At 34.7% G+C, this 264,978-nt stretch overlaps 3 protein-coding genes and 2 long non-coding RNA genes across 9 annotated transcripts in view; 3 read left to right on the forward strand and 2 right to left on the reverse strand.

The window, feature by feature from the left end:
- Nucleotides 1–5,970, forward strand: part of LOC127880744 (nischarin-like) — a 38,127-nt gene extending 32,157 nt beyond the window's left edge. For all 3 annotated transcript variants that reach the window (XM_052428112.1, XM_052428115.1, XM_052428113.1), the window contains 2 exons: nucleotides 1,321–1,358; nucleotides 2,253–5,970. In XM_052428112.1, coding sequence (XP_052284072.1) covers nucleotides 1,321–1,358; nucleotides 2,253–4,857 — 2,643 coding nt within the window. In that variant the 3' untranslated portion in view covers nucleotides 4,858–5,970. The remainder of the gene's footprint in view (nucleotides 1–1,320; nucleotides 1,359–2,252) is intronic.
- A 6,860-nt stretch (nucleotides 5,971–12,830) lies between these two features.
- LOC127881589 (E3 ubiquitin-protein ligase PDZRN3-like) lies at nucleotides 12,831–242,908 on the forward strand. 2 transcript variants are annotated; one of them, XM_052429575.1, is made up of 11 exons: nucleotides 12,831–14,088; nucleotides 20,202–20,285; nucleotides 33,695–33,859; nucleotides 206,859–207,091; nucleotides 215,124–215,262; nucleotides 223,075–223,173; nucleotides 232,144–232,206; nucleotides 235,362–235,460; nucleotides 237,508–237,621; nucleotides 238,594–238,725; nucleotides 238,926–242,908. In XM_052429575.1, exons 1-11 carry the CDS (start codon nucleotides 13,378–13,380, stop codon nucleotides 240,498–240,500), a joined length of 3,414 nt encoding a protein of 1,137 aa, XP_052285535.1. In that variant the 5' UTR covers nucleotides 12,831–13,377; the 3' UTR covers nucleotides 240,501–242,908. The 2 variants fall into 2 exon arrangements, with proteins under 2 accessions (XP_052285535.1, XP_052285536.1); XM_052429576.1 differs by lacking the exon at nucleotides 12,831–14,088 and adding an exon at nucleotides 18,060–18,164.
- On the reverse strand, nucleotides 83,540–93,176 carry LOC127881591 (uncharacterized). The gene is made up of 4 exons (XR_008050165.1): nucleotides 93,026–93,176; nucleotides 91,717–91,798; nucleotides 84,598–84,720; nucleotides 83,540–84,215 (listed from the first exon to the last, which is right to left on the reverse strand). It is a non-coding gene; the product is annotated as an uncharacterized LOC127881591 (long non-coding RNA).
- Nucleotides 87,115–90,188, reverse strand: LOC127881592 (uncharacterized). The gene is made up of 4 exons (XR_008050166.1): nucleotides 89,911–90,188; nucleotides 89,150–89,205; nucleotides 88,437–88,500; nucleotides 87,115–87,877 (listed from the first exon to the last, which is right to left on the reverse strand). It is a non-coding gene; the product is annotated as an uncharacterized LOC127881592 (long non-coding RNA).
- A 5,242-nt stretch (nucleotides 242,909–248,150) lies between the features above and the next one.
- LOC127831820 (heat shock 70 kDa protein 12A-like) overlaps nucleotides 248,151–264,978 on the forward strand; it is a 26,992-nt gene continuing 10,164 nt past the window's right edge. Inside the window, exons 1-3 of one of the 2 annotated variants that reach the window (XM_052356894.1) lie at nucleotides 248,151–248,262; nucleotides 258,596–258,739; nucleotides 259,587–259,738. In XM_052356894.1, coding sequence (XP_052212854.1) covers nucleotides 258,601–258,739; nucleotides 259,587–259,738 — 291 coding nt within the window. In that variant the 5' untranslated portion in view covers nucleotides 248,151–248,262; nucleotides 258,596–258,600. The other variant, XM_052356893.1, reaches the window with a different exon arrangement.

A 264,978-nucleotide genomic window follows, 5' to 3' on the forward strand; every position in this document is an offset into this window, starting at 1 on the left:
TTTCAGTATCATATCTACTGAAGTTGAACTTAAATTGCTGGATGGGGGATGAAAAGAATTTTGAGATCAAACAAAACAAAACACAAAAATGGGGGGGGGCATTCAATTGGGAATTTTTAGGTCCCATATATACCTTTTTCTATTCAGAATGGGGCCGAATAGCGGACCCGGTTTTGAACCAAAAAAAAACAACTGGTCCTATGTATTCTTATCAGTTGTAAGCTTATAATTCAGCAACACAATGAGAACTCGGCATTTACATCATACATGGTTGCATGTATTTAGTTTAAACCTATTAATTCTTTTATTTTCTCATAACATTTTTTTCTGAAAACATACATTTTACAGTCATACAAAATAAAAACCAATTTATTCTAGCTCAATTGCATAGAAAGCTTTTGGCTTATTTGAAACGCTCTCGAGTCCGTTTCCTGGGACTAGCAGGCCATTTTATCAACAGATCTTATCTTAGCGGATCTTATCTTAAATCCAATATGATTTCATTGATAAAACAGTCCACGGTACTTACGATAAGCGTAAGACCAAATCTTACGAATCTTACGTAATATCCCCTTAAGATATGTTTATAAACGGCCTTTAGAACTAGAACTTTGTATCTATGTGGGAAATCTTAAGAACCCTCCTGCAGTGGGGATCAACCCTGTGACCTCCCGATGGCTACCCGGACACCATATCCACTACACCAGTGGGACCTCATGCGTTGCATGTATTTGATTGTTGCTCATCTACAAAAAAAAAGTATTTGTTACTGTGTCCAAATTATATCCACATTAATTATTTACTGGTATAGTGTCTATGTAAGTTACTGTCATCCAATTATAATTTATTACAAATTTGTCCATGCATAAACAAACACAACTACTTTCTTAAATAAAATTTAAATTGTTCTGTAATCCATACTGTTTTACACGAACAGTCAAGATGTCTCAATATAAATTATTGTGATTGCATACCATAGTGTTTAAATATTAAAATTTCATTGAACTTTGACCACTTCACATTATATGATATGTTACAAAAATTCTTTTACTGCGTACATTTTTGCCAACATATTTTAGTAAATAAGTGCCGCACTCTGGGAAAATATTGCTTTGTGTAAAGTGTTGTCCCAGATTAGCCTGTGCAGTCTGCACAGGCTAATCAGAAACCACACTTTGTGCTTTTATGGATTTTTTTTTTAAGAAGTCTTTTAGCGAAAATTCAATGTAGGCCAAAAGTGTCGACCTTGATAAGCCTGCGCAGGCAGCATTAAGTCCAGTTTTCAGAGAGCGCAGCTCATATATATTTTTTCCATTGCAGGAGGAACATGAATCTTCATATCAAGGTCTACACAGGAGGTATGGGATATTAATCAGTTGTATCTATTCTAGTGTCTAAAACATTACTGTAGTTAGGGAGACATTTATCACATGCCATACCATATATCCAATGTAATATAACCATTACAAATATTTTTATCTTACACATGTGTAATATACTTTTTAAGCGTTTTCATTGGCTTTGTTTTCATTCGATTGACCAATCGCATTTTGTTATTTTGCTGAAATGACGTTGCAACGTCAAATGACGTCACTAAATGTAAACAACATTTTGGGATTTATCATTATGTTTGTGTAAATATTTATTTAATTGCTCATTTAAAAGCATATGATAAAAAAGATCTGACACTAGTTGTCATTTCATACCATATTTTATTAAACTCGTCCAGGAATTTCTAGTTATTATTAGTTAGTAAGTTGCCAAAGGCTCGCTTACTAACAAAATTCCTGAACTCGTTTAATAAAATATGGTATGATATGACAACTCATGCCAGATCCTATATATATAAAAGTAGTTGTATTTGCCAGGCAAGCAATCAAACATTACTGTAAAATCATTTATATTTGTCAGCATGGAATTTCCTTGTTAAAATTTAAAACATCAACCTTTTTCACGAACAAAAAAACTTGGTCATTTTAAAATGAGTTTGTGTTAAATTTGTGGATTGGTTATTCCAAGAAATCAACGAAAACTAATGTCCAACAAATAGAAATAGTTTTACAGTATGTCAAAAAGTGAATTTCTGATGTTGGATAAAAATAGGAATTTAGGACGGTCATTTTCCAAGAACAGTCGGTACCTGTTTATTGGCCTACATATTTATTTTTTACGAAGTAAACATTGTTTCTTTGAGCAAAATGTTTTATTAAATAAATGTATCACTCCTTCCTTTCTGTTTACTATTATTTCAGGTCATCAAGTAGTTCGGATCACACTTCATCATCAAATGGTTACCCACCCTCCCAGCAAAGCTGTATTGACATTTCTTCTCTCCCCACCCACCAGAATCACAGCTTCTATGCCGCAATTCACAAACGTCTTTTTGGCATATCTGATTCTGACGATTGTTCAGTGGTTGAAGTTATTAAATATATACTGTGGTGCCAGTGTATACAGTATAATAACACAGACTCTGTTTTGCCTTGTTGCGTTGCTCTAACAGAGAGACGCATATTTGTGCTACAACTCAAAAATGCTGAGTCACTTATACAGGAAGTGCCTGCATTGGAGACCTTCTATATTCTCCCTTTGTGCAATATACAACAAGTAATGGTTGGACTATGTTATAGCTTTGTAAGAGTCGAAGAATCATTTGTTGGTTCATCGGGAACATTTGTATTTATTGTGTGGGATTCGGATAAAGGCAAAGAGTTTTATGAGGAACTAAAAATGTGTACAGAAAGTCCATTAAATGGCAGTGGTGAACTAGATGTAATAGATGGTTACCAGGACTGTGATATCTCGAAGCAGTTGTTTGAAGTGGAAGATGCTGCCGGGGAATGCACAGGCAGGATAGCCTACGCTTCTTACGTGACAGTAACAGACACTGGGTGTCATGGGTATTTAGTGATGTCAGAAAATCATGTTTACATTTTCAAAACATGCATCTACTTTTCACCAAAACCAACGTTTGACGCATCAGCATTAAGCCAAGCAAAAAGCAAATTTGAAATATTTGAAAAATTCAGTGTTGGAGCGGAGATAAGTGAAATAGTAATGAGGAAAAAACACGAACTCAGGAGAGAAGTACATGAATTACCTCCCTTATCACCGTTGTCGGGTATTCAGTATCTGGAACATGAATTGTCGATGGTGTTTCACGAGTTGCTCGGATTTCACAGATTTCACTACACATTCCTGTCAAGTCGCGCCAGAGACACATTCCTCGATGGATTGACCAAACTTCGATCGGAGCATGCCCATCAGATGCTGCCGTCGCCCAGGGAAGACCCAGAAGGTGGGAACGAATCCTCAGAAAGCTCTGGGGATGCTCCGGATGGAGAAAGGGACAGGTCCGGATCCGGAGAAAGGGACAGGTCCGGATCCCAGGACACAAATGGAGACGATGATGATGGGGATGCAGGCAATAGTGCAATGACTTACGAATCTGGTGTTACCCATGACTCTTTGAAGAGTGAACTCAATCTGAGAAAATTTCGCTCTAAAACTGAAGTGGTCATTTTAAAAGACGCTTTAACTGATGAATTACAAGATATGCCAAGTTATGCCGTGTATTACTTGAGTCCAGAACTTACGGCACATCTAGAAAAATGTGTGAGGAACTGCAATCTGTTTCAGCCACTGACTCCAAAAATGCAGTCTCTGACGGAAATGTCGGGCGAGAGACTGGTGCAGTTTTTCCATATGAACATTGTGCCAGTCGGGGAGGAATGCAACGAAGAACTCCATCACATAATCTGGACGAATGCTATCAGTTTCACGAATCCTTTAGAAGAAATACTCACATGCGTTATGATGAGCACAAAAGCGGTGTATCTCCTCTCAGACCAACACGTGGCATTCCAACGACATTCTGGTCGGCCATCTTGGATGACTCATGCCCGCCACGTGTCGGACACTGTCGTCGGACTGCAGTCGAAGATGGCAGATCGACATCACAGCTCGGGCATTCTTCATTCCTCGAAAACCGACTCGACCATGATAAAATCTTACTGCAATTTCAATTTTTCTGACATTAAGCAGATTCATGTTGGGTTGTTTGATCAGTGTTTGAGACTTACTGGTGAAAGACGGGAGAAAGTGATCACCTTGGTTACGAGAGATTCAGAGGCGACCAGTCTTTTCTTGAAACAACTGTCGGCCATGCTGTCTCTCTACATAGCTTCCCCTTCCCTGGAGTCAAGCCTGAGTGATTTCAAGCAGGATTTCTATAAATCGTCTGATAGACGAACGAAGACCACAGTTGAAGGGATCGAGTACACCCATCCAAGCAAGGTGAAATTCTGTTACCCAGGCGAGGAATCCATTGAGGACTTGCTATTCCTCATCAATGAACATCTACGGACTGTGTCTGTACAGTTGGTAGGCCGGGAAAATATTCTGCAATACATCGTCGGATACAAGACTCACTCTAGTCTGGAAGAGATCGAGCCCTTGGCCCTTGAGCCAATCAGCTTTATCCTCACTAACGCCTGCCTCTGTTTTGTCACGGAAGATCTCGTGAGTTACCCGCTCCCGGATTTCGTCCGGGGCCTTCCGAGCATTCCCCGACATCATGTGAATGACGTGAAAAAGATCGAGTACTTGAAGTGCATCAAGCAGAGGAGAAAGGAGCCAAGGGACATCACTCTGATGTTCTCTGATGTGAAGGAAGACATAGTGCTTGTTCCTGATCACTACAGCTTGGAGGACTATGAGAGAGACTCGCCACGTGAAATTCCGGTACGAATTTTTGTGCAGAGTGTGCGGGAGCTGAACAAGTTTCTTATGCTAGTTACCTGTCACTGGAAAGATACACACCCTATGGGGGATGAATTTAAAGTGGTGCAAATCTAATCTTTTTTTTAATTTTTAAAACATTAAGACTTCTTCGTTTGTTTGCATATGTCACAGTTGCTTTAAGATATAATACATGATCGTCTTAAATGTATTGTGTTCTCCTGAATAGTATTTTTAAGCTTGACTATTCAAAAAAATAGTCTTTGCTATATTCTCACCAAATTGTCTGCATCTGCCTAATACTGCGGTTTAGGTATACTTGCTACATCTTCATATAACAATTTTTGCTACAGATATTTGTTTAAAACTTCACACATGTTCATGGGGTCGTTTTCTGAGGTCACTTACCAAGTCCAATAACTTTGACCTGCAATGAAGCAGAATTATGACCCTTTTTTGTAGTTACTTAGAAATTCTGTTAAAGTAACAGTGAAACATAAACATAGCATTATGTCTACTACACATATTCAAGTGAATCTTCATACATGTTTTCATGGAAAGGTCCATGTAAAAAAGTGCAGCTTTTAATTAAATTCAAGTAAATTATAGTAGATGCTAGAATAGTTAAAAACAACTTTTTTCCGGGCATGGTCACATTTATTGTGTTTCTGTATCATCATTGGTATAGACATGCATAACAACTATCACAGATATTCAACTTCAAATGTGTGTATATGGTCATGATATCAGTTTACCAACAGAAAAGGTGCGTTATACTATCGAAGCATAATAATAGTTTATTGCACTGTCTTGGCACAGCTCTTGTTGTTATTGTAAGTGTTGTTGTTTTTATAATGAAATAATGTTTATATGTCTTCATTGTGGTCAGTTTAGTAATAAGTTAAGTTTGTTACATGTATTTTATTCAGATGTAAAGATATTTAACATAAAAACTTAAGGGATCAGGCATTATAATTATATACCCGTGCTCAGCACAAAACGGTATGCTTTACAGTGTCGACAAAGTAAATGCTGGTACATTTTCACGTGTTAACTATCACGATGACAAGTTTATTTTGTAAAACATTTGATGAACTGTGTTTGTAATTTTGTATCACCAATTTATATATTGATAGGAACAGACTGCAATGACCTGCAGTGTGAATTTGCAAGTGATATCTGTTTGTTTTGTATTTGTTGCAAAGATATAATAAACATTCTAAAACTTCATTGAAATGTCACTATACTCACTATGGCTATATTTATTTATATTTTAGCTCACCTGAATACAAAGTGCTCAATGAGAACTACTGACGTATTGTTGCCATTTATCTGGTAGCGTGTGTCGTTTAGCTAAATATCATTCTATTTGCCACATTTTTTATCCAATCTTGTTGAAACTTATTTGGAATGTTTATCTTGACAACATCTTAGCCGAGTTCAAATCTGGGTCATCTGCGTCCCAAAACTACATCTAATTAAAAACCTTGTTCCCCTTAGATATAAAATCAATTTCTCAACCATGATGAAACTTGGCAATAATGTTTATCTTGACCATGTAAAGACAAAGAATCACATGACGTGTAGAAAAAAATAGGTCAGCATATTAAGGCTCAATTGGGCTCGATTGGTCATTGTCGGCTCGGATACTACTTACATGTATCCCAGGTACTCTTAAGTATACTTACATGTACCCCGGGTACGGTAAATATACTTTAAAGTACCCGGTCGAAATAAGGCTGTACCTGAGTTGTATTCCCGCCCAAAATCCGATGTCGTAAAACGCGATACCAATTACCGTAAAACGATATTGTTTATCTTAGACAAACTTCTCTTAAGACATACTTCTCTTTTTTTTTAAACTGCATCAACATGCTTTTTGAGTATGAGTTTCGATAATATAGAGGCCATTAAACAGAAAATTGACATAATTAATTTAAAATAATACCGCAGACAACGACCGATGCAGCATTAAAATTCCTGGGTATGTTTAAGTATATATATCCTGCCCGGGGTACATATGTAAGTATTCTTAAGAGTACCCAGGGTACATGTAAGTAGTACCCGAGCCGACAATGACCAATGGAGCCTCAATTGGCTTCATTTCAAACCGTTAGATACTGATGAGTAGCAAACAGCATAAAACCTGAACAGACTGCGAGTTAATTGCAGGCTGTTCTGGTTAACCGGTAATGCTGTTTGCACATAGCCATTTTCACTTTGCTTCTGAGTGGGAAGACTCTGGGTACTCTTAACCCTTTGCATGCTGGGAAATTTGTCGTCTGCTAAAATGTTGTCTGCTGAATTTCTAAAATTAGCATTTTCTTAGATTTTTTGCAAAGAATACTATCAGAATAGCAAACAGTTTGGATCCAGAACGTGGCATCTCATCTGGATCCAAACTGTTTGCAAAGGCCTTCAAAATTCGGTTCCAGCACTGAAAGGGTTAAGTATACTTAAAAGCCCATGAACACTCAAAATCAACAAATATTTTGTACAATATTTCAAAAAATAAAGTTAAAACATAAAAAAAATCAGTGTTCATTCTAGCAATAGCCTAAATTTCAACGCTCTGGTAACATCGATTTAACACGATACAAAACGCTTGATTTTATTTTTTGTGACAATATATTCCATGTGAATTTCTCGCAACGATATCGGACCATTTACATGCTAATGCGACAGTGGCTTCGGGCAGCGTTGAAAGCACGATGTAGTTCTCATAATTACTTTGTTCTACCGATGCTACCTGAATCCAGTCTCGTGTTCGCTCTTAAATGTTCGGATATTGTTGTGGACAATTCAAATGAAATATATTGTGGCACAAAAAATATCTTGTTAAATCTATGTTACCATACCACATCTTACTTTGAAACTTTGGCTATTGCTATAAGGAACACTGATTATTTACGGGTTTACTTTATTTTACAAAATATTTTGCGAAATATTTGTTAATTTTTAGTATTTGTGTGTATTTTAATGTACCCAGGGTACGGAAAATATACTAAAATGTACTCGGCCAATTTAGACTGTACCCGAGTTGTATTCCCGCCCAAAATCCGATGTCGTAAAATGCACTACCGATTATCTTAAACAAAATTCTCTTTTAAAAAAACTGCATCAAAATACTATTTGAGTACGAGTTTTGATAACATAGAGGCCATTTTACAGAAAATTGACATAAATGTGAATATAATTGACCAATCGAGCGTCACTAGACAAAGACCTATGTCTTTGCACTAGATGACGTCTTCTTTTGTTCATCTACCTTTAACTCAGTGAGTGATGCAGGGTCATCTGCAGGTCTCATGAACACTGTGTCATAACATTACTTTACAACTTACAACTTCCTTGAAATTTTAAACGTATACTGACCCAAATGAATTACGTACTGTTTTTACGGTACGGAATTAATGACGTCTACAACGGTGGTACTTTTGGCAAGTATTTCTAAGGGAGATAACTATACAAGCAATTCCAATACTACCCATGAAGGAGTAGTTTCCTTTGAACCTGTCATATTTATCGGTTGATGGTCATAAAATCGTGAAGTTTACCCTCTTGATTAACGAATATCTCTTACGTTATTTATTATCATAAGTATTATTATAATGATTATGTGAAACACTGACAAATGATCTAATAAACGCTGATTATCAATGAACAACCAATGTCGGTAATATTTGTAAGCTAGAACCATTCAAGTATTTTTTTAAGAAGCCACAGTGGACACCTCTAAGTTGCTGCGATAAATGCGATGTAGGCGGCCCAGGCTTATTCTACCCCAATTATGTTTTTTTCGATTGGCTTATTCTGCCTCATTTTAAACACAATAGATTTTGGTCGATATGCTTTATAACAAAAAAAATATTTTTGAAAGAGAACGCATTGTTATTTGGTATTAAACGCATCAGCAGATGACATATGGATGAATGACAATATTATCGTGGTACGGTAGTCGAGTAGAAACACACTGTTCTACCATTCCAGAGGTCCCCGGTTCAATTCCTGGTCGGGGCAATGGAAATTTCAGAAATGCTTCAAGTGTTTCCCACCCAACTAGAGATGTACTGGTATGAAACCCAGGTAATTCCCGCGTGTATCGGTGCTATACACTGAGCATGTAAAAGAACCAAGGGATCAAATATTCGCAAAGAGCTAGGGTATCGCACCAGGATTCCTTGTATCTCAATACTGTCTCTTTTGCTTGCTGTCTCTTCAGCAAAACCAAAGGACGCCATTGGAAATAAGTGCTTGCACTTTCATGGGTTATCCTTGACTGCAAGGTCAAAAGAAATACATACATACATACATCATTGAACTAACCGGAAACAATTGTTAACAAAAAGAGATAGTAATTATTACAGTCAACTACGCCCTTCTGCATTATTGTTTCCTATAACGTTTGCTTCAAAATGTCATTGGTTTCGGGCGAAAATGGCGTAACTCTATCGTGTGACGAGACTGTCGAAATGCGGGTTTAGATTGCTGAGACGGAATTGAAAGAAAATGGATACTACTCAATTGTATTCAGGGAAATATCGGCTGACGGAGATCAGAAAAATGACCATCTGGCCCCCTGCCACATGTAATTAATACACATCAAAAGGTTCCGCCGGGGAGATTCGATTAACGAATAATTTGTTGACAAAACAATCGCCGTACTGTGGTTTGAAAATTATGAAAATCGTTCTAATAATGTTGTACTGCCCGCGGGAGTGTTTGATGCTTGAAAGCGCTATTGAAATACCCACCGCTGTGAAATATAAACATCTAAATGTCGCCCTCATAGTTTGTCTCGCATGTCTTTATATATGCGAGCGAAATATTTATGAAAACTGTATTTAAGATACATGCAAGTGATCTTGCTTTCCAAAAGGTAAACACTTCGACTTTTGAATCTTAATGACACATATTGTTCATATTAATTACCATAAAGGAGAACAAAGGGCGGCAACATTCTTCCGTTAAGGAACATAAGGTTACATTTGTGTAGCGTGACCATTTTCAAATTAATTGTCAGAGATCAAAGACCTATATTGATATGTCTTTGTCAGAGATTCAAAAAAACAGATGCATATTTTGTAACAAGCAAAATTACACTCCATACGGATAAAATGTTTAAAATAATGGTGTATTAAATGTATTTATAACCGTCTCTTGAAATCGGGAAAAATAAAAATAAAGCATTTATAACGCTCAGTAATTTGGAAAATACGTGAGGTACTAACATATCGTATATAATTCGCCAATATTCGTTTTAGCCAGCGTGGAGCAGTGGTAACGATTTGGCTTTTTCCACCAGACGGACCGAGTTCAAAACATGTGGATGGCAGTATTTTTATTCAACCTGCTGTTGTAATTTATTAAGACTATTAAAACAGTAATTCATCATATTTATTGATATTGTTCAAACATCCGAAAATATATGAACAAGTCATTTTAATATGCCTTTGACTTGTGCGAAATACCGATTATATTCTGCCAGGGACCTGTACTATTGTTTGTATAGGTCCCTTATTCTGCTAAGGATTTTCCGCACTCTTTGTTTTAAAAGAGCATTCCTAAAACTTTTCGTTATTAAAAACAGATTTTTCATCACAGCGTCTGTGTCTCCGCTGATTAAACACTTTCACGGCAATCTTGACAACATTAAATATAATGGGGCACTCAGGACATGCCAGGGAAACCCTAGCTACAGCTACTATTTATTTATCGAATAAAAGATGACTTTCTGAACCACGATAACACGTGCTGCTCTGTCAGGTGTCTGCTCGGCCCGCGTCACGCGCATGTCAGACCCGTAAAATACACTAATCACAATGCGCGCGCAACATGGCGGCCATAAATCAAGGGGTTAGAATGCATAAAATTCCGTTATTCTGACACGATTACACTGCCTCCCGTGAGAAACTTTAAAATGCGATCAAATTAAAAGATAGAAACTATTGGTTCCGGTCTTTCCCAGAGATAATCTGTAATTGATAGTTGGCAACCTCATGGGACCCCTTAAGTCCAGACTTGATGAAAAATATACACTCATAATTTATTTCATTATATTGTATTTTAGTATTTAATACGAAATTTATGCCGAAGAAAGTTCGTATATCAAATTATTAAATGAGTTACTATATTTCCCCATAGACCAATTAAATATAATACTAGATCCTTTCAATAAAATGTATTGATAGGTATTTGAAATAATGTAACGGGTTGTTTTGTGTGTTGCGTTTTTTTTCTTCATTTTGTTCTGAACATGTTAAATTATTTCATTAGAATAATTCACGAATTAATATTGAGCGCGGAAAGCGGCAAAGAACATGGTCAATGTGATATAATAATTTTCGTATCTTATATGACGCGAACGATATACGTTTAAGTGTAATTTATTTTGAGTGGAAAATGCATGCGTTCGTTGTGCAGTTATTTATCTTGACGCGGCGATCGTGCGACATTTCGATTTTATTTCGAAATACACTAGGCTTTCGTCAAATGAGTTCACGTATCATACAACACAATAATGGTTACAAATGGTCATATATATCTGCTTAACAATTCATTTAGTTCGAAAAGGCAAATACCGCGATTAAAATTACATTTTTCGGGTAGAGGGATTCAATTGCGAATGTCCTAGGTTTAACAGTCATGGACTTAGAAAACGGTAGGACGAGCGGAGATAAAGTTCGTTTGTAAAATTAGCCTCTTAAATCATTGATTGTTCTTTCTTCGCAACTTTGATCCATGTAAAAACCATTTCCGTAATCTAGTTTAAACGCCACGTTAAGTATAAGAAAGCCTAGTTCACATGCTGTTATCTCGTTTGTGGATGTATTTATCACCGCGGTAATACAGAGCACTTTTAATCAATCAGTTAAGTTACTAATCAATCGGAATTGGAAATTCCGTTTGATGTGAACAAACAAATGAAGCGGTTAAAGGTTACATTTACCTTACCACAATTCTACTTGTTTACCATACTGTGCTCGTTTTTGCAATTCAAATAAAAACTCACACTTGCCATGAACATCTTAACAAAATGTTTCTAGATTGCTGGAAAATGAGTGGATTCAACTTTTCGTAAAAAAAAATACATAAATAAACGTTGGTAGATCTTTGAAAAGATTGTTTGACGTTTATTTCTCTTGACTTTATTTTGTTTAACCCATCGATGCCTAGTGGACTCTCCCATCCTTCTAAATCGGATCAATTTATTTCCAAAATTAGGGATGTCTAGTATATTTATTTCTATACTTAGAATATTTCTTACCCAAATTTCTTTAAGAAAACAGCGCAGACCCTGATGAGACGCCGCATCATGCGGCGTCTCATCTGGGTCTACGCTGTTTGCCAAGTCCTTTTTCTAGACGCTAGGCATAAATGGGTTAAAATAACAAAGTCCGTTATTCAGGTAAAACAATATCAACTGAAATCAACTAAACATATTCTGAGGCATGTTTTGTCTCGTCAGATCGAAAGTTGTATGTGTGTGTAACCAACATAATGTATAATGACTACAGTATAATAACGAGGAAACAATGCCTACTCTATCTTAACTTTCAGTCATCACATATCCTTAAATTAGTTTCCGTAAATCTTTCGAAACCATGCGATCAAGTTAAGTGATTTCTAAGAAACCTAGCAAGCTTGCTTATGTGCTTTTTGCTGTTTTTATTAAAAAACAAAACCCATTAGAAAGTGTTAATATGGGCGATCAGTTTAACCCTTTGCATGCTGGGAAATGTGTCGTCTGCTAAAATGTCGTCTGCTGAATTTGTAAAATTAGCATTTTCTTCGATTTTTTTCAAAGAATATTATCAGAATAGCAAACAGTTTGGATCCTGATGAGACGCCACGTTCTGTGGCGTCTCATCTGGATCCAAACTGTTTGCAAAGGCCTTCAAAATTCGGTTCCCGCACTGAAAGGGTTAACGCCGTCCAAACAAATTTCAGATCTTGTGATTTTCTTGCCAGCAGTTCGGTATCGGTGAACAATGTCGGACAGCAGTGTCGCGAGAAAATTCCGATAGCGACCAATGCTCGAGTTATCTCTCAAATAAAAAAAGCCGGCTGAATTAAACCAACTGCTGAATATGACAACGGACACTTCGTTCGCTTTATCGGAAAAGTGAATACTTCACGATGACTGATTACTGAGCGGTCTTTTTATTTGTTAGTTAAATTCAGCTGTTTAGTTGAGATTAAAAAATAATTATTTATTTCATTGGTGATTTATTTGACTCGCCGGACTTCACCTTGCAATATTGTTTGAGCGGACGAATTGGTAATAAATTGAAAAAGTGGGAAATTGAAACCGTGTCTATAGAAAGTTAATGATTTTTTTTTGTAGACAGTTTGAATTGGCGTCTCCAGTGCGGCTAATGACCTGAGCTGGGTTGGATTAGATATTTGCTGGACGGTGCGGGGCTAATGACCTGATTTGGGTTGGATTAGATATTTGTTGGACGGCCGTGTGTACTGACAACCATCGTGGCTAGAGTGAACATGACATGCCAGTCTCACTCGACACGATGCAGACAGGCTAACTGTAAACGCTAATAGAGCGTGGGAGTCTGCGGGGAGTCTGCGAGAGTTTGATGAAGATAAAGGAGATAAGAATTTTGTAAAAAAAATATCAACATGGGCTTTGACGTTGAAAAATTTGTGTGCAGTGTTTCTGAAGACCGGAAGTGCGCTCTATGCCATCACGTGCTCGATAATCCCGTGCAGAGTCCGTGTGGTCACGTGTTTTGCTCGAGCTGTATCCTACCCTGGGTCGTACAGCACGGCTGTTGTCCTTTCCGGTGCCAGGGGCTGAACACCGGGGATCTAACGAACGTCTTGGCACTAAGGGACGTTATACTAAACATGAAAGTTGTATGCGAGTACGAACCGAACGGCTGTAGCGAGCAACCAAAACTGCGGGACTATATAGCGCACATAAAGGTGTGTGGTCAACGGTTGGTTCCGTGCACGAACCGGGGCTGCGGGGAGCTGCTGCGGTCAGTTGAGGAGTTAGGTGCAGACAAAAACAACCCTTGCCTGTGTAAACCACGTGTCCCGTGCGGCGGAGGTTGCGGAGCAACGCTAAAGGAAGTAGACAACGGGCACATGTGCGTGGAGTACTTGAAAGCACGAGTGCACGAGCAAGAGGAGCACGTGCGCTGCCTGGAGGGGGAGCTGCTGAGACTGCGCGAAAGACTGAGCGCACGTGAGCTCGAGCTGGTGTCCAGGATAAAGGCCATGAGGAAGCGGCTGCAGATACAGGGTATCAAACTCGTGCAACAAGCTCGGAATATGGAGAACGTGAAAGCGTATACCAAGACCGTCCCGACAGAGTGTGAGTCAAAGGTAAATCATACAGCGTGCGATGCTATACTATGCGTGGCTATGCGTGGCTATCCGTGGCTATGCGTGATATGCGTGCTCCAATGTCGAGTATGCACCGTTTTAATGCTGTTTAGCATAGATAGGTCGTTAAGGGGTTTATATCTGTAACATTGAATTTTGAACACAATCGTCAATCATAATAATTATATTAAAAGGAATCAGACAAAAAAGCGTACACTCAAAAACGAGTATTTGTAAAACAGTATGTGGATATTTAATGTAAAAACCATGTTCATTGAGATTCCCTATGCTGCATGAATTACCTTCACCACCGTGGTAATTCAAAAGTACCGTCATTAATAATCCGATTATGCAATACAGACCTATATCCTCTTAGTAATGATGATATGCGCGATAAAAGTCGTGTGCCCGGCGTTCTTTGATAACAGAATTTGTAAATACTGCTATTGAAGAAAAGACCCTCCTGCCTCGATATGCATTGCTAATGGTTTTGGTTGTCCTTTATGTAAATAATCGGCATTTGTTTCGTTCAATTAAATATTCGTGATTACCTTTGTCGACTGCTCTCTTATGTCACGCGAGTGTATGCGAAGGCCGTACGACCGTTCGGAAGGTCGGGACTTCGAGTCAACGCGCCTCACGCGATGTTACAAATCATCACCCTAATCATCATCATCATCATCATCATCATCATCATCATCATCATCATCATCATCATCATCATCATCATCATCATCATCATCATCATCATCATCATCATCATTATCATCATCATCATCATCATCATCGTCATCGTCGTCGTCGTCATCGTCATAGTCATCATCATCATCATCATCATCATCATCATCATCATCATCATCATCATCATCATCATCATCATCATCATCATCATCATCATCTCCATCATCTCCATCATCATTTTGTTTGTCATATTTCGCCGTCTTTGTGCACATAATAATCGTCGTCCTTTGCGACATGCAACTGCTATGCATTCAAGTATTATTTTACATGTATATACCAGTCATTTTGTGCTTTGTATCGTGCTTTGTTTTATATGTGTAAACTTATGTTTTTGCTGTTTGCCGTTAAAAGCATCGCCGACATAGTGAAGTGGTTTTGCGTGAATGCTTTTAAATCATTAAATCAATGTTTTTTATTTGCTTACATTGCGTCATTCTTTTGCATAAAGCGTTGATGACACCACCTTAACAAATCGCGACGCCACCCAGACAAACGGTCATCAACGCGGAATTTTAATTGCATGTACGGACTAATTAGTGTAACAAACGAAACTTGAAGGAGGTTTAACAAGTTGACCATTTATTCTAGGAGCCCGTGTTGCCATGGATATACAATGGTCGTAATCTGGGCTTGTTGAGAAAGATCAACTTTATCGCCCAGGGGCTTATTCGGCATTGCGTTGTCGTAAATGTCAAGTATTTAAAGCGGTTGCTAGGCAATGACAATATATCGAACATTATTTTCTATTTTTTATAACAAACCGTTGGTATAATGGTTGGATTATTAATATCAGTTTTACCGAGGAGTCAGATAGGATAGATTATTCAACTTTATTTGTATCGCAGGGAAGATACAACGCTTATGTAATATGTGCGATTTAATGAAGAACACCACTGTGTCTGTATTTGCAATAATGTTTGACTCGATTGCATTTATAGTCATTTTCTAAATATATACTCCTACCAAAGGTCTATCAATAAACAGTTTATGTTTATTGACAAATCTTTGACTCGTACAATCATGGGTTATGTTTCTTTGGTGAATGATTTCATTCATATACAATGGATGATCTTGACTGAGGACGGGTGTGAAGGTCGCAAGCAAGAGTACACACAAAACAGACAAAAAAGGGGCGACAAGTGTCATGATAGTCGAGTCTTTTTTTGGCTCCTTTTAGACGTTCTGGCGATATATTCTTGATGGCATGTTGGCTACCTTCTTTAAACCCCTCCATCACGTCAGAACGACAATGGCAAAAATGCACCATCTGTTTTCGAAAATGGTTGTAATCGGTTCTATATTGAATGTTCAAACATGTGTTTCAATTGAGCATAAAAGCGCATATTTTCAAGGCGACCCCCACGCGGCGTCTCGCGTCCCCGTGTCTCGCGATCTGTGTGGTACACGGGGTATGTTTCAAGTCCTTCGCGGTAACACGCTGACTGATATACGACTCGAAGACATGACATGCCATGAAAACAGGAGCCGGCTTTGAGCTCTATGAAGTACTCTTTCGCGCCAATAACGATCAGAATGTTGACACGGTCGTGAAATTAAACCTGATTTATGGACGCGAGGAAAGAGAAAACGAACATTTCACTTTGAACACAATTACCTTATCGCATTTGGCCGTTTAGCTAATGTAAAGGTTATCAGTGGAAATGCGCTCATTTGTATAAAGTTGTGAATATATGTTTAATGATTATATGGCAGCCCTTGACCTCCATGGTTGCATTTGTCGCCTTGTCCCTTGTCGGGGATCAGAGGTGCCTCGCTCGCGCCTTTGATCTTGTGATGGATGCGATGGAATCATCAATATTGATAGCTTTTCAGCTTTGATATGAAACTTATGTGAACTGGGGATTCGTTGATATGAACCATATTTCGATAATCTTGATAACGATGGTGTTTTTAACGCATAAAAGACCAAACTTTAACAGCATACTTCATGTATTTAGGTGTGTTCATTTTGAAATCGGAACGAGATGACTGGTCAATCCTTTAAATGAGCATGATGTAATTTTTTTTAAACAACTACTGAGCGCATGTTCAGGTCATATTGGATGTGAATGAATGTTACGAAAGAATGTATATTTTAATTCTATTTGATGCGAATAAATGTCTGTTATAATTCTATTTGATGATCTTACTAACCTGCAAACGCTAAAATTTATTTGCTCATAAGAATCACTTAACAAACGACCCGCCTTGCGCGTCTTTACAAGTTTCATGTGCATGCATATATAAGTTTAAGTACACTGTCGTTGTTTCGTTGTATATAATATTCATTCATAAGAAAGCGAGCTTTCTTAAAACCAAAATCGATGATTGTTATCTCATGTCAACCTAACAGTCTTCAAACACGCATTGACGCCCAGACATCCGTATCCCGTGCATACGTGCACAACGTGTCGAATGGGCTTATATCGAACAATCTCTCCTGTACGTCTATACGTAATGAAGCGATGAAATAGCCCGTACTACAAACAGGGCGTTCATTGTAGCCGTAAAATCCGGAGATTATCAGAATGGTTTTCATGATCGCTTACGACACGAGACGTATTGATTTCAGCGTTACAGGGTTTACATGACGGATTTACATCAAAGCCTCGGTCACAGACGCTACAATTAAGCCGTCGATTTCGCTGACACCACGTTCCTGTTCTATATATCTGCAACTGTCAGCGTGCTGCTGTGAAATAGCAGCCAGTAATTCTCCGCCTAATCGATTTCTCGCTACGAAACTATATTCTTGTAATAGACACTGTTTTATTTTGAGTGTACACCACAATATGACTATACGACGTTTTCGGATACAATCATTATCGCGTACACATTAATGACTTTTAGATATCAGATTTGGGCTTGTACGCGTATTTAATCACGGGCTTTGTAAATGTAATGTTTGAAAATCAAAGAAAATTATATACTTAATATTTCAGTTGTTTGTTTGTTCCGAATGACAAAATTACAATGTATTTTTATTATGTATTATAAAAAAGGACCATTGATTTAATGTGTTGATATTCTGTTTGTACATGTTGATAGTCTGTTTGTACACAATATCAACGTTTATTTTTACTTAAATGTTGCTTTTAATAATATTATCTGAAAAATACCGCAATACTGCACATTCGGTGTAAAGAATAAGTGTGGTGTAACCCAATGTATGAGCCCAGTCAGTTACCTCCCTTAGTTGCAGATACGCCTTTCAACATTTTCGAGCGTTTCGTGGCTGAGGTTTGATAACAGGCAACCGATTTGTTTCGCTACAAATATCAAGAGCAACGGATCATGCAAATAATTTCATGCTATGAGCATGGAAGACACATATAGTATCATTTTTTTACATATATTTACGTATAAAGTTTTCGTTATCATAACCGTTAAATCGACTGGTTAATGTCATCACACAATTTACATCGTCTTAAAGGGACTTGTTAACAGATTTTGGTATGTGACAGTGTTGAAGTTTATCATTGAATGCTTTAAATTGATAAATGTAAACATGGAACTAAATAGCTCCAGTATAAAACAAGTATTAAATTAATGAAGGGGAAAAAGTAATTCACACACGTGCTCGAACCACTGACTCTTGGAGTAAAAGTCTAGTGCTTAAACCACTTGGCCATCCATGCTACTATAGAACAAAAATGTATTTTATACTTTATATATGCAGTCCACGTCAACGATAACAGAACCCTCCAAATTATTAAATTGTTTTGCTTTTGTAACGCTGTATAATTTTAAGATTTCTAAATAGTCAAAAGATGCATGTAATGGATTTTTTAGAACATGGTAAATGTTCAGTATTACTGTTTTTTTTAACAGACATAACTAAACCAACAATTTGCAAATCTAAAACACTTTTTCAATTTTGACAATTTACCAAACTGTGAACAGGTCCCTTTAACTTTAAGGTAGCTCCATTACAAATATTAACTTCAATGTATAATGACAGACTTTTTAAGGCATGGACCAGGCCGTTTTTTTCCTTCTGTGAGAATGGCCGATTTTCACAATTTTGTGAAATTCGCAACTAAAATTGTCACAATTTCAAGGAGATCGTGACTCAAATTTTCACAATTTTAGAAAGTTCGCGACTCATTTTTTCACAATTTTGAACAGTTTGCGACTCATTTTTTCACAAAATGGGGGGGGGGGGGGCCAAGGCCGCTTTACAAAAACAGGAAAAAAAAGCCCTGTGGACAATACCAGTGATTGCATTAACAGACCTTTGATGCTGGTGGGTGCATGCAGCAGGCTTCAAGTGTGCCAAACCCTTTAATACTGATAATCTTGTGACCAAAGCAGTAACTTTGTTGGCTTTGGATACAGATCGCCAAGGATTATAGCAATAAAAATTTGACATGCCACCATTAAAAAAGCTGCGTGGCTGCGGCTTTATTTCACTAAAATTGTTTTTGCATTATTCCAACCCCTGGAAGAATTTTATGTTGATTATTAGTTTCTTTGTTGTTCAGTCATTAAACAAAGATTTAAGCTGAAGTATTCTTTCCTTAACATTGATACTAAGTTTCTAATTAAATTTAGACTTGGGCCTGTATTCATCAACCCATTCTTAGACTTAAGAATAAAGAATAGACTTAGAACCGAGAATTTTTTTTCCAGCATTAGAATATATACAGCCTTCCAATGATGATTATGGCATTAACAAAATGTTCTGCATGAAAAATGATGAAGATAGAGGAGGTTTATGTCATGTTTGGCCCACAATTAAAGCAATTCTTGAATATTCCAGTTTAACGAATGTTCTTTATATTTGAAGACTTTAGTTTCAGAATATTTTGGTGAAAATGGGCCCAGTAACTGTGAGAGGACCTTTGTTATGTAGGTTTTTCATGGTGGATTTTTCTGTTACGAAAAAGTTCATTATTGCTCCTATTCCTGTATGATCTTAATGCTCAGGAACTTTCATTATGAAGACCTCTGGCATATGATCTTATTGGCCAGAGACTTTCATTAGGAATGTTTTTACCACAATGTTAATTTAAACACTTTAAACAAAATGCATTATGCACTTAATTATGTATGCTTTTAACACAATCAGCTAATTACCCAAAATTGAGCAAAACTGAAACTTGCATTGTTGTTGTTTTTTATTCAGATTCATTGTGTAATTTGATTGTCTGCAATTGACCTTTCACCAGGGACTGATGTGGTGTCAACCACTTCTATAATGTCAAATCATATTGATTCCCTGAGATCAAAGAGAATTTATGGAATATCAGAGTTGTTTTTTCAATGCGGTGTGAAATGTTTCTGAGATAATTATTTTGTATAATTTTTAAGTGTTAAGTGTTAGACCATCTGGCGAGTTTTGTCCTCACGCCCAGCCATGCATGTTTCAGTGTTCTGGGCACGAGAAGATGATGCTGGTGCTGGAAAGAGTGGCCGGCAGCCTCGGATTTAACATCATGGGTGGACTTCAGGCGGTAAGTGGGCATAACTCTTTTTGGTGACTTTTGCTAGTTCCTTAAATATAATTTCGTTACTGTTGGTATTTATTAAAATGCTAAACACGGAACAAAACACACAAAAAGCAGTAATAAAAACTGAAGAAAAATAGAAAAAAAGAACAATGTAAACTAAACCAGTATCTAATAATATTAATACTAGCTTAATTGGTTGCTACAAGTAGTGTAAAATGCATGTGCTGAGGTTTTAACCCTTTCCCACTCAGAAGCCAAGTGAAAATGGCTATGTGCAAACAGGATAAAACCAGTACAGCCTGCGAGTAACTCGCAGTTTGTTCAGGTTTTATGCTGTTTGCTGCTCATCAGAATCTTAAGGTTGGAAATGAAGCCTTTAATACTTGAATCTATATATATATAAGTAAGAAAGGACTTTAAATAAATTTAACTTTCTAAGGGTCTACAAATGCTTAAAAAATTATATGTATCAAAATGATAAAGGGTTAACTTGTAATATTATGTTTTGTATCATACCAAAATTATATTTACAGCTCACTATTTGATCACAAATATTGGTTTATTACAACTTAACCATTAAGCTGGCTAGCTCATTTGGTAGAGCACTGGAGTACCACTTTGGACGATAACAGGTTTGATTCCCTGTCTGTTTGTGGGAAGACCATTTTTTGGGGCCAGTCTTCTCCTCCCTATGATTCAGATAGGGCAGTTATGAGTTATTTGCAGAAGTATTTGCACCTATTATGAGCATAGGCAGGAAAAGTGAGAGGTTAATTTACCGCTTCTGTATAACTGAAAACTTTGGAATATGGGGAAACAAACACTGTAACAGTTAGGAATTGGACTTCAGTTGTCCTCTGCAAGTAATTCATTGTAACCAGTGTGAATAAACCTTGTGATAGGCTTTCGAGAATATGTTAAGTTTCTTGCCGGTTTCAAATCAAGAGGATATAGTGGTGATAAAGAATTGATTTCAACAATGACATTGACAGCCGTTGTCTTATTTGGTAATATGGGTCCTCAAGAGAGCATCTGCAAGATCTCTGGCCTAATCCTCTCCAGTCAACATCACAGGGCGTTTACTCTGCCTTATGACAGTTCTCTAAGTCTGCAATTCTTTTATCTTCGCCCTGTACTAAAGATTATTGGATGGTCCTCTATACGGCAGCTTGATTTTATTGGGAATCAAAGTTTATTCATTTTGCATGTGTGTTATTCTTTTTCATACACCTCTATATCTTCACCCAGTACTAAAGATTATTGGTTCGCCTTCTTTACTGCAGCTTGATTTCATTGGGAATCCAAATTTATTCATTTTGCAGCATGTTTGCTATTATTTTACATACACCTGTTCAAAAGTTGTGAAGAGATCTCTAAGTAATTGTGCAATGCTTTTATCTTCACCCTGTACTAAAGATTATCGGATGGTCTTTTTTAGTGCAGCTTGATTTTATTTAGAAGCAAAATTTATTAATTTTGCATGTTTGCAGCTATTTTACATACACCTGTTCAGAAGTTGTAAAAAGAGATCTATTTTGCTCTTAGACTGATCATTATTGTTGATGTCTGCATGAGATTGCTACCCATGTAGGATATATAATGTCAAATTGCAGGTCATGAAAAGATTACACAATAATTATGGTCTATTCTAATGTTCATAGAAGAAATAAGCTATTTGAAACAGTACTGTTTCATGAAAATAACAACACCTGACAATTCATAACTGACTTTGTGCATGGTGGTTAGGGTGTTTGGCTACTACTCAGGTGACCGAGCATATGGTTTGAATCTCTTACCTGCCTTTTTCTGATTTGGCCAGTTGTGGAAGCCTGATTGACTTTCTGCCTTCAGCACGAAACATAAAGGATAGGATTGCCGAGTAAACTAAAGATGCAAATATAAATTTCCCTCAACATAATTACTGTAACATCATTAATATGCATGGGGCATTAGTTTTATTGAATTATGTTGGTTCACTGCTTCAGAATTTTACACTTATAAATTGGAAAATGACTTAAGCAAATTTGTCTTCTTTTTTTTCCAAAATCAGAAATCCACGAATTCATGCATTAAAAATTTTTTTTTTTTTTTTTTTTAAACCACATAATTTCATTCAAACGTATATAGATGATTTTACAGTATTAAATTAGTAGTTTTGCTATTATAATGAACTAATAATGACAATGATCAAAATAGCGGAGTAAATTTGCCAAATAAAATTTTAGTGAACGGTGTGTATGTTGAGGGCAAAAGTAGGATCCTAATTGCCTTAAATGAGCATTTTACAAACATATCAAACATTGTTGATAAGCTGAAATTTCATGAAGAAAACTTTTCTTATTTAAAGCTACATCTTGACAAATCCTTAAAACAGCATGAATTTGCTATAAATTACATTACCCCTCTCGAAGTAAGTAAAATAATTGGCAATTTAAATGTTAACAAGGCTACGGGAATCGAAGGGATCGGTGCAAATATTATAAAATACTGTGGAGAGCATATTGTTTTACCAAAAACCTCGATAACAAGGGCTGTTTGTAAAACATGCATGCCCCCATATGGGCTGTCCGTTGTAGTGGCAGCCATTGTGTGTATACGATTTTTGTCACTGTGACCTTGACCTTTGACCTAGTGACCTGAAAGTCAATAGGGGTCATCTGCGAGTCACGATTAATGTACCTATGAAGTGTCATGATCCTAGGCAAAAGCGTACTTGAGTTATCATCCGAAAATCATTTTACTATTTCAGGTCACCGTGACCTTGACCTTTGATCTAGTGACCTCAAAATCAATAGGGGTCATCTGCGAGTTATGATCAATCTACCCATGAAGTTTCATGATCCTAGGCGTATGCATTCTTGAGTTATCATCCGGAAACCATTTTACTATTTCGGGTCACCGTGACCTTGACCTTTGACCTAGTGACCTCAAAATCAATAGGGGTCATCTACAAGTCATGATCAATCTACCCATGAAGTTTCATGATCCTAGGCGTATGCGTTCTTGAGTTATCATTCAAAAACCATTTTACTATTTCGGGTCACCGTGACCTTGACCTTTGACCTAGTGACCTCAAAATCAATAGGGGTCATCTACAAGTCATGATCAATCTACCCATGAAGTTTCATGATCCTAGGCGTATGCGTTCTTGAGTTATCATTCAAAAACCATTTTACTATTTCGGGTCACCGTGACCTTGACCTTTGACCTAGTGACCTCAAAATCAATAGGGGTCATCTACGAGTCATGATCAATGTACCTATAAAGTTTCATGATCCTAGGCCCAAGCATTCTTGAGTTATCGTCTGACAACCACCTGGTGGACGGACCGACAGACCGACCGATAGACCGACATGAGCAAAGCAATATACCCCCTCTTCTTCGAAGGGGGGCATAATAAATAATAGTATTCGTACAGGAATTTTCCCGGATTTGTTAAAAGAAGCGTATGTTCTACCAATATATAAAGGCTCAGACAGAGAGGACTGTAATAACTATCGTCTGATTTCAATATTGCCAACTATATCCAAGAAATTCGAAAGACATCTATCAAATGAATTAAAAGAATTCTTTCGTGTAACAAATGTGTTAAATAAACATCAGTCAGGGTTTAGAGAAAATCATTCTTGCCAAACAGCACTGATTAGTGCTCATTGATGAGTGGCTAAAAGATATAGATAATGGTAATTGTATTGGTTCTGTTTTTATTGACATGAAAAAAGCTTTTGATTTAGTAGATCATGGAATTCTGTTGTACAAACTAAAACTTCATCACTTTTCAGATGGTACCTTGTCTCTTTTTCGTTCTTATCTTAGTCAAAGACAACAATGCGTTAAACTAGGGACTAGTTTTTCTACCCCTCTAACTATTAAGAGTGGTGTCCCTCAAGGTTCTATTTTGGGCCCTCTCTTGTTTCTAATATATAATCAAAGTACTGACAGTACTGGTGTGACGATGCTTTTGAAGAGGATGGATATAAAACATCAATTTAAGTCTATCTATATCACCACAATTGTGTATGTTGATACGAACATTTGGGTACGATAAAAAATTTGGGTACGAACATTTTGGGTACGAAAACAAATTTGGTTCGAAAAACATTTGCGTACGAAACATTTTTGGTACGAAAAAAAGTTTAGGGGTACGGGAAAGTAGTACCCGTGGGTAACTTGACCCATTGCGCGAAACTGGGAGGCAGGTCACATTCTTGTTCATTAGGTATGGCAATACCTTCATGATGATTCTCGAAAGTAGGTATGAGCACATAGCCGGACCATGTGAGCTCAATCGTATGAGCACTTGACTATCCGAGTTCGCCCACGAACATATGGATAAGTTAACTAATAGCGAAATGACCTTATACATGTATATACTGAAATCTAACAATCGAACGAAATATCAAACGTGGTATGTACACTTAGGTGGTTGTGTAATTTCTGTTAGAATATCGTATTCAATATGTAAATTTTAAATGATTGTGCCCGCACTTGAGTTTGTTGCCTTGTTTGAGTCTATACGCGCCTAGGCTGCACCCAGTCTGTGTATTTGTGTTTTTCCAAGGTAATGAGTTACCTCCGCGCTGAGGCTGCATAATGTTGGGAACCGGAGTGTGTCCAGCACTCCTACCTAATAAGATTAGATTGACGACAGTTGGGACGAATTTTGAATGATAGCTGCAATTTCCAGCTATTTGTTTTGTACTGAAATGCTTTTAAATTTTTTATATGGTCAAATGCTGCGGGGGGTATGAGATTATCCGGAAAAAAAACACCTGTCCGGAATGGTGACCACAAAACAGACAAAATATAACATTGCGTCGGGAGCGGGAATCGAACCGGTGTCGTAAAGGTGAAAAAGCGAACGTCCTTACCACTGCGCTAGCGGGACGGACAATTATGCAAAGGAATGTTGTTATATGTATATATATCATAGCAGTGCAGCGTTTACAATTTGCAGGTTAGAAATTGTTCGCATTCTTTAGTTTTGTGATCAAGTAAAAAGTTAATATTACATGTTTTATTCGCAATTTATTTACTAAATCGAGAACAAATATCAAACAAAATAGAGAAAATATACAGTTGTTTCATTGGTCCATAAAAATAAAATGGATGTAAAATTACTAATTTTAAATTAACGTTCTGATACACTTATTGAATCTGTTTCCCCAGGATATGCTGTTCTATTAATATTTACCTTTATCAACACGAATGACAACTCTGCTAGGAGAATGTTATCAATGAAAATCAACGAGCAATCTCCTACGCAGTGTTGAATGCCAAGGGAAGTAACTGAAAAATCGAGTTATCTCAATCGGACTGGCTCAGTCTTTTACATAGGTTCCCATTGTGAAGAATTTTTTTACTGGTTATCAAACCTTAGACGACGCTGTTCCAGCATCGTCAAAAATGATATTGGGTTATTACTAAACCAATCAGACAGAGACTTGTTTGCTGATGACTCGACACTATATGCTACAGGGGCGAATCCTTCAGAAATTCAGACTAACTTACAAAATGATATTTATTCCATACAAAAATGGTGCACCCTCAATAACATGATGATAAACCCTAATAAATCAAAATGCATGCTTATTGGCTCAAAACAAAAAAATAAAAATATCAACCTTAATCTTAAAATAGATAATAATGCTATTGAGAATGTCACTAGCCATAATATTTTAGGATTTTATATCGACAAACATCTGCAATGGAAAGTGCACATTGATAAAACATGCTCTAAAATAAGCAGTTAAATATCTCTGCTAAAAAAGATATCAAATTATCTCACTTTTGATATAAAGAAATTATTTCATAACTCATATATTCTAACCAATTTCGATGATTATTGTTCGATCTGGGGCAACGCTAATAAAACCAATTTAACAAAAGTGAATGTTTTACAAAAACGCGCAGCAAAAGTAATTCTACAAAAGCCAAATAAAACACCATCCAAAGATTTGTTTTTACAGCTTAATTGGCTCTCGTTAAATCATATATGTAAATACCACACTGCAATCTTAATAAATAAATGTGTCAACAATCAGACTCCGGAATATTTAAATGATATTATAACTTTTTCTCAAAATCACAACTTTAACTTAAGATCTGCCACCCATAACGATATTGTTAATACCAAAGCTAAAAAATGTTATAAGAAACGAGCTTTTTCATACCATAGCATGAATATCTGGAACAGTATACCAATTTGAATACGAATGGCATGCTCTATCTCTGCTTTTAAAAGGCAATATAAAGCACATTTATTTTCTATCAATGATATGTCATGTTATTTTCTAATCAATGTTATTTCATTTGTGTCTGTCTAAAAGACAAAATGTGTGTTATGTATAGGTGTAAGTAAATATTGTTTGAATGTTTTACTTGTTATAGACCTATTTGTGTATGTTATTTTAAGAAGGCCACATTGTAAAAAAGTATTGATTCATCTGCATAATATGTATAGTGTGTCACTGTCTTTATGTGTAACCTTCTGTAAATAAAGCTTTTATTATTATTATTATTATTATTTAGTTCTAAGAAAATTTCTTTAATTCCAATGAAACACTGTAGATTCACCAAAGCTATGAAGATAATTGTCAGTTGTAGTGTATGCATATTTTGAATTATGTCCGTCAGTGTTATCGGGGGTTCCTTGTTAGATACTGGGAAAATAACTGAGCGCCAAATTGATGCGCCTGAAGGAAGAAAACTGCCAGTGGTAAATTGTCTGAGAGTACCCATCAGCCTGGAAAAGTCTTTCCTACAAATTAAATATGAATTTCATGGCACGTGAAGAAGAAAACTGATATTACGTTACGTACCCTACTGTTTCCTAAGCTTAACCCATTTATGCCTAGTGGACTCTCCCATCCTTCTAAATTGGATCAATTTATTTCCAAAATTAAGGATGTCTAGTATATTTCTTTCTATATTTAGAATATTTCTTACAGAAATTCCTTTAAGCAAACAGCGCAGACCCTGATAAGACGCCACATCATGTTGCGTCTCATCTGGGTCTACGCTGTTTGCAAAGGCCTTTTTTCTAGATGCTAGGCATAAATGGGTTAATATATCCATATCTTACAGTACAGTGTTGTTTGTGACATTAGCAGCTTAGACTGGCTTTCTTCAATGGAAGAGCAATCCAAATAATTTGCATTTCAATATTTAATTTGTTCATTGTCCCGTAACGTTGCTTTGGTAAAGATGAAACACGTTAGTTGGTCTTTTCGTTCATACTAGAAATCGTCATTGCAGAAATCGCATTCAACATATACTTATATGTTTATGTTTCTTTTTAAGTTATATTAGGGTTCTTTTTGTCAATTATTATCACTGCAACAACATTGTGGATGACTGAGCTAAAAACAATTCATTAACATATTTACATTGGGGCTTGTTAAATATTTGACAGTTCACAGCATCCAGAAATTTAATGTTGTGATCAATGCAGACATCACTACTGAGCAAAGATTTGTGTAGCAGTCGTAAAAAATGTTTACCATTTTCTGTCAAAACTGTTTGCACTTTAGAATAGCTTGATTGGCACTCTTCAAATTTTAATGAACCATGTTAGAGACTGTTATAAGGGTACTGTTATTAGTCTTTGTTGTAAAATTTGCCAAGGACCTAATTGTTTTATTACCAAAATTATGAGGGTTAAACAATAGATTCATGTTGAAAGAAAAATAACTTTTCTAGTTTTTGGTTAATGGTTATTTTTAGATTGTCAGATTTGAAATAATTTTGCTTTTAACATAAGGTATGGAATTAATTTGCGCATTTGCCATTTCAACAACTGCCAAGTGACCATTAAGATAACTGGTCGTCAGAATTAGATTTAGTTGAATTTTATGATCAAAATGTCTATTGGTATTATTCAAATACCCTTTTTAACTGGTTTTACTCAAATATCTCTCTTTTTTAAAACAAAACATACCAAGAGTCCATGTATGAATAAACGATATTCATGATTTTTAAAATAAAATATTAAAAATGACAAAGACATGGATTGTATTATTCTTATGTATATTTTACATAATAAATGCTTTTTTGGTCATATCTGAAAAATAACAAAGTGGATTCCTTTTTTTACTTTGCCTGAATTACAATAACATTTCCATATTGATCAGAATAATGCTAAAGAAGGTAAAATGCACAGTTTACATATACTAGATACATTATCCACACCAACTGGGCTTCATATATGTATTAGGTATTTCCTAGTTGCATGATACACATTTTTATTTTTGAATCAAAATGACTTTCAAAATTCATGATATTTAGAAAAAAGCATTCATACTCACTTGGTTCAAATATTTTCGAAGCATCATAAATTAAGTTACCGGTATTTGTTAAACAATTTGTAATAAAAAATGTTCTTTTAATGAACATTGTTTTGGCAAAAAGGGGGTGGTGTTATTTTCTAGGTATCCACATCTGCATGGTAACTGTTCCTATTATTTTTAGCGCTTTACATTTTTGTTTTCCTTGAAATTAACAATAGCCTCTTGATGCAGAGGGCTGAATAATCAAAATTCATTTTCAATAATTAAATTTAGATTTTTGCAGCCAATTTTGACAATTAAACAGGCCAAATCATGGAGAAAACATGGAAATTACAACAGCTGCAGGCCTTGGCATTGGTAATGCATCTTGTCAAAGAAATGGGGGAAATTTGAGAGAAAACAATTTATGAAAACAAATGTTGAATTATTAATGATGTGTCCTCTTTGAAAATTATATTTTACGACTGGATTGTGTCAAATGAGCTTTGATTCTGCTGTTTATTTCTGACACTGTAATATCCTTTTTAAAACAACGGACATGGATTGAATTACACTCCATTGTTGAATTTTCAAGTCTGTAAATAAACAGAAACAATATGTGAATCTGCTTTGATCTTGTTTCTTAAATTATAGTCTTGTAGAAGTCAATAATTTTTATTGCCTTTACTGTCAGAAAAATGCAAATAATGTCCTAGAGCATGATATTTAAGGACATTTTTATTTATGAACAAGGCTGGTTACGGGATGTGACGTATCATGCAAAGAATATGTTTGTTGATGGAAAGCAAGGAAGGCAATGTCAGAACGAAAAATGGAACAATATGTTCTGTAGAGAAAAATCTTGAACTTTCTGCATCAGATATGTCAATCGGGACATGTAACGCTGCTAATGACGATCAACATATCAACCAAGTTACTTTAATATCCAGGAAATACCTTGTTTGACCTTTAATAGTGACCATGACCTTTAAATAACAAGCTTGGGAGTTGTATGTGACACTCTGTATTAATATGGGGAATATATTTAAAAGGGAATATCAAACGAAAAAATGTTAAAATTTTGCCTTGCTTTTAATATTTATGTAGTGGAAAGGAAATCCTATGTCTTTGTCCTTGAATTTTGACCTCTACGTTTGACATTGGAAGTTGATACAACCTGTTTTTCGCATACACGGAAAGACTTCTAAGGGAAAGCCTAAGAGGGAAATGTGCACAGATTTTATTTTCTTTTTATATAATGTCAAAAATATATTAATTAACCAAACTATGATATATGGAATAGTTTTAAATGATTTCAATCCGAGAAGGACAAAAATAAAAATAAATAAATAAGTTTGCCTCTCATTAGGGAATCAAACCCTGGTTCTCTAGGAGCAAAAGCAAATGCGCTACCTCTGCAACACGCATTTTAGTTTGGTATTGGATTTTAAATGCTATGTAAGTTACACATGTATATTCCAAATCATCGACAAAAAGCGAAAAAGCGATGGAAACATTTTATTGTGTGACAGAGTTCCATTTATGATTTGTATTAAGGTTCCAATATTTTTTTTATACATTTCTCTTCAAAGTGTTATTTTGCTTGCTTGAATATATAGTATTCATTAATTTTTGAATCTATGACAACTTGTTAGAAAATTATATTTTTTTTACCAAAACTGCTAACAAGTCCCTTCAGAAGCTTCCTTATAAATATAAGTGAGTTGACATTGAAGTTTGGTCTATAGTCAGTGTGCTCCAAGGGTACCTTCTTGAGATTTCTTGAATTATCAGAGACACATGTTGATTAAGGGTCTGAGTCATACAGTCTCCCTCTCTCAGTTGTTCTTTTTTATTGCATGGTCAATTTGAATGATAAATTGCAGAAAAAATGGTCGAAAATTGCATTTTTATGCCATGCCATCTTATGGTGAGATGGCCTCTCATAGATTACTCATTGCCTGCAAATCTGTTCGGTAATGTGGTTACTAAGAGATAGCAAGTGCAAATTGTGGAAAATTGGTGATAATTGGCGATTCAGATTTTCATCACAATCTGTGTTTGGGAAGTTTGGGACATTTATGACCGTATGTGATTGCTGAAATGCTTGATTTGAGCAGCTAAAACTGTCTATGACTGCTATTTGAATCACAAAACAGCTCATCTTTGAGACAATCTTATAGTGTTGTAATGAAATCAAGTGAATATCTCAGAGGTGTTATGTCTTTTCTGGACAAATGTTTACGATAATGATTTATTCAACAAAATGAATCAGCGATAGTGAGTAGTTAAAAATACTGACATCCTCAAACATTCTGGTCCATAATCATGGAATTCATGTTCTGTGGGAACCGGCCATCATGCAATAATTTTACAGATATGGTCACCCGTTGTCAAACAACACTTCAACCTCGGTACAATAGCGTTCTGACATTTCAGACTAATCGTAGGTCAATACTGTTTCAATTGCTTTGTACTTCAGCGTTCACATTTAAATAATAGCCCTATTTGAACTTCTTCGTTTCTGTCATCCCTCTCTGATACCCAATACGTTCAATTATCACCTGCTATTAAACGTACAGGACATGTGAACTTCACATCTCCTAATTGGCTGATGGCCGGACTCAATTGGCAGCTTGATGACCACTGGTCAAGCCATGCAGTGTCACCAACTGACCAGTACCTAATTGTCCTTGTGATGTATTGTCCACTCACATGTCCAGTTTAAATCACTGGCAACGCCAGAGCATAATGTGTGCATACTGTCAGTAATTTATTATCTTTGGCACAATAACGGAAGTCACAAATCTGGCTTCAATTGTGCCGTGTGCCTATTTAGGGTTGTTATTTGTTCCTCAATAACTTTGTATCAACCATGGCAAATTACACCAGATGCAGGACATGTGACCTATGAATTGCAAACTTTTGTTGGCGTGAATAATGTTTTATGGGTAAACAGTAATTTCTAAACTTTTTTTTGACATACAGAATTTTAATTGCTTGCTGAATTAAATAATTTTCATTTTCCAGTGGAAGAGATCATGTATGAAAGGATGATAAGTAACAACCCTACTGTCAAAGAGAGAAACACTACCCTACTGTCAAAGACAGAAACACAACCCTACTGTCAAAGACAGAACCACATGAAAGTGCATTGCATAATACTTAGGATAAGCAATTTTTCTCAAATCATTAATGATTAGCAACATAAAACTCTATTAGTGTTGCTTGCAGTTCCCCATGTGACATCAGTTTGTACCATACATTATGCTTATAAGAATAGGTACAATTACTTATTTTATATTATGTTTTAGTTTGTCTTTTCATTAAGGATGGTGATTATAATTTATTTACATTAGTTTGTGTGGGCTATTTTTGTCTGTAAATCATTGCTTCACATTGGATGCATTATCAACCTTGAGCCCCAAAAGATGGGAAAGACACGCTGCACATTGCCAATGTGATCAAAGGCTGCCTAATTGAGTTATAGGAGTAATTCAATTCCTGTCCAGCCTGTGATTAATTGAAATTCATGTCAATTGTTATTCTACCCATGGGTAGTTATTATTGCATCCACAGCTGACCCTGTTTGACCCTGTAACCTAGGTAACCTTAGTGTTGGTCACATGATACCTATGGGAGGATGGACACATGGTTTTATATTTTCTGAGTCAAAGCACTTGGTGTTGAATATAATTGGGTGAAATTGAGAAATGAATGAAAAGCTAAGCATGTGGTTCTTTAGGGTCACCTATTGGGGATACATGGACATGCTTTTATGGCTTTATAAAGATCTAGGTCCTTACTTGGACAGTTTGGTCCTCAATTTATGTGACAGTTATTGACACTGCGGTCCTAATAGTCCAGATGTTAGCCAGTTTTCTTGATTGCAAAATGATCATAATTAGGCCTTGCTTTATTGTCTGTATTGTTGCAATTGAAAACTATGTTGGCTGAGTGTAATTCATGGTTAACAATCAATAAATTTTGTTCTTGAGATGGAGCCCAAGTGTAAAGTAGGGTGGTGGTCTTGTTGGCATGGGAGAAATGAATAAATTAGGGAGCTCAGTTGTGAAGGACCCTTACACTAATGGGGATTTGACAAGGCTGTTCCACATTGCATGTGTCAGAAGCTGCCCTTGGGTAATAAATAAATCATTAGAAAAAAAGGCCAGATTTTTCATGTATTCAATATATTTGGGCCATGCTCTGTGAAAAGGGGATTTAATGCATATGCGTAAAGTGTCGACCAAGATTTATAAGCCTGTGCAGTCTGCACAGGCTACTAAGGGACAACACTTTCCGCTTTTATGATATTTTTCATTTAAAGAAAGTCTGTTCTTAGCAAAAATGCAGTTTAGGCGGAATGCACTTTACAAACATGCATTTAACCCCCTTTTCACAGAGCACAACTCATTGAAGTTTGATGGCGTGGTGTCCTGACTAAAAGCTTTCTCTTCTTTCACACTGTTTATCTTCTAACTTTGGTCTGATTTCTGAAATATTAATTCAGTATTTAATTTACCAAACTGTCTTTTCTACTATTGTATTGGGATCTATTTTAATATTGCATGGTATTGCGTGCTTTAAAATAGGTTCGATACTTTGTTACACTTCCATTTAATTAAATTCACCCAATCATCAATATCTTCACGGGGTTTAACCTAATAGAACCAGAGTATTTTTATTTTAGGTTATGCTGTATGTTTTCTTTGATGTGTGTCTTTGATAAGTCTTTCATTTTATTTAAGTGAGTGAAATTGAATTTCAGCTTTACTTTGGAATGAAACTGAAAGTGTATACAGGGATCAAGTTTGATTTATAATTTGTGAACATGGCAAAGTTTCTTTTGTCATATTTTATCTACCAAAATCAGTTTTGTTTGTCTGCTGTTTTAATTGAAAGATGTTTGGCCCGTCATATAAAAGTAGCAGCATATCAAACGTTTTCACATCATCTTTTTGCAGAAAATTAAAATATTTTAATGATCAAAATATTAATGGATCAACCAAATGAAATGTGTGTTTAATATTTCGTATTGAGTTTTAATTATGCTGAAATTTTCTTTTTCAGCTCGGCTATCAAGTACAAGTAATGAGACATCTACAATTGTTAAGTTAAAAATGATGGCATCTTATCTTGCAGTTTGAGAGCAACAACAACAACGGCAATACAAGTGACTTGATAATCAGTAACAACAACAACAATCAGCATGTTGGCATGACAACAGAAGGAATCATCGTTTCCAAGGTGATGGTGGGCGGACCAGCAGAAAAGACCGGGCTTTGCACGCACGACCAGATTGTTAAGGTAAGGAATATGGGAAAAGAGGGAAAATGTGTGTCATGAGTTGTGTGTGAGACTTTTGTATTTTCTTATTATCCTATTTATATAATCCACTAAGCTGTTGTCATTCATAGAAAAGAACAGAACAGACAGTTTATTCAGACTTATACATACGTACATCTTTAATGCATACAATTATAAATGAAGTGCTGTCACGTGTCAAAATATAATAACTGAAACCAAAGCAATGATACAATATTATATACAATGAAAAACAACGATTTTAAAAAGGAGAAACATACTAATTTTAAAGGCAGTAAGGATAAACTGTTATGTTTAATTGAGTATGGCATATATGATATAGTTTTAACAAAAATTGAAGTCATTTAGAAAATCAAATTAAATTTATTAAGTCCTTCCTTAATATATTTAAGTTTGAAAGGCTTCATTTCCAAATTGTTAAAGATACTTGCAATATACTAAGAGTTACTCGCAGGCTGTTCTGATTTTATGCTGGTTGCAAAAGCCATTTTCACTTTGCTTTTGGGTGAGAAAGGGTTAAGAGACATAGCACCACAAAGTATAGCATTCAGATCGATGTCACATCGCCAAGTAATTCAGGTTAAAGCAACATTCAGGTTGTACAACTTCAATTACAAAGCTTGGTTGCGTATGTCTATGAGACTGCAGGCAAAAGGGAGAAAAATGACCATGCACAATAATATATAAACAACTTGGGGTAGGCTTTCAAACTTTTATCAAAATGATCTTTTCTTGCGGGGATGTTATTAGCCCTATATTTATCTGTTATGAATCTAGTCTGTAACTACTTGTTCTACTTGGAAGTCACAATAACATCGTCTTTTATACATTGAAACTAAACACTATTGTTATGCTGTTATACATTTTATCTATAAATGAAATACATTTTATCTATAAATGAAATATTTATGCTTAACTGCTGATGGCATCAAATAAGACTTGTACTGATAGTAGTTATAAAAAATTTGTGGCTTTGAATTGGACAAAAGGAAATAAACATCTGTCTGATAGCATTTTTGTCAACGAAGACCATATCTGTTAAACATCTTGTTAAAACAAACATTACTTGACAGCTGAGCGACAAATGATCCAGTAACTTCCAGGATAAAAATAATGATACACATATCAGACTGATTATACTTATTGTGTCTGTAATTGTTTGTTACAAGCAGGTGAATGTTATTGGAACAGACAAGTGGAAAGTAAAGATAACAAACAATGATGACCATCTTTTTCTTTGCCTGAAAACATCATATCACCTCATTAGTGCAGTAAGGTAACATGTGCTTGCTAATTTCAATGTCACATGGTACCTTTTTGCACCAATGGGGCTATATCATTATTTGTCCATTTCAAAAGGTGGTCAATGTAAGCACAAACTGTATTAAATGTAGTAGGGCTGCAACTGGTACCCGAAATATCCGATGATATTGGATCCAACTTCAGATTCGCGGGTACGGATTCACCCCTGGATATTTCGGTTCAGAATATTTATTTTCATAGTTGTATGTAACCTAGCGCTGTTTTCACGAGTATTGTTTTTATACAGATTGGTTCTGTTTAATACATAAAATATACGTAAAATAGTCAATATTTATTAACGTGTGACAGTCAAATACAGTTAAATCTGGTAATCTTGCGCGTCCGGTAATCTTGCGCACTCCGCAGTTTGCGAATTTCGCAGACGACAAATGGTTTTCTTTAGTAATGAAAGATGGAATTTCACATTTTTAAGAATTAACAGATTTAAAAGTTACGTATTCCATGCATAATAAAATTCGATCATTACATTTTAACACCGGTTGCGTCATGTACATGTATCGTAAACACTGACATACTTACGATAAATTCGAAATTAATCACAAATTCCCTGCATTTTTTATCGTTTTCATACTTTAAATTAAGAATTCATAAATCCAACGTGTAATATAGCATTCCATTGCACAATATACGATAATAAATGGGTATTTTTTGGCCATTAAAAATATATCGAATCAGACGACCTTGTCATTTCCCGCCATTCTGTCAAACCAAATTTGGCATGATCTCCGCATGCGCAATGGCCTAGTTTTTATATTTTCTGTAAACTATGGAAGCATGATCGTGGTAAAATTAAACCTATTATAGATTAACTTTTTTTTACGCTAGAAATCGTTTTATTTAAAGTTTTAATGTTTCTTTAGTTACAGTCAACAGACTGACACCACCATCATCAAAGAAACCGAAGTACAGCTATGAATTCACATTAAATTTGAATGTTTTTACAGACTGGTTTTTTAAATAATTTTCTGGAATGTTTTTTGTCACTTATAAAACACCATATGTCTACAATTTTGCCTTAATGAGGTCATTACACCAAGTGCGCAAGATTACCGGACATTGTGATAGTTTGAAAATGAGTTGAGTCATTTTTGTTTTGAAATCAAATCGGACAGTTCTTCACTGAATTAATCAGATATTTTTGTGTTAACAAGCACACAAACTTCTTATTTTCATAATAAATTTAGATATTATGTTGTCAATTTATAAAAGAACATGTTTTTAAACCAATTGACCCTTAACTGCGCAAGATTACCGGACAGCATCGTAGCAGATCATTCGAGACATTACGTAATGAGCGCCAAAGCAAAACAAATTCGAAATCATGGAGGATTTACACATTACCAATGCAATTCCTAATGGCAATAAGTAAGTTTTCAATCCTTATTGTCTTTCTGAGTTGTATTAAAAACAACGATAGTGGATCCAGATCATCCAGTGTGGCTGCAATGTTATTCAGGTAAATTTTGCATAATTTCGCGACCTGTCAAATTGTGTTCCAGCATAAGGTATTGTCTTGAAAGCATATTCCGTAATATAATTAGTTTAAATGCTATCTTGTGATGCAAGGAGCCTCAGTGCCTAGTGAGAGAATCTTCGCCACAGAAGGAGACCTCATCATTGCTCATAGGGCTTGCCTGGACCCGGACAATGTTGATATGTTAATTTTTTGGAAAACAAACATCAAACTGTATGAACAGTGAAAAGTGTATGTTAACCAGCAAACTATTAAGTGAATAAGTGTTAAGGTTTCATTTTATTTTGACATTGCTACAATGTTAAACGAGAAATTTGTTATGTTTTTTGTTAATAAATGTTTAATGTTTTTTAGTCAAGTTATACTTCTAAAACATTGATTTCTTTCATTTAGACATAACATATTAATTTTCTCTTATCTGAGGGATCGGGATCCGAAAAACTGCAAGAAACCATATTTGGATTCGGATCCGAACACATTTTTTGGATTCGTTGCAGCCCTAAAATGTAGTGTAATAATACAGTGTTTAAAGGTGTTCTCACACATAGGCGAATTCATTAAACTCATTGTGGCATATGATAAAAATATAAAATGTGACGCATTTCTATCAAAAACTGTGTTTGATTGTTTCGACTATAAAGATTTTCAAACATTAAGAAACTATTTGTATTAATGATGTACAAGAGCGATGAGCAAATACAGTAAATATAAATCGTTTTATTTACAATTATCATCAAAACAATAGTTTAAGATTTTTTTTTAAGCATTATGACATAGTTGTTTTTATTAGTTTTTCAAATATTGTAAATCAATGCAGAGCTTACTCATATTTCATTGGCCATAATAACTTCCTCTTGCTTCCATTTTTATTGCTAAATTACAAATGTAGTACAATTGGCAGAATTTAACCCATTTATGCCGAGCGTCCAGAAAATAGGCCTTGGCAAACAGCGTAGACCCAGATGAGACGCCGCATGATGTGGCGTATGCCGCATGATGCGGCGTATCATCAGGGTCTGCGCTGCATGTTTGCTTAAAGGAATTTCTGTAAGAAAAATTCTTAATATAGAAATAAATATACTAGACAGCCCTAATTTTGGAAATAAATTGATCCAATTTAGAAGGATGGGAGAGTCCACTAGGCATAAGTGGGTTAAAGTAAAAACAAGACAATATAATGTTCTTTTTCTCTGTCCTTTTTCTCTGTTCTTTGTTAACAAATTGGCTCAATTTTATATCATTATAAAGAAAACTACATTTATTTTCTGAGAAAAAGTACTCTGTTTCCAGCCAGTCTAGGGCTTGAATAGTGAGGTCTAGAAAATTCCCTGCCTTCCGCCACATTGTGATTTGTTGTCATATCAATTATTGTATCCACAGGCAATGGGGCACGACTTCTTTGTTACTTCAGTTTTCTCAGAATCTTAATTTGAAACAGCGCTTTGTCGAAATGCATTTTGTATTGAAATCCAAAATATTCTACGGCTTTTTTGTCACATTGGAATGAATTTAAATTAGCAATGGTCCACGTTGCATGCAATAGTCTCATCAACAACCACGGTTATGCCATTTCCGTGTAATGTCCTGTGACCTAATCTAATTCATCATCTCTGGAACATGGCAAAGTATTTCTTTGAAATTGCACCATCCATGTCATTTTGCTAATTTGTCCTACTGTTTTTGTTCTTGTCAGCTCTTTTGTGCTCGCAAAGGGTCACAAGTTTCTGTGACTTCATGGAAGATTTCGTGAAATTCCATCTTTAACCAAGAGGACTGTCTTTTGTTTGTCTGGAAAAATTCCTTTGATCGCGATTTGCTTCCTATTTTGTATTAACAAGCCAGCCTGATAGGAAATTAAGATCGAAATTACATTACAAATATTTGCATAAGACTTTTGCAGTTTAGATTAGCTTCATCAAATTAACGTCGAGTTTAATGTGTTAAGTTGTCAGATTGTGTAAAAATAATGAAAGAATGACTTCTTCTTTTTGCAGTTTAATGTCATTTTGATTTCTGCTGAAGCAGCAAATTTTAGTTTTTACAAATGAACACAGTCTTTAGCTAAACAGGCTCTTGTAAAACGAAACTGCTATAATATTTTTTGTGTGTTTCCTGTACTGAATTATTAGGAAAAAAATGTTTACATTTGTTTCCTTTTCACTGTACTTAGAAATGATTGATTTAAAAATTGCCTTTTTATGTTCTTATAATCCAATTAAGCTGTTAAATATGCTGATGAATTTCTGAAGTTTTAACACTGAGATTTTATGGGCTCCAAAAGGAGTTAATGTGGAATTCAGATGTCAAATTGATTTGACACCGAAATGCTAGAAAATACTCACCCCATGATGGAAAGTGTTTGAAAATTGAATTTTTTATCATTGAAATGATAATTTCTAGCTTTAAGAGGTTTTGTCAACCATCTGGCTGCTGTATTGACAGTGCCGTTTCACCTAATTTTCTCGTTTTTTATGGACCTCAAGGGTTCACTAGAGACCGTTTGTTCCAAATTTTAACTATCATTGCGTGAGAGGCATGTTTTCAGAAAAAAGTTTACAAGTTTGATGGATCACACTTCGGTCATTGTGAGATTTCTTTTATTTGTCAGCTAATTCTTAATTGACATCTTTGTGACTTGTTATAGTTAATGACTGATTTTTGTCAAGTTCAGTCTTTTGAAACTTCTTTTTTATATAAAGCCCAAGGGAAATTTCACCGAAATTAAAATGAAGAATGGTAAAATGTGTTGAAATACATGAGTATTCCAGGGAGAGAAATTCAATGGTTTAATAATAAAAAGCATTTTCCTTTGAATAATGCTTTCAGTTCAAGTTCTAGGTTGTGAATACACAAAATAACATTTTCATCGTTAATATTTGCCAAAATAGTTTGATTTGTAAAGAATTAAAATTATGATATTCTTTTTTTATGGAAACATTCAGCTGCACTGAAAAAGTGTGATGTGAGTGTCACATAAAAACAACAGTTTTTCTAAAGCTTCTGTGGTAATTGGAATCCAATTAGAGAACCTTTTTACTTTAGAGCATATGAATACTATTCTATAATTGGTTCTGGATAAATTTAGATGGCATGGTAGGGAATTCAACAGATTTTCTCTGACTCACACTACTTCCTGGAATGAGCAACAAGGACACTAAACAGTATTGAAATGGCCGCCAGGTTTGTTAAGAAACATAAAACCATTTCCTGGATGTCTTGGCCGGACCCTAGAGGCATGAACATTGGCAGAAAATCTCTGTAATTATCTCTCATGTCTTCCCTTGCAAGAATTACAGAATTACTTTGCGGCCCTTTAATTGTCAGTCCTGGTGGCTGCATCAAACATTGTAATGGATTTAACTGGAATTAAATGACATGCAAGAGTGTTGGAACTTGTATGATTCATGAAGAGTCTTAATTCCATGTTCCATGTTACATTAATTCTAATTATGTTCAATTATAAGCTATTTGTTGCTGCAGACATATCCATATTGTATCATGTTTCGTCTTTTAAAATCTATTTTCTCAGTTTTTTCTTTCAAGCTGAGTTTGCGTGAATATCTATATTGAGCAAGCAGCAATAATATAGCATCCTTTCTGGTAATATTATTATACAGTTACCATGAAACATGTTGCTATGGTAACATTATTTTCCAGTAAGTGAACCCAGCAGGCAGGGGTCACTGTGCTTGTCAACTGCATGCTAAATAATGAACCAAATTAGGGTCCGCAGTTCATTAGGGACCTGAGAGGGGTCAGATTTCCATGATCTTTGTTCCTGGGCACTTCCACTTGATGGAATGCCTGTCTAAATGCAAATTAACAGTCTTTTAGCCATGTCCAGAGGGGCCTGTTGCATTTGATGGCTTTAGCGGCAACATATAAAAAAACTAAAAACTTACTCAAAATTTAAACATACATTTACCCGTGAAAAATACTTAGATGTAGTCAAAGAAAATTACCTTATGCGATCACTTGCTCAATTGCGAACGTCATCACACCAGCTTGCTATAGAAACTGGGCGATATTCAAATTCTCCGCAAAATGAACGGCTTTGCAATTTTTGCAATATGAACGCGGTAGAATCGGAATATCACTTTCTGTTAGTTTGCCCAAAATACAAGGATCTCAGAAAAATATTCTTCAAACCTTATTTTTGCCGATGGCCAGTACTGTAAATAAATTTATCGCACTTATAAATTCAGAATAAAAAATTTAATGAAAAATTTAGCAAAATTTATATTTTTTGCAAATAAGACCAGAACATTGCAGAGTGATTAAAAAAGAATTATTACAAATGTTAATATCATTCTATACATCATTGTTTGCATATGTACTGACTATGCTCTTGTTAATCATTGTTGTTAATTGTATGTTTTACCCACTGTATATTTGTTCTATATACTGTTTGCTATAAACATTGTATATGTTTTATGCAATAAAGAATATGGTATGGTAAAATGCACAATATGAGCCATGTCTGGGAAAACAGGGCTTGATGCATGTGTGTCAAAAGTGTCGTACCAGCTGTGCAGTCCAAACAGGTTAATCAGGGACAACACTTTCCACCTTCCCTGGATTTTCATTAAGAAAAGACTGCTTTAAACCCTTTGCATGCTGGGAAATTTGTTGTCTGCTAAAATGCTGTCTGCTGAATTTTTATGTCCCCCACTATAGTAGTGGGGGACATATTGTTTTTGCCCTGTCTGTTGGTCTGTTGGTTGGTTGGTTTGCGCCAACTTTAACATTTGCAATAACTTTTGCAATATTGAAGATAGGAACTTGATATTTGGCATGCATGTGTATCTCATGGAGCTGCACATTTTAAGTGGTGAAAGGTCAAGGTCATCCTTCAAGGTCAAATATATGGGTCAAAATTGCTTATGTAATGTCACTTCTGCAATATTGAAGCTAGCAATTTTATATTTGAAATGCATGTGTTTCTCATGGAGCTGCACATTTTGAGTGGTGAAGGGTCAAGGTCAAGGTCATCCTACAAGGTCAAACATCATATAGGGGGACATTGTGTTTCACAAACACATCTTGTTAAAATTAGCATTTTCTTCGATTTTGTTTCAATGAATACTATCAGAATAGCAAACAGTTTGGATCCTGATGAGACGCCACGTTCTGTGGCATCTCATCTGGATCCAAACTGTTTGCAAAGGCCTTCAAAATTCGGTTCCAGCACTGAAAGAGTTGAACCAAAAAATCCATAAACTTTAAAGCAGAAAGAGTCCTCCCTGTTTAGCTGGTCAAGTCTATTCCGTGGCGACACTACGCACATGCATTAAGCCCTGTTTTCCCAGAACGAGGCTCTTATAGTCTTAGGTTTCTATATTTTCACATCAATGGCCTTAAAAATACCTGAAAAAATGGGGCTGGGTCCCTTTGGATTGGAAAATTTAATTGCCTCGTTTTTCTAACATTGGGAAATTAATTTTGTTGATTTTATGCTTAGAAATACCGGTACTTTTAATTGATTAAAACCTATTTCAATATTATATGTTCTAAGGTTCAACTTAAACAGCTGTATTTCGTGATAATTGACGTATCTAGAATTATTTGGAAAAAAATCTTTTTTGGAAACTTTCAATTGGGAATTTGTATGTCCCATTTGAGAAATATATATACTTTTTCAATTAGGAATGTACCCACTAGTTAGGCATGTGAAGATATAAATGAATTTTGTAAAGCTGAATTTTCAAATTATGGGGGCATTGCGCTTATTTTCAACATGAATGAACACTATGATTAATTTGAAGATAAAATATGTTGGCAAATGAAATTAATCAAGCGTGGGAGATAATTTTCATGAGGGGAAAATGTGGTTCTGTTTTGGAGATGGTTTCCTGATTATGTCCAGGATATGTCAGCTAGCCTCAAGATAAGGCTGAGAAAAGTTTGTTTTTTTGATACCAATTGTAAACCTTTTTTCCTTTTTATTTTTCACAAAGCTTTGGATGGTGTTTTTAAATAATGTTTTGCTTGTTTAAAAAATTGTCTAATTTATTGCTTTTAATTAATTGCTTTGTCCTCAAAGACAACTGTTGTACATGCATCAGGTGCTGATCCTCATATCATGTTTTATTGAAATACATAATATCGAACAAGAGAAAAAGAGTGCCAAGAGCTAGCTCTGATCAAAATCTGGTGCTGTTTTGCAATATCCACATTCATCAAAGGCTTGACATGGTCACTTTTGGCCACTAAACGCCAGAAAAAAAACTGTGAAAAAGCTTTTTGAAACGCACTTTCAGAATGGCTTGACAACATTTTCTCTGTATGTGATGACAATTAGGTCATTTGTGGCCACAAACAATTAATCATTATTTTATTGCTGAAGTCTGTTATACACAATGCTATAAAATGCCAAAAACCTTTTTAAATTGCACTTAAAGAATAGCTTGATTACATTTTCTCTGCCTGTGATAAAATTTTCAGCAACTCGGCCATTAATTTTATCGTATTTCAACTGCACAGCAATGTCAAGTGGCCCCACTGCTCTAAGTGTTGGTAAATACTCCACACAATGAAGTAATAAGAGTTTCCATTTGAGTGAGTGGTGCATTTGGTTCTATTTTATTGAAACGGTAGTGATAAGTAAAAAAGTTCATTAGGTGTAAAAAAATATGGCGTCTGCATTGAGAAATTTAGTTTTTCCCATAGATTTTGAATATTTAAACGGATTTAATTTGAGCTATTGACTAGTAAAGGAAAAACGTTCCTTGCAGACTTTAAATCACAAAGATTTTAAACTAATAATCTGCTCGAAAAGAAATAACATTGATTTCATTGTTTGGCAATAGGAAGAAAGCATGACAAGGAAGATGTATTAAACAACTCATTCAAATTGTTTAATTGGTTTCTTTTTATAAAGCTTGGAATGAGGCAAAACAAAATGAAAATAATGCCTTTATAGATTACATTAATTTAAATGTAAATGCATCAATTTAAACTTGTATTCCCATTGACCTTTGTGTTCCTGTGCTGTAAAACCATGCCTTTGACAAGGGGGGTCACTCTAAGATATTGATTCAAGACATCATTACAGTAGTCTAGTTATAAAATATTTTGAGAAAGCAAACACATTTAACCACATTTAACTGATTGACTCTTTGCATTGTTCTATTGAAGAGTATATTTAAGTTACCTGTGGTTGTTTCTTTGGCACCATGAGAACTGTGTAAACAACTTAGGGGTTCCAAAGATTGTTTGTGGTGAAAGAATTCCTTGATATGATTCGCGAACAGGTACTTCTTTAACTTTGAGTAATTTTCATGGTGATTTATCTTTTATTTTAATGATTAATTAATCTTTAAGACTAGATGTGGAGCAAACAACCTGTTAAGGCTGCATGGAAATCCTGCATGCAGTAAAAGTAGTTCTATCAGCCAAGGAATATGAGCATTGCTCAGGGAAAATGGGTTAAATGCTTGTGTCTAAAGTGTGGTCCTGCTTGTGTCTAAAGTGTGGTCCTGCTTGTGTCTAAAGTGTGGTCCTGCTTGTGTCTAAAGTGTGGTCCTGCTTGTGTCTAAAGTGTGGTCCTGCTTGTGTCTAAAGTGTGGTCCTGCTTGTGTCTAAAGTGTGGTCCAATGGGTTAAATGCTTGTGTCTAAAGTGTGGTCCTGCTTGTGTCTAAAGTGTGGTCCTGCTTGTGTCTAAAGTGTGGTCCTGCTTGTGTCTAAAGTGTGGTCCTGCTTGTGTCTAAAGTGTGGTCCTGCTTGTGTCTAAAGTGTGGTCCAATGGGTTAAATACTTGTGTCTAAAGTGTGGTCCTGCTTGTGTCTAAAGTGTGGTCCAGCTTGTGTCTAAAGTGTGGTCCTGCTTGTGTCTAAAGTGTGGTCCTGCTTGTGTCTAAAGTGTGGTCCTGCTTGTGTCTAAAGTGTGGTCCAATGGGTTAAATGCTTGTGTCTAAAGTGTGGTCCTGCTTGTGTCTAAAGTGTGGTCTTGCTTGTGTCTAAAGTGTGGTCCTGCTTGTGTCTAAAGTGTGGTCCAATGGGTTAAATACTTGTGTCTAAAGTGTGGTCCTGCTTGTGTCTAAAGTGTGGTCCTGCTTGTGTCTAAAGTGTGGTACTGCTTGTGTCTAAAGTGTTGTCCTGCTTGTGTCTAAAGTGTGGTCCTGCTTGTGTCTAAAGTGTGGTCCAATGGGTTAAATGCTTGTGTCTAAAGTGTGGTCCTGCTTGTGTCTAAAGTGTGGTCCTGCTTGTGTCTAAAGTGTGGTCCAATGGGTTAAATGCTTGTGTCTAAAGTGGGGTCCTGCTTGTGTCTAAAGTGTGGTCCTGCTTGTGTCTAAAGTGTGGTCCTGCTTGTGTCTAAAGTGTGGTCCTGCTTGTGTCTAAAGTGTGGTCCTGCTTGTGTCTAAAGTGTGGTCCAATGGGTTAAATGCTTGTGTCTAAAGTGTGGTCCTGCTTGTGTCTAAAGTGTGCTCCAATGGGTTAAATGCTTGTGTCTAAAGTGTGGTCCTGCTTGTGTATTAAGTGTGGTCCAATGGGTTAAATGCTTGTGTCTAAAGTGTGGTCCAATGGGTCAAATGCTTGTGTCTAAAGTGAGGTCCAATGGGTTAAATGCTTGTGTCTAAAGTGTGGTCCAATGGGTTAAATGCTTGTGTCTAAAGTGAGGTCCAATGGGTTAAATGCTTGTGTCTAAAGTGTGGTCCAATGAGTTAAATGCTTGTGTCTAAAGTGTGGTCCAATGAGTTAAATGCTTGTGTCTAAAGTGTGGTCCAATGGGTTAAATGCTTGTGTCTAAAGTGTGGTCCAATGGGTCAAATGCTTGTGTCTAAAGTGTGGTCCAATGGGTTAAATGCTTGTGTCTAAAGTGAGGTCCAATGGGTTAAATTATTGTGTCTAAAGTGTGGTCCAATGGGTTAAATGCTTGTGTCTAAAGTGTGGTCCAATGGGTTAAATGCTTGTGTCTAAAGTGTGGTCCAATGGGTTAAATGCTTGTGTCTAAAGTGTGGTCCAATGAGTTAAATGCTTGTGTCAAAAGTGTGTTCCAATGGGTTAAATGCTTGTGTCTAAAGTGTGGTCCAATGGGTTAAATGCTTGTGTCTAAAGTGTGGTCCAATGAGTTAAATGCTTGTGTCTAAAGTGTGGTCCAATGGGTTAAATGCTTGTGTCTAAAGTGTGGTCCAATGGGTTAAATGCTTGTGTCTAAAGTGTGGTCCAATGAGTTAAATGCTTGTGTCTAAAGTGTGGTCCAATGAGTTAAATGCTTGTGTCTAAAGTGTGGTCCAATAAGTTAAATGCTTGTGTCTAAAGTGTGGTCCGAGATAAGCTGTGCAGTCTGCAATGGGTTAAATGCTTGTGTCTAAAGTGTGGTCCAATGAGTTAAATGCTTGTGTCTAAAGTGCGGTCCAATGGGTTAAATGCTTGTGTCTAAAGTGTGGTCTGAGATAAGCTGTGCAGTCTGCAATGGGTTAAATGCTTGTGTCTAAAGTGTGGTCCAATGAGTTAAATGCTTGTGTCTAAAGTGCGGTCCAATGGGTTAAATGCTTGTGTCTAAAGTGTGGTCCGAGATAAGTTGTGCAGTCTGCAATGGGTTAAATGCTTGTGTCTAAAGTGTGGTCCAATGAGTTAAATGCTTGTGTCTAAAGTGCGGTCCAATGGGTTAAATGCTTGTGTCTAAAGTGTGGTCCGAGATTAGCTGTGCAGTCTGCACAGATTAATCAGGGACGACAGTTTTCGTCTTAATGGAATTTTTCACTTAAAGAAAGTCTCTTCTTCACCAAAATCCAGTCAAGCTGAAAGTATTGTCCCTGATAAGCCTTTGCAGACTGCTACTTTGGGACCATATTTTAACCCTTTCAGTGCTGGAACCGAATTTTGAAGGCCTTTGCAAACAGTTTGGATCCAGATGAGACGCCACAGAATGTGGCGTCTCATCAGGATCCAAACTGTTTGCTATTCTATGAGACTCCACAGAACGTGGCGTCTCATCAGGATCCAAACTGTTTGCTATTCTGATAGTATTATTGAAAAAAAAAATCGAAGAAATTGCTAATTTTAGAAATTCAGCAGACGACATTTTAGCAGACGACAAATTTCCCAGCATGCAAAGGGTTAACACATGCATTAAGCCCTGTTTTCTCAGAGGGAGGGTCATATAGTCAAGAAATACAGGGAGAGCTGGCAGCGATCCAGTATATAATTATTTGCACAATATGTTATCAAATTATTAAACATAAAGGTATGTTTATTGAACAAGATCTCTTTGATGATTATTCAAATTATATTCAAGTTCATAGGCCTTGAGGGAACGAGTGCCTGGCCCTTGGCATTATTGTTTGTTTATATAAGGTCGGAGAAAACATGTTGACAAATTTATTATTTGCTTCAGACCCTTTGACTCTGTTCTGCTCTCCTTTTCGTAACTATTTAACCTCTGTTGAAGTGTATACAAAATGTCTCCCAGTAATATGTATTACAAACAGAAATTAACATTTTCTGAAGTTATTATGTCTAATGGCTCTTGAATAGTTTATTCTTGATGTTTGATCTATTGATACTCAAATTAATGACCGGTAACTGGTCGCTTTGTAAGTTAGCGGGTTGCACTTGAATTTGTTTGTGTTTTATTTAACATGAATTTGATAAGCACTCTGCGTTGAATTCAATTGCTGTATGTATTTGAGATGGTTTGCAGAATTCTGAAGGTTTTAAATTGTAAATTATTATTGTATTTATAGACTGAATTATTATCCAGATTTCATCTGTAAATTAAAATGATCAGTTATTGCAAAAAGTCAATATTTCTATATAACGGGTGTACAAGGACAAATATTTGCTCAAGGAGCAGTTTGACTGTTATACATAATCAGGGTGCAGAATCAACGGAGTTTCCCAGTTTTTACACACGGTCTGGACAGAATGTAAACACACCGTTAAGAATGTTATTTTTGCAAATATCTCAAGTTATTGAAATGCACTTACAAAAATCTTTTGTGCTTAAAAGACAGTTTTTCTTGCAGTTTGTGCCGATATCTCAAGGTATCAAAATAAATCCTTGAATACGTCTGAAATTGTTGACGAAATGTCACGTTGCGTGAACAATGAATGCAGTAGATATTGAATTTTTAAACAAGAACACAGTCTTATTAAATAAAGTTATTCCAATGTATTTCACATTCCCATAAGCAGCATAAAAATCTGTCTTTTATGCACTAGTTGAAATTCTTAAATAAAATAATTTAACAATTTTATTTGAAATAAAGCCCCACTTACTGTCGCGTATACATCCATTTAGGTTAAAAGGGGGAACCCACAAAGTCACGTGATCCTGCATCCTGATAATTGTACTGCTTCTTTATCTAAACATAAATATATTTTATAATAAAATCTTTATTCCAAATTATATGATGATCATAATGATCATGATGATAATGGTGATTGCGATGGTGGTGGTTGTGATGGTTGTGATGATAATGGCGATGATGATGATGGTGGTGGGGATGGTGGTGCAGCTGCTGATGTAAGTGAAGAAGAAGATAATGGTGATGCTGCTTATGCTTCTAGTGCTGCTGCTGATGAATGATGATCATTATTTTGCTTATTGTGATGATCATAATCATAATAAATGATGATCATTACAGCTCCTTTAACAAGAAAAATTGACTGACATACAAATGTTTACAGGAGATTATTGTTATGAGTCATATGTGTCAAACAATTCATTGTTCAAAACCTGTGGCATGCTATATTAAAAATAACTTCAGTTTTTTGTGTGTATTTCAATAGTTACTGGAACATCAGCATGGAATTTTCACTTCTGATGAAAGGCAATTGTGTCCTAATAATCCAGCCCTGCTGTTGCTCAAATAACAGGGGACATGCCTTGTGTACTTAGCATATAATAAAAATCCTCAGTTCAAGACATTTCTGTCAAATTACAGGTGAGTTAAAGAAAAAATGTTGGAAATATGAAATAAGATTAAGTGTTGAAAATACATTTATCAATGACGCAAATGGATTTTTAGCTCGGCTGTTTTCGGACAAAACCCGAGGTATTTCATATGCAGCTCGTCGGCCGCTGCCTGCTGTCCGCGTCTGCTAAAACCTTAACATTTTGTTAAGGTTTTGAACATTGGCTCTAAAATCTAAGTGCTTCAACCTGCAACTTTGAAACTTCATATGTAGCTGCACCTTGATTAGTTCTACATGCCACACCCATTTTTTGGTCACTAGGTCAAAGGTCAAGGTCACTGTGACCTTTTTAAAAAAATAAAATGAAAATCTGACAAGCTTTCATTTATTCAAAACTGCACCCTCAGCCGAGCGTGGCACCTGTTATGTGGTGCTCTTGTTACATGTTTGCGCTTGTTTTCAATGTGAAGAACCATGGGTTGCTGGGATTTAAGAAGACTTTTTTGTACAGATTTTAATTCACTGATAATATAAAATTATTATATTGGTCTAGTTTTGTAAATGCGGTTTCTTTGCTCAGAAAATGATAGATGGGTAACAAAGTGTACATTTCTTTCTTTGTCATCATCATGGTTGGTTTACTTCAACTGGTACAACCATGGGAGTAACACAAAAAATATGTAAAATACAAAACATGGACTGAAATATTTGTCACTTTTTGAATGGTTATTACATTTAGCACTAACAATTATGTTTGCTGTTATTATAACTTTTATTAGCAGCCTTTTAACCATGTCCACAGGGGTCTGTTGCATTTTATGGCTTTAGCTGCAAAACATAAATTGCCCAATATTATCGAGGTGTTCTATTTCTCGGTCAGCAGCTGGAGCGTATGCGTCGCGACCGAGGCGAGAGTCGCCCGCAGAAGATTTTCTCATCTGTACATATCTCCTTATAGAGGGGAACTTCTGCGGGCGGCTCTGCTTATCCAGCTGAGTCCGTCACCCTCGAGCTGGACGGCTTCCTCACTGCTACGCTTGTTGTCTTCTCCAAGATGCAGCAGTCTTGTCAATCGCTGTTTATAGTCGAGAGCTCGCTACCCGGACCTGCCAGAGGTCCCGTCTGAAGAGGGACGGGAACAGTGGGACAGCGGGTTTACCAGTGGGGAGGCCATATGGGGCAGACCTGGGGCTGGGCCTTTGATTGCCTATGATTGTAGTCCCAAGAAAATCGAGGGGGTGGCCTTATAGAGGGACCCCGGGACGGCGGTACTCAGTACGCTCAACGCACTGGGGAAACCGTCTCAGGGACGAAGGACAACAGCTGGTGGCAACGAGAGTGGCCATAAAGGCAGAGCTGTGCGCTGCAGCCCCTTGGTGGAGCTGTGTTCAGACATGAATTTGTCTTGAGATTGTCTATCTACCAGTGCACATTAAGGTCTCATTGGCCACCGTGCACTGGTCTATTTGGATCTAAATGATATCTTTGGCGAATACCCAGGAAGCAGGGGTAAATTTGACCTACTTTGGCTCAAAATAAATCTTTTTCCTCTGAAAGGTCACAGGGGCAGGTCCATCCATAATGACTCCGTAAAGGGGCGCGCATGGACCTGAAAATAAACTCTGAAGAACAACATGGTGTTCTATTTTTTACCTCAATTTCCTTAAAATGACTCGACAAATAGTCTCGTGCTAAATGTCAGTATTTCACTAAGGGGTCTTTTATTTTACACAATTCTTGATATCTTTAAATGGTAGGAAAATAACTTTTATAACTTTCTGACCATACTGTGGCAATATTGTCACGTATAAAATCATGTGAAAATATAAATGAACTTTGTAAAGCGGAATTTTAAAATTACTGTCATGGTGCTTATTTTCAACATGAATGAACTTTCTTATTAATTTGAAGATAAAATATGTTGGCAAACAAAATTAATCAAGCGTGAGAGATAATTTTCATGAGCGGAAAATGTGGTTCTGTTATGGAGAAGTTTTCCAGATTATGTCTTTGATATGTCAGCTCGTCCTAAGACAAGTGTCTGCTGCAAAAACTTCTTTAGTTTATTTAGTTTATACCAATTCTAAATCTTCTTCTTTTATTGAAATTTAATAAAGCTTTTGATTCTTGTATACATAATGGTTTGATTGCTTTTATTAATTGTAATGGATTTGACCTCAAAGACATTACTGTTGTACATGCATGGTGCTGATCTTGTATCATGTTTTGTTCAAATACATACAACCTAACAAGAGAGAAAGAATGGAATGCCTAGAGGTAGCTCATCATCAAAATTTAGCTCCATTTGCCGTGATCCATTCATCAAATTCTTGAAATGGTCATTTGTGGCCATTAAGCAATTAATCATCCCTTTTATTGTTCTAGTCCATTATGCAAAATGAAAAAAAAAACACTGTGAAAAAGCTTTTTGAATGCTCTTTTACAATAGCTTGACAACATTTTCTCTCTGATGATGATATTTTCAGCCGCTCAGCTATTAATTCTATCGGATTTCAACTGCACAGCAATGTCAAGTGACCTCACTGCGCTAAGTGTTTTGGTAAACATTCCACACAATGAGCCAAAGAGCTTCCATTCAAGTTGCAAATTCAGTTATATATGGTTGAAACAGTAGTGATAAGTAACAAAGTTCAGTAGGTGTAACACAATTTTATATGGCGGCTGCATTGAGTGAAGGCTTTTCCATAGGTTTTAAATGTTTAAAAGGATTTTCATGGAGCACTTCACTTTTTAGGAAAAACACTCCTTGCTGTTTTTAATTTCACAAATGTTAATCAGATTCTAAAAAAAAAAGCAATAACATTCATTTGGCCATTAAGGAAGATATCAGGGAAAAGGAAGCTGCATTATACAATAAATTCAAATGTTTTAACTTTTATTTCACCCTTTCTCACTCAAATATGCACTTTGACACATTTGCAGTCTATTACGAAATCAAATTCAAGACCTTTTTGAACCCTTCTATTATATATGAAATATATATAGTGGAGCTATCCTATTCACCCCGGCGTCGGCGTTCCGTTCCGTGCCGTGCCGTTTCGTACCGTGCCGTTAGCGTGCAAATGCTAAAGTTTTCGTCCTACCCCAATTTTTTTATTGTCCTTTGACTTATTGCTTTCATATTTTTCACACTTGTTTACCAACATGACCCCAACCTATAAACAAGAGCAGACAACTCTATCAAGCATTTTGTCATAATTATGGCCCCTTTTCCACTTAGAATATGCAGCAAATGTTAAAGTTTTCGAACTACCCCATTTATTTTCATTGTCCCTTGACATATTGCTTTCATATTTTGCATACTTGTTTACCAACATGACCCCAACCTATAAACAAGAGCAGACAACTCTATCAAGCATTTTGTCATAATTATTGCCCCTTTTATACTTAGAATATGCATATTATTGATAAATCTTTGTTAAAGTTTGCGTACTACCCCAAATATTTCCTATATCCTTTGACATATTGCTTTTAGATGTTGCATACTTGTTTACCAACATGACCCCAATTTATAAACAAGAGCAGACCACTGTATCAAGCATTTTGACATAATTATGGCCCCTTTTACACTTAGATAATAGAACATTTTGCTTGAATTGTCACAACTTCTTTATTTATGATCTCATTTTATTATTACTTTGACAAAACAACACTAACCTGAATACCACAATGGATTTCACCTGAATACCCCACGCCCCTACCCAGAATCCCCCCCCCCCAAACCCCCCCCCCCCCAAAAAAAAAAATAAATATTTTTTTACATCATCTAATAAATTACCACACCCCACATTATACCCCTCGCCCCCCCCCCCCCAATTTTTTTTTTTCCTTTTTTTATAGGCTAATTAAGTTTTGAACCCTAAGATACTGATGAACTGTAGGAAACAGCATTAAACCTAAATAGACTGGCAGTTGCTCGAAGGCTGTTCCGGTTTTATGCTGGTTGCTTTTAGCAATGTTCACTTTGCTTCTTAGCGGGAAAGGGTTCAATAATAGCATCAAATGAGGCAAAACAATATAATAAAAATTATGCCTTTAAAGATCACCTAATGTAAAATGCAAATTTATCAATTAAAACTTGCATTTCCATTGACCTCAATGTTCCTGTGTTGCAAAACCATCCTTACAATGAAGGTCCCTCTAAAAGATTGATTCAAGACATTTGAACAGTGGTCTAGTATAAACAGTTTGAGACAACAAACACAGTTTACGACATTTCACTGATTGACTCTTTGCATTGTTCTATGAAAGACACATATTAGTTTCCTGCTGTTGTTTCTGTGGTACCATAAGAGGTATTGAAACAACTTGGGGGTTTCAAATATGGTTGGTATCCAAGAATTCAATTGATTTTTTTAGAGTGTTTTTTCGGCGTAAGCTGTATTAAGCCAGCTTTTCACCCTGACTTGACCTTTGTAAGTGTCCAATAATACTCAAATAAAATTTCCCGCGGCTAGGTACGAATGAATACACTTCATTTATTCCATTGGCTGATTTGAGTATAACACCAGAACATTGGAAACATATCCGCGTCTTTGTAACACTGTTTTACTGCATGAAACAATTTTATCTCTAATGAAAAGGCTCAATAGATAGAACAGTTTTACAATCAATTTTCGACATAAATACAGTTTGTGCGTTCACCTTTTATTTTCAGAGAATTACCAGCGCAAAAGTGTTTATAATAAAGGCTATGTTGTCATATTTAGTACTTACTTGCATTGCATTTCAAACTGCGAGGTTTCGGGTCAATTCGCGGCCATTTGTGAAAGTCAGAGTTTCTACACAGTTCATCACCGGAGTTCGCAGAAGGGGTTGCGATCATTGTGTTACACCGGTCTTACTGACAATAACGTAGTGACTGTAATGCATTGCATTCCAATCCGCAAGGTATCAAGGTCAGTTTGCGGTCAGTTGCAGAAATCTTTATATAAACGCCGTCTCGTAAACTTTGTGCACTTGAAGTCTGTTTTGATCAGAAAGATACTAAATAAAGATATTCGGCGATATTATTGTGGTATGTCAATCATCGATTTTTAATATGGTTTCAACATTTGCATGATAAGGACCAATTTTGATCAAATTAATTAGAAATATTTATCCATTTAGACCAGTTTATTAAGCATGAGCACAATAATTCACTATACTATAATTATGCAATTAAATAAGATTCGAGTATTGCCGGCTGACCTATATGCACTCGTTTATTTTCATGTTTCTTGTGTTTTTCTATTCTGTAAATATAGATATCTGAGTAATAATATCACATAAAGCAAAATAAGCCACGAAATCTGGCGCAACACCCCGTAATTGATTTGCCTATGATGTGGCTAAGAACTGCGCAGAAAAAAGGCATCCGCTACTTTTTATCTCATAGAGATAACTTTTGATCGTTCATAAACATCGACCACAATCTAGCCGTATATCTTTTTTAAAGATATTTCTTGTTTAAAGTGTCCAGTGATTAAAGGGCGGAACATTTGTTGAAAGGCGGTTCTCAGCTGAGGATGTTGGTGGTACTAGCAGTACAGAACTGTATCTCACTCATTTAAATTGTCTAATCTTTGTTTAAATAATTTCATATTGTTCAGCCCTAAGTATAAAATATAGCATTGATAAAATTATCTTTTTCTGAAATAAAATGACCATTATTAATTTATTTAACAAGGGACAAAATTGTCACAAAACCAGGTTTTCAGTTGAAAAATAGTGTGATAAAGGGAGAAAATTCAAAATGTCTATTGTTAAACCCCCTTGTGTAAAATTGACCTTGTTTTCTATTAGAAAATAAGGGCTGTTTGTAAACATGCATGCCCCCATATGGGCTGTCAGTTGTAGTGGAATCCAGTGTGTGAATACGTTTTTTGTCACTGTGACCTTGACCTTTGATCTAGTGACCTGAAAATCAATAGGGGTCATCTGCCAGTCATGATCAATGTACCTATGAAGTTTCATGCTCCTAGGCCTAATTTTTCTTGAGTTATTATCCGGAAACCATTTTACTATTTCAAGTCACTGTGACCTTGACCTTTGACCTAGTGACCTGAAAATCAATAGAGGTCATCTGCCAGTCATGATCAAAGTTCCAATGAAGTTTCATGATCCTAGACGTAAGCATTCTTGAGTTATCATCCGGAAACCATTTTACTGTTTCGAGTCACTGTGACCTTGACCTTTGACATAGTGACCTGAAAATAAATAGGGGTCATCTGCCAGTCATGATCAATGTTCCTATGAAGTTTCATGATCCAATGTGTAAGCATTCTTGAGTTATCATCCGGAAACCATTTTACTGTTTTGAGTCACTGTGACCTTGACCTTTGACCTAGTGACCTGAAAATCAGTAGGGGTCATCTGCCAGTCATGATTATTGTACCTATGAAGTTTAATGATCCTAGGCCTAAGCGTTCTTGAGTTATCATCCGGAAACCATTTTACTATTTCAAGTCACTGTGACCTTGAACTTTGACCTAGTGACCTGAAAATCAATAGGGGTCATCTGCCAGTCATGATCAATGTACCTATGAAGTTTCATGATCCTAGGCCTAAGCATTCTTGAGTTATCATCCGGAAACCATCTGGTGGACGGACCGACAGACCGACCGACGGACCTATCGACAAGTGAAAAACAATATACCCCCTCATCTTCGAAGGGGGGCATAAAAAAGTCTGATAAAGAGAGCAACTCAAAATCAAAATGTGCATTCTTACTGATTGTTCAGTTACATAGTTGTTTCAAATTCAATCTAAATTTAAATGTGGCGACCTTGACCTTAGAGATATTGAGGTAATTCTTTTGTGCGACACACCGTCCAATAATGGTGAACAAATGTGCCAAATGATTTTAAAATGTCACAATGAATGACATAGTAATGGCCCAGACAAGCTCATTTATGGCCATGGTTGACCTTCAAACTCTAATTGTAACCTTGACCTTGGAGATATTGACGTGATTTTTTCGCGTGACACACCGTCTAATGATGGTGAACAAATGTACCAAATGATTTTAAAATCTCACTATAAATCACAAAGAAATGGCCCGGACAAGCTCATTTATGGCCATTTTTGACCTTCAAACTCAAATTGTGACCTTGACCTTGGAGATATCGACGTGATTCTTTTGCGCAACACACCGTCTAATAATGGTGAACTAATTTGGCAAATGATTTTAAAATCTGACAATGAACGACAAAGTTATGGCCTGGACAAGCTCATATATGGCCATTTTTGACCTTCAAACTCAAATTGTGACCTTGACCTTAGAGATATCGACGTAATTCTTTTGTGCGACACACCGTCTAATGATGGTGAACAAATGTGCCAAATGATTTTAAAATCTGACAATGATCGACAAAGTTATGGCCCAGAAAGCTTGTTCCGCCCGCCAGCCCGCCCGCCCGCCAACATTTGCCAATGTAATAACCAGTTTTTTTTCTTCAAAAAACCTGGTTAACAAATGAACTGTCTTGACAGTTTTGTGCACTTTTTAAAGAAAAAAAAAATGTTTATTATAAACTTGATGGAAAAATGGGTGTAAGAAATAGACAGGCATTACACATATAAACATGAAAGATAATTTTGATAAATGTCAACGCGATACATTTTGACAATAATTGTGCAATTTGTCTTAATTCCTGCAGGTGCTAAGATCATGCATTTAAACTGGAGGTTTGTTTATGATTAAGACTGGCATATGTGACTTGCATTCAGGAAAATTGGGCTTAATGCATTTGGGTACAAAATGAATATTGCAGTTTTTGTCTTCAAATAGATAATTAAAGAATAAATTCCAACTAACGAATACATTCCGATAATATACTTCTAAAAGAATAATTTGTGATGTCATTTTGATTGTTTTGAAATGGTTTCTAGACAAGTTGTGGAACAAGCACCCTGTTTAGGCTGCATGGAAAATCTGCATGCAGCAAAAGAAGTTCCAGCAGCTAATAAATATAATAATAATGGTCCTTGCCAGTCCATGCTCTTGCAAAAGAGGCTTAAAGCATGTGTGTAAAGTGTTGTCCCTGGACTGTTCGGACTGCACAGGCTTATTTTGGCCGACACTTTACCCACATTCATTTAGCCCTGTTTGTGGACTGCACAGTCTTATTTTGGCCGACACTTTACCCACATGCATTTAGCCCTGTTTGTGGACTGCACAGTCTTATTTTGGCCGACACTTTAGCCACATGCATTTAGCCCTGTTTGTGGACTGCACAGTCTTATTTTGGCCGACACTTTACCCACATGCATTTAGCCCTGTTTGTGGACTGCACAGTCTTATTTTGGCCGACACTTTACCCACATGCATTAAGCCCTGTTTGTGGACTGCACAGTCTTATTTTGGACGACACTTTAGCCACATGCATTTAGCCCTGTTTGTGGACTGCACAGTCTTATTTTGGCCGACACTTTACCCACATGAATTTAGCCCTGTTTGTGGACTGCAAAGGCTTATTTAGGACGACACTTTAGCCACATGCATTTAGCCCTGTTTGTGGACTGAGCACGCTTATTTTGGACGACACTTTACCCACATGCATTTAGCCCTGTTTGTGGACTGCACACACTTATTTTGGACGACACTTTACCCACATGCATTTAGCCCTGTTTTCACAGGCTTATTTTGGACGACACTTTACCCACATGCATTTAGCCCTGTTTTCAAAGGCTTATTTTGGACGACACTTTATCCACATGCATTTAGCCCGGTTTTCTCATGCATTAAGCCCTGTTTTCACAGGATTATTTTGGACGACACTTTACCCACATGCATTTAGCCCTGTTTTCACAGGCTTATTTTGGAAGACACTTTACCCACATGCATTTAGCCCTGTTTTCACAGGCTTATTTTGAACGACACTTTACCCACATGCATTTAGCCCTGTTTTCACATGCATTTAGCCCTGTTTTCATATGCATTTAGCCCTGTTTTCACATGCATTTAGCCCTGTTTTCACATGCATTTAGCCCTGTTTTCACATGCATTTAGCCCTGTTTTCACATGCATTTAGCCCTGTTTTCACACAGCGAGGCTCATATACAAATTACCATTTTTAATGTGAATAAATAAAGTAAATAAATACTAGGGTCGCCATGGGGAAATGGATAAGGTGTCCGCCTAGCATCCAAGAGGTCATGGGTTGGATCCCCACTGTGGGAGCGTTCTTAAGATCTCACCCAAAGACACCAAGTACTGGTTCTAGGCCCAGGAAACCGACTCCAGAGCGTTTCAATAAGCCTGTGGCTTTCAATGCAATGGAGCTAAAATAAATATGTTAAAACTAATAATTACTGGAAGAGTCGACATCAATCAAGTATATACTTATTTGCATAATTTGTTATCAAATTATAAACTAAAGAGGTATGTTTATTGAACAAGATCTCTTTTATGATTATTCAAATTATATTCAAGTTAATTGTCCACGCGGGCCATGCAGTGCATGGTCATTGGCATTATTGTTTGTTTACATAGGAAAAAAGAAAATATGTTGACAAATTAATCATTCTCATGCTGTTATATTTGTATACCTTACGCTTTGATTTGTGTTTCAGACCAATCTACTAGGTCCTGCTCTCCTTCTTGTAACTACTTAAAGAGACCGTCAACCAGATTGACGAAAAAATGAAAAGGTCTAAAATACCATATTTTTTTACAATGATTAGTTTATATTGATTAAAATATCACGACTTGTATATTACATTACTTGAAAAAGTTGTTAAGTTTTCATATTTTCAGAATATTGGGTAATAACATTTTACTGGGTATGTGTACCAGGTAACTACCACTTAACTATAAATAATGCAAGTAGATTGATCCTCATCGTCAAGTGGTAAACCAAAGAATGCAAATTGTGCATGCGCAGTGAATTGCATATATTTTATATATAAAATGATCAATCTACTTGAGTTAGTTATAGTGTGTATATCGTTATGTCACCTATTTTCACGATGCAATTTCCATTTTACATCGCGAAATTTTATTACCGCATATACAGAAAATATAAACTTTTTTCAAGTAATGTAATATACCAGTTGTGATATTTTAATCAATATAAACTAATTATTGTAAAAAAATATGGTATTTTAGAACTTAAATTTTTTTGGTCAATCTGGTTGGCGGTCCCTTTAACTTCTGTTCAAGTGTACACAAAATGCCTCCCAGTCATATGTATTGCAAACAGAAATTAACATTTTCTGAAGTAATTATGTCTAATGGCTCTTGAATAGTTGATTCTTGATGTTTGAACAGACATGGTTCAACTTTCAACCATTGATACTCAAATTTGAGACCCACTACAGGTTTCTTTGTTAGCCAACAGGTTGCACTTGAATTTGTTTGCATTTGATTTATTATTAATTTGATTAGCACTCCTCTTGAATTCAATGGGGGGATGTCTTTGGGATGGTCTGCAGAATGTAGTAGCTTTTAAATTGTTTATTGCATATTAGTATTATTATTATTGCATACTATTATTATTATTATTATTGTCACTATTATTGCATTGCTAGACTGACTTGTAATCCTGACTTTTACTGTACATTGAAATTATCAGTTATTACATTATTATGATCATGATTATGTTGATCATAGTAATAATTATCATTACAGCTCCTTTAACAAGAAAAAATGACTGACATCCAAATGTTGGCAGAAGACAATTGTTCATGATTCATACGTCAAACAATTCATTGTTCAAAACCTCTGGCATGCAATATTAATAATTACTTCAATTTTTTGGCGTATTTCGATAGTTACTGGAACATCAGCATGGAATTTTCACTGCAGATGAAAGGCCATTTTGTCCTAATAATCCAGCCCTGCTGTTGCTCAAATAACAGGGGACATGCCTTGTGTACTTAGCATATAATAAAAATCCTCAGTTCAAGACATTTCTGTCAAATTTCATTTTAGTTGTAGAAAAAAATGTTGGAAATATGAAATAAGATTAAGTGTTGAACATTCTTTTTGGACATTAATCAATGAGGCAAATAGATTTTTTTCATGGGTGCACATGTTTTAACTGTCAAGAACCATGGTGTGTCAGGATTTTAGAAGACTTGTTGACAGATATTACTTCACTGATAATATAGAAATTATATTGGGAGGTGTTTTTGTAAATGCAGTTTCTTTGTTCAGAAATGGGTAGATGGGTATCAAACTGTCAGTTTAATGGGTTAGTTATCATGGGTGGTTTACTGAGACTGGTACAACCATATGAGTGAAACAAAATTGCCTTAAATTCAAAACCTGGGCTGAAATATTTGTCACTTTTTGAGTGGTTATTAAATTTAGACTGAAATATTTGTCACTTTTTGAGTGGTAATTAAATTTGAAACGTACGTGTTTGCTATTATTATAACCTCATCGTGCAATTTATTCCATTTAACTTACAAGCAAGTGATTTGACCCATGGAAAATACATGTGAATTTAATTTTATTATACAGACATACGATTTCAGTTCTATATATCCCTCTGACACTTGAGGAGCAATTAGTTTTCGTTAAAATGACACATAATCATTCAGATGATCCTTAATCAAGACATTTACAAAAGGTGTCATGATGTTTGCAAATATTTTGTTCAGTTTGCATGATAGCTGTGTGTCAATCACAAGTTTCACTGATACTTGAGAAGTTATCAATATCTCGAGGCCCTTGAATTTATAGCTTTATTCAATTGAATAAGTGCATTGTGGAACGTTAAATAGATTTAATGATGTAATTGAGCGTAATTTCTTAAATGCTAGATAATATTCTACCCACCACGTAGATGACTATCTGTCTGTAACACATGAAGTCCCTCAGTAATTTTTTTTAAGTGAATTGTCATTAACGTATTTAAGAATGGAATTTTTTTAATGGATTTTTTTAAAAATATTTGTTTACTGCAATCAATACTGACACCATTTTATTTTAAATTTTACAACTATTCTGTTCAAGTAAACAAGGAATATGTGCCTTCAAGGAAGACTACTTCGCTTGTGACTAGTGAAGTAGGGATTGTTTCCCTTGATTCATGTCACATTTTTTTATGGAACTTCTGAAACCAGTTCACATTTTTTGCTTGAAAAAGTTTTCGTAGGATTATTTTGGGGGGTCATATTTCGACATATATTGTGATAAGAGTTTAATATCAGAGGATGAATTTGCTATTGATTGAAACAATGTATCACTAAGAAATTAAAAAGTCTTGAAGTAAATGAGCCGTTAAAGTGAAGGGGAGTTTGTTTCGTGTCTGTTGAAATTCATCCAGAAAAAACACCTGTCTGTGATGGTTGACTAAAATTTGCTGTTTATTTGGACTTTAAAAAAGTAAACGAAAATCAATTATGTTTATGTAGATTAAGTTGCTTTATCATATGAACAATCAAACTTAAAAATCTGCATATGCAACCAGCTATTTTCTGATATCTTTTCATTGAGAATGCAAATGCATATTACAAGGTTTCCAATGCAAGATAGTGCTGTGAAATAGCGCTGCTGCAGTCATAAAACATAATTGTAAACAGATAAATACCTTGGAATATGAGTTTATCAGACAAAGATTGAATTTTATTTCAAAATTTACAATTTCATGCAGAAAGTGCAGGTGTAAATATGTAAGATATGTAATTAACATGGTTAACACTTGTTTTAAATGTTGTTGTATGGGAGATTGAGGATTAAGATGTTTTAAAAAACAAAAGGTGAGTTTTTTTGTGGGGAATTTTTCTTTGTGCTTGCATCCCCTTACAAGATTGTGTACCGATAAATTGTCAGTTTAAATCCAATGTGTTGTGAGTGTTTTTGGTAGATTTTTTGGTGTTTTTTTTCTGTTGATTGCCAGTTTGTTATTATGTTATGACTATGGATAAGTGAGTGATTTTATTAAATAATTAATTATGCAAATCTTTGTTGTATCAGTAAGTCTAATACTTAATTATTATAATGCTGTTCCACTTGCAACACACTGTAATAACCAGTTATAACATAATAACAAACTGGCAATCAACGGGGAAAAAAACAAAAATAAGTATCAAAATAAGTATGTTATTAGTTTGCTGTATTCCCAGCATAATGTCAGAGAGCCCTTTTGTAAGGGTTTAAATAATTTATTCAATACTGAATTATTTTTTTTTCAACAGCCGACACTAGAAGAGCCATTGATACACTGTGACATTGAGAATGGGGCAACAACCATTGCACATTTGTACTATTAATTATGTTGAATAACATATTTTGCACTTTTCCAGTGTTAATTTAATTAATAATTATCATATGTGACAACAATTACCTCACAAATTAAACGTCTCATACTCATCTAAGGACACTCTGACTGCACATCTGTAAATGTATATTATGATCATGGAAACCAATGGAACAGAATTGCAGCGATTTTTTTTCTTCTTTATAAAGAACTGGAAAAAGGCACTTTCCCAATTAGGAAAAAAACTACAAAATTCCCAATTGCTGTCAAAAAAAATTCCAATAAATTTTTTATTAATTAATAAAATAAAACATTTAGTTAGTTTCCCTATGCAGCTCTATAGCTTGAACTAAGTTCATATAATATTGACAACTTGACAACACTTTGTTAACAATTTATAAGTATTTGGGAACACAAAATCTAATAAACAATACAGTTGCCCAATATGAAGACTTCACAACGTGAATTTTCCCATTTTTAGGGTTTTTCGCACACATTTTGCCCAAATGGGCTGGTAATAGTACTTTTTCCAATTGGGAACAAAAATTGCTGAATGGATTAAGCTGGGTTGCTCAGGATCAGTCATTGATCAGAGATACATATTATATTGGCATAGAATTACATTAAATCTAGACATAAATCAATTGCTACATTTGTTAGATTCAAGAACATAATCTGATCAAAACCTCTTAAACAGTAATAAAACTCATTTAACACTACCATAAATTATTGTTTCTGCAACTTTGCTTCCATTATCAAAGTATGGTAGATAGGTAGTCAGTTTTAGATGTTTTGATACAGTGGCCGATAAATCAACAAGGGAGATTACTCTTAATACAGTGGCTGATAGCCTGACAAGGGAGATTACACTCTGCCTCTGGATTACATAACTGCCATTAAGGGATGGATAGAAGCTATAGCAGTGACAGATCCTGCCCTTTCATCTTCTTATCGGGAAAATCTTCTAAGTCTCCATCTAGAATTAGCACCAGATTTTGCTTCAACTTCTTAAATATGTTTTGTGAAGGTGAACTAAGTGACTCACACTTCAAAACATCACTAGCAAAACAAAGATGCTCAAACACTTTTATTAGTACTATTCTTTTGTATTCTGTTCTCATTCTTTTATTTTCAACGGAGAGGCTCGATTAATCAGCTAAATATATATTTGTAAATATTTATATTTGTGTAATGGTACACATTTAGCATAAGCAATTTTTGCTTAGACATGATTATGTTTATGATTCGGACAGATGCTGATAGAAAGTCCAGATTAGATACGGAAGTGCTTGATTAGCTTTGATTTCACCTATGTTTCCATAAGACAACAGTATCATGTATGGCAGTAATAAGATGTTAGAAGTATTTTAGATGATAATGGTATTGAGAAAGCCACAATCAGATTACTCTCAAATTACGGGGGTTTTGGTAAAAAAATAAATGTAGTAAGTGGGATAAGCTTTATTTTCCTTTTCTTTGTCATTAAAACAATTTATTTTGTTTTGTTAAAATAAATTACACAAAACATTGTTACATGGTTTGGGCTAAAACAGTGTAAATAAAATCAACCAGAAAATACAATTTCTCTTATAATTTAATTAGTTATGTTCAAGAAAACAAATTTGAATTGGTGGGTAATTAAATAAAAAATAAATCTCTACACGTAAAATCCCTTCAGAGAAATTTGAAATGTTTAAATGCATGCAGGCTTTGATAATAATCATAACTGGATCATGAAATACTTCTTTGTGCTTTGTTATTTTGGTTTTTTAATTTCAACATTAAAAAAATAACGACATTTATTTTAAATGAATTTTAGCCTATCATTGAATTTATTTTTGTTTTAAATAACATTTAAGAAAAAAAAACACTCAAATTTGACAATTGAACCTGGCAAATTAGTGAAATATAACGAAAAACACATTTAAAAAATACATCTACAATCTAATTGTAACTTTATAAAGTCTATTCAATTTATAAGATTAGATAATTATGTCATAACATAAGGGAACAGATGGGCCATTATAGGTATACACTGAGTATAAATATAGCTGAGAAAGAATGTGGAATGGTTTGTTTTTAGATGCCAGTCAATTTAGATGGTTAGGATTTCTCACATAATGGCACCTGTTGGAGAAAAGGAAAAAGAGAATATTCCCCAATCATTACCAAGAAATTGGATGCCTATTAAGCTGACATTATGGTGTCCCTTTAGGGACTTAGGACTTAGGGCTGAGTTTCAAAGATTAGGGACTTGGTTGGGTAATGAGCCATTACAATTCTTTCTGTATACTGTTTTTTATCCCAACATTGCAGTTGGGGCTATTAGAATGTCCTGAGCCCTTGGTCTATCTAGTCCATCTTTTTGTATGTCATTTACACTTTAAAGTCCTGCATCCCTTCATACATCTTCTTTACTCAGGCGAGGACTTCAAATAAACTTGCCTGAAATATTATTGCCATAATACCATGTTGATAAGACACAAGTCAGTAACACAGGCCCTAGGTCAAGTTCATGCTTGAAGGTCATATGTTTGAAGTTCCATTTTGAAGTTCTACAAGGCCTATACCTGTTAAAGGATTTGCAAAAAGGTTGCGTCGTGGATATGGTGCCCCCCTAGCGATCAGGAGGTCACTGGTACGAACCCCACTGGGAGCGGTCCTTCCATCTCCCCCACAGACATCAAGTACTGGAAACCCAGGAAACCGACTTAAGAGCGTTTCAATAAGCCTAAGGCTTTTGATGCAATCAAGTCTAAATAAAGGTTTTATCTAAATAAATTGTTTTAAACTCAAGGATTTGCAAGAAACTTTTTTCAAAATGTAAGGTCATCATGATAATGTGCAGAAGATGTATGTCAGTAATGCCAACTCAAGGTCAAGGTCATTCTTTTCTTGTGCCCTTTAATTAAAGCATTTTCATGAAATTTTCCTTAAATGTTTGTCACTTTAATGTTTGGCATTAAAAATACCCTGAATTAAACAGAGGTCATCAACAGCAAAAACAGTATTTTGTCATAATAATAACAGTTTTAAAGCTTAATATTTGGATGCTGAATTTTTAAAATTCCGACCGACAAAGATGGTTCTGAAAGGTTGTACCATGATAAAAATGACTCTCAGAACGGTCCTGAACTTGATGCAAAGAGGAAGCAAAACAAGCATCCAGACTGTTCCAAATTTGCTGTTGGAAAATATTTTGGAGGCTAGTGGAATGCAGGTTTTAAATGTCTTAATAATGAATGAATGATGGTTTCTTATGTATTCAAATAAGAATTGTAACATGGTCTTGGACTAAAAGTGTTTATATAAATGAAGTATCTTTTTTACACAAACGATATAACTGGGTATATTGATCCGTGTTGACAGCAGGCAACAAATGTGCTCCTCTTTCCACCACCTGACTGGGTGGTTTATGTACCTTTAGAAACATGAAATATTTTAAGTTCCTTTTTGTTGCAAAAAAAAGGAGTAAATTATATCCATTTTTCACTTTTTCAATGCAAATAATATTTGCATGGCCCTGTCCCCTCCTGGGGGCCGTTTCATCAAAGATCGTACGACAATCTTAATTTACGACCTAATTTTGGAGACTGACAATACAAAAGCTGTTCATCAATATGCATTCGAAATATAAACCATATGTGAGAAAACAATGAAATGAATAGATATACGGAAAAATAATAGTATTATTAATTGGTGTTTAGTTAAAATGCGTCTTTGAAATATGTGTTGTATTCCAATTTTGTCGTACTATCGTTGAGGAAACGGACCCCAGGATCTTGCAGTGATTGTAAATATTGTTCATGGTCCCAAGCATTATGTGATGAAATCATATGAGCCGTGCTCTGTGAAAAGGGGGTTGAATGCATGTGGGTAAAGTGCCATCCCAGATTAGCCTGTGCAGTTCAATGCACAGACTAATCAGGGACGACAAATTCAGCTTTTGTGTTTACAGAAAGTCTCTTCTTTGCAAAAAATCCAGGTAAGGCGGAAAGTGTTGTCCTAGATTAGCCTGTGTGGAGCGCACATGCATTAAAACCCTTTTTCACAGAGCACGGCCCATTTATATTTTTCATATGCTTTCATAATATGCATTAAGTAATGAGATAGATTTAGTAAAATCTTTCAATAAACGTTGAACCAAACTTCAGCACGCATCTTCTTGGATTTGTTATGCTTTTGTTATAATGGAAGCTTTTGAGTTTTGAAGTTATAGTTTGAATTATTAATAAAGCTTCCTGTACCCCTCTATATTGTTGTTGGGGTTTGATTTAAGAGTGTAAATAAATAAATGGTGTTATTTATAAGCTCTGAGGCATGTTAATGAATCGGTGGGAACAAAGATGATGTGTAACACCTTGCTAAGTAGCCCAGTTCCTTCACCAAGTAATGTTATAATTGATTATGGTGATGATAGTGTCAATTTTGGGGTGTTTCAGACCCTCCCAATCATTCAGCGTGCAAAATTTCAGAAGCTGGCAATGTCAACTCTTATCGGCTTATCAGCTTCTTCCCCCCTCCCCCCTTCTTGATAACATTGGTCCAGTCAGGTTTCAGCATCCAGTGTTGTGGCTTTGTTCATAAGGAAATTTTTCTCTGAAGTGTTCATGAACAATTTATGTTTTATACTGTTTACAATTAGTGTCCTTAATATTTAACAAAATATCCTGCCATCTGGGTTACAGCTGACTACAACATATATTTTGTGGAGCATTTTTTGTTGGAACATTTTCTTTCTCAAGGTAATGTTTTATTATCTTGTTGCTTGGATGTGTCAATTCATACCGCAAAGGAATTCCTTTCGGATTGCAATTTTATTGTGGTGCTTGTTAACTGGATGTTTTCTGGTAATTGTTTTATTATTTCTGTTCTTGATCTGAATTGCAAGATTTACAGATTTGCGCGACAAATACCAGATCAGTGGTTGAAGTCTAATGGAATGCAATTAGACATGTAGAATACTGTGTTGTGCGCATATTTATCTGATATATTACATTACAAAAAGATCTCTTTTGGATTAATATGAAAAGGTTTGAAAAAAGTACATGTTCATCTTTTTTTAAATGTATTTTCTTTGGTCAAAGAAAAGTAAATATTAATTCAGTAATATTAATTATATAATATAACAATACAATAATAATAATAATAATAATGATACTTATAATAGTTATAATAATAATAGTAATAATAGTAATGATAGTAATAATAATAATGCTAAAGTGTAAAAATGAAATAACAACAAATATTAATATTAGCGTTACAAAAAACATTCTTTTAATTTATTGTCAGGGTTATGTTTGCAGCTGAATGCCTTGTTTAATTAAACATGAGTAATTTGTTATTGAATTGTGTAAAATAAAAATGTACCTGTAATTAGAGGTTTAAAAACTAACAATATATAAACGTTTTCAGATTGTTTTATGATTTTTTTTAATTATTGATGTTTTAAGATATTTTTCGAAGAATATCATTTGACTGTTATAACCTTTTCCTAATGTTTCAAATATTCATCACCAAGTGGATTTTCCTACAGCAACATGGCAAAATGACTTTATGTAGTAATGTTTGTACGTAATGCACAGTTTTATGGCTCGACAGTACATATGCACATATACAGCTGACCACTAATTGAGCCTTGTTCTTGGAAGTCTGGGTTTAGTACATTAACCCTTTGCATGCTGGGAAATTTGTCGTCTGCTAAAATGTCTTCTGCTGAATTTCTAAAATTAGCATTTTTTCTGATTTTTTTTCAAAGAATACTATCAGAATAGCAAACAGTTTGGATCCTGATGAGACGCCACGTTCTGTGGCGTCTCATCTGGATCCAAACTGTTTGCAAAGGCCTTCACAATTCGGTTCCAGCACTTAAAGGGTTAATATAAAGTGTCATCCCAGATTAGCCTGTGCAGTCAGCACAGGCTAATCAGAGACATTACACTTTTGGCCATAACTTTTCGTTTAAAGTAGGTATTTTCTGAACAATTAATCCAGTGTAGGCAGAGAGTAACATCTTTGATTAGCCTGTGTTGACTGCACAGGCTAATCTGAGATGGATGACACTTAACGCACATACATAAAGCCCAGTTTTCCCAGAATGAGGCACATTTGGTCTGAGCTCAAGAGATACAGCTGATTTAAAATGCCTAGCCTTATGCCTCCAGCCAGTTGGTGTCAGAACTATTTAATGTTACCTTTGACCTGATCTTGAAAGAAATTCTAGAATACATGCATCATGGACAAAATTAATTTATTCTTTCCATCATGTTTCCCTGTGATTAACTGACCACAGGTCAAGGTTTGGCACTTGTTTGGAATGAGGTGGGAAGCTGTTGATGGATTCATTTTGACTGGGTGCCTTTGGTTAATGAAAACATCTGCTATTATCAACTGGAGTATATTGAGTCCATTCTGGGAATAAGTACATGTGTTTTTACAGTGTTAAGTGTCATCTTATATTAGCCTGTGCAGTCTGCACAGGCTAATTTGGGACAGCACTTTGTGCTTGAACTGGATATTCTTTAAAACAAAAAATTCTACGGAAGCTGAAAATGTGGTCCCTGATTAGGCTGTGATGACTGCACAGGCTAATTTAGGACAACACTTTAGGCATATGCATTAATAGCCAGGTTTTGCCTAGAACGCCTCTCATTTTGATAAGGTTCCTTTGGTTCATGAAAACATCTGCTTACAACAGCTTGAGTTCATTGGTCTTGTATAGCAATCCTGTACAATGTGCTTCAAGTGCTACCATATATGTTTTATCTTTTTGTCAAGTTTACATTTAAAGGTATGTGTATTAGAAGTAACGGACAATAACACTTATTTGATATTCTTGTAGTTTCACAAAAAAAATACAATCAACACTTTTCTTCATATAATATTGGCTATATTTATCAATTTTATATTGTTTTATGGTTTCCAAAGGGTGTTTTTAGTTATGTGCCGGTGAATCAAAGTGAAATGATGGCCACATGATGTTCTTAGCAATGTAAATCAATGGGAAATGGTTGCTTCATCATGTATTTAGCAATTTAAATCAATGTGAAATGGTTGCCACATGATGGTCTTAGAAATGTAAATCAATGGGAAAGGTTGCTGCATGGTGTTCTTAGCAATGTTAATCAACATGAAATGGTTGCCACATGATGTTCTAAGAAATGTAAATCATGGTTAAATGGTTGCCACATGATGTTCTTAGCAATTTAAATAAATGTGAAATGGTTGCCACATGATGTTCTTAGCAATTTAAATCAATGTGAAATGGTGGCCACGTGATGGTCTTAGCAATGAAAATCAATGTGAAATGGTGGCCACATGATGTTCTAGGCAATTTAAATCAATGTGAAATGATTGCCAAATGATGGTCTTAGAAATGTAAACCAATGGGAAATGGTTGCCACATGGTGTTCTTAGCAATGTTAATCAATATGAAATGGTTGCCACATGGTGTTCTTAGCAATGTTAATCAACATGAAATGGTTACGGCTTGATGTTCTAAGAAATTTAAATTATGGTTAAATGGTTGCCACATGATGTTCTAAGAAATTTAAATCTTTGTGAAATGGTTGCCAAATGATGTTTTTAGCAATTTAAATAAATGTGCAATGTTTGCCATCTGATGTTCTAATCAATATTAATCAATCTGAAATGATGGGCAAATGATATTCTTAGAAATGTATATTAATGTGCAATAGTGACCACCTTGTTTTAATAACATTGTAGATAAATGTGCATTGATGGTTAGATTGTGTTAATAATAATGTAGATTAAAGTGCATTGATTGTTAGATGGTATTCTTACAAATGTAGATTAAGGTGCATTGATGGTTAGATTGTGTTCTTAACAATGTAGATACAGGTGCCTTGATGGTTAGATGGTATTCTTACCAATGTAGATTTAGGTGCATTGATGGTTAGATTGTGTTTTTAACAATATAGTTTAAGATGCATTGATGGTTAGATTGTGTTCGTAACAATGTAAATTAAGGTGCATTGATGGTTAGATTGTGTTCTAAACAATGTAAATTCAGGTGCATTGATGGTTATATTGTGTTCTTAACAATGTAGATTAAGGTGCATTGATGGTTAGATTGTGTTCTTTACAATGAAGATTAAGGTGCATTGATGGTTAGATTGTAATCTTACCAATGTAGATTAAGGTGCATTGATGGTTAAATTGTGTTCTTTAAACAATGTAGTTTAAGGTGCATTGATGGTTAGATTGTGTTCTTAACAATGTAGATTAAGGTGCATTGATGGTTAGATTGTGTTCTTAACAAAGTAGATTATGGTGCATTGATGGTTATACTGTATTCTTAATGTAGATTAAGGTGCATTGATGGTTAAATTGTGTTCTTAACAATGTAGTTTAAGGTGCATTGATGGTTAGATTCTGTTCTTAACAATGTTGATTAAGGTGCATTGATAGTTAAATTGTGTTCTTAACAATGTAGATTAAGGAGAATTGATGATTAGATTGTGTTCTTAATAATGTAGATTAAGGTGCATTGATGGTTTGATTGTGTTCTTAGCCATCTAGATTAAGGTGCATTGATGGTTCAATTGTGTTCTTAACAATGTAGATTAAGGTGCCTTGATGGTTAGATGGTATTCTTACCAATGTAGATTAAGGTGCATTGATTGTTAGATTGTGTTCTAAACAATATAGTTTAAGATGCATTGAAGGTAAGATTGTGTTCTAAACAATAAAAATTAAGGTGCATTGATGGTTAGATTGTGTTCTTAACAATGTAAATTAAGGTGCATTGATGGTTAGATTGTATTCTTACCAATGTAGATTAAGGTGCATTGATGGTTAAACTGTGTTCTTTAAACAATGTAGTTTAAGGTGCATTGATGGTTAGATTGTGTTCTTACCAATGTAGATTAAGGTGCATTGATGGTAAGATTGTGTTCTTAACAAAGTAGATTAAGGTGCATTGATGGTTAGATTGTATTCTTAATGTAGATTAAGGTGCATTGATGGTTAAATTGTGTTCTTAACAATGTATTTTAAGGTGCATTGATGGTTAGATTGTGTTCTTAACAATGATGATTAAGGTGCATTGATAGTTAAATTGTGTTCTTAACAATGTAGATTAAGGAGAATTGATGGTTAGATTGTGTTCTTAATAATGTAGATTTAGGTGCATTGATGGTTAGATTGTGTTCTTAGCCATCTAGATTAAGGTACATTGATGGTTCAATTGTGTTCTTAACAACGTAGATTAAGGTGCCTTGATGGTTAGATGGTATTCTTACCAATGTAGATTAAGGTGCATTGATTGTTAGATTGTGTTCTAAACAATATAGTTTAAGATGCATTGAAGGTAAGATTGTGTTCTAGACAATGAAAATTAGGGTGCATTGATGGTTAGATTGTGTTTTTAACAATGTAAATTAAGGTGCATTGATGGTTAGATTGTGTTCTTAACAATGTAGATTAAGGTGCATTGATGGTTAGATTGTGTTCTTAACAATGTAGATTAAGGTGCATTGATGGTTAGATTGTATTCTTACCAATGTAGATTGAGGTGCATTGATGGTTAAATTGTGTTCTTTAAACAATGTAGTTTAAGGTGCATTGATGGTTAGATTGTGTTCTTAACAATGTAGATTAAGGTGCATTGATGATAAGATTGTGTTCTTAACAAAGAAGATTAAGGTGCATTGATGGTTAGATTAACAAAGAAGATTAAGGTGCATTGATGGTTAGATTGTGTTCTTAACAATGTAGATTAAGGTGCCTTGATGGTTAGATGGTATTCTTACCAATGTTGATTAAGGTGCATTGATGGTTAAATTGTGTTTATTAAACAATGTAGTTTAAGGTGCATTGATGGTTAGATTGTGTTCTTAACAATGTAGAATAACGTGCATTGATGGTAAGATTGTGTTCTTAACAAAGAAGATTAAGGTGCATTGATGGTTAGATAAACAAAGAAGATTAAGGTGCATTGATGGTAAGATTGTTTTCTTACCAATGTAGATTAAGGTGCATTGATGGTTAAATTGTGTTCTTAACAATGTATATTAAGGTGCATTGATGGTTAGATTGTGTTCTTAACAATGTAGATTCAGGTGTATTGATGGTTAGATTTTGTTCTTAGCCATCTAGATTAAGGTGCATTGATGGTTTGATTGAGTTCTTAACAATGTAGATTAAGGTACATTGATGGTTTGATTGTGTTTTTAACAATGTAGATTAAGGTGCCTTAAGGGTTAGATTGTGGTTTTACAATGTAGATTAAGGTGCATTGATGGTTAGATTGTGTTCTTAACAATGTTGATTAAGGTGCCTTGATGGTTAGATTGTGTTCTTACCAATGTACGTTAAGGTGCATTGATGGTAAGATTGTGTTAATTTCAATGTAGATTAATGTTCTATTGTAGTCGAATTGTGTCATGAGCAAAGTAGATTAATTTGAAATGGTGGATACTTTGTGGTCTCAGCAATGTCAAAATACTTTTCCATCAAAACTGTATTGCTATTACTTATTTAGGGTCCTATCTTGATATTTTGAAGAACGTGGATATAAAAAATGGGGTCATTTAATACTTAGACATAAATTTGGTTCATGTGGTGGCAGGGTCAATGCTGGTGAGTCCCCTACTGTAGGGTGTTTGGTTGGTAGATGTACCAACCAGGTGCTGCTTATGAAAACCTTTCACCCTACTCAGAGTCAGATGTTTATTTAATGGCTGAGAAAGCCAGATTATCAGAGAAATAAACAGGGCAGGGAGATTGGGGGCAGATACTGAAGTATCTGGTGATACATGCTTTGTTTTTGCAAAGGACTTACTAATGAGAAATAAATGTTCATTGGTTTAAATAAATACACACAGGTGTCCATCAATTAAGAGAATTCCAGTTGTCTGAGACCTTTGAATTCTGAGGAGGGGGAGCTTGGAAGAGGGGCTAGCACAGTTGTAGGGTATTAAGAGGGTGCCGGCAATTAAAATCTTGCAGCGTTTCATGTGTTTTTTGTCTTTGAACATGTAAACATCAAAGGGTTTGCGGTGGTAACAGAGGTCTATGACAAGGCATGTTTTAATTAAGGCATGTAAGTTAGCAGGCATCTGGGAGGCAATAGGTGGGTTGTATGTACACTTCTGTCATCAGCAACAAAGCATTGAGGGATGTTGATAAGTGTTATGTATTCGCTAAATACACGTGCTGATTAGAAAAATCATGTTTTGGAAAGTAGGTGTTAACTTTTTCAAGGTTTGTGGATCTTTTGAAGTCTTTAATTACCTTTTTAAAACTAAATTATTGTAAGCACCTGTTATTTGAACTGTGAGCAAAAATCTTTTATTTGATTTGAATTTTGTCAATAATATTGTACATGCCCTTTCTGTGTTGTTTGTTTCTATGAATACCAGTATTACATTATCAATTGTGTGTTATAAGGTAGAAAATATTTGTTGTACTCTGTCTAAAGTGTTCATGGCATTCAAGTGTGATAAAATGTACTAACTTTGTAAACTTTTTAAATTATATAAACATTTATTTCAAAATATTATTTTAATCTTCAGTTTTAATTCAATTTGTACAAACCGTCTTTGAAAAGTTCTCAACCAGTTCCATTGTAACATTATGAAATGAGCAAAATGCACAAGTTAAAAGTCAACATGACCTTTTTTTAAAAAAGGTTTAGGAAAGTATTGCCATTTACTTATGATGATGTCAAATGGCATCATGATGATTGTTAAGTTACATTTATTGCTTTTTTCTTTAGCACCACGGTGTGATGGAAAACAATATTCCGTAATAACACTTAGTTTTTTACCTTCAAATTTCAAAATAAAAATTCAGTGCGCGTAATACATTGACACAACGCTTTCCTGGTTGCTAAATTGCAAAAAATCCATTTCGTAATGGTTAATCTTCACACTTGCCGCCATTTTTTTATTGCAGAAAACTACACCCTATAATGTTATAGACTAAAGGGGCCGTTGTCGAAACAACAAATAGTGGGAAACGGTAGGAATGAACGGGGTAGTAACAGTTTTGACAAAAATTAAAAGATGAAACAAATGTCTTTGTTGGTGTTTTCACACTTCTTCATTGATTGTTCATTAAAAAAAAATCGAGGTATATCGATCCCCGCGTCGTCGCGGTATTGTATGTTAAAGTTTTTGTTGTCATGAAAACTCGTTATTTGAACTGACACTAATGATTTCAATCATATTTCTCAACTTCGCTTTTGCTTTATTTTGATAATTTAATTCAAAGTTTAATATTAGCAATTCCGAAAATTTGCACTCTATATGAATTGACAGTTTGATGCCATCAAAGGAAAGCCGCTTCCTGTCTGAAGCAATAAAGCGACAAGTTTCTCGCCGATAAAATTGGCTTCTTTTGTCTAGCAATTAACATGCCGAACCAATCGTGTGTTTGTTCCTCAATGGCAATCGTCCAATTATATAATAGCACGTGCAAAGCTCCGCCTTCAAACCTTTTGCAGAGAACGGAGTTTAACGGTTAATTGAGCAAGTGTTTTACGTAAGTTAGAGTTCCGATTTGCCAAAATTACTCGGCCCTAACCATTGAAACGACGAATACATTTTCTCAATGATCTCTGCATTAATATGCTACCGTGCGAGTATACTACGTAGGTTACAAACCAACATTAGAGATATAGACTCGTTTTATTTTCTTTCAATAGAGACAAACAAATGATATTTGTCTAATGGCTTTACGCTGATAACGCCGATAACGCTAACTGTATGGAATTGAGCGTTCGGGTGTATTGTTTGTCTCACTATAAATAATAATCAACTAGACGCAGTGAATGCGCGAAATACCGGGTCAAACTGGATCTAATGGGGAGCATCTCTTAATGGGGAAATATTTTAAGTCGATGAAAAATAAAATGGGATCAACGGACGATTTGCATAAAATTGGACATTGCGATGTTGCGGGTCTGCAGAAGACTATGTCATACGATGTTGTGAGCGGCAGGTAATGAAAATGTTACACTGTTCAAATGTGAGGAATAGAACAGTGGTCAAATTTAAAGCGCAGGGGTCTTGAAAAAAACACGCTCAGTGCGCGGCAATAAGGACATATACGGTGTTCTAAAGAGAATAATCTTTAAAACTGTCGAAAATATAGTGCTATGCAACCCATGCTCCAGATCCTATAGACGCTCCCTACTTTAAAACAAAAAATTAAGCGCCCGAAAAACTTAGATTGAATGATTGCGCAATATAAGAATGGAGGCCATTTTCTGTCCAATTTTCAGGTTTTTGGTCTTGAATTCTTTTTTTCCCTCCATTTTGGCTTTAAAAAATCGCATGTGCGTTATACATGGGAGCGCGCTATACATGGATAAATACGGTAATCTTACTGCTTCCTTAATGTTGGGTGAAGCGATTGTTTTCTACCGGTATGCATGGGTATTCACCCAATTACGCAAATTTAATGGTCGATTGCCCTCAGGCATGCATCTCCAAGGTTTTATGACCTTAAACAGTTTGTAAAAATCCATGATCGAAGTGTTACAAGATAAGCGAATACAGTGCTGAAATCTGTTAAAATAGTGCTGTATAGTATACTGTCCGAAAATTTAGAGTCATTAATGATAGACACAAATGCGCATGTCAGAAAATTAAGAGTCAAGTAAAATAATTATTTTGGCCAAAAAAGGGGGTGTCTGAAAACTTAGAGTGTGCGAAAACTTATAGTAATAACGGTATCCCACTTATTAAAAAAACAAGAATGATTATCTTGAAGGTATAAGGAACACTACTATGGAGTCTTTACAAAATATTGCATAACTAAGGGATTGTTTTTGCAACATCAAATAAGATTATAGAACCATACCCCGCCATGGCACCCATCACTACTCATTTGTTTAACATTTCCCCTGGTAAACAGGTTCATGAACTTATTAATTTATTCATGAAATTATTCATGAATAAATTCATGAACAAGCTATTCATGAAAAGCATAAATTTATTCATGTACTCTGAAACAAAAAGGTTCATGAACTTCATGAAAATATTCATGAATCAATTCATGAACAAGATATTAATGAAAAGCAAAATTTATGTTTCACGAACTTTAAGATTTCATGAACTTATTCATGAACAAATTAATGATTTCTTACATTTCCAAATAACATAAACCATGTGGCTTCATTCAGCTTGCTTCCATTTCAACTACCTGTGCACACAATATTCTTCCTATGTAAAAACAGCAATATTTTGTTCATGAACCAGTTTATGAAGTGTACTAAGTTCATGAATACATTCATGAAATTCACGAACCTGTTTCAAGTTAATGAACTTGGAGTTCATGAATAATTGTGTTATTCATGAATATTTGTCCATTATTGAACTGGTTCATGAAGTTCACGACATAAGTTCATGAAGTTCATGAATAAAATCATGAAGTTCACAAACCTGTTTCAAGTTTATGAACTTGGAGTGCACAAATACTTATGTGTTATTCATGAATATTGTGTCCTTTCATAAACTGGTTTATGAAGTTAATTCATGAAGTTCATGAATGCATTCATTAAGTTCATGAACCTGTTTCCCCGCCCCGGGGTTGTATTTTCAAGGCATTTTGTGTGTACATTATTGTTGTACAATTATGATAAAACACTTTTCACATATGCAGTGATGTTTTAAGTTAAACTTGGACATTAAGACAAACACATTTCAAAGTTTGAAGTATGTAATATGTACCTAAAACCTAAAAATTTCAAGTAAAAAACAATTTGGAAAAAATTGTTGGATCTGCATCTGTTTGAAATCCCTAACATAAAAAAGATGAAAAAAATGCACATGTGACACGTTACACATAAATATCTGCCTGATTATTTTTTTTGGTATGGCATATGTATGTCATTATTAATGCAAGTTTAGCAGGATAAACTATATGTATGCATTTACAATTCTATAAATTTACTTAATTAAATTAAATCTACAATTTGTGTGATAACTATCAAGCAAATTATTAAGTTTCAATAGTAAACTTGCACATTGATGCATATTTCTGAACGTATTGCAACGGCATGCTAAATGATTAATTTCTAACCACTGTTATCTAAATATAATCTGCGTAACTCGTAATGTTTTAGCTATTGTTTGCCCATAAACAATAAACACTTCTGAGAAATGTTAATGAACTTTTCTTAACACCCTGTTGTTTAAGTGAAATTGCTGTCTTGAAATTCTGAAGAAGAAAATTGAATAAATATTTCAATATGTGGAGCAAGATAAAACAAACTAAATTTTTAATTATGCTGTAACAGAACTGTACAACTTTGGCAGGTTGTCTGAATGAGACAGGTTCAGTGAAATTTCTAAGTCTCAATCTTTATCTTGAACAGAACTAGTGACACATTTAAAAGGGACATATTCACGTTATGATAAATTTACACAATAAAAAAAATGTTTCAGATTGGCAAATTTTTATTGTAAATATGTTCTTTGCAAGGAAACAGTTATACTGAACATTAATTATTTTACCATGCTCTAAAATATCCATTATATGCATCTTTTGACCATTTAAAAACATGAATATTATAAAGCGTTACAAATGCTAAACAAGTGTATAATTTAGAAAGTACTGTTGTTATCGCTATATTTTGTGACATTACAATGATTGCTCTTATAAAGTATAAAATACTTCTGCTATTTTATCAGCACCGCTGGGCAAGTTGTTTAAGAGCTACACTTTTACTCCAAGGGTCGGTGGTTTGAGCCTGGGTTTGGATTCCTTTTTTTCTTTCTTAAATTTTATTTTTGTTTTATACTTAAATTTTGATGTTTACATTTATCAATTTAAAGCATTTATTGACAAACTTCCAAACATAACAAAATCCGTGAAAAGGTCTCTTTAATATTAACTGCACAAAAAAGTGTGCCTTTAATATACTTCAAAATCTTAATTAGTCCAACTATTTGCACATTCTTATGTATAATCAAAATTCTTAATCATAAACTAATGTATTTTGATATTTTATTAATGTCAATGACTGCTTGCATTTCTTCCAAAAGTTGCATTCTGTCGGCAGATACATTTTCAAGAGAGACAACTCCATATTTGCATAACAGTATTTTTCCTGGAACATTACATGCTCTTGAAACAAGCAAGATTTTCTAAATGGGCCCAGTGTTGGGTATGCAAATAGAGACTGCAGCCACATGAACATAAAAATCATGGAATAGTTTTATATTTATTTTGTCCATTTTTAAAATACTTTATGTAATATATTAAATCAATGTAACTGAATAATGTAATGTATTTAAATCTTAATGATTAAATTAATGTCACACACTTTCATTCATCTGTGATATTATGCATATTGTCAGTATTTCTCTGCATTGTACATTGTATTTGGAGAATATTAATTGTGTTCATATCTAATTTTGTAGACACTGAAAAAATACACATTTGTTAAGTGTCGAAAAATCCTGAGTAATTACTGTACTCTGGTAGGTAAGGTGTTTTTTAGAAACAATGTTTGCAAAGATAAATTCTTTAAAAGTTTAACTCATTGAAAAAAGCTTTGCATATCATCGCCATATGTATGAACTTAGTTTTTTTGTTTATTTGCAACTATTTTCTTTCTACTTGCAGGTAAGTTGTTCATTATTTCAAGAAACAGTAGAAATACAGAGGTAAGTGGACTTTACAACGAAATCATTTAATTTCAGTTTGTTATATTGATGGGGGAAATGAGCGAGCACACAATGCATGAGAAATACATTGTTAATTGTGTCATATAAACTCCCTACCTTGTCATGACTCTGCAATTTTGCGAAGCTATCGTGCCAACCATAAGCAATAATGTAACGTGTTGTCCTGGAATTTTATGATTTAGAACATTCTTATTTTGTTGTTCTTGTGTGTTTATTATGCCCCCTTCAAAGAAGAGGGGGTATATTGTTTTGCACATGTCGGTCGGTCGGTCCGTCCGTCGGTCCGTCCACCAGTTGGTTTCCGGATGATAACTCAAGAATGCTTAGGCCTAGGATCATGAAACTTCATAGGTACATTGATCATGACTGGCAGATGACCCCTATTGATTTTCAGGTCACTAGGTCAAAGGTCAAGGTCAAAGTGACTCGAAATAGTAAAATGGTTTCCGGATGATAACTCAAGAATGCTTACGCCTAGGATCATGAAACTTCATAGGAACATTAATCATGACTGGCAGATGACCCTTTTAGATTTTCAAGTCACTAGGTCAAAGGTCAAGGTCACAGTGGCTCGAAATAGTAAAATGGTTTCCGGATGATAACTCAAGAATAATTAGGCCTAGGATCATGAAACTTCATAGGTACATTGATCATGACTGGCAGATGACCCCTATTGATTTTCAGGTCACTAGGTCAAAGGTCAAGGTCACAGTGACAAAAAACGTATTCACACAATGGCTGCCACAACAACTGACAGCCCATATGGGGGGCATGCATGTTTTACAAACAGCCCTTGTTTATTTTTTCATTAAAAAGGAGGGCCATGCATGAAATTTCTTTAAGTTGTTTTTTGTGGTTTAGCAATTTTGTAAGTCCTCTTCAAAGAAGGCAGCATAGAGTAGTCACACTCCAAAAATTCCTGTCTCAGCTATATGAAAGCTATAAATGTAAACCTTCATAAGATGATGTGTGACATGTAACATCTGTCTCCCTAACTCAAAGGTCAAGGTCTTCGTTAGAGGTCAAAAGTCATTTTGCCATCTAACATCTTGAACATTACTGTCACAGTCATAAGTTGGCATATATTCACGGATTTCAAATAACTTGGCACAACCATCATAAGACCACGTGTCACCTGTAGCACACGCCTCTCTACCTAAAAGGTCAAGGTCAAATTTGGAGGTCAATGGTCAGATTTGAAAATTTCTGCTTCAGCTATGAATTTGGAATATATTTAGGAATTGTTTAATATGTAAACCGTTATATAAAACACATTACCTATCTCCTTACTTCAAAGGTCAAGGTCACGTTTGGAGGTCTTAGGTCAACAAAAGTGGAATGTGGGGGCATCTGTGTCCTATTGACACATGTTTTGTCATATATGAAGCGTGTGTGCAACTTTGTATGCCCCCACTTTATTAAGGGCGGGGGGCATGTTAATTTTTTTTATAGAAAATACACGTTATTTACCTCGTCCATAGGTATGTGCAGGTCGAGGCCATCCTGCTCCATACCTTACAAAAGATTATGTGTTAGTAGCACAAAATTTGAGTTAGTATTTCCAGAGAGACGTACAAACACACTATGTTTACTATAAATGTTAATTTGCATGTTAATTTGCTTTTGTCCGTCTGTTCATCCTTCCGCCTCACTTTTTTTGTTTCACACTTGACTCAAAAAGTATTGGTGCAAGAAGGATGAAACTTTGCTAATATTTAAAGCAGCATGAGAAGTTGCATACCTTCATATTTTGGTCAGAAATTTCTCACATTACCAGAGTTATAGCACTTTATTCAGCAAAAAAAAAACGTAAGGGTGGCATATAGCAGTTGAACTGTCAGTCCGTTTGTCTATCTGTCTGTCTGTGTGTCCGTCCGAAAACTTTAACATTGGCCAATATAAACTTTTGCAATATTGAAGATAGCAACTTGATATTTGGCATGCATGTGTATCTCATGAAGCTGCGCACTTTGAGTGGTGAAAGGTCAAGGTCATCCTTTAAGGTCAAAAGTCAAAAAATACAATCCAAGGGAAGTAATAAGCTTTTAAAGGGAGATAATTTCTAAACCTTCCAAATGATGTATTGACATTTTATTTCAAAGCGGCGCAGTAGGGGGCATTGTGTTTCTGACAAACACATCTCTTGTTTACATTACCAGAGTTATGGACCCTTTTTTTAGACTTAAAAAAAAAATCTTATGTGGCATGCAGCTAAAACAATTATGCTGCTCTGAAACATATCAGCATTTGAACTTGCTCATCGTTCTATTTTGGTTCTTTTTTTCTGATTTATGTGACGTTTTCAGACAAAATTGGAATAACTTGGACAGACATCTCTGTGCCTGACGGACAAATTGCTAGTGTTTACTTTTTATGCCCCCTTTCAAAGAAAAGGGGGTATATAGTTTTCGCACTGTCCGTCTGTCAGTCTGTCACACTTTTCGTGTCCGCTCTCTAATTCAAATAGTTTTCATCCGATCTTAACCAAACTTGGTCAGAAGTTGTATCTAGACAATATCTGGGTCAAGTTCGAATATGGGTCATGCTGGGTCAAAAACTAGGTCACGTGGTCGAACAAACAAATCCAAGGGAAGTAATAAGCTTTAAATGGACATAATTATCTCACCTGCCAAATGATATATTTTTGTTAAATAAATCAAAGCGGCGCAGTAGGAGGCATTGTGTTTCTGACAAACACATCGTGGGAAAAGGTCAAGGTCATCCTTCAAGGTCTAAGGTCAAAAATACAAATCCAAGGGAAGTAATAAGCTTTAAAGGGAGATAATTATTCCTTATTGAACATAGCAACTTGATATTTGGCATGCATGTGTATCTCATGGAGCTGCACATTTTGAGTGGTGAATCTACAGTCACGGTAGTGGCTTTTAATTATTTGCTACTAAAAAAAGATATTTGTTAGGGACAATTATTTTCAAGGGAAGTAATTTATATAATTATAAATCTAAGATTATATATTTCCTTACCAAGAATTTAAGTTCTTTTCACAGTTACTATACAGATTTTTTATTTTGATTATTTATAACTCAAATGATTGATTTGTCAAAGTTTTTTTAAATGATATAATTATCATTTCTTTCCTGTACTAATTTGTGAATGGTAGGGTTCATTAAATACCTGTGGACTTATGTCCAAAGATACATGATGAACTCTGGCTATGATCTCTTTGATAAACCACAGGCCTTGGTTGTCAGTGATGTCTGACTTGGTCATTTTTGACTGTCTACAGACCCCCCACCCCCCTGGTTGGATTGGACAAAATTCAAGGGAAGTAATAAGCTTTAAAGAGAGATGATTTCAATACCTGCCAAATGATAAATAGAAATTTTATTTCAAAGCGGCGCAGTAGGGGGCATTGTGTTTCTGACGAACACATCTCTTGTTGTCTATCAATTTATCAGATTGAATCTGTGTACAAACGTCTTATTTATAATTTTTGTTGGATTATGGGACAATAAATCGGCAAAAATAATCACAATACCTCACCGTCCAATACCTGCGTGAAACAACCATGTTGGTTGCTTCAAGGTCAAGGTATCCTGAGTGGACACTTGAAGTTTGTGCAAAGTCCTATATGGTAATAGTAGATGTTCTTGTGACTTGAATTTCTCATTCTTTATTGTGCATTGCGACATTTAAAGACAAGGTATTGTATGCACCAATTACGGGTATGCATCAAGTATGATGCTTGCATTAGAGGTCAACTTGTCACATATGTGAAATATTGGCTTTATGTGTTGCAACAGTTACAAATGACTACATATATGCTGTATTAATTGTTCACTTTATATGTGTCACACATAACTCACTCATTTCTGTGACGGGACATCCATGGCCATTTCTTGTTAAATTTTATATCTGAAAGAATGACTATTGACTGGAGATTTTTTGAATTTATACACTTGAGTCTTTCTCTCACTGCTGCATCTTTAATTTGATTTATTCACTACCATAAGATATAAGAATACACATTAATAAACCTCTGACTGTTTTTTGTGGGAAAATGAAACATTAATCATTTCAATTGTTCTTAATTCTTTGACTGAAATCAATTTTAATGCCTATTACAGGCAATTTATAAGCTACCATGGGAAAAATACGTGGTAATATTTCAGCTATTTTGGACATTTGAATCATCACAAGTTAGTATCTAGCCACTGCCTATAATGATTGTATTCATTATTGAGTCTGATTTATAGCCGTGAAAAGTGATTTGCTAATCGTTCTGTAATGATAATATTTTTCCGCGGGTGAGCGGGTGAATCAGCTATTCATGACTCCTTTATTGAATGTGAGGTCCTAAAATCACGGGGTTAATTTGGTCTTATTGATTTGAAGGGATTATAAACACGCTCTGAACGACCATGTGACAGGTCTTAAGAAGCCCGTAAGATACTTGTTGAGCGAGAAAATTGCAGGGGACAGATGAATCACGGTATCACAGGAGGAAATGATACGATTTCATGGCTTGTTAGGGATTGTTTGGGAAATTTCCACTTTCATGTCTACTTTCCAGTTCCGTAGATTAATGTCCTTAAAAGCATTGGAACATGTGGTTGTTTCTGTATGATCGATTTATGGCTTATAATTCAATTGTTTTTCGGGAATACATTTCAAGAAATTACTGTTTAACACTGGCATTCCTTTAGATATAAAACCTGTTGTAAAAAAAGGTTTGTGAACATGTGCATCAGTAACTAAAAGAGATATGAATATTTAGTTTAGTTTTTATTCAGTTTTGATAGTTATATTGCATATAATATATGCTATATGCTTGTTGAGTCGTGAGTAATTTTCATAAAGTTGTTACTGATGATCATAAATGTCTTTTTTTCAAATGTTAATTGTCTGTAATAATAATAAATAATCGATTGTGTTGATGGTGTCAAACTGCCATCTTGAAAATAGGTTTCTTGTTGAATCATACATTCTGATTGGCTATTCCAATTTCAAGATTTGCATACTATAAAAAGCCTTAAAACTGAAATTGCAGAGGAGGTTAATTTCTTGTGAAAAAATGTCAAAAGACGATGTAGTATGGAAAATACTCATAAATACTCAGGAACACTATATAAACAATTTATAAAAGAGGAAATAGTTGATAAGAGTTCTGCCCCTGCGAAGATTTTTAGAACTGTTCTATAACATTTCTAGAATTGTACTGGAACTAATGACTAGAAGTGTTCTGGAATCATCCTTAAAATGCTCTAGAACGATTTAGAACAGTTGTTGAACGTTAAATGAGAATAATTTCTAGAACAATTTGTTCTGAAACAGTTCTGAAGGTTTGTTCTAGAACAATTCTTGAACTAGCGTTCTAGAACTATTCCAGAATTTTTCTTGAATAAATTTCCAGAACTGTTATAGAATTGTTCTAGAAATTTTTCTCATTTAACGTTCAACAACTGTTCTAGAACAATTCTTGAACTATCGTTCTAGAACTATTCCAGAATTTTTCTTGAATAAATTTCCAGAACTGTTATAGAATTGTTCTAGAAATTTTTTCTCATTTAACGTTCAACAACTGTTCCAGAATAATTCTAGAACATTTTCAGTATGATTACAGAACAGTTTTAGCCGGTGTGTTCCAGTACAATTCTAGAAATGTTTAGAACAGTTTCGAAGGGTAACTTTTGCTTCAAATAAGTCTGGAACAAATGTTCTAAAACAGTTCTGAAAATGTCCGTAAACAGTTCTTTTCAATCTCTTCGGAGGCATCTGATGGGATCAGGCTCTTCTGTGTACAAGCAACTTGTCACGAGGCTCTGTAGGTGTTTGAGCACTTTGCTCTGAAATCATTTAGATAACAAATGTAGTCACATCTTAAACTAAACAAGAAGTCTAAATGATCCAGCTGGACAGTATTACAAATATAGGCATAACGTCTTTTTATTTAGTCAATATTGAGTGTACTTATTATCAAAGTATTCAAACAAATAATTACACATTTGATCACAACATTAGTATTTTCAAATTGAGAATGCTTCAATACAGCAAATCTTGTAAATAAACTGGTGATGGATAACACAATTTGACATTCAGAACCAACTTAAATACGAACGCAATATATTCAAGACACCGTTGCAGGTTTTTATGATTTGAACGCATTAAATACTGGATTTTATATATTTCTAAGGGATTAAAATAAAAAGTATTAGACAACCAACATACTACTGAGATTTTGCTTTGCAGCATTGTTCGTCAGGTCAATATCTTCGGAGGCATCTGATGGGATCATGCTCCTCTTTACAGGCAACTTATCACGAGGCTCTGTTGGTGTTTGATCACTGAACTCTAAAATCATTCATGAAATGTGTTGAAAACCAAACTTGAGCATTGTGTCATGCGATCATGAATACTTTGTTTTAGTCCATCAAATTTCACATTTGGAAATTCTGGCTAGACTGAGTAGTTACTCATACAAACAATTAGCTAATGTTATCGAACGTTTGTTCATCAGATTTTTTTTTCAAATAAATTCACTCAACCCTGGCTAGTGAGTGAGTGTGAAATTGGATAACTGTGAACAATGTGTTCATGTTTCATTTATAACAGGGAAAAAATCATATATCTATAGGCAGTGTTGACCAACTGATAAAAAAAATACTTATAATAACACTTATTCAATGGAGGCAAATTGAATTTCTTGAGTCTCATTTAAGTGTCCAACTCACATTCATAAATATTAAAGCCTGTAATTTTGGACTGCCTGCCTGTCACTGAACTGTGAACATGCCTTGAAAATAAGGCCACGACTTTTATATTTCTTGGTTTACAAAACCGCCGACCCTAATTTTGGGAAAATGGGAAAAAAAATAAAATCGGAAAATCGTCTTTTTTTTATATATTTTATTCCCGACCGCACTAAAAAACGAGCGAAACGAGAAAAAAAAAACGATCCGGTTTGAGTACGGTTGCGAATAAAATCAAGTAAGTACAATCAACGATTGGTTCACATATATTACAGAGATCGGGATATTTTTCAATGTGACACAGTATGTACCAGTCCTTTTATGGGCACTTCTCAAAATTTATTTAATTACAGACAATAGGAAAATCAGCGTCAGTAAAATGTCGACCGCATCAAAATTTATTTCCGAGTCTGTGACGCAACTATATTGTTTAACATGTTTATTATATTAAACATACCCGATATTATAGTAGATAAAAAAGTATTACCTTGCAATTTGATAATTAGTATAAATAATCCAATAAAACACTGCCATTATTTACGATATATGTGTTTAGGAATTTTGTACACACGTCCGCCATAGTTTATAGGAACTGTACAGAAAGTTTGGAAATCGGAACAAATCGGTATATCTCGGAAAATCATTGATAAATGTATTTGTCGTTTTAATGCTTAGGGCCGAGAAATTTCGGCAAATCGGAACTCAACTTGCGTATTAAAAATACTAGCTCAATTAACCGTTAAACTCCGCCTCCGTTCTCTGCAAAAGATTCGAAGGCGGAGCTATGCACGTGCTATTATTAAATTGGAGGATTGCAATTGAGAAACAAACGCACGATTGGTTCGGCATGTTGATTGCTAGACAAAGGAAGCCAATTTTGTCGGCGCGAAATTTGTCTCTTTATTGCTTCAGACAGCAAGCGGCTTTCCTTTGATGACGTCAAACTGTCAATTCACACAGACTGCACATTTTCAGATAGTCCAGTCATCCTATGAAAAAAAAGCACCTAACCATCAACTAATTGCAACAGAAACGGTTTCACGTGTAAAATCATCTATGGCGTATAACAGATGACAGAAAAAAAGTCTAGCGAAATATTTCCAGGGCAAACCTGTTAAAACTTCATTTTATTTATGTCCCTCGCGGACGCTTTTTTAAATAAAGTATATTTTCCATTTTCTATTCAAATAACACATTTCGGGCCAACCACCCGACAAAAACAGTATTCAGTAATACATCAGTTATGAAAACAGTATTATTTTTCTATTTTCTAAGTGTATCATGAAGTTTCTTAGCATATTTTCTCATGTAAATAGTGCATTTATAGGGGTAAACTTACCCCACCCACCCATTAAATACATGTTACTATTAAATCATGCCAATATATTACGGCATGTTGAAATAAAATTAAACTAAGATTGGTTGCATTGTCATTAGCTTAAAATAACGCATAACTTAAGTATTATAATGTTAACACTTAAAATCAAAACACATCTATTATACCATATTTTACATTCTAGTATAATACAAAGATAACCTGTACGTCTCAAAACTGCTCAAAACTGCATGCACATATAATGATTTTTCTTCTCCAGGTGGAGCTTATATCATATCTATAAGCTTAACCTCTTCTTTCATTTGTACTGCTAAGCCAATCTGTAGAGGAGGAATCAACACCTTTGGTCTTACTGCTTGGAAAATGGCCTGTCCAATAGAGGCAATCTTAACATCTGCTTTTTTATCGCTGAAAATTTCTCTAAGAATTGTTTTTAGACTACCCGGAATGTAGTCAATATTTTCCTGTGTAGACATAAGATCAGCAGAGTCAGGGTAAGACAATTTTGTTGCTTTAATATCCTTCATATCAGTTAGCAATAGTTGTGCTGCTGTTTTTTTTATATTTTTTTTATTTTTATATAATATTTCAATTTTATAAGCATCAGAATCGCTACTAAACTTTTGGTAAAATGAATGAAGAATTGATGATGCAGTGTTTCTAAATGTGATTACATTCTGCTTTCCATTTAATTCTGTGATGACAATAGAGGACCCAAAATGCTCTAGTAATCTCTTCTTCATATGAGTTGATGTATAGGAGAGTTCTCCACATAGTTCTACTTTTTTGTCAACAAGGTGTTTTAGTGTTATTTGTTCGTCATCATTTTCAATCAGGAACTTTGCTATTTCCTGGAAAGCAAATTCCTGTGCCATGTTCACTGGTCTTCCACACTTCTTTCCTTTTTCATTGCCTGACTGTGGTATATTTTTACCTGTCCTAAAATTTACGCTGCATGACGGATGGTATATAGCAACAGCAGCCGCTAAGTCATGTATTGTTTCCAATCTGCTTTTAATATCTAAACCCTATTTGTCATCCCTATCGATACATATTTGTTCTATGTTCTTTTTAAATTCAACTGTTCTAACAGGGTATAGATTATAGCCTCGTTTTCTTCCAACAAATTTGGCACGTTGAGCACAAAATAGACAATTTGTACTGAAGTTAAATCGTTCAGTGTTAGATCGTAATGGTGGAGATAATACAGTCTGTGTTGGCTTTTTATTTAAGGATAGCTTGATTCGAATTGGGTTACAATAATCTTTCCGACAATGTACATATGAACGGTCTCTCCGGGTAGGGAAGTAATCTTGTCCAAGCGAACTTTGTTGGCAGCATTTATGCTATCACTCCCTTCTGGCGTAACTTTACATGATCTTGGTCATCTGCAAGTGATTGACATCATATCAGGCAGGTATTGCTGAAAGAATATATGAATACATGCTGTTTCAACCATTAGGCAGAACAATCTTTTGTGACATTCCCAATTGTGACAAAAGGAGCATTTGCTCATAACAAGCAATTTCTTGATTTGACACAATGGATTTTAAAGCCGTCTGCTGCAGATGCATTCAAAAGCGTTTAGTTGAATGAAGGGTTTATATTTTCATACATATTGTGTATTTCAGAATGCAAGTAAATGCATTGTTGAACTTTATGTTTATATAAAAGCTATTTTTAAGAAACAACAATTATCGATATTCACGCAATATTGTGTTTATTTTTTTTCAGAAATAACAATAGTTGATATTCACGCAATGTTATTTTTGTTCTATGTACAAATGTTCACAGTTCCAGTATGAATCCTGTAGTAAATTTTGTTTTGCACTCATTAATAGTTTGACTGTACTGTGGGGTTAATTTATTAATATGTTTGTCATTGATGCTTTTGAAAAATGAATTATTTAATTTTGCCTTCAACTGCAAGCTGTAAATGTTGAGTATTTACTAGCGTTGCATGTAGAATAAATGGCTATTACCTTTCCGATGCAGCTGCAGCAGGTTTGGTGCTGATCAGATTGTTTGGCAGTTCCATGTTAGCATCTGTAATAGATGAAACAAATTAAAGTCTCTATAACGCTCAAAATCAACCAAAATTTCGTAAAGTCTTTCTTGAAATAAAATTAACACCTAAACAATCTGTGTTCCTTATAGCAATAGCCACGATTTCAACGCAAGATGTGGTATGATAACATAGATTTTTGTAGATACAAGATGCTCGTTTTTTTTTATTTGTGACACAATAAACTCCATTTTAATATATATTCATAATACACACGAACACCATGTTAGTGTTCATGTGTCGTATGAATAGATATCGTTGAATTTAAAATGGAAAAAACAACGAGCATTTTGTATCTACAAACATCTATTTTACCAGACCAAATCTGGCGTTGAATTATCGGCAATTGCCATAAGGAGCACTGACGTTTAATTGGTTAAGTTTATTTAGCGAAATATTGTACGAAATTTTCGTTGATTTTAAGTAGTAATATTACTTTACATATATTGAGAAAATAGAGGAAACAGAAATGGAAAAATTAAACTTAAGTTTGATCAAAGCTGTACTTATTGGCAGATTTTTTTTTAACACACTATCTTTTGTTTATATAAATTTACATTATCCTGTAGCATTTTGTCATGGCATATTAATCATTAATAAAAACACTTTTAAATAAATATATATTTATACCTTTTTTCAAAATTCTAAACCCACACCTTTGACATTGTTGATTGTTGATCTAACATCTGTAATAAATCAAACACATGTATTCAAGAAAATAACAGTTTTATATGTGTGTAAGAGAACAACTTATTTATTATTAACAGCTTTTGATTTTCTGTTGTAATAATACTGAATGAAAGATTTATAGCTTAACTCAATATTTCGGATTATATTTTTTATAGTTTAGAATTGTAAATTTAAGACCATAACTTATTATATCTATTTTATATATGATAATTATTCATCATGAAATCATTAAAATGATTCAAATGTGTGGAAAATTGAAAGCTTTTTTAACATTAGGTAAGAACATTCTCAACAGTTTCAATCAGTAGAATATCTTAAGAAGTTATAGGGAAAAAGAAGTAATACGAAAACGTTATGGTACAAATGGCGAAAACAAAAACGTTAAGGTACAAATGGCCTTCCGTAGTTAAAAAAATATTAAAATCTCAATCTTTTCTCTTATTTTTCATATTTGTTTGTGTGTTTCAAGCATTCCTTAGATACATAAATATGTATATTTGTGTAAAATGTGTGTTTGCTGCTGACTTTATTGCATATTTTGAAGAAAACTTTAAGTCCCTGCATCATCCACGAAAACTAATTACAAAGTGGTACGTAGTCTATTACGTAGGCAACCTTCTATGACTGACGCATTTGTTAGGAGAAAAACATTAATTTCCAAGATGAAAAGAATAATATTCAACAAAGACATCTTAACTTACCTCCAAAAATGACTTAAATCTAGGATCTTTCATCAAAAGCAGACGATCACATCATATCGCGCGAACGCTTGTATTCCGTGCATCTGATCATTTTATCTTCTACGGTGGTGATTTAGGGCCATGAAAATCTGTCATATTAAAAGTCATTTTTCGGTAGTTTGCCCTGGCTAGACTTTGCTAGACTTTTGATATGTTGAAGAGGTGATATTTATCTACAATATTATCGAAAAATTATTTCTGTTGCAATTAGTTGTGGGTACAATTACAGATTGACTGGACTAAGAAGACTTTAACTGGCTCCTTGTTTACAATTCCAGTAAAAACACTTGCTAACATTAAACTTTGGATTAAGGTAGTGCACCTCTAATGGGCACATATCCAAATATAATCTAATTAATTATTTTCTTAATCAGCATCATTTCACTGAACTACATGCAAATTTGTAGGTAGGCTTTCCATGCTTTTTAAAAAAATATACCGATTTTTTCAAAACCACCCCCACGCTCGGCTTTTGTCCAGTTTATTTTCACCCCTGGGGTATATAAAAGTTCCATAATTCATTCAAATTTCCAAATATGGGCATGCAGTTGGTGTGTACAGATGCTGTAAAGGTGTTTAAAGTTTAAACAAGATGAAATAAGTATTCTTTTACAGACATTTATTTTTTACAAATTTTTATCTATGGAAGAGCACCATGAAATGTAAGTGATTTCAGCCAAGTAAAAATTGGGTCGGTTAAAAACAAATGTCATAAAATTCAAAATAGTATCATTTAAGTCATATTTTAAACTTAGTTTTTATAGAAACACTATATACAGCAAAAATACCAAGAACTAGACAGATTTACCGTTTACTTTTTGAAATAAAAATAAAAATGCAACATGCATGGTTCGTATTTTCAACAGTAAATCACCCAATTTCGCCATAACGTTGTTTTAATTTTAATAATTGAAAAATGTGCATAAAAATTGCAACATATTTAACAATAAATATAGCTTATATGCCATATTAAATCAAATTACGTTAGAAAATAAATCAAACGCGTCGCAAAAAAGTATACGTCGTCGGCAGGATTCGAACCTGCGCGGGAATATCCCAAAAGATTTCTAGTCTATCGCCTTAACCACTAGGCTACGGCACCTAATAGTAGGCTCTTCAACCTTCGAAGAAATCGCGGGAAATCATTAGAGGTGCACTACCTTAAATTATCAAAATAAAGCAAAAGCCAAGTTGACAAATATGATTGTATTAATTCGCGTCAGTTTAAAAAAGATGTGTTGCGTTGTAAATCAACGAGTTTTCACGACAACAACAACTTTAACAAACATTACCGCGACGACGCGGGGATCGATCTACCTCGATTTTTTTTCATGGACGATGTCATAAGTCCAATAAGAGCAAACACAAACTTTGTGTATGAGTAGTTTATCTTATATAAGATTTATGCAACGGGCATCGCATTGCGTAATGGTGCGCATCGAATTACGGAAATGAAGCGCAGTTTTTCGTTTTAATGGGAGAAGAACGCATGTCATTTAATGGAGTGTTTAAAATTGCCTGATGTTACAAAAGGTGCTTTTAGGTGACTCATTTCATTTGAAGATATAGATGTGTTTCATTGCATAATTTGATTTTTTGTCTCTGTGTTAAGGTTATAAAAGATATGTTGTCTTTGTTCTGATGTTATTAGCATTAACTTTTTTTTCCAATGATGTTTTTTTTTTTTTTTTTTCGACCGCCCGATGGTCCATTTTCAAAATAATTTTTGTAAACCAATAAAAAAAAAAGTCGTGGCCTAATACCTACCTTGAGTTTTTTTCCTATCTTAAGTTGCCTCGAAAGCATGTTTAGGCGGTCGCTTTGCTTGCTTTAAGAGAAACCTCGTCATCTGTAATCAACAGTATATACAAATTTTAATATTATTATTATGATAATATATTTATTTACAAGATTATTTTTCGTTATCCGAAAATATGATTGCCCGAACCTGTACTATTTACAACAAATTGTTTAACAATGATCAGGAAGACCCCTTAACTTTAATATTGATTTATTTCAATACTTTGTGTTTTTTATCAATACACAGTGTTATAAACAGTAAGTGAAATATACTTGCTCTACGGCGATTGAAATATGGACAATTTTAGGGGACATTGTTAACCGAGACACCGCCTTGTCAAATAGGTCCGCGTTGAGCGAACTGAAATATCATTTTGCTGTATTCTCCGACAGGAAATTTATTAACATTAGTGACGAGGCGGGCTTAACGCTTTCAGTCATAAAAAAGTGTTCGCCCCATTCAAGAACCTTTTAGATTGGTACCAAAAAGTTTGGCTATCAAACTAGCTGAAATAATTCGCGTTCAGAATAAATCTGCACGCTGAAACGCCGGTCTGTAAAAACCATAACGAAAAATAAATACAATATTATTATGGGAATTACAGTATTTACAAGTGTATATATCTGAAATATACCTGTTGTTTGACAAATATGAATTTAGATCACAAAAATTACCTGTATTACATTTAAAATCATAGACATTGAGCGATCATTTTCTCAATGGCAGCCATTTTGGCATTGTTGTTGTTGTTGTTATTTCGTACCAAAGCTTTTTCGTACCTTTTACTTTTGGGGTCTTTTGTTACTGTCGATTATAATAATTTGAGTTATAATAGTTATAATTCTTTTTTTGCTTCATCTTCTTACTATTTCAAATTTCATTTCTTACTGTTTTGCGCATATTGCACTTAATTTTTGTGTTCGAACTCAGTTACAAACATAGTTGAATGTAACCTCCAGTTCAAGGGAGATAACATGAACCCTTTACTATACAAGGATTTATATTGGATGAAACAAACTCGAAATATAGTTTATTAACAGGTAAATTTCGATATATTTTGCTCAATAAATACTATTTAGGTAACGTTCTTTCATAATAGTCACAAATATGTGTGTATTTAAATTAGGGAGTGATGCGACCGAAATTCGTGTCGGAACTCTCGCTATTAAAAAGATAGAGTGGACTATTGACGCCAAGAGTCTGCCAAAGCAAAAATCATCAAAAGACTCTAAGGCGGCAATTTATATTGACTAGCTATCAAACGAATTTACTTACGATGGATTTCACTGATCACCGCATCGTATGTTTGTTTTTGGTAAGTGGCTTTGGTGAGATCTCCCTCCTGGTAGTGAGCAACATCTATTTTGGGTGCGACTACATTTTGTGGTTCGATAAAGCTCATAACGCAATTGAACAAGAAAAAAACGTCTGCCATTTAAAAAAAGCGCGCTTATATGCACCCGACTGCTTTTTGTTAATGCTGCTCCGCTGACAGTCTACGTAAATAAAATAAAAACCAGTCAGCTCTGTTTTGTGAATTTTGGCCAATGAAATTATCTCTTACATTTGGGGTTAGGCTGGGTAGATTTTCAGAGACCCGTATGATGCGGTGCTGAAATAAGCTTTGGAATTTAATTTTCCAACTTAAAATTAATCCCTCCTTACTAAATTCATATCTTCATGTTAAGTTAAACGACACATCGAAAGGAAAACCATCTTCATGTATCGGAAAATGGTAAGTACCAGTGCTTGATATGTGATAAAGAATAATCAACCAGACAGAGAGTTCTTACGATGCTGTCCGGTAATCTTGCGCAGTTAAGGGTCAATTGTTTTAAAAACATGTTCTTTTATAAATTGGCAACATAATATCTTAATTTATTATGAAAATTATAAGTTCATGTGCTTATTAACACAAAAATATCTGATTAATTCAGTGAAGAACTGTCCGATTTGATTTCATAACAAACATGACTCACCTCATTTTCAAATCAAACTATCACAGTGTCCGGTAATCTTGCGCACTTTGTATAATGACCTCGTTTAGGCAAAATTGTAGACATATGGTGTCCAATTATTGACAAAAAACATTCCAGAAAAATATTTTAAAAATCAGTTTGCAAAACCATTGAAATTAAATGTGGATTTCTATTGCAGTTTTTGTTCACTACAAATCCAAAAAAATATAATCACTAATAATAGTGGACAATTACAACAATGTAATAAAAAAGTACCGGTATGCGTGAAAAAAAAAGCATAACAGGTTTGATACCACGATCATGCTTCCATAGTGTACAGAAAATATCAAAACTAGGCCATTGCGCATGCGGAGATCATACCAAATTGGTTTGACAGAATGGCGGGAAATGATGACAATGTCGTCTGATGCGATATATTTTCATGGCAAAAAATACCATAACTGATCAGATATTGTGCAATGGAATGCTTAATTACACATTGGATTTATGAATTCTTAATTTAAAGTATGAAAACGCTAAAGACTGCAGGGAAATTGTGATTCATTTTGAAGTTTTCGTAAGAAGGCCAGTGTTTACCATGTATAGGGATGACGCAACCGGTGTTTAAATGTAATGATCGAATTTAATTTTGCATGGAATATGTAACTTTTAAATCCGTTAATTCTTTAAAATGTGAAATTCCATCTGTCATCACTAAAGAAAACCATTCGTCGTCTGCGAGATTCGCAAATGCGAAGTGCGCGAGATTACCGGACGCGCAAGATTACCGGACTTAACTGTACACTTCGAAACACGGGTTAAGTAAGTCAACGTGTATTGTGGGTCGAACACTATTCTTAATACAGCTGTTATTACAATTCATAAATGGTCCATTTGCTGAAGGGCGAGTATAAGGCTAATGGGCGCATTTTTTTTTCTGTTTTATAACTGGTTATCATTTTTTTAAACCACATAAACACAAATGCTTATTTTTTTGAAGATTACACTGCAAGTTAGGCAAGTGATTTCGGTATTTAACAATGCTCAATGTTTACATTGAAAGTCTCATTGCACGCAACTTCAGGCTGGGATTATAGACCTGTGATGCTCACTAAAATAACTTCTTGAGGCCCGGGAATAGTTTATTATGAGACTTTAATCTATCGATGACCACAGGAAGACGAGACTTGGCAAAACATTAAATAATCTAAAAATTTGTGAAATTAACATTAATAACATGCAAGAGTAAAATGACATTGGTCACCTTTACACCCATGTATTCTGGAATGCCTGACTGAATAAGGTTAATTACTGAAATTTTAAGAAAAGCATATTTCTAAAACATCATTACAGAAGAAAACACTTTGTTTACATAAAACGAAAAAACAAGTGTTATTTTGTCCGAATTATGTTGCCTTCCAGAAGTAGTTACACACTTGGTAGTGTGGCTCACACATGAGGTAGAATGGCCGTGGTAACTACTTGGGAGGCAAAACAACTAGGGGAAAGGAAACTACTTGGGAGCAAAACAACCTGATACTGTACAGAATTTAATTTTGTTTGAACATGTTGATTTTTGTAAACCACAATCATTTGCTTGTGAATTAAGTTTCTGTAATTATAAACCTGTTAATGAGTTAAAGAGTTTATATTTGTTTCAAAATATACATTCATATGTCTTTTTTCCAGGGCCACTGAAGCGTGTGAAGAAACTGTATTTTGATGATGAAACACTTCCAGTGCCACGTTCTACGCACTATTGGAGACAGATTTAATGTAGAAAAACTACACAAATATCTGAATAATGTTATGAAAAAGATGGATGAAATCCACCCATTACAGTTACCAGAAGCTCCTGTAGTTAGTCACCTAATTCCAGTTTAGTTCTCTGAGATTCTTGTGATGGTGAATGTTGAGGAACTCTGTGAAGTCCTAGTGTTTTAATTGACACAAGATTACATGCAAATTCAGAAGACACTAAGTATGCAGAATTCCGAACAGATACAGTAAAAAAAATATTAAATAATGTGTCATTTGGTGACAAATTATAGTCAGTTATATACATGTATATGTATGTGTGTAGCAGAAGATTTTGTAAGGACTTAAAGGAGAAGTACTTTTTGGTATTTCAGGGATAAATTTCTCCAGTTCTCCATAAAAGCTTATGTTTGGATACTCATTAGGAGTGCCTCGTAACGTTGTTTCTAGTGAGTACCCACATAATGTTTTAGGATTTAGAAATAATACAAAGTATCCCAGACCTATCAACAAACACTCCTCCTTAACATTAGTCCTCTGTTTGTGTATGATATATATATATATCTCATGATATGACAACAATATCTTGCAGACACCACAGCAAGCAAAGTTTCAATGTGAAAATTGTTTTGAAATATAATTTGAAAGAAGTCAAATTATCATTGTCTGAACTAGTTTATTTTAAATATGTAGAACAATTGTAGACTTTGGTTCTAGACCTGTTCTATATGTGTTCTTATTCCCCACTAGAATGTTTGTAGAACTTACTGGTTCTTAAAGAGTTCTAAATGTGTTCTAGAACTACAGTTTAGAACATTTTTAGAAATTTCTTGAACTTATTTTGTTCTAAAAATGTTCTAAAAATGTTCTTGTATATTATTAGAACAGTTTCAGAACTAAGCCTTGTTCCACAAATGTCTGGAATTATTATAGAAAACAGTTCTGGAACAATTCCAGAACATAAGTTCTAGAACGCGAATATGGAACATTCTAGAACTGTTCTTGATGTTCTAGAACAGTTCCAGAACCGTTCCAATTTCTAGAACAAATCTTCGCAGGGGTGATGAATAACAATATTGACCTGTTTTGTTTAAGTTTTACTCAGTAAAAAGTTGGTGACCTGGTCAAAACTTTCTTCCGTAACTTCTGCATAATGTTGGAACTTTCTATCAAGTAATTTCACACAATCTCTATAACCACAACTCTAAAAGAACCCACGACTCAACAAGAAACTACCATAATACATGGTATTTTTTATATTTTTTGACTGAAGAGAATAGCATAATAATTGTTTTACAATTTATTTATTTGTACTCGGATGCTCTGACCAAGCTCCTGTAAATTTAATCTGTTAAAAGGAAAATTTTCTTTCAAATATTCAACTTTTTCTGAAAAAACGTACACAAAAATGGCCTTTATGTATAAATCAAAAGAAGTCAAAATAACCACTAATATCTCATGTTGTTAGGAAATTTCAGCCAATTCAACGAAATCTTATCCGATTTTACAATTGTTCTCTTTGATCTTGGTTTATTTCTAAACTAGGTAATAAAGTGGGTAACTGTTGAAACAAACATTTCAAGAGTGCATTTCTAAGATAACGATGGACAGATATCTGAGAATTGTTCTGATTGCAGTGAATGGATGCTTGTCTTGAGTTCTGGTGGAGTGATGTTACCATTGTGTTGTTCGAGAGTTACTGATAATCAGTTCACAGACTCCATCTGCTACAACACAGTTCCATTAGTGAAGATGTATTTTTGTCTGTTTTGTTTCTCAAACACTGGTTTAAAATATTGAAATTCTGATATTTGTGCACGGTGTATTTATTTAAGGAAACGCTTTTTTATGCTATTTTGTTTAAAACACGGGAATAGATGTTAGCATGCGCACTTATGAGTTAAAAGGAGACTTTAATCCTAAAATTTATAATTTTTACATAAATATAATTTTGTTATCACGGATATTTTATGAATATTTTTTTAAGTTGTTAAAGTGTAAAAAAAAGTTATGAATATCTAAAATACAGTTTAATAACTAACCAAACTTGATAAAAGGCATGTCCAATTCATGTAGAAAAATGTATTGATTTCTTTATGCAAGACAAGAAAAAAAGGATGATCTATGAACAATTTTTGGGGGTACCTGAAGCCCTTCATTATTTGATATTGCCAACCTTATTTCAGTCACAGTTCTTAAAATAATGTGGTGTTAAGTTGTTTTTTTATGCCCCCCAGATTGAATGATCGGGGGTATATTGTTTTTAGCATGTATGTCTGTCTGTCACTCTGTCTGTCATGCTGTTTCAAAACCTTGGTCATAACTTTTGCAATATTGAAGATAGCAACTTGATATTTGGAATGCATGTGTATCTCATGGAGCTGCACATTTTGAGTGGTGAAAGGTCAAGGTCAAGGTCATACTTCAAGGTCAGAGGTCAAATATATGGATTCAAAGCGGCGCGATAGGGGGCACACAGCTCTTGTTTTAACACTATTTTTAACTTACCAATGCAAGTTATTTTACTTATATTTTCTTTATTTCAAAGTGGCCTATCCACTTAGAAGTGTCATTTCTGATTTTTTGCCATGTATCAACTTTTTTATCTCTAGCATGTAGCGCTATCATGCCAACAAACCGTGCAATCAACCAATCGGAACACGCTATCTTGAACCTTGAACAGGCTACACAAAGCCTTGTTTGGCTTGCTGTCAGATTATTTACTTTTTTAAAACCCTTTTGAATAATAACGCTTCATATTGATGGATGCCAATATTTTTGCAAGGCAAGCTTCCGCAATGCATAGATCTAGTCAGGCTCCTGAAGATGCTTGCTTTGTGGCAGTGGTGATTTGTCACTGCTCGACGTCTGTTATCAATATTGAAGACTTTTGATTGTCTCGGATCTCATTTAATCTCAGAATTACTTTTCTCGGCAGATACATTGTATCTGGTTGGTGGATATAGCAAACTGAACTGCATATTAATCAGTTTAATTTTAACAACAGTCTTAATTTGTTCTGATGTTTCCTTGAAACCATATCAATATTTATCTTTATTCATATCTTTAAAATAAGAAAATATTACTTCTGATTTATTTATTTTATCTTTTTTACAGAAATGTTTTCTAACGGATTGTTTAAAAAATAATTAAAAAATTACACTGTACAAAATTATAATGACTTGTTAGAAGCGTGTTCCATGTTGTAAACAAATTGTTAAATTATTTGTATGTCTTAAAACCAGTCCTAATGGTTGTTTACAAGGTAAATTAAATACCTTCTCATCCTATTTCAGTGTAGTGTATATTTTCATGGTTTTTACCTCCATGAAAAGCAGAGGATGATATATGCGCAAATAATGACTTGTATGGGTGTTTTGACAATTAATGTGATTTTTATTTACTAGCTTTTTAGAAGAATAATGGAATTAAAATGTAAAATGTTTAATCCTGGCCTTCAAGTCAATTTGTAAAAGCTTAATTTGAATATATTATATTTCATAAATTACGGCTAACTACATGGACGTCATACCGATTATGGATGTGCCCTTTGATATCCGATGCCCCGCTGCATACATTAAGGCTTTGACTTGAAACGGGGATTAAGCAGTGTTAATGGGCTCCATAGAATAGAGGGGTATGTTGACAAGAAAAATTTAAGCATAAGTACTTTCGGAAAGTAAACTCTCTGTCATCAATCATCTGCCGCAGACAAAGGTTTTTAAAATGAAATACTTTCTATTTATGTCAGAATGTTGATGAATTAAAGGGATCTTTTCACGCTTTGGTAAATTGACAAAATTGAAAAAAGTTGTTTCAGATTCGCAAATTTTCGTTTTAGTTATGATATTTGTGAGGAAACAGTAATACTGAACATTTACCATGGTCTAATATAGCCATTATATGCATCTTTTGACGATTTTAAAACCTAAAAATTATAAAGCGTTGCAACGCGAAACGATTGAATAATTTGGAGAGTTCTGTTTTTGTCGTTAAATTTTGTGAAACTACGAAGATTGCTTATATAACGTATAAAATACGGCTAGTATGTGTACTCGGCGGAATAGCTCAGTAGGCTAAAGCGTTTTTACTTCAGGACTCCAGGGGTCACTGGTTCGAAACCTGCTCCGGGCAATGTTCTTTTCCTTTTTTAAATTTTATTCTTGATTTTTTTACTGGAGCTTTTACGATCCAATGTTTACATTTATCAATATAAAGCATTTAATGAATAAGTTTAAAAAATGCCAAAATCTGTGAAAAGGCCCCTTTAAGTAGTCATTAAACATTGGTTTGATAATAAGGGTATTGTCCAGTGTTTGCAGTGTGTCGCTTTAATAGAGAAACAATATCAAATTGCTAGTTTGTTTTAGATGTAGGAGAGAATCTATGCAGATTAACAAACAATAAATGTTTTCATAATAATTTTCCATAAAACTTGTAAATAATTAGAGTTGTTCAAATTATGTTCACATTTATATTGAACATCGTTGATTACAGAAATTTAAGCTGTTGGGATGGGGTAGGGGTGGGGAAAAAATTAAAGTATAAAAAAAATGTTTTTCTTTACTGGCAGTAACTTAGGTTGCGAAAAAGATTCTAAGATATTTCGAACATTCAAAGTGAAAATTCACTATTTTCTGCATTTCACCATATACTTAGTCCTTTGCATGCTGGAAAATTTGTCGTCTGCTGAAATTTCATCTGCTGAATTTCTAAAATTAGCATTTTCTTCAATTTGATTTCAAAGAATACTATCAGAATAGCAAACAGTTTGGATCATGATGAGACGCCACATCCTGTGGCGTCTCATCTGGATCCAAACTGTTTGCAAAAGCCGTCAAAATTTGGTTCCAGCACTGAAAGAGTAAACAATGCTTCTTGCTGGTGTAATTATAATGTGGAGGTATTAAGCACAAAGCTTTACATTGTCGGGGTTAAATTCCCCTGAAACACAATTGACACATAAATAAGATGGCAGCTTCTCTAACCTGACATTTTCCCAATTAGTCCTGGATATAAACAACATTTAGAGAGACTTGCCCGCTAACTTTCACAATATCCTTTCCCCTATAAGAACAAATAAATTTCCTTGGAAGGGAATTGGAGCCTATTCTGAGACGGATGACTTCTCAACAGATTAAAAGACAGGATACTGCCTCTGGGTGTTGCACTTTTATTAAATAATTTATTAACTCTGAACATGCTTTGCTATAACTGATGTCAGTAGACAAAACAAGGTTGTTGAGTCACAACTTTTCCACTAAAGGACATGCTAGCCAGTAAAAGCTAATAACATTATTAGTATGCCCACCTATCAAACTGTGGTCAGTGTTTAAAGATATCAAGCAATGTATAATATGACTTCCTGTCAAGCAGTGGTCAGTATCCCATCTTATCAAGCAGTGGTCATTATACACACATATCAAGCAGTGGTCAGTATACTCATATATATTATGCAGTGCTCTGTATACTGACATATCAAGAAGTGGTCATTATGCATACATATCAAGCAGTGGTCAGTATGCACACCTGTCTAGCAATTGTCTGCAAGAACACATATCAAGTAGTGGTTAGTATACTGATATATCAAGCAGTGGTCAGTATACTGATATATCAAGAATTGGTCAGAATACTAAAATATCAAGCAGTAGTCAGTATACCATTCTATCAATCAGTGGTCAGTATGCTGAGATATCAAACATTGGTCAGTATGCAGACATATCAAGCAGTGGTCAGTATGCAGACATTTCAAGTAGTGGTCAGTATGCACACATGTGCAGTGGTCAGTATGCAGACATATCAAGCAGTGGTCAGTATGCACACATATGTAGTGGTCAGTATGTACACATATCATGCAGTGGTCAGAATGCACACCTATCAAGCAGTGGTCAGTATGCACACATATCATGCAGTGGTCAGTATGCACACATATGCAGTGGTCAGTATGCAGACATATCAAGTAGTGGTCAGTATGCACACATATGCAGAAGTCAGTATGCAGACATATCAAGCAGTGGTCAGTATGCACACATATCGTGCAGTAGTCAGTATGCACACATATGAAGTGGTCAGTATGCCAACATATCAAGCAGTGGTCAGTATGCACACATATGCAGTGGTCAGTATGCAGACATATCAATCAGTGGTCAGTTTGCAGACATATCAAGCAGTGGTCAGTATGCAGACATATCATGCAGTGGTCAGTATGCACACATAATATGCAGTAGTCAGTATGTACACATATCAAACAGTGGTAAGTATACACACCTATCAAGCAGTGGTCAGTATGTACACATATCAAGCAGTGGTCAGTATGTAGACATATCAAGCAGTGGTCGGTATGCACACATGTCATGCAGTGGTCAGTATGCAGACATATCAAGCAGTGGTCAGTATGCAGACATATCAAGTAGTGGTCAGTATGCACACATATGCGGTGGTCGGTATGCAGACATATCAAGCAGTGGTCAGTATGCAGACATATTATGCTGTGGTCAGTATGCACACATTATATGCAGTAGTCAGTATGTACACATATCAAACAAGGGTTAGTATACACACCTATCAAGCAGTGGTCAGTATGTACACATATCAAGCAGTGGTCAGTATGTACACATACCATGCAGTGTTCAGTATGTACACATATCATGCAGTGGTCAGTATGTACACATATCATGATGCAGTGGTCAGTATGCCGACATATCAAGCAGTGGTCAGTTTGCAGACATATCAAGCAGTAGTCAGTATGCAGACATATCATGCAGTGGTCAGTATGCACACATAATATGCAGTAGTCAGTGTGTACACATATCAAACAGTGGTCAGTATACACACCTATCAATCAGGGGTCAGTATGTACACATATCAAGCAGTGGTCAGTATACAGACATATCAAACAGTGGTCAGTATGCACACATGTCATGCAGTGGTCAGTATGCAGACATATCAAGCAGTGGTCAGTATGCAGACATATCAAGTAGTGGTCAGTATGCACACATATGCAGTGGTCAGTATGCAGACATATCAAGCAGTGGTAAGTATGCAGACATATCATGCAGTGGTCAGTATGCACACATTATATGCAGTAGTCAGTATGTACACATATCAAACAAGGGTTAGTATACACACCTATCAAGCAGTGGTCAGTATGTACACATATCAAGCAGTGGTCAGTATGTACACAAACCATGCAGTGGTCAGTATGTACACATATCATGCAGTGTTCAGTATGTACACATATCATGCAGTGGTCAGTATAACCACATATCCTGCAGTGGTCAGTATGCATACATATCACACAGTGGCCAGCATGCACACATCAATCAGTGGTCAGTTTGCATACATATCATGCAGTGGGCAGTATGTACACATATCATGCAGTGGTCAGTATGTACAAATATCAAGCAGTGGTCAGTATGTACAACTATCAAGCAGTGGTCAGTATGTACAACTATCAAGCAGTGGTCAGTATGTACACATACCATGCAGTGGTCAGTATGCAGACATTTCAAGTAGTGGTCAGTATGCACTCATATGCAGTAGTCAGTATACAGATATATCAAGCAGTGGTCAGTATGCAGACATATCAAGCAGTGGTCAGTATGTACACATATCGAGCAGTGGTCAGTATGCAGACATATCATGCAGTAGTCAGTATGCCGACATATCAAGCAGTGGTCAGTATGCCCACATATGCAGTGGTCAGTATGCAGACATATCAATCAGTGGTCAGTTTGCAGACATATCAAGCAGTGGTCAGTATGCAGACATATCATGCAGTGGTCAGTATGTACACATAATATGCAGTAGTCATTATGTACACATATCAAACAGTGGTCAGTATACACACCTATCAAGCAGTGGTCAGTATATACACATCAAGCAGTGGTCAGTATGCAGACATATCAAACAGTGGTCAGTATGCCCACATATGCAGTGGTCAGTATGCAGACATATCAATCAGTGGTCAGTTTGCAGACATATCAAGCAGTGGTCAGTATGCAGACATATCATGCAGTGGTCAGTATGTACACATAATATGCAGTAGTCATTATGTACACATATCAAACAGTGGTCAGTATACACACATATCAAGCAGTGATCAGTATATACACATCAAGCAGTGGTCAGTATGCAGACATATCAAACAGTGGTCAGTATGCACACATGTCATGCAGTGGTCAGTATGCAGACATATCAAGCAGTGGTCAGTATGCAGACATATCAAGTAGTGGTCAGTATGCACACATATGCAGTGGTCAGTATGCAGGCATATCAAGCAGTGGTCAGTATGCAGACATATCATGCAGTGGTCAGTATGCACACATAATATGCAATAGTCAGTATGTACACATATCAAATAGTGGTTAGTATACACAACTATCAAGCAGTGGTCAGTTTATATACATATCAAGCAGTGGTCAGTATGTACACATATCATGCAGTGGTCAGTATGTACACATATCATGCAGTGATCAGTATGTACACATATCCTACAGTGGTCAGTATGTGCACATATCCTGCAGTGGTCAGTATGCATACATATCACACAGTGGCCAGCATGCACACATATCAATCAGTGGTCAGTTTGCATTCATATCAAGCAGTCAATCTGTGAACAAGCCTGTGATATGTTGATATCAATTCTACAGCTCTTATCCAACCAGCATTTAAATATCCACATTTGGTAATAAGACATTTCTGTACTTATATATGTTCACATACGCATATTGGCAAAACACTTCTTGCAAATAGATCAATGCTAAGTGATAATAAATACAACACAAAGACACTAATGATTTCAACGATTCATAGCAATTGTGAATGTCTAGACATATAACTTGAATAAATACTGTATAAACTGCGATTTATGTTTTTAGAGCTGTCAGTGATGTGGATAGCATTCAGTTTGAAGTGTGCTAAAGCCCTGTCACAATAAGTGTTTGACGATTTTAATTTAACCCATTTATGCCTTAGGCGTCTAGAAAAAAGGCCTTTGCAAACAGCGTAGACCCAGATGAGACGCCGCATGATGCGCTGTTTGCTTAAAGGAATTTCTGTAAGAAATATTTTAAATTTTGGAAATAAATTGATCCAATTTAGAAGGATGGGAGAGTCCACTAGGCTTAAATGAGATAAAATATGCACAAAAGCCTTACAGGTACTAAAATATATGCATTTGAATGTCAAAACATGTATAACAATCTCAACTATAAAACATTTTGGTGGAGCATTTAATAATTCCCAAAGGTCAAGCACAACATTTTTGAAACCGTAATGGGTCCTCATCAAATTTGCATTTAAAAAATCACATTGTACACCTTGTTTGACAACCACTAGCATTTAAAATGTTAAGATCTGTATCATATGTTTTTTATTGATAATATTGTAACCCTTGTAATCATCAAATGCTCTATTGATTGGTGTACCTGTTTCATAGGCAGATTATTCTATAGAATAGTGCATCTCCTTGTTGAAAATCCATGGACGAGATGTAATAGATAAAGTGCAATTTGACTTAAAGGAACACAAATATATTTTGAAACATGTTTATATAGACTGATAAATTAAACATTGTTCAAAAACAAGTTTACTTTATGGTTATGAGACTTTGTCAGAGGAAATACATGTCTGAGATACAACCTCTCTGACAACTAACTCAGTTACCTCATAATAGATCTGCCAATATCTGTTAGTCATGATCTGACTCCTTTTAATAAAATCTAAAAGCACCATTCAGTCTCCATAATCAAGTAATTTCAAACCTTTGAAGACAAGGGTGTACCTGGAAGATCAAAGGGCAAATGTAATTAAGGGCACTGTGCATGCATGCAAAGGTAGTGATGGCACCGTAGGAACTTGGTGGTGGCCATGAATCTATAATGATGCCCTGCAATGAAACCTTGGGTCACATGCATTCAATATTGACTTATAGATTTCTGTATTCAATAATTCATCGACACTGATGTAGAAAAGGATATTGCTTTTTTTGCACATTCAAATAACTTAACAGCCTCTTATACTACTTTATGAGTGTTACAATTTGTGTGAGTGGTCCATGAAAAACAAATATTACAATCATGATGATTATTTTTGCTTTATAAGTTTGTAATCAAATTAATGTTCATGGTTATGGCTTTTCAGGCATTTTAAGGGAATTTTTACTGTGGAAATCTGTTACATCAAACTTAAGTTTCCATTTTGCAATATTTCGTTTTATTAAAATGAATGGAACAAGAAACTAGCTGTTTAGATATGAGTTGATACATATTTACGTTTGATTAACATGAATCAATGTCTAAGTTTTATTGTTAACCAAAACAAGTATAAAGAAAATACAAAATTGTAATCCAGTATCCCATGGCAAGGTTAAGGTTAATGACTGCAGTTGAAAAGCTTTTTTTCCTGAAAAAAAAACCCACAAAATTTCCCTAGCCAATGAGGTTTCATTAATGTAGGCTGTTTTAGTATTCACAAAACCCGGAGTCAGTGTTCTCGGTTTACCTTTCCTAATTAAGTAATGGAGTATAGAAATAGCTGCAGATTGGAAAAGCATTCACTTGAAAAAGAAATTCATAAAGCTCATGAAAAATGCATAATCCTCCTGTGATGGATGGCAGTTTGTTGTTGACTGCATGTAGCATGTGATATTCTATATTTGTTAAAGCTACTTTAGGAAATAAAGCCATTAATTACACCTCTCTGTGACAATTTTTGCAACATATTGCGCAGATAAGGGTCTGAGAGTTGTTTCAATGTTCTTAAATCTGATGACCCCCGATGATGTCGCCAAATGCATCACAGTTGAGAGACTGATATTAAAGGGGCCTTTTCACAGATTTTGGCATGTATTGAAGTTTGTCAGTAAATGCTTTATATTGATAAATATAAACAATGTATCTAAAAAGCTCCAGTAAAAAAACAATAACAAAATTAATGAAAGAAAAAAAAGTAACCATCAACTGGGCTCCAACCACTTACCCCTGGAGTAAAAGTCTATCGCTTAGACCACTTGGCCATCCGTGCTCATACAATGAGTGATGTATTTTACACTTTATATAAGAAATCCTCGTAGTATCACAAAATATAACGACAACAACAGAACTGAGACTCCAAATCATTCCATCATTTAGGGTTGCAACGCTTTATAGTTTTCAGGTTTTTAAATCGTCAATAGATGCATATAATGGCTATTTTAGAGCATGGTAAATGTTCAGTTTTACTGTTTCCTCATATATATAATAACTACAGCGAAAATTTGCGAATCTGAAACAATTTTTATTTTACTTTGTCAATTTACCAAAACATGAATAGGCCTCTTTAACAAGTCTTCCATTGAAACACAACAGATACATTTGATTGTTCAGGGTCTGAAGTAGTTCTTGATGGCTTTTGTGCAAGCTTAATGTAAAATTCTAGTACGCAGCCATATGTTTTGTTTTTGCTACGCCTGAAAGGGTAACAGCGCAATGTGCAACATCAAATGTTGTGCTGCAAATGTTTATGAGGTCGCCGTGGTGTAATGGATAAGGTGTCCGCCTAGCGAATTGGAGGTCACGGGTTTAATACCGCTGTGGCAGGGTTCTTTAGATCTCCCCCAAAGACACAACAAGTATATATATATATATAAGGCTTTTCCCCAGGTGGTTGTAGCACAGTGGTTCCTAGACTATAAAATCAATTTTGCTGCGGCGCTTGTTTTTTCCAATAATTTGTTTTATTTGTTATTTAATATTATAATGTACATGACTTTAATGAAATATAATGAGTAAAAAAACATGAAGCAAATTTAAAAATCTACATGCAGAATGGCCCCCCACCCCCTCCCAACCTGCATCAACTCCCTTCCTCGCTGCCTTGTCGCTGTTTCTGGCCAAAATCCTTGGGAAATACCTGTATATATATATATATAATTATATACTTGTTATATCTTCAAAAAAATCGTTACCTCTGTATATTTGTCAAGTGCTGTTTTCTTCATGTGCACAATTCATGAATATGGGTAAATCAAACTTAACTTGTGATAAGTTACCCTGTTTCTGTCCCCACATGTGGAAGCATGTGGAAGAGAGGTCTGCCGTCACTTGATGCTGCAAATTCAGGGTGATTTTACGCCTCATGATCACACATTTGTCAGATCACATCACTGGGAAAGGATGCTCTTCAGGGTGAAGGTGTGAAATCAATAATTGATTGATTTAAGAATAACACTGGTTACATGCTACTGGCAGGCGAGTCATGTTGTTTTAATAATGAGGAAATGTTGTTAGTTTCAAGCTGTTGTCTGAAACACCTTGGGCAAAGTGACTGTGATTTATGTGTTTTGGTTTTGTTTTTGCGAGGAATTGAAAGACTTGTTCACTATACTACTGTGACAGGTGGTGGTAATTTTCAACAATTTAAGAGCTTTGTTTATTAAAATGTTACTTTGAAATGTGGATGTTGGATTTAAAGTTGTCCTATAGGACTCACAGTTTTAATACCTTTATGGGGTTCACTTGAAAAGTGTTTCAGAAAATATTATTTTGAAGCGAGAAATGTTAAAAAAATTATCTTTAACTACTTAATGGCAACACTTTTTATTCTCCATACATTTAAAAATATTTAATAAATTGAGTGCATGAACACTGAAAAATTATAATTAATTATCTTCCAGCTCCCAGTTTGAAACATTGCAATAGTTAAAGAATCAAAATACCCATATTCATATTTTTTGTACGTGAAGAAATCATTAAAAATGATACCTTTTCTTCTCATTGACAATCAGCCTAAATGTAATGTGTAATTCTCTAGGAAAATTATTTTTCATTTGCTAACAAACAACGGGGGCTTTGTGAACATTTTATTACCTCTGCTAAAGGAAATAATTATTGACAAACCTACAGGAAAGCCAATTAAGGCATGTCCCCACTGGGTTTAAGTTAACGTATTGTCGTACCACCCAACTGATGTTTTCCGTTAGCAGTTGACTTGTTGAGAACTCCGAAGAAATGATGGTTCCTGAAGTAACTCCTATTGGTTTTTGACGACCAATTCGCCGCAATGATCCCTGACAGAAATGTCTTGAACTTATGCTATACACCGATCTCATTTTGTGCATGAAATATTTATAATAGTGTTACGTTGAAGGGAATTAGGTCTCTTCTGGTGGCGGTAAAGGTTTAGTTATTTACAATTACCATGGTGATAGATGCTTTAGAGGACAATTGTGGCTAAATAGATAATGCGGCATGAAAGTTGTGGAAGAAATTTCCAAGATTGCACGGAAATTTATCGCTAATTTGATTCAACTGGGTGTATACATTAAAGATTATTATAAACCAGTAGGTTTTTGTATTGAACGGAAATTGATATTACAAGGTGATTTTTTTTCTAAACTTCATTAATCATTAGAAAAGAAAATTTAACTTTTTCTGGAGAAATATGAGAATAGCGCCGGAAGCTTTGATTAAAAGAAGTTCTAGGTTTTGTAGGATTTTATATGAAAAAATTGTTGATATTATAATGCAAATTTTTTCTAAACTTCATGTCAGTTTGTATAGAAAAATGGATTATTCCTTTGCGCGATGTGAGAAGAGGTTGTAAGCTTTGTTTGCAGGAAGTTCTATCTAGAGTAAGATGCTGGCCCCTGTAATTGCGGGGCCGTATTGAGTGAAGGAAGTTCCAGGGTTTAGATGCTGGCCCCTGTAAGTGCGGGGCCATTGTCATAGTTACGGATGGAGGAGCTATGTAACAAGTGGCTGCAGGCTATCTCTGGAATGGAGGATGCTGGATTGATGGTGGGTCTTGTTAATTTATTGTCGCCTTTGATTTAGCCAGGAGCTATGTGCTTCTTTTGTACATGTTAGATCGGGCTTTGTAGTCCCAAGATTGGTCTGTTTGATGCTTACTGTCTTATAATTTTAGAAAGTAATAATTTTTTAGTGCAATTTATGGCTTTTGCATAATATGGGACTTACAATACCCCCAGTATAAATTAGAGGGCGGTTATACTGGAATCACCATGGAGATCTGTCGTATTTAAAATGTCAGTCTGTCTGTACAAACACGCAAACATTTGTTCAGATCGCACAGGCTAATCAGGAACAACATTTTCCATCTAGACTGGATGTTTGTTTAGAAGACACCTCTTTTCCACCAAGAATTCCATGAAAACAGAAAATGTCCTTCCTCAAAAGCCTGTGCACTGGCTAATCTGGGACAATACTTTATATTAGAAGACTGTTTTTTTCTGAAAAGGTGGCTCAATTACTAAGCTAGTGACCTGGACCTTTTATGCAATTGAATTTTTCTGACAACTGACTATTAAAAGAAAAAGTGAATAAATGCTTTTGATGCTAAAGGTGTTTATGTTTCCTTGTCATTCTTGACTTAGGTGTAAAAATTCCTTTACAAACAAGACCTTCCATGAAAATTTAACAGTTAACGTTCATTATAATATACTGCCATTCATTCATATCTCTAGATGATTGAGAAATCTGATACATGTTTGAGTAGTAGAAAAATAGCACCGAAGCAATAACTTTTATATGGTTTCCAATTATCTTAAGAAGAAATGTATATTTGCCATGATTTATTGGAGGTCTGCTTGTGAACCCCTAACCTGCTGTCAATTAATATAATGGAATAGCCATTTACTTAAGTGGTACACACCATTGTATTGCAGCAATATGTACAATTAATACCTCACAGATTCTATCTCAAATATCTTGTAGATCTTTGCCACAAATCATGGACATTTTTTATATAATTTCCATGCCTGAAATTACAGTTTAAAAATTTATCTTCTCAATCATAAAAATAAGACACTAAATGTCACATGTCTTTGTGACGCTGTAATTATTTTATATGTCTATGTGACGCTGTAATTATTTCATATGTCTATGTGATATTGTCATTATTTCATGTGGCGCTTTAATTGTTTTATAATTCTTTGTGACGCTGTAATTATTTCAAATGTCTATGTGACACTGTAATTATTTCATATGTCGATGTGATGCAGTTATTATTTTATATGTCTATGTGACACTGTAATTATTTCATATGTCTATGTGATATTGTCATTTTTTCATGTGGCGCTTTAATTGCTTTTTAATTTTATGTGATGCTGTAATTATTTCATATGTCTATGTGACGCTGTCATTATTTCATATGTATATGTGACACATTAATTATTATTTCTGTCTATGTGACACTATAATTATTTCATATGTCTATGTGATATTGTCATTATTTCATGTGACACTTTTATTGTTTTATAAGTCTATGTGACGCTGTAACTATTTTATATGTCTATGTGATGCTGTCATTATTTGATATGTCTATGTGACACAGTTATTATTTGATATGTCTATGTGACTCTGTCATTATTTGATATGTCTATGTGACTCTTTCATTATTTCATATGTCTATGTGACTCTGTTATTATTTCATATGTCTATGTGACTTTGTCATGATTTCATATGTCTATGTGACTCAAGAATTTCAGTAGATTTAGAATACCAGGAGTCAAAATGACCCAAGGTGTCAAAATAATGAGGGGTCAAAATACTGAAGTAACTTGAAATGTTCCTAAATGCATGTTTAAGGTTTTGTAATAGCTTATTTATCATAATACTGAACAAAACATTTTCGCAAGAAAATTGCAACTTGCTTGCATCAAAATGCAGGATTATGTTTCAATTGAAATCACTGCTGACTCTTTAACTATTTCATAAAATAATTATGTCTATTTGATACTGTCCATATTTCATTTGTGTATATGATGTTGTCTTTATTTCATATGTTTTTGTTCTGCTGTCATTATTTCATATGTCTATTTGACTGTCATTATTTTATATGCCTATGAGATTACTGTCATTATTTCATATGTCTATTGACACTGTCATTTTATTTGTATATGTGTCATTTTTTTATATGTTTTTGTGATGCTGTCATCATTGCATATGTCATTGTTTAGCTGTTATTATTTCATTATTCTACGTTACGCTGTATTTTTTTCAAATTTCCATTTAACACAGTCATGTTTTCACTCGCCAATGTTTAAGGTACATAGTTCTGTTAATTTTTGGAAATGTTATTGCTTACACTTAAGATTTTATTCTCAATGGCATAAAGGTGACATTATTAATTATTTTGACTGGAAACAATCGAAAAACAATTAAATTTCCATTCATTTTTATGTCCCCCAGTCTATATGGACATATTGTTTTTGCCCAGTCTGTTTGTTGGTTTGTTTGTTTGTTTGCGTCAAACTTTAAAATTGGCCATAACTTTTGCAATATTGAAGATAGCAACTTGATATTTGGCATACATGTGTATCTCATGGAGCTGCACATTTTGAGTGGTGAAAGGTCAAGGTCAAGGTAATCCTTCAAGTCCAAAGGTCAAATAATGGTTGGGACATAGTGTTTTACAAACACATCTTGTTATTTATGAAAAGCAACACAAAACAACAATGGGCTCAAGAAAGTAACAATAAAGTGTCAGTCTCAATTGACAGTCTAGTCTTTAGACAACTTATACAAGAGGACAGTTAATCTCAATAGTTTCATCTCAAAAGACTGTAAGTCAATAAACTTCTATAATTGTGTTTCTTCTCTTTGTTAGTCAAACAGATTTCATCCTATTGTTTACCAAATTTAATGATAATGTTTGTAGTAACATCTTTTTTAAGTTCAAAAACTAGCAAAAAATTTTAATAAAGGCTATTCAATTATCAGATAATGGCCTTTTTTAAGGGCACAGTTGTGAGGGAGACGTGGTAGATAACTTCTCCCTGGTCATATTGACTTCTCCCTCTAATTACATGATGGAGAAGTGACTTCTAATCCTTTTGATGATTTACTTTGAGGTGGTTATTGACCGAAAATATATAAATTAAATTCAATTAAATACGATAATAACACAATTTTAACACATAAGTGACTAAAGTGTGTTATACTTATAAGTGTGTTTTTCCCAAAACTGTGAAATGTGAGTTGTATCTGATTAATCATAATAATAATGGACGTGGTTTAATGAGCGGAATATAAGAGTGTAAAAAGTTAATGAACCGCTAAACAGAAATCACATCTCCTTTAATTTTCCTCTATTCTCCCTAATTTCAGCCGAGGGAGAAGTCACTTCACCCTCAAATTAAAGTTTTTAGCCATTTCCTTTATCAATTCCCATAATCCAGCAGTTTTCGCCAGATCTTGCTTCTTCAAAATAACTATATTAAAACATTCTTAGCCAAGTTGTGAGAGCTGCATTAAGTATAGAATTCTCTTACTGACTTTGAGAGTATGCAGTTAATGCAGGCAAACATTTTAAATGGACAATTTCACCAAATGCAATAAAATGTTTATCTCAGAAAATGCATTTTGAATTGTCATTGATTGCAGAATGAGTGAGTTTATGGACGAATTGCATGCTGGCACCCCATTACATGATGGAAAAATCTAGATAGAACAATAATCACTTACATTTATTGGTGACTGTATGCTGGTTTAAATAATAGAACATTAGAGTAGTTAATGAAAGTGACTAATGATGACCGATTTAAATTCCAGATTTAGTTTCCACAGGGTGTAAAATGAAAACAGTGAGAATACAAATAATTATACTTGATTACTTAACTACTGGTATTGAGAAAATATATTTTACTTAAAATTGTATAAGTTAAATGTTAAAACATTATAATTATGTGCCGAGCTGTGGGAAAGTGGAAAATGTCGTACCTGATAAGCCTGTGCAGACTCCACAGGCTAATCTTGGTTGGCACTTTTATTGCATGTGCATAAAGTGTCATCCCAGAGTAGCCTGTGCAGTTCGCTGCTTACCTTTTTATTCACTAATGTTGGTTAACTTTTGTATTAAACACCAAAAACTATATTACTTGGGCATAAAACTTGAATTTCTCTCTACTACCCACACAAATTACAATTTCCCCCTGCATATCTAAATTCGTCCATTTATGCATTAAATGTGTCTTGTCCTGATAAAACTGGGCATAATATATGTGCGTAAAGTGTCATCCCAGATTAGCCTGTGCAGTCCGCACAGGCTAATCAGGGACGACCCTTTCCGCCTAAACTTAGTTTTCGGTAAGGAGGGACTTCCTTGAAAATAAAAATACTATTACAGTGGAAAGTGTTGTCCCTGATTAGCCTGTGCAGACTGCACAGGCTAATCTGGGACGACACTTTACACACGTGAATTAAGCCCAGTTTTCTCAGAACAAGAAACAAATAATCTCAATTTTGTGCACATTGTTTTATGCAATAGATTTCAGCCTGATAGCCTGGCAAAAGAAACAGAGTTTCATTCTGCTACAAAAGTCAAGAGTTATTGCTGCTATTTAAACGTGATTGCTGCTTTAATGTTGAAACGTGATTGCTGCTTTAATGTTGAAACGTGATATTTGAAATATTTATTTTCTCAATCTAATACTTTATGATAGATTAGGGTATTACTCAATATCCCCAGAGACAGTCGTCAATCATAATGTTAATACTGGGATAGGAAGCTGTATTTGGTTACCGAAAGGCGAGCAGGGAACCAATGACATACAATCATCTGTGTTTGGCTTGTTTTGCGTCTCGCATTTCTATGAACGGGACTAAAAATCTCGGAGAGATTTGATGAATTAACTGGTGTTCTCTGTACAGATTATTGTATCATATCATACTATCGGAGGCAATATATCACTCAGTGATGATACAGATAAAGTAGAAAAGCTAAAACATAATGGTCAACAATGGGCTGTCAATTTCCGCTAAGCCTATTACCAGTTATTGATAGGCAGTGTGTCCCGCCAAAAACATCGAATGCCCATACCATATCTACTTAATGTCTCCAGTAATAACTTAATGCAATTTACCGCCTCTTTCATCTGAGGTCTGGTCTCAAATTGGGTAGCTATTGTCCATTGTAAGTTACTTTTTGTTGCTCAAGGTGTATTGCCCTTTTGTTGCCATATTTGTCAATTTATTCTTTGATGATGTTCTAAGCCTTTGTTGGTGGATCTTGTAGAATATATTTTCCACTCTTGTCTGCCTTGTTAAGGCTGGGTTGTTTACTCTGCAAATGGTTTTTGAACATTTGAAAAAAACCTTTTCCATTTTGTGTAACTTGTCTTTGTACAACCCAAATTTTAGGAATTGAAAAACAACAATTGGGACAAATTTTTAAGCAATAATATGCAATATTTTTGTAAACATTGCAATTCATTTTTACATAGAATGAAAAAAAAAATCACCAAAACTAAAAGACTGTTTTAATCAAAAATACATATGCTGAGGTACCTGACAACTTCATACAGTCATTTAGATATGAAATTGCTGGGGAAACAAAATAAAAAATCAATTAAAAAAAATCCTTGTTATTTTACTTCATTATTGTTATAGAAACAGTTCTGCTCAGTTAAAGTTGGTGTTTTTCTCTTACATTACCATATCGTCTTGAAAACATGTTGCTGAATGCATTCATCAGCTTAGACATTCAGCCAGGTTGGCTAATACCCTATAACAAGTTTTATCTTAATGAAAATATTGATCTTCCACTCATTGATTATAAACAGTTCGCTAATGAAATGCTACCTTAATGAATACTGCATTACAGAGATGTTTAACCCTTTGCATGCTGGGAAATTTGTCGTCTGCTAAAATGTGGTCTGCTGAATTTCTTAAATTAGCATTTTCTTCGATTTTTTTTCAAAGAATACTATCAGAATAGCAAACAGTTTGGATCCTGATGAGACGCCACGTTCTGTGGCGTCTCATCAGAATCCAAACTGTTTGCAAAGGCCTTCAAAATTCGGTTGCAGCACTGAAAGAGTTAATAACAAGTTCTGACTATATTAGAAAACTGTATTAAGCATCTGCATTGCAGGCAGCTAATCCTACTTGATTGCTAATATGGATTCTGCAAAGGTAACACAAGATCTGACTTTGCTGCGTCGGTTACTGTGAAACGTTGCATGTTTAAAAACGATGCAGCTGCAGAAAATATAACGAAAGTACAAATCAGTACTTTTATGACAATAATTCTTTCTCGCTGCAATATTATAATGCTAGGCGAAGTAAATTTTGCATTTTTATCACCACAATTACCACTTTTACCACCTCTGATGACAGTAATGGCAGACATGTTGCTATGGACAACCCACATTGACCAATAAAATGGAGTAAAGTACTTTTCGTTTGAATATTCTGCGCAAAACAGCATTTGCAATTTGTTGATAATGGGGATATACATGAGAGGAAAGTTTTACAAATGTGACAATGATGTAACAACGACCATTATTTAGTTTCTTTGATCTTGAGCTGCGGCAGATTCCTTAATGAGCATTTTCAGAGGGGGTAATCATGTGACAATCAAGATGGCGACGTCCATGCCGAGGCAGATATTTTTCGCCGTTTTATACTCTTTTTTTACTTGTATTAATGTTTTTAATTCCGCCTACTTTCCAGCCATATTAGCAAGAAAGTAACTGGCGTTAATTTCATAGTATTATATTCGCTCTATATCTCGACTTCACTGGCTACGAAATTTCTTAGTGGGATGACCTAATTAGGGCTCCACTAAGAAAATTTGCAGGGAGTTATGTCGAGATATGCAGATAATTTAAATAGGAAATAAATGCTAATCACCTTTTTACTGATATGGCTGGAAAGTGAGCGGCATTTAAAAAAATAAACATATGTAATAAAGGGTATACAACGGCCAAAAATAACTGTCTCGACATGGACGTCGCGATCTTAACTATCACGTGATTACCCCCTCTGATTTTGAATATGAATTTGTTCATGAATATTTTAAGAGGGCACAAGGAAACTTTATTTTGCATTTATTATAAAATTGACAATAATTGAGACCAATTAATCTTTTCCTTTGATAAGTTTTTCATTTATAAAAAGTCTGTTAATTGGGTCAATGCAAAAAGTATATTCAAAGACATTGCATATGCTAAGTTTATCAGTAATGGTAACTCTGACCTGTTCTTGACATTCAGTATGAGTTAAAACATAATTATGTATTTTATCTCAATTGCATCGAAAGCCTAATCCTTATTCTATTGAGACGCTTGCAAGTTTGTTTTGTTGGTCCAGAGCTTTGTGTCTTTTGAGAGATCTAAAGAACGCTCCCACATTTTCAACAAGGTCCTGGAATTTCACAATGTTTCAATATTTATTATCTTAAAAAAAAGTATGTTAATTTGTATTGCATTCTACAAAAATAGCTCAATAGCTGAACATGCACCAAACTTGAAATCTGATCAATTTGCTCGTCCCTATCCATTAGACTAAAAAAATAAACCATCAATATAGCAACTCTTTTCTACGATGAAAAAAGATGTTTAACTGTTGATTGCACAAAATTAATAGACTCACAAAAAGGCAATTTAGTTTTATCTACCCTAGCAGTTTATTCCGATTGAACCAAAATGGACTTTATGGATAAATATGTGGTATTTTATGATCTAGTTTGTCATTAAATTGCCACAGCAATGCCAACGGTTTATCATTCCACCGAGATAGGAAACTGGTGCCAATATGGCATTGGCTGAGAAATAAAGGGAGGTAATTTATCAGTTGTTATGACACTCAAGGGGGATCATCTGTTAAGCATTGAATATTATTAATGCTGGATTCTGGCTATTGTTTGTGCATATATTCACCAGCAGAGAAAGGAACCAGAGTGAATGTAACAACAATTGTCTCCTGTTTATAATAGTCTGACCAATATTTTAAGTCAAAATATCTGGTAGGAATTGTATTAGACTTCCAGTTGACTTGCAATTGTTAAATTAATTTTAGCGAAAAGCGCTTTAATGTTTTTAAGACGATTAAGAAGATATATCCATGTTGAGTGAGTCATATGAAAATTATCATAATCATCATCATCATCATTGCATCTTCTGTCATCATCATTTTATATATAGTCACCATACTTAAGACAATAATTATGGTGTCACAAACATTAATGTTTATGCATTGTAAAAATACTTCTAATTGAAGTGGTTTTATTAGCTCATCTGAGCACAACTTACACATGGTGAGCTTTTGTTATCACCTATTGTCAGTCGTGCTTTGTCAACATTTACCTTGTAAACACTCTAGAGGCCACATTTTTTGTCTAATATTCATAAAACTTAGTCAGAACATGTATCTTAATGATATCTTTAATTAGTTTAAAAATGGTCGTGATTGGTTTCAAAACATGGCTGCCAGGGGTGTGGCAGTTGGCTATTGTAAAACCTTGTTAACACTCTAGAATTCACATTTATTGTCCAATCTTCATGAAACTTACATCAGAACATGTGTTATAACTATATCTTGGATTAGTTCGAAAATGGCTCTGGTCCGTTGAAAAACATGGTCACCAGGGTGAGGGCAATTTTTTCTTATATGGCTTTAGTAAAACCTTGTTAACAATCTAGAAGTCACATTTTTAGTCCAATCTTCATGAAACTTGGTTAGAATATTTGTTCTAATGATATCTAGCTGGGCTGAGTTCAAAATGGTTCTGGTCTGTTGTAAAACCGGGCAGCTAGGGGGCAGCGCATTTTTATGCCCCCGGATCGAAAGGTGGGGGGTATATTGTTTTTGGCCTGTCTGTGACTGTCTGTCATTAATTCATTCATTGTGTGTGTCCCAAAACTTTAACCTTGGTTAAAGTTTTGCAATAACTTTTGCATTATTGAAGATAGCAACTTGATACCTGGCATGCATGTGTATCTCATGGAGCTGCACATTTTGAGTGGTGAAAGGTCAAGGTCATCCTTCAAGGTCGAAGGTCAAATATATGGCTTCAAAGCTGCGCAATAGGGGGCATTGTGTTTCTGACAAACACATCTCTTGTTTCTTATATGGCTTTTGTAAAACCTTGTTATTACACTCTAGTAGTCACATTTATCGTCCAATACTCATGATACTTGGTCAGAACATTTCTTCTATTGATAGCTCAGCAAAAATTTAAAATGTTTATGGTTTGTCGAAAAACATGGCTGCCAAGGGGCGGGACATTTTTCCTTATATGGCTATAGTGAAACCTAGAAGTCACATTTTTACTGCAATCTTAATGAAACTTAGTCAGAACACTTCTTCTAATCACTTCTTGGTTGAGTTAAAAAATTCTTCTGGTTTGTTGAAAAACATGGCTTAGCCAGCGTTGGGGCAGTTTTCCTCTTTTGGCTATAATGAAAACTTGTTGCCACTATGATTCATGAAACTTGGTCAGAACATTTGTCCCAAAGTAATCTCGGCTGAGATTGAAACTGGGTCATGTAAGCTCAAAAACTAGGTCACTAGGTAGAATTAAAACATGTGAATACTATAGAAGTCACACTTTTTCGTCCTATCTTCACGAATCAGCTTGCATTTTTTATGCCCCCGGATCAAACTTTAACCTTACAGTAAAGTTTTGCAATAACTTTTTGAATATTGAACATAGCAACTTGATATTTGGCATGCATGTGTATCTCATGGGGCTGCACATTTTGAGTGGTAAAAGGTCAAAGTCAAGGTCATCCTTTAAGGTCAAAGGTAAATTTTTTAAAACTTTAATATAGTAAAGTTTTGCAATAACTTTTGAAATATTGAACATAGCAACTTGATATTTGGCATGCATGTGTATCTCATGTAGCTGCACATTTTGAGTGGTGAAAGGTCAAGGTAATCCTTCAAGGTCAAAGGTCAAACATTTTAAACTTTAATATAGTAAAGTTTTGCAATAACTTTTGAAATATTGAACATAGCAACTTGATATTTCGCATGCATGTGTATCACATGGAGCTGCACATTTTGAGTGGTAAAAGGTCAAGGTCATCCTTCAAGGTAAAAGGTCAATAATTTAAATATTTTATATAGTAAAGTTTTGCAATAACTTTTGAAATATTAAACATAGCAACTTGATATTTGGCATGCATGTGTATCTCATGGAGCTGCACATTTTGAGTGGTGAAAGGTCAAGGTCATCCTTCAAGGTCAAAGGTCGAAAATTTAAAACTTTAACATAGTAAAATTTTGCAATAACTTTTGAAATATTAAACATAGCAACTTAATGGTCAAGGTCATCCTTCAAGGTCAAAGGAACTTAATGGTCAAGGTCATCCTTCAAGGTCAAAGGTAAAAAGAAGCGGTGCATTAGGGGGCATTGTGTTTCTGACAAACACATCTCTTGTTTCAGAATATTCTAGTTCCGTTGCGTCTCAGGTGAGCGCCGTTGGGCCCATTGGCCCTCTTATTTACTTATTCACTGTTAGTTATAACATAAATGATCTAAAAAAAAATTCTGTATTCATGTTTTAGTTACCCACATCCAAGATAGTAAAATCATTATTTATTTGACATCCTGCAGATACCATTTCTTTGAAGTAAAGTATATAATTGCAGGGTGTCTGTTGTTTTTGCATTCATTCACCTTTAGCTCTTAAGTGTATCTCCTTATAAACAAAAATAATTACAGTAAAGCAACACTATGTCATAATAATGTCAGCAACAGCCGTTAATACTCTGATATGTGTGCTGTCATATTTAGGACCACCAGGGTTTGCTTTGAACAGGACAATTTATCAAATAGAAGCAAGATTGGTGCAAGAAAACTGTTGTAATGTATACCGGTACTTAAAGGGACTTGTTTAACCCTTTTATGCCTAATGGACTCTCCCATCCTTCTAAATTGGATCAATTTATTTCCCAAATTAGGGATGTCTAGTATATTTATTTCTATATTTAGAATATTACTTACAGAAATTCCTTTAAGCAAACAGCGGAGACCTTGATGAGACGCTGCATGATGCGGTGTCTCATCTGGGTCTACGCTGTTTGCCAAGGCCTTTTTTCTAAACACTAGGCATAAATGGGTTAAACAAAAAAATATTTTTTTTTAAACGATCATTGAATAAATTAACTAGTAAAACTGTAATAATTTGAATAGTTTGGCAGAAAAAGTCCCTGTAAATACAAGGCCACAAGCATTTATTCCACAGCATTTAAATAAGCTTTTTTCCACAGCATTTATTCTCCACAGCATTTAAATAAGCTATTTTCCACAGCATTTATTCTCCACAGCATTTAAATAAGCTATTTTCCACAGCATTTATTCTCCACAGTATTTAAATGAGCTATTTTCCACAGCATTTATTATCCACAGCATTTTAATAAGCTTTTTCCACAGCATTTATTCTCCACAGCATTTGAATAAGCTATTTTCCACAGCATTTATTCTCCACAGCATTTAAATAAGCTATTTTCCACAGCATTTATTCCCCACAGCATTTAAATAAGCTATTTTCCACAGCATTTGTTTTCCACAGCATTTATATAAGCGGATTTTCTTTAAAACATTATTTTACATTTTAAATCAGATTAGCATGAAAATGTGAGGATTTATAAACAGCGCAATATCACATAGAATTTGACAGGTTTCATTATTATTTAGTATTTTATTACATTACTTTCTAAAAGAAGTAGACAATATGAAGTACTATGTACTTTAACATGACACATGTGGCCTAGTGTTCACAAGGTAAATAGAAGAAATTATTATTCATGACCTTTTATTTTTCCAAAGGTTAAAGGTCAGGCAATTGTTGCTAAATAAGATCAACCTACATAACAATAGATTAAGAATTTATTTATTACAAAAATTGCATTTCTTTATTACAGGTTTCTAGTTGTAATGATTTCATGGCAAATAAAGTAGCAAAACAAATTGTATTTTAGAAAGAAAATTATTTGCTGGCATATTATATGTTACCAGATGTAGTCTGGTCATATTACTTCTCTAGTAAATTGATAATGTACAACTCTCAAAGAGGAACAAATGTTCTATTTAAGTAGCTGGCATTAACCTGCATTTCACACATGTCTTGTGATCGTTATGCAAGATGTCTGGATATTTCTGGATTTTAGATCACATATACTTGTATTTTCTAGATTTCATTGATATTGTCACCTTTCGCCAGTAAATCCATGTATTGAAATTCTTCAGCTTTTAAACAGACAAACTAAGGAAGGCGTTTTATGTGCCTAAACAACTATGTTCATGGCAGTTTAAACAAATATATGAATTAAGTAACACCTGAAAAATTACCATTTATGCCATGGGTAAAATGAACATATTGCATGTAGGTTACATGTAGGTTACAAAATATCGTTAGAGATTAGCCTGTGCAGTCTGTTAATCTGGGGCTGTATTCCAGTAGCTTCTTAAGTTAAAAAAAAACTTAAGTTGAAATATTTCGCAATATTTTTTCTTATCTCCGCCATTTTTTCTTTAAACATATAATTTCACTTAAGTTAAATTCTGGTAGCTTCATAAACTTAATAGATTTCTTTACTCTGTGTATTTTTTCTCATATATTTAAAATTAAGTTAACTGCCTTTAACTCTTAAAGGAATTTCTTAAAGAGAAATACTAAGCGTCTCATGATTTGTTTTTGACATTTCAAATTTAACTTAAGAAATTTATTTAAGAAATTTCTTAACTTAAGTGAAAACTTAAGAAGCTACTGGAATACGGCCCCAGGGCCGACACTTTCTGCTTTTATGGAAGTCTCTTGTTAACAAAAAGCCAGTCGTAGCAGAAAGTTTTGTCCCTGATAAGCCTGCAAACTGCACAGGCTAATCTGGGACGATGCATTACAAACATGCATTTAAAGTTTTAGCGATGACTCATTTATTGAATTTATAAAAACACCTGAGCGTATGATGCACAAGTATGCAGTGCACCTAAGCCATTGTCATGTTGATAAGTATGTCGCTGGTTTCAGTAAATTATTGAATGAAGAACCATTTTGTGAACAATTGCCAATGCTGTGTCAGTAAAAAAAAAAAAAATTAAGTGAAAAATGTAATGCAATTTTTGAAAGTAAATCTTGATTTATTGATTGCATTGCTATTATAAAATAAGCTGAATATTTGATGATAAAAAAATAATATTGCTGTGCCCTGATTTATTTTTTTATCTGGAGACTCAATTACCATAAGCTGTGCTTGATTAATTAAATTTTCATAATGCATCTATCTGTGTAACGCTGCTTTCGCAAGAAGTATTTTTCAATTTAAATAATTAATTCACTTAACTAATTGACAAGGTGGGTCGAGTTCGCGAGGACAAGTCCCTTCGGCACTTCTTGCATGTATTTAGCAAGCATGCTAGTATATCTTATGTACAAAATGTTTAGCATATACAAGTGTTTTACACTCTTCCCTTGACACAATTAATATGTGACAGCATGCATGAGACAGATATACAATGTTGTTCAAATATCGCTGAAGAAAGCCAAAAAATAAGCAAGGATAAATAATATTGTTAAATGATTTGTGTTAGAAATGCCAAGGTCAGATGGAGAGTACATATAAACATTTTGTATTACCCCACCCAATTGTGGTCACCCTGTCGGATGCAGTCCAGATTTGTGACTTCTCCCTGTTACATGAATATCCCCTTAAGGCGCGCCTAAAGTAAGACGAGACTTTTATGAATGGCAAATGTTCACAACAAACATCCAAATGAATGCATTTTAGCTCGTTGTTAACAATAGGTTAGTGTAGGGAAGAAATTTTTATTTTGGGTGTTTCACTTGAGATCTAGTTTGTTTGTGTTCATTCTTTTATGGAGGACTGGGAAAAAAATATAAGTGTAATATGTTAAGAATAAGAATCATTATTGTGTTTTATCAATGTCTTGGAGTATGTGGCTAGCTGGTAGGTGGTTAACCCTTTTCATGCTGGGAAATTTGTCGTCTGCTAAAATGTTGTCTGCTGAATTTCTAAAAATTAGCATTTTCTTCATTTTATTTAAAGAATACTATCAGAATAGCAAACAGTTTGGATCCTGATGAGACGCCACGTTCTGCGGCGTCTCATCTGGATCCAAACTGTTTGCAAAGGCCTTCCAAATTCAGTTCCAGCACTGAAAGAGTTAGACATTATATAACCCTTTACCACTTAGATACGTATTTTTACGTACTGTAGTGCCTAAGAAAGTTAAATTTAATTAAAGACCTTCCTTACTAGATTTAAGTTTTAAAGGCTTCATTTCCAACCCTTAGATACTGATGAGCAGCAAACAGCATAAAACCTGAACAGACTGTTAGTAACTCGCAGGCTGTTCTGGTTTTATGCTGTTTGCACATAGCCATTTTCACTTTGCTTCTGATGGTGAAAGGGATATTGTTGTTGGAATGTTGGGGATATTTATAGGGTATCTACTTTACGCAGTGATTGGTACACGGGCATCTTACTAAGGGAAACGTGTTAAATCCCTGCTCCTCGCATCTGTGAGCGTGGTTGATGGTCACTATATTGGACAGGTGGGGTTTCCACGGGTACTCTGGCTTCCCCACACAACACAAGACCGCACCAAAATAGAATATCTTTCAGTTAAACGCTGGAAATTGCAGCCATAATTCTAAATTCATCCCACCATTTTATGAGTAGTAAGTTGACCTTTTGAAACTCAGAAGCAAAGTGAAAATGGCTATGTACAAACTGCATAAAACCAGAACAGCCTGCGAGTAACTCGCAGTATGTTCAGGTTTTATGCTGTTTTGTTACTGCTCATCAGTATCCAATAGTTGGAAATAAAGCCTTTAAAACTTAAATCTAGTAAGAAAGGTCTTAAATTAAATTTAACTTTCTAAGGGACTACACATGCGTCGAAATACGTATCTAAGTGGTAAAGGATTCATTTTGAAGTAGTGCTAAAGACAAATGTCCTCTGTGACAGAATGCAGCTTCAGCAGCAAAAGGACCTCATAAACTTTGAAATAATTATGTACAGAGGTTGTTTATTATCTGTTGTGTGACATTGTCTCAAGATTTATTGCAACAATTAACGGGACAGTTCCCATAGCAGTTATAAAACATATATCAGATTTTTATGTTATGTACACTTCAACACCGTTATTTCGAAGTCGTCGGGACCATTAAAAAAACTTCGGATTAACGATAATTCGAAATAAACATTTTACAGACGACTTCTTTGATTCTGTAATAATAAAACGTTGTGGAATTCGCATGGTTCGGGTACACGCTACTATTAATAAATGTTTACTTTTTTTGTCAGATTGCAATAGATTTCTACTTGTAACAAACGAAGGAATAAGACGATTCTTGTTCTTCTTTTTATGTTTTCTCTAAGTACAGAACAAATTAAATATAATGAATATGCACTAATTATCAGAACATATAAAATATAACAAATAGCACAAAGAACCAGACCATATAAAATATAACGAATAGCACAAATTGTCATACATGACGTAAATACAGATGAATACATTTTCGGAAAAGGATTAACATTTTTTGTAAATAAGACGCGATGTCTCTCTGAACAGCACTAAACTGGACGCGTGTAACTTATTTCTCCTATTTGTCATGGACATGGAAGAACTCACTCCGCCCGTGTTTTGCTCGCAGAAGGTAGAGTTTATATAAGATGAATTTTCTTGGACAACGTTTAGTCAGACCTAACGTGACACGTTTATTTGTTACTAAAGAATGCAAACTACATAAATAGTAATTATTGGCTTTTGACGACATTATAAAATTAACACGATACGCGCAGACGACAGAGGTGTAATTATCAGCTTTTGACGCACCACGCCCAGACGACAAAGGTGTGAAATTATGCTCAGCGTTTTGCAGCTTTGACTTCGGATTAAAGATTGATGATTAGGTGCGAATTATAGTGTTGGGACCGACAGAATCACTTCGAATTAACGAATTTTTTCGGTATAACAAAGTTCGGATTAACAATGAAATTTTACATTAAACAAAGAAGAACCTAAATCGGGACCGGAAAAATACTTCGAAATAACGGTGACTTCGGATTATCGGTGTTCGAAATAACGGTGTTGAAGTGTATGTGCTTTTTAGCAAAAAGTTGAAAATATATATATGTATATATATATTGCATTCGCACTGGAGAATCGTTAACTCATATCTGTATACACCCCTGAAGAAGACGTATAGTCAAAAGCTCTAGGGTATTATAAAAGATACTCTTTTTTTACACTGAACAATTTATTTCTCACATATATATATATATATATATATATATATATATATATATATATATATATATATATATATATATATATATATATATAAACTTGGCTATGTGATGTAATTGTTCCATCAATCCATGTTCAGCACTTGTAAAAATAAAAATAAAAATGTGCTTCAATTTATTTTTCTTTATTTTTGCATCAACATCTCCTTTAACCCTTTGCCACTTAGCTCCTATTTTGACTCATTTGTAGTCCCTTAAATCTTACTAGAATCAAGTTTAAAGGCTTCATTATCAACCCTTAGATACAGATGAGCAGCAAACAGCACAAAACTCAACAAACTGCAAGTTACTTGCAGGCTGTTCTTGTTTTATGCAGTTTGCACATAGCAATTTTAACATCACTTCTGAGCAGACAAGGGGTAAAGTATCAAGTCAGTTGTGCCATGCAATGAACCAATATAATCTATTTCTTGTTAACAGATTCTGCTTTCCATTTAATTCTGATAATTAAAACCCATCAGAACCAATAAAGGGCCATGACATTTAATCTAAGAATGCAATGGGGTCTTTGATAAACTGCTCCCTTATCATGACATGCAATTAATCCCAAAAGACATTGCATTCAGTTAAGGTCCAGTCAAGGGTTTTCTGTAGGGGCTTGGTTGCAAGCAGAAAGGTACAATGCTGCATTTGTTTTCTATTGCAACTCAATATACAGCTTAATAACCTAACCTACCTCACTGTGATTGCCATGTTTTATTCAATACTTTAATACAACAATAATTACAAATGATGACTTAGCAAACTTGCGTGTGATTTTGCAGTGATTTATTATTTTATTTTGAAAAGTCACATTTTTCATTTGTATTCAATTTCCTTTGTAAGGGATAAACTAACGTCATAATTTATTTTTTCATAATATGTTAAAAATGCATTTTTCTTCTTTCATTGTTCTTCTGACATATTTTTCCCTTGATTAATTCATTGAAACCCTATCCCGTCTAGGCATGCTTGTACACAATACCACCCAGATTACAAACATTAGGCAGGCAGTCATTTTCATCTTTGTGTCTCCAACTTAGCTTTTCAGTACCAATTGTTCCTGAAGTCTTGAAATAAATCACCATAAAATGAGATAAGATGAAAGTCTTGTGCTCTAATTATGCAGATTAAGGCCTGATATTGTTAATTCAATTATTTAATTCTTTTCATGTTTTATCTTTTTCAGGTAAGTGATCTTTACAGAGGAACAAGTAGTTCAGATATGGTTGGGTGAGAGATTTTTTACAGCATTGCATGGCCAGAACAGTAGGGCAGCTGTTTTTTTAAAGAAAAAAATCTGGATTCTACAAGTGAGTGTTAAACTTTGGCTTTGCAAATGAGTTTACTTGCTTGTTTAGATTATTTCTTAGATTAACCAGTAAAAAAGTTAAATATATATTCAGAGTTGCTTAATAATCGTACTATGTAACATCATTCTTTGATATAATTCTAGAAAAACACTCAGCTATTACTGTTCTTTTGTATATTAATTATTTAATAATTTGTTTTAATTGAGGTATATATTGTCAAATAATTTATCAAACTTAAAATTAAAAAACACACAAATATTTCAAAGAATCAAGTTGAGAAAACAAGGGAAAGAACTGTTACATTCCTTGCCATTGAAAGTCAATTACCATCCTTTATTTGAACACCACACAATAACTAAACAGCCTGACTACTGGCTTGAAGTCTTTATGTTTTATTATTCATGTACATGTGTGTATGTTGTGCTTTGGCAGCTTTGCAGAGAAGATGCTGGCTATGCATTTATCCAATTTAAAAAACAAACGAAACATTTTTATCATTTATCTAGATCATTAATCAATATGAATCTCTTGAGTTATTCTATCGATGCAGATTATGTTGGAAGGAAGTAGCTCCGGGGTGACATTATATCAAGTGACAGTGCAATTGTATCGAAACGTAATCCAGGTTTGCTTCTAAAGTATCCGCAGTCTTCTGATAATTCTTTGAATTGTTGCAACATAAACTATCAGTTTTCCGAAGTAGCTATTAGGGCCAATCAAGCCTTATTCTATCGGCTTAATGGTTGGTTTTATCCTCAGAATTCTGTGTAATGGTACATTTCTATCGTGGAACTATGCAGAAATTGTTTCAAATTATAGTGAACAAGACATCAGTCTCTCTAACAAGGCAGATTCATTTGTCATCGTGTTAGTTAAGGTGATAATACGTACTTATTTTCAGCATTTACAGTCTGCTATTATCTGTTGATATATTCCGGGAGTATGTCCATTTGTCGAAATGATGCAACAGAAAAGAGAAAAGTAGTGATATCTCTTTACTGTTTATATTCTTCTTTTACTCATACTGGCCCTATGGCCCAGTATCGTGAAAATTCTCAATGTCTGTGTTTCCACTCAGCTTTCTCAATGTCTGTGTTTCCACTCAGCTGAGTTTTGAGAATGTCGCTCAGCCCACGAACAATCTCAAATCACAGCAATAAGAATATGCACATATTCCTACTCAAACTCAGGGTTTAATTAGACTCAAAACTCTAAAAAAAATCAGTTTGCGCAAAATTGAGCATGATGATAAAACTCAATCTCAAAACTTTAGAATTTTTTTATTTGAGTCAAACTATTGACATAAGAATGTTCATGAACCTAGGCCACGGACATTTTGTCACTTAATTCCCTGTCCAGTGATACAAATTTTCACAAGCGGGCTGCGCTTTACGGGTGAATTTGAAACAAGGCTTTCTCTGACTCTCTGTTACAGGGTTCATAGTCATATTTAATTATTTAATGATTGTTTGTCAATCTGTTACAAGTCTGTAATGTTTAAGCTTGTAGTAATGAAATTGTGTTCATCACTCACTTTCACCTTAGGCAAGGTTTATCTTAAGCTCTGCACAAATGATTTGGGTTCTTGAAATAATGGGCAAATGCAAGTGTGTGAAGTGTGTCCCGGGTTCTTGGAATAATGGGCAAATGCAAGTGTGTGAAGTGTGTCCCGGGTTCTTGGAATAATGGGAAAATGCAAGTGTGTGAAGTGTGTCCCAGATAAGCCTTGTTTTCCCAGAACTCTGTCTATATTACTGTGTGTCACTTTAATCCCACTGAGTTCCCAGAACTCTGTCTATATTACTGTGTGTCACTTTAATCCCACTGAGTTCCCAGAACTCTGTCTATATTACTGTGTGTCACTTTAATCCCAGAGTTCCCAGAACTCTGTCTATATTACTGTGTGTCACTTTAATCCCACTGAGTTCCCAGAACTCTGTCTATATTACTGTGTGTCACTTTAATCCCACTGAGTTCCCAGAACTCTGTCTATATTACTGTGTGTCACTTTAATCCCACTGAGTTCCCAGAACTCTGTCTATATTACTGTGTGTCACTTTAATCCCACTGAGTTCCCAGAACTCTGTCTATATTACTGTGTGTCACTTTAATCCCACTGAGTTCCCAGAACTCTGTCTATATTACTGTGTGTCACTTTAATCCCACTGAGTTCCCAGAACTCTGTCTATATAACTGTGTGTCACTTTAATCCCACTGAGTTCCCAGAACTCTGTCTACATTACTGTGTGTCACTTTAATCCCACTGAGTTCCCAGAACTCTGTCTATATTACTGTGTGTCACTTTAATCCCACTGAGTTCCCAGAATTCTGTCTATATTACTGTGTGTCACTTTAATCCCACTGAGTTCCCAGAACTCTGTGTATATTACTGTGTGTCACTTTAATCCCATTGAGTTCCCAGAACTCTGTCTATATTACTGTGTGTCACTTTAATCCCACTGAGTTCCCAGAACTCTGTCTATATAACTGCGTGTCACTTTAATCCCAGAGTTCCCAGAACTCTGTCTATATTACTGTGTGTCACTTTAATCCCACTGAGTTCCCAGAACTCTGTCTACATTACTGTGTGTCACTTTAATCCCACTGAGTTCCCAGAACTCTGTCTATATTACTGTGTGTCACTTTAATCCCACTGAGTTCCCAGAACTCTGTCTATATTACTGTGTGTCACTTTAATCCCACTGAGTTCCCAGAACTCTGTCTATATTACTTTGTGTCACTTTAATCCCGCTGAGTTCCCACAACTCTGTCTATATTACTGCGTGTCACTTTAATCCCACTGAGTTCCCAGAACTCTGTCTATATTACTGTGTGTCACTTTAATCCCACTGAGTTCCCAGAACTCTGTCTATATTACTGTGTGTCACTTCAATCCCACTGAGTTCCCAGAACTCTGTGTATATTACTGTGTGTCACTTTAATCCCACTGAGTTCCTTTTATACATTTTGAGCTCAATCGTTATCTTTGGATGGACTAAAATTAGTATACAAGTAATTAGATTATATTATGCTTCATTTTGATGTTTAAGTTTGACAAGTTATAGCATACAGCATATGAACTGAGACACAGGTCGCAGTAATGTAGTGGATATGGTATCCGCCTAGAGATTGGGAAGTCACGGGTTTGATCAGCCCCACTGTTGGAGCATACTTTAGATTTCCCCCATAGACACCAAGTACTGGGGATCTAGTCCCATGAAACAGACTTGAGAGCATTTCAAATAAGCCTTTGGCTTTCTATGCAATCAAGCTAAAATAAAAAGGTTTGGATGAGCTTTTGCAAGCCACCTGTCTGGTATTGTGACAACTCATAAACATGTGATTATGAGCGGAGGGGCCAGTCCCCCCCCCCCCCCCTCTTGGACCACACACACTCTTTATTACCCCTTTATTGCCCATTGGTGGTGTTTTATTGCCATGCCTTCTCATTTCACAGATAATTGCTTATCCGAAAATGTGCAGCCCGCCATAGGTCCCACTGGACTGCAGGCAAATAAAGATGTTAAGAAATGTCTTATGTTTGAATAATTATGCTGTGATATCAAAACCTGAAGCCAGGAGATTGGTTTTCGCTATCTAAAGCATGATATAGCATAATTAGCATTTATATTGATATATCTTGGGAATTGAAATGCTATGATTGTTTACAGAAGATATTATTCAGTTATTGCAATGCAGGATGAATACATATAAATGACTGTATATGACATTTGATAAAGCATTTGCAGGCAGAATAGTGTTGGTAGAGACTCCCCTTGTGAGCTATCCAATATGTGGCAATAATGGATAAACTCCCTCACTCAAACTTAGTTACCTCAAATTGAGGATTTTCATTTAGTTGATGTAATTGTGATACTGTAATGACAATATATTATGATAAGACTGGGTTATTATGCTCTTTCTAAACTGGGATAGTTTGTTTTTGTATTGATGCAGAAGCGTCACTTATATCCATGATATATTCAAGATAATTATGTTTTTACTAAAAAAGAAAGTTATTTATAGAAAAAAACCTAATTTATGTGTGTGAAATGTTTGCAATTCTAATTCAGAGGTGTTAATAAGATGTTACTGTTTCTTGCTCACTCCGCAGTATTTGAAATCAGTTCAGTCTATGCAGAGTTATTGCCCTTTGATCATTTTTTTGTTTAGGCAGAATGATTTCATATAGGTACAGTAAAACTGTAAATGAATTGACAAATAATGGAAATTATAAAGAATGAGGTTATATATGTAGTATGATAAGTATTATTGTTACTAAATGACTTATTATTATAAAAAATGTTTTGGATGAATGAATAGTCAATTTAAGTGGAAATAAACCCTTTTAAACACTAAGTAGATAAGAAATATTAAGAAGCTATTTTGGGTTATTTTTTATCCATTAAAATTGAACAAATGAGGTAATTTCTGAAGTGTGCTATATATATAATGATGGTAAATTTACTTTGATGGTGATAATGATTCTATTCAGTTGTATAGGGTATACTTTATTAGGGAGGTTCTGAGGCCAGCTTTACAATTTTCACAATTATCTGTTTTATGTTTCAATTTGCCTGGGAAAAATATACACTTGACCTTTTTCAGGCAGGGTGACGAAGTCGTTATTTTATTTTCTATTTGCTCAGTGGGCATGGAGTTTAATGTGTTACAAATGGGCCGTGCTCTGTGAAAAAGGGGTTTAATGCATGTGCATAAAGTGTCCTCCCAGATCCGCACAGGCTTATCAGGGACTTTCCACCTAAACTTTGATTTTTGCTAACACGAGACTTTCTTGAAACGAAAAATATCATAAAAGCGGAAAGTGTCGTCCCTGATTAGCCTGTGCGGAATGCACAGGCTTATCTGGAACAACACTTTACGCACATGCATTAAACCCCCTTTTCACAGAGCACGGTTCATATGTAATTTTATTATGCAAATCTGTGTCAAGTGGAAGGAGGACCACAGTGTATGCTATGAAATAATGTGGAGGCTTTATATGGTAAAGATCAAAGACACTTGTCCCTTTGTGGAAAGCAAATTTCAATTAGAGCCTGATTAATGTAGAGATAGGTTTAAGGGCAAAATGTGAAAATTACAGGTTAGGACACAGAGGTGTTGCCAGTTCAAATGAACTTTTATTTGTAAAATCGGTGATCTCGTTAGTTTACTTTCCTCCCCTTCCTTTTGAATATTTTTCCAGTCTACATACTTTGAGAGGCGATTCTTTTTAAATACTTTACTTTACAAGTGTTGGTAAAAATAGTATTTTTGAATGATGTGAAGTATATTTTTCTAAGGTGTAGGCCTGGTGAAGTATTCTTAGGGTGTTTTTTTACCTATTTTTGAGAATTTACACCATGGCTAAGAGTGCTATTTTTTCCCCTCGGAACATTATATATGCATTGTATTTTGGAGGGTTAATTACCCCTACATCTATTGTAAATGAAAATGCTAGTCTAAACAGATGAATTATATCTTAATGATACAGAACAGGGTGGATGATTATACTTCAATGATACAGAACAGGGGGATATTTATACTTCAATAATACAAACATGGAGAACAATCATACTTAAATGATACAGAACAGGGAGGACAATGATATTTTATTGATACAATACAGGGGGACAATTATACTTTAATGAGTACAGCGGGTACAATTACAGGACAGAGCTGCAATTATACTTTAATGATACAGAACAGGGCGACAATTATACTTCAATGCTACAGAATGGGGGGGGGATTAATCTTAAATGATACAAAAAGGTGGGACAATTATTTTTTAATGATACAGAACAGGGGGAAAATAATACTTTAATAGTTACAGTGATCAGGGGGAACAATTACACTTTTTATGAAACAGATCAGAGGGATAATTTAACTTTATTGATACACAACAGGGTGACAATTATACTTTTATGATACAGAACAGGTGGGACAATTATTCTTTAATGATACAGAACAGGGGGACAATTATACTTTTATGATACAGAACAGGGGGGAACGATTATACCTTTATGATACAGAACAGAGGGGAAAATTATACTTTTATGATACAGAACAGGCGGAACGATTATACCTTTATGATACAGAACAGATTATGAGTTATATTTAAAAAATATTCTTAGTATTATCATTCTGCGGGGATTGAATTGTAAAGATTGCAGGTGTCTAAAGCCAGGTGGTTGGGTTTGCAACTGTACAGATGTAACTGTTTTCTTTGTTGGGAATGTAAGCTGGAGAAAAAAATCATAATCAAATATTCTGTTATCATTTCTAACGTTAGATTGACCTGAATATGTCTAAGAAATAAAGCAAGCACATAAACAAAGCACTGTAGACAGCATGAGTCATATCATATTGTTTATGTCTTCTTGTTTCTTGTTTTTCTCTCAATGGGTAATACACCCATGTGGCAATGTGTGTGTGGAATTTCAAACTTTAAGTTGTCAAAAACAAAACCATGTGCACTTGATTACACAAATCAGTGTTGACAGGAGCTTGTTTTGCCAATCAACTGACTGACACAGATTAAAAGTTGGAAATATTATATTATTTATGGAAATTATATCTCATATTTGAAAAGGAAGATTCAACCAATTGACAGCTTAATTGACCTAATGTTAGTCTATCGTATAAAAAGGCTACATAACAGACAATATTACCTGTTGACATGTTTTGTTACGTTTTTTGGGGTCAGTTATATGGCACATTTTCTTTTAATTGTCACCAATTCGTCTCTCTGACGTCTCTCTGACGTATTGTTTTTATGTTTCAAATTTCAAAATAGTATGTGTCAGTTAAAGCTTAATGTTAGCTAGGAACATAATCAATCAACTACCCATGTAGCTGTACTGCAGTTACATTAGTATTGCTTTGTGCAATTAAAACGATTAAATCACAAAACTGCACTTGATTTTGTACAACTCGGAGTCTTGCCACCAAATCTGTAAAATATACGTTTGAGGTATAATCTTGACTACTGTAGATGTTAATTGGGTGCAAACGGCAGCAAATGACATAATCAGTATAATTGAAACTTCAAGGTAACGTTATACTGTTATTGTTTGTTTAGTCACCATTTGTTTTTAACCCTGTACCACTAGTCTTCGAAACTTATTTTTACGCATTTGTAGTCCCTAAGAAAGATAAATTTATTTAAAGACTTTTCTTACTATATTCAAGTATTAAAGGCGTCATTTCCAACCCTTAGATACTGATGAGCACCAAACAGCTGTTTGCACATATCCATTTTTACTTAGCTTCTGAGTGGGAAAGGGTTAACTCTTTCAGTGCTGGAACCAAATTTTGAAGGCCTTTGCAAACAGTTTGGATCCAGATGAGATGCCACAGAACGCGGCGTCTCATCAGGATCCAAACTGTTTGCTATTCTGATAATATTCTTTGAAAAAAATCGAAGAAAATGCTAATTTTAGAAATTCAACAGAAGACATTTTAGCAGATGACAAATTTTCCAGCATGCAAAGGGTTAAGTGATTCTTTTCATATTATTGGAAGACCTTATCAACCCATTTCGGTCCACAGAGCACTGCCCCAAACTCTACATTAGCCAAGTCTTGTAGCAATTTACATTCAGATTGATTGAACTAATTGTTAAAGACTTAACCCATTTATGCCTGTCGTCTAGAAAAAAGGCCTTGGCAAACAGCGTAGACCCAGATGAGACGCCACATGATGCGGCGTCTCATCAGGGTCTGGGCTGTTTGCTTAAAGGAATATCTGTAAGAAATATTCTAAATATATTAATAAAATACTAGACATCCCTAATTTTGGAAATAAATTGATCCAATTTAGAAGGATGGGAGAGTCCACTAGGCATAAATGGGTTAATATTGTTTTAATATACAAATGGTTTTACTTCATGTTTGAACTGTACAATTCAAGAAAGGAAACCATTTTCTTTAATTTTATTTTTCATAACAGATACCACCAGTAAGATACAACTAAAACTGTATCCCAAATGAAATGGGCTTATCAAAATATCAAAATATGCTACAGTTGTACTTTAGACAATAATTTCAAAGGGTGCATACCAAGGTTTTAAATTGTTCAATGTTAGGAAGCAATTTATTTTTTCATTTGTTTCTTTTTTTCATAATTAGAAACAATTATAAATCTGCTTTGATAGACTGCTACTGACTGGATTACCTGAATTTCAAATTACCTGAATACCACTTCAAATACAATCAATTACAGCCGCATTGTGTTGGTAATCAAAGATTAACCCAGACTACTTGAGTGGACACAGATTAAGGGTATCCGACTCTACAGTAGAGTAAAGAATTAAAAGATCAGAGAATAAAAGCCCACTTATCCTAATTTTCTTAGAGGATTTTGATGATTTAATAAAAACTTGAAAGGCTCTCGAGTGATATCAGGTGCAAAATTTCGACTTAAGGTTTTTCCTTTTTGGCAGGTATGAAGTCGAAGGGCTTACAAATTTTGGTGGATGTTCTTAGCCTCAAAATTGTTACTTTAATCTGTTTAGCCTATCGTACAGCTGTTAACCCTTTGCATGCTGGGAAATTTGTCGTTTGCTAAAATGTCGTCTGCAGAATTTTTAAAATAAGCATTTTCTTCGAAATTTTTCAAAGAATGCTATCAGAATAGCAAACAGTTTGGATCCTGATAAGACGCCACGTTCTGTGGCGTCTCATCTGGATCCAAACTGTTTGCAAAGTCCTTCAAAATTTGGTTCCCGCACTGAAAGAGTTGAATTCCATATGCAAAGGTTCTAATTAGTCTGAGTGCAGCAACAGTCAGGCGTATGTCTAAGCTATTATGAAATTGTCTGTCAAATAAAATATGTTGAATTTAAATATAAAATCATAAGAAGTATGAATAAGAATTACAATTTGTATAGGTAAAACCTAAGAAACAAAATAACTTAAATAAGTGAAAGACTGAACCATTGAGTTATACATATTGAGATTTCATAATATCCAGACATTGTTTCCTACAGACAATTGTAACATATATTTGACAGAGGCGGCCAATGATTCCCATTGACTCACGGGAGAAGGGTTTCGAGTCCGTTACATTGCCACCTTGGACATTGGTTCATACAATTAGAAGCCAAACTAAACAACATAGTATAAGCAGATAAAATGTTATCACCTCATAATTAGCTGACAATTCTTTTGATCTAATTTGTTAACTGTTAGCCACTAAATAATAAGCAGACAAATGAAATTTCAATTATTAACTAATTCACTAACTAACTGAAAGTGAGTTGATAATTCAGAAAGCTGTGAGAACCATCATCATATCCATATTGCAGTGTGTTTTTTCACCATTTTGGGGCTTAGGGGCTGGGTCCCTTTGCATTGGGAAAATTTGCGGTGTTTTGACTAAAATTGCGAAATTATTAGTGTTGTTGCAGTTTTGCCTAAAAAATGCTTCAAATTGAGAAAAGAAGTGTTTTCAGTATTATTTTTAATAAGGTTGAACTTATATGGCTGGATGGGAAATGTTGGAACAAAATATTGAAATCTAAAAAAAAAATTATTAAACAATTTGGGGGAAACCTTCAATTGGGAATTTTTAGGTCCCATTTGGTAAAAATATATACTTTTTTACATTGGGAATGGGGCCAAATACCAGACCCGATTTTTAACAAAAAAAAAAACACACTATATTGTGATGGCACACTTCTTCCACCTGACTTCCAATTATGTAGAAACCAATGCGTGGGTGCCTATATAAGGTAGGAACCTGAATGTCATGGTTTTCAATAAAATGTAGGAACCTATTTCTGGGCTCAAAAAATAGTGAAGGAACCATTGTCCAGATTGTCAAAATATCTGTGTCAAAAACAGCTGAAAAACCAGGGTCTCAGAGGTAATGGAATGGTTCAGTATGCATATATTTATTGGAAGGGTAAGAGAAACATTTATCAAAATGACAACTTGTGCATCTCAGTTTCCAAGTCATTTTGTCTAGTACCTTGTCGTGTGCTAAAAGCTAATGTTGAAACATAAGGAAAATTGGTACAAGGGCATTATATATATTGTCTTGCTACAAATGAAAGTAGTGCGTTTTCTGTGGACTTTTTAAATGTCTTTGACTCTGGTGCAAATGCAGTCAGAAATGCAGTTAACTATATACTTGAGTCAACTTAGAAACACACCTGTCAAAATCTTGACGTGAACTTTTGAATTTAAATTTAAAAGCAGTCTTTAAAGATATTAGCATGTTAATTGAATTTGCTTAAGAGGCACACTATCTTGACTAATTGGAAATCATGGGGCATTTAAAGTGATTAGTTCACATAGTAACATGCAAATAAATACCATTAACCTCTAGACCATGCATGGGTCAGAAATCTGCATGGCCGTTAATAATGTTTTCAAATGGGTTGTGATTGTATATGTTTCTGTACATTTTTGGATGAATTTATCTTCGCTGAATCACATTAGATTGGCCCATTTTTTTAAAATAATGTGAAATATGTTGAAAATACAAATAAAACCTAATCACCTGTAAAATTATCCATAAAATTTCAAAACATCCGGGCCTGAGCGCCACCTTGGAAGTAGCATTGGCTCATATATTAATGTATCTCAAAAAAGAGGTGGCGCGCGTGATTAACGGCTGTGAATCTGTAACTAAAGAAACCAGTTCTTAATTATGTTTGCTTAATGGGGACAATTATAATACTGTTTTTTATATGTTTTCATTTTTATTGTGCTTTTTGTGTTGAGTGAAAGAAGTTGTAAAAATGTCCAACAAGTCCCTGTTTTGTTGTTTGCTGTGTTTTTAGACTCGGTTGTATAAGGTGCAAAGCGTTTTCATTTCATCTATATTAGAGATACCAAATGATTATGTCAATGATTTATTATTACGCTTAAGCTGTAGCCAATTACATATATCAAAGAAATTGTAACCTTCCGCCTATCAGTAAAATTACCGCTATTGATGTATTACTTCTTGTAGAAAATTGTTTCACAATCATTTGCCTGTCTTTTATGCAATTATGTGGAGAAAGTAAAAAGCATAATTGGGACTTGAAATATGTTAACTGTTTGGTCGTGAAATAATAATTAACATTTTCTAATTGTAGCAATTATTTGCAATTGTGTTATCTGATTTCACATAGCAATTATTGCACTGTGTATTGAAGTCCTGCTCTGAATTGCTTGCTATTACAAGAAATTGTTTCATTGGAAATTGTGCAATTAATGAAATATGTTGATAATTAATATTAAAAAAATGTACTGAGTCCATAAAAGCTGTGATTTAGTTTGATTATTTAATTTGTTTGAGAATGTTACTTTTTTTGCAGTTGGATGCATATTTGAGACTTTTTATTTACATTAATTTAATACCAATGTTTATTTTTGTTCATTCGCGCCTAATGGTGGATAGTTGTTTACATTTTGCCGATACAATTTTGAAGGTTTTGCAGTGAAATAAACGTTGTTTGAAAAGTGTGATAGTGAATATTGTGATAAAGGGTGTTTTGGGATATATTTGGACTAGTCAGAGGTGAAAACTTTTTGTTTTTGTGATTTTGATAAAGGTTTATACAAGTTTACCTGTTGCATACTTGTTGCTATTTTTAGTAACAGATTAGTAATTAGTAATTTTTACGTGCATTGATAAAAAGGCTTAGTGTGAAAATCTATTTAACGATTCGTCATGCTTGACTGGAGCGCAAGCCTATTGTTGATACAAGAGCACTGTTTGGACTTTTTCGCACAATTAAAAGAGGCTTTGTGTGAGTTTGACAATTGACAAGTACATCTCCCAGAGAACAATGGGGATTTCGGTGCAGCAATGGCGTGCAAAAATCGGAACATTTAGCCAGCCTGTCAAATGTAAACAAACGTTTCAAACATTAAAACCAATGGGTCTGTCTCTGGCAATTAAGGCTGTGTTATTTTATTTGCTGTTAGCGCTGTGCGTGGAATCAAACCTAGGCCCTCCCAAAACAGGTAGTAACAGCGGTACAATACACGGACGCAGCGACGCAACCGCGTCCTCGCCATCTCGGCAGGAAGCAGAAGTCCCAGCGTCTTTGACACAGCCGCCACACGCATGTTCATCAGGGCGGTCGACCAGCCAGATTTCTATTACAGACATGTTACACTTCCGGGACCCAACGGTGATCTCAGAAAGGGATACAGGGGATACTGACATGGACGTCGATCAACTAGATTGCCAAAACCTTGACTTTGGTCTTATTCTTCTGGAAATACGCAAGGATGTAAAAGGAATACACACAAAATTTGATATCAAGGAACATACAGAAAATCAACTTAAAGTAGACAACGAAGAGCTGAAAAAACAAAATAAAAATATCATGCAAACAGTCAATGTCTTATCAGAACGTCTGAAGCATGTTGAATCTGTCTCCGAAATTAGTCAAAACAAACATGAAAAAATTGAAACTCAAATGTAACGAAACAACCTAAAGTTTCATAATGTTCCCAAACAGCAAAATGAAATTAGATCGATGTTAATTAACACTATAAAACATCTACTAATGGAGAAACTAAGCATTAATTGTGATTCAATTCTGATCGACATTGTTTTCCGCCTGCCGTCGCAAGCCGGCAACAGGCTGATTCTTGTCCGATTCGCCCTTCTTCACGACCGGGACCGCATTCTGACGGCATTCCGAGGGAATGCAATAAATACTTAAATGTGACCTCTGAACAATAGATAGACTACAGTGCTTACAAGGTCATTAATACTTAAATGTGACCTTTGACCATTTGATATACTACAGTGCTAACAAGATCATTTATACTTAAATATGACCTTTGACCATTAGATAGACTACAGTGCTTACAAGGCAATTAATACTTAAATGTGACCTTTGACCAGTAGATAGACTACAGTGCTTACAAGGTCATTAATACTTAAATGTGACCTCTGAACAATAGATTGACTACAGTGCTTGCAAGGCAATTAGTACTTAAATGTGACCTCTAACCTGTTGATAGACTACAGTGCTTACAAGGTCATTAATACTTAAATGTAACCTCTGACCATTAGATAGACTACAGTGCTTACAAGGCAATTAAAACTTAAATGTGACCTCTGACCTGTTAATAGACTACAGTGCTTGCAAGTCAATTAATACTTAAATGTTACCTCTGACCTGTTGATAGACTACAATGCTTACAAGGCAATTAATACTTAAATGTGACCTCTGACCTGTTGATAGACTACAGTGCTTACAAGGCAATTAATACTTAAATGTGACCTTTGACCATTAGATAGACTACAGTGCTTACAAGGTCATTAATACTTAAATGTGACCTCTGACCATTAGATAGACTACAGTGCTTACAAGGCCATTAATACTTAAATGTGACCTCTGACCATTAGATAGACTACAGTGCTTGCAAGGCAATTAATGCTTAAATGGGACCTCTGACCTGTTGATAGACTACAGTGCTTACAAGGCCATTAATACTTAAATGTGTTGTTTTTTATTCTGATTAGCCAATTCTAATAACTTCAAAAGGGTGTTCATTAATCAGGGTTTAAAAGCATTCACCAAGGTGTGAGGCTGTTTGTCCAAAGGATAAACGGTGTTTAAATATTTGTACCTCATTTCTGGATTAGATTCTATTTATCTTTAAAATACTGTTTAATTTTATATACTCAGTGAAATGGCCACTTGAGATTCTCTTTGACTTAAGGATTAAATTGTAAAAGGTTTCCAAAGTTGTATTGAAAAACGTGGTGATATGTTTCCTTTGATTGCAAATATGGGTTGGTTGTAAAATTAAATGCATACATTTGGTGATTAAAAGATTGAAAGAAACGTGTTTGAGTGTAGACGAAAAACGTCATTACATAGGTCATAGAAGACTTAACTCATTTGTTTAATCGGTTGACCATTAGCGGTCACTTCAAAAAGAATTTAAATTCAAAAGACGGGCCACAGTTTTCATGTTCAAAAATTGTGACAAGTTAAATCTGTATTGGCCTATTAAAGGTTTGCAAGTAAAGATCAAAAGTTTTTACATTGTTTCTGTAATGGCAGCCTTGCATATGTATAGAATGTGATTTGTGTACAGAATTATCTGTTATGGTGATTTTGAATTGACAGCTTTTTTTTGTACAGTATAATCTAATATGATGATTTTGAATTGACAGCTGTTTTTATTTCCTCGAATGAGGGCATATAGTGATCGGACCGTCCGTCCGTCCTTCCGTCACACTTTGCGCTTAGGTTTCGAAAAATGCTCATAACTTCAATGTCTCTTCAGATAGCAACTTGATATTTGGCATGCATGTGTATCTCATGGAGCTGCACATTTTGAGTGCTGAAAGGTCAAGGTCATCCTTCAAGGTCAAAGGTAAAAAAAACAAAATCAAAGCTGCACAGAAGGGGGCATTGTGTTTCTGACAAACACATCTCTTGTTTAATGTTTTATTTTACTGAATGATAAAATTTTAACGCTTTGTATATGGCTTTTGCCATTTCTATAACATATCTTATTTATTTTTTTTGCTAGAGTGGATGTGTTTTCGTGTAAATTATAGACCATTTAAACACTGTAGGAAACAAGCAATAGACTGATTGAATTTGTTCCTTGATTAAAGGTTTACCGCTTGTTGATACTTCTTTTTATACCACATATAATGTTTTTTTTTAATTTTAGTAAATGTCTTCCGACTGTCCAATGAAAGAGTATCACATTAGATAGTTCTGTTGCAAAATCATGGAGATTTGATCCATTATTAACCCTTTCCCACTCAGAGGCAATGTGAAAATGGCTATGTGCAAACAGCATAAAACCAGAATAGCATGCGAGTAACTGTTTGCTGCTCATCAGTATCTAAGGGTGGGAAATTAAGCCGTTAAAACTTGTATCTAGTATAATATGTCTTTTATTAAATGTAACTTTCCGGGGGACTACAAATGCATCAAAGTACGTATCTAATACCCCCCGTCACACTGGACTGGCGTCCTTACTGCGTCCTTACGGCGGCCCAGGTCGCAGTGAGGACGCCATAGAGGTCGGAGTGACGCAAGAGGATGCAGTGAGGACGCCGAAAATTGCTCAGGACGCAAGCCCAAGGCGACCACTGAACATGTTCAAAGTGGTCGCCGAAGTCCAGCGTTCTGTTAAGGCTGTCATAGGGACGCCGTAGAGACGCATTAGTCCTAGTAGGGACGTGGTAGGGTCGCTGTAAGGTCGCCATGGAAGTCGTGTGGTCGCCGCTCAAACCCACATTGACTGCAAGGCGACCGTACGGCGACCTTATTGCGACTTTAGTACGTCCTTTGTACGTCTATTGCGTCCTCAGAACGACTATGGCGTCCTTACTGCGACTTCATTGCGTCCTTACGGCGTCTATTGCGACCCTACTACGACTATGGGTTCCTACTGCCACCCAAGTACGTCTTTTGGTCGCCGTAAGGACACAGAACAAACGCAATAAGGTCGCGAGGGATGTATTAAGGACGCCGTGAGGACGCGCAGAACACCATAAATCAGAACGCTGGTGTGACAGGAAGGCGAAAAACAGCTTTTTATCGAAAAAGTTATTGGCGTTTTTACTACGACAATCAGAAATTTCCAGAAACACAGTCTTAGGTCGCCTTAAGGACGCCAGTCCTGTGTGAAGGGGCTATAAGTGGTAATGGGTTAATCAGGACACCGACATCATCTCTCCCTGAAAGCCAGTGAACAGTTTTCTCAAAGCCAATATTTTTCGGCGTAAGCTGAATAAGCCAGCTTTTCACCCTGACTTGACCTTTGTAAGTGTCCAATAATACTCAAATAAAATTTCCCGCGGCTAGGTACGAATGAATACACTTCATTTATTCCATTGGCTGATTTGAGTATAACACCAGAACATTGGAAACATATCCGCGTCTTTGTAACACTGTTTTACTGCATGAAACAATTTTATCTCTAATGAAAAGGCCCAATAGATAGAACAGTTTTACAATCAATTTTCGACATAAATACAGTTTGTGCGTTCACCTTTTATTTTCAGAGAATTACCAGCGCAAAAGCGTTTAACTAAAGGCTATGTTGTCATATTTAGTACTTACTTGCATTGCATTTCAACCCGCGAGGTTTCGGGTCAATACGCGGTCATTTTGTGAAAGTCAGAGTTTATATACAGTTTATCACCGGAGTTCGCAAAAGGGGTTGCGATCATTGTGTCTTACTGACAATAACGTAGTGACTGTAATGCATTGCATTCCAATCCGCAAGGTATCAAGGTCAGTTTGCGGTCAGTTGCAGAAATCTTTATATAAACGCCGTCTCGTAAACTTTGTGCACTTGAAGTCTGTTTTGATCAGAAAGATACTAAATAAAGATATTCGGCGATATTATTGTGGTATGTCAATCATCGATTTTTAATATGGTTTCAAAATTTGCATGATAAGGACCAATTTTGATAAAATTAATTAGAAATATTTATCCATTTAGACCAGTTTATAAAGCATGACCACAATAATTCGCTATACTATAATTATGCAATTAAATAAGATTCGAGTATTGCCGGCTGACCTATATGCACTCGTTTATTTTCATGTTTCTTGTGTTTTTCTATTCTGTAAATATAGATATCTGAGTAATAATATCACATAAAGCAAAATAAGCCACGAAATCTGGCGCAACACCCCGTAATTGATTTGCTTATGATGTAGCTAACAACTGCGCAGAAAAAAGGCATCCGCTACTTTTTATCTCATAGAGATAACTTTTGATCGTTCATAAACATCGACCACAATCAACACCGTATATCTTTTTTAAAGATATTTCTTGTTTACAGATAGCTGTGAAGGTTAACATGATAATACATAAAATTTATAAATTACACTAATACCACCTTATAATTCTTGTTTTATTACAAAACCAGTCTTGAATTATCTTAATTTGTATGTAACTGAGTATACATCTTTATAATGCATTTTTACATTACATCAAAGCACCACTAGCCTGTTTGTATTTTTATTGCTTCTCACAAAAAAATGGAGAGAAAGAGAAAAAAAAACACAATTCATCATATGTAAGTAACAGTCAGCATGTCTCGGTTTTCATTTACCTGCCCACAGTCAGTCGTTTGAAGTTTATAAATTATGCATTCATAAATCATATTAAATTTCCTTGCCTGCCTATGATCTACGTGAAACCACAAAGGGATATTGTGGGGATCATGAAAACATACATACAGCAGTAACTAGCATTTTTTACAAGTGAGAGTTGATATAATAAAATCAGAAGCATGACACAAAAATTGTGTCAAGATTTAAATGGATAGTCTTTGAGATTGTTGAAATGTGTTGTTTTGAAACATCTTCTTCCCTTCAAAAACATTATACAACCTCTAAATTTAATTTTCAGTGCTGTGGACATGGGTGTAATTGAGTAAATAGTTGTTGTTTTTAATTAAGTATTAATATAGCTGGACAGGCCAGTTTTAATAAGGACACAAAGAATATGTGAATTTTCTTTCTGTATGCAATAAATCATGTTATTAGCTCAACTATTATTTATAAAATATATATAGTCGAGCTATCCTACTCACCACAGCGTCTGCATTAGCGTTAGCGTGCAAATGTTTAAGTTTTCGTACTACCCCAAATATTTTCTTTGTCCCTTGACATATTGCTTTCATATTTTGCATGCTTGTTTACCAACATGTCCCAACCTATAAACAAGAGCAGACAACTCTATCAAGCATTTTGTCATAATTATGGCCCCTTTTCCACTTAGAATATGCAGCGAATTTTATAGTTTGCGTACTACCCCATTTATTTTCATTGTCCCTTGACATATTGCTTTCATATTTTGCATACTTGTTAACCAACATAACCCCAACCTATAAACAAGAGCAGACAACTCTATCAAGCATTTTGTCATAATTATTGCCCCTTTTATACTTAGAATATGCATATTATTGATAAATCTATGATAAAGTTTGCGTACTATCCCAAATATTTCCTATATCCTTTGACATATTGCTTTTATATGTTGCATACTTGTTTACCAACATGACCCCAACCTATAAACAAGAGCAGACCACTGTATCAAGCATTTTGACATAATTATGGCCCCTTTTGCACTTAGATAATTTAACATTTTGCTTAAATTGCCATAACTTCTTTATTTATGATCACATTTTATTATTACTTTGACAAAACAACACTTAACTGAATACCACAATGGATTCCACCCAAACAATACCCCACGCCCCTACCCAGAATCCCTCCCCCCCCAATTTTTTTTATTTTATTTTTAAACATCATATCATAAATTACCACACACCACATTATACCCCCCTCTCACCCCCACCCCCCTACCCCCCCCCTACCTCCCCCCCCCATTTTTTTTTTAAACATCAACTAATAAATTACCACACCCCACATTATACCCCCCTCTCACCCCCCCACCCCCACCCCCAATTTTTATTTTTATTTTTTATTTTTGAAAGATCGTCTAATAAATGACCACACCCCACATTATACCCCTCTCAACCCCCCCCCCCCCAAAAAAAAAATTAAATAATAAATTGTTTTTATTTATTTTTATTTTTGAAAGATCGTCTAATAAATTATTGAATATGAACAATTTCCCCATGATGGCTTACGTTATACTATCAAGCACTGAATAGTCGAGCGCGCTGTCCTCTGACAGCTCTTGTTATAAATGTTGTTGAGATTCTTTGTGATATGGTGGATTCAGTCACATTATTCACCTTATTTTAAAGTGTCAATTTTGATATGTCAACTTATAAATGTTATGGTTTTAACCTTTTTAAGACTAAAAGCTCATAAGTTTTAGTTGACAAACCATTTTAGATGTTATCTATTATTTTATATTGCTGAAATCCATATGGCACAAAACTATAAAGCTGTTCTGTTTTTATTAACATATAATAATCCTAGCAAAATAATATTTGAATTGAAATTATTTTGAATAAATTATTGTCGAACAGTATTAAAATTCTATCTTACTGGAAGGAAATAAAGTGACAAAAGCAAGTTGTTTGTATACCATAATTGTGTGTAATTTATACACTAATCTATTCAATGTTTTATTGTGCTTTGATTTAATATATCTTTTACAAAATGGAGTTTATCATATTTTAATGTTACATTTATTGATCTTTGTATTTTAAGCTGCGAAATGATTTTGCGTTTACATCAGAGGGAAACTTTCATGGGAAATGATTATCATCCCACTATTTAAGGACAGATTATAGTGGATGATAACTGCAACTTCATAAAATGTTTTTTTTACTGAAGGGCATGATGTTATTATGAATACCAGTAAAGGATAAAACAAATCTTGTCATAAAAATCAAACTGTATACCCTTTTATGGATCATAAAATCTGTTTTGTGACTCGAAACTGTAGTATACGGAGTCCCGGAGTACACCTCAGTAACTGATGTACAGATTTAATTAAGTGACAGTGATTCATCAGTTTTTTGAGGGGTCCGCACATTAATTTTATGTTTTATTATCACTGTAATTGATTGTGTTCAAAACAAAAACTGATACAAATTGTTTTTTCATTCTTATCATCAGCGTTCGCATTTTACAGTAAATTAAAATGTTATTAGTAATTTTTGATGGGATCAGTTATTATTATTAATCTTATGAGGTTTGCACTTTTTATCAAATTATTGATCTACAATTAGTATATATACAATAGGTACACCAATGAAAAAAAATCTTAAAGGAAAAACACTGCTTTAACCCTTTCCCACTCAGAAGCAAATTGAAAATAACTATATGCAACCAGCATAAAACCAGAACAGCCTGCAAGTAACTTGCAGACTGTTCAGGTTGTATGCTGTTTGCTGCTTATCAGTATCTAAGGGTTTGAAATTTAGTTGTAAAAAACTTGAATCTTAAGTAAGAAAGATCTTAAATTTAAATTGATTTTTATAAGGGACTACAAACCAGTCAAAATGCGTTTTACAGAGGTAAAGGGTTTTATAGAGAATTTAGCAATTTCAACTTAACTCTTTCAGTGCTGGAACCCAATTTCGAAGGCCTTTGCAAACAGTTTGGATCCAGATGAGACGCCACAGAACGTGGCGTCTCATCAGGATCCAAACTGTTTGCTATTCTGATAGTATTTTTTGAAAAAAATCGAAGAAAATGCTAATTTTAGAAATTCTTCAGACGACATTTTAGCAGACGACAAATTTCCCAGCATGCAAAGGGTTAATGCAGTCTGTACCTTTTTTAGCCGGATTTTTTTCGAAAAAATCTCGGCTTATAGATTGATGTTGTCGGGCGGGCGGGGGGGGCGGGCGGGCGGGCGGGGCGGGGTGGCGGCGTGCTCGAAAATGTTAAAGTTCTTATTTCATGGTATAACTTTGGTATGCTTGGACCTAGAGTCTTCAAACTTGACATGAAGGTTGGCCAGGATTAACAGATGACCACTGGTCATTTCAAGGTCATTCATTTGAAGGTCAAGGTCACTGTGACCTTCAATATAAAAAATGTTAAAGTTGTTATAACTTTGGTATGCTTGGACCTAGAGTCTTGAAACTTGACATGAAGGTTGGCCATAACTAGTTAGTAACCACTGGTCATTTCAAGGTCATTCATTTGAAGGTCAAGGTCACTGTGACCTTGAATGTAAAAATGTTAAAGTTCTTATTTCATGGTATAACTTTGGTATGCTTGGACCTAGAGTCTTCAAACTTGACATGAAGGTTGGCCAGGATTAACAGATGACCACTGGTCATTTCAAGGTCATTCATTTGAAGGTGAAGGTCACTGTGACCTTCAATATAAAAATGTTAAAGTTGTTATAACTTTGGTATGCTTGGACCTAGAGTCTTGAAACTTGACATGAAGGTTGGCCAGAACTAGTAAGTAACCACTGGACATTTCAAGGTCATTCATTTGAAGGTCAAGGTCACTGTGACCTTGAATGTAAAAATGTTAAAGTTCTTATTTCATGTTATAACTTTGGTATGCTTGTACCTAGAGTCTTCAAACTTGAAATAAAGATTGGCCAGTACTAGAAGATGACCACTGGTCATTTCAATGTCATTCAATGTATGCTTGGACCTAGAGTCTTGAAACTTGACATGAAGGTTGGCCAGAACTAGTAAGTAACCACTGGACATTTCAAGGTCATTCATTTGAAGGTCAAGGTCACTGTGACCTTGAATGTAAAAATGTTAAAGTTCTTATTTCATGTTATAACTTTGGTATGCTTGTACCTAGAGTCTTCAAACTTGAAATAAAGATTTCAAGAACTAGTAAGTAACCACTGGACATTTCAAGGTCATTCATTTGAAGGTCAAGGTCACTGTGACCTTGAATGTAAAAATGTTAAAGTTCTTATTTCATGTTATAACTTTGGTATGCTTGTACCTAGAGTCTTCAAACTTGAAATAAAGATTGGCCAGTACTAGAAGATGACCACTGGTCATTTCAATGTCATTAAATGTATGCTTGGACCTAGAGTCTTGAAACTTGACATGAAGGTTGGCCAGAACTAGTAAGTAACCACTGGACATTTCAAGGTCATTCATTTGAAGGTCAAGGTCACTGTGACCTTGAATGTAAAAATGTTAAAGTTCTTATTTCATGTTATAACTTTGGTATGCTTGTACCTAGAGTCTTCAAACTTGAAATAAAGATTGGCCAGTACTAGAAGATGACCACTGGTCATTTCAATGTCATTCATTTGAAGGTCAAGGTCACTGTGACCTTAAATGTTAAAATGTTAAAATTGTTATAACTTTGGTATGCTTGGACATAGAGTCTTCAAACTTGACATGAAGGTTTGCAAGCACACTTAGATGACCACTGGTCATTTCAAGGTCATTCATTCTAAGGTCAAGGTCACTGTGACCTTGAATGTAAAAATGTTAAAGTTCTTATAACTTTGGTAGGTAAAAATGTTAAAGTTCTTATTCCATGTTATAACTTTGGTATGCTTGTACCTAGAGTCTTCAAACTTGACATAAAGGTTGGCCAGTACTAGAAGATCACCACTGCTCATTTCAATGTCATTCATTTGAAGGTCAAGGTCACTGTGACCTTCAATGTTAAAATGTTAAAATTGTTATAACTTTGGTATGCTTGGACCTAGAATCTCAAACTTGACGTAAAGGTTTGCAAGCACACTTAGATGACCACTGGTCATTTCAAGGTCATTCATTTCAATGTCATTCATTTGAAGGTCAAGGTCACTGTGAACTTAAATGTTAAAATGTTAAAATTGTTGTAACTTTGGTATGCTTGGACCTAGAATCTCAAACTTGACGTAAAGGTTTGCAAGCACACTTAGATGACCACTGGTCATTTCAAGGTCATTCATTTGAAGGTCGAGGTCACTGTGACCTTGGATGTAAATATGTTAAAGTTGTTAATACTTTGGTATGCTTAGACCTAGAGTCTTCAAACTTGATATGAAGGTTGGCCAGAACTAGTAGATGACCACTGGTCATTTTAAGGTCAAGGTCACCGTGACCTTGAATGTAAAAATGTTAAAATTCTTATTTCATGGTATAACTTTCTTATGCTTGGACTTACAGTCTTCAAACTGGACATGAAGGTTGGCCAGCACTAGTAGATGACAATTGGTCATTTTAAGGTCATTGAAGGTCAAGGTCAAGGTCACTGTGACCTTGGATGTTAAAAATTAAAAGTTGTTTTAACTTTCGTATGCTTGGACATGGACTTTGCCATGACTAACAGATGACCACTGGTCAAGAGAACAACTGGTCATTTTAAAGTCTTTCAATTGACAGTGACCTTAAATGTGAATATTTTTTTCATGATTTAACTTTGGTATGCTTACCACTGGTAATTTCAAGGACATAAAATTGAGATCAAACTTTCCTAATTGTCAATTCAAGTTCATATTTGTGACCTTAAATGTTATTGTTGTTCATGTATATGCATGCATTCAAAACATAACACAAGGTTTGCTCATGCCTTGAAAAGTACTTACATTTCATTTTGACCTTTGAACAATATTTCAGTAATTTAAGTATTGCATTGACAAAAACACGAAAGGTACTTTCCTGTCATTTAAATCAAAAATCCGGCTTCAATGCGGTCATCTCCGACCGCGGAACTCTTGTTGTGGGACATAAATTGAAGGTCTCAAACATGTAATGCAAGGAGCTACAGTGTGCAAAGCTATAGCAGAACAAAAGCTGAATGTTAAAGAATCATATTAATGCAAGGACGACTCGTACTATTGATTCTGCAGGCAGCATAATCATTGTGAGCCACTTGTACAGCTAAGCAAGTCAAGGTGTTGAAGGCACACGAGAGGCTTACTGTCATCCGTGTTTGCACAGGCTTGTCACATGGGGGAAGCACTCATAGCAAAGTTACATAAGAGTTCACACCTCTGTGTCATCTCAAGGGTCAACTTGCGACAAGATCATCATCATTTCGGACACCTGTCATGTTAACGACGTTAGAGATTATTTATTCTCCGCCTTTTATTATTTCTTTATCTTGTGCCATTGTTTATTTTTATGTTCTATTCTGAAGGAAAAGTGTATCATTGAATATTATCTTTTCCAGTATGCAAACAACTTGAAGGACTGGTATCTCAACAACAAGTTGACCTTTGTTGATACAGGCCTTGCAAGTTTTTGTGGCACCATAAACAATATGATGTTTTGTGCATGGGGCTGAGAATTGTAAAAGCTGTAACAAAGTTTCCATGATGTGCTTGAGTCTAATATTAAGATAAATGAGAATATAATTTTCTACCTCTATTATGCTATAGCTATTGGCTCTTTCCACATTATGTTTCAACTTTTTGCAAATTTTGCAATAATTTCCATTCAACAAAAGGCACATGATATTGCAGTTAAAGCTGTACCTGAGAATATCATATTTTTACTGGTTACATTGATACCATATTAATTTTTAATCCGAAAATAATCCTTGACAAAAATGGAACCTGTCAGGAGTATCCATTAAGTGTGAGTTTTATATAAAAAAAAAGGCCATTAAAATCACAGAATGACAGTGTATCAGGTGATGCTGTAATTTGCACTTAATCACCAACATTTTATTCCTTTTACTGTTGAGGATGGGGTTTCACTCACAGGTGCAAACAATTTCAGCTAAAAAATAATGAGCTTTATGAAAATCCTTTTTTTTTTGGTTTGTTACCAAGGTAGCCAGAAGAAATCAGACTGGCTTTCATGTTTTGTTCCTGGAACAGCTGTTATTTCTATCTGAACTGTATAAGCAGTCAATGTAAGGTGCAGTTGGCGAAGATAAATAGTTATAAGTGGTGGCTCAGGATTTCTTCATCACTGGAGATCTTTTTTGCTTTTGGGTCTCATTGGTAGAATACTTTTGTAGGAGAGCAAAGAAATAGAACGTATTAATAATAAATTAAGGAAAAAATATAGCTGCATTATTTATTTAAGTAAAGAACTATTTGTTTACGAGTTGTTCTTATGTATGGCCATTAGCAAGAATAACTTAATAATTTTCATATTGATGTCCAAATGGGTTTAGACAGAGAGTCTATAATGTGATATATTTTTCATTGAAAAAAAGGTTTTATACAGGTATATTTATGTTGTATTTAAACCAAGCAAATGATAATATCAAGCCCCATGTATTGTCACTTTCAGGTGAAAATGGTCAATTAATCATGAACTTCCATGGACTACAATGATATTTCATTGTCATATAACAGTGTTACATCATGGTAGATCATGCTTTGTTAAATGGAACCACCGTTTTAGATTGCCACCTACATGGTGGATAAAAACATGAAATACCATAAAATAACATGACCAACCATGGTCACTAAAACTATAAAACATAAAGAAAAGAAAACCATGGTCTACAAACTTTTAACATGGTATACCAAGGTCAATTTGGTACCATGATCTGATGCCAGCCATGGTTTACCCTGATTGGCCATGATAGGCAATGACTAGTCTGGTAATGCTCATTTCTACCATAGTCAACCATGGTTCCTGACCATGGTTTTTCAAGGAATTTGATGGTTAACCATGATAAAACATGGTATGCCTTTAAAATCAATGGCCTACCATGATGAACATGGTCATCATTTTGCCAGGGATGTTCTATCCAAGCAAAATTAGTCTTTTATCTGATCATTCATAAATTTAAAATCCAAGCAAAATTAGTCTTTTATCTGATCATTTATAAATTGAAAACAATCTAGTTAAAAGATATAGTATGAACATGCCATTTCATAAACTTTCATAAATCAATATGTATGTTCAATAGTTCTGTTTCAGAATTGACAACTTTATAAAATGACAATGTATGGAGATAGAAATGTTTTTTTCGTTTGATTATTGCATTAAGACAACAGGTTTATTATCTATGGTAAAATGCTCAGTTATTATTTTATGAACTTCTGGTGATAGGTCTCTTGTTGTGTTCCATTACGGATTTTTCCAATTTTAGAAGAATTCCTTTCTATGTATAAAACTTGACAGTCAGGGTGATCAACAGGGTTTGAATGCATTCAAAAGCACAATCGTTATTCTTTGTGTTTATCGAAACCTTTTAGTGCTGAAGTATATTGAAAGAATTTGTTTTAAGCGTTCCGAAGAGGTGTTTTATACGATCAAAAATTAAACTTCTGAAAGCATTTATCTGTTTGTTTAACCTAAACTTGTCACCTCCTTCAACCATTTAATAGAAAATGAAAACAATTACTGGTACTTAACATAAGTAAGCATAGTTGGTACACCAAGGGAGGGGGGGGGGGGGGGTGTGAGCATCAGGTGCATTTACTGTATACAAATCCAAAGACTTGTATCATAAAGGCGTTTATAACTTAAACTACTGTTCATGGTTAAACTCAGGAGGTGGTAGTGTTTATTGTTGAAAAACGGGCACTTACAACATGATTGTATTGTTGATTAAACTCTACCAAATGTTTATGATTCAGTATGAAATTAAATGAGATTTGAACACTTTTTATTGTTTTTGGCATGGACTTTAAATGGACTTGTTTACAGATTAGTTGATTTGTTTTAGGGTGTCAGTAAATGCCTTAAATTGCTAGATTTAGAGATCGGAACTGAAAAGCGTCTTAATTACAAAAAGAATATCATTTAAGAAAGAAAAGAAGAAAAAAAAGTTTGTCCCATTATTGCAATTGGAGCACAAACCTGCAATGTACTTTGGATTAAAAGGATATAGGCACCTGAACAAATATTTTTTAATAAAAAAATACTTAAATGTGTGAACATGTCACTTTAAGAAGAGTCTATGGTTTATTTATTTATACGTTTACAGTAATTATTGGAATGGAATAAAAGTTGTAATATTGCATTTTATTTGTAATTTTGTAATTTATTGGCAGTTAACAATCCTTTTAGGTTAATAATGATGTCACATTGTAATTTTGTTATAATGATATATATCAGTCAGTGTATTTTAATTATAATTTTACTTTCAATTGATCAAATTGCATGATTATAAGTTATTGTGCATCAATTAATTGGACATCATCAGAATTTAGTACATTTCATATTATTTCATATTATTTTACTTTTCAATTGATCAATGCAAGGTTATAAGGTATTGCGCAGCAATTAATTGGGCAGCAGCTGATTGCAAAGGCCTGATAAAAGCTTCACAAGTAATTATTGACTGTCTGTGATAACAGAAGAGTATAGCAAAGGAAAACAGAAAGGATTTGTTCAAGTACTTTCGCAGGCTGCCCTTGTAACAGGGGCATATACTACAAACACAGGGCTGACTGAAGGACGAGGTTTAGCTAGCGGTATATCTGAATAGATCTGATAGTAACAGGCAGGTAGACAGGCTTGTGGCTTGCGTTATGCGAGGGAGAATAGAGGAACAGAGCCATAGGCATGTAAGGTTCTTTTAGAAGGTGTACTTCTGTGCTTTACTGGTATACTCTGGGAGATACAGTGGATGAGTTGCCCCCAGGAACGAAGACAGTTCTTAGGATTTACTTTATTTGGAGTGATATTCCGTGATTTCTGTTTGTGTTCATTTTTATTTAATTTCGTGAAATGTTATTCAGAATCTTTAATCTTTCTTTTGGAGTTTTACCTCAAGAGTGAAATTGGATACACGATTTTAAAGTGAAAAGAGGAGTTGATACAAAAGCCTCTGTAAAATCATTTGGAGCGACCATCACTATATAATATTATATTGTATATATATTTAAATACTTTCATTTGCCTAAGTCGTAATTTGATTTTTTCAGTGATAAACTAAATAAAACACATTTTTACTACACAAACTTGGATAATTGACAGCTTACAGAAGTTGAATATTAAATTTATAATGAGATATACCTTTTACTGAATAGTTTTGTTTTTGATGATTTTGGATATTTGCCCAGGATTAACCCCATTGAAATAAAGGTCGGTACTATGATACAATGGAAGTAGAAAGCAAGAAAAATGGAAATATTAAAGTTTAGTTACCTGGAAATTTGTTACGTTTTTCATACCCATGAAGTGCTCTGGACACAAATAACTCCTTCTGCCAGTTGGCAAACTACAAACAATGGATTTCATGATATTAAAGGTAAGTCAAGCATTATAAGTGTGTGGTTTTTCATGGAGATTAATGGTAACTTTACATGGATGTTGCCTTAACATTCCCAAAGATTTATAATACATGTTTGACCAAACTGTATATCAACCCCAGACTCTGAAAGGTAAAAATAATTCTTGGAAAATTTTATGAAATGACATATTTTAGTTTGTGAATAATATGCGCCAGTGGAGAGCAATACAACAAACTTGACCAGAGACTATCATGACATCATGGCCTAGTAAATGCTTTATACCGTATGTAAGCTTTTTGATGATGGATGATTATTATATAACTGTAGAAACTTCTTTGGTTATTGGCTTGATAAGACTTATCTTTATATTTATATTGTTGCTTTTAAGGCCAACAAGGTATCTCTTGTGAATGCATACAAAGGGTTTGCATTTGTAATTGTGTCAATTTTTTGCTTAAATCTACTATTTGCACAAATAATTCCTGATCATGCATTTTCTAACCTTGATGAAGCCATTAAGTTTACAAGATGTATTTTGTTTTACACAAATATAATTCTTTTGATTTTTTTTTAGTAAATCTTAATTATTTTTGCATAAATAAATAGCTTCTTCCTTTTAAGACTTTGGAGGTCAAGAAAGTAATAAATTTCAGTTTCATAACTGCACACTGCAGCTTTTAAATACCTGGTTGTAAAATGATATCAACATTCTGGCCAAGTGAATGATTATTAATTTGAAATCTGAAGCATGGATGTCCTGATTATAAATTGTTTTGTTTTATTTGCATCTTAATAGCTCATTTTGGCTCAATGTGTGAGCTTTGTGATCGCCTTTCTCCTCAATTTGTTGTGTGCCATGCTTGGTCAGTATTTGCCTTGTGTGCCTTGTGAACACTCTAGAGGCCGCTTTTATTGCCCAATCTTCATGAAACTTGGTCAGAACATTTGTCATAATGGTATCTCTGCCGAGTTTGAAACTGGGTAATGTGGTATCAGAACCAAGGTTACAAGGTCAAATGTAGGAAAAAGGTTGCGACCAATCTGCAACCACATTTATAGACTTAATTTTGTGAAACTTGGGTAGAATATTTGTCTCAATTATATCTAAGCCTAATTTGAAACCACATGACCCATAATTTCGGGACTAAAACTAGGGAACTAGGTCAAATTAAAGACAAGGCATGTGAACACTCTAGATGCCACACAAATTGCCCATCTTCATGAAACTAGGTGAGAACATTTATCCCAATGACTTCTTAGAAGATTTCAAAACTGGGTCATGCTGGACTAAAAAACTAGGTCACTTGGTCAAATTGAAGAAAAAGTATCAGAACACCCTAGATACCGTGTTTGTTGAATTTTTTTTCATAAAACTTTCGCATTGTGGAGCATCCATCATTTTCACTGTTCTAATCTGGCTGTAGTAAAGCTATTTGAAGACACAAGAAATCTCATTTTGACCCGCTTATTGTGAAACTTGGTGCCCGGATTTTATATACAGTGAAACATTTATTTATTATAACATTAAGTGTTAGAAGGATCCTTGTTTATTATGTTTTCAAAACCACACTCAGGTTAACCAATCAATCATTTGGGCCATTGCTTCGATAATATTCATGAGTGATTTTGTTCTGTTTATCAGGGCTCCTTATAACTCAAATTTGAACAATCAGCTGTTCCAGTCCAAAATGTGCGTGCCTGTAAACATCAAAGGCGTAGTAGTAAAGAGGTGAATTTTATATTCAAATTAGCAATAAAATTATACTATAAATAATCATAAAGATTTACATCTATATGGCAAAGTAAATATGTTCAAAAGAGAGTCCACGCTTTTGTACAGGTGTGTTTACTGTAGTATTGTAGTAGGTAACAGTCGTGTTTAGTTAACTCGTCATTTAAGAGACTGTAACCTTCTTGCATGTGACTGACAGTCGTAATGTTTATCACATTTTAATATTTTGCAATAATTATGTGGTGTTGTAAAATGTAAATAAACCCTTTGCATGCTGGGAAATTTGACTTCTGCTAAAATGTCGTCTGCTGAATTTCTAAAATTAGCATTTTCTTCGATTTTTTTCAAAGAATACTATCAGAATAGCAAACAGTTTGGATCCTGATGAGACGCCACGTTCTGTGGCGTCTCATCTGGATCCAAACTGTTTGCAAAAGCCTTCAAAATTCGGTTCCCGCACTGAAAGGGTTAATATTCAAGGGGTGATCAGTGGACTCCTCATACTTGTCAATTCTACTTCACACATGGTTTTATGTCCTTTATAGGTGTTAACAAGTGCAGTTCAATTTGAGCAGCAAATTCAATAGTTAGCGCTATAGAGTTTTCCATTTGTTTGTTTATTTAAGCGCTTATAATGCAAACTATATCTTTATTGTGCAACATGTTTTTATGTACAGGATATGCTTTACTCTATAATTTCAGTAATGAATTTTACATTTGTGTATTATTATATCCATGAATAAGAAACACAGATTTTGTTTTGAGTCTCATAAATCAAACCTCATTTATTAATTAGCCTTGATCTGTGAAAATGGGGCTTAATGCATGTTCATAAAGTGTCATCCCAGATTAGCCTGTGCAGACTGCTCAGGCTTATCAGGGACAACACTTTTTGCTTTCTCTTGATTTTTTTATGAGAAGAGACTAACTTTAAAATGAAAATTCCAGAAAAGTGGAAAGTGTTGTTTCTAACAAGCATATGCAGACTTCACATATGTATCTGAGACAACTTTTTATGCGAATGTATTTAGCCCAGTTTCTGAGAGTGCGGATCAAAAATACAAGAGAAACTCACAGTAAAGCTTCACTTACTGTGTATTTTGTGTCTGCTGCTAGTGGATGAGGCAGAGAACATGGTAGCTGAGCAGGTTAGCCAGTGTTTACCAATATCAGGTCTGTCAATCAGGACATTATCTGTCCACTGCTGCATTGTCTTGTCCATCACAGCCAACGGGCTTATCAGCATGTGGTCACCAGACCATCTTACAGCTGTCCATACTTGCTCCAACACAAGGGGAGCTTTAAGTTTAGTTCAAACTTGTTGTGTTTAGCTCAATTTTCATTAAAAGCCTGTGGCTTGTTAAAATGCTTTTAAGTCTGATTCTTGGGAAGAAAACCAGTTTTTGGTGTCTTTTGGGGAGATCTAAATAACACTCTCATTGTGGGTATCGAAACCATGACCTCCTGGTCACTAAGGGGACACCATACTCGCTATGTTATGGGGACCTTTCAGTGGAGCTTGAGAACTGTAACAAAAACTTTGATAGCATAGCTTTGGAGTCAGAGTTAAATGTTCTTAACTGTGATATATTTTGATAACAGAGCCGTCAAGTCAATGGTAAACTTTCTGAACTTTAATACAATCTTCATTATGAACTTTCTGTGATTCAAACTTTGCTAACAAAGCTACAAAGACAATTGCAAACTTTGTTACCAGAGCTGTTGCATCATCAGTAAACCTTCTGAACTGTGACACGGACATTGTAACTAATTTTAGCTTTAAAGGCAATGGTCAACTTTATTTGCTGTGACACAAACTTTGTTTACAGAGATATGAAGTACATAGAAAACTTTCTGTACATTGCAAAGCTGGGAAAGAGGCCACACCATTGTTGCTGAGATTATTTAGAATTAAAAAAAACAGTCATAGTGTGTGCTGTATTATTTGTGGTGGGGACAAATTGTCTCTTGACTCATTTACTGCTACTGTACCAGGTCAGAAAGTTGTTGGTATGCAAAATTCAGCATGTAAAATAATTTGTTAGGTTAGTATTTCAGATGTCTGAACTTTAAGTATATCATCCCAGCTTCTCTTGTTACAGCTTTGCATTATTATATGTACATAAGACATTGCTTTGTGATATTTGTTACTTGAAGTCAGTGCATGGTTCAAATAAGTAAAATGTTGTTATGAGTTATTTGTCTTATTTTTGCATTCTGTTCGCGATTTCTGAAATCTAAGGGCTTTGAGAAATGCATGATGGATATTCTGAATAGATTTATTAAAAACACATTTTGTCATAAGGATTATGATTGTCAAGACCTTGGGTTGTTGTGATGTATATGTGGTGCTTTTGCCAAAAAACTAGATAGTCTTCATCAGTAAAATATCTGAGCAAAACCATTTGTTAGTATATCAATACAGCAATAATGTACTGTGTATGTTTTCTTGTTTGACAAATTAAACAAAGTGCAAGTAAATAACCTTGATATGAGGAAGCCTGCGGTAGAGGCTTTGTTCAATAATATCCAAGCATTATTAACTCTTTCAGTGCTGGAACCGAATTTTGAAGGCCTTTGCAAACAGTTTTGATCCAGATGAGACGCCACAGAACGTGACGTCTCATCAGGATCCAAACTGTTTGCTATTCTGATAGTATTCTTTGAAAAAAATCGAAGAAAATGCTAATTTTAGAAATTCAGCAGACAACATTTTAGCAGAAGACAAATTTCCTAGCATGCAAAGGGTAAAAATATTCTGTACTGTATGGGAGTATAGAAGTGAATTGTTTAGCCAAATTACTGGTAATGCTCTTCATTAAGTGCTCTACTGTTTGCCACTAATTGGCCCAATGTGTCTGCTCAGTTCATCATTAATAATTTGGTAGATAGGGGGCCCCTGTTATCGCACAGGAATCTCTGGCATGCACTAGTCCTACCCATGTGCAACCTAACACCTCTGGATGACAAGCTATCTCATTGTTATGAAGGATACACATTTTGTCAGCTGCAGCAATTCTACATCATACAAATTTGCATCAATCTTACTTTAAAGTCAGTAAAAGTGCACACAATGTTATACAACACATCTTATGTTAATGCTTATTCATAGTATAAGTATGTTCTTAAGTTTGTCAGATGCACTAGTTTGGTCACAGTATGATTTTTTTTGTCATCTTGTTTCAAGAACAAAATAATGAGTGCATACTTGATGGACAAAAACTGCAGTATGATGCCTATTGTCATCTAGTTTCAAGAACAAAATAATGAGTGCATACTTGATGGACAAAAACTGCAAGGGCAAGTGGAGAGTCATTAAATTGTTGATGATGACGTAATTGAAGAAATAAGTATTCTTGAGTGGGATGAGATCATCTGCAAAAATACCCATCTACACCTAGCATTAATGACCAGGTGTGCTAAGCACTTGTGTTCAACAACCGTTTGCCCATCCTGCCTCAAAGAGTATGACAGACTTGTACTGGGAAAATCAGTATGAGGGCAACCTTGTTTGATTTTCATCCATTTCAAATGATGGTTAATCAGAGTCTTCAAAATGCATGCTTTTATAAGTAGCCCATCAAGATCAAAGAGAGGCTCACCAGTCTTCTGATTGATTACTGAAGAGTACTTGAATCTCCCAAAAGATAGCACCCTACTGTAAAATCATAATTGTCATAAATAGTGGATGCTACACAATGGCTCCCCATGCACCAACAGTCAGTTTTATGAGGATGTCTGGAAAACATTGAGCTTTGATTTATTGGAGAGCGGTTCATTTTTGGTGCATAACATATTTGGGGATTTCTAGAAACAATGGTGATTTTGATGACATGACAGTTTTGTCTAAGATCTATCACAGAGAATTTACCAGGCTCCAACAAGCAATTTTCATTGTATAATGTAAAAGTGCAAGCTATTAAGATAATGGTCTTATAAGATCAAATAATTATATTGTAGACATTGTCACGTAGTTCAAGTTTCATGCAATATGCAGTGTAAAATAATGCCAACCATCATTGGGGCCGTTTTTCATGCCGATACATTTGGTGTTGATAAGCCAGTCTGTTCTGATGCATATGAAGAATTCTTAAGTGATTTCACAGACATTTTAAACATTGCAGAAGGTGTTGTATAGCTTGCACAAGATAAAAACATCATTGTACAGATGATAACAGTATGTCATAAGATACAGTTTGGGGAGCCTTTTTGGCTGTAATGAATTAAAATGTGTTGTTCAATAATTGGTAATATATCTTCTCAGCCTTCCACACAAAAATAGTATGCCAATGAATAAATAACTGCTTTTAGCTGGGCAGGAAGAATTTTTTTAACACTAATTAACTAATTAACTGAATGCAAGGGAAGGCATCTTATAATGATTTTTTTGGCTACCATGTCCTAATGCGTTTCATTTGTGTCAAATTTAAAAGTTTGTCACAGAAACTGTTGACATTCTTAAAAGGTTAGAGGTGATGACATGTAGCCATGACTTCAGGCTGATGACAGATGACAGCTAAAATGTCACCATTGTTATTATTTGTTGGTTACATTCCAGTACAATAGTTTTTTACCGAAGATGGTAGCAATGGCATACTTCTGGTTAATGGGCCGATGTTGCATCCAGTGGACAATAAGCTGACCATATGATTATTATCACTCAAAAGAACAAAAAATATAATTGATTATGTTTACATATCGACAAATATTGTTATCAAGCAATATTATACTTGCCTGGTTAATCATAGATTGTGTTGTTTCTGACTGAGAACAATAATTGGGTATATATTTTTATGGAATCCAGAAGATGCAATTTTCCATTACATCTCCAGAATAGTGTATCCCACAGGATGGAGGGGTATGGTCATTGCACACTTGTGGGGATTAATTGTGAAGGTGGAAATACACTATCATGGGGTGTCAAGAAGTTCTTAACCCTTTCTCACTCCAAGCCAAAGTGGAAATGACTCTGTGCAAACAGCATAAACCTGAACAGCCTGCGAGTAAGACTGTTATGCTGTTAGCTGCTCAGGTATCTAAAGGTATCTAAGGTTTTGAGATGAAGCCTTAAAAACTTGAATTTAGTAAGAAAGGTCTTAAATTAAATATAACCTTTAAGGGATTAAAAATGCATGGAAATACGTTTCTAAGTTGTAAAGGGTTAAGGCAATGTCAAACAGAAGTCAATTGTAAAGAACAGTTTTGTGAGAATGAAGATTTTGAAATTGAAAAAGTGCATTTGTATAAATCGTCAGTATGTCAGAGGTGAATATTATGCTAATAGTTTTTAAATTTGTTTAAATTGTTTAATTCCTCTCATTAGTACCAATTGGTGTGAAATATTGCAATTAAAATTTCCATTAAGGATAATTTGAAATTTGCATTTGTCAAATGGGCTCATAATTGTATAGGAGTGTTTACTGATGTGATCAATGTAAACAAGCAGCTCATTTATAGCTCAAAGTTGTCCAGAAATTTAATTGAATTGGAACAAAATACTGTATCTAGATTCTGTAACATGTGCCAAGACCACTGTTCAAATGCAGATGGATGAAAGGATGCCAAACACATTACAACAACAATCTAAAATGCCAGTGGTTGCAGGCATACTAATTTCAATGATAAAGTGAAAAAATGTCACTGGCTTCTAAAATAATTGCTCATCAGTGTTGAAATTCTTTCAATTCGATGTCTGAAAATGCATTTTCTGAGAAAATCTGCCTGCAATGTTTTCGAAGGTATGACCCGTTAGAGCTGTTTTTATCACGTGTTTCTTGTTTGGCTTGTTCTGTATCTGTCCAGATGAGCAAAATCTGGAAAAAACGTGTGCAGAAATTTGAGAAGTATTTTAAGCCCGGAAATTTGGTCAAATAACTGAATAACGGTACTTTGACACATGGCGTTCTGTTGGTTTTTTCTCCTACTGACACTATAACAAGCAACAAATGGCGCTTGACATTTGTAGAGTCAATGAAAAGATGCTGGCCTGACATCAATGAAAAACTACTTAGGGAATTACACGCTTCCCTGCTTGTTTATACATTGTCCGCCTCTCTCAGTGGGGATTTTAGGGGCTGTTTCAATGGGAAGGGAGCTTGGCAGGGTTTAAGTAGGGGATGTACTTGATTGCACCCAGATCCTGTGACATATGATGAGATCAAGTGACCCATAATGATGTCAGCAACAATGCAGCGCAGTTGATGCCCTTGCGGAAAATCTTGTATAGCCCATTTATGCCTAGTGGACTCTCCCAGACCTTCTAAATTGGATCAATTTATTTCCAAAATTAGGGATGTCTAGTATATTTATTTCTATATTTAGAATATTTCTTACCGAAATTCCTTTAAGCAAACAGCGCAGACCCTGATGAGACGCCGCATCATGCGGCGTCTCATCTGGGTCTACGCTATTTGCCAAGGCCTTTTTTCTAGACGCTAGGCATAAATGGGTTAGAGTGTCGCATGCATTTTTGTGATCAGCAAATGATGGCTCAGTTTGCAAGCATTGAAACCAGAATACACAACATTTTAAGCCATGATGGATCTTTAAGAAAAATTATGATCATAAATTATCATTGTTAGTTTGTTAGGTTGTTTGGTTTGACTTAAACTCTTGGACGTGATTCTGAATGCCATTGTCATTTATAAATCTCGTAAATACTCCCTACATTGTTCAGGTTATCTTCAAGTTGACAAAATCAATTCTAATGAGAATAATAGCCAGCGAAATGTGTAATTAATTATAAAATTTAGGAGACTCCCATTTGACCAGATAGCAGAAGTGCCCATCACTGCATGCCTCCCATTTCTATGCAACATTTCAATCAATGGCAAATTTTAACTGAGGTAATCTTGGGGCTTACAGTAATCTGTGTTTTCTATCCCTCATCATCCAGTTGCCCAAGTTGTCTTGTGGATCTGAATAAAAAATTAGCTCCATTGGTGCAAAAAGGTGCTATGTGCATTCCAATTTTATCGTAACATGGTACCTTTTTACACCAATGGGGCGTCAGATGAAATGGGCCCAGTGGAAGGGCGGTGAATGCCAATGGCATCCCAGCTATGCCTGAGGAATCAGATCTGTCTTATCGGCTTCATGCCCTTGTCTTTAATCTAATTAGAATTTAATTGAAATGACTCTGGTCTTGTGACTGGAACATGTGCAGACAAGTGTTCAATTTGTGCTATTTGTATCAATAGCAGGAATGCATGTGATTCTGTAATTAGCTGCATTTTATTTTAGGTTATTTACATTTGTTTAAGTCACTTTTTTTGAATATCCAGAAATAAATCAGCATAATTACCGTAACTTCTCGAACATGTTGTTTATTCAGAACAAATAAATCTAAAATTAACTGCATTATATTTTAGGCTACTTATGATTTAAAAACACACACACACACACACATATTTTTAGAACAATTTTCAATAAGTTGGTTCACTGTATTACAAAATAAAATTAACATTTCATTAAATGATGGTCATAAATATTGCATATTTATTTATATGCCATAGGTTGCTAAATGTTCTGTTTGAGAGTGCTGCAGTTTTCTACTGAGGACTGTGATGCCCATGTGGCTATCAGCTGTGCTTTATGTGCTGTGTGTTCTGTCTGACCTTGCTGTGTGACCTTGCTGTCACTGCTATCACAGGGTGAGGGATGACTGATGGCTTCACAGCCCCTGTCTCGTAGATTGGTTCCACATGGCAATGCCAAAACATGCCCCCAAACCCCCCACTGTCTGAGCCAGCCCTATTTAGAGTCCCTCTGCCAGCTGATAGTTTTACTGTGAAGGGGTTCATATGACTTGGCATTAATAAAGAATCCAGGACTGGCTCTAGCACTATAATTTTGTGGCATATTTTTATTGTGTGGAATTTTGCAAATTTGGTTTACAGTTCTGCAAGTGTTTTCATTGAATTCCTTGTTTTTTGCGGTGTTGAGATTTACTGATTTTTAGGCTATTTAAATCCTAGGTTATGTGGAAGTGAAAAGTCTTCGTGGGAGATATTTTTATGGTTTTCTTAAATCTTTTGACAGCTTTTTAAGACTAGACCGCTTTCCGCTGTTTATATTACAGGCATGTGTGACAGTTTTATTCCATGGATATACGTGAACTCTTAATAAGACCAGGAACTTTCATTTTTGCTGGAGACTTATTTCTCATGGCTTAGAACTAGCAAAGGAGATGCATCTTTATTCCTGAATTTTGTCATAAAAAATATTTTTTTTAAATAGTGTTTTTTTTTCCTAAATTGAGTTTAAAGTTTTTCAAAATCCAGTCCAAATGGTTTGGAAATTGAGGCACCAGTTCAAGATGTTGTATTTCTTGGTAAGTGTTTAAACTTTCCTGTTTTCAAGTTTTGACATTTTGCATGATTTTGAATAATGTGTATTAGATTGCATGACTGCATGTTAATGGTCTATTATGGGAATTTTTTAACCAGGGGTTATTCAGTTATATAAAAGCTTTATATTGATGGTATACAGAGGACATAATATTATGTAGTAAGAAAATGTTTTTATTCTTCAGTTTGCATTTACAAGGTTTATCTGTATATCAAGCGCATTTAAAATTGATACGCTTTCAAGGCTCGCATTACGTGGATTAAAAAATCAAATCATAGGATTCAAATTATTCTTAACGTAGAAAATAACCTTGTAATCAGGATTTTCATGTCTTTCCCGGATTAGTATCTTTATACGGTAGCACAATTTACGCTGGAGAATTTGTTGAAATGGTAGGAAGATGTTCAGATGATTCGGTTGTTTGATAGGGGTATGTAATGGTGGGTAACGCAAATGTAGATAATATGATTTGGTATCTTTTGAAATACAAGCAGGAACAGTTGGGTGCCGAGTGTGGCGGGTGTGATATCAACCAACAAGATTTTGATACAAAACAAGACTCAGTTATGAGTGAAGTGCGTTAAATGAGGTTTAAAAAAATGTATCATTATCAAGTAACTTAATAGTGAAGTTTTATACAGGTGCTTACCTTTTTGTGTAGAAAGCAGTTAATCATAATCGAGTTTCAAGGGATAAGCATTGCTCTTTTGCATTTTCAAAATATGGATCATTTCAAGATAAATATATTTGATGAATTTACGGGGTTTGGTTATTTAGTATAAAAAAGTGAGTAAGCAAACAACTGAAAAACGAAGCGAGATTATATGTATATAGATAGCACGGCATTTAATGTGCGCCCTTGACAGTGAGTGTAGCTTACGTTATGGGGCAGCTTTACTGGCCCATCATTCAAACTTATTATTTATTGCCGTGTGCTGTGATCCTGTCAAATGATGAGTTTAGTTACAAAGAAAACATATAACTTCAAAGGCGGATCAAAGTCTCTGGAGTTTTTGAGGAATTTATCAAATTGTCAGTCATGGATCTGTATGGAGATTACAAATATTCATAGCAGTAGCTCATCATTCTCTACAATATCAATCACTGGGATTTCAATAGTCTTTTAAAAACGAAGAGTCACATGATCCTGTGCTTGACATTGTCAGGGGTCAAATGAACATTTCAGGGCTCAAAATACTGACATATAGATAGTTTGTTTCTGGATATTTGTTGATTGTGGTCATACATGCCAGACGTCCCGATCTTGGCGGGACAGTCCCGCTTTTGGGCCCTTTGTCCCGGCGTCCTGATATGAGACGATTTGTCCCGACATTCGTGAAAAACGATGCAAGGTCTATAGGTTCCCAATAAAATTCGCTATTCAAGCTCTGTTTCGCTAACACTTACCACCGCTAATCCCTTTATTGCCCCCAATTAACAATCCGATTCTACTTCTCGTGTGTACCAGTGTTGTTTATGACACCTTATCAGCGATTTATCGGCTAATTATTGATTTTATCAGGCATTCACACCATGGTGGTCTTCAAGATAGTGGTCGCTTGTTGCTATCGATAGTTGTATTACATTTGTATAATGAAATAAATGTTGAAAATGTGTTTGTTTTTTGTCTTTGTTTGAAACGGTTTACAAAACAATTGTTTTGTAAAATTAACTCTACGTTATTAATGAGTCTTTTACATTCAATGTTTAGTTCCAAAATAGCGGGATAATCCGAATGTGCAATATACCAAAATCGCAACAAACAGTCCAATAAGTGATACCCATCTTGTCTAGTGTAATTGGGTGTAATTGTAATAAAAACAACGAGGTGCTATGCATGACAGTTTGACCCTACTCCAATTAAGCTAAAAACAACGAGGTGCTATGCATGACAGTTTGACCTTACTCCAATTAAGCCGCGACAATTGACAAGTAACAAACTGCGCATGGATACATGCTTAAAAAACATCGCAACAAACAGTAAAAGTGGTCTTGTGTTATTGTAATAGTTAACTGTAACCCGTACTTTCAGTGTACTGGATAGCCTCCCCTGCGTTAATGTTTGCCATTGAATGTAATATAATGAGTATTGTTGTCGTAATGTTCCAGATTTTGTACTCTAAAAAGATGAATATTATCTTCGTTGTTTGCTATTGTCTTATTTAATCAAACTGATATTGTTATGTTTTAGATTTCATGCTTCATTTCAGATGTCTAGAATAACCTGTGTCCTGCTTTTTGGTCAAATGTCCCGACAATTTTTTATGGAATGTCCCGCTTTGGACCTAAAAAATTCTGGCATGTATGATTGTGGTACAAATATTGCTTTGTATAACTTTGAGTATATCTTGTTTAAAAAGAAACAAAAATACGTTTTGTGTTATAAAAAATACATTTTATGTTAGTTTCATGGAAACATTTGCAGCAACATAATACAAAGAAGATAATTTTGGGGAGTCAAAAGTGACAAAATTGCAAAATGCTTGCATCAAAAAGCAGGGTTCTTCTTCAATTGAAATCCCTGTCAATTTTCAAATTTCCCACAATGATGAACAGAGATCATAAACATTAATTATGAAAATTTTAGAAGCATACCTTTTTCGATTCATACATCAGTAAAAATTACATGTCAGAGAATAATAATTCATATTTATCTTATCAGTGCCCAATTAGTGTCAATCACTAATTATAATTATCTGACAGTGCATGCCTGCACCCACAGTGTTACTGTTGTGGTCTCTGTAATATAATTAGCACCCCCTGATGAAGCAGCTTATTAATCATTATCATTATTGTTGCTGCTTCTAATGCTGATCACCCACTACCAACTCTTTATCACCCTGAAAGAAACAATGTTTTCTAATAGCAGGGAATTTTTGATCATATTGTAACGTATATTAATTAAGTGCTATTATAATTGCTATAAACTGTTACTGGACTTGAGACTTTATTGCACTTCACTTCATTAATAAAATTTGCAAGTGCTTGCTACACGGTAGTTGAGTATGGGCGTCTTTTGGACGAGGATAATGTGTCCCAGTAATTAATACCCTTCAGACAAAGTTTTCATTTTCATAATAAAAGGCAAGTTTGTGTGAAAATTAATTGAGACTGTCTCATCAAGTGATGAAAGCATATTTAAACATGATGAAATTGGTTGAAGCTCGCAGTTTCATATTACTTATGATTGTTTTTACAAGTTTTCAGCCCTGTTTCTTTGTGATCTTTATATAATGTGGTTGATATTCACTATATACTCGCTGCTATTTGTCAGTTTTGAATTTTAAAATGTCTCATACGTTTTTGTGTATAAAAAAGGAAAAAAGAATTGAGCCTCGCCCGGTGAAAAAGGTGTTGAATTCATGTGCATAAAGTGTCGCGCAGGTTAATCATGTGCATAAAGTGTCGTGCAGGCTAATCAGGGACGACACTTTTCGCTTGTATTGCATTTTTTGTTTAAAGGTGACAGACCCTTCTTGACAAAAATCCATGTGTAGGCGAAAAGTGTTGTCCCTGATTAGCCTGTGCTCACTGTGAATTGAGGCTTAATGCATTGCGTAAGTATTGTCCCAGATTAGCCTGTGCAAGCTGCATAGGTGACTGAGTGACAACATTTTCCGATAAGAAAGGATTGTTGTTTAGACATCTTTTAAAAGAATAATTCCATGAAAGCCGACCTTTCTGGACGTGCATTAAGCCCTGGTTTCCCAAAGCGCATCTCAATTATAAATGGAGTTTGATTGGAATGCTGGGCATTAAGAGTTTGGGCACTGGTTACCATTTGTAGCACCTGAATCCATCCAGACTTCCTCATGTACATTGACTTTGGCTCAGCTCCTAATGAAAATATTTCTCCTGGCCCAAACATTAACAGTGGCTTTCCTTTAATCTGGATAATCATCTCCCAGAAGAGTTACACCTGAAATATTATAAATGCCTTGCCATTTTTTTGGTGAACTCCTTGATAAGGAAGTGATTTGTTGGAACTTTTTTATGCCAAAATGTGTTGAAATAAATTTAGTTTAATTGTACCATTTCACTAAATATAATTATATTTCGCTCCATTGGTGCAAAAAGGTACCATGTGACATTGAAAATTAGAAGGCACCTGGCACCTTTTTGCACCAATGGGGTGAAATTTTTAATGAGTTCTACAAAAATCGAACAAAGAATTTTATTGTAATTTGGTCTGTTCACGAATACAACTGTGTTTATATAAACGGAAACAACATAAGCTGCAGCAGCCTGAATAAATCTTGATTCAGTCGTATTTGTTTGTTTTCATGTAAAAGTGCAGCAGAAAATCTCACTTAATGCCGACCATGTGTTTCCGGAAAGTCTTAAACATGCTGCGAGGAAGAGCATCAGCATTTTTTATTCTTTAGCTGCCAGATAATGGAATCCTATCAAACTCTTATTAACCACTAATAAATTTGATACATAATAAATAACTTATGAGGTTCTTACTAATTGGAAAAGCCAAAGCTTGGTTTGTGGGAGGAATAAATGAGAAACATAAAAAGTATTAGGGCAATGGTGGCCCCCTGCAATTCATGTAACAATGTTAATTAGAAGAGCTTTCAAACCTGGGGAGGGAATGTCAAAATAGCTAATAGGTACTAATTGGAGGTGGGAACCTGCCATGGAACATATAATTTTATCCCACTTTTACAGCGAATTCGATTGATTAAAGCCCCGTTGATTAAATATCATCTATAATCAACGGCAGGAAATGACGTCAATATTTCGAGGAAATGACGTCATAAATCCAGCGAAATTATCCAGTCAAACTAATTCTGTTTAAATAAAAAGGTTTACTAAATAAAAAGTGGGATAAATAGAATAATAGATTAGTGTTGATTATAGATCAGGTTAATCATGCTCGGCATGAAAACGAAAAAGCACTCGCCAAGGCTCGTGCTTTTTGTTTTCTAAGCCTCGCATGATCTATAATCAACACTAACCTATTATTCTCTATATAATATAGGTAATAGGATTTATACTGGATGTCTAATTTAAGTATGGTTGAAAAGAACAACTTGTGTGCCCAATAACTTATTTGAAAGTAATAAATGTCACTTAATATGATATATCACTTGTTTGATAACGAAAATATGTACAGTATCAAATGTATACAACATGAAAAATGTATAAATTGTATCTTCAATATTATTTTAATGTATGTATTTTCAAAACGAGACAACATAGAAGTTTGGTCTCTTCTTAAATTGCAAAAAAAGTATTAAATGTAATGTTAAATATTATGATTTGTATTATGATGTCAGTATTTGTTATACTATAAGAAGTATTAGTTGCATTATTTTATTCATAGAGGTTCCTGTGTCTTGTATATGAAACTTACATATGTAAATGTATCCCTAGGTGATTTTTCTGCATATCAAAATGTAATCGGTGTAAAAAAATACAATTTATGTCAAAATATTATTAGAAAACAAAGTTTCTTCAAGGATGTAACTATAATCAAGAAAAGCACCGCTAGTTTAAATGTCCACATCTTTTGTTTTGTCTGTCAAAACACTTAAAGTGTATAAATTAAAATTTTCTGTTCTTTTTAAAGAACAAATTAGTGACATATGAATCATCTCCTGTTTAAAGGTTTTAATATAAATTAGATGTGTCACTGTATTTCCTTGTAAAAAACACACACTTTGTTATTAAAGAGATGTTGCTAATTAACAAGTAACATGAAGTCTTTCTTTGTTATTTGCCATTAAATTTGACAACATTATGGACTTTACAGTCGAGTCTTGCTGGGATAATTAGCATCAACTTATGCATGTAATTTCCTCACCTTTATGCTACCCTGTGATATTTACAAGACATTTTATTGCAGTTTTTGTTCAACCATGTTTTGATGATGTTAATGAGCCTCGAACCATGATTGCTGTTCAGTTGCCCGCATTTCTGAATACAACTCATTCCTTTCCGCATTCATTGGAGAATAATTAAGCCGAATAGGAAAAAAATATTGTGGATTACATAATTCAAATGAAGTAAAAAAGAAAATCCCTCACACCATGTCATAATTATTTAATTTCGATTGAAATTAAAATTCTTAAAATATAACTTCACAAATTTGAGCGATTGTGTTGGTTTTCGCTTACGATTTAGCGCATGTGGTCGGTCCCAGGCAAAATGGAACCCGTTAAGGCTCATTTAATTTTATATCCTCTCCTATTAAGATACATTATATACCAGAACCAGCAAAAGGAGTCTGGTGTTTCACTGAGATTGGTAAAGAGAATTCGATGAATATGTAGGTAAGTGGAGTAGCAATTAGCCTCTACCTGGTATCGCCCCCTGGGTGCAAAAAGGTACTATCTGACATTGAAATTAAAAACCACATGGAACCTTTTTGCACCAATGGGTCTGTATCTACCGCTCCCAGCTTCTGTTTTACTTTCATCTTTTAATCTTTGTGACCCTGAATCTAAAACAGAGTCCAACAGCTAGGAGCTCTGGGAAAAAGGAGCTTAATGCTATTGCAAAAAGTGTCATCCCAGATAAGCCTGTGAAGTCTGCACAGGCTAATTAGGGACAACTCTTTTCTCCTAAATTCTATTTTCACTACAAATAGATTTCCTATAACCGAAAATGCAATAATAGCGGAAAACGTTGTCCCTAACTTAAGCCTGCACATAGTGCAAAGGCTAATCTGGGATGTCTTAGCGCACATGCATTAGACCCCTTTTTCCCAGGGTGAGGCTCACATTTATCATTTGAGGTGGATTATGGATTGTGTCAAAGATATCATCACTGACCCATCTTGTTTCCTTCAGACTTTGATTTATCTAGTGTCTCAATTCCTTTGGCTGCTTTGAAGTGTTAATCCGTTTGTTTATATTTGCTTACCTTTCATGTGGCTCAGTGTTTTGATATGTAATAATGTTGCAGTACATAGGCTAGTCTATTGGTTTGACAGAGATGTGGTAACTGAGAACCTTGATGGTCTGTGGTATGAAACATGTGGACTGGCCCATGCATCTGAGGGTCACGAAACAAAGACTTGTGTCTCTGATGCACACTTAATAAGGTTACCAAGGTTACCGAGTCCTAATCTTGTACATTTGAGACTCCATTATGGCTTTATAAGACAGAGGTAGCAGGTAGATTAATTAATTGATGTTGCCGCTCTATCTGTCTTAATTTTGATGGTTTGATGATATCAAATATATAATTGCATTGTAGGTGTTATCAGTGCAATTTAAAACAGGTGACAGAGGTAACTTTGTTCTACTACGCAATGTAATTGATAAAAGTATTTAAGCTGAGATAAAAGAAATATCAGGGCACTACTCATGCATTTCTAATACTGTCTTTGAAATGAGCCTTTGAGCAGTCCGCACAGGCTAATCAGGGACGACACTTTTCGCATAAACTGGATTTTTGCTATGAAGAGACTCTTTAAACGAAACACAACAGAGCACAACCTTTATAAAAAATTTTACCCTTACAAGCATGTCTCCTGCCAAGTTTTTTAGTTTACCTACTGAACAGTGCAATGAAATAGTTTGACACTGTTATAAAAAACATTTGGACCAAGTTTGATTGACATTTCAATGGTAGTGTCAATAAATTAGTTCAGTGTGCATTCACTTTGGTACAGGGTTATTTTGTGACAACTGTATTAGTTAATAAAAAGTACACATTTATGTTTCAACTGAGTCCCAACATATTTAAGAGCAGTGATCAGTCTTGTTTTATGAATGGATAACTGTGTAAAGTCGCAACCCTGCGCATCATTCTGGAACAATCCCTGGAGTGGAATTCGCCGTTGTATGTCAACTTTATTGACAATGAAAAGGTGTTCGACAGCGTTGACCGGGAGTCCCTCTGAAGACTTCTGAGACACTACGGAGTGCCAGAAAAGATCACCAACATCATCAGGAAGTCTTATGAGGGAATGACCTGCAGAATTGTTCACGGCAGACAGCTCACAGATGCCTTTGAAGTGAGAACTGGTGTGAGGCAAGGCTGTTTACTCTCACCTTTCCTGTTCCTGCTGGCCATAGACTGGGTAATGAAGACATCAACGGAGCAGAAGCGGAATAGAATTCAGTGGACTCTCTGGGAACAGTTGGAAGACCTTGACTTTGCCGATGATTTGGCTCTTCTCTCCCACACCCAACAACAGATGCAAAAAAAGACAAACATGGTAGCGGACAACTCAGCTAGACTGGGCCTCACAATCAACAGAGGGAAGAGCAAGGTGTTCAGGACCAACGCATCAAACAACACATCCATCACAGTCCAAGGCAAGGCGCTGGAGGAGGTGGACAGCTTCACCTATCTTGGCAGCATTCTGGACAACCAGGAAGGAACGGATGCAGATGTCAGAATCCGCATCGGTAAAGCATGAGCAGCCTTCCATCAGCTGAAGAACATCTGGGGATCCAGCGTAATTGGCATAACCACCAAGATTAGGCTCTTCAATACCACCGTGAAGCCGCTACTCCTCTATGGAGCAGAGACCTGGAGAACCACTGTCACCACCATAAAGAAAATACAGGTCTTCATCAACACCTGCCTCAGGAAGATCCTCAAGATTCGCTGGCCAGACAAGATCTCCAACGAAGAATTATGGAGAAGAACAAACCAGCAGCCAGTTGAAGAAGACATCCGTCAGAGACGTAGGAGGTGGATAGGTTACACCCTTCACAAGCCTGCATCCAATACGACAAGGCAATCCCTCTCATGGAACCCCCAAGGGAAAAGGAAGAGTGGGCGGCCTAGAAACACCTGGCGCCGTGACCTGGATGCAGATGCTAAGCAGATGGGCCAAACATGGGGGCAGCTTGAGAGACTTGCCCAGAACCGAGACGCCTGGAGGAAGCTGGTAGGCGGCCTATGTCCCAGATGGGACCACAGGCGAAGATGAGATGACTGTGTAAAGTTCAATTAGAGACACTCTTTTATCTCTTAAATATGACTGTGTCATGCAAAAATGGGTTTTATGACATATGCGGTATTCGCACAGCTAGTTCATGAACTTCCCTGTCCACTTATGAGTTCACTTAGCCTTGCATGATGTTATAGGGAACAGGGTAGCTACGGACCTGACTGCACAATGACCATGCTGGTCTGGAGCTACTCTGGATGCATATGACATAAGTCCCCTTATGGCATTATGCAGCTCATATAATAATTTCACACCAGATTAGAGAAGTAATGTCAGGATCAGTAGCTTTTAATCTGCTCACCACTCTGTTAAACGTCAAATATGGCAACATATGACATAAGACCCATTTTCGCATGGTGCAGCTCATATAATAATTTCACACCAGATTGGAGAAGTAATGTGAGGATCAGCAGCTTTTAATCTGCGCAGCACTCTGTTAAATGCAAAATGACTGAAATAATCTTTGGGATCGGTGGGTTTGTAAAAGCTTAAATTCTCCTATGATCAACCTTGGGTGTGATCTATGAATGCCTAATGGAAAGATTCTGTACGCCTGATTTGAGGCCTATGATAGGCACAAAATTGACTGCACCTTGTGACGGTATCTCATGTTCATGACTGTAATGTTCTGAACATTTGTTTGTGGAAGTTTATCCAGTTGAAAAAAAACCCTGACAATAAACATGTGAACTTCAGTTATCCCATAGATTTCATGTATATTTGAGCCTTGCTCTGGGAAAACAGGGCTTAATGCATGTTCGTAAAGTTTCCTCTCCCATTAGCCTTTGCAGTCTGCACTGTCTATTCAGGGTCGACACACTTTCCACCTTTACTTGATTTTCACTCAGAAGAGACTTCCTTAGATGACAAATACAATAAGATGGAAATACAATACAATACAGTACAATACAGTACAAATACAATAAGATGGAAAGTGTGGTCCATGAATACAATAAGATGGAAAGTGTGGTCCCTGAGTAGCCTTTGCTGACTGCACCTCCTTATATGAGTTAACCCTTTGCATGCTGGGAAATTTGTCGTCTGCTAAAATGTCTTCTGCTGAATTTCTAAAATTAGCATTTTCTTCGATTTTTTTCAAAGAATACTATCAGAATAGCAGACAGTTTGGATCCTGATGAGACGCCACGTTCTGTGGCGTCTCATCTGGATCCAAACTGTTTGCAAAGGCCTTCAAAATTTGGTTCTGGCACTGAAAGAGTTAACACTTTATGTCAATGCATTAAGCCCCACTGCACAGCTCATTTATTAATGAAAGCTGAGTACCAAAACATTTTTTCCAAAAGTCAGGCTACTAATAAAGCTTAAGATCTTGTAAAAACTCAACTCCCGTAAAAGGTCAATAACTTGTTGTGTTATTAAATTAAAGGGTTCCATGGGTATATAACTTTCAAGTGAGGCCTTGAAAGTGACACCTGTAGTTTTTCTATTGTGATCCGGGCTTTAAAAAGGGGGCAAAATGAGTTGTTAAATGCGGGTTGTGTGAAAGGAAGTGGGCTAAGCTGTGACACCCCATCTTCTGAAGACTCCCGATAATTTCAGGGTATCGCTAGTCATTTGATGTCCAAATTTGCACCTTAAAATGAACTCTTGACACAGAGTGGGGGTTAAAGTATGCTATTTGCCACATACGGTATATAACATGGCCTTATTTTACGATGTATAAAACATTGTTTATGATCCAATACCTTTAAAGTTAATTCATTCATGTCCTCCGAAATGAAGCTGGCTTTTGCATTGATTAAAGTTACATTTTGATTCATCAACAACTTAAATGAAATTATGCAAAGTCCAAGGTAGACAAGGGCATTTTAGTGGCTCGAACAAAATGATAATTTTTGTGTTTGCCTAGATGTCTTTATTCTGGTAATCTTGGTCTATAGTATATTGTTTATTGTCAAGTCTTTAACTGTAAGTTTAAGATTTCAGAACTTAAATGTGCAGGAGTAAAAGACTTTACCTGTATTACATTAATTTGGCTATTTCAAATAGAAACAATAGACACACTTCAGCAAGTAAATTAGTAATAACCCAGTCATCACCCTTAAAATTGATTACCACAACATCCACAGGGCCATGAACAAAAGGCATGAACACTTACTTAACCCTGTCCCCCATAAGAAGCAAAACAAAATGGCTATGTGCAAACAGCATCAAACCAGAACAGCCTTCCAGTAACTTGCAGGCTGTTCAGGTTTTATGCTGTTTGCTGCTCATCAGTATGTAGGGGCTTGATATGAAGCCTTTAAAACTTGAATCTAGCAAGAAAGGTCTTTAATTGAATTTATCATTCTAAGGGACTACAAATGCATCAAAATACATATATAAGTGATAAAGGGTTCGAATTGATTACCACAACATACCCAGGACCATGAACAAATGGCATGAACACTTACTTTAATCCCATTGAAATCCTCAGATAGGGTCCATAAAGGATGGTGGCTCATTAACCCTTTGCATGCTGGGAAATTTGTCTTCTGCTAAAATGTCGTCTGCCGAATTTCTAAAATTAGCATTTTCTTCGATTTTTTTCAAAGAATATTATCAGAATAGCAAACAGTTTGGATCCTGATGAGACGCCACGTTCTGTGGCGTCTCATCTGGATCCAAACTGTTTGCAAAAGCCTTCAAAATTCGGTTCCCGCACTGAAAGGGTTAAGCATGGCCTCCTATCAGATTCCTGCTCCAGACTGGACTTCCCTTTGTAAGGTGATGATGAAGCAATCAGGAGAATTACAGCATCAAAGCAAACATTTTAATGATGTCCCTGCTCTCAGTTACGCCTTCCCTCCTCCTGTGGTCACCTCTCCCTATGACCTGGCCATTTGAGCATGCTTGACCAACTTGACCGCCTTGCATGCTTGACCAATTTGACCACTTGGTATCTACATCTTAAACTTAGGGTTTAAGCAGAATTATTTCATACTTTGTCTGGTCCTTTGCATGACTAACTATGACAACTTGGGTATCTACATCCTTTGAAACTTGAGGTTTAAGGTGAATTATTTACTAATGATTTCATTCTTTGTTAGGTCCTTGGATGCCATAATGTTGTTTTGTCCTTCTGGATTATTTTGTGAAAACTTGCTGTAAAATATTGAACGATATCTGTTTGATAAATGCTTCTGTCATTATTTATGTCATCATATCGCTGAAGAAAGTTGGAATTGTGTTATATATAAAAACAAGTTTCATTTAAATGACAGTGTGTTCGGTATTAGTTCTTAGCATGTTATTTCTTTACAGAGCCCCTATGTTAACAAGCCTTACGTTTTCATGATTTACTGCAAGATTTTTTATAGGTTTTACTTTAATGCTATAAATCTCAATGCTTGAAGAAAAACAAAGGTTTCTGTTTTATGGTGTATTATTCTTTGCTAAGTCCAGATGTGATCTCTACATTAATGGATCAGATACCTTTTGTAATTTAGTTATAACGGCCTGATGAAAAAAGTTTATGTAAATTAAATGGTATTTCCAAATCATGTCATCTTTATTGCTTCTTTTGAAGTGTTTGATGCGTATTCTGCTTCCAGCCTCTACTTCCTGTCATACGATTCTGATATCGGATATGATAAAATGTAACTGTGTCAGGCTACCCAGCTAAAACAATCTGCAATTAAAATTCTGCTTGTAGAATGAACAGGTTGCATAATGATCATAAAGGACTTTTTTTATAAAGTACGCTGATGAATAATAAATCATAAAATCAACTTCAAAAGGAATTGTAATAAGTAGTATGATCATTATTTCATGCATAAGCAGCTTTTTGAATATGATTAACGTGGCTTATACTGACGTCAGATTGCAGTTAAAGCTTGTGTTTGAGCATTCAAAACTTTTATAGATGCTTTTCAACATATATGTAGAACTAATTTTGCATGGACTTGTAGCATATAAAGAGTGGCCATTTGTTTGAAGAAACAAACTCTTTTTTGCAGTTCTTTTATCTCTTTTATGTTGTTGTATTAGTACAGAATTGAACTGTAACTTTTTTTCAGTTGATTGATGACTGTACATTAGACCGATTAATGGTCAGCACACTATATTGCCTTGTAGTCCCACATTTGTCTTGAAATGGCTACAAGACAAATTTGATCTTAGCCTCGCTCTGTGAAAACGGGGTTTAATGCATGACCGTGAAGTGTTGTCCCAGATTAGCCGCTGCAGTTTAACAGGCTAATCAGGGATGACACTTTCTGTTTGTACGGTATTTTTCGTTTCGAGACGGAAGTCTCTCTGTTGAGAAGATCTAGTTTAGGCGGGAAATGTCGTCCATTATCTGAGACAACTCTTTACGCACTGAAGCACAAAGCCCCATTTTCTGAGAGCAAGTTCTCACAGGTAATGGTAGACATGTTTGTAGGTGTGAAACCCAATCAGGGCTGGTTATGCCGATGTTTTGCCAATCTTCAAAGGACTTGAAAGGTTTGTTTGGCCACCATTTATTGCCAATGTATTACCTGACACACAGCTTAACATGGGCCCATAGCTTATCATTTGGCCAGTAAATAGAAAAGCTCTTGAATTAATTTTAATTTGATTGCCCTGTAACACTTCAGCGGTAGAATTTGACCCATTTTGCGAAGTTGGAGCGAGACAACTGTAGATTCTTCATTTGGGAGGATTTTAAGTGCTTTTCCTGCCCTGGGCTTCACTATGTTTCCATATTTGGAGCAAATACTGCTGATAAGTCCTTTTTATTATGATCAACATTTTATAAACTTTTATATATAAGATCAAAGGGAGATTGGTTTGTGTACATTATTTAACATTAACATACACTTCATGAAAGTAGAATTAAAAAGAAATTAACACTGTATAAATTAAGGACACTCAAAGGTATCCATCCCCAACTGTTCTATTTTTTAAGTATATAATGGCATTACTTATGTCAGTTCTTATTAGGCGCACATCAAGCAGTGTTTTGATGTTGTTTTATTGTTCAAACAGCCAACATTTCAAATGTGTTAGTGAATTAATGATTAATACTTTTTGAAGACTGGACCATGCAAAGGTACTATTATAAAAGTGTTCAGCTTCAGGTAGGTCTTATTGGTCAGTTTGTTAACCCTTTGCATGCTGGGAAATTTGTTGTCTGCTAAAATGTCGTCTGCTGAATTTCTAAAATTATCATTTTCTTCGAATCGTTTTCAAAGAATACTATAAGAAAAGCAAACAGCTTGGATCCTGATGAGACGCCACTTTCTGTAGCGTCTCATCTGGATCCAAACTGTTTGCAAAGGCCTTCAAAATTTGGTTCCAGCACTGAAAGAGTTGCTAATTTTTAGCAATATAATTCGCCCCATCGGTGCAAAAGGGTACCTTATGATTTTGAATATAGAAGGCACATAGTACCTTTATGCAGCAATAGGGCAAATTATGATTGTTGCAAAATGTGTTGTTAGTTCTGATATTCAAAATAAACGAGGTATTAGTTCCTCTGATAAAGATGTATACAATTTAATTGCAGCTTTATAATACAGCAATTCATAAAACTCCATCTTAAAACCTTAAATCTGTAACTGCTAGCCTTTTACCTGTATTTCCCACCTGTCATCCTTCAATGTTTGATATTCTTGGAGATGAATAACTCAAAAGCCACAAACCTCTGAGGCCAAAACATGTCTGTTCTCTGCTGCAAACATTAAAATCAGTGCTATGTTACCTCAGAATCAGTACTATGTAACCTTGGAAAGATACCTGAAGACTCAAAAGGATTCATGTGTATATTATGTAAGTTGTGAAAAAGCAGCAATGATGGAAGGGGACAGCTGTCTGCAGCATACACCTAGTGCTCATCATTTTATCATCTTCACAAACACATCTCCTGTGAGCTTGTCCAAAATGGCTGCCTGAGATTGCATACAACACTACAGCTGTTTTCGACATTATAAGGCTGCTGGAAACTTGTTCTTTGGGTGTTTGGTCCGATCTGGAATTCATGTTGATTGCAGTCAGAGAATTATTATGGTGAAATATTTAAAATTTAAATTTTACGGGGATTTAAAGGTACATATTTCATAGTGTGTATAACCAAAGGCACTTCAAATTTTATTAAAGCACAGTAAGAGCAGTAACAATTGCTCAATAGCACATTAGTGAAATAGTGCTGTTTGAGTGTTATGATGAAAATCCTATAAAAGCTGTTTTTGCTGTCAAGAACTCCATTCCATGAATCTCTTAAAAAGTGCTTTGAAACCATACAATTTGGTAGTACAAAACCACTGTCTGCATTTTCAAAGAAAAAGCTCAACAACTGTTCCTGCGCAGAAAGAAGCCGAAACAGTGAGGAAAAAAGCACACAAGCTGCAGGGCAACTTAAATCCTTTCTTTTGGCGCACCAAATGGGTCGAAACTTTAACTTCTGCTGCAGCAGCAAAAATTGCTGCTTGAGCAGCATCTAGATGCTGCTCGGGCAGCAATTTTCTGCTCGAGCAGCATTTTTTCTGCTGCAGATGAAAAATCCTGCTCTCGACCAGCATTTATTTTTAGATTATGGCATCAGCCAATCAGAATCAGATTACACATATGCATAAATCATGTAACGTTGGAGCAATTGATCAACCAAATTTGCATGTTCCTACATGACTTATAGATTTTAAAGCTTAATTATTATTTTATGAACAACTGCGAAAAATGGATGAGAATTTAATAATAATTATTATTTTATAAACAACTGCGAAAAATGGATGAGAATTAAATAATAATTTCTTAAAACACAGATTATGACCTTTTTGCAGTTTTTCTAAACAAATTGTCAGGTATATTTCGTTTCCATGGAGGTAGCTTATGTCGTCCGTTTGTAAGCTCAAATTTGATGACTGACGGGCTCAAGGGCTTATTCTAAAAATAAATGCTGGTCGAGCAGGATTTATCTGCTGCAGCAGAAAAAAATGCTGCTAGGGCAGGAATTTTGCTGGTCTAGCAGCATCTAGATACTGCTCGAGCAGCAAATATGCTGCTCGAGCAGTAATTTGTTTTTTTTCTGCTGCAGCAGAAGTTAAAGTTTCGACCCCTTTGGTGCGCCATACTTTCTTGCTCAGCAGCAAAGTGAAAATGGCTGTATGCAACCAGCAGTCTGTTCAGATTTTATGCTGTTTGCTGCTCATCATTACCTTAGGGTTGGAAATGAAGCCTTACAAACTTGAATCTATTAAGAAAGGTCTTTAATTAAAGTTGATTTCCAAGGGACTACACAAACATGTCAAAGTGCGTATATGAGTAGTAACAGGTTTAAGGCAAGAAAAAAATGCGCAAGAAACCAACAACAAGAATGGCGTGGCCCTGAGATACTTAATGCGGATACCAGGTGCTTCAAAAACAGCTCAGTGTGAACATTCATAGCAAATTGATGAAGATCTAGGAGAAATGTGGAGAGTCAGGGAAAACACCTTGATGCATTAAATATTGACTCAGCAAATTCAGGATTTCCAAGTTATAATAACTGTTAAACCAGAATATGAGTTGTTTAAATCGGCCTTAAAGATATTATCTCTGAGTACACATTTTGAGTGATGAAAGTTCAAGGTCATCCTTCAAGGTCAAAAAAACAAATCCAAGGGAAGTAATAAGCTTTAAAGGGAGATAATTATCTGTGCCTGCCAAATGATAAAAAAAACATCGTCCCATTGGTGCAAAAAGGTACCATGTGACATTGAAATTAGCAGGCACATGGTACCTTTTTGCACCAGTCGGGCCATATGCCATTAATAAAATTAAATAAATCAAATTTTGAGTGAAGGTTAACAATTGAGTTTTATCAAATTATGTACAAAGTCTACACTCGAAAGCTTGGAAGCTCTAATGCAAAGGACAGTACACCTCTATCTTGGCTCAAATAATTCTCCAGAAATATTGCCATCTTCTCAATCTTTGCACCATATTCTTTCACTCCTTCTGATATTAAGAGCCAAATACTTTAGAAGTGTCTTTGACAGTACGCCAAGCATTTCTGGGTCTGATGCACTCACCGTATTGTTATAACATGAACAGAAAAAAATGCGAATCACAGTAAATGCAGGCTTAGAAAAAAGTTTTTCAGAACTTCTTGGAACTGAAAATCATGAAAGCACAAGATTTGTTTATATTTTCAGGCAACTTGGCTGTGCCCTGACATAAAAATCAATGTTATCTTTAATAGAAACATTACATTTGTTAGTGTTTTGTAGCCTGTACATACTCCCCATACCAATGGAAATACCTTTTATGTTTAACAATGATACAGACAATTTTATGTGGTTGGGAGATTTTAATGCTTGTTTTACAAGGGTATGTTTTTGTTGGATGATTTTCATGGCCTGTTTGTTAGATCTTAAAACAATGAGTGGGTCAGGTCGTAAACCTTTTATTGCCTTCCCAGTTACAAATGTTGGTGGTGGTCTCACATCAGTAATTTCTTTGAACACGTTCATCTGATCTATTGGACACTTTTATGACTTTGTTTAACTTAAGTTGTAGCTTTTGTTTCAAAATCATGTTTTATAACAGGATTGTCAAAGTTGAACCTTTTGTTTCAAAATCATGTTTAATAGAATTGTAAAGTTGTAGCTTTTGTTTCAAAAACATGTTTACTAGGATTGTCAAAGTTGTAGCTTTTGTTTCAAAATCATGTTTTATAATATGATTGTCAAATTTTGTTTCAAAATCATGTTTTGTAATGGGATTGTAAAAGTTGTAGCTTTTGTTTCAAAATCATGTTTTATACTAGGATTGTCAAAGTTGTAGCTTTTGTTTCATAATCATGTTTTATAATAGGATTGTCAAATTTGTAGCTTTTGTTTCAAAATCATGTTTTAGAATAGGAGTCAAAGTTGTAGCTTTTGTTTCAAAATCATGTTTTGTAATAGGATTGTCAAATTTGTAGCTTTTGTTTCAAAATCATGTTTTATAACAGGATTTTCAAAGTTGTGGCTTTTGTTTAAAATCATGTTTTATAATAGACTTGTCAAAGTTGTAGCTTTTGTTTCAAAATCATGTTTTATAATAGGATTGTCAAAATTGAAGCTTTAAAAAAAAACATGTTTAATAAAATTGTCAAAGTTGTAGCTTTTGTTTCAAAAACATGTTTTATAGAATCATTATCCTAACATTTACCGTGCTTTCGAAGAATGCTTGCCTACAGATTCTGCTTTTTGCATCGATTATGTATGAATGGAGGTTGTTCCTTATTATGCTTATTTGCATATCATCAAATACCATTGTTCATTGTGTTATTATTGGACTCAATGATATACATATCGTCCCCTACCCGCGAAAATGGCCAATCTCAGTTTTGGCGCGAAAACGGGTGAAATTTTCGCAATGGTGAAAACGGCCCGCTTCTCCATCGAAGAATTCCAAGGTCCTATCCAATCGGCTTAAAAATTTATACCATGTGAGGATTTGGCGAAGTTTGATGGTTGGAACGAAAATTTCCAAACTAAATATAAAGAAGTAAAAAAATATGAGAAAATTGTCTAACTCAAGCTGTTAAAGCTTGAGTTAAGCTTGAGTTAGACAATTTTCTCATAATTTTACAGAAACAGTCAAACGTCAATTTAAACATTAGGACATATGTAGGGATATCTAAAAAGCCATAATACAAAGTTAAAGCTTTACTCTGTAATTTAAAAAAAAATGAAGTTTTTTCCTTCTCCTGAAAACTTGTAAATACTGAAGTTGGCCATTTTCGCGGGGAGGGGACGATAAAAGACTGTTGCGAAGAAACATTATGGCCACAGAAGTACATTTTTAAAGTATTGGCTTTTATATAAAAAATTCATGATTTAAGCATTATTAAGGATCAATGAAGAATGAATATAATTATGGTATCCTTGTAAGATGCAATCCAGCAATATAATTGTGTTGAATTACTGGACACAGTTTAACTGATTTTGAAGACTTTAAGATTTTTACCATAACCAGTTTTCAAATTGTTTTAAAATAGTTTAATCCTTTAATGTGTTTGTTTTAATAATGAATAATAAATCAATGAATATTTTCTTGAACCTGTTGCCATGGTAACTAAGTACAAGCATTCCTTGCCTAGTGCAGCCATTAGTCCTGTTTGTTCACTTTGGCAGCCATTTTTGTTTGAACAGGTGAGGATGCCACTTGATTTTTGGCAGATTGGTGTGGAATAATTAACTGTTGTTTCTTCAGTACTTTATCTAATTGGGAGGGTCAGAACATTTCCATCAGCAACAGAGTCACCATCTCAGCCCTTGCAGTTTGCTTTGCTCAAATATGCTTGATTGGTCATTGTTGCCTTGGGTACTACTCATATGTACCCGAGTACACTTAAGTATACTTAGATGTACCTAATGGGTATGGAAATAATACTAAAACGTACCTGGCCAATTTAGATTGTACCCGAGTTTTATTCACTCCCATAATTCGATGTCATAAAACGCGCAATGGAATACAAAAACAAAATCTCTTTGAACAAAACCTGCCTCAATTTTCTTTTTTGAGTATGTGTTTCGATCATATAGAGGCCATTTTACTAAATATTGACATATAATATAATTATATGAACATAATTAATTTTGAAAAAAAGCCGACAACATCCGATTCAGCGTTAGAACTCCCGGGTACATTTAAGTGTATTATATATACCCAGGGTACATTTAAGTATACTTAAGAGTTCCCCGGGTACATTTAAGTAGTACACAAGCTGACAATGACCAATCGAGCCACAATTACACTTGTACAGAGGTGATACGCTTGGCTTAGCTTTGCTTTTCAATTTGATGTTACAGTAGTCATCAGGATTCTAAAGTGATTATTGTCGAATTTCTGTTGATTTTCAATCAAATTTGTTTCCCCTGTGAAACTTTCATGAACAGTGCATTTACAACAAATGGCCCCATTTTAATGTCAACTTAAGTTCAAGAGTTCATGAACTGAAGGGTATCCTTGTCTGGTGATGATGATAAATTATAACAATAGTGATGATACTTATCATGAATTATTTGTACGTAAAACATTTACTGTGTTTATGTATCACCGGATATAAACAAAACTGCTTAGGATGATGGATGTATATGGCTATACTTTTGAAATTGTTACATTTATCAATTTTTTTACATTCTAAATAGTGGAACTTTAAACTTTGTTGATAAAAAATATACACAGTTCTTATATTAATTTCTTTTTAAATTTACAAATATCCATGAGCATGTCGTCATGGTCATTATTTACACAGTTCATGAACAACACAATGAATGAACTTAAGTTAATACTCTTCACATTCACAAACAGTTCATGAATTAGAAAAGGAAGTTCATGAAGTATTAAGGGGTTCACAACCTATAAAAATGGTTCATTAAGTTAATTTAAGAGTTCACGATTGAACCATTTTCAGAACTCTGAAAATATCTCATGAGCAGCTCATGAACTTATTAACCCATTTTCACAGGGGTTGTATTCTTAGTTTTCATTTTTATTTTTATTTTATCTGAATGAAAGACTTACCTTATACTGCAATTTATTTGTCCGTCTTCTTTTTTTCTGATCGAAAATTCAATATTATTTTACTCTGTTTCCTGTTGCACCATTTATTTAGTGTAGAATTTCAAAATGGCCTACTTGGAATGTTTGCACTAAACATGCAAACTGCACAATTTGCACAAAAGGCCACTTTAAATTGTTTGCTTAACAGGATTTTTATCAGGTCTTCTAGCAGTTTTCCAGTGTGGAAGTGTCATGTTTTGTCACCAGTGGCGTTTCACGGCTAGTTTGAGACAGCAAATTATATTTACATAGGAAAATGATACACCCCCTCATCCGTCTGATCAACGCGAACTCAAATAAATACCTGTTTTTCACATCCATTTGGCTGTTTGGAAAGTAAAGATTCTTCAAACAACCGGTTTAGGACTAATTAAAATTGATGCCAGGTATTGACAGTGTTTCACATTACCCACTCGGGTTCTCCTTTGATTTTTCAACGAAGATTTTATTTTAGATTTACTTGTGAAGTAACTGCATTAAAAAAATCTAGAGTGTGTTGAAACATTTATTAATTACAATAGGTTCTTGTATTTCAAAACAAATATACACACGGTCATTTTAAATCCGATTGATCCTTTTGTGTACACATAGTTTTTATCGCCACTAAAGAGTTTGTACTTGTGTATCATCATGCATTTCAAGATCTAAAAACTCTTCACGATCAAAAGTAATGGACATATATTTAAGTTATAAGACACTTACTTCACAAAATGATATACAAACAAAGTAATAATTTACTCAGCTCACAGAATATTGAGGAAAGAATTTAATGGGACAGATGTCTTACTAAAATAAAAAATCAGTCCTCTTGTGCAAGTGTTTTTTTCACCATTTTGGGAAAGGGGCGGGTCTCTTTGGATTGGGAAATATCGCGTCCTTTTGACTAAAATTGGGAAATTGATATTGTTGATTTTATGCTTAAAAATGCTTTAAAATTATATAGTTGGATTTGGAGATGAATGACATGTTTAGACTTATTAAAAAAAAACTTTTTTGGAAACCTTCAATTGGGAATTTTTAGGTCCCAATTGGGAAAAAAATCCATTGGGAATGCCAGGGTCCCTCTAATGGACCTAAATTTGAACAAAAAAAACACACACTGTCTACGTAAAATTATGAATTGGACTCTTTGGTATGAGTATTTATCAAGGGATGAGATTGTGATGTCTTGAGTTAATGTCGATCAAACATAAAATGAATGATCACTGGAATTTCTTTGCTTGAAAATTTTAAAGCACACACCTCAAATAATAATGTCTCGCCCTTTGAAATTTATGTGCTTATTAATTAGGGATTACACATACTTGTGGCCAAATGCTATGATTGACTCCCATCATAGTTTGTTGGTGTAATGTAGCCTAAATAGGTAAACTTTTACACTATCTATTCATCAAAAATGATGCATCTATTAGGCGGCAGATGCATTGCTTATGTCAGATCAAAGGAAGTTTATTGTTAGTCAAAGGCAGGTTTCTAATGCAGAATTGTTGAAAAATACAGTGGTGCTAATACGTTCTGTCATTATTTTGTAAGTTATGGCCGATTTGAGAACACCCTTAACCCTTTATGTCCATTAAATGTCTTGGAATGAAAGCTAATATTGCCATTACACTGCAGCTTAGATTCAGATGTGAAGGAATTTGAATTGCTAAATTTTTAATTAGACTAGCTTATTATTAGGGCTTTTGACAATTTAATTTCTAGTGCAAATTTAAAAAGCTGTAAATCATAACCGCCGTTTTTTTAATCCGAAATATAGAGTTGTTTTGGAGTGGAGTAAATCTAAACCTGTATTTTAGGGTTTGAATTCCAGCTATAAAGTCTTTAATTTGAATGTATTGATGTCTTTAATGTACACATAATGACTTAGTTAAAAGTTTTTGTGTTTTTTAGCATAGGTGCGTTTACGCACCTATGCTTATGGTATATACCACATTTCGAAAATCCACATCGCTCGGTTGCCCTTTATGAAGCCTTACCTGATCAAAAATCAGACGAAATATCTATTTAATTTAGTATATGGTCATTCTTACAATTTTTTTTTTGAAATGTTTTTCTAACGTTTTCTTCCAAGAATATTGCTGACACCGTTTTTAGTGAATTTTTCTAAGACCGTTTTATGTTAAAAAATCTTATAACCTAAAACAAATTTTGTTCGTAAAACAATTCTATCTGCACTATAAATCTCAATCTCCTACGCAGTGGCCTCCCTTATACTAGAAGTTACTGACCGGGCGAAGCAAGGGAAGTAACTGCTGTGAGGAGTTTCTATAAAAATCTGCATTCAGAAATCTGTATTCATAACTCAATCTGTTGTGCACGTCTGCATCTAACGCTTACCACAAGTTTTACGACAAATTCTTGACGCAGACGAATAGGGTGGCGTCTATTTTCATTTGTGAAAAGAATAGTTCGATACAGATCTGTCCGTGCTTAAATTTTGAAAGGCTTGGGTAATTATTGTTCATAAGCGTTTCAAACACTGATGTAAATGGAAAGATTATCTATTTAAATAGTCGGTAATTGTTTGAAATTATTGATTTGAGAAATTCGCGGATGGCGATATCGAACTACATTATACCACGTGACGCCATTCTTCCCTGTATCTTGCACCTATGCTTTTAACGCCATCGGCGCTCTCGTTTAACATGACACCAATAAATGTTCGATAATTGATAGCTTTGTCATTTTGTAGTCAGTTAACCCTTTCCCACTTAGAAGCAAAGTGGAAATGCCTATGTGCAAACAGCATAATACCAGAACAGCCTGTAACTCGCAGTCTGTTCTGGTTTTATGCAGTTTGCTGCTCATCAGTATCTAAGGGTTGGAAATGAAGTCTTTAAAACTTGAATCTAGTTAGAAAGGTATTTAATTATAACTTTTTAAGGGATTACAAATGCATGAAAATATGTATCAAAGTGGTAAAGGGTTAAAGGTACCTTTTCACAGATTTTGAAGTTAGTCATTAAATGCTTTATTTTGATAAATGTAAACATTGAATCTTAAAAGCTCCAGTGAAAAATCAAGAATAAAATTTAAAAAAGGAAAAAAATGTTCCGCGCACCGGGGCTTGAACCAGTGACCCCCGGAGTCCTGAAGTAAAAACGCATTAACCCTCTCGGCTATTCTGCCAAGTGTTCATGCAGGACGTATTTTATATCTTATATAAGCAATCTTCGTAGTTTCGTAAATTTAAACGACAACAACAGAACTCTCCAAATTATTCAATCGTTTCGCGTTGCAACGCTATATAATTTTTAGGTTTTTAAATCGTCAAAAGATGCATATAATGGCCATATTAGACTATGGTAAATGTTCAGTAATACTATTTCCTCACAAATATCATAACTAAAACGAAAATTTGCGAATCTGAAACAACTTTTTTCAATTTTGTCAATTTACCAAACCGTGAAAAGATCCCTTTAAATACATATCTAAGTGGTAAAGGGTTACATTTTACCAGACATGGGCTGATAATGTTGGTCAGCTCATGACATTCAATCATTCCTAAATGAATTCATGTTAATGATAGACTATCAAATAGTTACCATTAAAAAACATATTACCAGAAAAATAAATAAACATTGATAAAAATAACACGTACAGAACTGTTAATTGAGCAACCCGAATACCCCCATCAGCATTGTTTTCCAATAGTAGCACCAACATTTTTCTCTCGCTAAGACCAATGTCCACATTTGTCAATATTGTCCGATAGTCCAATATTATTATTATACTGGCATTACTGCTCACTGGCTTTGTTTCTCTATAAACAAATAATGATCACCATTTTTTATGCTCCAAAATCTCGAGCATTTGGATCGGGGATGAACCGCGATGACATTGATTTTTTTCGATGCTTAAACTGAGACCACTTATGAACTATGACTTTGGTATGATTTGCCTGGTGTCGGATTCTTGATCGCGAGTCTTTTGTGTCTTATGCACTTAGAGGGACCAAATATTTTGTCAGGCTTCGCATGAAACTTATAATTTGCATTTGCATGAAGTTGGAGTAATATCTTGAACAGCTGAAGTTGGCTGTATTTAGGTGTTAAAATGTGTCGGTCAAAAGGCGGCATGATTATTGTAAGGTCTGATATGAAAAGGTTGAAAAGAAGGATCAGTATTGAGGCCTCTGTGAGATTGAACTTGTACGAGGATGATGTGCAAGAAACTGACTAGACATTGCATGTGCAAGTGTGATCTGAGGATTTTGTCGTAAGGAAGGTGTTGATTGGCTGTTTAGTAATCACCGTGGTTACCTTGCAGGTAATGCGTTTCATCTTCTTAAGGGAATTTGATCGATGATTGAGTGTTAAAATTGCAGTTTATGAGAAAGTTTACACTTAAAACAATGTGACAATTTTACTTAAAAACTTCATGCTGCTATTTAAGCACTAATGTATTTAAACACATGCAATTATTGTACTTTTTTAAATTAAATTGATGCTAAGGTCCATCATTTCTTGTGATGTACATTTTACAGTTAATAATTTTAATGACATTTTAATGTGTCTATACTGCTTTAAACTATCTTTAATTATCATTTGAATACATGTTACTCCAATCTAAAATGGTTCTTATGTGTTTGCAATAATGTTTCCACCAAGTTTTTCTGATTTCAATATTTAATTTGATAATTGTTAATGAAAAATTTCATGTTATTATAATATTTCATTATTGATGATTATTACAATTATGTAAATGATGCCCAAAGTGCATGATGAATCTGATGTTAGTCATTTCCAAAATCAATCCCGTTACATAAAATATGTATTGTTCTCAAGCGCATGGGATAACGGATTGCATTTCAGTCTAACGCTGCTAGTGATGTATGAAAACTTGTAGGGAGCTCGCGGTGTCTCAATAACATGTTACAAAAAACCGGTAGATCGGCCATTTGCATTTAGAGATGAATGAACCCCGGTGGGAAACATTAGGGGGCGATTGTGTTGGGAGCCTCGTCTATGCAAGTGATTATTAGGATTTTTAAATTCATTCTGCTATTGCTATTTTCACGTGAGTCATTATTAATGTGAAATTAAAATGATGTTGGTAACTGTCCTCGAATTGTCTGGATGCTGGTCAATTGCAGCATTGCTTTTGTAGTGCTTGCAATTATCAGTGCTTTTGGGAACTATTGGTACAAGATTGAGTTTCTACTTCATAACATTTTTTATCCACAATGAATGCATTTAATACATTTGACAGTAAAATGTTGGGGTTAGAGTTTAAGCAAATATTACATCATATTTAGTAGTTTCTGTTGCATTTTCCCTCTGTACCTTGTTTATGTTTAGCATCGGATTGTTTCCTATTATTAACTCACCTGAGCACAATGTGCTCATGGTGAGCTATTTACGATCGCTTTTTGAAAGTTTTTGTTCTTTGTTCAAAAACATCAGGCTTTCAGGTTTGGGGCTGTTGTTAGTGTGAAACACGACCTGGTCAAAACAGCTCGTTGTGGTCTCAGGTGAGCAACTGAGTGGCTTTGGCTCTCTTGTGTAAATTTTTGTGAAAGTCCAACGTGAGTTGGGATTTCGGGTTGAATTATAATTGAGCCTTGCTCTGTGAAAAAGGGGTTTAATGCATGTGCATAAAGTGTTGTCCCAGATTAGCCTGTGCAGTAGGCACAGGCTAATCAGGGATGACACTTCCCGCCTAAACTAGATTTTTGCCAAGAAGAGACTTTCTTGAATCGAAAAGTATCAACGAAAGCAGAAAGTGTTGTCCCTGATGAGCCTGAGCAGACTGCACAGGCTAATCTGAGACGACACTTTACGCACATGTATTGAACCCCCTTTTCACAGAGCACGGCCTAATTGTTACCCTCATGGCACATGTGACTTGCCACTGACACTGCGAGGGGTATGCTGTGAACTAGTCCATGTTTAGGTAAATAACAAGGTAAATAATGTTGATATCAAAGAAAAACATCCACCATTGTAAGAGTTAATTATTTTGTTTTCTTATCATTCTCCTCTGTCAATTCAAAGATGTTATATGTTTAGTCATGTGGAATATTATTGTTTTTGCTTTCTTCATGTCCACTTATTTCTGACAAATAGTTGGCACTGCATCAAGACAGATGACAAGAACAGCATTTTATAAACTGTGATGAACATTTTACAAAACAATGTGATAAAATGATGTTTTTTTGTAATACATTGTACTCGCTATATTCTACATTCCTTGAAAAGTTAAGCAGCATTAAGTGATGTTACGTTCCTCGATGTTTTGTTAAAAGGCGCTTAATTGATGTATTTCTATCATGTTTTGCCTTAAAAAACTGTAGTTACATTTAACAAAACATGGTAAATTATGGTAAAAACTAGGTCACATTAGTCAAATGAAAGAATTAGGCTTTTGAACACTCTTTAAATTCTCATGAAACTTGGTGCCAATGAAATCTCAGCTGTCCCCTGCGAAATGTTGTTCTGCAGTTCACGAATAATTCGTGAACAGTTCATGAACTGTTCATGAACTGAGTTCATGAATTGTTCACGAATAGTTCGTGAACAGAAAATGAGCCACGTCTGTGAAAAGTTCTTGAAATTTTAGTTCATGAACTGTTCATGAACACTAATGGCATGAAGTGTTCATGAAATATTCTTGAAACCTAATGGCATGAAGTGTTCATGAACTATTCTTGAACCCTTATGGCATGAAGTGTTCATGAACTATTCTTGAACCCGTGTGGCATGAAGTGTTCATGAACTATTCTTGAACCATTATGGCATGAAATGTTCATGAACTATTCATGAACATCAATGGCATGAAGTGTTCTTGAACAGTTCATGAACAACACAATTCTTGAAAAATTCTTCAGGGTTTTGCTGTTCACGAACAGTTCATGAACATTTTCCTTCTATTTTTCAATGGCTCATTTTCTGTTCACGAACTGTAAGTGAATAGTTCATGAACCATAGTTCTTCAAGAGTTCATGAACTGAGGTGGCATGAAGTGTTCATGAACTATTCATGAACAAGAATTTGTCAATTTATGCAAAGGTTATCATAAATGTTACCAAAGCTCAACAAACAGGTCAGGGTAAGAAGAAACAAGTCTTGTATTAGCACTTAACATATTGATAGCAACATATAACAATAATTTAAATATAACACTAATAACTGAGATACAAGTGGTTTGATAATACTCTTTAAATTTCATAATACAACTTTGCACTATATGTTCATGAATAATTCATGTATTGAAAAGATTATGAATAGTCTCATTTTCAGTTCAAGAATCATTTACTAATCAATGGTTTCCCTGAAATGGTTACACTTACAGTGCCAAAGAACTTGAAATGGAACCAATGGATGATCAGTTCAGCCGGTAATTTATTTAAGACTTACATTTTCAAATATAACATAAACCATGTGCCTTCCGTTTCAACTTCCTGTGCACACAATATTCTTTCTTTGTAAAAACAGCAATGCAATGTACATTGAGTTCTTGATATCATCTTAAACTGTTCTTGAAATAAGATGTCCTTAAAACGTTCTTAAACTTGTCTTTTAAGTCTTCCAAGAACAATGACAGATCCTTTTAAGAACATATTGGATTCTTAAAAAGTCCATCATACGTTCAAAAACATTGTGTAGACCTGTTTAAGAACATCAGAAGGAAACATGTTGTTCAAAAAAGTTCTTAAAGTGTTCAAGAATAGTTTAAGAATAATTCAAGAACAGAAAAGGTCCTTAAAAAGTTATTGAAGTGTTCCTGAAGGCAGTTCTTGAACAGTTCTTGTACAAATGTTCTTAAAATTCTCTAGAACAGGTCAAGAACTCTAACTTACAGTGGTGAAAGTACTATGCATATTCATACTAACTTCACAGGTTTCTCAAATCTACAAGATTTGTATGCTTGACATTTCAATATTACTTTCAAAAATATGTATGAAACATCTAGCACAAAGGAATTCATGAATTATTCATGATGGATCCTTAAAGTCTGTCTCAGAAAAGTCATTAGAAATACTTGTGCATGAAATGTTCATCACTAAGTATTTATGGTTAGATGAAGAACTGTTCATGAACTTTGAAATGTTCAACAATAATTCATAAACAGTTCATGAACATGTCTTAAGAACAGTTCATGTCCAAAAGTTCATGAACCAAGCTCAGGAACTTTTTCAGAACCGTTCATGAACAGTTCTTGATTGGCTTGAAGTGTTCATGAAATCATGAACAACATTTCGCCGGGGGTGTTATAAATTAGGTCTTGACTGAGTTGTGGGGTGAATATCTAGGTTACTGGGTCAAATGAAAATTCATTGTCGACATTGCTCCTGTTTTATAATATGAACACCATTTAAGTTATTAGTATTATTATATTCTTCACAAGAGGTTCAACAATTTGACACAACGTTAGAGCGTTGCGTCCTTGCTTTTGAACTTGATACAAATGTATGACAAAGTATTTTTTCTTTAAAAGGTATTTTTCTGTAAGCGTTATAAATATCTCTTCCAAGGTATGAAAATAGAATAACTGCGAAATTCTGTTGTTGTGTGTCTACAGGAAAATTACTTTGAAGAAAATACAAAACTGCACCTGATCCTTCTGAGTATCTGTTGGTCAATGTAGAAGAACTGTTTTAACTTCATAATTATACACATTCATTTTGCAGTGATTCATAGCAGAAATTCCCTTTTAAGACAATGAAACAAGTTTGGAATAGACGGTTTTTCTGGTATTAGTGTCGTCAGTCTCTGAGGGCCTACTTACGCAGAAATTGAAGGGAAATTTCTCATTGTTGGGGCTCTTTGTAATTGTTAGGCGGAAACTGTTGGGTTCACATGTATCGTACATCATTCAGTGTGGTGTTGGTAGTTTTAGTAGTTTAATGTGTGTTTTAGGCTTTCACGATTTGTTTTAACCCTTTGCATGCTGAGAAATTTGTCATCTGCTAAAATGTCGTCTGCTGAATTTCTAAAATTAGCATTTTCTTCGATTTTAAAAAAAAATACTATCAGAATAGCAAACAGTTTGGATCCTGATGAGATGCCACATTCTGTGGCGTCTCATCTGGATCCAAACTGTTTGCAAAGGCCTTCAAAATTCAGTTCCAGCGCTGAAAGGGTTTGGACTGTGACAAATTCAAAATAATCAACAACAAAAAATCACACACAAAAACAATAGCACCTGTTTTTGTATGAATGCGTGTGATTGCTTTTATTTAGTTTACTGATCATCCTTGTAACCCTTTGCATGCTGGGAAATTTGTCGTCTGCAAAAATGTCGTCTGCTGAATCTCTTAAATTAGCATTTTCTTTGATTTTTCTCTAAGAATACTATCAGAATAGCAAACAGTTTGGATCCTGATGAGACGCCACGTTTTGTGGCGTCACATCTGGATCCAAACTGTTTGCAAAGGCCTTCAAAATTCGGTTCCAGCACTGGAAGAGTTAATTACTTTTAAAGGCTGCTATGACATTATTCTCTTTAATTTTATTACTGCAACATAATAAGCTTTATTGATTTTAATGACCCTCTGTGTGCGATTTTTATGCCTTTTCGTCTGAGGTTAAAATTAATATTTGCAGATATTCATTTGATAAACCTGGTTTTACTATGTTTGGTCATTAACACCATGCCAGGTGTATTGTGGGTGTTATTCAAGCCAATAATAATCATTTGCAACCTTTTAATTGAATGTTTTCCCACTGTAATGACACTCGCCATCAAGATTTTCCCCATGATATTTCCCCATAATATTGATCAACATCCCTGTATGGAATCAATAGGCAACAGGGATTTTATTTCCAGTTTTGTTACAGGGAATAAGACTTTTTTGACCACATGCCGCCAATCAGAATCTTGCTGTTGTTCAGGGGTCAAAAAATTTTACTGCTGTGGCTGCCCATTGATTGTTAGGTCAGATTTCAAAACATAAAACAACTGAACAGGTGGTGGACTTTCCGTAAGGACCATTGAAACTTATGGCATGTCTTCTATATTTAACCCTTAAAGCGCTGGAGCTGAATTTTAAAGGCCTTTGCAAACAGTTTGGATCCAGATGAGACGCCACAAAACGTGGCGTCTCATCAGGATCCAAACTGTTTGCTATTCTGATAGTATTCTTTGAAAAAAATCGAAGAAAATGCTAATTTTAGAAATTCTGCAGACGACATTTTAGCAGACGACAAATTTCCCAGCATGCAAAGGGTTAATATAAAAAGCTTCTGTGTCTGAAACTTGTTATTGGAACCCCACAGTTGAAGTTGTTACAAAAATGCTAAAAATGTGACGCAAATAGTGTACTTGAAGTGGTTTATATTTGTCAGCACAAAATGATTTAAGTCTGGGAAAAAACTGAGAGAACAAGAATGGGATGAAATTAATTTTGCTTTACTAATGATCATTTATTATCGGGAGTACATTCTTTTTTTGCATTTTATTAGCATTCTTAGCGTAATTAATTGTGCAATAGCGCATGCTTGAGAACAATTTCCTGTGTTTTTATGGTGAATATCTGAAGTTGTCAGTTTTTTGCCTTTTAGACTTGGGAGGATGCGTTCAATAGAATACTCTAGAGCAATTAATTATCCGGCGTTAATTACTGTTAATTGCCATGGTGTTATTTCAGATAGCACTGGAGTTATGTAGGCATGGTGGTTACAATTAATCCCACCCCTATCGTTTTGTTAATTGGCAAATGTTTATAGGATCACAGAGTAATAAATATAATGTGTTTTTACGTAAAAATTATGTTAGATTGGGAAGAAATTTCTACAAGAAAAAAACAACATCTTTAGTGCTTAATACATTTCAATTGTACTTAGAAAACATTTATTTTTGTATGGCATTTATGTTGTTGTTGTTTTTGCTTTTTATGTCAAGCATATGTCGTGAAATTGCCACTTGATTCATTATTAGCAGTAACAGTATAAGTATTACAACAGTGCCGATGTAGGTACTGTTCATTCCGGTATTTATGTTAAATGCATTGATTTTCCTCAATTCCACATCAAATCAGCTGCTTGTGCTGTGCATAAAACCACTGTCTTGTAATAAATTAATATTTCAAGTGTACAATGAATGCTGCTGTAACAGAAATTGAAAATATTTTCCTATGGCAATTGTTTGCTAATTTCCTGAAGAAGGGTGATGGCTAAACAGTTGTTGTCTGATGGAAAAGGAAATTTAAAGAAATAATTGCGACCAAACCGTATTCATTTCTTATAAATCTGGGAGTTATTTGGGTTTTTGATTATAGACTAAGTCATTTGAAAAATGTTCATTATAAAGAGTTGTTTTTTGGACTTTATTTATTCTACACTGATTGGTGAGATGTTATAATAATCATGCACCGGAATAAACATGAATGTTTCTATAATGGTACGTCAGTTTGGATTAAAAGCGGTGTAATAGAACAAAATATGTGAGTCTGGTTATTTTGGATACGGTTATTGCAAGTAAAGTGTTTCAGAAAGGCTCTTTAGGAATGACATAGTTCAACATTGGATGCAAAAGTAACCAGGCTTCCTCTTACAGTGTCAACAGCTTTTCCCAACTCTAGTATTAAGTGTTACCCGAACCTGTTAATAAGTCTGACATGACAGTGTCTGACATGAGAGATGGTGTATTGATTGTCAGGAATGAGCCATTCCAAAGGTTAGAACTTTCCTTCGAAGGTGACGAGAATCAATCATATCTGCCCGCCATATCTTTAAGACTAACTATGTTATGTTACCAGTGTCATTTTTGATTGGCATTTATCTCAATTGGCTTCGTTAACTTGATGGACAATTTGTGCTCATGACTTTGGAAAATAATTGAAGATCTTCTTCCTGCTGTGCAGCTGCTGACACCTTCCAAGTTTGGTGGAATTGAAAAAAAAAGAACCTCGTTTTGAGAAAACTGGGCTTAATGCATTTGTGTTGAGTGTAGCCCCAGATAAATCGGTACATCCACACAGGCTAATTAGAGACAAAACTTTTCACCTAAAATGGATTTTTTTTCTATAAAGAGATTTCCTTTTTAAAAAGATACAATAACAGCATAAAGTGTCATTCCCGATTAGCTTGTGCGCACTGCATACTGCACAGGTTAATCTAGGATGTTATACACACTTGCGTTGAACCCGATTTTCTCAGAGCAAGGGTCATTTTTACAGCCATTCTCCCTTTACCTCTGACACAAGTTGTTATATAAGTTACCCAATAACAAAGTCACTAAATAACAAAATAAGTCACTGTTACAATACAATTTAGGTCAATACAATTTAAAGTTTCCTACATGATTCAAAGTCACTATGGTACATTGAATGATATTGATTTACACTCCCAAAAATGGTCTTATGAAGCCCCAGTCTTAAAGGTATCGTATTCTTGTGACGGGAAGTTGTTTCAATGTAACTTGGCGACATACTAGGAAAGAAACCATCCACAGCGTGTAAGCCACACCATCCGAATTACTGGTTCACTTTGCAGTACTACTATCAGGGACTTGTTGTGGAAACCGGAGCCTCTTAGTGTAATGTCTCCTGAGACTTGCATTTCACCAGTGTTGTTGGCTTTCCTGAAGGAGAGGCACAATGTCTTGAGACATGGGATACTGTTGAAAGTGACTTTCGGGACATTGTTGTACAAAAAATCAAGACTATCAGTAACAAGGTGGGTAATTAATCATTATTTGCGGTCAATAAAGGCGGTATTATGTTGATTTTAGAACGGTGCATTTCTGCATAATAGCTACTTATTACTTTTATGTAGTGAAGGTGTTAAATTCTGATATCGGGTGTTATATAATAGTCCTGATTTATTCAGCAAATTGGTTCAGAGGTGTTGTGCATATTCTTTATATTATAAATAGGGCTTTTCTTAATTAAATCAATGTTTGTGTGAAATGTATCCTGTAATTCATGCATTAATTGTCAAAAAAGCAGTTGCTTGTTTAGAAGCAACAGCAGTGTAGCTTAATAGAAATGGCATAAATTAGTCAACAGTAATAAGCAATATATATTCCATGTGATAAGCAGGGGTGGGGGGGTAATTTTTATGATGATACATTTAACATTAACAACTAAAACTGTTTTGGTGTTCATGATAGAGTCCATTTTTATAACATGTTTCATATAATAAATTATTATCATCAATGTCATCACACTTGTGTATTTTGCATTTGGCTAAAAAGCAATTGTAATGCTTAAAAGCTAATAAATGTTGTTGTTGTTTGGGGCATTAGAATTGTGTATCCCCCCTCAATTTAATTGACTTTGCCTCATGACAATTCATACATTATTTAAGAAATATTAATTTGATAGTATTTCACATGGACTTCAGATATATCTATGAAGTGATTTGCTGGTCTTTACAATAGTGCCTGTGCCGTGAAATTTATTAATAACCATGCAGAAGGAAATTAATTTTGGATTTTTAAATTGCATTTGATCTGATGAATATATTATTCTTTCATATCGGCTTCATTGAAAGTAACGGCCAGAGCTGTCTCCACATAATTTTATCAATGTATGAAAGATTGTGTGGTTATTGAAAGCTTATTTAAATCATGATTATGAATGAAATTGTTGTAAAGCAGCCAAATCAGGGCGTTTGGTGGGTTTCGCCCAGGCGACGTGCTGGGTGCATTATTATTGCATGTAGACAAAATGCACTGTAAATAATGGAAATGATTGTTTTGCACATTGTTTAACAACTTTGATATTGAAATGCAGGAATTGCTGCAAGAAAACTGATAAAGGATCATGATATTTTGTGGTTTGTGAAATACGTATCTAAGTGGTAAAGGGTTAAATACGTATCTCAGTGGTAAAAGGTTAAGCTTTGAGTCATACTACATGGGTTGAAAATGTGTGTGATTGTGCTATTTGAGATGTTGTTGATGCTGTATTTATTGTTGTTTCTGATGCTGCTGCTGATGATGTTGATAAAAAGACAACAATAACTTTAATAGAAAATAATGTCAGGTAATTCAAGCAATTTCCAGATTGCTTTATACTTGTAACCATATTCTAATACCATCAAATTTAAATGAAATTCATGAAATTGAACCTGTTTTGTCTATGTCATCCTGAGTGGGTTGATGAAAATATGCTTTTCATCATTCTCATGTCGTATGGTTTCAATTTTAATCCGCATATTTACATCAAGGTTGTTTTGATGACAAACAGTTTCGTAAGATGCAGTCAGCCCATGGTTTTATGACGTTACAGACAAACAGTATTTCTAAAGCTGTTATGTTGTATGCGACTTTACAAGATTTAAAAGTATGACAAAGAAGAAAGCTTGCTTCATTTTGGTAATCTCGTACACAAATGAATAATTATACGAACACTTATACGAGCATAACGTTTCTTTAATGTGACATATTGTATAGCAGTATAGGTGATCAAAGAGGAGCTGTTGACACTAATTAAAGTAGAGAACAAAGCCTTTTGAAATTTATTTAAAACGATAGCAGTAAATATGTTGATGTCAAAATAAATATAAGATAATTATCATGAAAAATTATGACAAAAATCTTAATTTTTATCAATGTTAGTAATGATTACTAACTGTTCAGTTCATTGCCCTTATCAATTAATTAAAACTGACACTTGACCTTTGCCCCAAGGGATGAAATGCCATAAAAAGGTGCAACAGAAACTTAGAGGTCTGCTCCCTAAGGGGTCAAATTTAAATGTGTATTCTAGCACACATGATAAGCACTGAAAATGATAACATCTTGGTTGACATTTTTAGTGTAAACAGTCAAAATAATTTTGAACTGCAATCATCACAGTTGTAATTGAAGTGTAGAGGGTTTAAATGGGTGAATAAACATGCATAAAATTAATTTAAATGGTTAAAGTTAACCTAAGATGCATGAAATTACTGTAAATGGTCGTTACAAATTTAACTTTAAACAAGCAGCTGTAATAATCATTTAGGTTTCACTTATTAAAGTGTATGAAAATCAAGGTGTTCAGACCAGTATGTGGTTTAATAGCCAGCCTGTGTGGTCACACACTTGATTGGTCGAGCGTGCTTAAAGGGTTTCCAGTGTTAAATGTTTATCTGATTGGCTTTTATATACTGTGCCTGTAGTCTGTCAGGCTTTAATTCTTGTAATCAAAGGGACAAGTTAACAGTAAATTTACGACAGTGCAATTGTAGTCGTAGTAGAGTAAACATTAGCGTTAACGATCATTTTATATTTTGGTTATTAGTACAGTAACTGAACTTGCTATCAAAGTGTTTTGTTGAACAAGTATTGGACTTAACATTGTGGACTGTGAGCTTTTAACGTGAAGTATCTTCGTGACATTTTTAATTCAACATTACATTGTTGTTTTAATTAATTGCAATTTATATCAATTAAGGAAAGTTATTAATTAACATTTGTGTTGGCGGTGTTGTTAATGGATATAATTATAATGTGACTGTTCAGACTGTGCAACTTAAATGTGAATTCTGTAGGACACAATTGTGGGGAAATTTATAACAGAAATTGACTAGTTAAAATCGCAACCATGGTTGTGCAAACTTCGGGCTGGATGTTGAGGTACAAGGACAGTTTGAAGATGGAGGTATCACTGTGGAAGGTAGGGGTTACCTAGGCAATAAGATTCATTAAATTATGATATTCCCAAATTTATCAAAACTTTGTCAAGGTTATGAAATTTTGTTTTGTACAATTTAATTTATTTTTAAAAGACAATATCATACATGCTATACATTGTATCATATGGCATAAATAAGAGTTCAGTTTCTGAATTTCGGATCTATACTTGAATCCCCGAATGGGGTTTAGTGATCAATATTAAAACTTGGGCACTGAATTTTTTTTCTGAAATTTAAATTGTAAAGGTGTTTTTATTATACCCCCATTAATGGTAATGGGGGCTATATAGGAGTCACTTTGTCGGTCTGTCGGTCAGTCTGTCCCGAAATTTCATCTGATCTTCACCAAACTTGGTCAGAAGTTGTATCTAGATGATGTCTAGGTAAAGTTTGAATATGGGTCATGCCAGGTAAAAAACTAGGTCACGGGGTCACTTAGTGTGTTTTAAACCGAAAGTTTGTCCGGACCATAACTATGTCATTTATCGTTAGATTTTAAAATGACTTGGTACATTTGTTCACCATCATGAGACGGTGTGTCGTGTGAAAAAAGTACGTTGATATCTCCAATGTCAAGGTCACACTTAGAGTTTAAAGGTCAAATGCTTGTCCGGGCAAAACTTTGTCATTTATGGTGAGATTTTAAAATCATTTGGACAATTTGTTCACCATCATTGGACGGTGTGTCTTGCGAAAGAATTACGTCGCTATCTTGAAGGTCAAGGTCACACTTTGAGTTCAAAGATCGTAAATTAGCTTGTCCGGGCCATAACCATGTCATTCATTGTAAGATTTTGAAATCATTTGGCACATTTGTTCACCATCATTGGATGGTGTGTTGCGCGAAAGAATTACGTAGATATCTTCAAGGTCAAGGTCACACTTAAAGTTCAAAGGTCAAAAATGGCCATAAATGAGCTTGTCCGGGCCATAACTATGTTGTTCATAGTGAGAATTTAAAATCATTTGGCACATTTGTTCACCATCATTGGCTGGTGTGTCGCGCAAAAGAATTACGTCGATATCTCCAAGGTCAAGGTCACACTTTGAGTTCAAAGGTCAAAAATGGCCATAAATGATATTGTCCGGGCCATAACTATGTCGTTCATCGTGAGATTTGAAAATCATTTGGCACATGTGTTCACCATCATTGGACAGTGTTTCGCGCGAAAGAATTACGTCGATATCTCCAAGGTCAAGGTCAAACTTTGAGTTCAAAGGTCAAAAATGGCCTTAAATGAGCTTGTACAGGCCATAACTATGTTGTTCATTTTGAGATTTTAAAATCATTTGGCAAATTTGTTCAACAACATTGGAAGGTGTGTCGCGCGAAAGAATTACGTCGATATCTCCAAGGTCAAGGTCACACTTTGAGTTCAAAGGTCAAAAATGGCAATAAATGATCTTGTCTTGACCATAACTATGTCATTCACAGTCATTGCACGGCGGGTCATGTGGAAGTATTCAAGAGTTCAAGGGTCAAAATTGCTATAAATGATAATGGCATAATAATTCTTAAAATTGCCATATATTAGATTCTCTTGTTTTGTGAAGACAGCATGCAAAATAGTCTCTGTCAATGCGGCACGTGGGGGTATACGTCACGTCTGTGACAAAGCTCTAGTCTTGTTATTGCTGAACTAAACTGATTATTTTAATTAAACATTTTGCCTGAACAGTTTGTAGCAACCTTAATTTAATCTGCCTATAAGTCTAAAAAGAAGAACTAAGTTAGGTATTGTTGATTTTTTTATTTTTGACAAGTATTTAGTTATTCTCTTTCTCCTGTTAAATCAAAAAGGATTTTCAATTAAAACTTTCTTAATATATAAATAATAACTTGACTCAGATTAAAGCGTTTCATAAATTGGTTGGCCGGTTACAGAGTCTCATGAATATTTTAAGTTTATAACAGCATAAAAGAGTTCATCTTGTTTTATCTATTTTCACAGACTTTGTGATTAACCCAGTTTGCATAATTTTAAAACTAATTAAGGTTTTATTGCAGCAGTAATGATGGTTTTTACATATCATTTCTCGGCTCCTGTTTGATGTCTTTTGGTTTATTGTATTTAAATTGACACATGGATATCAAAGCAGATAGGTTAAATCAAACAAAATAAGGAACTAACGATGCATTTTTATAAGGTAACCTTTAGCATTTTTTGCTTAAACTGCACATTAAAGTTTAATTGGATTTGTTCTCACATTGTGGGATGATTAAAGTGTTAAGAGGCAATTGTTTTATCATGTAAGCTTTGGAGTCTAAATGAGACATTTATTAGGGAAAATTGTCATTTTTCTGTTAATAATAAATGTGATAATTAAATTATGCATCCTTTTTGGGGGAGGAAATATTAATTACGTCTGATGGAAGCCAGCAATCTTGGTGGTTAAATAATGTGTTTTGTATAATGGTAAATTAATGTTAATTCAATGTAATACTGTTCGAAAATGTGATAAAAACAAATCATCATTAGAGCTTAAATTTAAAATTGCTTTGTCTTAGACCACGTATTACTGATGTTTTCAAAGTGTTTCTAAGGTTTGATCCCCAAAGACTGAAAGAGTTGATTTATTTTGATGGCTGAAGCCTGACATATTACAGAATAGAGCCACACTTAAGTAACATAACAATCAAATTCATATAATCACATTTAAGTGTTTGCTATCATAAAATGTATGTTTATTTTCATGTCAAATACACATAAATGGGACAATGCATTGCTTAAACTAAACAAACAGGCCATTGCAGTATGTGTTAATGGAATTGTTGAATTTAGTAAATGTTTTCATTGTTATGACAGCTGACATATATAGACAGTGTCTAGATATAATCTGGGTGTTCAGTCTGGGCACTGATTGTTGACATTACATCAAGACCTTTGGACAATCTGGATTGTCTGGTCACTTATTGTTAAAATGATTGCTGGCAAATATTTCTTGTACAAGCTTTCTTTGATTGTATATGTACTGGTACTTGGGATGTATTGATTGAATTTTATGCTGGTCAAAACATTTGTAAGTTTTACATATTTGAAAGTTTAGAATTCCTGCAACCTGTGAACATATATATCACAAAAATCGTTAGCACAAATTGCTTTTTTTTCTGCGCATGAGTGAGCTAAGATTTGAGTCTCAGTCTGGGAAAATGGGGTATAATGCATATGTGTACTGTGTCTTTCTAGATCAGCCTGTGCAGACTGCACAGGCTAATCAGGGATGATACATTTGCCTTAAACTGGATTTTTGCTAAGGAGAGACTTTTTTTAAACGAAAAATGCAATAAAAGCAGACTGTGACATCCCTAGTTAGCCTGTGCGGACTGCACTGGCTTATCTTTGACTTCGCTTTACACATACGCCTGAAGCCCGGTTTTCACAAAGCGATGCTCATATATCTCAGTGAGCAAAAAGGTAGATATAAAATATGACATAATTACTTATAAGGAATATTTTAAAATGGACATTCCTGAATAAATGGAGAGTAATTAAAGATTAAATCTTTAATCATATCCAGAGTATTATTAGTCTGCTAGAAGGAAATGTTGACTACTATTCTGGTGGCCTGAGTGGGCTGTTGGTGTTGATAATGACCTAATCACCATGGCAATCAGGACAGGTGTGAAACTACTGATTGTACAACAGCACTTGCCAGACATGGGGGGTGGATGGCAGAGATCTGGGACCAGATAAAGAAGTGATGACAATTGACAAAGCTGTACTCTGTCTAGCATGTTTGTTTTGTTTAGCCCTTCTGTTTGTTGTCTCTGCTCACATTATTATTTATAAGCCATACTTGATCTTTTATGTAAACAGTTGATCATTATGACAAGAGGATGTGGTCACACAAAACAAACAAGAGAGATTTCCTGATGTTTTGACCATCAGCAAGAAAATTATGAAAACATTTGATTAACTTTTTAATCCGTTCTTTATGCAGACTTCCTCCTGGTTTAATTTAACCGCATCAAAACTTGACAGTATAAAGAGTAAAGCTAGTGCAAATGTACGTCAGTTATGCAATTTTTATTTACTGGCGATTTAAATGAGGAAAAACAGAGGAAGAATATCAATCAGTTTGTCATTATGTTTTTGTTGTGGTCATGATTCAAATATTGAAAAGTTTGGTTAATGGTCAAAATAAATTAAATTTAAGTGCTTAAGTGGCTATTTTTATCATCCTATCATAAAAGTATTTTGCAGAATAGTGTTTTAATTGCTTTTTGGCTTTTTTTTTATTCAAGCACTTAAAACAAATCATGATCACACAGGTTTTACATGAAATGGTATAGTCAGGTTTTTTTTCATTTGTCTAGTAAAATCCTTTGCTTCAATTACCATTTAAAGTAAGCCAGATTCAATTAAAGCAATTGATTGGAAGCACAGCTAATAGAGAGTTTAGTAAGATAAATTGTGGCCATATATAGTTTCTTTTTGTAAGGCGAAAGAGACAAATTGGCATTTACCATGTCTTGACAGTAAAGTAAATAGAGGGCAAGAAGCTATTACATGACTAATTGAGTGCTGCCTACCATAATTGTTTTCTCTTCTTGGCAATATGGTGTAACTATATCTTTGGCCAGCGCCAGTTACTAATACCTGCAGTGGATTCAGGATAGTAGCGTTACCACTGAATCATCCATCTCCCTGCTCATCATATTTAACATAACCCATTCCGTTAGTAACTTCAGTTTAAGCTAGCCTATAGTACTTAGTTTGAAGGTCTCTATGGTGTGCTGTGTAGATAATGATAAATCGGTTTTTGAAAAAAAAATTACTTGTCGTTTCATAATGGAGTTGATATATTTGTAAGTAATTAGGTAGTAATAAATGTGTTTGAGAATGAGTGAATGAACAAATTTGCTGGAACATTGCAGTGCAACACAATTCATTGAAATTTTAATGCACAGTCTTTTGTTTCTGTAACAACTGATTTACATTTAGATCTATTTAAATATTCAGTTGTTGTCTATTTTAAGAATTACCTCAATTTGCGTATGGAAGTGATCAAATGTCTTGATAGACTTATATGATAGAAATATATTTCAGTATTCATATTATCAATGTGACATATGATAAAATTACTAAAGAAAAATGTTACAGTAATATCTGTAACATAATGCAGTGACACATCAATGAATTCATGAAAATTGCCTGTGGATTTTTTACTAGGGTTCTGACAATAAATAGCCATAAATAGCAGTATAAATAAACAGCAAATATATAATTATGATGACTGTAAATATACTGGCAGATCCATGGATACACTAAATTGTAATAACTATTAGCTGACCATCGCAATCGCTGCGTCTAAGCTATAAAACAATTGATCAGCAAAGTCCGTAAAAGTGGGAAACCTGGGAAAATGGCGTGGAAGGCTAGTGGTGAAGATCGAGGAACAATATCCCAGGGGTGGTTGATGCTGTTGTGTTATTGGATTGAGGCGATGGTGAGGGGAGGGCAGTTGTGGTGACAAGGAGACCTGCAGCTCTCCCTTCAGGGAATTGTGTCGTCTGCTGCTTTCTCAATGCTTTCTCGATTTAGCGATCACTTCATTTCACACATCTGAGGACATGTGTATGTTTGTTTTGTAGACAATTTTGTTGATTTATTGGAATTTATCAGTATTTTGTCCAGAAACTATTTTGGAAATTTCTCTGCTGCCTTTTAAGATTATTGAGAAAATTCCATCCAGTTGTTTGAGAAAATGGTTATTGAAAGAAGTGTAATCATGTTCTAACCAGATCATGAACATTTTGTAGAAAACAAATTTGTCAGGATACTTGCAAAAATAGTTGAATGGTCAAAATAAATGACTGTTTTGTGATACTTGCAAAAACAGTTGAATGGTCAAAATAAATTACTGTTTTGTCAAAGGATGATAAACAAAAACAAATTGCATTAATTGTGTACTTACATTGGTATAATGCTTACAGTAAAATAGAAATGTGCCCATTACTAGTCACATTTCGGATGATAAAGCTGGCGAAAATGGTGTGATGTTGACAGGAGTTTGGATTCTCTTCTGATTTATGGCACCATGACCTTTCAGTGGTGACATTTCTGATTGGGGTCTGTTATAAAGCGATTTGTCTATTGAAATGCGTGCACATTTTGTAATATGTAGGCGTGCAGTGTTTGGAATTTTTGCTTTTGTTGTAACACATCATTAAAATCATAACTAATTATGATGAACAACAGCAGTCCAAGTGACATGTCGTAGCACTATGCACTTCATCAAGATGACAGTAATAATGTTATGGGAGTTTATATAAGTGTTTGAATGTATTTAACCTGTGATGGTGTGCACCCATAAAAAAAATTCCGTGTATATTGAGAATGCATTGGTTGGGATCTGTCCTAACCAGTGTACTTTGTATGATTTCAGGTGAATGGTTCTGATTTGTCCTAACCATGTGCCTTTGTATGATTTCAGGTGAATGGTCGTGATCTGTCTCAGGCGTCACACGAGGAGGCCGTGGAGGCATTCCGTACCGCTGAGGAGCCGATAGTGGTCGAGGTGCTGAGGCGTGTCAACAAGAATAAGATGAAAACACGCCCCACCACCAGCAACATGGTCTCCATAGGAACCCAGACCGAGGAAGACATTTATGGATACAACAGACCCCCTACGCCACCCCCATCTTTTTATCCATTTCCGTACAGTGGGTAAGTCAATTCTGGATAAACCAAATTATTTGATTTTTTCAAAGAAATAATTTTTCATTATGAATTTTTTTAGCAAAAAATAATGGAAATTGCATCAAGGTCAATTGATTTCATCAGATTTAGTAGTCGGCCTAGGCTTTTAAACTTTAAGCTCATGTTTTTGGCTACATGGAATATTTCGTTCAAACCTTTTGAATGATACAGTATGCAAATAAGCATACAGTTCAATTATTAAAAATATTTAAACATTATTAAACATTTAAGTGTTTAATTATATCATAGAGACAGCATGTCTGTCTTGATCAAAGAAGATAATGAATATTGTTCTATGGTAGCACAGATGTAGGTCTATGACAGAATTTTTGCTATTGACCAACTTCGGCTATCTTAATTAATATTTTATCAGATATTATTACATGAATCTATTAAGCGCGATTAATAAGCTATCAATTAGAACTAATCACAATGGCTTTCACACAGAAGGCACCAATCTACAAAGATTTGATTGACATTTTGTGCTATTAAGTCATTTACAAAGCGACTTTAGGAATTTCAAAGATCAAATAATGGCGCACGAAGGACGTGTGAATATTGTAGGTCATCCTTATAGAATCTATGAATGACATAATGGCATTTAATTAAATGGTTAAGTGTTTTTTTTTAATCATTTTTATATAGCAAAAGAGAGTTGTTGTAATGATTTGTCTATATTCCATTGAGGCCACTTTAAATTTATAGCAAAACAACAAAATTAAAACAACTGTCAGATAGGGAAAGATTCAATAAGTTTACACTTGTTATTCAAAATTAACTAAAATTAATAGAAAGTAAACGCCATAAAGTTTTGGTCTTTGATAAGTATTTGTTTGCCTGTGTTTAAAATAGAGTGATCTGATTGGTCACTGCATGCATTGATCTGATTGGTCACTGCATGCATTCATATTCATGAGTTTCATTTGAATTTTATTTACCTCTTGTTTTTAGAGATAGGATAAAAATCTTTTAATAAAAAACATGAAAAATATCAGAAAGAATCTAAGTATCTTAATATCAAATAGAGCACGATGTGTCCTTGTGGTTGCCGATGTGTCCTTGTGGTTGCGGTTAAGATTTGATCTTTGAAAGTGTAGAACTTTGCTCTTATCTTTTTGGTAATTTACAGTATATCAAAATACATTAATCTCGAACAATTTATCAACTCTGACAATGGGAGATGAATTGCAAAGCCAGTATTGTTCAGAGCCGGGAAGGCAGTTTCGTGACGAAAATGATCACCATTATAAGAACAATCTCCAACGTGTCTGGATTTGGTTGTTACGTGAAATTGGAGTTGCCGTGGTAAAAAGATCCCGTACATCATTGACAAATGACCGAAAAAAGATGCTCATATCATTACCTAATGGTTATGGCTTGGTTTCACGATGACGCGTCCAGATTACCAGATGATTGGATCCTTTGTGTCCACGTATAAAGAAAGCGATCAAAATCGTTAAGATTTTAGATCACAGTGATTATCAATTGTGAAACTTAATTCCTTGATTTATTTTTTGATTATGAACACTTAGGAGGAGGGGTACTTGTTTAATTGTAATCTTTATCTCTGCTGTTCAATAGAATCCGAAATCTTTATCGTCGGTATCGTTTACAGCGGCGAAAAATGTTTGGGGTGGTCTGGACTTTTCAATGAAGAAATATGGTGAAATTGTGCCAATGAAATGTCTGTATAATTTCACTGGGGTGGAGTATATTGGATAAATGAGGAATGAAAAATAAATTGACCTTAAAGGAACTCATTAATTCAATGAACAAGTTAGATATATTTGTAAACCTTTGTAGGGGCAAATGTCCCACACCAAGAATACCTGAAGTCAATTACATAGTAAATAGATTTCTCATTCAGCAATTATCAATGGTCATTGACATTTAATGGATTTTATCAGGTAATAAGAAAATGAAGAACAAAATCGCTACTTATTATTTCATTGAATTTCTCCATGATGCGTAATTGGGTTAACGTGCATGACAAAGCTGAATCAAATTGGTTAGAAAATTTCATTTAATAAGATTAATGCATTTTTTTATAATTTGATATATACAAAAAAATTGCTGGTCATGGTTATTTAGATATATTCTTTATAAGGTTTTCAGAAAGAAGCCCAATTTGATGATATTGACTTTCACAGTTCAAGTGTATTTACATGTTTATCAAGTACGTCCAAATGTTCGGATAAATAAATAAACATGAATTATTATTCCGAGAATGTAAATATTGAGAAACAATATCTATTGGTGTTAAAGTTTTGTTGATATAATTACGGTAACAATGGGAACACTGTCTTGCCTACTTAAAATGTAATCAATTTTAGCTCCAGTATTATCTGGTCTCTAAGAAGATTGCATTCATATGAATCTCCTGCCATATTATTCACATAAGTGCCTTTAAGTATTATGATGAGAGGTCTTAAACAATCCAATCAATTTAAAGACATCAAATTGTTATAAAAAAACAGGCAAAAATCTGTTTGCAAATGTGTGTGCCAGGCATTTTCTGGCAGTGGTTGCCATGATGAAGATTCAACAGCTGTTTAATAATATACTTCTATTATTCTATATATTCATTGATTCCTCTTTGTAAAGGGTTCAACAGTTGCACGAAATGGTTGATTTTGGAAAATATTGCTGCCATAAAAGCGTGCAAACATTATAAATAATTTTTGTTCAGCGATAAATATACAATTTATTGTGCATACTTTAAACATTGATGTTTTTAAATTCTTTTGAGTACATGATAATGATATGTTTGCTTGAGCTAATTAATCTAGATGAGTTTAATATAATAAAACAATTAATCAAACGTTTAAAACAATGATCTCCAGTCCTTTATAAAATATCAAACTCTGTAGCCATTCACTGCAGAATGCACTTTTATCTATATCACATTAAATTTTCTACACACTTTCATACATTTCATACTGGAATAATTCATGAATCATGAACCAAGTTGAACATGGCATGTATGCCCATGTCTGTTAAATGCATTTATAAACCCTAAATCGTTTGAGATATACCGTATACCTGGCCAAAAGGCAGTCAATGATGCCTCGTTCACAGTTACCTTCCCTTGCAAACTCTCTTCTACCTGGGAAATTTACCTTCCAACAAAATGTACCTCCGCAATCGAAGAGTATTCTGGTTTTTCTTGAAAACACTAATTGAAGTGCTTTAAAACAGTTTTTTGCTCCATCTGTGTTTTAACAGATTGAAAGTAAAGTCAGTGATATCAGCTTCGTTAGTTTTGGGTTACAGGGTTGTTTGTTCTTATGTTTGTAAAATTATAAAAAAATGCAATTAAATTATGGAATTAGGTATTGATAAATCATACAACATTTCATATCAAATGGGCAATTTCTTGATTTTTGCAGTATTTTGCAACCCATCGCAAACTTTGGAAACTAATGTGTTTGGATTAGAAACTTGAGAAATTGAAGTACAATTGTCAATAATTCTGCTTAAATAACAGACATTGCTTCTGCTGCAACAACTCTCCATATTCTTGGAGCCACCGGCTTTTAAGATTGCAATTTAAATGCAATAAAGTTCTCTCTTGTTGATTCTCATTTTGTGAGATGGTTAATTTCAGGATTGATTAAATGTAAATGCAAAAATTGGGCAGCATTTTATGATGTTATTATTTACAAACGTTCCCTTGTACTAAAAAAGTATCAATTTATGAAAAGCCATGCAAATGACGCAGTATTTGTTAGTCAGTTGTTCAAACTCTTGTCAATAGAATATACCGGTAAGAAATACAAAAGGTAATTCCTGCTGTTTTCCCTGAGACAAAAACTGCTAAGCGTGAAAAACATTCCTATAGGTAAATTATTTATGGAAGTAAGTAATTATAAACAATTAATTAGTGTTTGATAATTGTGAAATAATTTGTTATGTCTTATCTCTATTATTCTAGGTGTGTTTATGATTTATACTTAGCCAATTTATTCTTGATGAAATTAATGTTCTTATTACTGGGACCATTTAGGTCTGTAACAAAAAACAGAACTCAGGTATAATAAACTATTAGTGCGGTATTAATTGAGTAATGGAATTTTCTTAGTGGAAGCATCGTAAATCAGTTTTCTAAAAATGATTTTAGGCCAGAATGGTATAATTTCTCTTTAGGTGAAAATATGAGCCTCAGTCTGGGAAAACAGGGCTTAAAGCAAATTGTGCTTTATGTTTTGCCCAAGAAAAGCCTGTGATGTCAGGACAACATTTTACTAACTTAAATTAAGCACTGTTGAACGAGAGCGGCTCATATGTTTATTCTGATATCATTTCAATCCAGCAAGTAGCCTGGCATTCCTCCTAAAATAAATTATATAAAAAAACAACAGTTTTTTTGTACTTGAAATTTAAAAAAAAAAGCGTCAAGAAAAAAGGCCTTGGCAAACATCATAGACCCAGATGAGACGCTGCATGATGCGGCGTCTCATCTGGGTCTGCGTTGTTTGCTTAAAGGAATTTCTGTTAGAAATATTCTAAATATAGAAATAAATATACTAGACATCCCTAATTTTGGAAATAAATTGATCCAATTTAGAAGGATGGGAGAGTCCACTAGGCATAAATGGGTTTATATTAAAAAAAATGTGTTCATACATTTTTTATATGAAATGGTTACAATTAACACACCTGAGGTTAATGCTCTTGCACCATTTAAAAAAAGCAATACTGCAAAATCTTGAGTATACCGAAAACATATTTTGGGAAAGTAATATAATCAAATAGCCTATACATTGGAGGGATTTTTTCTACCTACTTCTAAAAGTATGATTAATGAGCTGCTTCTGATAGCACTGTGCTCACCTTGGCCATTTGTTTTAATCAGTGTTTGCCCCTTTGATGATTACCAGGATCAGAGATCAGCAATATCAGGTGGCTGGAACTGACCCTGGTCCATTAGGATAGTGGCTTGAACTGACCACTGGTCGATTAAGATAATGAGTTTCACACATCTCCAGATTTCCCTCATGCAGAAGTGGGTTAGTTAACTTGCATTATGTATGAGACGCATCATGCAAAAATGAAGCTCCAGATCAGCCTGCGCAGTTACTCAGTCTGATGAGGAGCCACGCTTTCGGCCATACAGCAAGGCAAGGTTTTGCAGTCTCAGAAGCGGATTATGTTAAATAAATTATGCACAATGTAATAGTAAAATAGTTGTGCCAAAAATTTTGACTTTTTGCTGATGTCACAATATTGAAAATACATGTATAAGTTTTTGCCAATCAAATGTCAAAACTTCAGCTTTGAAGATTTAATACATGTAATCCCAGCAACTTTGTTCATGATTTGTATAAATCCTCAAAGCTCAGTTACCAGTTGGTTGATACCTTATTGCAATATCATTATTTCCCGAAAAAATCATTTGAAGCATCAGGGGAAAAAACTAAGCACTAATTGCTAAACACTGATTCCAATAATACTTAAGTTACACCCATAGAGAAAAAAGGCTTTACTTCAGATATTAGGGGGTAATTTTCATGAATTTGTGGCCAATTTATACCAGCAGTGCCATAATCTACTGGCATCTGTGAGTTTATGGCGATTGGGTGTGAAATATGGAGGAATGCTGGAGGTTGTGCCACATGAATGCTAGAGCATGGAATACAGGAGATGTTAATTGAAACAGGGGGGAGGGGACTAGGGTGGGAAGGAGCTTGTTACCTGCAATTCCTATGAGGTTTAAGGAATAACCTGCATAGCAACTGTCATTCATTGGAAGTCCTGTAATTATTCTTTGCAAACGAGACATGTAGTATGTTTGTATTTTACAGATGGTTCTTATTCCCAACATCTCTGGGTTTTTTATCCATATCGCGTGGTTTGTCACAGGAATATGAGTCACATCATGCGAAAATGGGTCTTATGCAATATTTAGCCATCGTAGCTTCAGACCAGCCTGCGAAAGTGCGAAGCTATTTGAAAGACAATAGTACTTTATATTATTTCATATCAACAAATGTTTGTATCTGCAGATGAAGAATTTAATTTACAATATGAACATGTCCAGGTCGAATGTCAAACATCCCTTCGAATTTTCATTAATGCCTAGTGTTTCGGCCTGCACAAGTTATGGCATGTTCGGATAAAGTTTGGAGGTTTAACATTATGAAGTTAGCTTAGACTTAGCTTAGGTTTTTTAACCAGGTTTTCCGAAGGAAAAACTGGTTATTAGATTGGCGAATGCGGGCGGGCTGGCGGGCTGGCTGGCTGGCTGGCGGGCTGGCGGAATAAGCTTGTCCGGGCCATAACTATGTCGTTCATTGTCAGATTTTAAAATCATTTGGCACATTTGTTCACCATCATTGGACGGTGTGTCGCGCGAAATAATTACGTCGATATCTCCAAGGTCAAGGTCACACTTTGAGTTCAAAGGTAAAAAATGGCCATAAATGAGCTTGTCCGAGCCATAACTATGTCGTTCATCGTCAGATTTTAAAATCATTTGGCACGTTTGTTCACCATCATTGGACGGTGTGTCGCGCGAAATAATTACGTCGATATCTCCAAGGTCAAGGTCACACTTTGAGTTCAAAGGTCAAAAATGGCCATAAATGAGCTTGTCCTGGCCATAACTATGTCATTCATTGTGAGATTTTAAAATCATTTGGCACATTTGTTCACCATCATGGGACGGTGTGTCCCACGAAAGAATCACGTCAATATCTCCAATGTCAAGGTCGCCACGACTAAAAATACATTTAAAAAAAAAAAAAAAACTTACAAAGGGGGTTAATTTTTTTTGGTCATTTCAAAAGTTCAGTTTGAGTTTTCTCCCTTTATCAGATTTTTTTTTTCACAATGAAAACCTGGTTTTGTGACAATTTTGTCCCTTGTTTTGCATTTCACTGAAGGCATGAAGGCATATCAATATGGAGATACAAGAATGAAAAAAAAATGCATGAAAATAAACTGTTTTTGTGCAGGAAGTTCCAAACTTAGTTCTCCAATATTCATGCATTCCCGTTCCCGTGGAGTAGTGTCTGCTATAACCAGCAATTTTATTGTGTGCTGCCATGATATGCTGATATCAGCACAGACTAGCCTTGTGTCGGAATGTATTGAAACATTGAACTGTTATCAAAGCATCCGAGTTTCCTGCGGAGTCTGATGTTCTTACAACTTTTATGTAACACATCTGTACAAAAAATGACTTCCTACCAACCCTGGGGATGTTTCTCTTCTGACTGCCGATCCAGATTTTCCTATGCTTCTATCACTAAAACAGATATTGTCTTTGATAAAATGGGGAATATTTAGTAATATTCAGCATTATTGGCAGTAATGTATTGGACAACTTGATTTTCTTGATGATATTTAGATTGTTTATCTTCATTTTCGTGTCTTGCATATTGTTTAATTGATGCTGATTTTGAAAGATTATGTTGTTGTTTAAGTATTTGCTTCAACAGGCAGGTGTTTTAATACAAATTATTTAAAAAATATAATGGATAGTTCTTCATTTCATAAAATATTTTTTTATAATTTCTCAATTTTATTTCACATGAAACTTGGAAGATTTTCATGTTACATCAGATGTCAGCATTTTTGTTATGATGTTCTTATAGCCTGAAAACTAAAATATTGAAGCACAACAATATCAAAATGTTCAATGAAGCATGGAAATCTATATAAAAAAATCAATGCCAATCGTTATTCATTATATCCCATCATTTAAAAAACAGATACTGTAAAATCAATATTATTCATGGGACATACAATTTTGTTAATTTCGTGGGTTGACCGAAATCTTGAATTTAGCACAAAGACATTGGAAAATTACCGACACAAATTCAAAATTTCTAAAATAAGAATTAAAAAAATAATTAATTAATGTGTCATCGAAAAATCCATTTTTTGAAAAACCATGAAATTTCATGCTTACAAACATAAAGGATCCTACAGTTTGTCATATAATTAAAAAACAAATAGTCCAATGGTAAAAAACATTTTTCGCATTTATTTGCAGGTTGCTGGAGCCATCGTCACGGCGACCGCTCATGTTCTCCCAGAGCACGGACAACATGGGCCTCACTGACATCGAGATGACCCAGTTTGACTACGACGACCAGTACTACGATGAACGACAATACGAGGAGGAATACGAGGTGAGATTTAGTCAGCTTAAATTTTAGTAAATTGAGTACATGTCAAATGAATCAAAATCCTGAGGAGTGTCCAGTTGGCACACACGCTTCTCACTTCTAACTTAAGGGACATGGGTTCTCGGTTGAATATGAGTCTGTTTGTGGTCCCCATATGGGAATAGAGGGGTTTTTGTTCAGGTATTCTGGCTTCGCCCCACAACACAAGACCATACCAACATTTGAAAATCTTCCAGTAACAACTTAATAGTTTGACATTGCCGCTATGATTCAAAATTTGTCCAAACTTGCGTGAGCCTAGTAAGGTTATTAGTTAACTCTTTCAGTGCTGGAACCGAATTTTGAAGGCCTTTGCAAACAGTTTGGATCCAGATGAGACACCACAGAATGTTGCGTCTCATCAGGATCCAAACTGTTTGCTATTCTGATGGTATTCTTTGAAAAAAATCGAAGAAAATGCTAATTTTAGAAATTCAGCAACAACATTTTAGCAGTCGACAAATTTTCCAGCATGCAAAGGGTTAAGAGTGCTTGGACAGCCTCAGGCACAGAAGGACTTGGAAATACAAACGCAGGATACACTGCCCATTACAGTGTGACTATAATGAATATGCCTGTTCACAATAGGGTCACAAAGTGGGCAGTTATTATCCCCCGCCAAAGGTCAAGGGATATAAAACTGGCCTGTCTGTCCGTCTGTCAGTCTGTCACAAACTTTATATGGCCGAAAATAAATTCAACAAAGTCACTTTTTTATCCCCTGCCAAAGGTGGAGGGATATAGAATTGGCTTCGTCCACTCGTCAGTGCATCCGTCTGTCTGTCTAAAACGTTTGCTTGTTTTCTTAAAATATGCAATCATACATTGGTAAATCGTGTCTGAGGTTGAGTGCTTCCTGAACTTCACAAAAATGTGCTCCTCTGACATTCTTTGGATTGCTGTAATATGGGTAAAAAAGTCATGGAATGTTAGTTTGACCTAAAACTGAGGGCACTCAGATTATCTGGCGGCAGAATTGGTTCTTGATGTACAAGAGATTGCAAAATAAGTGATTGAAGAAAAATAATCTCCAAACATTACGGCATGTCTTGTGATAAGAATGAATGGTCTAGGAATAGACTTTTAATTACATGTCTGTTAAAAACACTGATTGACAGGAATAAAAGTGTCGGAACTCTGTGCAAAAGACTCTTCACAGACATCTTGAAGTGCTAAAGAAATTGAAAAAAAAATTAGCCTACCGGAAGATAGGTATAAACTAATGGAATGCAGTTTGTAAAATGTGGAGATAACTGTGTGGTAATGACTGGCCCAATTGACCCAGGCACACATCCTCGAACTGATGCTTTGGAAATTCTCTGCAATCAATCACATAACGGTCTTCAATCAATCACCTTTTCACTAGTGTAATTGATTATGAGCTACTGATTATGGAGCTAACACTTAAATATGTGTCAAATCCTCATTGGTATTGCCCGAAACAATTTCACAATTTGCGTGATAGAACAGAAATGCATGTGCAGAAAATTATCTTTGTAAAATGTTGGGGTATAAAAAACCAACAAATAGACTACAAAACAAGGTGTAAAAAATGAAAAATCAAATAAACTACTTAACCAATTAAGCTTATACACAAGTGTTGATATTTGTCTGATTATAAAATAAGTCGAATGAAAAATTCGGCAAAGTTGAGTAAGAAAAATAATGGAAAGGTTGATAGTAAAGATAACTAAACTAGAAAGCCATTATATTGGCAAATTGAGTTCACTTGTTGTTATCAGTGAACATTAGCCCATCTCATTTCTGAATGATTGTTTTTGTATTTTTATATTTCTCTGAGATAAAACTGTCCTTTGATCTCGATATCTGTCTGTTCGGTCATGGTATGTGGTCCATGTAAGAAGGTCTTCAGACCTGAGTATTGAGATGCAAGAAATCTCCTGTTTTTGGCACTATCACACATGGGCTATCATACATCTTTTCATTTTATCAGGAATTATTACATTTGGCAGCATTCATAGTGGAGAAGATCCCATCTTTTCTTGAAGCTCGTAAAACTTTTTGTTTTACAATACTTCTGGGGGTTACACTCAACTGTGTGGTTGCCAAGTGTGGATGTTAGCCTGGATTCTTTCAAGTAGTTAATACATCCTCATTTCATTTTTATTTTTTTATATAATAATCTGCCTTCTTTGTTATATCATGATCTTTATGGGAGTTTCCATAGGAACTTGAAAGAAACCTCTTCAAAGGTATAAGATAAAACTTCATAGACCCACTTGTAAGATTTAGTGAATATTCTTTTCCAGCACAGTTGCTGAAGCATTAATAATAATTTTGGTTCAGATTGCGGAAAATTGCAAATCAATTGACCATGCTGTTTGACAGTAACTGTTAGTTGAACTGTTCTCCCTTTGATGGCATATATGACAGTGATTTGATTATATTATCGTTGGACAACAATTCAATCACAAATCGAAGCGTAAGTGTCAAATAGTGGTACATCCTTCCTTGTTAATATTATGATCTGATTATAGACAGTGATCGCATTCCTGGCCATAAACCACTGAAGGAGGTATTGATAGCCATAATCATGTGTACATTGTAGATGTTATGGGAAGTCTCAGCATAAATTTATCTGACCGCCTTGAATGGCCTCAGTTTGTCCTCAATTTGTCCGCAGTGGGTACTCAATCAAATAGTGCTCAATGTCACGAAGCTGCGGGTTTGAGTAAACCTTTGCATCAGCGTAAATTGCTCATAAAATTTTATATTTATTGCATAATCCATCACTACGTAAGCATAAAACTATTTGAAATTTTAGTTCTGCTTGCTTTATATGAATTCAAATGATGCCTCTATAATTCAGGTTACCAATTGACATTTGTTACAATTTAAGTGCATTTTCAATGATAATAAATATCAATAGAGATCAGAAACACTTCATAAAAATCAGCCCTAATGTCGCATGGATGACAGAAGCAAGTTTGTACGAGTAGGGAAATGATCCATATAGGTGACAGGCGTTACTGTTACCTATATGTACATTCCTCGATCAGTTAATGAAAGTCATTAATGGACAGATGTAATTTATAATGTCAAGAAAAGATGAATTTTATCATACTATATACAAACATTCAAATATGACAGCAGTAGCTTAAGTAACATTAACATTTTCTTTCTAGGTCAGCACACAGTCATTTATTCTCCCATTATAACGCTGAAACTTTTAAACCGTTGAAACCAAAAAAGTTTATAAATTACAGTGAATAGTCGTTAAGTGGCTTTATTACATTTACTTGTCTCAGCATAGCAATTTTTAACAGAATGTTAATTCAGCTTACAATGAGCTGAAGTACCCAATTAATTAGGCTTTTTTTTGGGTGTAAACTTAAGAAGTAAGAGTTTTTTTAAGTACATTCCAGCAATAATTTCAGTTTAGAAAAGTCTCCTGTTGATTATTTTCTACCTTTAGACACTAGGTTCATGGTAATTACCGTTTATTTAATTGCTCTAATTGGGCCTTATAGTGTTTAAAAGTTTACCCTACAAGATGACTGTGAGTGATCAGTGTTATATGTTTCATTATATTGATTGCTGTCAAGATTTCTTTGTATTTATTTAAACTTTGCAATATAATTTTAAATTGTGCAAGGTAAATGTCAAGAGTTTAATTGTATGGTTTTCGAAGGCGTCTTAAAGATCATTTATGACAAAAATACCTTTATTCCGGTTCTAATTTTGAAAACTTATCTTTTGACATTGAAAAAGTCAGTTTTAATATATGTGCAGTGCAGAAAAATTATAATGTTTCAATTAATCAACTGCATAAGAGAAATACAAAAGTTAGCAATTTTAAGGATAGTAAAAACAAGTGGAACATGGGCAACATCAAAGGATATTTGGATAGTTGATTGCTTTGTTGTCATGCATACCTTTGTGTCAAACAGAATAGATATTTACCTTTAATCAGACTTTTATACCGCTTACCATGCCCGTTTAAGCAATTAGTGGCACTAGCCACATCAAAACACAGTAACTCATCCAAAGAAATTGTGTTACAAGGTAACAGACATGAACAATCAAACAGTGGCGAAGAGGAGTAACTAGTTTGTCTCAAGTTCAAACAGTGCTGCTTTTCTTATGTATTGTTTTTCTGTAGTTTGATAAATTATTTCCTTCAGTCTTATGATTATGTGACATGATGGTTTGTAGAGTTTGTCCGAAGAAAACTTTTTCAATTTATTTATCAGTTGTTATTATATTTATCAGTTGTTGTTTTCGTTTTACCAATTTTCTGAAAGTAATTATGGTAATTTTCCAAAGAACATGCACCAAGGAAGCAGCATGTAACAAATTGTTGTTTTTTTCAGCCCAAATAAGCTTAATTAACTGATGGAATTTCATTATTAGGACATTTTACTGTGATTGTCAAGTGTCATCTGCCAATGCGCTTCCCAGTTTCCAATTATAATGCCAGTTTTTCACCAGCAAAATTGTTATCTCCTTATTTAGAGAGCACTGGGTTTTAACCTTTTGCTGGATGAGCTCATAAAGTGTTTTTTTAAACAATCAAGTTTATTAAGGTTTCTACAGAACAAAAAAGGTCAAGCATTCAGTAGAACCAATATGGATTGCAATCCCATCATGCTATGTCAACTTTGAGTGGACCCCAGCTTACATTATCTCTTGAAATGACAAAAATTATATTCTTTCATTTGTTTGGTCAATGTTTCTGTGCAACATGGCTCTATTATCTTTGATGCTTCTTGTAATGCCATTAACCATCTCAAAATTCAAGGATTCTTTGAGTGGACCCCAGCTTCTATTATCTCTTGAAATGACAAAAATTATATTCTTTTATTTGTTTGGTCAATGTTTCTGTGCATGGGCTCTATTATCTTTGATGCTCCTTGTAATGCCATTAACCATCTCAAAATTCAAGGATTCTCAGTTGATAAGTCATGAATAGAAAAAGGATTGTATAATAAATTAACTACGCCTACATCTTTTTTTTGTGGTTCTGGTTCTGCTCCAAACTCGGTTACATTAGAACAAACAATGATCAGATTCATTGTATTCATTACAAATATTCATTACATTGTCTGTCACTGTTATAAATGAATATGAATACAGAATGCATCCAGATGAAGTATCTGTCGCCATTCGGTCTCCTGGCAGATTTTCCAGCTTTGTTGTCCCGAAGATTCAATTGTCTGCCGTTGAGAGACGGAATGGATCCCCAAAGTTTACTGAAGTGATTACAGGGATATGACAAATTGGCCGTCAGTTTAGTCTGTCACTGGGACAATAAATACATTTGTGGGGAAGCATTATTAAGTAAATTGATTGAATAATATATAATATAATATAGTGGTTTAGGGAAAATGGTTGGTGAGGGTGTATATTTCGTATTTGTCGTCTGGAACGATGGCAGGCAGGCAGTTGGGACTGTCCCATGGCAGGGATTGTTGTCGATGTGTCCGCGGGGTTTTTAGATTGTTGCACATTGTTTGTTATTGCTGTTACAGTAATCTAAATAATTGAGATGGGCAATTCTAAACTCTCTAATAAATCATCTTACAATAAACTAAATAGTAGCCGGAGAAAAAATGTTGAAAAAAAACTGTGAACTTTGATTCGTGTCAAGTTCTTTCTTACATATTTCATGAAAAAAATAATCTTTGAAATGCTTTCAGCTTAGAAGGCTCTTTAAGAAAATGTATGGGTATGGGTCTCCATACGTGCAGAATGTTGACTTTGTTTTTTAATCAAGTCCAAGGTTTAACATTAAATTATGTAAGGATTTGAACCAGTTAATTGTGACCTAAATTGTACCCATGGGTGTCCTCAGCTGACATTGTTTGTGAGGGTGCAGCCTAACAGTTGTTTTAATGGCTGGGAATGTTGTAAATTTATCATGTCATAATTTCATGACAAACTTCTGAACACTTTTTTGATGTCTATTTATATAATAATGTAAGATTAAGTTGATGTTTTGGAAACTTTTGGTCAAAAGTGTATATAATTAACATTTTAAATATGGATTGTTAATCTTTGCATGACAAGGCATTTATCTTGATAAAGATGATTTTGCTGAAATTTTAAACGTGCACATAATATCGTAAATAAAAAAATCTTAAAGAAATTCTGATAAAAATATGTTTACATTATTGTGAATGCTATTATTAAGCACTATTAACTTAAATCAAAGAACAGAAATTTAACACCAATGACAATACAATTTTGGAGCTAGAAGAAAAGAAGAACGATATTTCATATATAGTACAGTGATACTTATTTTTTTGTAATATAAACCATTTTTATGTCACACTTCGTGAGTTATGAGCTTCTTTTCCACAAGATAACATCTTATCCTATGTTGGATACCCTTTGAAATACAAAGCTCTGTTTGATGAATGACTGGATCCCCATTGTGTTTTGATGAACGGTGAGAGAGAAAAAACAGATTTTATGATAAATCTAATGCTTTTTGTGAAGAAAGCGAGATATTATTTGCTTTTCAATACAAGATCAGCAATGTTTGGATTTCACACAATGTAATTAACAACTTAATACAGGCTGTGAAATTATTTTATTCAGATTCGTTAAAAAATGTATGATCGAACTGATTACCTGGCATTGTTCGATTGTGTTTGAATTTCTTTCGATCATTGCAAATGAATGGAAATAACGATAAGAGTAATTATCAATATTGTAAGTATTTAAGGTTGAGTTAAAACATCAGATAGCCCTATACCTTTTTACTTGAGTATTATAACATATTGGAGAGATTGCATTGGTTGAGAATCCATTGGTTGGGTTGCGGTAATGCATTTTTTTCAAATCTTTAAAGCCTAATGCTTTTTTGATAGGAGTGTTAAGAACTGTTAATCCTACACTATTTAACCATGAGATGTATGATACTGTTTGAAAGAAAAAATGACAAACTCTGTACTAGGTACGCCAGTTCAAATCTATTGGTTGGATTAAAATTTATTGGGCTTATTTCTCCATGAATGCGTTTGAAATATTTTAAAATGGTTCATATTTGTATCTATACGTGCATCTGTTACATTGGATAATCATATTAAATTATCCAAATAGCCATTGAACAGCAGACGCATGAAATATAAATTGCCTTAGTACATTTCGATAGTGTCTTTTGTGTTGCATAATTCTTATAAAGATAGGGAAAGAAAGAGCAAAGGGTCATATGTTTCAACTAGACGGCTATTGAATATATTCTTACCACAGCCAATACGTCTTTCAATCAGTGAAGATCAGATTGTTTTTTATGGTTGTCTAGTCAACACTTGTGTTATTAAAACACATTCTTAAAACCTGTAACCTTAAACTGCACTAATACGCGCATTTTCATTTAAATGATGAAGTGCTGGCCATTTGTTAATTTATACCATAAAGGATGAGATGCTGAAAACTGGACTTCTGATGAAATTATATATACATAGTCATTCCCTGATCTCTTGAAATGAAATTCCATTTATATATAGGTCATATAATAATTTCTGGTATGTAATATTGAGAACTTGTGGTTTTCAATATTTTCAGATTTTGTTGATTCCAAGCATGTAAATGAAATTGCGCTTACATTTAGGTTGTATAATAATATTTGTTATGCAATATTGAAAAAATCTGGTTGTCAATATTTCAGATTTTTTTAATTCCATGCATATAAATGAAAGAGCGTCCATATAATTATAGGTAATACAATAATTGGTGATATGCAATACTGAGAACTTGTGGTTTTCACTAATTTCAGTCCGTCATAATTCCCTGCATGTGTCATTTCAGGAGGTGGTGTTACAGCGGACCTCAGAAGCCGATAAGCTGGGTCTGACACTGTGTTATGGCTCCAGTGAAGACGGCATCACAGACATATTTGTAGGCGAGGTAAGGGGAGATAACTTTCTGCTAAAGCATAAATTTCTAAGATAGTTAACCCTTTCCCGCTCAGAAGCAAAATGAAAATGGCTACCGTAATTACTCTATGTTTTCGGACACTCTAAGTTTTCGGACACCCCTTTTTTAAGGAAGACTAATTATTTTTCGTGACTCTTAATTTTTCGGACACACGAGTTTTCGTCCATAATTAATGTCTCTAAGTTTTCGGACAGTATATTTTACAGCGCTATTTTACCAAATTTCGGTCCTGTTTTCGATATATAATGACACTTCGATCATGGGGTTTTACAACCAGATTAACATCATAAAACATGGCAGGTGCATGCCTGAGGGCAACGGTCCATTACATTTGCGTTATTTGGTAAATAACCTTGTAAACCGGTATTAAACAATGGTTTCACCCTATAGCATAAGCGTTATAATGACAATTACCAGGGGTAGTGCCAGTTCAATTATCTACCGCAATGGTACTACCCCTTCTCAGTAAAATAACTGTGACAAATACTATACGTATATACGTACTATATATAAAATCAGAACAGGCTAATTCGGACGACACTTTCCGCCTAAACTTCATTTTTGATAAGAAGAGACTTTCTTTAAACGAAAAATATCATAAAAGCGGAAAGTGTCGCCCCTATTAGCCTGTGCGGACTGCACAGGCTTATCTTGGAGGACACACTACGTACATGCATTAAAACAACCTTTTCACAGAGCACGGCTCATAAATTATATTATAATTTATTTGACATCCAAAAATAGGTCTGTGTCCTGGCTACGGTCGCGGCGTAGCAGACCAGTATAAAAACCTTCACCATGTGTGGCCACTATCTCAGCCAATATCCTTACATCTGTCATTATGTATTAATGGACTGTTAGGTCCCATGGAACTCCCCAATCGGGCATTCCACCTGCATAATCTGGTAATCTGTTGTCAGTCGCAGGCCCCCTATCTGGCCACGTGTAATTTGTATCAATCATAGAAGACTTAGAAAATGTTACATTTCTGTCTAATTGCCTGGCTTCCACCGAGGTTAGTGACTTGGTGATGTTTGCATCTACCTACCTCAAAGGCAGTCTGTCTCCCTCCCATCTTTGCCGGCTTGATTTACTGGTCTTAACTTTCTATAAATCAGAAATCTAACTGGGCTTTCTGTGATATATTTTGGTGTCCGATTTCCATGGTTGCCGGAGATTTTTTGTAGCAATTTTCACAGGTCATTTACTTCGTGCACAATCTGTATGTAGACAGTCTATTGGGATATTATGAGACTAGTTTGGGCGCTGGGGCTTGGGTGTGATTGTGTACACCCTGTTTCTTATTTCCGATCAGTCGTGCAGAAATACTATGATTTGTTAATAGATTACCTCATTGTTTGGGTGATGAATTGGCATTAATTTATGAGGTTCCTGTGACTTAGATTGTCTGATATCTTAAAATAGAAGCATTTCGCTCGGTTAATAGCCTTTTATCATAAATATAATCTTCAGAGGATAACATATCATAAAGAAAAGAATTATGAAACTTTTTATAGCATAATAAAGGCATCAGCTCTTCTAAAAGATCTTGTACGAACCAATAATAATTGAGCCTGAACCAATAATAATTGAGCCTCAGTCTGGGAAAATGGGGCTTAATGCATGTGCGCACATTTTTGTCCCACATTAGCCTGTGCAACGTTCTCCTCCTTTACTGAATTTTTGCTAAGAAGAGAACAAAAAATACCTTAAAAAATGTTAAGTGTCGTCCCTAATGCCCCTGTGAAAACTGCGCAGGCTTATCTGTGACCACACTTTTTGCACAAGCATTAAACCATTTCTTACTTGAGTGAGGCTCAAGTATGTTAGCTCGTAGCAGTGAAACATATGGGGCATATGAGCATGTCAAAATGTTCATGTTTGCTGACCACTGGCCAACACCTGGACCACACATACCTTAACGGAGGCATGCTTTATCCAATTATTGTAATCCTATTTTAGATGTCCAGTATCTGAGATAAATATGAGCATCCATCTAGGAAATATGGACTTAATGCATCTTTGTAAGGTGGTGCCCCAGATTAGCCTGTGCAGTTCACAGCGGCAATGTCAGTCCTGATTAGCCTGTGTGGACTGCATAGGCTAATATGGTGCAAAACATTACTCACATCTATTAAGCCAAATTGAATATTAAATCATGTAAACCTGACCGTCAATGACCAAACTGACTGTAGGCTGGTTAATTTCATTAATTTCATACCTGTTGTTACCCTTGCTTCATGTTCAAACATCTGTATGCAGTGTTTATTTAGTGAGTCAACAAACTCATTTAGAAAGTCTCTGTGGGCAAAGGTCATTGAATCATGATGTTGTTTTATTTTGTGCTGATGATTTATATAGAACAGGCCAGGGCAACACTGGTGTAAATACACATAAAATGTTCTCCAATTTATTATTAAAGCAGTGAATTTTGTTTTGAACATTAACATACTTTGTCCTTCAACCATGGACTAATAATAAAGATTGTGTATTCCAAACAGTTAAACAGTGATGGTGTGGTCGAAATCTAATAGTAATAACCTGTGTGCGCTACAGTTGTTCATAAATAACCCGTCTTTAAATAAATGTTTCATTCAACTCTGGCATGTTTGGTATGCTTACCCAATTAGAAGCGAAAATTTATGGTTGTAAACATGGACATCAGTAATTTGACAGCATAGTGAGACCATTGTTGGGTGTCCATGTCAAAAAGAATGTCACCATTTATGCAAAATTAGCAGTTTTTCTGACCCCAAGTTTGAATCCTCCCATTATTTTGTATAAAAAACTACACGTATCATGTTATATCATTGGAATAAAAAAATAATTTACCACACACACACACAGCCGTTCCTACAAATACCCCTGGCAAATGTTAGTTGAATATTTATCACTTTTCGGAATTCAGAATGGGTCATATTTTACCATTACCCTTCTTGCGCTAATTATGGTTTGCTATGGTCCTTGTCTGATCAGCTGATACCGTGACCCGATGTACATAAATAACAGCAATATATCGGAGATATATCATTTGATGTATGTGGAATCCTAAGCCAAATGTATGGTATTTTAAGATGTATGTTTCTTTTTTAATGCTTACTGTGGAAAGCTAGAAATGAGACCTTTTTTAGCAGTGCTTTGCGAACACGGGGCTACATGCATGAGAGTTAGTAAAGCAGGTTTTTTTTAGACAAAGGGGAAGACGCTTGACGCTGGGTGAAAGGGGAAAAGAGAGGGCGAAAGAGACATATTTGGGGGAAAAATAAAAACTGTTTTAATGCTTTTTCCATAATTAAGTACATTTGACAAGATTAAATTGAAATAGAATTGAGATATTATAATCATGAGACACATGTTACTATTATAATAAGGTAAAAAACCTGTGTTAAAAGTGTTGTCTAAGAGTATCCGAGTCAGTCCGAACAGGCTAATCAGTGAAAATACAAAATCATGGAATTGTTCGTGGGAAGTCTTTTTCAAACGAAAGTCGAGTCTAGGAGAAAAGTGTCGTCCCTGATTAGCCTATGCATACTGCACAGGCTAAAGTGTGACAACACTACGCACATGTATTAAGCCCTGTTTTCCCAGAGCAAGGCTCAAATGGTCTTTTATTTATGTTTCTTTAAAAATGCTAGTATAAGATTGTAGTAGACTTTTTTTTAGTTTGTACATTAAGAGCCAGAAAGGCTTATCAGCAGTTTTTGCACACATGCTGATAAGGCCTTTTATAATGCTTTCAAGACATGTTGTGTATCAAAAGGTACTTGATTCACAATGAGGCAGGCTTTTGTAGTCAACTATTAAATAAAGAAGAACTTATGTCCAACGTTAATGATCTTATAAGTGCTTTTCTTAATTGTTTAATGACTGTGTAGCAAAGTGGGGCGACACAAAGAGGCTGCACTTGAATTCGGTAGGTTTTCGCTATTCCAAAGCTAATTAGCTTCTTGAATACATTCAAGCGCTTGATAGCCCAATTTGGACAGCTTAATTATAGGTCAATACTGCACCGGTCTTGTCCAGGCTTGATTGATCTTGTCAGGTCAAGTGTTTGATTTTGAGTGGGCCCATGGTCGCCACACACAACTGTCCACCTAGCCTGTCGTTTGATGTCTTTCTGGTGTAATTCTATACGTATGGTGGTGGTTGAACAAGCTTCTTTCTCTTTGTATCAGTTACCTGAGTCAACACTTGGCCACTGTAATAATGTTACTGCCGACCAGAATTGTAGAACATGCTTCTTTCTCTTTGTAGTAGATGGATTGGTTAACTGAGTCAACACTTGGACACTGTAATAATGTTGATGCAGACTGGAATTTCAATGGACTGTCATTTAGACACATTAAAACATTGTTATATATTTTTTACATACATTCGTAAGATGTGGCCTTAGACATGGTCTGTGCTTGCATTTTACAAGCTTGTTCTTACTTTTTGAACTTGCGTCTTATTTTGCATCCAAAAAAGTTAGCTTTGCAAGCTACAAATTTAGATTGATTAATTTCGGATCAAACACTCTGCATCAACATCATTCACATGATTTTCTCTACAGTACACTTGTGCTTGACATCATTTTCATGGGTAATTCCTTCCAATGAGTACATAGGAGTGCAGTCGTGACATGTCATCACAGGGGTTGCTAACATGGACTGACACACCCCCATTGTCCCTGCTTTCTCAGATAATTGCTTCAGACTTCCCAACATTCACAACATTTCCAGGTTGCTCTATGAGGATTCTCCGTGTCTTGTTGGATTTTGTAGATTCTCTGACCCAAATTGATCTCCTGCAGCAATATATCGTTTTTTTTCTATATTGGTTTCATCGATGGTCCTTGTGACATTTGCAAAGTAATTTTCCATTTACAGATTTGATAATCAACAACTTGTGTGATCTATTTTTTGTCTGTAACTGTCTACAGTTCTTATATTAAAATTGGCTGCCTAATGAAATTGATTCAAGAACATGAATGCAAGCTCAACATTTATTCATGACAATTTTTTAAGCAATATTTCTAGCGCAGCTATAAATGATTATAAATAACAAGTGTTCATTGTCTAATTGCAAAACCTGCTATTGCTGTGAAAGATGCACCTGCGTGCAAAAAGAACGGGATGTTAGTCCATTTAGTACAAGTGGTTGGCATTTATATATCACGTCAAATTATTCAATTCCACTAAAGAGTCATGCCTTGATTTAACATGAAATTCAATTTTAAAATTCAAATAATACGCAATTTTGATTAAACATACATACAAATCCTGTTACTGCTTTAATCTGAAAAATATTATTGGAGATAAATAACCTTGCTTCTCATAAGTTCGTTCAATATGTGTCATTCTTAAGGATGTAATGACCTCTCTTACACTGGCTGAAGCAATTTCCGGAAAAAATACTGCCTATTTTCACCTGTAAGTACTTATAACTCCCCCTACCCCTCTTAGTAGTTTGGCCGAACTTTATAGGTGAATGGCTGATTATCATTTATTGTCTTAAGCATTATTACCTGTAATTAGTTCAATACAGGATGTAATAGGACTTCTTTTGATGTATTCCACAACAGTGGTAGTGATTTATATCTCTGGATTCCAGCTTCTATGGTACATGATTAGGAACCAGTGAGTTTGTGCCAGCTGGATTCCAGCTTCTATGGTAAATGATTAGGAACCAGTGAGTTTGTGCCAGGGAGCTCTAAGGATTAAAGTGGGCCTATAATCTGGTACATTAGAGTCCCTTTGAAGTAAATGGCAGATACATTGTTGTGATTGGACAGTTAGCTTGTTCGGTGCAATATGAGGAACTGTTTTGCAGACAAAGTGCTGATTGAAAAAGCAGTTTGAGGGCATGGTATCATTCTTTCACTTTTGCATTCGGAAATTGCTCAAATTACTATAAAATATAATGAGAAATTCTTGTAAAGGGCCTTCGTAATCAGTATTGCTATTGTTTGTACTCTAGCTGCTGTAAAAATGTTCACAGCTTTTATGCATTTGTTTGTTTAATAGACTTATTATTTTTTTAGCTCACCAGAGCACATGAGCTTTTGTGATCGCTTTTTGTTCGTCGTGCGTTGTCCGTTGTGCGGCGTCAACATTTGCCTTGTTAACTCTCTAGAGGCCACATTTATTGTCCAATCTTCATGAAATTTGGTCAGCAGATTGGTTTCAATGATATCTTGGATGAGTTTGAAAATGGTTACGTTTGCTTGAAAAACATGGCTGCCAAGGGGCGGGGCATTTTTCCTAATATGGCTATATATGGCTATAGTAAAATCTTGTTAACACTCTAGAGGCCACATTTATTGTCGTATCTTCATGAAACTTGGTCAGAAGATTCATCCCAATAATATCTTGGACGAGTTGGAAAATAATGCCCGTTGGTTGAAAAACATGGCCGCCAGTGGGCGGGGCATTTTTCCTTGTATGGCTGTAGTAAAACCTTGTTAACACTCTAGAGGCCACATTTATTTTCCGATCTTTGTGAAACTTGGTCAGAAGATATGTCCCAATAATATCTTGTTATCTCAGGTGAGCGACTTTGGGCCTTTCAGGCCCTCATGTTTAAATCAAACTCTATATTGAAAGTGTCGTTCTTGATTAGCCTGTGCAGACTAAACAGAACAAGGCTCTTTTTCTGCTTCTTGGTTTATCTTGGCTTCAGAGGTCCATGATCTAGATGTGGACAGGTATTACTGAGATTGCCATAAATCCTGACTTATTCATCTATAACTTCAAAGCAAGGAGGATATTTCTAATTATAGAGGGGACTGCTATTGCCAAATTGCCTCCCTGTCCTACAAACCAAACATGATGGCTGCTATACCACTCACAAGGTCAATTACTGTGAAGTCATTTATATTGGTCACCATACAATTTCGTGTTTAGAAAATACAATTTGGTGGACATGTACAATTTTGGATTAAAGATTTTGGGAAAATATGATTGTGTTGCTCATTTTCCAATATTTTGGCTCATTTTCCAATGATTTTGGCTCATTGTCCAATGTTTTTGGCTCATTTTCCAATGTTTTTGTGTTACATTTGTGGATCTGTCAATCCATGAAATCAACCAAAATTAATGTACCATGGATAATAATGATTTTACAGTAACCATGCAGTTGTGAAAAATAGTTTCACTCATGAAAAAGTATAAATTAAAGTTTGTGTAGAAGCATAATGGCCTGTCAACATTACACTTACAGTTAAATAATGACACCTAGCTTGTAAGTTTGCTCAATATTGTTTTATTTCAGGCTGGTTCAAGGGTAGTTTTAGCATTCTCATTTCCAAGAATGTCATTATATTGAAATCAATACATTCTTATAAATATAATGGAGAAAAAAATGTGAGGTAACAAATGATAACAATCGCTTTCATGGGGCATCTTCAATCTGAAATTAAGCATAAAAGAGAATTCAACAGTTCATGTATTAACATTTGTGAAGACATACTTGGGAATATTAAATTCATGATGTTTTATGTGCGTTGTTTACACCAATGCGTCTTTTATGTGGACAAAATTCGAAATATTAAAACAAAATTAGGGGATGCATCTCACAATACAGTGTGACCTATAACCCAAAAAGTACGGTATATAAGACAATAGCAAGCTGTTACAACAGAATTGATGGCCTATATCCTGGGATCTCTAGTAAGCTGTTACAGAGGCAGAAGGGTTGCACCCCATTGGTGCAAAAACGTACCATGTGACATTTAAAGTGAATGGCACATGGTACTTTTTGCACCAGTGGGGCGTTTGTATGAAGTGTCTGTTGTGAGTGCTGAATTTCAAGCTGCCTTAGGAAATTTCATTGAAAAAGTGTGAAATAAACACCTGTATTACTGCTGTTTTGACACTAGAGTCATATCACTTTTAATTGTCACTGTATTATATTAAGGTTTCAAGTGATCAAGTTCCCGAAATGAAGTTGCTAGATCGAGTAACATTGTATTGTGTGTAGTTTAGTAAAAAGTGAGTTGCTAAAAGAACTGGGAACATTTTAAACCACATGAAGTTCACTGTTATATGCTGGGTTGGTTTTTCTTCCTTCCTTTTTTTTTTACAAGTTGCCTTTTATATTCTCAGCTAGGCCAAAAAAAATTGGTCGGTTTCGGGTCGCCCAATCTTGTCTCCCAAGTCGGCGCAGACCCTCAACTTTTTATAGGGGTCGCCAAAAAAAAAAAAAAAAATTGTTTATTTTAGTACATATAAGATGTAATATCAAGCAAACAAAGCATATATATACATGTATTTCTTATTATAAGCTTTAGTAGCCTTCCATTTTAGTACCCGAACAAAAAAAACAAAAAAAATCCCTACCTTAACCGTCCCTGTTTATTTTCCCAAGGAGACCAGAAACGGACATATTTTTTTTTTGGCCTTAGGAAAGGTCTCTTCAATGATTCCGAGTGCCTGTTTTCTGCAGACACATGGAAAAAAGTGCTTTTCTTGGCACCAGACCTTTAGTGTTGTGCAAGAGGTCTGTCTGCGCCAGATTCAACGAGTGTTCAGTGAAGAGGCTAATAATTGTAATTTGCGAAGAAGCAACTTTCAGTTACCATTTTCTCAATGACGTAGATATGAAATCTGGAAAAACGGGGCTTAATGCATTTGCTTAATGTGTTGTCCCAGATTGGGCTGTGCAGTGCGCACAGGCTTATAAGGGACTACATTTTCCGCCTTAACTGGATTTTGCTAAATAGAGATTTCAGAAAATACCATAAAAGCAGAAAGTGCCATCAGTGATTAGCCTGTGCAAATGATTGATTGAACAGTCATTCAAAACTAAAACTGAATGCACAAAAAGCACACTTCGTAAGGCTCTTGTATAATGGCCCGTGTAATTACGATATTTTTTGTACATAGATCAACGATACTGGGTACCAACGTCCAAACCCTCCCAACTTTCCAGACCTGACATTTTCCTGGTTTCTCACTTCAGGTTGAGCCGTACAGCGTTGCTGCAAAGGACGGGAGAATTCGCGAAGGAGACCAAATCATTCAGGTAGCGACAAACGTCTTATTCGAATAAATAGTACTGTAGATTCATTTATTTTCATTGACATGAAATTTGATGGATTCATAAAATTGGGAATTTGTGTTTGATCTGAAATTTATGGAATTTTCTATAATGGCTGATAGAAGACTGCAACCTTCATGTGTTTGTTGGTCTTTTGGTGCTTGATGGCTTCAAGGAAAATCCATGAAAATTAGTGTCCATAGAAAAAATATTTATTTCACAGTAATTGAATTCTTTGCATTAATCTTTTCATATTATAGAGTTTTCATAATACAGAGGCATATTTTCTGCATTTGTTTGCATTGAGAATTTATTTTAAAAAAATGTTATGGTGCATGACAGAATTTTATATTGTTTACATCATAATTTAAGCATACCTCAACAAATTACAAATAATATTGATGTTAAATTGTTGAAATAAATCCAGTTTGTTTGATTTAATCATAGATACACTTTTAACTGATTGCGTTAATTCAAAAGGACTTTGTTAATCTGTCAGTGCACGGCTATCGGGTAATTTATTTACAAGAAAAGTGGATCTCAAAAGAAATATAAAGTAGAATGGTTATGGTCGATGTCTAGACGAGTGTTTTTGTATTTCAATACTACAGATATTATGCTTCTATTGAGTATTAGTTAAATTTATTAAACATTGTCAACATGGCATCTAGATTTGAGTTTTAAATGTAGCTGAGTTTAGAATTTAAGTCTTGAATTGCAAACTTTAACTTATGGTTATCAAATAATGCCCAGAAACACGGCGGATGCTGAAAAATTGGCAAATTTTCTGGCTCATTTGCAAACAGGCAGGGATTTCAGTGAGTTTATAGTCAGATATTGCAGATTGTTTGCTTTAATCTGTGACATGCAGTTAAACTCAATTGACCAAAGACTAGCTGGTTGTAGGCAGAATGGTGGCCGTCTGGTTCCTGGTTTCCAGATCTAGAATGGGAGTGGGGCACCGATAATTCTTCTTGTAATGTCTGGGCTCTGCAATACACCTTTACGTTTGTGTCTGACTAAAACTTAAAACTGTGATACAGGCACAAAATTGCAGGTTAAAATATTTCTGTAAAATATAGACTTTTAATGGTTTACTTCTCAATTGAAGTAATTTTCAAAGGTAAATATTTAAGCAATATTAATACTTTATATTTACCATAATACTTAATAAATGGTTACTTAATAAATGGTTATATATTATTTATTTTATATAACTGGTACATCATATTAAAATCTATACAATATGTTTATGTTTGTTTCCAAAAAGGTTTATTATTCTATCCTTAAATATTTTTTTATTTTCTATCACTAAATATTGGCACTTAGCATTATTTTTTTTCATTTAGCATAACTTGAGTAGGAAAATTATTTTAAAATGCAATGTTATTAACTGAGACACTATCACATTTAAGTGTCCCATTTCTCTGGCAAATTAAATCGACACGCAAATTGTTTTAGGTAGTTTTTTCACGAAATCTATAGATTCTGTCAAATTTCTAGTTTTTGCGGTTTGTGAATGACAGTTTTTCGGAAGTATGTGATTGGATTTCCAACTGGTATGTTGTCTGTTGAACGAGAACTTAGTTTCCTCTCCGGTCTTATTGACATGTCGACAATATATTAGTGGCATGTTTAGATTGCTTGCCTCAATTGGAAAGGAAAAATCAATCTGTAGAAATCCAATGCGGAGGAAGTTCATTATTTTAAATCTTTGTTATGATACAATTGCAAATACGGTCTGAATATTGCAATTCCGATCTCGTCTTTTCGATCTGTGAATACTTCGACATTTGTTAATTGCCAATCTTAAAATCTATTAAAACTTATCTGAGCCGTAAAAATGAAATGACAAAAAAGCCATTAAAGCAGCAATTAACATAAATCCTTTATTTGCTCGTGGTTTCAACATTTCTAAATCCCCATTTAAAGTGTCCATTTCAATAAGACCCCATGTGATTCATGCTTGCGTCAATTTGCAGTCTCCAAGGTGTCTTTCTGACGGCTGTTTTGAGAAAAAAAAATATTTGAGATTATGGATCGGACAATTGATTGTCATCGTGCGGTTACATCACCTACTGTTACCATTAGTCATTTCATTGGATCATAAATAAGAACTGAAACCTTTTGATGTGATATTGAATCCATTAAGTCATCTTGTGTCAGGCTTCAGCGACATATGTCTCACAGTTTGAATGTAAAACACAGCTATGACTTGAAAACAAGGTGGTATGCCGAGGTTCGCAAGTGACATCTTGTATTTCACAATCAGATCTGATACAAGCATCATTAGAAAGTGTGTTTTTCTGAGCGGTCCGCATTTTAATCAATACACAAATTCATATGTGTTGCATTAAGCAGTACATTCTGTTGTTGACGCTCTCTTCTTAGGACCATTTATCGGCATGATACTGAAGTCTGAGACTCTGTTCTGAAAACGATAACATTCTCTTATAGGCAGTTTTATGCAGGAAACCAAGTGAGAACAAAATTTAATATTGTGTTCATGTATTATAATTCTCAAACAAAATATATTGCAATGAAATGCAGCACAGTCAAGTAAGCAAATTATTTTGTCATGAACGTGTTTTGAAAGCCAAATGTGGCTATCATGTTGTGCATGTTGCTGAGGCCTTTGAGATTTAAAGAGTGGTGACAAGGAAAAAGTAAAGAATAATGTGCATGTGCATTGCATCTTTGAAAATGTTAACTTGTCACCCTTGTTTGTATATTGACAATTATTTACCATAACATAATATGTGACAATTTTATAATGTGCACCACTGAATATAACGAATTAAATATCGCCATAGACTTGCTGGATAGACGGAAGGCAGAAAAAAAAAAGCTACCTATGCTTGTATAAACCCTTTCCCCCATAAGAAGCAAAGTGAAATTGACTTTTGCAACCAGCATAATACCAGAACAGCCTGCGAGTAACTCGCAGTCTGTTCAGGTTGTATGCTGTTTGCTGCTCATCAGTAACTAAATGTTGAAAATGAAGCCTTTAAAACTTGAATTTAATAAGAAAGGTATTTCATTAAAGATAACTTTCTAAGGGACTACAAGTGTGTCAAAAGTATGATCTAAGTGGTAAAGGGTAATGTCTATTTTTTATTATTAATATTTTTATTTCACAGATCAATGGGGTTGACGTGCACAGTCGGGACCAGGCCATCAAGCTGTTCTCCGAGCGCGCATCAGATATCACCCTACTAGTTGTTCGGCCACAGCTACAGGTACGCCATTCTTGAAGTGTCACACAATTTGGTGCTTCCCTGCTGTAAATATGAAATGTTGGGCTAAGGAATATACAGGGCTCAGCCTACGTTCAAATTTGAGGGACAAATGACTTCTCCCTCAGCTGAAATTAGGGAGAAGTGAGACAACATCTTGTATTAGCCCGTGTCCTGTGATCAAACTAAGCTCCTAAAGCACTTTACACACATTAATTTAGCCCAAAATCTGGGTTTTTGTAGGGGGTTTTCCACACGATAGGAGACAGTTGTATCATCATGGTTCAGAATTGATGATCTTGGAAAGATTTGTTCTCAACATTATTACTGGTAATAAACTGATTTTCCAGCTGATTAAGAATGACATGTTGAGGTATCTTTTAACAGATTCATGGTCACCGCTATCATTCAAATACTATTTCATCAGTGTTTTAAATGAGAGGTAACATGTGTTTTCTTTGATAAAGCAAAGTACATTGCAGTCCAACGGGTGTAACATGTTACTCGTCACTGTAATAAATGAAGGAATGATGTGAGAATGATAAGAATAAATAAGAAATAAATCTGATTTTTGTAATATTAAATCTAGAGTTGAAATTCTGGGTGTGGAATGTTACATTCTCCCTGCAGTACTATTGTAATACCTTTATTTCTCATGGAATGTTTCTCTTGATATCTTCTGCTGAGTATATCGGTCTTGATGTTTTTCAGCCAAACCATAAAATCAGGGCTGTCTGGTTTCAAGATCCATCTGGTTTTATTCTTCATTTTGTTCATTAATAGGAACTTTGGATAAGATTCTGTCTTTTGAAATCAGGTTACCATAGAGATGTACTTAATGAGAGATTTCTCTGTTCCTTCTTGTAATTATGTTGATTATTTACTCTGTTGAGTTTTTGGAACTTTCAAGTGCCAGTATCCATTTTAATTGGAACACTAATCATTTTTATTTTTAAGTATAAAAGCAATAATACAAAAATGATATACCATTATTATATAGCATGTTTTGAAAATAAGTGTAATTATAATTTAATGAAAGAAATGAATTAATAATAGAATATATATATTTTTATAATTATTTGCTTGAACTAGATATTGTATTTAAAAATATTGCTTTTTAAAGCAAGGAAGGTAATTCTTGATTGTACCAAGTAATATTGTTGTTGTGTTGTTCTCCCTTTGGCTCAGTAACCAAGCCTTGAAACAAAAATTCAGATTCCCCCCTCCAAAAAAAAAATTATATTTTTTTATTTTTTTATTTAATACCTGTGTTGCCGTGCTATTAACTTTTGATTAAATGTATATTTATTTAAATTACATTAAAATAAAGCAATTTTAAGTGTTGAATGGTTGGTGAAAAGATCTTCTAAAATTCCCCTTTTCGCCCAAACAACGCGAAATTCCTCCCTCTAAGGGCCCTGAAATTAATACAGTATCTCATTACACTGACTCCCTTTTCTACATAAAACAATTTTACCAACTGCAACTCCACTTTAAGATGGCTAATTTATGAGAATTACAAAGTAATTGTTGTAAAATATATACTAAAAGTAAATGTAGCAATGACATAAAAAGAGAAAAAACTATTAGGTTTAAAAGTTGGCTAATAGATTTTAGCCTAGCTGTTTAAAAATGTGGCTAAAGTGTGGCTAAAGGCATGTGGTGAAGTTTCATCCCAGATTAGCCTGTGCAGTCTGCACAGGCTAATCAGGGGCAACACTTTTTCCCTTAACTAGATATTCGATAAGAAGTTACTTCCTTAAAACAAAAAATACCACAAAAGCTAAAAGTGTTGTCCCTGATTAGCCTGTGTGGATTGCACCGGCTAATCTGGGACAACACTTTGAACACATGCTTAAAGTCCTGTTGTCCCAGAGTAAGGCTACTTTTCCTTGGTTATAGAACAGAGAATGTTGCATTGACAAAAGAAAGAAAAGAAACGCTCAAGTTTAAAAGTTGGCTACTATACTTTTACTTGCTACTATATTTTTTACTTGCTACTATATTTTTTTTACTTGGCACTATATTTTTACTTGGTACTATATTTCAGTTCGACGATGGTTTCATGGAGGAGCACAACGTTGTCCTTGACGAGCTGCAGATGGACATCCTGGAGAAGCATCACCATGACAACATGCAGATCATGGCCTCCATGCTCGCTAGGGTAGGTGGTCTGGTCACCCGGTTTTAGCCAGGTCTACGTGTCTGTTAAACTGACAAATGCCCAAAGCACAATGGTGGAACAAATTCCCAATTTGTTAAAAAAAAATCACAATTTGACAAATAAATCCCCCCTTGGTGCAAAAAGGTACCACGTGACATTGAAATAAGAAAGCATATGGTACCGTTTTGCACCAATAGGGCGAAATCATTAAACTTTTTGCGCGAACAAATTCCAATCCCACAATAGCATTTTACAACTTGTATGTTAAGCGAATGAGACTAGAACTGAAAAATGGGGCCTAATCCATGTGCGTAAAGTGTCATCCTAGATTAGCCTGTGCAGTCCACATCGGCTACTAAGGGGCAACACTTTCTGCTTTTATGGTATTTTCTGTATAAAGGAAGTCTCATCTTAGCAAAAAATCCAGTTAATGCATGAAGTGTCGTCCCTGATCAGCCTGTGTGGATAGCTGATAAGTTTTATAAGCTCATAAGGAATGGTGTGTTCTAATATAGCAGTTTGTGAAAGTAGTCAGCGTATACGTGAATAGTTTTCCTGCCTTTTATAAAGTAGGAATGAATTGTTGTTGAGATCTAGTCAAGGGCCTGTCCCAGATGTTCATGGTTTTCATTATGCTCACTTCAGGGCCACCATTTGTTCATAGTTATCATTATGCTCAATTCAGGGCAACGATTTTTTCACGTTTTTTATTATGCTCTCTTCAGGGCCACCATTTGTTCACGGTTTTTATTATGCTCACTTCTGGGCCACCATTTGTTCATGGTTATCATTATGCTCACTTCAGGGCCACCATAATTATGTTCATGGTTTTCATTATGCTCACTTCTGGGCCACCATTTGTTCATGGTTTTAATTATGCTCTCTTCAGGAACACCAGTTGTTATAGATTTTCATAATGCTCACTTCAGGGCCTATCCTAGGTGTTCATGGTTGTCATTATGCTCACTTTAGGGTCACCATTTTGATGAGGAAGGTGGAACCACAGACACGGGTACTACAGAAAACTCGTCCAACAAGCATGAAAAGGACAGCGGAGTCGGCCGCACTGATGAAAGTACCAAGAATGATGAAAGTTCGGAACAGGTGTGTTTTAATTAAATTTTAATTCCTGTTTAGATATTGATCTAAAACAAACTTTTTGTATTTAAATGATAATAAAATTTGTTTGGAATACTTTTTATTATGTTACGGTGTAATTGTATCAAATGATAGTTAACTAAGTTTAGGGTAGTCAAGATTATTGGAATTGTAAATATTTCTCTAATCTTTGTCGTCTTTTACAGGACGTGTTTGATAACGATAGCATGATGGGAACGCGAAAATCTGGCTCGTCCAAAGGATCACACAGTTACAATGGAGATATCGGGGAACACAACTACAGTAATGACAGTTTTGTTTCCAATGGCGACGTCTCCTATGAAATCCCTGAAAATGACATTAACAACACGTTTCGGGAAAGCCTACAAAACCGCTGTGATAGAAACAACATGAATCGTGTTATTTCGCCACGTAAAGAGAGAAAGAGTTCAGAAAGCACAGAGAGTAGTATTGACAAGGAACTCGCTCAGTTAAATCGTGAGATGGAAGCTCTTCAGATGGAGGGGCAGGAGATGGCTAACAATCACACGATGAAAGGACAAAAGGATGTTGCAAAGTGTGAAAAAGACTTACACAAGACACTGAGAACTGTGCCACGGATGGGAACGAGGATAGACAAGGCAAAGACTGGAATGAGTCCTGGCCCAGAATCCTCCGACAGTCTCGGGAGGAGAGATACCCCACCCACTCCAAAAATGGGTCAAACTAGGTTCGGGGGTAAAATTGCGGAAGGAAGTGTGTCAACGAGTGCCTATAACACTGGGGAAAGTTGTCGTAGCACGCCCCTGACCCTTGAACTCAATCCTGCTTCTGATGAAGGGGACAAGGGGTTTAAAAACTCAATGTTGTGCCTGGCAACGACTGGAACGACCATCACACCGCCCCTACCCACTCATAGTGATACAGAGAAACAAACACAGACACCTGCTAGGTCACATGACTGCTCTAGTGATGAAAATTACATGTCTATAGCTAATGTGAATAACCATAGGAGTGTTGTTGAAAATAATAAGAAAAACGAAAGTGTTACAAAAACTCAATTAAATTCTGGGGAATCTTTACAAGACTTGTACATGCAATACGCAGATGTGATGTACACAAATAGTGCTAACTTAGAACACACAATCCAGATACAGCAAAAATTGTTCCAACAACAAATGGAGCAAAAGACGGCCCATCGCAGACGTCAAAGCAACTCGCCAGTTTCGAGAAATGGAAACAGTGTCAGTGGGTACCAGTCGCCAAACAATACTCAGCCTTCGGTGAAATCGAATGAGCCTTCGGTGAAATCGAATGAGCAGACGCCACCAGACAGTGGGCAAAGCCAGATGGAGTGGGTGGTGAAACGACGACCAGACGGAACCAGGTACATCACGAGGCGACCAATCAGAAGCAAGATGCTGAAGGAACGTGCGAAAAAGATTTCGGAGGAGAGGTGTGGAATGACCACAGACGATGATGCCATGAGTGAGCTGAAAACGGGGCGATACTGGACGAAAGAGGAGCGCAAAAGACATTTAGAGAAGGCTCGAGATTACAAGAAAAGGCGTGAAATGATGGCTAGAGCGAAAATGGAAACGGTGAAAGAAGCTGATGAAAAAAAAGACATTGTTGAGCTCAGTCATCGGAAAATGAATAAACAAAAGAGTAAGAAAGTGCTCGATGACTTCACAACAGTTCGAGAGATAATGGCCCATGGCAATAAAAGCTCAGAAAACACGAAGGGCTATAAGCCGCTGTTGTCCGTGACAACAGTGTGATGTGAAACGCTCTCTCTAGACTTCTGGAATAACTGATCTGTGTAGCATTATTCTGTCATGTGATAAAAGAACTTTAATGTGCTTTTGGTGTTGCAAATATTGTAAAAATCCATTGTAACATGTGGTGTTATTTGTATGTACTAATTTGATGTTGTTTTGTTTTCGATCAGATTACTGTATACCGGTACTGTCAGTCAATTTGACACGGGGAAACATAATTATTTGGTGCTAGAAAGCAAAGGATTGAAAACATTATGGTACTTTGGTACAAATGTAAATTATATTAAGATTCATATGAATTGTTAAATGAGGAAACCAATATAGTTTGCATATAAGTTATTTGTCGACAGAGTATTTGTATTTAAGAAGTTATTTAAGATTAAACACTGTACATTATTTCATTATGTTATTGTTATTAATGTTAAAGTATTGGTGGTGACATCAAGAAATACAAAACTACAAGTCTAGTAAGAAATACCAGTAATAACTGTTGTGTAAAAAGAATCTAAAGTGCTGACATTTCAAATATATAATAATACTTTATTTAATAATAAATAATTATGATAGTATTTTATTAGGAATAATTGTCCGCTGTCCACATATAGACTGTTGGGCAATACAGATTTTCCTCCACATTGCTATCAGTTTTTGAGAGGGGTATTATAAATGGTTATGTGCATTGATATTGAGTCATTGCTGAACAGGTATTTAATGTGCAATATTAACTTGTAATGAACTTTTAATTATGTAAGTGTTAATGTCCGGAGGGATCAGTTTGCCGACTTGACAGATCGTGCATTGCTGAGTCACATTTTGTTGTGCATTTTTAGCTTTACGTGTTTATCTATTATGTTTTGGATGCTAACAGCAGATTCCTCTTTTTCTTATTTAATTTCTCTCGAAGATGTTTCTATGATGTGTATTGCTCCATAAAGAGGCGAATAAAGAGTATATTTTATGCAGACAAAGATCAATTTTGTTGAATTTTGTAGTAAAAAAGCAAGTTTTACCATACATTTTTATCTTACTTCATTAAAATCTCTTTACCAGGTATACTGGTACTTTAATAACACATTTATATTAATTACGCTGTTTAAAATGTTTTTAACATTAAGCTTGAGAAAAGTAGTTAAAAAGCAAGTTTTACCGTACATTTTTTGTCTTACTTTATTAAAATCTCTAGACCAGGTATACTGTTACTTTAATGCCACATTTATATTAATTATGCTGTTTAAATTGTTTGTAACATTAAGCTTGAGAAAATTGCGAATTTAAATTGTTCACATTCTGTACCTGTAGAGTGTGACAGTCTGTCAGATTTGCATACTGAACCCTCTGGTACAGTGACATAATAAATTATGTGATAGTTAGATGTTTTTGTAAGTTGTACAATAAGAATGGATGAATTATGCTCTCAGTTATTTGTATACTGTCTGTTGTTGACACAGAGTCTTTTTGTTTTGTTTTTTAATTCATTTCTATTTTAGTTACCATGCTAAGATTAAATAATGATTTGAAATGAAACACAATTTTTTATTCACAGAGCAAAGTTTTAAAATGCTAATGTTTAAAATTCACTTAAATTTGTGGAAAAAAATCATGCATCATGATCCAGATCAAAACATACATTTAAAAAACAATTACTCTAGCTTGGTATGTATTTCAGAGAAAGTTCAAGTGTTTTTTGCATTTTTTCACAATTATGTTTGCATTTTTAAACATGCTTTACAATGTCATTTGCAGATCTGCAGAATCAAATTGTTTGGAAATCTAGTCAATATTTTATTATTCGATTTGTTTTTTTACTTATAAAGACGTATATTTTCTCTGCACACATATTATTGGTCTAGAAACTGAAACATTTTGTTCAATTTTTCTTTGCAAACCTGTTATATGAAAACATTCATTGTTGAACTATTTTTACATGTGCATATTCATAGTACTTTTTATAACTGGGTATGAGTTGACATTGCATTTTGGATTTGCTTTAAACGCTAATAGCACAAAATCATGATTTCATCATAAATTTAATTTGATTAAATTTAACAAGGATTTATCAAGTACTGTAACATGTATTGTTTCACATGATTGACAATAATAAGCAAAATTTGCATTGAATCATTTTAAGGATACAAATAATGAAATCCTAAGTAAAAAAAACCCTAAGCAAGTCAATTTCTGATGCCATGAGTAAAATATTGTTTAAGTATACCAAATGTGTATATGTTATTGACCTGTAGAAAATGTAAACTGTTATAATGTATATTCTTGGTTTGCCTTGTAAGTTCTGTATATTATATAGAATCACACGCCCACGTTGTACAAAACTGGAGTATTTATTCATTCAGTTGATGTCTACAAAGAATGGATGGAATATTCAAAATAAATTATTGTTCGTATACATGGAATTGTGTTGTGTCTTTAGTGTTGTTAGTTTTGTTACTTATTACTACTGTGCAGTCACCAGTAAGAATCACTCAAGCCAATCCAAACTACAACCTTTGGTTAAATTTATTTGGATCAAGATAACTTAAGTCAAATACTTTGGCTACCCGTAAATCTTATCCAAAACTTAACCAAAACGTGCACCTGTCAGGGTATCTATTTCTTTAAACAATGCCTAACAAAAAAGATATCCTAAAAAATGAAGATAACCAAAAGTTATCTGCTGTATAAGGGTAATAGGTACTTATACAATTGGCTGCTTTTCATTGATATTGTTCATTAGTACCTACTCACATGTTACTACAGCTGATTCATACTTAAAACTTTGACTGTGTCACATATCTAAAATTAATCTTATTTAGCCCATATTCGACTTGACATATCTGATATATTGAACCCAAATGAGCAACATGGTGGTTCGGGCGCTCCTTGCTTGATATTATATAATAAAGACAAAAGTGATGTTTCTATTTATTCATTTATTGAAATAAAACATTAAACTGAATACAGGCGAACACACACAATACTATACTATTGTGTGTTATTGAACCAATACATGTACCGGAACAAGCAGGGTCCCCGTGTGCATTTCATGACTAAAATACCGTCACATTACCAATCTCCAAGGAGAGTTGTCGTTTCTTGCTCTCACATACAATCTCTGCCATCACAAGAAAATCCTACCAGATTTAGTAGGATTTTATTTTATTTTTTGTTCAAGTATTATATTATGAAAAGAAGTATCATTTTTAGCTCGGCTGTTTTCGGAGAAAACCTAAGGTATTGTCATAGCCAGCTCGTCGTCCGCCGTCTGCCGTGCTAAAACCTTAATAATAACATTGGTTCTAAAATCAAAGTGCTTCCACCTACAACATTGAAACTTCATATGTAGCTACATCTTGACGAGTTCAACACGCCACACCCATTTTTGGGTCACTAGGTCAAAGGTCAAGGTCACTGTGACCTCTAATTTTCTTCTGACAAACTTTCATTTATTCAAAAGTTGCACCCGCAGTCGAGCGTTGGCACCCACTATGCAGTGTTCTTGTCTTATATATTTTGAAAATAGTGTTTAAGTTTAGGTTCATTATCAAATAATTAATTACCTAAATTTAAAAAAGTAAAAATAAAAATTATTGTACCACGTGGCTAGGGTATCATCACGTGGTTGGGTATGAAGGCATGGATTTGATCCAACTAAGCTGGTCCCAGTCGAATCTCTGCACGGAGGTTGTCACATTACATGTAAACAAATTGCTCCAAGATGAGTACACACCCGACCACTTAGTTTAAACCTATTTATTTTAGCTTGATTGCCTCGAAAGCCTAAGGCTTATATTAACGCTATCGAGTCTGTTTCCTAGGCCTAGAACCAGTACTTGGTGTCTTTGGGGGAGATCTAAAGAACGCTCCCACTGTGGGGATCGAATCCATGACCTCCCGGTCGCTAGGCGGACACCATATCCATTACACCACGGCGACCTGACCACTTGTCTGACACATCCCGGAAGATATGTTCTATCAACGCACTAGCTTTGTTTTATGAAGTTGTAAAGAACACGTATATGAGAGCGTCTGTTGATATGTTTGCATATGTGATTGGCATTTAAGTTATGCCCTTTATGGAATGCTTTCACTACCTTCATAAGTTATTTTCTGGAATACGGATAGTGTCCGTGCTGGACATTCTATATCAGTGACCACAATATGTTCTGATAAAAAACAGGAATGAGACATATGGTATTTTTTTGTTTTGCTACACAGTTGATGAAAAACGTGTAGTTTGCCTCATTGTTGATGAACGTTATTCCTATAAATATGAGGTCGATATACATAGGTAGATTACACCTTATTGTTTGGACTTTGATTTACGTTTGCAACTACTTTCAACATTTTTGCTACATGTATTAGTTGAAGCGCCGTTCGCGATTGTCAAAAGCACGCTTTACATGACATAACTTTATAGCCTTATTTAGTAGTTGTCATATTCAGCATCCGTTCTTGTGATAACTATGTTTTTACTCTGCAGGCTACGATTCAATTCTCAAAATGTTATTGTGCTTTCCTTGCGTAATATCACTTCCTGAAATTGTAGCTATTATCTCTATTTGTAGATGACTATAAATAGAGTCAATGTAAACGCTAGAAGCTGATAATTACAATCCATTTATTTCCACATCTACTGGCACTAGTGCTTGAATATCATGACCATTTTCACACATGTGGATATATCCATAGACTGCGTCTCTCTGTAAGCTGTGAACTGGTAGACCTTGCATTAGAACATATGCCTGCCTCATAAGTCTTACAAGTGAACTGGTAGACCTTGCATTAGAACATAGACCTTTGTCATAAGTTATACAAGTGAACTTGTAGACCTTGCATTAGAATATATGCCTGTTTCATAAGTTTTACAAGTGAACTTGTAGAACTTGCATTAGAACATATGGCTAGTTCATAAGTTTCACAAGTACTCTTGTAGACCTTGCATTAGAACATATGCCTGTTGCATAAGTTTTACAAGTGAACTTGTAGACCTTGCATTAGAATATATGCCTGTTTCATAAGTTTTACAAGTCAACTTGTAGACCTTGCATTAGAACATATGCCTGGTTCAAAGGTTTTACAACAAGTGAACTGGTAGACCTTACATTAGAATATATGCCTGTTGTATAAGTTTTACAACAAGAAAACTGGTAGATCTTGCATTATAACATATGCCGTTGATAAGTTTGACAACAAGTGAACTGGTAAACCTTGCATTAGAACACATGCCTGTTTCATAACTTTTAGAATAAGTGAATTGGTAGAACTTGCATTATAACATAGGCCTGTGTCATCAGTTTTTACAACAAGTTAACTAGGAGACCTTGCATTATAACATAATGCTGTTTCAAAAGATTTACAAGTGTACATGTAGACCTTTCATTAAAATATGCCTGTTTCATAACTTTTACAAAAAGTGAGCTTGTAGACCTCGCATTAGAGCATATGCCTGTTTCATAAATTTTCCAATTGAACTGGTAGACATTGCATTAGAACATATGCCTGTTTGATAAGTTTTACAAGTGAACTGATAGGCCTTAAATTAGAACACATGTCTGTTTCATAAGTTTTACAACAAGTGAACTGGTAGACATTGCATCAGAACATAATTATGCCTGTTTCATAAGTTTTACATTAACAAAGATTAACGCTCTACGCTTTTTTGTTTTTTAATGTCTCGATAGTTTGTATCATGAAGCAAAGCTTTTAAGTTGTTCGCAAGAACAATTTAGGTTAATAGTGGTGTTTTGAAAATCGGTATGCAGATCACTACCGTTCACCAAATCATTTACAAATCGTGAATGAAGGCAATCCGCACAGAGAAATAGTTCGCGGAGGTATACTTTACGTAATTAAAAGTAGTGCATTATGCTGGTCTCGTGGAGAAAAAATTCGCGGCGCGGACGAGTATACTTATGCAATATTTTTACAAATGCTGGTCAAATTTTAAGAAATAACACGATGCACTACTCGCGTTAAATTTTTCAAGGTGATTCAAAATTGAATCCATTCATGCTCATAGTTAATGCTTTATTTAAAAGTATGCATTGTGAATGAAGACGTAAATCATGTTTATGTAACAATTAAAGCATGAACGATTTAAATGTCATTTGAAAATATCGCTTCAAATTATCTATATGCACGTGTAGCGCATTTGAATACAGGTTACCTTTTTATCAGTAACACAATCTTAAGGACTGATCGTATGGAGGCGAATTGCGTTGCCACAGATTCTTTTATTAAATAATTGGGTTTTGAAACCTATGCACATGTTGTTAAATGTTTACTTCGTGTTAGACGATAATGAGAGAAAAAATCTTTCATGTATTGATCACATGTACAGGCTGATTAATATAAAGTCGACAATCTGACAAACATATTGAAGAAAACGCACGTTTTTCTAATATGCTATTCAATCATTTGTAATAATTTTACCTCCGAATATATAAATCGAAATCATAAACATCTTTATATGTTTAAATATTGACCAGTATTGTATGGCTAATATGTCGGCTTGTTGTTCTACTGAAATTGATCAAGAATATGTTAAGTAAATAGTAACACAAAAATCAAATTTTCGGCGAATCTAGCTAAGGCTGGCTTTGAGCAAGATTTCTTGCGATTACTATATGCAGCGGAAACATGGACTGCAATGAAATTGTGCTAACTTTCATGTGATAGGGAATGCCAACTTACAACAATAGTTTAACGTATACCAATAAGTGTTGCATACTGATGGGTATTAACATTTACAGCATAATTTACATCAGTAAAAGTCGAACATAAATTTTATACAAGAACACTAGCGCTAAAGATATTTATTCATAACGTTAAAATGTTTGAAGTCACCTACATGCAAATAAATGTTGTTGTAAATAAATATAATATGTCCTATGCAAATTCTGTTTGCACGGAACTTACATCTCTGTTTATCCTTCTCAGATTACCCGGTAATGTTTATAATTTCATGTTGCGATCACTTTTCACGCTATAATTATATTGTTGGCTATAAGATTGCATTGTGCTATTTTATGCCAGAATAAGATATGTTATGTTGTGTTATGTTATTTATGAAAGCTATTACCGTCTGCTTGCCATGATCGAATGTTTTACGCACTCAAAATCGACTTACCGGTACTATTTTTTTTACCTAAATAAGCGGTTTATAAATTGAAATTTCTAAGCTTCAATTAACTGGCCGCTTGTCGGTCAAAAACTTACAGATTCGTTCCTTTCCGACTGATAGTATTCAATAAAGGGCACTATTGTATTCATAAACTAACTGTACAGGTTAATTTATATTTGAATTGTGATTGTGTTTCAAGTAAATTATGTATAACTATGCCTTTTTCCACTTCTACAGTCGATCGTGTCCAATCTATCACTTTTAAGAACGTTATATATACTGAAATATAATTAAAAAGACCTCTCTTGTTACTGTTTTAATATATTTTTCAAGAATTCAACAATTACGGGTAGATCTACAACAGCCTAATGGGAGGAGTGGAGATTATTTTGATTAATTGATAATATAGTTTTGTTTTTTAGCTAAACCATCATTAATCGACAGCGGAAACCGGCGTATTTTGGACCATTTACTATTACTGATATGAAAGGTACAAACATATTGTCAACAAGTGTTTATAGACCCTCAAAATATTGTAATTCAAGTGTAGTCGACAAATACTTACTAAGGGGCGTAACTGTAAAATTTGGAGCGCGAAATCGAAAGAGGAAGTTTATTGCAAATAAGGAACGAGCAGAGGTAAAGGTATCAAACGTAGTGTTTTAAATTTAATTTAAAAGAACGACGATATATTCAAATCAAAATAACACATGGAAGGAAAACACTACTTATGACGTTATCATTATAATTAAGAGATAAAATATGGGGTTTGTTCCAACACACATTATTTTACTTACAAATCTCTGTGGGCGGAAGTATTACAGAGAAACGGTAGGTCATGGCAACATATACACACTAATTAGTATGAATAGTATCATATGGTACTAGCTGATTTTCATATTTCGACTAGTGTTTTCTGGTTTGTATTGTAATCAAAAGATAAACATTATTTTGAAAATAATACTTAACTTATATTAGAGTATATCTAACGCTCTGTAATGAAGGTTAAAACTTAAATTTCAGTTCTGTATCTATAGCCTAGCGGTAATCGAAAGTGAAAGTGATATTTACACTTTGGGTCGAAACTTCGTTTAATTAAAAAACGTAAAAAATTATTGTTTTGACAAGAAATTATTTAATTAATTTATTTATTTATTTTAGTACTAGCCCATTTTGAAATTCACGCAGGTACATGTACTTTGTATGGAAGTTTATACATCTGTTTAGTTCCATTTTAATATGGATCTAATGTGAATTATGCCAAAAGGTTTATCAAACGAACAAGGTGCACCTCTTTACATAGTGTGTAACTGAATTAATAAGACCTAAGAAAAGCAAGTCCTTTGGATACAAATTATATACTTTACAAAATTCTTCGTAGCTCAAGGTTCGCAAAAGTATAATATTAATTAAATCTGCAATTAAATGAACGCCATGTTCAAAACATGATTTAAAGACAACTTTTTGCTACCAATTGTTATATAAGAAATATAAAAATGGAACTGTGTAATATGGACATTTTATTTATTACATCCGTAATGCACAAATCAAAAAAAAATGTAAGACGTGATTCCTTAAAGAATTGTCAATTATATTGTCTATATTTTTGAGATAGTGTTTACCACAGTTATATAATTTGCCGAGGTCGATTTTGTATTGCCATTTACGGAGCCAATTTTACGGATCCAGGAAAACTTAAAACTTATGAATGAAGGAACGTCTACCATATGTAATCCACGTTTAGTATTTCCTTTCATAAAAAAATATTTGCTAATTTTTGACCTCCCGTTCCATACATAATTAAAAAGAAAAGTTCTACAAATGTTTAATTTAAATAGTACCACGAAAAGATTATTAAGCGTTGGTAAAGCAATCGTTTTTAAAACTCGTTTTCGTCGAATAGGCGTTAGTAGCCTTCGTGACTAATTCTTAAGTAATACTTTTATTTTAGAGAGTTTTTATAATCATTTTGTCAAGGTGAATTAGGAAGGTTAAATCTAATGTGTCCAACGTGTGTTTGTTCTGTTTACATCGTAGTTTTTATGCTTGTGACCTATATTGATTCCTATCCAAACCTTTTGTATTGCAATCAACCTTTATTACCAGAGAACACGTGAATTAAGTCAAAACATATCATGTTTCAATAAAAAAAAAATCTGACGAGCCATCCAGTAAAAGAGATACGTCGTCTGCGGATTGTGACATATTAGTCTAGTAGGAACGGAGGCCCACGGTGCATGTTTGGAACCTTTCTTTTAAATATGCTGATGATGTTCTACATTGTCTTGCGCAAAAGAAAAAGTTAGTTCCCAAGAAAAATCTTATGCCCACGAGGTCTAAATCCAAGATGGCCGACCAAAAACCTAGAAAATACCGTTTTTTTAGCAAATGACACAAACAACATATATTTTCCATGATTTTGGTGAGCTTTTTAATTTAAGCAATCAAGAACATATTATTGTTATTAAAAAAATAAGTTTTTTTGGTGAAATATTGTACATGTAATAAAACAAATGACTATATATGTGAAAAAAAGGTTACAAAAAACATGTGTTTTTTTCAATTATGACGTGTTTCAGTTTGTACCTGAAAAGCAGTTTAGATACAATGATCATCTTAACCACATTTATACACACCTATGGGACTAACAAATATAATAAATATAACATTTCATGTGAATATGATCAATTATTGTGATATACAATGCAAGAATAGTGGTGGGGTAAATTACAAATATGAACAAAAAATGGCTGATAACCATGTTGATATATTTTTAGATATACTAGCTATATATATATATAATAACTAGATATTTACATATATGATGATTGTTTTTGATACTTACAAGTGCATTAACAATGTTTTATCAAATAAAATACATTTCATTACTGTTAATAGTATTTTTATCGTAAATTATAAAAACAAAATCAAATATTAACATAGGTAAATTCACTATAATATCTCGCACAGAGCAAAACACATACACTGTTGTAATATTTCAATTCAAAGGTAAGAAACGATCTTGATTTTGAATGAATGAAGAAATTATCAGAAACGTACCTGAAGCGATGGTTTGTTGACATCCGATTGTCCCACACATAGCCGAAAAAGTCACGTGGTACATGCACCTTGATAAGCCTTACCGCTTAGTACACTTTGTAGGCATCCGGTCGTTACCAACCCGGCTTCTATGAGGATCTCTGCATATCCTGACCCTGAACATTTGTTTTTTGTTAGCATTCCAATATAATTCATAGCCGTATGGAATGCACACGGCGTGACCACGTGATTCTTGTATCTCTCAGGAAACTTCCAAATCAATGGGAGTGCCTTCATACATCCGCCCAAATCGAATGTAGAGAGAACGTACTTCTTTCAAACCTCCTAAGTAGCCAGTTCAGACTGATCAAGAAGCTCTGCAACAGTGGTATAGTCCGTAAAAGGCTGGTCAATCGGTGTTAAGTAGTCGATTGTTGATTTACGTTCAGGACAGTTACCTGCCATCGAAATGAATCCCCCAAATCCTGGATAGATCTGTTCCTCTCCGAGCTAACGATCAGAGACGATACACCAGCAAGGCCCTTAAATACGACTCATAATTTTCAGAACGTGCGGTGAACAGCGCTCCGGGAGGAAATCGTGGACCGCAGCGTTTTGTAATGGCTAATGGTGGCAAGCTTTGGTTTCCATCAGCCTTCAGGGAACGAGCCTTTGATCGCTCGTATACATTATATGTGCGATCAGAATGTTTTGCAACAAAGCCAGGATTTACTTCATTGAATCATTATACCTGCAGTTCGATTAACTCCATTTGGGCCTCGCACATAAGTGGTTATTTTGTTAAGGTTATCCCACTCAACATGAAAAACCTGATTGCCTTCACCAGTTACAATGAGTGGAGTAAGAGTCGTCGTCGAGTCATTAAGTGCTCTGGCTAATGACGTTTCTAGTTCCAAACTGAAATCATAAGACTCACAGTGGCCCAGGCGTCGAAGACACTCACCTGGGCAATTGAAAGTATGATGCAATACTTTTCACTGCTTGCAACTTCAGATTCCCCACATATAAGCTTTGTGAGGAACGACAACAATTCCTTAGGAATGATGTCTTCAGGTGAATACCCTTCAAAATCGTCTGCTGTTGGTGGCCATGGTAGTGGTTTAGCATCAACAAAGGCCTGTTTCAGACTTTTGTGCATATCAATTGCCACTTCTCCTTGTTTTGAAGTCAATCCAAAATTTAAACCACTACCTATTGCTTCCGCCACTGAAATGCTTGCGTTAAACATAACGCTGTTCATTACGAAACCCACGCCCTTTACGTTTGTGAATTTTATATTTTGACCAATATCTTCCGATTCCAACCAAACCTTTAGATTTCTGGTATTATATTTCAAAATGGGAAAACCATGTTTGTTCATTTCAGTTTTGTAAATATTTTTCATTGATTTCAAGGGAACAAGCTCTTTTTCTGATAATACTCTTTCTGAAATAATCTCACGTAAAACATGAATATGCTTGAGCTTCTGCTGAAATTCGGGAATTCTAGAGGCTGTCACCTGAGGCAGACTCTGGTTGTTTGCGTTTCAAAAAGTTAAAGTACTTTAACTTAAACTCTTGCTGGCATGTATCATGCTACATGGCTGATTTTGCAACCAGATCTTCCCCTTGCACCTTGCGATATAATGAAAAATGTTCCACGTGTAATGCTTGTGGTTCTATGTTCTTCCAGTGGGATGCTTTCGATAAAAATGGGGCACTCCTCTCAGTATTGCCAGAAGAGGATCTACGTCTAATTCGTTACAATAAATGCATTCTGGCGGAAAAGTATTTTGAGCACTGGCAGCAATCCTTGGGGAATGATGTTTTTAATAACTGGTTTCACTGCTTTTTGCATTTACCTAAGCGGTCCTGATTTTTGGTAAAAGCTTGAAAGCAACCACAGTGATAACCAGTTTTACCCAAGTCGATGTCACTTAGTGTTTCGGGGATATTCACACAAACATCGTACATGCGATATGGTGACTCGCATGATTCCTCTAATCGCTTGTTGCGAATTGAGTGCAGTTGTGCTAGTTTTTGTTCAGCTGTTTGTTTTATTGAATTCAAGGATATAAAGTCGCCATGTCGCCATAATTGTTTAGCCCATTTGAATGCAAAATGCATTTAAAATTGGAACTTATTGCATTGGATTCTTGAAATTTCCGTTTTTTTTTTAATTCGACATGCTTCTAAATCATTTGTGTTGTTTATTTGCGATGAAGATAATATTGCTGCGTAACTGGTGTTCAATCTTCCATATAAAATGAACATTGAATTTAATTTAATTATGAAAATAATTTAAGTAAATACTAGTATTTTTATTAAGATTTCTAAAATAAAATTTGAATATAAATATATGTGTATTTAAAATTAATGTTCTCATATGAAATACTCAATTTCAAACTTAATCGGCAATGCACGTTTTTGTTCAGTATTCAGAAGAATTTCAACCATGTCAAGACAATACAATATAAAGAAGTGAAACTCCAGCTGCTGGAGTAGTATTGAATTATTATTATAAACAATTAGTAGGTCCTTCATTTAAGGCAAGTGACCGATTGCCAAATCAGTACAAAACAGGACAATACAGCACAATACAAAACAACATAAATACAAATAAGAATAAAGCTGGGGTCACCGCCTTGGAACGGTCAATGCAAAGCATTGGGGGTTAAAACCGGTTTTGGAGCGCTCAACCTCACACTTGGCCCAGCAATATTCATAATACATGTACGTGTAAATAAAATTTAACCTCAAACAATAATTTGATATATTATTCTAAGATTTTTTTTTAAATACAAACCTGGATACTCCATTGACTATTTCATATAATATATTTCATGTTTCAAGTCTTAATGGAATTACCATTTTTATTCATTTGCTTCTTAATATTATATCACCTAAACTTGTTTTATTAGTAGCACAGCCCCATTAATATTTTTATTTAGTACTGCCCTTGGAATTTGTTCACGTCATTATGTCATTATGGATTTTTGTGACGTCATACGACCGACTTTCCCAGTTGTAATCTACATGCATAGGTCATTGGGTTTATAACGTTCCATTTTATTTATATTTTCTCTCTGATAGGCGTTTCTTGTTTGATTTAATTATTTTTAATTTGTTTAGCAGTCACATAAACAACCAAGCTATGTAATATGGAATTTTTACACCCATTATTGCTGCTTCTTCCTGTATTTGCGCGATGATTATCTGAGATATTAACTATATGATTCTATATTCTCAAATCTTTTCTATAAAGAAGGAATGTAGTTGACAATTGTTAATAGTTTTATTTGATCGTTCGTCAAAAAGTTGTAATTCTGTTACTCTTGTATCTTCAATGCAATTGAGTAATTAAATAGTAATTAAATTGAATGCGTTTTAATTCCCTTTTATTTTTGTTTAATTTGAGTTACAATGCTATGACGTTAAATTTTATTTACACTTAAATGTATTATGAATATTGCTGGGCCAAGTGTGAGGTTGAGCGCTCTATAACCAGGTTTAAACCCCCAATGCTTTGCATTGACCGTTCCAAGGCGGTGACCCCAGCTTTATTCATATTTTGTGTTTATGTTGGTTTGTATTGTGCTGTATTGTGCTGTTTTGTACTGTTTGGGCAATCGGTCACTTGCCTTAAATAAAGGACCAACTAATTGTTTTTAATGAAAATTCAATACTGCTCCAGCAGCTGGAGTTTCACTTCTTTATATTGTAAACAAAGCTAACACAATTTGTTTATATTGACATAAAAATCAATGCATTTTGTTGAACAGAAAACATCAAATTCTATAGAGATTACATGACATATTGAGCATGGAATACACATGGTGTAAATAATTTTACCGTGCTTAGCTTTTCTTCATATATTAAAATGAATCATTTGCTGGACGAACATTTTAAATGGCTTAATTATGAACAAGGGAAGCAACTATAAAATAAATGTAATTTGGAAATAAGTTAATATATAAAATATTATCTCCCTTGTACGAAGCTAAATATATACAGATTTAATATATGTTCCCAATTACATCCCTTTTTGATAGTTTAATAATTATGGCTTTAAGGTAGCGCACCCCTAATGATTTCCCGCGATTTCTTCGAAGGTTGAAGAGCCTAATATTAGGTGCCGTAGCCTAGTGGTTAAGGCGATAGACAAGAAATCTTTTGGGATATTCCCTCGCAGGCTCGAATCCTGCCGACGACGTATACTTTTTTGCGACGCGTTTTATTTCTTTTCTAACGTAATTTGATTTAATATGGTATATAAGCTATGTTTATTGTTAAATATGTTGCAATTTTTATGTACATTCTTCAATTTTTAAAATTAAAACAACGTTATGGCTAAATTGGGTGATTTACTGCTGAAAATACGAACCATGCATGTTGCATGTTGCATTTTTGTCCCCTACCGGTTTCACCGGAGGTGACTTATGGTTTGCGCTCTGTCTGTCTGTCTGTCTGTCTGTCTGTCAGTCAGTCACACTTTTCTGGATCCTGCGATAACTTTAAAAGTTCTTATTATTTTTTCATGAAACTTGAAACATGGATAGATGGCAATATGGACATTATGCACGTCATTTCATTTTGTTCCTACGTCAAAAATTATGGTTGCTATGGCAACAAATAGACTAGAAATACTGCTGAAAATGGTGGTTTTCTGGATCCTGCGATAACTTAAAAAGTTCTTATTATTTTTTCATGAAACTTGAAACATGGATTGATGGCAATGTGGACATTATGCACGTCATTTCATTTTGTTCCTACGTAAAAAATCTGGTTGCTATGGAAACAAATTTAAAAAAAAATTCTGACAATGGTGGAATTTCTGACAATGGTGGAGCCGGTAGTGGACTATATTGCTTGGCAATAGTCTTGTTAGTTTTATTTCAAAAAGTAAACGGTAAATCTGTCTATTTCTTGGTATTTTTGCTGTATATAGTGTATCTATAAAAACTAAGTTCAAAATATTACTTAAATGATGCTATTTTAAATTTTATGACACTTTGTTTTTAACCAACCCAATTTCTACTTGCCTGAAACCACTTACATTTCATGGCGCTCTTCCATAGATAACAAGTTATAAAAAATAAATGTCTGTAAAATAAAACTTTTCTCATCTTGTTTAAACTTTAAACACCTTTACTGCATCTGTACACACCAACTGCATGCCTATATTTGGAAATCTGGATGAATTATGGAACTTTCATATACCCCAGGGGTGCACATAAACTGGACAAAAGCCGAGTGTGGGGGTGATTTTGAAAAAATCTGTATATTTTTTTTTTAAGGCATGGAAAGACTTCATAAAAATGTGCATGTAGTTCAGTGAAATGATGCTGATTAAGAAAATAATAGATTAGATTATATTTGGATAGGTGCCCATTACGGGTGCGCTACCTTAAACTAAATAGGTTGTAAAGTTAATGGAGGAGCATAACAAACACACTGTATTTATTTCATTCACCAGTTGAAAATACTCAACAACATCTTCTTGGATAAAGATATATCTTTTAAATATTAATCATATCATCTTCTACTACTCACCACCCACCAAAAAAATCACAAAAACAAAAAAAAAAATAGCAATATTGTGTAAAACATATCGCTGTAAGTTGTGAAACAATGGTCGTTTTTTGTGACAATTTAAATGTTATCTCGCATCAGTTGTGTTATATACTCAATGCGATAAAGTGTCATGCAGTTTGATTATAAATGATATTTTTGTACAGTAAAAATACTATTATCAGTAAGTGAAATGTTTTTATCTTTAAAACATCTTGAATGCACTTGTAAGTATCAAAAACAATCATCATAGATATAAATATCTAGTTAAAATAGCTAGTATATCTCAGAATATATCAACATGTTAATCAGCCATATTTTGTTCATATTTGTAATTTACCCCACCACTATCCTTGCATTATATGTCACAATTATTGATCATATTCACATGAAATGTTATATTATTGTATTTGATAGTCCCATAGGTGTGTATAAATGAAGTAAAGATGATTATTGTATCTAAACTGCTTTACAGGTACAAATTGAAACATGTCATAATCGAAAAAAAACTTTTTTTTTTCATTTTTTTCACATATATAGTTATTTGTTTCATTACATGTACAATATTTCACCAAAATACTTATTTTTTTAGTAACAATAATATGTTCTTGATTGCTTAAATTAAAAAGCTCACCATAATCAAGGAAAATATATGTTGTTTGAGTCATTTGTGAAAAAACGGTATTTTCTAGGTTTTTGGTCGGCCATCTTGGCGGCAATTATGGACCCCGTGGGCATACAATTTTTCTTGGGAACATCCCTTTTCTTTTACCCAAGACAATGTAGAACATTATCAGCATATTTAAAAAAAGGTTCCAATCATGCACCGTGGGCCTCCGTTCCTACTAGACTTCATAGATTCTGATTTCTTTAGTTTTTAGATTCGATCGGAGATAAAAGGACAGTATTTCAGCGCAAAGGATACAATATACCGGATTTCCACGTCCAAAGAATCGTTGTATTGGGAAAACAATCTGATAAAAACCAATAATTCTTTACCGCTGAAATTATAATGTAGAATTACCTGCATTTTTTACAAAAATTAATATAACCGAATGCAAGATGTTTACTTTTATGTTTAGATACTCGAAGCCGCTGATGCGAATATTCCATATTTGCACACACTTACACAAATCGCGAACTTATTAGTACGATAGAACTTTGGCGAATGCGACGCAAATCTTAATTTTATTGGACGACATCGTTATTCAAGTGGACAATGCAATTATATTTATCATGCAAGCGCTTTTTTTCGCATATTTCAAGCGTCTATTGTTTTCAAACATGACGGCAGACGGTTAAATATTTTAGTTTGGACTTAAAATTTCCGGCTCTATAATACTTAGTTTTTGTCAAGCCATTCTTTGGATAAAAGTTTAAAAAAAAATGTAAAAAAAATCATTTGTTAAAAAAAATCTTTGGCGAACACCATGCAATTATCAAAATGGTATTAGCCCTTAAACGTCTGTTGTCGAGTGATGAAAAAAAATCATTAAATGAAGCAAATTTGACTAAGCACCAAAATAAATAGTTCTGAAAGAGTTCAGTTGTTATGACATAAATATTCATTTAATTCTTAACCAGCCGTTTTTCACATTTAATTAAACATTTGTTACGAAGATTAAAATATATGTTTGTTACTTTACATTTGATGATTAGATAGTTCACAGTAACCATTTCAGAGATGTAATGGAATACGATATATTTCGATGATATTTGGTGGTCTCAACTTTCATACAAACGTAATATGAGCAATTATCTCACTTGTTTAATGCAATACATTTATTTAAATTATTGTGTTTAAATCGTTTAAAACTGTATATTGTTACTTTTTCAACGCGTGTATACATGTTATTAAAGCTCCGTTATTTAAATAGTCCATTGGCATTTTGATTTACTTCATCCATATCTATACTATTTAAGAATTGTTTTTATAAGGATGACTTACTGCTATGATTGAAACTGATGAAGATTTTAAAAGTTTAGGGAACCAAAATTAAAATAACTGCCTACTTTGCCTCCTCCTATAAACATCTATTATTCGAGTATCAAAAAATCAAAAAAATCTTGACCATCCAAAATAATTTAATACCATCATCTCATAATTCTGTGAGAAATATTTGCCCGTCAGAAGTACAAACCCACCATTTTGATTGAAGTAATGAATCAAGTGGTGTTAATCCCTAACAAGTCACAAATTAGGTAAGACTACGAAATGTACGATCAATTTATTTAATAAAGTAATGATGCTGGTGGTGTCTTATCTTTTTCATGGCTAAGGTTTATTTCGTTTACGTTAGAAGTGTATATACGACCAACGTTTTCACTGAAATTTTACAACTTAACTCTTGTGTTTTGTTTCTTAATAGACAGAATGGCTCTGATTGTGGCAAGTATAGATTTCGGCACCACCTTTTCGGGATGGGCGTATTCCTTCGTGCATGATCACGACAATAACCCTGCTGATGTTAAGTCCAGAAACTGGAATTCAGGAACTTTTATAACAAGCAAAGGTATTTGGATTTTTAATTAAGAAATGATGAAAGGGTAAGTGTTGGTTATTGCGGTAATAATCAACTGTTTGGAGTTACGATGCGTTTAACCATGAAAGCAAAAACATCGAAGCGACAAACCGGTGGCTAGCCCAATTACCAAAACTTACATGGTTGTTGTTATCCGTGACGTCATCCCATCTGAACAATTCAAAATGACGTGGCCTTCATTATATTCATAAACATCGAGTTAATAAAAATGACGCTATTGGTTTTGTTCAAAACAGTAAAGCTATACCCATTAAGTGCATATTAAATGTTGACCTAAATCTAAAACCTGCACAAGTAATATGTTTAAACTGCGATGCATAATACAGAAAAGATTAGTTTTCAAACGTTTGATAGATCGCGCGTTTAAGCACGTGCAACTACGTTCACATCATTAGACTCCGCCTATGGTTTGTTGTAGGTTATTCCGGACGTATTATCCTTCCATAACATAATGTCCATACAAGTTTCGCGTCTTGGTAGAATAATATATAAATTTTCCATTAAACACTGCATGTAAATAATTGTATCAATGCTACGTTTAAGATGCATCAACGTAATTAATATAGAAGTATATATGATGAATAAAGTATCGCTTTTTACTGTTGTTTTGTTTAGTTAAAGAGATATTTTGAATAAAAGCGCTTACTAGTAGCTCATTGATAGCAATATAATAAGTAACGAACAACAAACATTAATTATAATCAAGTAGGATATTGTATGTAAGCAGAAATAAACAAGATCTATGTTTCGTATAAATTATGTCTGAATAATTTAAGTGGTTTTCGTTATTTGACAACTTATGTTGTACATTTTACAGCGCCAACATGCGTACTGATTAAATCAGATGGAACAACACTCGAAGCCTTCGGCTACGACGCAGAAAGTAAATATGCAGAGCTCGCTGCAGAAGAAAATCACACTGATGTTTACTTCTTTCAGACATTTAAGATGAAGTTGTTCGATAATGAGGTATGCTTGTACAGAAATATATATATATATACATATATATATATATATATATACATATACGTGTCTGGGATTTTTAATTAATATATTGATATAGCCAACACGTTTCGCACAGCTCATCATGGCATAATACAATTTATCACATGCCATACCCTGTTTCCCATGTAATATAACCATTACATATATTTTTTTTCGTTTATACCTAATGTTAAAATGTGACATTTCTGCAGTGAAATAACAGCAGTGAAAAGAACAAAATTGTTATTTTCACCGGTGAAAAGAACACATTTTCGGAATTCCTTTTTCTATTTTCAGATTATCATAATTATCAAGATGTACTTCCCTTGTTTATATCCTTGTATATATTTTTTCTATGATCACGAGTGAAATAAAATTGATTATCCACCGAAGCCAACACATTTTCTTTTAATTTTATGATTTTTTTACCGTTTATTTACATTGTAAAAAGAGTTTAACTGAAGAATTTCCCTGTAATAATGACGTCATTTTGTCAACAAAATTACGTCATTTCAATGTATTGAGGCACGCCACGGGAGAGAGGGTCACTTTTCAGCGAAAGGGAAATTATAATTAATTATTTTCTTGAAAAGGGGGCATAACAGAAACAGAAAATGTGTTCATGTAAGTGTAAGATCGTTTGTTATTTCACGAGTGATCATAGAAAAACAATAATTTCACTCGTGGCTGCGCCACTCGTGAACATATATTTTCTATGATTATTCGTGAAATAACAAACGATCTTACACTGACATGAACAAATATCCTCTATATCTTACACATGTGTAATATACTTTGTAAGCGTTTTCATTGGCTTGTTTTCGTTCGATTGACCAATCGCATTTTGTTATTTTGCTGAAATGACATTGCAACGTAAAATGACGTCACGAAATGTATACAACATTCGGGATATATCATTATGTTTGCGTAAATATTTATTTAATGTGCTCATTCAAAAGCATGTGATAAAAAGATCTGCCACTCGTTGTCATTTCATACCATATTTTATTCAACTTGTCCAGGAAATTCGTTAGTAAGCTCGCCAAAGGCTCGCTTACGTCATAAGGTCAATAAATATTAAATTAATTTAAATGGGTTTAAATACATGTATAAAATGTTGTTCTTTTGCTAACCTAGCTGAAATATTATTCGAAAATAGCTTATAAAATGGAAATACTTTAAATTTTGGTTCATAATGTGAACATTCATCTAAATGTTTACTAAAACGCATCTGTCTTGTTTAGGGGTCTCGCATTTGTTGTTCAGGGACAGATCGCCTATTTCTAAGTTTATCGCAAGTTTGGCCTATATACAAATTTTATTCATCCATTGCATACGAATACATAAATCACATTTTGTATATCACATGACATATTAGTTTTTATTTTGAACACTTTGCCATTAAAATCAAAAGAATTCCCTTCAATAATATAACCACGAAGGGCGCATCTAGGGTCATTAAATTTGGATATTCTTGGTTCTTGAGATGAAAAGTAAGATTTCGTTAACAGACGTTTTTGCTTACATTTTATTATCTTCTGATCATTCGAAACTATGGTACAAATCCGTTTCGTTAAACTGAAAGGAATAGTTATCTTTGTGTGTTTATTATGACACGAGGTAAAATTAAGATATTGTTTAGAATCATTTTCTATGTAATATATATCAGTATTAATTTCAGTATTGTTTTTTTATAATCAATATATCAAGAAATGGTAACTCAACTGTGCGTGTTCGCATTGTAAACTTGATATCCGAATGTAAGTTGTTTAGAATAGTATAAAAGCTTTGAAGTTCATGGGGAAATTTTATCCAGAAAATAAAGCAATCGTCTAGAAATCTTTTCCAAAATATTTTAATAAAAGAAAGAAAATTATCATTATAAATTGATCCAATTTGTGTATATATAGTTTTGTTCTAAAAATTCCATCACCAATGTAGCGTATGTTGGCGCGAATTTAGTACCCATTGCAGTTCCTTTACATTGGTTGTAGTACTTGTCATCAAAATTGAAGTAATTATTTTCAAGTACTATTTTTATGCTTTCTTTTATAAACCTTTGTGAAAACCTTTCATTAACCGATTCGGGATATTTTTGAAGCCAATAATCAATAGCTTCTAAACCAAGAGTATGCTATATATTTTAATACAAATTAATTACATCAAATGATACTAATGTACTTGACTCTGGAACTTGTGAAGGTATATGTTTAAGGAAATCTATATTATTTGTTATATTGCTATTGACATATTTTACAAACGGTTTTTAACAAGATATCCAATAAAGAACTTAAACGACTTGTTTCACAGTTAGTTCAAGCGTATATTGGGCGAAAGCTTAACTCGTCTGGATTCATTAACTCGATATATTCTGAATTAATATTTTTAATTGCATCCTGAATGATTTTACTTTTATGAATTTTTGGAAGACCATTAAATAGACTTGTTGTCCATTTAAATTTTAATAAGAAATCATTTTCCTCTTTAGTTAGTTTACTATTTTCCTTTAGTAAGTTGCCTATTTTTTAAAGTGTTATTGGTGTTGACTACCATTATTAGGGATTTGTTTATAATAATCAACGTCATTTAGTATTGCTAACATTTTTCTTTGATAAAAGTCTGTATTCATTATAACAATATATTCAATGCGGAACTCGCGTGCTGTGGGTTTTTCCGATTTCTGAGCGCGCGCGGGAGGTACAAACATTGTCATTATTACAGTAATGACCAGTAAGGTCGATATCCGATTTGCTTCCCATTCAGAAGTGGATAATAAGTATTTAAGCGACAGTAGTGTTTCTTTAAGGAAATGTCAAAATTCAAGTCTTTTGTTGTTATTACTCTTACTATTATTATTAATAATTACACATAACAAATCTAACACTGATGTACATGTATGTCAGACGTTTATACAGGATTAAAGTCTAAATACACCGTTCAGATGTACAGCCGCCTATACAAATGGGTCCAGTAGCTAACATCCTTAAAATACATTAAAACAGACTTTGTCAGCTGTATGGTAATGAAGAAACCTTTACAAACGCTTGACATATGCAATATTTCTTCTGAAAAAAACATTAAATTCGTGTTTTTGTGGGGTTTTTTTTTGGCATGCTTTATAGATATAGCAAATAAAAATAATGTATGGTAAACTCGTTAGTGATGTGCCTTCTAATCTTAAGGTCTTAGTCTTTAGCAAATAATTGTCTATACTTTTCAGATTAGATTAAAGAAAAGCATCACAATAGAGCTATATCAATAAACATATAAATATCCAACTGATATGGAACGATATATTAGTTCTTGCACTACGAATGTACTGAGGATAGTAAGGTTTTTGTTGTTTGGTACTTGTCTATATGATTTTAAATATATTTGAATAGTATAATATATATACGATGGAGTCAATATCTTGGTAGTTTCGTTGACAAACATCCATTAAAACTGAATGCCCAGGCCTACGCACAGTATATACAATGACATAGTTACGTGACCAAAGCTGTTTATATGTACAAGCAGCATCATATCGTGTTACATAGTAGTCTTACAAATTAAAAACGATCGAGATTAGTTCATCTAAAGAACAAGAGGGCCACGGTGGCCCTGTATCGCTCCACTGTTTTTTATGCGAAAAAGCGTGCAATGCGCATGGGTTGAAATGTACTCAATCATGTGACTTTCTCTTTCTATCCCTCGTCCAATTGGGCGCTTAAAGTTGGAAGGGTGAGCATTTTTATATATGGAAAACGTTACTACGGTGTTAACTAAACAGACTAAAAAGCCCGGGAATTGTCGCACAGGTCCTTTGCTTATAACGTAGGTACATTTATCTCTTCAAAAGATATTGCCGTTCTTTCTATTTCACATATTTTTAGATGCTGAAGATCATATCTACGCATTTGATTTGAAACAGATTCACAAGACCCATATGAATCAAAATGCCTTAACCCTTTACCAAACGACACATTTTGGACTGTCCCAATTTAAAAGAGGTTGCAGACGACAATTAAATTGTAATGGAATATGAAGGAAATTATCGGGTAGTGTAGAAATAATTGTGATAAAAGGAGAAATTGCTCATCTTGAGCAATTTCTCCTTTTATCACAATTATTTATAAAGTCGTCAGCTACAAATCCGTAAAGTCCTGTTAGTGTTTGGTAAAGGATTAAAAATCTCTGGTTCCTTCTTAGAGCCTTTCACACATTTATAACAAATACAATAGTAGCATCTTTCTTTGTAAACAATCATCTCAAAATATAATTAACAATCCACACATCCCTAAGACCAACAGGCCTGAGAATATTATGATAATCTAAAGATTATTTCTTTATATATATAAATGTATTAAATTAAGTAATACATTTGACTTCTAAGATCAATTCAGAACTTATATTAAGAAAATTATAAAATGGTCAGAAATATATATGGATCGTTGAGCAATTGACAATCATATCCACAATTCATGAGTCACGATTCACAAATGGAACAATGCATCATTAGTAATTAAAAAGCAGCATATACGATAGTTAAGAACATTGCACTTAATTAAATCCAACACCTCTTGGATACAAAGTTTGAGTTTACCATGTATCATATATTTACTTTTCTTGAAATAATTATGTTCATGGAAGTTGTGTTTTTTTTAAATCAATAAGATATTATTAAACTGGTTTAAACACTACAAAAAAGACATGAAATTAACATGTCATCCGTTATATTTTTATCCGGATATATGGTCACTTTCGACATATTTTAATAAAACTCGACTTTTTTCAGTTTATAAGAAAAACATTCATAACACATGTTCTTACTTCATTTCCTTTGTAAGCAGTCACCATCTGATCTAAAATGGCACTAAATGACTGGGTTTTATCTCATGTTTACAAGATGTTGTTGTTGTTGTTGGTCACAGCCACACGGCCACATTAATCTCCCCTAGTAAACGTCATAAGTTCAGTTTTGTGACCCCCGGGGCAGGGTCAAATTTGAGCCCAGGGAAATAATTTGAACACATTTGGTATAGGACTATTAGATGTCACTACATACCAAATTTAGTAGCCCTCGGCCCTTTAATTATGAACAAGAAGATTTTTTAAGTTTGCACAAAATAGTTCTTATTTAAGCATATGTTCATTTTTGTGACCCCCGGGGCATGGTCAAATTTGACCCCAGTGGCATAATTTGAACAAACTTAGTAGAGAACTATTAGATGTCATTACATACC

Source organism: Dreissena polymorpha, chromosome 5 (assembly GCF_020536995.1).
Source record: "Dreissena polymorpha isolate Duluth1 chromosome 5, UMN_Dpol_1.0, whole genome shotgun sequence".
Taxonomy (NCBI): domain Eukaryota; kingdom Metazoa; phylum Mollusca; class Bivalvia; order Myida; family Dreissenidae; genus Dreissena; species Dreissena polymorpha.

Excerpts from the sequence above, each read along its gene's own strand:
- LOC127881589 (XM_052429575.1), top strand. The coding sequence starts at position 13,378 with ATGGGCTTTGACGTTGAAAAATTTGTGTGCAGTGTTTCTGAAGACCGG. Across the intron at positions 215,263-223,074 it reads AATACGAGGAGGAATACGAG|GAGGTGGTGTTACAGCGGAC; the intron begins GTGAGATTTAGT and ends GTGTCATTTCAG. Across the intron at positions 235,461-237,507 it reads TTGTTCGGCCACAGCTACAG|TTCGACGATGGTTTCATGGA; the intron begins GTACGCCATTCT and ends ACTATATTTCAG.